This window comes from Odocoileus virginianus, chromosome 11, assembly GCF_023699985.2.
Source record: "Odocoileus virginianus isolate 20LAN1187 ecotype Illinois chromosome 11, Ovbor_1.2, whole genome shotgun sequence".
Lineage (NCBI taxonomy): Eukaryota > Metazoa > Chordata > Mammalia > Artiodactyla > Cervidae > Odocoileus > Odocoileus virginianus.
The window spans coordinates 54,762,781-54,972,644 of NC_069684.1; the positions used below are offsets into that span (position 1 = coordinate 54,762,781).

Sequence of the window (209,864 nt, forward strand, 5' to 3'; positions counted from 1 at the left end):
TTGCAGCATATAGGATCTAGTTCCCTGACCAGGGAGCAAACCTGGGCCCCCTGCATTGGGAAAGCAGAGTCTTAGCCACTAGACCATCAAGGAAGTCCTAGGAAACAAATTTTAATTCATGTGCCCAAAGGTCTCATAGAAATGGGACCGAAGTAGACAAAGCTGGCAGTATTGATGCTTTTTAGACAAAGAAACAATACATTTGTGAGGATTGACAGGAGTAAGAAACTTGGGTTTGGGTGCTCAGTTAGTGAAGAATCTAAATGGAGTTGGGGCTTGGGATAGCAAATTAAGTAACAAAGTTTGCCTATACAGGCTTCTTGGCTCAAATCTCCCATCTCTGATGATAACAGTGTCCTACTTCCAGATGTAGACAGTGCACCTCTCACAGGAAAGTTTTATTTTCTGTTTTCAGAGAGACAGGGAGAGGGGTCACAGTGTCTCTCTTGCATTGGTTATTTCAAAACTTCCTCATGATGGATAGTTAACGAGAGAAGCAGAAAAGTAATGCTGAGAAATGAGTAGCAGGAAGAAGTCAGGAACTGCAGGAACAGAAGGGCACCTACTTTCATTGCTGAGACACAATCAGAGCGGCCAGATGACTCAGATTACTCAGGTTCAGGAGCTGCTCCTGAGCTGCCGTGGGATCTGCAAGGAGAGTAGATGAGTCCTGGCTGTCATCAAGGATGCTCTTCCTTGCTGCTTTTACTTGACCATGGTACCTTCTCCCATCCCGTGTTAACATGTCTCTCTGATCCTTAAACACTGCATTTTCATTTACTCAACAAACACTAGAATCCAGGTTAAAAAAATAATCAGCATATCATTGAGGCACATTTTGGGGTGGCTTGCCCTGGACCTCAACAGAATCCTGGTTGACCTTACCACCACCGCCGCTGCCACCTATACATCTCCACCACTCATGCGGATTTGCTTTAACCTGGGAAGCATGACCTATGGCTGCCTCGAGGGGGCTCAGATCCTAAATCGCAAAAGCCAATGCCAAAAACTGACAAGTTGCAAACCAATTGAGGAATCCATTTGCATATTTGGAACATAGGGTTCAATTATGTCATTTAATCTCCATAGTAGACTGCTGCTTATTAGCACTCTCATTTTGAGGATCAGGAAACAAAGGCTCCATGAGTTATATTAGGTCTGCATTGAATATTAATAGATCCCTTTAATGTCAGACCTAAAATAACTGGGAATAAGAGATCAAATAAAAATCAAAAGGCTAAAAAGAGAAAACAAGTCTGTCATGAGTCAGGAGAGTATCAGCAGATTTCACAATTCCCTGAAAGCCCTCGAACTTCACTGTCTAAGCTGATCACGATGACCCACATGTGGCATTTAAATTTTAATTGTAATTATTTCCTCAGTCACACGAAGCACATTTCAAGTGTTTAATGGCCACATATAGCTAGTGACTACCTTACAGATTTATATAGCATTTCCATTATCACAGAAGATTCCATTAAACAATACAACTCTAAAATGTATCCTCATGAATGAAGGGGTCTATTCTTAGAAGACGAGGGTTTTTTAAAGGCTATTATCTGAGCAGTGCTAGTATGGAGTTCCTGGAGGACAGAGGTAATCTGCTTTCTCCCACCGATGGAACAAGATGCAGCAGACAGCCTTTGTCTTTGAAGACAAAGCAGAGAGTGTTTTAAGAACCCACTCACTTGCCCAGGAGGCAGAGATGCTTCAGAGGCCAACAGGTGAGGTCTTTGAGGGCCCAGGAGGCACAGACTCATCCTCTGAACTCTCTCTTCCTCTCCAGGAGGCTTGATGGACTAGAGGACTCAGGAGGCCCTATCAAGTTCCTTACCTCAACATCCTTCTGTGATGGGACTTCCCTGGTGATCCAGTGGTTAAGACTCTATGCTTTCAATGTAAGGGGTCTGGGTTTTACCTCTGATCAGGGAACTAAGATCCTACATGCCACCTGTTGTGGCCAAAAAATAAATAAATAAAGTAAAATGTCTCTCGCCCCCCCCCCCAAAAAAAAACCCAGTCCTTCTGTGATGCAACTAGCCAGGGGTAGGTAAGATTGTGAGGCTTAGTTTTATGGGGAAGAGAGAGAAAATGCAGGATCAGAAATCTCAGTTATGCCTCAAGCCTAAGCCAGATACCCCTCTATAGCCGCCAGAGCTGCACTGAGGGTTACTGCCTTTGGTTTGGTCCTTAATAAAAACTGCAGTTTGATTTCTATTTGATATTTCTGTATATACTAATTCTTTGGGAAACCTGAAAGAAAAAGCCTAGCAGGTAGGGCTGGGATGAGGTGACTCTGGGAGGCTAAACATTACCTATCATTAAAACCTCATCTCCCAATCAACAATACTTTATCCCTTTCTTGTCTTTAGGACATGCTGCCCATCCCCTTCCTTCTGAAAGTCTCTTTCCTTTGTTTCCATGACAGTGTTCTGAGCTTCCTATTTCTCTGACTGTTCATTAAAAATACTTTTAATTTAGTCTTCTTTTTCAACCCCTTAAATGTTGATCTATCCCAAGAGTCCATATTCAATTCTTTTCCTGTCCTAAATGCTCCTACACAATCACACCTCTATTTATGGTTTTGCCCACTTGCCATATATGAATACTCTGGATGTTCTAATTGCATCTCACATCTCTCTATTGAGCTCCACACACAGATACTCGGTGACCTGCCAGATGTCACCATTTGGATGTCCACAGGCAATCCAACGTTATTTCATCTTCCACAGAACTCATCATTTCTGAGTTGCTGAATCTTCTTTCGCCCAGTTTCAGCCAAGGCTAGCCACTGCCAGTGCTCTAGTGATACTCATCTCTGCCGGTCAGCTTTAACCAGGATGATGGTTCTGTTGGCCCTAGGCTCCCTCCAACAACCTGAGACACAGAACTCGTGTGATCTATAAGATATCAGAGGGTGTTTTTTTGTTTGGTTTTTGTTGGTTTTGTTCTGTTTTGGCTGCACCACACAGCTTTCAGAATCTTAGTTCCCTGACCACGGATTGAACATTGGCCCTAGTCGTGAAAGCATAGAGTCCTAACCACTGAACCGCCAGGGAATTCCCTGCAAAGGTTTTTAAGATGATGTTCAGTGCTAGTGAGGAAATAACGTGAGAGTCCCTATACACGCTTTTATGATGGGAGCATACATTTATACATTCCTGAAAAGGAATTCAGTGCTGCGTGTTGTTACTAATATCAAAACACCCATTCAGAACACACTTGGGTTCCTGAAATAACATAGCAAGATAGAGACTTATCTGACCTGAAGAATCTTTGGAGTCTATACTTGCCTTCTTGATGCCAGGAGGCACTCCTACACATCACGGGAGTAAAGAAGGTGATGCCTTAAGACCAGCTTGTCGGAATAATTTTTCATAAAAGTTTAAGTGTCTTGAACCTATCTTCCAACAATATCATCCATACTTCCCTCCAGAGCCATTTGTCTCTGATAACTCACAGTTTATTATATCAGATTACCAGGGCTGATGACAGAAGTCAGCCTGCAAATAGAGACATTCCCTCCCAGTTTGGAGGTGCTGGTGCTCAAGAGTCTCATGCAGTGCTAGTTCCTCCTCCTCACAGGTACTCAGAGGCTAGATACAAGACCTCAGCCAATCAGAGCTTGACGGACCCTTCCAGGCCCTTGCAATGAGATATATCTGTCCTAGGTAGAAAACATAGAAACAGCCAAGAATTCCAACTCTGTCATACCACATTCCAGCACAAAAGTCAACTATAAAATTTTATAAATACCACCAGAAATGTACTTTCCAATGGACAGAAAGCTCTAGTCAAGGAAGTCAAAGACAATGTAAAGCAAATTGGAAAGTGAATTGGAGACATAATGTGGTACATTAGCCCCCAGAGCTGGGTGTCTGAAGCAATGCAACATCTTTCCAACACATGTCGAGAGTTTCCAAAAATTTATTCCTAATTCCTCTCAAATGAATGTGTACTAAATCAGTAGGCAGAGACAAGGGTAAAGATTTGTGGTCTAGGATGTTTGATGCGATATTATTTCTTAAAAAAACTGGAAATAGAACTGCCATATGACCCAGCAATCCCACTTCTGGGCATACACACCGAGGAAACCAGATCTGAAAGAGACACGTGCACCCCAATGTTCATCGCAGCACTGTTTATAATAGCCAGGACATGGAAGCAACCTAGATGCCCATCAGCAGACAAATGGATAAGGAAGCTGTGGTACATATACACCATGGAATATTACTCAGCCATTAAAAAGAATTCATTTGAATCAGTTCTAATGAGACGGATGAAACTGGAGCCCATTATACAGAGCGAAGTAAGCCAGAAAGATAAAGACCAATACAGTATACTAACACATATATATGGAATTTAGAAAGATGGTAACGATAACCCTATATGCAAAACAGAAAAAGAGACACAGATGTACAGAACAGACTTTTGGACTCTGTGGGAGAAGGTGAGGGTGGAATGTTTCGAGAGAACAGCATTGAAACATGTATATTATCTAGGGTGAAACAGATCATCAGCCCAGGTTGGATGCATGAGACAAGTGCTCGGGGCTGGTGCACTGGGAAGACCCAGAGGAATCGGGTGGAGAGGGAGGTGGGAGGGGGGATCGGGACGGGGAATACATGTAAATCCCTGGCTGATTCATGTCAAAAACCACCACAATATTGTAAAGTAATTAGCCTCCAACTAATAAAAATAAATGAAAAAAAAAGAGCAGTAATAAACTACTAAGAATCTAAAAAAATAAAAAAGAAAAAAAATAAAAATAATGAAAACTATAAATGCACTAGAATTTACTTGTTATGTGTTAGCTGCTTAGTCATGTCTGACCCTCTCTGTGACCCCACAGACTAGAGCCCGCCACTCTCCTCTGTCCATGGAATTCTCCAGGTAAGAATACTGGAGTGGATTGCCATTCCCTTCTCCAGGGGATCTTCCCAACCCAGGCATCAAATCTGGGTCTTCTGCATTGCAGACAGATTCTTTACGATCTGAGCAACCATGGAAGCCCTATTTATTATAGGTGGGTAATAAATAAATTATGGTAGTATGAATACTATGCCACCACTAAAAGTATATTTTGAAATAGTTTAATATCATAGTAAAATGCTCATGATACAATATGAATTTTTTTAAAGCACATGTATGTACGAGTATACCTCAATTTAAAATGTCTGAATATATATACATATGTGCGCTGTAAAACAAGAGTTAAAGAAAACATACTAAGTGACTATTAGAGTCACTTAGATTTTTAGTGATTTTCCTGCCACTATTTCCTACCAATTAGAGATTTTCCTACCATGTGTAGCTGTTATCTCTAGAATAAGAAAAATATTAGAAAAGCAATCAGGCTGTCTTCACAGTATTATTTAATACCTGGTGACAGATAAAAGAAATATATTTGAATACCTTGAAGGGACTTCCCCGACAGTCTAGTGGTTAAAGCTCCACACTCCCAAAGCAGAGGGCACAGTTTTGATCCCTGGTCAGGGAACTAAGACCCCATATGCCACATAGCACAGCAAAAAAAAAAAAAAGAAAGAAAAGAACTTGGTTAGATTTGCATACCTTCAGAGTCAAGACTTGTCTACAATTTTTTTTTCTCCCTTATATTTAATAGTACAGGGTTTTATGCATAGGAAGGCAGTCAACTGGTAAGTTTAAGGAGAAATAGCTAATATGATCAGTTCAGTGATCACTTCTAAAAAGGGCCCATGGACAATGTGTCAATAAAAAGACCACTAAGTCACAAGGTGAAATTCAGCATCAGGGAAGATATCTGATCCCAACCCAAATTTCATCACTTAATAGCTAAGTAAATTTGGCTCAGTTACGTACTTCTGTGAGCCCCAACTTGGTCACCAATAATAATACAATTCCTCAAGGTAGTTAAAAGAATTAAAGTGAGGTTCAGTGCCTGGTAAATTGTTGGTATTTTGTTTTCCCCCTCTTGAAGCATGCTTCATTTCACCAAGAAATGAAAGCCATGAATAATTAAAATTGTCATCAGCATCCTCAGTTCATTAAATATCTTCTTTTGAAGAACTCAAAGGATTTAACATTAAATTTTAAATGGTATCTGTATGGACTGAATCTACCCACATTTAGAAAACCAGAGGTTGAATCTTTTGTTCTTGCTGCCAGCAATTAAATTTTTCAGTATTTCCCTGAAATCCTTTTGTTGTTTCATCAAATCTGAGTGGGATGGGACACTCGTTTCCCCAGGGTCTGGGGTTGAGCATTATATATGAAAGTCACACCAAGATCAGGAGAAATGAATGCTTTGTCTCAGGTCATTCATTTTCAAATGCTTTTTGAGGCAGCAGAAAAAGTGGATGGGAGGAACTTTGAAAGAGTAGCCAGCTTTATGAGACGAAAGGATGTCATTTTCATAATTTAATACTAGGAAACAGAATTATCTTTGATGAAATAGTTATTTTGGAACTGGAGTATCTGCTGTTTCCTTTATGTTTTCCTCTTATAGTATGGGGACATTAATTACAGTGAATGTAATGGGGCCATGTGAAATTTTGTTTTTCATGCAATACCACTTCTCCTTGTGCTTTGACTAGTTGGTTAAGCAGTAAATTTCAGAATATTTTTTCTTAGTCATCTACTTTAAAAGATATTCTTTCAAAAGACTTAGCAAAACAATTCTATATTCTTCTATTTTGATCTATGAACCACTGGACTTTTACATTGCCCTTACTTTGAAGGCAGTGGCAATAAATATTAATAGTTGGGGCTATATGTGCATTAAGCAAACTAGTCATTTCAGCAAAGAAAACTGGATAGTAATAATGATGTGATGTGCTTGATTCAATGTTATTTAAGCTAAGGCTGTGTACAGCTGAGTGTTGTTTCCGCTTTGGCCCAGCTGTGGAGCTACTAGGAATTGTCCTCCATTCTTCCCCGTAGCATATTAGACACTTTCTGACCTGGGGCACTCATCTTCTGGTGTCTTATCTTTTTTCCTTTCATACTATGAATGGAGTTCTCTGATCCTGGGAAAGATTGAGGGCAGGAGGAGAAGAGGGCGACAGAGGATGGGATGGCTGGATGGCATCACCGACTCAGTGGACTGACTCAGTGGACTCAGTGGACTCAGAGTTGATCAAACTCTGGAAGATGGTGAAGAACAGAGATGACTGGTGTGCTGTAGTCCGTGGGGTTGCAAAGAGTCAGACATGACTTAGCAACTGAACAACAGCAAATGGGGTTCTCCAAGGCAAGAAAACTGGAGTGGTTTGCCATTCCTTCCTCCAGTGGACCACGTTTTAACAGAACTCTACACTATGACCCGTCCATCTTGTGTGGCCCTGCATGGCAAGTCTCATAGCTTCGTTGGAGTTATACAAGCCCCTTCGCCATGATAAGGCTATGATCCATGAAGGGGACAGTTAAATGTGGTGGGATCCCATTCCCCACCACGCTTTGGGAAATTTTTTGGTCATTATCATATAACTTGCATTCCAGAATCCTTGCCTTATACTACAAAATTCTTATGGTGTGGTTTTGTTCTCATGGACTCAAGATGGTGCCTCTATGTCCTCTAGACCCTACACGATCATTCCAGGCAAAAGGAAGAGATAAGGACAACACTGTAAGTCTGCCACCTGGGAAACAATATATTTCCTAGAATTTCCACCCAGTAGAATGCAGCTTGCATATCATTGGTCAGAATTATGTGACATGTTCATTATTAACTGCAAAGAAAGCCTAAGAAGTCATCCTCATGAAATGTTTTTCCTCTGCAAATGTATCAGATATCCCATCAGATTCATTCTCACCCTCAGACACATCTTCCTGGTGCCTCTTGCCCTCTTCCCATCTGACCTGGATCTACTCTAAACTTAATACTCAGTCAGGAACCCAGGACACCTCCATTTTCATCATCCTAGGAATTTTCTTCCTCCTGCTCCTGTGTTAGATCCTCTGTTTCTTTGAGGTTTAGTTCTTGCTTACCACTTTGTTTTAGTGGTGCACACCCTTCAGTAGCTTTTTGAAAAGGATAAAAAATATTTGAGACCTAAGATATCTGACGGAGGAGGCAATGGCACCCCACTCCAGGACTCTTGCCTGGAAAATCCCATGGATGGAGGAGCCTGGTAGGCTGTAGTCCATGGGGTCGCTAAGAGTCAGACACGACTGAGCAACTTCGTTTTCACTTTTCACTTTCACACATTGGAGAAGGAAATGGCAACCCACTCCAGTGTTCTTGCCTGGAGAATCCCAGGAATGGGGGAGCCTGGTGGGCTGCCGTCTATGGGGTCTCACGGAGTCGGACACGACTGAAGTGACTTAGCCGCAGCAGCAGCCATCCGAAAATATCTTTTATCTGACGTCACACTTGAATGATAGCTTGGCTGAGTAGAATCCTAGATTATCAATCATATTTGGGGACTGCCGGTTCCTTTTTTTTTAATTTCAATACTTTGGGGATGTCATTCAGCTGTCCTCTGCTGAGTTCTCAGATGTCTGCACAGACTGTGAAATCCCAGAATCTTCAGTCAGCTTCCTGGAGTCTCTCCACCCATGTGTGCAGCTTCGTGTTTGGCCAAGAAACCAGGAGGACTCTTTGCTGATATCTGGGTCTCCTTCTCTCGAGTTGCCTTCTCTCGAGTACCTGACCACAAATGTCAACTGTCTTATTGTCCGTGAGTCCCAGTTTCTGTCTTATCTCCTCTCTGACTTCATTTCTATATGCCATCTTTACAGAGGGCCCCATGGAGAAAACCCAGGTGAATGTGGTGGTTACATCATGTGTTTCCCTTTTCTTAAGATGCAGCATTTAATGCTGAATAACTGAAAAGTTGTTTCATATATTTTGCCCGTTTTACGGTTGTTTGCTGCAGGAGGGTAAATCTGTATCCGCCACTTCATTAAAGCTGGAACTAAAATCTGATTGACCGAATTTTTTATTTTTTAAATTTTTAAATTGGCCATGCTCTAAAACTTGTGGGATCTTACTTCCCCACCCAGAAAATCAAACCCAGGTCCTCGCCAATGAAAGCTCAGAGTCCTAACCACTGAATGGCCAGGGAATGCCCTAAACTTTTTTACTTTTAACTTTTTTATGTCTTCAGTGCACATACAACAGAATTTAATTCAACATCTTAAAAGGGACAGTTTTTTATGGTGATACTGGTTCTGCCCCCTCCACCAATTATTTAGTGATCAGCATAGAAAAAAGTGGGGTGTTTCAATGGGAAACTGTGTGACATCTGTAAAAACTTAACAGCCTAAGTACTAGTAAGATTGATTTCTCATTATGAGATAAGGTATGAGTGAAAGAAGATGTTTTGGCTCTGGATTGATCCGGGGAAGATTTGGATTTCTATTTTGACAGGCTGCTCAGAGTCTTCAAATATTAGCTCTAAAAAATGAGCTCTCCATTCTTAGGAATGGAGAGAAGATTCTGCCAGAATAGATTCACATGGAGGAATTTTATATTATAATTCCAACACATAGCTAAGTTAAACAATTCATTGGACCAGAAAAATTCAACAGATAATGAAAAACAGTGCTTAAGATAAAAGCAATTTAGGGACTTCCCTGGTGGCTCAGAGGAAGTAAGACTCCTCACTCCCAACGCAGGGGGGCCAGGTTCAATCCCTGGTCAGGGAACTAAGATCCGACATGTCGCAATTATGAGCCTGTATGCTGCAGCTGAAGAACCTGCATTTGCGACTAAAAAAAAAAAAAAATAGACCCCCATGCTGCAATGAAGAATTAGAGCAGGCAAATAAATTTTTAAAAAAGGAAAATAAAAGCGATTTATCCAAACTCTGGGCTTACCAGATGGCACTAGTGGTAAAGAATCCATCTGCCAATGCAGGAGATGTAAGAGACATGGGTTAAGTCCCTGGGTCAGGAAGATCCCCTGGAGGAGAGCACAGCAACCCACTCCAGTGTTCTTGCCTGGAGCATCCCATGGACAGAGCAGTCTGGCGGGCTATGGTCCATAGGGTCACAAAGAGTCAGACACAGCTGAAGCAACGTAGCATGCATGCATGTATTCAAACTCTAGTACGTACTTGGATAAAGATAGAAGCTGGGCTCCTTTTTAAACAAGGCTTCATGAGTCTTACATCTCTGATCTGGAAGGCTGTCAGCATACTCCTTATATCCAGCAGAGCAGGTTCCGCTTTTGTCTTTCTCAGATACTGAGACTCGAGCATGGATGGTCTCTCAACATGGGAATGTGGACTTTGAGGTCAGACTCACTAGTTCAGAGTCAAGCTGCCTCTTACAAGTTGTGTGATCTCCAGGATGTTACCCTCTTTGAGGCTCAGTTTCTGGGACCCAGCAGAAAGCACTGCTTCCTGAGACATGATCTGCCTCTGCCCTGCCAAGCTGTTGGCGCTAAAGCCAACTTTCTACGGCAAGTACCTGGACCAAGCAAAGGGGTGTGTTAAAGACTCCTTCCAGGCTTTCCTGGTGGCCCAGGGGATAAAGACTCTGCATGCCAACGCAGAAGACATGGCTTTGATCCCTGGGCCCGAAAGATCCCACATGCTGTAGACCAACTAAGCCCGTGTGCAACAGCTATTGAGCCTGTGCTCCAGAGCCCAGGAACCGCAACTACTGAGCCCTCGAACCACATCTACTGAAGCCTGTGTGCCCCAGAGCTCGTGCTCCGCGGCAAGAAAAGCCACTGCAGTGGGAAGCCTGCTCACTGCAACTAGGGAGTAGTTCCTGCTCACCAAAACTAGAGAAAAACCTGTGCGGCAATGGAGACCCAGCACACCCAAAAAATAAATTAAATAAACAAATAATTTTTTTTTTAAAGACACCTTCCTCTTAGAAAGAAGAGACAGGAACATGCATGTGTTACCCATCCCACCTGTGGAAGCAGCAAACCGCTACATACCCTGAGTGTTGGCCACAGACGGGTCCTCAATCACTGTTTTTGTTCCTCAAGTGTGCCTCGCCTTTTCTTACCCCCAGATCCATGCACAGCTCTTTCCTTCAACAGCCGTGTTCTTCCTTATCAAATCCTCACTGTGAGTCCCATCCCAAACTCAGGTTTCCTGGTTAACTCTTACTCCTCTTACGAATCTCAACCTAAACATCTCTTCCTCAGGGGAACCTTCCCTTCCCTAGACGAGGTTCACCTCCCCCTGCACTGGGTTCCCTGAAAATTCGTACTTCTTACATAAGGATTCCCCAGTCAGATCAGTGGTGGCGTTAGATTACAAATAAAGTGCATGATAAATGTAATGCCCTTGAATCATCCTGAAACCACCCCTGTACCCCCCAGGTCTGCAGAAAAATTGTCTTCCACGAAATTGACATGTGCTACGTCATGTCCAGCTCTTTGTGACCCTATGGACTGTAGTCTGCCAGGCTCCTCTGTCCATGGAATTTTCCAGGCAAGCCTACTGGAGTGGGTTGCTATTTCTTCCTCCAGGGGATCTTCCCAACCCAGGAATGAAACCTGCATTTTTTGCACCTCCTGCACTGCAGGTGAGTTCTTTAGCACTAGCACCACCCGGAAAGCCCTATGAAACTGATCCCTGGTGCCAAAAACGTTGGAGACTGCTGCCCAGTATGTCATAAATACAGTAACAGGTGCCACAAATACAATTATTTATTTAATATCTGTTTCTCAGAGAGATCATAAACTCCATGAGGGCAAGGATTATGTCAGGAATCTCGAGGACCTAACCCCGATGCATAGCCAGAGGCTCCATGAACTATTGTTGACTTGAGTTAGCATTAGTGGAGATGCACACACATATATTTGAAGTATGTTCTTGCTGGAAAAGTGGGAAGACTGGTTAGAAGCCTAAGATGGTGTCCAGCAGCAAGATATTTTGAAAACACATCTCTTTTCTATTAAAAATTCCACACATAGAGGGAGTTAGGTAACAGGGACAGGAATTCAGAGCTGAGTGGATAGGAAAGCACTCTGTCTATGAAGTTCTTTATGGAGACTTCGCTGGATAGAGAACAGAACAGAAATCAGTGTTGCTGAGCACCGTAAATTCACCTGGTTGGTACAAAAAGGGAGAAACGGAAAACATTTTAATTCTGGCCGTTATCCAGTTTTGCCAGGACCAGAGAAGTCATTTTACATGCTCAGTACTTTCCTTTCTTCTCTGGTGAAACACGAGAAAAAGACAGGGTGTTCATGACCATATTGTCCTCTTCTTATACTGAGGGGGGTGGAAGTATATAGTTTAAGAGTGAAGAAACCAAACACAAGAACAAACTCCTTAATTCTAAAGAAGCGAGTCTCAACAGGATCAAGAAGGGGAAGATCAGTAACATTTGATTTGAAAATTTTAAATAATTTACCATCCTTGTTCAGAAAATTAGATGTAGGGACTTTCTTAGCTCTCCAGTGGTTAAGACTCCATGCTTCCAATTCATGGGGTGCAGGTTTGATGCCCGGTGGCAGAAGTTAAGGTCCCACAGGCCATGTGGCATGGCCAGAAAAAAAAAAAATTAGATGTATATGATAGATAGAAAGATAGATATAAATTTTGCTTTATTTCTCTCTTTAGGGTGTGTGTGTGTGTGTGTGTGTGAAAAAGAGAGAAAAATAAAACATATATAGAAAAATAATAACTGGCAAACCTATGTGAATGATATATATGTGTATTTCTTTCAGCAATCTCATTTTTTTGCATATTTGAAATTTTTCAATTAAAAATATCATCATGATTAATAAAGCTTTGTATTTTCAAAATATTATACTTTGTCCATCCAGGGAGTTTGTAGGAGCTTCATTTCCCAACTCCCTGCACTCCCCTCCCTAAGATTCTCTCTTGCTATCATTTAGAATACATAAGAATCTTTGCTGTTGGCACCTGGCCAAACTCTCCCCTCACCACTGTTCCCAGACATCCAGACAGTCCAACTAAGAGCTACTGTTCTAGGGGCAGGGACCCTGGAGCCACAGACTAAAGCAGCTTATGTACCATCATTCTCAAGAGTGAGACTACCAACACACTTTGAAGTTTTGGACATAATTCCTTAATAGCTCAGTTGGTAAAGAATCTGCCTGCAATGCAGGAGACCCTGGTTCGATTCCTGGGTTGGGAAGATCCCTGAAGAAGGGATAGGCTACCCACTCCATTATTCTTGGGCTTCCCTTGTGGCTCAGCTGGTAAAGAATCTGCCCACAATGCGGGAGACCTGGATTTGATCCCTGGGTTGGGAAGATCCCCTGGAGAAGGGAAAGGCTACCCACTCCAGTATTCTGGCCTGGAGAATTCCATGGACTGTATGGTCCATGGGGCCGCAGACAGTCGGACATGACTGAGCCACTTGCACTTTCACTTCTTAACAGTGGCCGGCTGAACCAGGTAAGCCTGCCAAGGTCCTTCCCATTGTAAATGTGCTTGAATGTGAACCGGTAAGGGTTTAGAGTCTCCCGAATAAGTTTTACAATATTGTTTCTTTTCCCTTGTGATCTGACTACTCAGATTTTTGAAGCTGGCACACACTTCTGCTTTGCTTTCTTTTCTGTCTCCTAAAAGAGCTAGGATCCAGTGTCTGCCAGGCAAAGTTGCTAGAGGTGGCATTCCTGGAAGCTCCCATCCCCAGGTGGTGTCAGACCTCACGTGATCCAACCACCACGCAATGGGATGCATGACGTCATTTCAGGACGTGAGTCCTTCTAATACAGAGCTTGCTGCTGCCGCCGCCGCTATGAACAACAAGCCATCACCTTAGGCAGATTCAACTTTGCACAGGTCAGTGGCCAAGGCTGAGTAGACAATAGGCCCATCTGAAGGTCACATTGTCCCCACCCTAATGAGGGAACTTCGTGGCAGGTCACACAACATATGAAACATTCACGAAACATTCTGCAATTGCAGATGTGAAATGAAAGCAAGGCGGTTTTCCCTGCCAAGATGTGGTATCTTGTGGTTCACATTTTGTTGAGTCAGGCACTTCAGTCCGTCAGGCTGGGGTTATGCAGGCAGATGTTGGGGTGAATCGTCACTGTCCACTGGTAGAAAGAGACTGACTCTGAATATAAAACACATGAGTAAACAATAACAGGACAGGAAGCCTTTAGATGGGCATTAAAAGAAGGCAAGGCATGCATTAAAGACACTTGTAATTCATAATCACCTCAAAAATAATTATAGATGCAGAACTTGAGGGTGCAAGGAAAAGATGAATAGCCATCTGAAAGATAGTTATAAATAGAATAATAGAAATAATAACAATACTTTTTGTGTAGAGACCTTAGGGGCCTCTAGCATAGACAGAGAGAAGTGTGTGTTAGTTGCTCAGTCGTGTCTGATTCTTTGTGACCCCATGGACTGTATCCCACCAGGCTCCTCTGTTCATGGGGATCCCCCAGGCAAGAATACTGGAGTGGGTAGACACTCCCTTCTCCAGGGGACCTTCCCAACCCAGGGATCAAACCCACATCTCCTACATCGCAGGCAGCTTCTTTACCATCTGAGCCACCAGGAAAGCCCCCTACCATGGGGTATCATGTCAGTTCAAACAGTGAGTTTTATCTCTTCCCTTCAGTTAACTGTTTCTTAAAACTAAATCTGGAGTCCAGAAAGTATTTGCTTCCCTACTTACTTAGCAGCTGTGTCCACCCTCCTTGCCCCTTCAGTGGGCTGAGGCCCCCTTGATCACTGCCTGCTGCTGCAGCCCTGGCCTCCTAGCAACACTCAGCTCCCCACTCTCCTTGGGAAGTGGGGGTGTCAAAGGGAAGCCTGGGGGCGGGGGGAGGAGAGATGAGACCGTGAGGAATGAGACCATTTCTCTCAGGTCCTGGAGTAAAGAATTGCTGCTTCATAATCATTAATATTACAGAAGAAGGGATTTGCTTTCCTTGGCATATTGAGGACTCAGCCCAAGGGTAGTAAATCATGTGCCAAGGAGGGCGGGACCACATTTTGGTGCCAGAAGCAGAGAGTTCTGTTTGAGAGATGCCTAGTAATTCTTTCTCTACTTGCCCTAAGGACTGATGAAGAGATAGGTTAAATTTATTGTCTTTTTGGTACACGAACAGTTAGCATGTTAAGATGTGCTTCAGTTGTTCTTTGGGAATAATGTCATTTTAGAGTCTGATAATACTTTAGGATCATGCGGCTCAAGTATTCTTTTGTAACCTGGTAAATTGAGGCCCCGGGAACTTAGATGACTCATCTGGGCTCTCCCAGTAAGGAAGGCGGAAGTCGGGACTAGAACACAACCACTCACAGCTCAGTCTTATGCTCCTTCCAGAGTCGGTGCAGAGGTGCATCAGGCCATGACGGTTCACATCATGGTCAAGGTCATGGATCACAAAACAGCTGGCTATTTTCAGGGATATGGCCCGTGTTGTAGACGGAGCAGAACTTACTGAAACACACGACCTGTGCTCTTGGCCACGCTAGCAACACGTTCTTCTTGGTTGAGCTAACCAGGACAGACAACAGTGAGGAAATGGCAAAAACCAGTGAAAACAACTAATCATTGCTCACCCACCAGTCTTACATTGAAAGATGGACTCTGGGCTTATCCTTTTGTTTATGGTCAAAGTCTTTGTTGAATTTGTTACAATACTGTTTCTGTTGTTTATGTTATGGTTTTTTTGGCTTTGAGGCATGTGCGATCTTACTTCCTGGACCCGGGATCAAACCCACATCCCCTGAATTGGAAGACAAAGTCTTAATCACTGGACCACCCCAAGAAGTCCCTCAAGCTATTTTTAAATGACAACAAAAGGACCTGATCTCAGCTCTTGTCAGTTCCGTTCAGTCACACATGTAGCTCATGGAGCTAAGTACAATAATTAGGGTCAAAGAACGAGAGAACCTGAAGAGTCAGAATCAGGAATTGGGAGTCAATCCTCCACTTGGCATTTATCTCTGGGTTGGGTCTGTGGTTAACTTTTGTATCTCCTCCTACAGCCAGTCTTCTCCATTTAGTTAGAAAGTCATCTAACTTTGTATCTCTCTGGCACCATAACCCCTGAGACAAGACAGCTGTTCCTCCAATTTCACACTTGGGAATTCCAGGAAAGGACTCTGACGGGCTCAGCTGGGGGCTTCCCTGGTAGCTCAGCTGGTTGGGAAGTTCCCCTGGAGAAGGGATAGGCTACCCACTCCAGTATTCTTGGGCTTCCCTGGTGGTTCAGATGATAAAGAATCTGCTGGCAACGCAGGAGACCTAGGTTCGATCCCTGGGTTGGGAAGATCCCCTGGAGGAGGGCATGGCAATGCATTCCAGTACTGTTGCCTGGAGAATCCCCATGGATAGAGAAGCCTGGTGGGCTACAGACCATGGGGTCGCAGAGTCAGACACGACTGAGTGACTAAGCACAGCACAGCACAGGCCCAGCTAGATGTCCTATCTTCCCCTGAATCATCACTGAGTTGGGAGAAACAGGGAATTATGATTAGCCAGACCTGTGCTACAGGTTGATGACTCAGAGTGGGGAGGAAGAGGAGGATATCTATAAGAATAAGGGGTAATAGGAAAGCTTGCTTGCATAGCAGAAAGACCACAGCCACACCAGCTCCTTCCGTCGCATCTTGATCTCTGTAAGTGCTGTCATTCAGCAAAACCGCCATTACCTCATGCCACCCCCTCTCTAGCTCACATGCACAGATACGAACTGTTAACAAACTCCGATGATGACACTGGTGGTCCAAGGATATCTTGGCAAGTTAAACACCCTTGTCAAAATCAATCTATATCAATGAACCCTGCAAGAACCTTCCAAGGACAGGAGGGCAAGAGACAGTGTACAGTAAGTTCCCTACATATGAATAAGTTCCATTCTGAGAGCAAGTTCAGAAGTCCAATTTGTTCATAAGTCCAGCGAAGTTAGCCTGCGTACCCAAATAACACAATTGGCTATATGGTACTGTACTGTAATAGGTTTATAATACTTTTCACACAAATAATACATAATAGACACAAAAAATAAAGAAAACATTTTTAATCTTACAGTACAGTACTTTGAAACGTCCAGTAATACAATACAACAGCTGACATAAAAGGGCTGGCACCGAGTGAACAGGCAGGAAGAGTTACTGCCTGGAGGAGGGAGAAGAGATTGAGATGGTAGAGCTGAAAGATCGTCAGCAACAGGAGGTGGAGGGCAAGCTGCAATTTCACTTACGCCTGATGGTGGAATGCATGTTCACATCTTTGAACGTTCACAACTTGAAGTTCATATGCAGGGGATTTACTGTCCAGTGATTAAGAATGCTAGGAGAGAAAGCAAGTGGTCTGAGTTGTGTCACTAACCAACTATGCGACCTTAGGCAAGTCCTTTCCTCTCTCGGTCTGTTTCTAAAATGGGAGAAGCTGGCCCACGAGATCAGTAAGTTCCATCCAGCCCCATCCTTCAGGTGCAATGCAGGTGCTGCTACAGAGCATATGTGTCACTGCCCCCTCTAGTGGCTAAAGTGGGAAAAGCGTGCAAGAGTATTCCGACTTCAAACAAAGAGAACAACTTTCTCCATTGAGCCTGACAAACATATTCCCTGGGAACAAGTTTTAAAGGCCTAAGTTCTGGGGGCAGAAGGACACCACAGCTCTCTCAGGAGAAGCCCTGGAGAAGTGCCAAGGGCGGCCTCGCTTCTGCCCAGAAATGTAGCAGTCACCCTGACACTGTGATTCTCCACCTCACTACGTGTGTCCAACCGAGGTGGCAGAAATAAGAAACTGATTACAGAGGAAAAAAAAAAAATTGCAGAAGACTGTAAACGCCTCTGCAGACAGTAGAGGACGAGAGGGAGAGAGAAGTTAGTCTCGCGAATGCTACTGATCGAAATTCATTTGTTCCGAAGTGCTTATTGCGCATCTACTGTTATCCTAGGCACTGTGATTGACAGCACAGAGGATAAGGGAATTCACCGTTTCAGTCCTCCCAAAGCTTATATTCTAATATAGGACATCCACAGTACATATGGATGGATACATAAACAGTATCCATAAATATAAGGATGGTTAAGTGCCAGAAAGTGAAAACCTAAGGTGTTCTCTGAGCTCACAACAGGGGGCCCAGCCCTTGACTTTGGTATCAGAGACGATCTCTCTAAAGAAGTTATCTTTAAGCTCAGTTTTAGGAGTGCTAACAGGGCTTCCCTGGTGGCTCAGTTGGTTAAGAATTCGCCCACAATGTGGGAGACCTGGGTTCAATCCCTGGGTTGGGAAGACCCCCTGGAGAAGGGAATGGCTACCCACTTCAGTTTTCTGGCCTGGAGAATTCCATGGGCAGAGGAGCCTGGCGGGCTACAGTCCACGGGGTTGCTAAGAGTTGGACATGACTGAGCAACTTTCACTTTCAACAGTGTGGTATTTTGGTTTACAAGTATACATACATCTTCTTATTATAAATATATATGTATACATAAATATAGTTATTGTCGTTCAGTCGCTAAGTCGTGTCTGATTCTTTGAGACCCCATGAAATACAGCACGTCAGCCTTCCCTGTCCTTCACCATCTCCCCGAGTTTGCTCAAACTCATGTCCATATTGTCGATGATGCCATCCAACCATCTCATCCTCAGTCGTTCCCTTCTCGTCTTGCCCTCAGTCTTTCCCAGCATCAGGGTCTTTTCAAATGAGTCGACGCCTCGCATCAGGTGGCCAAAGTATTGGAGCTTCAGCTTCAGCTCAATGTCCTTCAGCATCAGTCCTTCCTATGAATATTTAAGGTTGATTTCCTTTAGAATTTACTGGTTTCATCTCCTTGCTGTTCAAGGGACTCTCAAGTCTTCACCAGCACCACAGTTCAAAAGCATCAATTCTTCAGTGCTCAGCCTTCTTTATGGTCCAACTCTCACATCCATACATGACTGGAAAAAACATAGCTTTGACTATATGGACCTTTGTCAGCAAAGTGATGTTTCTGCATTTTAATACAATGTCTAGGTTATCATTTTTCGTTCAAGGAGCAAGCGTCTTTCAATTTCATGGCTGCAGTCACTGTTTGCATTGATTTTGGAGCCCCCCAAAAATGAAAGCTGACACTGGGAGGAGGAGCCAAGATGGCGGAGGAGTAGGACGGGGAGACCACTTTCTCGCCTACAAATTCATTGAAAGAACATTTGAACGCTGAGCAAATTTCACAGAACAACTTCTGATCGCTAGCAGAGGACATCAGGCGCCCAGAAAAGTAGCCCATTGTCTTCGAAGGGAGGTAGGACAAAATATAAAAGATAAAAAGGGAGTCAAAAGAGCTACGGATGGAGACCCGTCCCAGGAAGGGAGTCTTAATAGAGGAAGTTTCCAATCACCAGGAAACCCTCGCACTGGCGGGACTGGGGGAAGTTTTCGCAATCTAACTGGGAGGAAAAATCAAACAAGGCCTACAGATTACGTGCCTAAAAGCAACTCCCAGCAGAAAAGTACCCCAGACGCCCGTACCAGCAAGCAACAAGCGGGGGCGGAACGGAGAGGAGCGGGCGGCATTGCTTAGGGTAAGGACCGGCCCGAAGACCCTGAGAGCAATCAGAGGGAGCTTTTTTAAACTGTGGGATAGCAAGGGTCAAAATTAACCGGCCCGAACACACTGCCGGCGGTTCGCAAAACAAAGGGACTGAGAATCTCCAGAGAAGAGCCGGCCCATCCCCGCTGGAGGTAGGAGGCAGGGGGGAGGGGAAAAGGGCAAACTCAGCCCCTGAGAAGCCACCCCTCCCACACTGCAAACAGGCCCCCGGTTCCTATCTAAAGACTTCCTGAGACCCGACTGGCGGCGCGCTGGGGCCGCGGAGGGAAAAAGGGCGCTGCACCCGGGGAGATTGCACCCAAGCCTCTGGCTGCCTGAGCCGCTTGCCGCGGAGGGAAAAGGCGCGCCGCATCCGGGGAGAGTGCGCCCAAGCCTCTGGCTGCCTGAGTCACTTGCCACGGAGGGAAAAGGCGCGCCGCATCCGGGGAGAGTGCGCCCAAGCCTCTGGCTGCCTGAACCGCTCAGGCCGGGGAAGGCACAAAACGCAGACGCAACCGAACCTGTGCTTTTGTGGAGTACCCGAAAATTGGAACTGCACACAACGCAGGGCCCGCTCCATATAGAGCAGCCGGGAGCCTGAGCAGTGTAGACGGGGAAAGCACTGACACCCGTGAGCGGGGCAAACCCAGTGTGGCCGGCGAGTGCTATCCACACAGAGCGGTATCTGTCTGCAGCGCCCCGCCCTCCCCGTAGCAGGACTGAACTGAACTAGAGAACCTAAATAAGAGATCACCTCCGCCCGCCTATGTCAGGGCGGAAATTAGACACCGAAGAGACGGCAAACAGAAGCCAAATAAACAAAGGGAACCGCTTCAGAAAGGACCGGTGCAACAGATTAAAATCCCTGAAGGTAACACCGACTACACGGGAAGGGGCCTACAGATATCGAGAAGTGTAAGCTGGAAAGAGGAGCTATCTATCTGAAATTGAACTGAACCTACACTGACCGCAACAACCCCAGAGAAATTCCTAGATATATATGTATATATATTTTTTAATTAAAAAAAAAAAACCTTTTTTTTCTTTCCTTTTTTTAAATTTTTTTTTCTCTTTTATTTTCTTTTAAAATTCCCTATTACTCGCCCATTACTCCTCAACTTTCATTTTCATATATTTTTTATGATTTTTTTTAATTAGGGAAAAAAATTTTTTTTTCTTTTTTTTTCTTTTTCTTGTTTTTCTCTCCTATTTCCTTTTAAAGTCCTCTAATACTCCTCTATTATTCCTTAATTTTCATTTTCATTTCACTATAACCTTGCCAAAAAAAAAAAAAAAAAGAGAGAGAGAGAGAAACCCTATTTTTAAACCGAACTTCATATACATTTCTAATTTTTTGTGTGTTTTTGTTTTTAAATATTGTATTTCAAAGAGTCTAACCTCTACACTAGATTTTTAATCTTTGTTTTTCAGTATGTGATATAAATTTTGGTCATTTAAGAATCCAATATTCAGTTCCCATTTCTATTCAGGAGTGTGGTGATTACTCTCTCACTTTTGACTCTCTGTTTTCTACCTCTATTTCCTCCTTTCCCCTTCTCTTCCCAATCCAACTCTGTGAATCTTTGTGGGTGTCTGGGCTACGGAGAACAGTTTGGGAACAGATAACTGGGTAGATCTGTCTCTCTCCTCTTGAGTCCCCTTTTTCTCCTCCTGCTCACCTCTATCTCCTTCCTCCCTCTCCTATTCTTCATGTAACTCTGTGAACCTCTCTGGTTGTCTCTCACGGTGGAGAATCTTTTCACCATTAACCTAGAAGTTTTATTATCAGTGCTGTATAGTTGGAGAAGTCTTGAGACTATTGGAAGAATAAAACTGAAATCCAGAGGCGGGAGACTTAAGCCCAAATCCTGAGAAAACCAGAAAACTCCTGACTACACGGAACATTAAGGAATAAGAGACCATCCAAAAGCTTCCATACCTACACCAAAACCAACCACCACCCAAGAGCCAATAAGCTCCAGTACAAGACATACCACGCAAATTCTTTAGCAACGCAGGAACATAGACCTGAGTGTCAACATACAGGCTGTCCAAAGTCACACCTAACACATAGACCCATCGCAAAACTCATTACTGGACACTCCATTGCACTCCAGAGAGAAGAAATCCAATTCCACACACCAGAACACTGACACAAGCTTCCCTAACCAGGAAACCTTGACAAACCAATCGTCCAACCCCACCCACTGGGTGAAACCTCCACAATAAAAAGGAACCTCAGACCACAAGAATACAGAAAGCCCACTCTAGACACAGCAATCTAAACAAGATGAAAAGGCAGAGAAATACCCAACAGCTAAAGGAACATGAAAAAAGCCCACTAAGTCAAACAAAAGAGGAGGAAATATGGAATCTACCTGAAAAAGAATTTAGAATAATGATAATAAAAATGATCCAAAATCTTGAAAACAAAATGGAGTTACAAATAAATAGCCTGGAGACAAAGATTGAGAAGATGCAAGAAATGTTTAACAAGGACCTAGAAGAAATAAAAAAAAAAGTCAATTAAAAATTAATAATGAAATAAATGAGATCAAAAACATTCTGGAGGGAACCATGAGTAGAATAACAGAGACAGAAGATAGGATAAGTGAGTTAGAAGATAAAATGGTGGAAATAAATGAAGCAGAGAGGAAAAAAGAATCACAAGAAATGAGGACAACCTCAGGGACCTCTGGGACAATGTGAAATGCCCCAACATTCGAATCATAGGAGTCCCAGAAGAAGAAGACAAAAAGAAAGGCCATGAGAAGATACTCAAGGAGATAATAGCTGAAAACTTCTCTAAAATGGGGAAGGAAATAGCCACCCAAGTCCAAGAAACCCAGAGAGTCCCAAACAGGATAAACCCAAGGCGAAACACCCCAAGACACATATTAATCAAATTAACAAAGATCAAACACAAAGAACAAATATTAAAAGCAGCAAGGGAGAAACAACAAATAACACACAAAAGGATTCCCATAAGGATAACAGCTGATCTATCAATAGAAACCCTTCAGCCCAGAAGGGAATGGCAGGACATACTTAGAGTAATGAAAGAGAATAACCTACAACCTAGATTACTCTACCCAGCAAGGATCTCATTCAGATATGAAGGAGAACTCAAAAGCTTTACAGACAAGCAAAAGCTGAGAGAATTCAGCACCACCAAACCAGCTCTTCAACAAATACTAAAGGATCTTCTCTAGACAGGAAACACAGAAAGGTGGTATAAACATGAACCCCAAACAACAAAATAAATGGCAACGGGACCATACCTATCAATAATTACCTTAAATGTAAATGGGTTGAATGCCCCAACCAAAAGACAAAGGCTGGCTGAATGGATACAAAAGCAAGACCCCTATATATGCTGTCTACAAGAGACCCACCTCAAAGCAAGGGACACATACAGACTAAAAGTGAAGGGCTGGAAAAAAATATTCCACACAAACGGAGACCAAAAGAAAGCAGGAGTCGCAATACTCATATCAGATAAAATAGACTTTCAAATAAAGGTTGTGAAAAGAGACAAAGATGGACACTACATAATGATCAAAGGATCAATCCAAGAAGAAGATATAACAATTATAAATATATATGCACCCAACATAGGAGCACCGCAATATGTAAGGCAAACACTAACGAGTATGAAAGAGGAAATTAATAGTAACACAATAATAGTAGGAGACTTTAATACCCCACTCACACCTATGGATAGATCCACTAAACAGAAAATGAACAAGGAAACACAAACTTTAAAGGACACAATGGACCAGCTAGACCTAATTGACATCTATAGGACGTTTCACCCCAAAACAATCAACTTCACCTTTTTCTCAAGTGCACACGGAACCTTCTCCAGAATAGATCACATCCTGGGCCATAAATCTAGTCTTGGTAACTTCAAAAAGATTGAAATCATTCCAGTCATCTTTTCTGACCACAGTGCAGTAAGATTAGATCTCAATTACAGGAAAAAAATTATTAAAAATTCAAACATATGGAGGCTAAACAACACGCTTCTGAATAACCAACAAATCATAGAAGAAATAAAAAAAGAAATCAAAATATGCATAGAAATGAATGAAAATGAAAACACAACAACCCAAAACCTATGAGACACTGTAAAAGCAGTGCTAAGGGGAAGATTCATAGCATTACAGGCCTACCTCAAGAAACAAGAAAAAAGTCAAATAAATAAGCTAACTCTACACCTAAAGCAACTAGAGGAGGAAGAAATGAAGAACCCCAGGGTTAGTAGAAGGAAAGAAATCTTAAAAATTAGGGCAGAAATAAATGCAAAAGAAACTAAAATTAACAAAGCTAAAAGCTGGTTTTTTGAAAAAATAAACAAAATTGACAAACCATTAGCAAGACTCATTAAGAAACAAAGGGAGAAGAACCAAATTAACAAAATTAGAAACGAAAATGGAGAGATCACAACAGACAACACTGCAATACAAAGGATCATAAGAGACTACTACCAGCAGCTCTATGCCAATAAAATGGACAACTTGGAAGAAATGGACAAGTTCTTAGAGAAGTATAACTTTCCAAAACTGAACCAGGAAGAAATAGAAGATCTTAACAAAACGATCACAAGCAAGGAAATCGAAACTGTAATCAGAAATCTTCCAGCAAACAAAAGCCCAGGACCAGATGGCTTCACAGCTGAATTCTACCAAAAATTTAGAGAAGAGCTAACACCTATCTTACTCAAACTCTTCCAGAAACTTGCAGAAGAAGGTAAACTTCCAAACTCATTCTATGAGGCCACCATCACCCTAATTCCAAAACCAGACAAAGATGCCACAAAAAAAGAAAACCACAGGCCAATATCACTGATGAATATAGATGCAAAAATCCTTAACAAAATTCTAGCAAACAGAATCCAACAACATATTAAAAAAATCATACACCATGACCAAGTGGGCTTTATCCCAGGAGTGCAAGGATTCTTTAATATCCACAAATCAATCAATGTAATAAACCACATTAACAAATTGAAAGATAAAAACCATATGATTATCTCAATAGATGCAGAAAGAGCCTTTGACAAAATTCAACATCCATTTATGATTAAAACTCTCCAGAAAGCAGGAATAGAAGGAACACACCTCAACATAATAAAAGCTATATATGACAAACCCACAGCAAGCATCACCCTCAATGGTGAAAAATTGAAAGCATTTCCCCTGAAATCAGGAACAAGACAAGGGTGCCCACTCTCACCACTACTATTCAACATAGTTTTGGAAGTGTTGGCCACAGCAGTCAGGGCAGAAAAAGAAGTAAAAGGAATCCAGATAGGAAAAGAAGAAGTGAAACTCTCTCTGTTTGCAGATGACATGATCCTCTACATAGAAAACCCTAAAGACTCTACCAGAAAATTACTAGAGCTAATCAACGAATACAGTAAAGTTGCAGGATATAAAATTAACACAGAGAAATCTCTTGCATTCCTATACACTAACAATGAGAAAACAGAGAAATTAAGGAAACAATACCATTCACCATTGCAACAAAAAGAATAAAATACTTAGGAGTATATCTACCTAAAGAAACAAAAGACCTATACATAGAAAACTATAAAACACTGATGAAAGAAATCAAAGAGGACACAAGCAGACGGAGAAATATACTGTGTTCATGGATTGGAAGAATCAATATTGTCAAAATGGCTATACTACCCAAAGCAATCTATAGATTCAGTGCAATCCCTATCAAACTACCAATGGTATTTTTCACAGAACTAGAACAAATAATTTCACAATTTGTATGGAAATACAAAAAACCTCGAATAGCCAAAGTAATCCTGAGAAAGAAGAATGGAACTGGAGGAATCAATCTGCCTGACTTCAGACTCTACTACAAAGCTACAGTCATCAAGACAGTATGGTACTGGCACAAAGACAGAAATATAGATCAATGGAACAGAATAGAAAGCCCAGAGATAAATCCACGAACCTATGGTCACCTTATCTTCAACAAAGGAGGCAAGGATATACAATGGAAAAAAGACAACCTCTTTAACAAGTGGTGCTGGGAAAACTGGTCAACCACCTGTAAAAGAATGAAACTAGAACACTTTCTAACACCATACACAAAAATAAACTCAAAATGGATTAAAGATCTAAATGTAAGACTAGAAACTATAAAACTCCTAGAGGAGAACATAGGCAAAACACTCTCCGACATAAATCACAGCAGGATCCTCTATGACCCACATCCCAGAATTTTAGAAATAAAAGCAAAAATAAACAAATGGGACCTAATGAAACTTAAAAGCTTTTGCACAACAAAGGAAACTATAAGCAAGGTGAAAAGACAGCCCTCAGATTGGGAGAAAATAATAGCAAACGAAGCAACAGACAAAGGATTAATCTCAAAAATATACAAGCAACTCCTCCAGCTCAACTCCAGAAAAATAAATGACCCAATCAAAAAATGGGCCAAAGAACTCAACAGACATTTCTCCAAGGAAGACATACAGAGGGCTAACAAACACATGAAAAGATGCTCAACATCACTCATTATCAGAGAAATGCAAATCAAAACCACAATGAGGTACCGTTATACGCCAGTCAGGATGGCTGCTATCCAAAAGTCTACAAGCAATAAATGCTGGAGAGGGTATGGAGAAAAGGGAACCCTCTTACACTGTTGGTGGGAATGCAAATTAGTACAGCCACTATGGAAAACAGTGTGGAGATTTCTTAAAAAGCTGGAAATAGAACTGCCATATGACCCAGCAATCCCAGCTCTGGGCATACACACCGAGGAAACCAGATCTGAAAGAGACACGTGCACCCCAATGTTCATCGCAGCACTGTTTATAATAGCCAGGACATGGAAGCAACCTAGATGCCCATCAGCAGACGAATGGATGAGGAAGCTGTGGTACATATACACCATGGAATATTACTCAGCCATTAAAAAGAATTCATTTGAATCAGTTCTAATGAGATGGATGAAACTGGAGCCCATTATACAGAGCGAAGTAAGCCAGAAAGATAAAGACCATTACAGTATACTAACACATATATATGGTATTTAGAAAGATGGTAACGATAACCCTATATGCAAAACAGAAAAAGAGACTCAGATGTATAGAACAGACTTGTGGACTCTGGGAGAAGGCGGGGGTGGGATGTTTCAAGAGAACAGCATCGAAACATGTATATTATCTAGGGTGAAACAGATCACCAGCCCAGGTTGGGTGCCTGAGACAAGTGCTCGGACCTGGTGCACTGGGAAGACCCAGAGGGATCGGGTGGAGAGGGAGGTGGGAGGGGGGACCGGGATGGGGAATACATGTAAATCCATGGCTAATTCATTTCAATGTATGACAAAAACCACTGCAATGATGTAAAGTAATTAGCCTCCAACTAATAAAAATAAATGGAAAAAATAAAAAAAGAAAGCTGACACTGTTTCCACTTTTCCCCCTTCTACTTGCCATGAAGTGATGGGACTGGATGCCATGATCTTAGTTTTTTGAATGTTGCGTTTTAAGCCAGCTCTTTCACTCTCCTCATTGACCTTCATCAAGAGGCTCTTTAGTTCCTCTTCATGCTCTACCATTAAAGTGGTATCATCTGCATATCTGAGATTGTTGATATTTTTCCCAGCAATCCTGATTCCAGATTGAGCTTCATCCAGCCCAGCATATCATAAGATGTAATCTGCATATAAGTTAAATAAGCAGGGTGACAATGTACAGCCTTGACACTCTCCTTTCCCAATTTTGAACCAGTCCATTTTTCCCTGTCCAGTTTTTAACTTTTGCTTCTTGTTCTGCATACAGGTTTCTCAGGAAGCAGGTAAGGTGCTCTGCTATTCCCATCTCTTTAAGAATATTCCACAGTTTGTTGTGATCCACACAGTCAAAGGTTTTATCGTAGTCAAAGAAGATGTTTTTTCAAAATTCCCTTGCTTTTTCTGTGATCCAGCCTATGTTGGCAATAAGGATAGTAAATGCCAGAAAGTGCAAGCTGCTTTCCTCAGACTCTTCAGCCTCATCTGTTGAATCCATTCAGAATGACTTTGATATGGAGACAAGGGGCAGGAAGAAGGTTGGTGTTAAGTCAATGCCCTGCATAGAGTAGGTTCTTTTTTTTTTTTTTTTAAGGAAGTCCTCCTTTTAAAAAAATTGATTAATTTATTTGGCTGCACCGGGTCTTAGCTGCAGCTCCCTGGATCTTCAGTCTTCGTTGCGGCATGCAAGCCCTTGGTGTTGGCACGTGGGGTATAATTTCCCAACCAGGGATTGAACCCAGGGCCCCTGCTTAGGGAGTGCAATGTCTTAGCCACTGGACTACCAAGGAAGTCCCCAGAGTAGGTTCTTAATGAGTGTTTAACGAAGGCAGGGTTGAATGGATGTGTGAACAAAGAGTTTAATCTGCTGGCGTGTCCAACAACTAGGTGATGACAAGCGTGTCATGTCCATCAGAAAACTGAGATGCTGACAGTGTTTTAAGACTCAAAAGAGATCTTTAATTGCAAGCACAGTCACCTCCATTTTGTGTTGTTGGCCATCCTCACTCAGCATCACAGGCTTCCTGTGTCCCACTGCTGAGACTCTTCGATAAAGTTTGATTTTCCGTGATTCCAAAGATGAAGAAAAACCAACCCCAGTTCAGTGATAGCTGGTCTGAGGGCCACTGAGCCAGGTGCCAAGATAGGACAGGAATTGAAATCACTCTCTCCCACAACTGAGACTTTATTTCATAGAGTCGGCACATTTTTCAAGGAGAACATATTGGGAATTAAATCATTTTCAACACACTAAAGGTCTTATTTGAAGGAAGACTAATGAGGGTTCCTTTTTCAAAATTAAGATTTCCTAATGGTTTCTGTGTGTGGACTTTCCTCACCAGGTTTTCTTAAAATGTGGTTGACCTTGAAGGCAGAAGTTTGTGTTGGAAAACAAGCCTCAGTTTCTGAAAATAAAAACTTTTAAGAGCCATCATCCTATACCCATAAGGATTCTTTCTTGCAAACAGTCCAAAACAACTCCAGTTGCTCTAAGGAAAATGGGAATTGGTGAAAATGAGAGGTACGTCACACAGAATCACAACAAGGCTGAAGAACCAGTTCGGGGTGATGAATCCAGAGGAAGACTGAAATCACGTTACAGAATGAGCCCCTGCAGCCTGACGCCCCCCTCACCCCGCCCCACATTGCAACTTGCACCACCAAGAGAGTGCATTGGTGAGATAACCTTCAACACTAACTACCAGAGACCCCCAATTACAAGACCGTAAATAAGAGAAAGACAAGAAAGACCCCTCTTTCTTGTTTTCAAGCCTGGAAGCTCAAGGTTGAGAGGTAAACTCCCTTCCTTGGAGCCCCCTCTATGTTCATGTTCCCCCGTGCAGCCCCCGTTACTATGGTTACCTCATGATGTGTGATCGCTGCTCCAGTTCAGCCATCCTGAGCCCCACTCCAGCCAACATAAAGAGGGAAGGGATGAAGTCCCAGCTGTCCTTTATTTTTTGTTTGAAACCTCTTGCATTCCTATACACTAACAATGAAAGATCAGAAGGAAACAACCGTCCGGAGAACAGCACAGAGGCTCCAGCTGTCCTTTAGAAAGAGGCATCCCAGAAGAAGCCACAAAGAGCTCCTCTGTACTGTGCACTGGCCAGAACCAGTCAATCCCTGCCTCAGTGGAGCAGGGTGGCATGGTCTTCATCCTGAGCGGCATGTGCTCACTTAAAAAAAAAAAAAAGAGGTTTGGGGGAGACACTTACCCTGTTGGTGGGAATGCAAACTAGTAGAGCCACCATGGAGAACAATGTGGAGATCCCTTAAAAAACTGGAAGTAGAACTGCCATGTGACCCAGCAATCCCACTCCTGGGCATACACACTGAGGAAACCAGATCTGAAAGAGACACGTGCACCCCAATGTTCATCGCAGCACTGCTTATAATAGCCAGGACATGGAAGCAACCTAGATGTCCGTTGGCAGACGAATGGATAAGAAAGCTATGGTACATATACACAATGGAATATTACTCAGCCATTAAAAAGAATACATTTGAGTCAATTCTGATGAGGTGGATGAAACTGGAGCCTATTATACAGGGAGAAGTAAGCCAGAAAAAGAAACACCAGTACATTAGCACATACATATGGAATTTAGAAACATGGTAACTACAACCCTATATGCAAGACAGCAAAAGAAACACAGGTAAAGAACCTTTTGGGACTCCATGGGAGAAGGCGATGGTGCGATAATATGAGAGAATGGCACTGAAACATGTATATTACCATATGTAAAATACATGACTAGTGCAAGTTCGATGAACCAGGCACTCAAAGCTGGTGCTCTGGGACAACCCAGAGGGATGGGGTGGAGAGGGAGGTGGGAGAGAGTTTCAGGATGGTGGGACACATGTATACCCATGGCTGATTCATGTCAATGAATGGCAAAAACCACCACAGTATTGTAGAGTAATTAGCCTTCAATTAAAATAATAAATAAGCTTTAAGAAAAATAAGAGGTTTGGGGGAGACACAAAATATGCATATAAGATAGGTTCAAAGATATATTGTATAACATGGGGAATATAGCCAATATGTTTGTAATAATTATTAATGGAAAGCAACCTTTAAAACCTGTATAAAAATGAAAAAATCTAGGGGACTTCCCCAGTGGTCCAGTGCTTAAGAATTCATCTTCCAACGCAGGGGATGTGGGTTCAATTCCTAGTCCAGAAACTAAGATCCCACATGCCTCGGGGCAACTAAGTCCCTGGGCCGCAGCTACTGAGCCCATGTGCTGCAAATAAGACCCAATGCAGACAAATAAATAAATAAATGTAAAAAGTAAGAGATTAAAAAATGAAAAAATACACATGCATACATTAGAAAAAATAAGAGGTTTTGTTACTAAGGATGAAGGAAGAGCAGAAACCTAGAGGCGTCTGGCACACGTAACAGACCGTAAACATGAAACACCATCTTTTCCTCCACTGTCCCTGTCTGTTAATTCCCAGGAACTCGGGTTTTCGGCAGCCACTGTCACTGCAAGGAACAGCTGTGTCTGATGGGCGGGGCCGAGGTCGTGTGCCCACTCTCCACAATGAGAAGCAGGTCGGGGAACTGCATATCTGACCTAATTGGCCTCCAGAGTTAGGAAAAGACTCCACATTCCACAATATTTAGAGTGTGAACATCCCAAAGGAAAATGTTGATTTGAATCCTAGATAAGTCCTTAAACAATTATAATCCCAGACAATACTGACTTAGCTCCTTCTCATCCAGAGTCTCACTGTGAAGCTACATAAAATTATAACTGCTTTTGGCAATGATTTCTTGGACATAATAGCAAAAGTATAGGCAACAAAGTTTTAAAAATGGAAAAACTGGCTACATCAAAATTAAAAACATCTGTGCATCAGATGACATAGTCAACTGAGAGAAAAGGCAACTACAAAATGGAAGAAAATATTTTTCAATTATATATCTGATAAGGGGTTAATACTCAGATAACTAACTCTTACAACTCAACAAACTGAAACCAAGTAAACCAACTTAAAAGTGGGAAAAGAATTTGAAAAGACATGTGTCCAAAGATATACAAATCTCCAACAAGCACATGAAGAAGATACTCAATGTTACTAATCATTAGGGAAATGCAAATCAAAACTTAAACCCATTAGGTTAGTTACTATTTTTAAAAGAAGAAGAAAGAAAACTGCAAGTGTTGGTGAGGATGTAGAGAAATTGAAGCCCTAGGCACTGTTGGCAGAAAAGTAAAATAATGCAGCTGCTAAAGAAAACAATATTGAGGTGCCTTACAAAATTAAAAACAGAATTACCATATGATCTAGCAATTCTATGTCTGAGTATATACACAAATAATTGAAAGCCATGTCTTGAAGAAATATTTATACAACCAGGTTCATGACATTATTCAACATAGCCAAAAGGTGGAAATAAACTAGTGTCCACTGACAGGGGAATGAATAAAGATGGTGTGGTGTAGACATACAACTAAATAGTATTCAACTTTCTAAAGGAAGGAAATTCTGACATGCTACAACATGGGTAGAACTTGAGGACATTATACTAAGTGAAATAAACCCATCACAAAAGACAAATGCTGTATGCTTCCACTTATGTGAGGTATTAACGCCTAGTAGTAAATTTCACAGGGATGGAAAGTAGATGGTGGTGGCCCGAAGGTGGGAAAGGGGAGTTTGCGTTTAATGGGCATAAAGTTTCAAGTTTTGCAAGATGAAGCACTGGGGAGATTGGTTGCACAATGATGTGGAGGTACTTAACACTACGGAACAGTATATTTTAAAATGGTTAAAATGGTATTTTATGTCTATTTTATCACCATTTAAAAATCTTTAAAAAATACTACTACTGTTTTCTTGATGTACCCAGCAGTGGACAAGGTTCTCAACCACCCTGGCATTCATCTTGCCCAGAATGTGAGAATGATTAGTAAGAAGAGACACATAATAAAAACTATGGCACACAACCCAAATCATAGAAGTCTTTGCTCTTGGATGAGAAAAGGAAAGAGCTTTTTCCTTTAGCTTTAGGAATTTATCTATTCCTGTGTGTGTCTGTTTCTATTTCCTATAACTTTATAAGAATTTAATCTTATTTATTCCCTATGCCTAAGATACAGGGAATAAAATTTTCAACATAATTAAAGTATAATTATTATTCCATGAAGAGTTTAATCTAGCCATTCTCTTTTATTTAGAAAAAGTTCTAGCATTCAAAAAAGGCAGATAAGTGGGTTAAGAACCACAATCCTCAGAAGCATTCAATATAGGAAATATACGCAAGTATAATTCAGTAGTCCCATTACTACTTGAAAGTATACAGTAGTAAGTGTAATTTGAATCATGTCTATGGAAACCTGTCACCTGCTATATACATTATCTCATTTGAACCTCAAAATAATCCCACAAAAGAATTAAATAAGTATCACTGCTCCTATTTTAAATGTGAAAGCCAAGGCTTTTGGAGGATATATCTAGGGTTAAATAAAGTGTTCTATTAAGGTCGACTCAAACCCAGAAGGCAACAATCCATTTTCTTCAAACACATTACGATGCTTCCCTTAGCACTTAGAAAACAAACTGGTTAATACAGAAAGCAGGCCAAAGATTCTATGCCCTTTAAAGATATACACTGGCTTTATTTTCATTCCAGTTTTCAAGCTTTGCTCTTTCATGAGATTTTTTTCATCGCAATGGAAAAAAATGCCTTAAAGCTTGGTTTTGAATAAAAGCCAAATTTAAAGCTCTTAAAAAGAAATAATTTGAGAATTTCTGTTTCTGGATATAAGGAGGACTAACATATCTGAGACTCTTTTAAGCATTTCAAAATGCTGGGTAAAATATAACAAATATTCTTTTCAGTCATAGCTGAGAACACAAAAACAAAGGGAAAGCTTCAGAACCTGGAAATTATAAAAACAAACAAACCAAAAACTGAAAAACACAGAAGTGAGCTTGTAAATTAACACATAGACTATGCTGGAGCAGTGGGCATTACCAATGTGTTGGTAACCAGGGGAACTTTCGTGTACATCTGGGAAATGATGATTATGCCTTGGGCTGGTTCAAAACAAGATTTGGAACTGAGAACGTGCTTCATAAAACTAAAATTCAAAAAAAGCTGCCCCCTCAATGAAGCAGTAATTTAGAAAAGCTTCCACCTTCTACCATACATAGGAAAGGTGCTTGTTGGAGTAGTCCTGGCTATCTGTGAAAAATTCTTTCTGAGAATTAAACACCACCTCAAGCAGAGGAATTAGCACCAAAAAATAACTCCAACTTCCTGATACCCCACGACATGTGATCAGAGCAAACTGAACCCTGCTCCAGATGAGCATGCCTTCAACCCAAGTTGCTCATACAGGCTCTGCTAAAGACGAGATATCAGCCCCAAATTACAAGACACGCAAAGAAACAATCCACTCTACATGAGAGTCAGAACCAGACCCCCCAAACATGTGATATTAGGATAATCTAAGAAAGACATAAATGTATGTTTGAATTTTTAAAGATATAAAATAAGAAATGAAAACATAATAAAATGCAATTACACTATTGAAAAAAAGGAAAACTTTTAAAAGAAGTGAAGTGAATCTATAAAACTTAAAAACATAGCAATCAAAGTTTAAAATTATAAGAAATAGGCTAAATAATAAGCTAGACATATTTAAAGAGAGCATTAGTGAACTGAAAAGCAAGTGTTAGGAAATTGTCCCAAATGTAGCTCAAGCTGAAAGAAGTGGGGGGCGAAAAATGAAGTTTCAAGAGGAAATAGAGGTGATTTAGAAAAGCAATATACAATGAATTAGTGGCTAACTTTTTTTAACTGATAAAAAAAGTCATGAATCACTAGGTTCAAGAAGTATAGTGAATGTCAAATGTAAATAAATTGTTGTAAATAAATGTAAACATTGTAAATGTAAATAAATATTGAATGTAAATGTAAATAAACATTGAATGTAAATAATTCTACACACAGAAACATTATGAAACATTATGAAAATATTTTCAGAACACCAAAACACAAAAGGAAATTTACAAGCAACCACAGAGAAAAGCTATTTTTAATTTTAAAAATAATGAATTAGATCCTAAATTCACAAATCATGTATGTTTCTACCTCAGTCACAAGTCCCATATTTTGCTTTTCATAGTGAATTATACCCATTACCAGAATCATGTGTGCTTTTTCTTTTTAAAAATAAATTGATTTATTTTTAATTGGAGGTAATTGTTTTACAATATTGGGTTAGTTTCTGCCATACATCAACATGAATCAGCCATTAAGTATATGCATGTCCGTTCCCTCTGGAGCCTCCCTCCCACCCCATCCCACCCTTCCAGGTTGTCACACAGCACTAGGTTTGGGCTCCCTGCAGCAAATCCCCACCGGCTGTCTATTTCACACATGGTCATATGTATGTTTCAATGTTACTCTCAGCTCACCCCTTCCCCTCCTTCCCCCACTGTGTGCACAAATCTGCCTCTGCTGCTGCCCTATGAACACGCTCACCAGCATCACATGTGCTTTCTCTATCAGCCAGTATTAAGGACAGTAAAACACTTCAAAAGGATGAGATCGTGAAATATTATTTATCTGAAAAATAAAATAACTTTTATACAAACATGAACATTATCTTCAGAATAGATCCCTTGGAGGTTAACGCTTTTTTCCCCAAGGTGTAGGTATTGCTCTGTATGTTTATACAGTTCCTCTTTTTAAACATCCTTTAAAGAAATTAAAAATCTAGAGAAAAATTATCTCTGGGTATGCTGCCTTATTTTTTTATTTTTAAAACTTTTAAAAAAACTTTTCTTACTTTTTCCTGCTTGTCTCAGTTCACTTAACATCATCTCTCTTTGTATCTTACTTGAAACAACTGACCGGTGACCCTGGGGCTGTAGCCTTAAATAAATGTGGCCCACATATTAATTCAATTTAGTTCAAACTAGCAAACATTTACGAAACCCACACCATGTTTTAGACCCTGAGCTATAAGATAGAAAGCAAAGAGGAACTAAAGAGCCTCTTGAGGAAGGTGAAAGAGGAGAGTGAAAAAGCTGTCTTAAAACTCTACATTCAAAAAACAAAGATAATGGAATTTGGTCCCATCACTTCATGGCAAATAGAAGGGGGAAAAGTGGAAACAGCATCAGATTTCATTTTATTGGGCTCCGAAATCACCAAATAGTGACTGCACCCACAAAATTAAAAGATGCTTGCTCCTTGGAAGGAAAGCTATGATAAACCTAGACAGTGTATTAAAAAAGCAGAGACATCGTTTTGCCAACAAAGGTCCATCTAGTCAAAGCTATGGTTTTTCCAGTAGTCATGTATGGATGTGAGAGTTGGACCATAAAGAAGGCTGAGTGCTGAAGAACTGATGCTTTCGAACTGTGGTGTTGAAAACTATTGAGAGTCCTTTGGACTGCAAGAAGATCAAACCAGTCAGTCCTAAAGGAAATCAACCCAGAATATTCATTGGAAGGACTGGTGCTGAAGCTGAAACTCCAATACTTTGGCCACCTGATGTGAAGAGTCAACACATTTGAAAAGATCCTGATGCTGGGAAAGACTGAGGGCAAGAGAAGAGGGTGACAGAGGATGAGATGGTTGGATGGCATCACTGACTCAATGGACACGAGTTAGAGCAAGCTCAGGGAAATAGCGAAGGACAGGGAAGCCTGGTGTGCTGCAGTTCATGAGGTCGCGAAGTGGGACACAAGTTAGCAACTGAACAACAAAAAGCTAGTTATACAAGAAACAGTCTCTACTTTCCAAGAGCTCATCATTTATCAGTGGAAGCAAGTCTACAAACAAATAACTACCACAATGTGGGCAGCACTATAATAGAACTGTGTGCAAAACCAAGGTTAGGCAACAGTTCACGGGGCATGAGAGCTGACATGGAAAGGGGGAGAATCAGGGGAAGCTTGAGAACTGACACTGATTTGGGTTCTAAAGAAGCAGTGGGAATTCAGGAGACTGACAGGGGAATGTGGGTGAACTGTAGACCAAAGTAACAACATGGACAAAGAGAACAGTCTGATAGTACACAGGCCAGAGAAGACCCCAGTACTGATGTGCTTTGGGGAAGCACTGAGAAGCAGGGAAAAGAAGGGAGGTGGGAGAGACCTGAGAGAGTGTGGGAAGGCTCTTGATTCCATGATCAAAATCTGGGACCTGGGATTTTGCCAGTGGTCCAGGGGCTAAGACTCTGTCCTCCCAATGCAGGGAGCCTGGGTTTGATCCCTGGGCAGGAAACTAGATCCCACATGCCACAACTACACATCTTGCATGCCACAACTAAGACCTGGCACAGCCAAATTAAAAAAAAAAGATGGCAACTGATATTTTTTGTACCCTACTGTGTGCCAGGCACACACAGGAGCTTTTCTGATATTCTCTCATCTAAGGAGTTCACACTTCACTCGCTGAGTACCAGAGAACATTCAGAAGGAAGGCAGTGACATCATTAAACAAGGAAGGAAAAACGATACAAATTCCTTTGTATCTTTATGCTCCCTTTCAATGCTCAAAGTGGTACTAGCTGGGAAAAACTGCCTGAATGCTGGAAATGCAAAGCAGTGAATGTAGAAATAACCAAAGTTGAGGACGGTCCAAATTTACCCCAAGCTTCACATTCTTTTTTTTTTTTTTTATTAGTTGGAGGCTAATTACTTTACATCATTACAGTAGTTTTTGTTATACATTGAAATGAATTAGCCATGGATTTACATGTATTCCCCATCCCAGTCCCCCCTCCCACCTCCCTCTCCACCCGATCCCTCTGGGTCTTCCCAGTGCACCAGGCCCGAGCACTTGTCTCATGTACCCAACCTGAGCTGGTTATCTGTTTCACCCTAGATAATATACATGTTTCAATGCTGTTCTTTTGAAACATCCCACCCTCGCCTTCTCCCAGAGTCCACAAGTCTGTTCTATACATCTGAGTCTCTTTTTCTGATTTGCATATAGGGTTATTGTTATCATCTTTCTAAAGTCCATATATATGTGTTAGTATACTGTAATGGTCTTTATCTTTCTGGCTTACTTCGCTCTGTATAATGGGCTCCAGTTTCATCCATCTCATTAGAACTGATTCAAATGAATTCTTTTTAATGGCTGAGTAATATTCCATAGTGTATATGTACCACAGCTTCCTCATCCATTCGTCTGCTGATGGGCATCTGGGTTGCTTCCATGTCCTGGCTATTATAAACAGTGCTGCGATGAACATTGGGGTGCACGTGTCTCTTTCAGATCTGGTTTCCTTGGTGTGTATGCCCAGAAGTGGGATTGCTGGGTCATATGGCAGTTCTATTTCCAGCTTTTTAAGAAATCTCCACACTGTTTTCCATAGTGGCTGTACTAATTTGCATTCCCACCAACAGTGTAAGAGGGTTCCCTTTTCTCCACACCCTCTCCAGCATTTATTGCTTGTAGACTTTTGGATACCAAGCTTCACATTCTTTGAGGGCTCCCCAAGGAAGCTAGCTATCACTTACTCCCTTCTTTATTTGGATGAATACAGTAGAAGTTCCTGAAAATTTACAGACTAATTTGGAAATGCTGTAATTGGAGGTGGCTTAATCTGGAACCCAACCCAGAAAACCTTATCCATTAAACACTATAGCACTTCATTTGACAAAGGATACACTACCTGAGAATACAGGTCCCACTGAGGGAAACAATACTAAAGAATAATAAGATTAGGCATCATCATCATATCATTACATTAAATGTAGTATAATCTATATATGTACAAAGTATAGCATATAGTGTATAGATGTGTATTGTATACTAGCTATTCATGTCTTGTTTAACAATCTCTACACTGAGCTCTAGTTCTAAAATGGGTCCATTATTCTGTCTCCATTTACTCAACTGTAAAAGGAGAGTATTGGGGACTTCCTTGGTGGTCCAGTGATTAAGAATCTGCTTTCCAATACAGTGGACAAGGGTTTGATCTCTGGTCTGGGAACTAAGATCTCTCATGCCACGGAGCAAGTAAGCCTGTGTGTCACAACTACTGAAGCTCACACACTCTAGGGCCCATGCTCCACAACAAGAGATGCTCTTGTACTGAGAAGCCCTGTGCACCACAACTAGAGAGAAGCCAGCTCACCACCAGGAAAAGATCCTGCATGCTGCAACTAAGACAAGATGCAGCCAAATAAATAAATACTAAAGAGAGAGAGAGAGAGAGAATCCTGGACTAAACGGTCTCCAGATTTCCTTCCCGCTCTAAATTTCTATGATTCTAAAGGTGTTTTCTCTAGAAAAAGGAATTATATTCAAGTTCTGTATTTTGTGTGAGAAAGTTACAAAGGATTACACTGTATTTATCAACATCACTTGTCTTCACTGGCTTAATATCAGTTATTGAGTTACTTTACACTAAGCCATATACATACATACCTCTTCAGAAGAAACATCTCAGGATATTTGATAAAGTAGTTGTTGCTCTTAAAATTTTTGATTATTTACAATTACAGAGATATGAGCAGTTATACTGGGGAATATTAGCATTAACTACTATAATTTAGGATTATGCAACCTTCCTTTAGGCAAACCACTTATATGAAAATAGAATAAACTTGTGGTTAGGTGGTTGCTTTACAAAAATAATCTCATAGGATTTACTTCAAATAATGAAGTCCGCTAAATACAATCTTTGTAGTGGTCCTGTCACAAAAAGTCTATTTATTAATAAAAGACCGGGATGAAATATTCACTATAGATATGCTTGTGCATGTGGATACATATTTACACACACATATGACAAAGGGCTTGTATCCAGAATATGTAAGGAACCCTTAAAACTCAACAAGAAAATAATAAGTTGAAAATAGACAAGAGCCTTATGCAGACACTTCACAGAAGAAAATGCGTGACTAGCTAGATAGCACATGAAAATATGCCCCAAATCACTAGTAATCAGGAAAAAAGTAAATCAAAACCACAATGAGATACCACCAGAGAACCATGAAAATAGCTAAAATCGACATAACTGACCATACCAAGTGTTAGTGAGAATGTGGAAAAACCAGAGTTCTTACGCATTGTTCATAAGAGTGTAAATGGCACATTTATTCATAAAGGTGATAAAACAGTTATTTTCTGATACAGCAATTCTAGTTCTAGGTATTTACCTAAGAGACCTAAAAATAAATATCTCTAAAAAGACTGGTGCATGAAAGTTGAAAATAGTTGTTTATAATAGCACCAAACTTGAAACAACTAGAAACAACCCAAAATTCATGCAAGGTGAATGAATAAAAAAATTCTGGTATAATCAAACAAATAACTAGCCCTGCAAAATGAAAATGAGCAAATTTCTGATATCCACACAATAGGGACAAATCTCACAGAGATTCGGGTGAGTGAAAGAAGTCAGACATAAGAGTATATCTCAATTGATATGAACAGGGAAAATGACCATTTTATGAGAGATGGGGCAGGGATTGGATGAGTGTAATCAGGACTGACAGCAAAGCAGCAGGAAGGACCTGTTTAAGGTGATGGAAAAATCCTACCTGTTGCCTGGGGTCAAGGCAACATGGGTGCAAATGCTAAAACTCATCAAACTGCACACTTAACTCTACACGATTCTAACTGTATGTAAGTTATATTTCAATAAAGATGACTTTACAAGAATAAGAAATAATTTTACAAGAACAATGTTATAGATTACCAACAATTTTCTGTTAAAAGATTATTGACACTTTCTTATGTCATGACTCCTAAATATCAGTTTCTTGTATAAAACATATTACTGTAAAACCAGTGGTTCTTGAATGGATAAAGAAGATGTGGTACATGTATATAATGGAGTATTACTCAGTCATTAAAAAGAATGAGGAATTCCCTGGTGGTCCAGTAGTTAGGAATCCACACTTCCACTGCAGGAGGGCACAGGTTTGCTCCCTGGTCAGGGGACTAAGATCCCACATTCCATGCAGTGCAGTCAAAAAGACAAAAAGAAGAATTAAATAATGTCATTTGCAGCAACATAGATGGATCTGGAGCTTATCATACTAAGTGAAGTCAGACAAAGAGAAAGACAAGTATCATATGATAACCCTTGTATGCAGAATCTTTAAAAAATGATACAAATATTTACAGAACAGAAACAGACATAAACAGAATGAATTTATGGTTTCCGGGGAGAAGGTCAGTGTGGAGGGATAGATTGGGAGCTTGGGATTGACATGTACACATTGCTAAATTTAAAATAGATAATCAGCAAGGATCTACTATAAATAATAAATAAAACCAGTGGTTCTTGGCAGAGGGTGACTGTATCCCCTACCAGACGTCTGGCAATGTTTGGAGGTATATTTGCTTGTCACAAGTGGGGCAGTGGGGTGAAGGTAGCTGCTGATGTCTGGTGTAGAAAGGCCAGGATACTGCTAAACATCCTACAATGTACAGGATAAGACTGCCTCTATGCAGAGAATGATCAGGCCCCACATGTCAAAAGCACTCTGCTGTAAAACATGTCCCAAAATTATATTCTGATGTGCACGCGAACATTAGTGAACTTATTAGATTTACTTGTTGAATGTGAGCATTTACACAATATCACCATTGTGCAATACAGTGACCAAGGGGACAGCTTTGCAGTTGATGGTGCTAAAAATTATTCATCCTATATGATAATGTCAAACTTTGAAGTATTGACTGCTAAAGGATGAGGTAATAAAAATAATATTTGACTTTTTAAAGAAGTCCATCTGAAGACATTTCAGGGACAAAGGTGCAACATAAAGAGAAGCTGTAAGTTTAATGAAATAGCAATGATTCCCTTAATATCTGTGTTTAGAATCACCTTGACAATTTATTTTAAGTGGGAAGAGTTCTAATAAATACAATGAAATCAGACTTAGGGTGTGATAAATACATATCTTTGCCTTCAAATGTCTTACACTATTAATGAGCTCATTTATTAAAATATCCTTAAAAGTATTCTTTTCATATTCATTACTAACTTTTGTTAAATACTTTATCTAGAGACCCATGCATGGTCAATAATGCTAAATAGTTAAGCTGTAACATATAAAACATTCAAAGAATTTCACTTACCAAGATATTAATGTGCATTAACCAGGACTCCATTCAGTACTGAAATATTTATTAATACGAGTGAATTATTTATTCCCTTGTTTTATTCATTGCTTAACATCTCAGCCCTTTTGATTTTAAAATTTCATTTCTTTAGGAAAAAAATCTCAGAATGGATCTTGCCATGTTTACAGAGCTTAATATCATAGTTTACAAAAAATACTATTCTCCAAAGGATGAGATTTTCAGCAAATGTGACTTAACTAGAAGGGCTGCATACAGTATGGTGGTGTGCTCACAGAGAACATACAGTTAGTGTCTGAGGATGAAATGTTGCTGGGGGAAAAGGAGAGGAGGGACAAAATAGACAAATGCAAACAGAATGGGAATGGATGTCAAAGGATTAACATTCATAGTATGTGGCTAAATTAGTCCATAAAATGTAAGATGAGATTACACTTTATGAAATAATTAAAAAAATAAAATGTAGATGGCTTAGTGCCACAAATAAAATCTATATTGATTTGCATCATCATCACAGGTAGTAATTCTAATAATTGACAGTTATACTTATCAGAGTCAGAGTCTATTTTCTGATTAAATGGAGCCTGGTAAATCATTTTCTTATCTCACCAGTAAAAGGGCATTTGTGTGAGACTCCAAGGGTTACAAAGGGCATAAATTAAGTAAGTATTTCTTGTTTTTATTCCATTTCTATGTAAATCACCATTCAGTAAACATTTAGTGATAATGGCAAAACTATTTCACAGCTACATTTTAAAAAGTACAAGTTGCAAAGAAAATGACTGGATAATCTAAAAGTCATAGCATTAAAAAAAAATAAAAAAATAAAAGTCATAGCATTGATTTTTTTTTGGATTCTGCAACAATAAATGATATTTTATTTTCCTGCTTACAAATGATTATCCAACCTTTGTCTTTTCAAACTCAACGTTTATTCAGTATAGTTTTTGAGATGGATTCAATGCTTCAGTTTGCTTTGACCTTTGACATTTTAAAAAGCAGTGTTTATTGCCTCCTCACTTTTCTGCCATGTGCATGATGGTGCAATTGCTTGAATCTCTGTTAGTATTGACTAAAGACATAGCCATCATAAATTTTCTGCTGACTATTTGTATTTCTAATTTAGTGAGTGTGCAGTATAATATATAATCCTTGATTCTTGTCTCCCTAAGGATCACAGCTAAATTCCACCCTATAAATAGCTGGTAGATACATCACAAAAGTGACTCTTTTCCCAATAAGATATAAATCACCTAACTGACTGGAAAGACAATCAAATATTTAGTTCTGTGTTCCTGATTTTCTGTTAGGAACAAAGAATTCTCCAGAGCTATCACAGAAAACTTAGAAATTTTTTTTCTTAACCTTTTAAGTTCAGAAAAGATTTGGCAGAAGAGGGAGAACTTGATTATTAAGAAATAGAAATAAATCATTAATAATAAGCACCACTTGTGCCTTTTAATAGACTAGCTTGACCAGGTTTACTAGCTTTACTTTTAATAAACTGACTAGCTTTATTAGGTTAACTTCCGTTAATAGATCAGTGTAAAGCTACCATCAATAAACTAAGTCAAAAATCTATTTTTTTCAAATTAGTTTGATCACAGTCAATGATGTCCTGGTAACTATTTAACAAATGGTTTGGGGAGGGCTTCCCTGCTGGCTCAGATCAGGGAAGAATCTGCCTGAGATGTAAGAGACCAAGGTTCAATCCCTGGGTCTGGAAGATCCCCTGGAGAAGGAAATGGCAACCCACTCCAGTAATCTTGCCTGGAAAATCCCTTGGACAGAGGAGCCTGGTGGGCTACAGATCATGGGCTCGCAAAGAGTTGGACACAACTGAGTGCCTATCACTTTCACTTGGGAGTGGTAGGAAAGTAAATCGTGGTAGTGTTTGTTGATTTCTATGGTACAAATATTCTCACTGCTATGGCAGATTTCCAGACACCAAAGTGGAAGCAATTGGTTTAACAATTTCTTTAAAAAAGTTAAGCAGGTCTGGCAAACTAGTAGGAGGCAGCTTCACTGCCAGTAAATGTTAACCAATCATAAAGAAAGAAATTATTATATCTCATGATTATCCTTAAAGTCTTATTTGCAATATTAATTCAAATTGTCTTGGAAAGGAAGATTAAAAACTGATAAAACTATCATAAAGCAAATATAAGAGTATGGCCAGTCTATTTAAAAGAAGGGTGTACAGAGGAATAATAAATCTGTAATAATATCAGGATATTGTCTTAAATACTGAACTTCTAAAGGGAACCCAGCAGTTTTAAGTCATAGTCTATAAATAATGTGAAATGTGGCAGTCAACTTTCAAAGGTTTTTCTAAGAGACAGGGAAAAATAAAGCTTCAAAAGGAAAGTTAGAGATTATTCTAAATTTGGGAGTGACACAAACAACAGCAAAGACTGAAAAAGAAAGCCAATTTTTTTTTAAGTTTAAAAGAAAAAAAAAAACATGAGGAGAAAATACATTTTAACTTCATAAAACATGAATCAGTAAATTTTGAGAAAATAATTTCACACGATAAAATTGGAAAAATAAAAATTCAAAGATACCCAACTGTGATATGTAAGCAGCAACCGGAAAATATGTTGACAAGATGATGGGCAAAAATGCCAGAGCCTCCGATAGAAGACTTAGCCAGGATGGTAGAACTCAAATGCTATTACACAGCCTCTATGGAAGTACCCACAGACTTTTGTTGTTCTAGAATTTCCTTGGTTAAAAATTGCTTGAAATTTGTACGGTATTGGTTGCTTTTGTAAAGCAGAAAATGATCCTGCTTGAAAAATAATTTTTACTTTAACGAACACTTAACATTGAGCACATTTTGTATATCTGGACATCTTTTTTTTACCCCATCTCAGAGCACACATCCCCACTAAAAAGTATATTCAAGCCAACCATGGGAACTTGAGTCTCCTGAGCTCTGACCCTTCAAATGGGCTTTCCTCGACAGAGTGCCCTGGCCCATGCTCTGGGGCCTTTCAGCAAACGCCTCGGTGCACTGAAAACAGCTCCTGATTAAACAGAAGTTGATAGGAAAAGGAAGGAAAACAGGCTTAGAGGGGTTACACTTCCTCCTTCATCTTGTCCTTCATGTCTTCAGTCCCATGCAGTAAAACTCAAAAAGTCCTTTTTCTCTGTTCTTCCTAGTTAAAAACTACACTTACCCAGAAGATGCAGCTCAGGTCTCACCCTCTTGAACTAGGTCCCCCGACAGCCTCCTGGCACAGCCGTCTCTCCAGACAGAACCATGCTTGCCTGAACCACTTTCCCTCACGGTATAATCATATGGGACCTCTTATGATTTACCTGTTTAGACAGAAATGTCTATCTGTCCAACGGCCCTGTGGGCAGGCAGGATCTGCATTTCATGTCATTTATCTTCACCCCCTGGCTACTGGACCATTCTTTCTTTTTTCCTCCCTTCCACAAGTATCTATTAGCAAGCTGCCTGTTTGTCAAGTACTTATCTGCTAGACACTGGAGAAAAAAACAAATTTGAATAAACTATTGGTTCTGAGTCTGAGTGAGAAGCAAATTTGAATGAACCATGAATACTTTTTAAGATTTTGCCCCTCCTTACCTCTCCAACCTAACCTCAACACTTTTCTTTTAGCTCTAGACAGAAAAAAGATATTCAATTCTCTAAATACATTATGTCTTCCCATCTCCAGGGTACTGAGTTGTTTCCTGTGTCTAAGAGTGCCTTGCCCACCCTACTCTTATTCTGTCCTTCCTCCAGTTTGTATCTGAACACCACTGACTCAGTCCTTCTGGTCTCAGACTAAATGGTATTTCTCCAGGAGCCCTCCCTGATCCCCAAAGTGGAGTACCCTTTTTATGGTCTCCTCTGTACTGTTCCCAACACTGCACTTTCAAAATGGAGTTGCCTGTTTATCTGTGTGTGTCACTGAAATCCGTTATCTATTAGTACAGATATGTGTTGCTCTTGTGTATTAGGTATGAGTCATGTGCATGTTCATGGTATTTTTCACATGGTACTGAATGAATGAATGTCCAAAGGTAAGCAGGTCGAAATTCCTGCCCTTGAGAACATCACCATCTAGTGGAGGAGTGTGTATCAGTTGCTCAGACTCTTTGCGACACTATGGACTACATAGCCTGCCAGGCTCCTTTGTCCATGGAATTCTCCGGCAAGAATACTGGAGTAGATTGTTATTCCCTTCTCCAAAGATCTTCCTGACTCAGGGACTGAACCCAGGTCTCCTGCATTGCAGGCAGATTCTTTACCATCTGAGCCACAAAGGAAGCCGCCAGTGGAGGAGACAGACATTCAAATAGATAAACCGTAGTACACGGTGCTACATTTGACCACATAGGGGCTTTCCAGATGGCTCAGTGGTAAAGAATCCACCTGTCAATGCAGGAGACACAGGAGACTCCAGCTCGATCCGGGTTGGGAAGATCCTCTGGTAGAGGAAATGGCAACCCACTCCAGTATTCTTGTCTGCAAAATCCCATGAATGGGGGAGCCTGGCGGGCCCCAGTCCATGGGATCACAGAGAGTCAGACATGACTGAGCACACACACACACACACACACACACACACACAAGTCCTCTACATACTAACCTTCAAGTTTCAAACTTTCAAAGATGTGGACATGCATTCCATCAGCATCAGTTGTGAGTGAAATTGCAGCTTGCCCTCCATCTCCTATGGCTGATGACCCTGCAGCTCTACCGTTTCCCACCTCTTCTCCCTCCTCCAGGCGGTAACTCTTCTCGCCTCTTCACTCAGTGCCAGCCTCTGTATGTTAGCTGTGGTACTGTAACATATTTTCAAGGTACTATACTGCAAGATTTAAAATGTCTTATTTTTGTTTTTTATGTATTACTTGTGTGAAAAGTATTATAAACCTATTACAGTACTATAGAGTCAACTGTGTTAGTTGGATACTTAGGCTAACTTTATTGGACTTATGAACAAACTGGACTTATGAATGCACTCTTGGAATGGAGCTTGTTCCTATGCAGGGGATTTACTGTAAATACATAGACAAATAAGCTATGGGGTTCCAAAGGGATTAATTTTGCCTGTGAAGACAAATTCTTCACTAAGGAGGTAAAATTTGAGCTGAGTTTGGAAGGCTTTCAAGATGTACTAAGAGAGAAGAGGCTCGTAGCAGATGCTCAGTGATTTAACTCCTCTTGAATGTTTCAGCATAGCTCTGTACAGGTCTATATGGTCCTAAATGTTTTAGACCTTCCAGGTGACTTTCAGTGTAAGAAAGAAAAGACCAGAGTTTGGCCATAAATGAAGGACTTGACTAATCAGGACAGAGGGAAGGACTGTATTTGGAAAAAGACTGTGTGTATATGTGTGTGTGTATGTTAGTCACTCAGTCATGTTTGACTCCCTGTGACCCCATGGACCGTAGCCAGCCAGGCTCCTCTGTCCATGGAATTCTCCAGGCAAGAACACTGGAGTGGATTGCCGTTTCCTTCTCCAGGGGATCTTTCCGATCCAGGGCTCAAACCCAGGTCTCCTGCATTGCAGGCAGATTCTTAAACATCTGAACCACCAGGGAAGCTAGGAAAAAATAAAAGATTCAATAGTATCAAATATAAATCAAATCAGTGACTTCTGGCAAGACTATTAACACTGACTACATCTACTAGAAAGAAACTGCATCAAGAAGAGTGAAACAGTTGATTGCCTATGCCATTCAATGTAAGGACCGCAAATTAAAAGGCTTGAGAGAAGGGAATTCTTTTTTTTTATATACTTTCTTTTTTTTTTTCCATTTATTTTTATTAGTTGGAGGCTAATTACTTTACATCATTACAGTAGTTTTTGTCATACATTGAAATGAATTAGCCATGGATGAGAGAAGGGAATTCTTCATTGAACACATAAGGGAAAGTTCTGCAGTTCTGGAATCTTGTAACCTGTGAAAGTTTTACCAAAGATGAATAGAAAGCCAACATTCAACATGAATCTAGACTCTAGTGGAAATCATCAAGCGTGTCATGTGGAGCTGGGCCAGATGAACATGTATGACTCCCGACCTATAAAACCTTCCCTCCACAGCCCTTACAGTGCAAGCAAGATGTGAAAAGTGGTATCAATAAAGACCAAAAGGAGGCTTTTCTCACTTTTAGGCAAATTAAGAAATACTGATTAGTCCTTAATTTCTGGAGAAATTAAAATTTGAGTAAGTTTAAAATTACTCAGGCTACCGCTCTGGACTCACCCCTGACTATGACGTCACAGTTCACACACCAGAAACAGCTGCTTGGTTGTCTGCACACATGAATCATCACTACGCCAAAGCCTTTTGCGATGTTATTTCATTTGCCTGGGCTATTTTCTCCTGTCTCCCTTCTACCATCATTAACCAGCTAAAATCTATTCTACTTTCAAGACAAAGCTTAAACATTACCTCCAAAAAGCCTTTTCTGAACCCCGAGGCTGTGGTGTTTGCCCCTGCTCTGTGCCCTTGTATTATTTTTGCCTGTTTTTGTCTTAGTAACTTACCAACTCTACCAGTAGAGGGTCTTACTTATATTTATGTTCATAGGGTCTCTAGCCATTCCTAGGACCTAATGGGCACCCAGAAAATGAATGAACAAATTAAAAGAATATATTAAAGTGTTATTGGAAGATTTTCTAACCTGATTAGACATGGGGCTTCTCTGATGGCTCAGACGGCAAAGAATCTGCCTGCCATGCAGGAGACCATGTTTGATCCCTGGGTTGGGAAGATTCCCTGAAGAAGAGAATGGCTACCTACTCCATCATGCTTGCCTGGAAATTTCCATGGACGGAGGAGCCTGGCTGGCTACAGTCCACGGGATTGCAAAGAGTTGGACACAACTGAGTGACTAACACTTTCACTTAACTTCCACTTTTTCATGATTAGACCTATGCCTCAGGAGGACAAGTCTGACAGCAATGCGCAGGATGATTAAAGTGTGAAGACATCAGAACCAGAAGAAAGAAGAATTTGGGGCTATAAAAAGAACTCAGGAAAGTGGTTATGTAGATCTAGATTAAGGAGATGACAATGAGGACTGTAAGGAGGGGATCAATCTGGGAGGTTAACCAGAAGTTAAACCAATGGAGTCTTTGACAATGGAGATAAATCATATTTTTAGTCTTTCTGTTATTAAGTAACCCATCAACAGAAGAATAATACCATTAACAAAAAGAAAGGAGTCTAGAATAAGGGTGACTTTGGAGAAAGGACTAGAGGAGGGGAGAAAGATGGCAAGAAGCTAATAAAATATCCAGACAGAAAATGATTAAAGGGGCAGAAAGGGGCCAGGAGGATGCAGCTTCACTGAAGCTAAGGTTTGGGAAAGCTTTAAGGAAAGTGTGGTCCAGAGTAAGAACGCTGCAGTGAAGTCAAGAAAGATGTCAGGGAATTTCCTGGCAGTTCAGTGGTTAGGACTCCATAATTCCACCGCAAGGGGCACGGGTTCAATGCCTCTATGGGGAACTAAGATCCTGCAAGCTGCATGGTGCGGCCAGAAAAAAAAAGAAAGAAAGAAAGATGTCAGCCTCAGTTATCTTAGCTCACAAACCCCAAGGCAATGGCTTTTGGGATTTAGGGTCTCAGATTTAAATATAACTCCTTCCAAAAGCTCCCCCTCCTCCTAATCTGCCCTTGATTTTCCATTATGAAAATTGTTGGTTGAAACTTACCTCTCAGGTACTCAACAACACTGGAATATTCCTTTATTTCACAGAACCTTTTAAGGATCAGTTGTGCCAAAAAATAGCAAGAAATATTCAGTCATTTGGAGCATATTTTTATGTCCAAATGAAACCAACATATTTAAATAATTAAACATGTCCTGTTAACTGGTTAAAAGTCACAGAAATAAAAGTGCTTTTATTTCAACAACACAGATGGAAGGGACTAAGCTTCCTCCTTGAAAAAGTTCCTTTTCATTACTTAGGTCATACTGTGTTGGGATTAGGTGTAGCTACAGTAACAGAAAACCTAAAATAACAGTAACTAAAACATGGAGAGATTTATTTCCTTCTGTAAAAGAAGTCCCCATGTGGTAGTCCAAGCTTAGATGGCAGCTCCAGGCAGCAAAGAAGCCTGGAGCCTTGCCTCCATGCTCTGCCATAGTTTAAGTCACCTCATGGTCTAAAATGGATGCTGGAGCTACAGCCATAACGTCAAATTCCATGGAAGAAACAGAAAAGGGGGAATAAAGCCAGAGAGTTGTCCTTGGCTGCATGTTCCTCTTAAAGTAAACTTTCTGGAAATTCCTCCCAACAAGTCCAACAATTTATGCTCCATCTCACTGGCCAGCACTTAGTCATTTGGATCCACCCGGTCAGTGAAAGTAAAACTGGCAGTCGCTCAGTCATGTCCAACTCTGTGGGATCGCACAGACTGCAGCCCATCAGGCTCTTCTGTCCATGGGATCTCCTAGGCAAGAATAGTGGAGTCGGTTGCCATTCCCTTCTCCAGGGGATCTTCTCGACTCAGGGATTGAACCCAGGCCTCCTGCATTGCAGACAGATTCTTTACCATCTGTGCCCCAGAGAGGCTGAGGAATGTGATTTGTTTTTAAATCTGAACACAGAGCTTGCCCTGTAATATAAGGGTTCTCTTGTTAAGAAAAAGGGGGTATGGATAATGGGCAGCTAGTGATCTCTTCCACGTGTCTTCTGTTTTAAACATGGTGACCTCCTTACCTAACATGTCTTAAATGCAGTAAGGTTAAGAAGAAGGAAACTTACATGTAGAATTAAAAAATAAATAAAACCAAAAATGAGCTTTTAGACAACAGAGTGTTGGTTGCCAGAGGCAGAACAAAAAGCATGAAGGGAGTCAAAAGATAAAACTTCCATTCATAAAATAAATCATAAAAATAAAAATCATTAAAAAATCCAGGGGATGTATTGTACAGTATTGATGCAATGTACATCAAGGGGATGTAATGTGCAGCATGGTGATTTAATAACACTGTAATAACAGTGTAACAATATTTCTAAGTTGCTGAAAGTAGAGCTTAAAAGTTACCACTGCAAGAAAAAAACTTGTATATGGTGATGGAGGTTAACTACTTATTGAGATGATCATTTCACAATAAATAAATATAGAATCATTATGTTTTACACCTGAAACTAATATAACATTATATATCAGTTATATCTCAAAAAAGTTATCAATAACACACACTCAAGCTATCGAGACTTAAAAGCACTATAGCACTCAAATTTTTTAGCTATTTTTAATCTTCCTTTCTTATGCTATTCAAGTAGATTTTGGTCTCATATAAAAACTGGAAAATATTGAAAACACATATATTTCATATTAAAAAAAATTCTTTTTTTCATAATTGATAAATGCCAGGAAAACAAACAAAAACCCTTCTCTTTCCCTCAATAAAACATTTTCCCTTTGTGTTGTTGCTAAGTCACGTCTCTTTGCAACCCCATGGACTGTAGCCTGCCAGGCTCCCCTGTCCATGGGATTCTCCAGGCAAGCAGGATGGAGTGGGTTTCCATTTCCTCCTCCAAGTGTCCCTTTACCCAGAGTTAAAGACTGTCATAGTCTTTAACTGCCTCTGCAGCTGCTGGAAAAATAACCTACTTTTGAAGAGAGGTTATAAATTTTCTTCCAAGGATAGAGTTTGGTTGATCCATAAGCTGATTATTTGTGACTTCCTATATACTAAATGCCATCACTTTGTCTCAAGAGTTCACTGCCCTTAAATTCTTCATTGAAATCAACACAGTAGATTCAACTGTTCATGAAATTTTCTTTTCCCTCCCTTGACCCCTCTGACATGGTTCTATTATGCCTGGTTTATTTCTTTGACTGCTTCATTTCAATCTCCTTTTCGAGAGCTTCTTCCTCCAGGCACTCCTAAAAAAAGTAACCCTCTCATTTTCTTTCCAGGACCCAATCCTTCTCACATCCTATGTGAAGTCCAATGACACTTTCACTCCCACCCTTCAATATAATGTTGTGTGAATGACCTCTCCAATCCCACATTTCTAACTTCTGTTTATAAAAAACATGTTTTCTTTTTTAACCTAGATCTTCCACAGACACTTTGAATTTAAGGAATCCAAGACTAAATTCATCCTATTCATGTTAGAACTCAAATGCATTCCTCTTCTTGCCTTCTTTTGGCTGCTAACATGACATTGCCATTGCCTTCTTGGGTCTAATCTTCCCTCCTCACCATCCATACCTAACCACGTACCAGAAATCCAGCTCCAAGGCAGCACCACCTTTCAATTGCCATTACTTCTCACTTACTATAGAATAATGTTATGTGGACACTTCCCTGGTGGTCCAGTGGCTAACACTCTGTGCTCCCAATACAGGGGGCCCAGGTTCAATCCCTGGTCAGGGAACTAGATCCCACATGCTTCAACTACTGATCCCTCAAGCCACGACAGAGATCAAAGATTCCACGTGCCACAACTAAGACCTGGCACAATCAACTACTTAAATAAAATTGAAACCTTTAAAAGACAGAATAATGTTCTGTTATCTTGAGGTGTCTCTCTGCTGTCAGTCATGCATCATACATACTGTTATCCATCATGCCATACCTCTTCAAAATAGTATCTTCAATTGGCTATACCTTGCACACAGAATAAAGCTCAGATTCTACTATTTGGACTTTGCAGTTCTCTATAATCTGGATCCAATCTATTATCGCCTTTCATATTTCTTCCCCACTACTCCTTTTCCATAAGACAACCTAGCAATCAAAATGAATCTTCCCCTTATTTCTCCCATGGCCCTTTATGAGTACCCAAAATCACCCATGGTACTCATCACACTGTTTTTTTAGAGCTATTTGTGCTTGTCTGTTTCCCTGCTTAGGTGGTGAATCTCTGGAGGGCTTGTTCTTATCACCCCCCTGTGCTCAAAGGAGCATCTTTAGTGGAATAAGATAGATGTTATCTTTTGTGGATGTTTATTGAATAAATATGAGCTGTATATAGCCTCTGCTTCTGCTCATAGAATTTGAAGTCCAATTCAAGGATGACCCTCAGCACAGCTATGAGGCAAGCCTTCATTGCTTCAAGATATTCCCTTTCAGGGACTTTCCTGGCAGTCCAGTGGTTAAGACTCTGAGCTTCCAGTGCAGGGAGCATGGGTAAGATTCCTGGCTGGGGACTCTGCATGCCACATGGCATAGCAAAATAAAATCAAATATACTTGGGAATTCCTTGTTGGTCTAGTGGTTAGGACTCTGCAATTTCACTGCTGAGGATGTGGGTTCAATCCTTGGTCAAGGAACTATGATCCCACAAGCTGTCACCAAAATGTTTTTTAATTTTTAAAAGGGATTTCCCTGGTGGTCCAGTGGTTAAGACTCCATGCTTCCACTGCAGGGGGCATGGTTTTGATCCCTGGTTGGGGCTCTAAGGCTGTGAGGTGCAGCCACAAATTTAAATACATATATATAGCCTCTTTCTTTTACTTACAGATGCTCAGCACCCTCTCATTCACTTCTGCCTTCCTTAGACCCCTTACTGGGGTGCCCACACAGACCCCTCCTTTTGAGCAAGCCGAATGCCCAGACCTTTTCCTTCCCAGTTTCTTACCAAAACTTAACACTTCTCTGAGATGCACTTCAGACTCCAATCTTTCTCATTCTGTAGATCAAGAGACTAAGGCCCAGCAAGGTGACATAACTGCCCAAGTAAATGTGACCTACTAGCAGGCCTAGCTGAGATGGAAACAAGTCCATTGCTCGCTCTTTCACACTTAGCTGCCCACCCTGTCTCTCAGCCCCTCCAGTTCTGGCTGCCCTGAAAGATTGGCAAGGACTGGCCTCTAACGCATCTCTCTTTTTGCAACAGTTACCAGTGCTCTCTCAGGAACAGATCCTGGGGAGAGCTCTCCTTCCTTCCCCTCCTGGTGATTGTTTGGTCAGTCTCTTCCTAGCTTCTGAACACAGAGACGCTGTCTAGGCTGGGATCCGGAAAGCCTGCACATTTTCTGCAAAGTGCTTTCTCATGGCTGTGTGGTTACTGATCCTCACAGCATAACATAAACCTCCCACGCGTCACTGAAACCATGGCAGCAGAACTCCAGAGGCATCACCCTGCAGTTTCACAACTTCCTGGGGCGGAAGAGCTCCATTCACCAATACGAGGTAATTTCTGTGAAGGGGATCTAGCATCCTTAAAAGCAGTCATGAATGAGTCTTTTCAGTACTACTTGGAAGGAAGTCAGGGACTTCACAATTGACACTGGGCAGTAATGCCATTCAACAGCAGCCACGCAAGAGATATATGAACGCCTCGGGGCAGAACAAAGACCAGCTGAATCAGCCAAGGGCAGCTACTTCTACAAAGCGCATTTTACCTGAATAGGAACTTGAAGGGTTTTCAAGGAATGATACTGTATCCTTTCCAAAAGTGTCATGTGTTCTTTGCTCATCTTGTAAAACTAAGAATCGAAATTTAAATTTTATTCTAGTTTGGTCTTGGTGCCATATTTTAGGATTTAATCATCAGGGCTGATCTGAGGAAGTGCTGCATTTTTTTTTTTTTCCAGATGGAAAAACGAAGCACTGAAAGTTTGTCTTTTCTGCAAGATTTGATTTTAGAATTATAGGTCTTTGATGTTGAAGGAACTTTGTAGTACATCTAAAATAAAAGTGAAAGTCACTCAGTCGTGTCCAACTCTTTGTGACCCCATGGACTATACACTCCATGGAATTCTTCAGGCCAGAATACTGGAGAGGGTAGCCTTTCCCTTCTCCAGGGGATCTTCCCAACCCAGGGATCGAGCCAAGGTCTCCCACATTGCAGGCAGATTCCTTACCAGCTGAGCCACAAAGAAAGCCCAAGGATACTGGAGAGGATAGCCCTTCTCCAGCAGATCTTCCTGCCCCAGGAATCGAATCAGGGCCTCCTGCATTGCAGGCAGATTCTTTATCAACTGAGCTATGAGGGAACCCCCAGTACATCTAAACCAACCATATATTTTAGATGTAAAGAACTGGCCCCTCATCTAATAAAATTATCTACTCTATCTTGTGAAATTTATTTTACACTAGAAACAGGAATTAATGGAGGAGGAATTTGGGCACTAATTTATAGTTGTTATATCGTTAGGACTGAGTGGGTACATAGGCCTGACAGAAATGACCACTCTGGACTTTATCTGTTTGCCTTCAATTTATTTCCATTCCATTTCCCATTGTACAAAGTAGATGACCACTTTAGGTTTACTTTGGGAAGTATGTGAGTGCCCACACTGCTTTATGGTAATATTAAAATAATTCCTTTATTATTGTAATAAATAGTCAATGAAAAATTAATCCATCTATCTAAGAAACAAATGAAAAATTTTATGTGAGCCGTACATCAGGATTATTACCTGGGAAGGGCATTTGAGAAAACTCTGAGAACTGTTCCACTAATTAGAAGTCAAGGCAACATTATATATGTTTTTTGAGACAGAGGGCTGGTAACATCAAATTGTTAGGGGAACTACCAACTAAAACTGCTTGCCCTGGCCCGGTACCACAGTAATCACTTGCATGAGTCATCCTTACAAAAGGAGGACCTGGTTAGGAACAAGGAACTAACAAGCTACCATTAACCAGAAGAATTCAGGAAAGTTCAGGAAGAGAGACGAGACTCCAGACCATATGTAGTGCCACCCTCCCAGAAACTTGCTTGCTGGAATCCGTTTTGGCTGAGTGATGGACACACCTCCAGGAAGGACCCTGAGTCAGAGTGATGGCCAGAGACAACCTGAAACCAAACAGATTACCGTAAAACCCAAGACTGTGAACCACATGGCAGAGGAGTTCTCCTGGGTTTCCTCACCCTGCAGCTCTCCACCAGGGCATCCTTTCCCAATAAAGTCTCTTACTTTGTCAACACCCGTGTTTCCTCAGACAATTCACTTCCATGTGTCAGAGCCTGGGCCCTGGTAGGGGTCCCTTTTCCTGCAACAAAATGACATATTATTGATAGCTTACATAATCCAGATCTAAGTGCCATGTGACCCCTTATGAGATCAAGAAGGAATGTTATCTTTTTCAGCTTTTACTTTTGAGACAAATCATTTAAATGTGCTTAAAGGGCCTTCTCTTTGAGCAATCATGTACAGATGAGAGTTGGACCATGAAGGCTGAGCACCAAAGAATCGATGCTCTCCAACTGTGGTGTGGACAACTCTTGAGAGTCCCTTGGACTGCAAGGAGATCAAACCAGTCCATCCTAAAGAAATCATCCCTGAATATTCATTGGAAGGACTGACGCTGAAGCTCCAATACTTTGGCCACCAGATGCGAAGATCTGACTCATTAGAAAAGACCCCGATGCTGGGAAAGGACAGGAGGAGAAGGTGGAGACAGAGGATGAGATGGTTAGATAGTATCACCAACTCAATGGACCTGAGCTTGAACAAACTCAGAAAGATAGTGAAAGACAGGGAAGCCTGGCGAGCTGTCGTCCATGGGGTTGCACAGTCTGAGACAACTTAGCAACTGAATAACAAAAGGTTCTTCTCGGAGACACACAGATATATTTCTTCATTAAAAAAAAACAGATAAGACACACTCAGGGTGGCACTGTGACTACCTACCTTGACAATGTGTGGGAAAATACTTTAAAAAATATGAAGTGTTTTGTAAAAGAAGTGGGTTATTCTACTTATGTACACATTCCATTCATTCCTCCAGGAAATACTTATTGCACACTATGTGCCAAGTCCTAGGACAGACACTGAATATAAAGGACCCAAAATGACATCCCAACCTTCAGGAGTTTACAACGAAGTCTGTTCCTGAAACTGGCAACACCTCCATCCCAACAAAACAAACAAAAAAACAACTAAGTGAGATTCCCTGTTATGCTATGTACTAACTTACTGCCTTTTTTCCTAGCATCATCATGAGTGAAATAGCTCAGTCGTGCCCGACTCTGTGCGACCCCATGGACTGTAGCCTACCAGGTTCCTCCTTCCATGGGATTCTCCAGGCAAGAATACTGGAGTGGGTTGCCATTTCTTTCTCCAGGGGATCTTCCTGACCCAGGGATCGAACCCAGGTCTCCGGCATTGCGGGCAGACACTTTAACCGCCGAGCCACCTAAATAGTTAATTAATAGCTTACTATCCATATCAACCACCATAATTTTAAGCTCCATGGAACAAGTATTTCACCTCTTTTGGTCTCTGCTTTACACTCAAAGCCTTGCGTGCCTGACACAGAAGAGGAGCAATGCTATTTGTTGAATGGACAGAGAAACGAATGAAAGAGCAAATGGATGTCGAAAAACAAGAGTACAATACAGTATAATACACACACTATTAGGCATGCATAGTGTGATGAGAATTTATATGAGCCGTTTAAAACTAGGCTTAACGGGGCTGACTTCCAGAACAGAAATTAATCTTTTCAAACTCAGAAACTTGCATGATACCGTCCCCCACTGGCCTGGCAGTAGCTTAACCGGTATTATTCTCTAGCAGGCCATCAAGAGGAGTGGTTAAATGACTCAAAGGCCGGCGCGGACAACGTCCAATGAGGTCACCTCTGGCTAAAAGCCAGAATGAATAAAAGGGTTCATCCCCGATACGGATGCAGAAACGGGACTGAAGCGGATCCTGGCCTCCACCGCGACGTTACACCCCGCAGGCGCCGCCGGTCACGTGATCCGGGCCGCGCCCGCCAGGGCGCCTGGGCTGTCCCGCGCACGCGCAGTGCTCCGGGCGGCGGAACCGAGGGCGCTGACAGCTTCCGGTTTGGTTTCCCCGCCCCCTGCGCGGCTGAAGCTCTCCCAGATCGGCGGTGGCGGCTGGAGCCGCGGCGGGGTAGCGGGGGGCAGGGCGCGGTGAGGTAAGGTGAATGCCCCAGCGGGGTTCCCGGAGCCATGGCCTGCTCCATTGTCCAGTTCTGCTCCTTCCAGGACCTCCAGGCCGCCCGGGACTTCCTCTTCCCTCATCTGCGGGAGGAGACCCCCAGCGGCGCCGTGAGGAGGGACCCCAGTAAGTGCCCCCGCCTCGCCGCTCCCTTCCCCGCCTCCGCCCGCGGGACTTGCGCGGCGGGCTCGGGTCTCCTGCCCGCCCCGGCGCTCCTAGTTCCTCCCTCGCCTCCCCTTTCCTCTCCGCGCGGATCCCCTGCTGTGGGTCCTGGAGCCGCGTCCGCCTGCCCCGACTGCGTCGGTGTAGTCTTCCTCTCGCCTAAGGCACTCCGCCCTCTGGCCAAACATTGCGTCTAGCTTGCTCTGCTCTCTGCCTAGCCCACTTCCCCACCCCCCAACTCCTAGTTTTCTCTCTGAGTCTCTCCGTCTCCCCTCCCTCCGGCCCGGGGTGCCCGGTTCCGCACCGCCTGCCCCGGGATCGCATCCTCCTCCCCACTCCTCTCCAGCTGTCAGCGCGCTAGCCTGGTTTCGCCTGAACCCCCATGCTCCTCCGTGTTTGGGACTGTGTGGCCTTCTGCTGCTTCCCTTTGCGAAAGTGTCTGTCATCGCCCACACTTTGCCTTCTTCCATCCCCTTTCTTCCCATTCAGGTTTAGAAAATAAGTGATTGACAAGTGAGAGACTCCTTAGGTGGTGAGTTGGAGGCTTCAAAATAAAGGAAAATAACCTGTCGGGGAGTGAGAAGCCACCTCAGGAGTTAAAATCACAACAGCTTGGCCATGAAAAGTTAATGAGATGAGAAGCCTTCTGCCTGTTAATTATCATCAAACAGCGTGACTTGCCCACGTAGTGTAAAACTCCAAGTCTGTTTATTAGCTGCCGCAGAATTCCTCAGAATTTCCTACGTTTTACCTTTTAAAGGGGCTATGTTTTGTGTGTCAGTTGTTTTGTGTTTCCATTTTACTGCAAAGCCGTATGTCCAAAGTTACTTTGTGCTATATTCGAATGGTGATGAAAAGCCCACTAAATAAGTTTCTCTCCGTTTTTAAAATTTAGAAGGTATCAAATCACACCTGTTTATGAATATTAGCTCTGTGCCCGTTGATGGTGCTCCCAATCAAGTGAGACTGATGGTCTCTGTCCTCTAGGAGCAGTATAGTTTACTGGGACAAATAAGTTAACCCCTACCATACAGTGTGAACCATATTTATACATATGGCACTAGGAGATACAGTCCTTGAAGTGGGGGGGTATTTAAGTCTACCTTTGAAGTGGTGCTTAGATGAATAGGGGAGAAGGAATACCACGTGTAGCAGAAGGGAGGCCTGAAATGGCATGGTATTTAGCTAAGAAAGGCTGAATGACTGAAGAGCAGGGTGTGAGGAAAAGAGCCTTAAAGGTAATAAGGAGCATGATCATGAGAATCCTTGTGAAGGGAGTCAGATGCATCTGAAGACATTAAACAAAGGAATGATGTGATGAAATTTGTACTTAATGGAATTGGCAAAGTTCTTACATACCTGTTAAGTGTATTGGCAGCAGTATGGAGGAGAGATAGGAAGCAGGGAACTTCATTCTGAGGATATTTCAGTAACCCATGCAAAAGTGATGCAAGCATGGACTAAAGTAGCTTCGGTAGGACTTGAGATCAGCGGCTAGATCAGGAAGATTTTAAGATAGAATCTGCAGGACCTAATGAAGATCTGGTGCTGGGGGTTGTAGCTGGTGAGTGAGAGGGAGGTGAGGATGCCTTCGTCTTTTGACTTGGGCGAGAATTTCTAATGAAAGGGAATGAAGGAGATCGGTTTTGGATCTTTTACATCTTAAATGCTTCTAGTTTGTCCAGTTTTAAATGTATGCAGTGTCCAGTCGAACAGGTCTCAAACTTAATAAGGATCCCTGGCCTTGAGGTGTGAACTCAGGAGTTACCAGTAAAAAGTGTCAGTCCGTCTCAAGGGTTGTGAATATAGTGAAATGAATGCAGGCCTGAAGATGTAACCCTAGAGGAGCACTGAAGTTTAAGTCAAATAGAGGTGAATGGGAAGACGACTTAAGAGAAAGAGAGGAAAACTAGGTGAAAGTAATGCCGCAGAAGTGAGAGAATCTGATGAAAGGGAGGAGTGGTCAGTAGTTGTGAATGCAGCAGAGATCAGCTAGGATGAGGATGGAAAAGTGTTCATTGGCTTTGGGAGGATGGAGGTGACTAGGACCTTAGAACAGTTTCAGGGGAAGGGCAGGAGAGGAGTTAAAAAATAAATTTGCCTATTCCAAGGAGCCAGGTTGTGAACGATGGTGGACATAGGGCTGTAGATAAAGGATGCAGAGGAAGGACACATTTCCTCTATCCCATTGCCACTCCCCTTGTCCAGGCCACCATCTTCTCTCACCTGCTCAGTGAAACTACTCTTCTTTTAATAGATCTTCCTGCTTCTACTGTTGGTTTTGGTTTTTTTCTTATGTATGATAGTTTGCATGTGCTAATCCCAGTCTCCCAATCCTTCCTGCCCCTAGCCCCCTCCCCTATGGCAACCACAAGTCTATGCTGTGTCCGTAAGTCTGTTTTTGTTTTGTAGATATGTTCATTTGTGTTGTATTTTAGATTTCACATGTAAGTGATATATGGTATTTGTCTTTTTCTGAGTTCCTTTGTTTAGTATGATTATCTCTAGGTCCATCCATGTTGCTGCAAATGGCATTATTTCATTCTTCTTAATGGCTGAGTAATAATCTGTTGTGTGTGTGTGTGTATATATATATATGTATTATATTATGCACACCACATTTTCTTTATCCATTCATCTCTTAGTGGACATTTAGATTGTTTCCATGTCTTGGCTATTGTGAATAGTGCTGCTGTGAACTTGGGGTGCATGTATGTTTTTGAATTACAGTTTTGTCTGGGTATATCCTCAGGAATGGGATTGCTGGTGGGTCATAAGTCGGTTCTATTTTTAGTTTGGTTTTTTTTTTTTGAGGAACCTCCATACTGTTTTTCATAGTGACTGAACCAACTTATATTCCTACTAAAGGTGTAAGAAGGTTTCCTTCTCTCCATACCCTCTCTAGACTTGTTAATTTGTAGACTTGTTAATGGTTTCTTGTAGTTAGTTCCAAAAGCTGTCAAAGTGAACTATTAAACAATTTAATCATAACAGTCTTCTCTCTATAACTGTCTGTGGTTTCACTTGGAGTTAATATAAAATCCAAAGTTCTCACATGGCTTAAAGGACCATGAGGCGCCACTTCCTGCTGCTCCTTGTACCTCATACTCTTCTCCCCTTATTTCTTATGCTTCAGACACTTTTGTTGTTAAAGCTGTGATGTGCTTAGTCGCTCAGTCGTGTCCAGCTCTTTTGGACCCCATGGACTGTAGCCTGCCAGGCTCCTCTATCCATGGGATTCTCCAGGCAAGAATACTACAGTGGGTTGCCACGCCCTCCTGCATGGGATCTTCCCAACCCAGGGAACGAACCCAGGTCTCCCTCATTGCAGGCAGATTCTCTACCGTCCGAGCCTCCAGGGAAACCCAGTAGGCTCATTTGTACCTGAGACCGTTGCCCTTGCTCTTGTCCCCACCTTGGATGGTCTCTGCAGATCCTTGCATGCTCAATGCATCTCGGAGAGACCTTTTTTGAGTATGTAATCTAAAACAGACATCACTGTTCCCCTTTTCTCATTTGTTACTTGCAGTCATTTTATCTTGTTTATGTTCATCACCAAGTCTGTATTGTCCAGTATGGCCGTTTCTTGCCAGAACTAACCGTAGAAATGGGGCAGTTGCTGCTGAGGAACAGAATTTTTAATTTTACTTAATTTTAATTAAATTTAAGTAGTCAGATATGGCTGGTGGCTGCCATGTTGTATGGCACAGTTATGAATGCTAAAATGTAAGCAGCTACAGATTGAATACTTGTGCAGGGTCACACAGTGAAGAGTAGCCTTAAGCTATGAATGTGATCCAGGCGTTGGGAATATAATCATAGCCCAGACATCAGATTAATTTATAATATGCCTGTGGGTTTCCAAATACAATTTAATTTATTACCCTTTTAAATAAAATTCTTTGGTATACGTATGTTGGTATTATTGCGGCTGCTAGCAATTCAAGTGGAAAATAAGTGGAGAAAGAACCTCTTAATCAGTGAACCCCTTTGCCAGACCTGTATTTTACAGTTAAAATGGTGCTTTAATTTAGAAATGAAAGTCTGGAAAATAGCTTGTCCTGTTGTAAATAGTTTACTTGGAATTCTTGGAATAACTGGTTTACAGATCTCAGTAATCACTCTGGCCATCTTTTACAAAACATCAGACTTTGTGAAGAGTTCATCATTAAGAAAATCTGAACCTATATTTTTGTGAGGGTGAAAATTTACATTGTAAAAACGAAGTGATGGTGGTATTTGGTTTTGCTTTTCTTCACTTTGTTAGTGTTGTGAGTGATGACTTTATTAAGAAATAGAAATCATGAGATCATTTTATTTAGCTTATATAGTTTTGTTTTTAGTATATATCTTTTTAAAAAATATTTGTTTGCTCTTGTTGGTTGCTGCATGATGGATCTTCTTTGCATCATGAAGGATCTTTCGTTGCAAATTCACGAATTCTCTAGTTGTGACACTAAGGCTTAGTAGTTCGGGTGCGTGGGCTCTGCTGCGTGTGGGATCTTTGTTCCTCAGTCAGAGATAGAGCTTAAGTTTCTTGCATTACAAGGTAGATTCTTAACCACTGGACCACCAGGAAAGCCTCACGCTTATATAGTTTAATTTCTTATACTGGCTTATCTCTGGAGGATATGTAAACAGCCCCCTCCAACAAAAAAAAAAAAAGAAAACTGAATTGCTTGTCATGATTTGTCCTCGGCAGCTGACAATCTTGAAGACTTGTCTGTTGGTTTAATGTTTTTGTTTGTTTTGTTTGTTTCTTTTTTTAATGTAGATGGCTGCTGTTGACAAAGTGAGACGTAGTACTGGGCACCCTGAACTCAAAACTACACCTCTGTGTTTGAATTGTCAGAGAATAAATAACAGTATGACTTTATGTTACTTTGTATCATCAACTATAAAATGAGACTGTCCTCTGTTGCTTTAAAAGAGATCTTGAACCCTGCTTCCCAGTGTTTACATTAATTAATACTAATAAATGTTAATAATTGTTTAGTTGCTCTACTTAGTTGCTCAGTTGTGTCTGGCTCTTTGCGACCCCTTGGACTGTAGCCTGCCAGACTCCTCTATCCATGGGATTCTCCAGGCAAGAATATTGGAGTGGGTTGCCGTGCCCTCCTTCAGAGATCTTCCCAACCCAGGGATCGAACCCAGGTCTCCCACATTGCAAGCAATTAATAACTGGGTCTACTCAATCAGATGCTGTTTTAGACATAAAATTTGCTCTCATGTTTTGAAATTTTGGAGATGGGCAATAGTATAGCCTGGCCTATAACCTGTCCTACAGTGACATGATTTCCAGGACATTGGATTTCTATACCAGAGTTTTCTGATATTTATAATTGCTGGATTCGATCCCTGGGTTGGGAGGATCCCCTGGAGAAGGGAACAGCTACCTACTCCAGTATTCTGGGTGAATTCCATGGATAGAGGAACCTGGTGGTCTGCAGTCCATGGGGTTGCAAAGAATCGGGCACAACTGAGTGACTTTCATTTTCATTTTTTTAGACAAAAAAGAAAGAAATACATGTACAGATAGGGAGAATCAGACTATATGGAAGTAATTTATGTATTATACTATTGTGGATCTGTTAATTTACCTGGGCTTCCCTGGTGGCTCAGTTGGTGAAGAATCTGCCTGCAGTGCAGGAGACCTGGATTTGATCCCTGGGTTGGGAAGATGCCCTGCAGGAGAGTGTGGCAACCCACTCCAGTATCCTGGCCTGGAGCATCCTCATGGACAGAGGAGCCTGGCGAGCTGCAGTCCGTGGGCTCGCAAAGAGTCGGGCACAACTGAGCAACCCAGCACAGCACAGCACATTAATTTACCTAATAGTAAGTTAATTTTCTGTTAACATTCTAGTGAGGTAGAGCAGCCTCTACCTTCCTTCTTGCTCTTTTATCAGAAAGATAGAAGATAAAGCATACAGGAAATTACCTTGGAATCATCAGTTAAAGTTTGTTTTTGTCCAGTCACTAAGAAAAGTATGCTTTTTAGGATAACCTAAAGTCATGGACTCAATTTGGAATATTATAAATCGTATAAAGTACCCTTTTTTTAAAAAATACTGAGTGAAGTGCTTTCATTTGTTTGTGATCATAGTAGGGAGAGAAAAGTAATCTGAAAGTAGGATATTTATAAGAATTTCAGAAAATTTTTAGTTACTGCACTTCAGTAGCTGTTTAAGGTTGGAAGAGGGTCTTAGGAGATAAATTTCTGTCAGTGACAAAACTGACACATGACTAGTTAATTCCTTTATTCAGCTGGTACTTATTGAGCATCTACTACATACAAAGTAGTCGTAAATGTAAATAAAATAGGTCCCTCTCCTCAAGGACCTTTGAGCCAATAAAGGAGATAAGTATGTAAAAGAAGTGTTAGAGGTGCTGTGCTATAATTTGGCATATGATAGTTGAGAATGAAGGAGTGTTGGCTCATGCTATGTAGTGGACTCAGAAAAGTCTTCATGAAGGAACTGTTATTTTCACCAGGTCTTAATAGTTTCACAGAGGTTCAGGTGGAGAGAGAATGGCCAGGCAAGGGATGTGAAACAGTATGGGGTTCAGAAAGATGCAGATAGTAAATTTTGCTGGAAGAGTGGTATATTGTAGGGTAAGGAGAGAAATTGGCAGAGGAATTTAGATTTTATGCAGTAGAAAGGAAATAAGAATACTAAGGAATTACAAGGAAATTTGCTCAGGGTTACTTGGGAACAGACAGTTTTAAATAGATTAGTTTCCAGATGCACCTGTGTAAATGCCTACTTTCTCACCCTACCTTCTGCTTTGTTACATGAAGGCTTACTTCTCACACATTTTAAATATTATTATAGTAAGTTGCTTCCAAAGCATTTAAGCAAAAATTTGTGTTTAAGTCTCTGTAAACTCCACCCCCATCTATCTCAACAAGAAATTTCCAAATAATATTCGCTATTTATGTTTAATAATTATTTCTCAAAGTTTGTGATAATGTATGTTTTTTCAGTTATCTGCTTCTAATAGTAATTGTAATAAAACAAGTAGGATAACTTAATACTTAGAGCCTTAGATCCCAAGAAAACTTTTTTGTCAAGTCTCAACTCTTTTTGCAGAGCAATTTTCGGACTGATGATACATATCTGTATTACATTAAAATAGCATTCTGTGGAGGAAATAAAATGGAGATAAGAATTCAGTGAGAAAAAAAGAACTTAGAAAATTATTGTTAGGATACTAATCATAGTTTTAAAGTGGGTATTTGTGGGTATTATTTCCCAGAAGTATTTAGAATCCACTGAATAAATTTAAAAGGGTGATATAAATACTGTATTAAAATATCCATGTTTGGTGTATCAGAAGTTACATTTTTATGCAGGAGGTACATATTATTGAAAAATTCTTTTGGAGTGTTTATAATCAAAAAGCTTGAAGACATTCTGTGGAGCTGTCGTTCCCAGTTTTTTGTTTGTTTGTTTTTATTGTAACATGCATAAAAAATGAGACCTAGGCCCTGAATAGTGAAAACAATTTTGAAGAAGGAGGAAGAAGTTGGAGGACTTTACTTTTTTTATTTTCAAAATGTATACAAAACTATAGTAATCAAAAATGTGGTACTGGCATAAAGACAGAGTAATGGAATAATGGATTAGAGAGCTCAGAAATAAACCCTTGCATATATGATCAGGTTTTTTGACAAGGATTTTTGACAAGGGTGTCAAGACCACTCAACTATTCAACAAATGGTGTTGGGAAAACTGCATATCCAAATACAAAAGAATAGAGTTTATCTATACCACAGATAAAGATATTTTATATCTTTATCTTATACCACATTCAAAAATTAACAAAAAAATGGATTAAAGCCCTAAATATGAGACTTAACACTGTAAAACTCATAGAGGAAACATCGGGGGAAAAATTCATGACATTGGATTTGGCAGTGGGTTTTTGGTTAGAACACCAAAAATACAGGCAAAAAAAGCAAAAATAGGTAAATGGGGCTATATCAAGCCTTAAGACTTTAGTGAATTGAAAGATGCAGTCAACAAAGTGAAAGTGCAGCCTACAGAATGGGAGAAAATATTTGCTAATCATATATATGATAAAGGATCTGTATCCACAATATATAAAGAATTCCTATAGCCAAGTAACAGCAAAATATAACAAGTAAAAACTGAGCAAAGACTTGAATAGATTGTTCTCCAAAGATGTTATGCTGCTGCTCCTGCTAAGTCGCTTCAGTCGTGTCCGACTCTGTGCGACCCCATAGACAGCAGCCCACCAGGCTCCCCCGTCCCTGGGATTCTCCAGGCAAGAACACTGGAGTGGGTTGCCATTTCCTTCTCCAGTGCATGAAAGTGAAAAGTGAAAGTGAAGTCATTCAGTCATGTCCAACTCTTTGGGACCCCATGGACTGCAGCCCACCAGGCTCCTCCATCCATGGGATTTTCCAGACAAAAGTACTGGAGTGGGGTGCCAGTGCCTTCTCCAAGGTGTTATAGAAATGATGAGTAAGCATACGATAGATAGTATCGCTAATCATAAGCAATGCAAATGAAAACCACAATAAGGTATCACCTCACACTCACTAGCTTGGCTTCTGTTAAAAAAATAAAAACAGAATAACAAGTGTTGGCGAGGATATGGAGAAACTGAAACTCTATACACTGTTGATAGGATTGTAAAATGGTGCAACTGCTATGGAAAACAGTATGGAGTTTCCTTTAAAAATAAAAAAATAGAATTACTATATGCTTGAGCAATCTCACTTATGGTTGTATATCCAAAAGAACTGAAAATAGTATCTAGAAGAGATACTTGCACATCCATGATCATAGAGGGATAGTTCATAAAAGCCAAGGAGTGGAACCAACTGAAATGTCCATTGGTGGATGAACGGAATGGGGTCTATGTATATAAGATGGAATATTATTCAGCCATTAAAAAGAAGGAAATCATATCACATGTGACAATATGAGTGACCTTGAGAACATTATGCTGTGTGAAAAATTAGCCAGTCAGAAAAAATCAATGTATGATTCCATTTATATGAGTTACCTGAAGTAGTTAAATTCATGGAAACAGGAAGTAGAATGGTAGGTACTAGGAGCTAAGGAGAGGGAGGAAAGGAGTCTTGTTTAATGAGTATTACAGTCTCAAATTTGCAAGATGGAAAAGTTCTGAAGCTCTGTTTCTCAACAATGTCAGTAAACACTACTGTGCACTCAAAAATGGTTATGTTAGCTTTTATGTTGTATGTTAACAATAAAATATATAAATTAGTATGATAATAGAGAAATAGGTCATAAAATGTAAAACAAAGCTGTTCATCGTGAGAAGTGACCTGCTAGAAGTTCCAGTAGCCCCAGGCCCTACCAAGCTATCCTGAGAGCTGAGAGGATCAATGTCTTGGCTCATCTGTAATCCATTTGCAGTTCCCTGGGCATCTCTACTATAGGCAGAGGGTAACCACTGATGTAAGGCAAAAGTATAGCATTTCAAGATTTGATTTGCAGAGCGGTGGATTTGGTGGCTCTGAAAAGGGTAGGTTTTGTAGTTCAGAGTTAGAGGTAGGTAATCATTTGGGAGATGTTCATACAACTCTAGATCAGGGTCTTCACAAGTAAAGACAGGACTGGTAAAGCGTCTGCCTACAGTGCGGGAGACCCAGGTTCAGACCCTGGGTCGGGAAGATCTCCTGGAGAAGGAAACAGTAACCCACTCCAGTATTCTTGCCTGGAAAATCCCATGGATGGAGGAGCCTGGTAGGCTACAGTCCATGGGGTCGCGGAGTCAGACACAACTGAACGACTTCACTTTCACTTTCAAGGCAGTAGCAGTGGTGATGGAGTTTGAAGCTTGAGAAACAGCGGTGGCAACCTATGCAAGGAATTTGAACTGAGAAATAGGACAACCAGGTTAATATTTGAGAGGCATTTCTTTGTTAGCAAAGAAGAGAATGAATGGGAATGGTGGGTGAAAGTGGAAATAGAATGACCAGTTGGGTGGCCTTTGTAGTGGTCTGTCAGAAAGGGAGGTATCTTAGATTGGTATTCTTCAGGTGGTGTTTAATGGTCTACACTGTGACCGTTCTGGATCTGTACCACAGCAAGTGTTTCTGTGTGACTACTGTGTTAATATCATTTGGGACTGTCGAGGCCCTAAATGAACTTTCCTCATGAGAAGGATTTCTTGAAATTCTTAGGTGTCTGCCATACCATATTGCTCCTTTGGAAAGGTGACCGAAACAGAGCTTCTTTGAACACAGATCATTTTTCTTTGTATCATGTGAGCCTAAGGCTCACATATAAATTCTTCAGAAGAGGGACTCTCAGGTCGAGAGAGATAATCACCTATTATTACATCGCCTCTATTTTTTTTAAGTGTATAAAATCAGACATAAAATCTGTCTTCTAGCTACTTATATCCCCCCTTCCAGATGTTAAAACGTTAGTCTTAAGCTTTTTAGCATAGTGGCCACTAACTACGTGTGGCTGTTTAAGTATAAATTAATAGAAATTAAGTAAAAGTAACAGTTCAGTTTTTCAGTCATACTAATTACGTTTCAGTGGCCACATGTACCTACCTAGTGGCTACTAATGGACAGCACAGATACATAACACCACCATCATTACAGAAAATTCTGTCATTATAAAGTGCTGCCTTAGTGAGAATCTTCCAGGCTTTCTGCTTAGACAGTAAACATACATGCTGTTGGGTGTTTTATTTATCTATTTTACATTTTAAATTATGGCCTCATTTTTGTAAAATGTACATTCTGGAACTTTTTTGGTTAATTTTTAATGTCAACTGTTTTGACAGTGTCAAAAAATGTCAATTTTTTTTTCAAGCTGTGTATGTAACTGTAGCATTTTTTCCCCCTGATGTCTGTACAGTATTTCAGTGAAGACTACCACGTTTTAGTTAAACATTCCCCTGTCAATGAACATTTAGATTATTTCCAGTATTTTTACTACAAGAAAATGTTCCAGTAACCATCCTTATACATGCTTTACCTATGATGTTAATATTTCTGTACGTAAATTTCTGGGATTGGAATTGCTGGATAATAGAAATTCACATTTTAGTTGTTGAGCACAGTCACAGTCTAAAAATTGGTCAGGTTTATTCCTGTCCGTGGTAAACAGAAATGCTCATTTAGACCCACACTTGTCATCTTCCTGTGTTACCAGTTTCTTTGATTTTTGCTCTTCCAGTAAATGAAAAATGGTTCTTAGGCGATGCTAACATTATTATCAGACTTTACCTGTTTTTTTTTAAAGCAACAAGTAATAGCAAGATTAAGCTGGTATTGGAAGAATTTACCTTAACTATAAGGAAAGTTTTCTCACAAGGACAATCATACTAGAATTGATTAAGTAAGGAAGCTACTGAATTGGCTTTAGAATTTGCAGAAATTAGCTTTGGTGAGCAGTTTTTATATACCTTCACCCTCATTTACATTCCCTGTTCAGTTCAGTCGCTCAGTCGTGTCCGACTCTTTGCGACCCCGTGAACCGCAGCACACCAGGCCTCCCTGTCCTTCACCAACTCCCGGAGTCTACCCAAACCCATGTCCATTGAGTTGGTGATGCCATCCAACCATCTCATCCTCTTTCGTCCCCTTCTCCTACCTTCCCTGATCTTTTGTTATTTTCTGCTGCTTTGGATATAATAAATTCGTAACACATGAAGTTGTAGGAAACAACAATAAAAGATGTATAAGTTCTATCTAATATACAGAATATATTGTTGCCCTTAGTCAGTGACTTCCTTTAAAAAATAAAATGAGTAGAAAGAATGGGGCGTATTAAATTTCTTCAAGTCTACAGTTTGTTTTTATCATTTTTCTTAGGATGGGTCTAAAGATTTCTTAGATTTGGAGCAAAAGAAGCATACTTGTTGCTTTTTTTTTTTTAACTTTATTTAGAGCAAGAAAAGTGAAAGTGTTAGTTGCTCAGTTGTCTTTAACTCTTTGCAAGTCTATGCACTACTCTTCTCTCCATGGAATTCTCTGGGCAAGAATACTGGAGTGCATAGCCATTCACTTCTCCAGAGGATCTTCTCCACTGCAGGAGCAAACCTGGGTCTCCTGCATTGTAGGCAGATTTTTTTTTTTACCATCAGAGCCACCAGGGAAGCCCTTTAGAGCAAGAGGATACACTCTGTTTCTGCCTAAAGATGTTTTCAGATCTGTCCTTTTTTGAACTGTCAAAACATTCTCCTTGTGTGATGTAGGAGGCCACTTATTTGATAACAGGAGTCCTTAGAAATCTGGAACTGGAAGGGACCTTAGAGACGTAGTCTGATTTAATCATGGTGTTTTGAAAGAAACTCCTATTTGTTGAAAATGGGATAGCCTCCTCATTTTAGATTGCTGTATATTTTTATGTGCTGAGAGGAGTATGCTAATATAAAATTTATATTCCCATTTTCCATTTCTTTAGAAATAGAAAAAGATGAATAATTCTGAGGCATAGGAAATTAAGCAGCTTCTCTATTCTTTAATCTTTTTTTTTTTTTTTTCCTTTGTATTGCTATGCGATGCTTTCTGTGGCTTGGCCAAGAAGAGCCAACTAAAATTGTTGAACCTACGAATTATTTGCAAGTTATAGATTCTGGAGGTTGGTGCTCTTTATAGAAACAAGTACACTCTCTTTTTCCTGTTTTAGAAGAACGGAAATGAATTTGCTTCAGTGCTAGTAAGATCTTTTCTTAGACCATGGAGATTAAATTTTCTTTCTCCTAACATTTAATGATTTCAGTTTTCCATTTAGTTTTTGATCTTGACGTACTCATATTGAGGAAAGCAAATACTGTCAAATTAATTGCCCACTTCTAGAATTCATTTTCCTTTTTAGCTTCAGGTTCTTTTTAAATGTGAAACTATTACTCAGTTTATGATGACAGACTGTTCAGAAGCAAATTGGAATAATGTATATTTTAAATTAAATAGAATTGTGAAAAGCAAAAGTTGAATTTCTCATTTAAGCTTTTGTTGGTAAAATAATTCATTCATTGGAAATATACCTTAAAAGACATTTATTATGTCTTGATGCTTGAATTAATGTTTTCTCCATAGTTTGAAGGTTTCAGTGACTATAAATGACTGATGATATCAAGTGAGACACTGAACAGTTTTTTTTTAATACTGGTATAATCTAATCTCTTCAGGGAAAAAATTCTGCCTAGAGGAAGTTACATTTTATGTTTTAAAGTCATTGGTTTTGTTCATTTACCTGATAAGGATAAGAACAAGAGTTTATGTTGCCAATTATTCTAGACAGTTCAAAATTGTCCTCTTCAGTGATATGTATTAAAAAATGATTGAAAAGTCAGATTACTTGTCAATGAGGAGGTTGTTGCTTTTTATAACTAATACTTATAACTTTATTTTGCTCATGTTTATTTCTCTCTACATCATATAAGTTGATTGGAGATAAGCTTAGGAATTTTGTTTAGAGAGCAAGTGTGATTCAAGGTGTGGTATAAAAAAAGAGTGAGGGGTAATTTTAGCAAATGAGGTAGTAATAGCAAAGCAATTAGAACTAACATAGTAATCTACACTGGCAGACTTTATTGTTACTGTTTATTTTTGTTTTTTTGAACTTGTTTATGTCTGTGCTGGGTCTTCCTTGCTGTTCAGGCTTTTCTCTAGCTGTGGTGAGCAGGGGCCACTCTCCAGGCGCAGTGCGCAGGCTTCTCATTGCAGCGGCTTCTCTAGAGCACGGGGGGCTTCAGTAGTTGGGGCTCCCGTGCTCTCAAACACAGGCTCAATGGTTGTGTCTCATATATTTGAAACTGCCATTTTTTTAGTAGGCTGTACTGGAAATGAGGTGGGAAAGCCCAGGTGAAACATGGACATTTGAAATACGTTGCTTAGAGCTGATGCTGTCCTGCTGTGCTGTAGTTGTAAAATTGCTGCTTTAGGAGCAGCATCTGACACGTGAGTCATAGTGCTGAAGTAACAAACCTAGGGAAGCAGTCTCATGATTTACTTTTAGATGTCTCCAATAGGCAATATTTGCTGTTTCTTTGCTGTTTTGAGTATAACCTGTTTTATTCACTGTTGGCAAAAAGAATATTTGCATAATAGAATACAGACACATTTTGAAAGTGATGTGGGTGTTCTTTTTTGCCTTCAAAAATGATAGGGTGTTTATTTGGGAACTCAGTGTTCTTTGTAATTATTTTTTCTAGCCTACCAAAAAGTCAGGTTGAAAGTAAATGCCTAATTGAATGAATGTATTGGTTTTTCTTTACTGATGCAAGAGCTTTTTAAAGTAATGATTAAAGTGTTGTTTTGAAATGTTGAAATATACATTGTGTGTGTATCTATCAAATACAAAGATCCATTAATCCATATTAGGCCAACTATATTGAACAATATTTCTAGAGCATCTTTTTTTACATAGTCAAATTCTGCCATTTAGACTTGAATTAGAACAAAGATACTCTGTTTCTCCTATTCTTTTTGTTTGTTTGTTTCTCCTATTCTTAATCAAAACTAAAGCTAAAGATTGTTAATTTTTTTTGTGATTAAAATGGAATGGAGAATTACAGAATTTATCAATATATTTTATAATTTTACATGGAAAGCTTATTTACAAAAGATGGTTTTGATTTGGAATATAAAGTCTTTGTATATAAAATTTATAAAAATAAAATGTTTTTATTTCTGTGGAAATGTAAAATGTTTAGAATCAACATCTGATTTGCTTACTATATTTGAATATATTAATTTAAATCCTCCTTTTATAGGGATATATGGGGAAACCTTTGGGTAAGAAGGTTATTTTCAGGCTTGATATCCTAAATGGATATAAATATTTAAGTACTGACAGTGTTCTTGGAGATGCATATGTGTGTGTGTGAGAGTTTGAGCACACACAGCATGTATATTCCCTGTCCCCCGAAGCTTAAATGGTTAGCTGTATTGACACGGTATACATTTATGATCAATCAGACAAGTTAACAACACAATAAATGACCCAACACAATTTGTAATTCTGAAAGGAAAATATAATCAAATGCTATGGTTTCACAAGAGGGAAAGATCATTGATAGATGCAATAAAACTTCAAAAATAATTAACCCAAGTCCTGAAGGAGAGGTGAATTTGGAGAGCTGGAGACAAATGGGAATGCTTAAATTAGCTGACAGATCTGGGAAAGGCAAAGGCAGAGAGTGAGAATGAAGAAAGAGGGTGCTGTGTTTGGAGACTAATCATTTTAACAGCCATCAAGGGTGTGTATGTGCCAAGCACTGTTCTTTTAACTTTACCAACAATGGATACAGTTATCAACTCCATTTTGCTAAAGAGGAAGCTGAGAGGGAAGAGATTAAATTGCCTAAGGATATATGAGCCTTCAGGGGTAAAGCTGGGTATCAAACCCAGGCAGGCTGACAGCAGACACCTAACAGTTGTTCTAGACCTGTCCTGTCTTGTACTATGCGGTGGAGCACTCGGAACGTGCCTGGTCCCAGCTAAGATGTGCTCTGAGTGTAAAATACGTGTTGCATCTTGAAGACTTAGAGAACCAATGTGAAATATCTCATGAACAACTTGATAGTGATTACATATTGAAATGATGTTTGGGGGCTATATCATATTAAATAAAGCATATTAAAGTTAACTTGTTTCTACTTTTTGAATATGGCTGCTAGTCAGTTTAACGTGGCATGTGTGGCTTGTGTTACATTTTTATTGGACAGTGCTGCTAAAGACTGCCCTCCAGTGAGTGAAAAGGCTACTGAAGTGAAAGAATAGAAACAAGGATGAGGGCAGGCAAAGGAAAGCAGGAGATTTTAGATCAGATTATTGGCATTGAAGTTTACCCTTGAAGCTAGTATTCCTCAGAGCGTCATCCATGGACAGCCTGCCTCACATTTTCAGGATGGGGTCAACCCTGAAACTTTAGTCTTCCCTAATTCATTGTTTTAATCTCTTTGCAGAAATTTTAAGGCTCCCTAGAGAGGCCATGCTGCAGAAGAGACTGTAACTCCAGTTTTGTAAAGGCAATGGATGTGGATGTCATTTTCTTAATATTCTGATCAGTGTTGTTGAATTGAACCTAAGCCAGATAAAGGATACAGGAGGTTGATGACAGTGTCATTTAAAGGATTGCTTTCTGGAGATTAGGTGGTTACTACTTACTTATATAATAAATGGGAGGAGAAATACATACAAATACCCCATAATTTATAGCCTAGCCTTTGACTGAAAAGCATGCCACTTGGCTCATTAGATGAACTGGGTGATTTGGTGATTTGTGCGGTTTTTGGAATTTCTACACTGGATCCTGATTGCCCTAAAGAAGTTTATGTCTTGAGTGTCCATCCTTGATAGTTCAGTTGCTTAGTCGTGTCTGACTCTTTGTGACCCCATGAATTGCAGCACACCAGGCCTCCCTGTCCATCACCAACTCCCGGAGTTCACTCAAACTCATGTCCATTGAGTCGGTGATGCCATCCAGCCATCTCATCCTCTATCGTCCCCTTCTCCTCCTGCCCCCAGTCCCTCCCAGCATCAGGTTCTTTCCCAGTGAGTCAACTCTTCACATGAGGTGGCCAAAATATTGGAGTTTCAGCTTCAGCATCAGTCCTTCAATGAACACCCAGGACTGATCTCCTTTAGGATGGACTGGTTGGATCTCCTTGCAGTCCAAGGGACTCTCAAGAGTCTTCTCCAACACCATAGTTCAAAAGCATCAATTTTTCAGCACTCAGCTTTTTCCACAGTCCAACTTTCACATCCATACATGACCACTGGAAAAACCGTAGCCTTGACTAGACAGACTTTTGTTGGCAAAGTAACGTCTCTGCTTTTTAATATCCTGTCTAGGTTGGTCATAACTTCCCTTCCAAGGAGTAAGCGTCTTTTAATTTCATGGCTGCAATCACCATCTGCAGTGATTTTGGAGCTCAAAAAAATAAAGTCTGACACTGTTTCCACTGTTTCCCTATCTATTTCCCATGAGGTGATGGGACCAGATGCCGTGATCTTAGTTTTCTTAATGTTGAGCTTTAAGCCAACTTTTTCACAGTCACTCAGTCGTGTCCGACTCTGCATCCCCATGGACTGCAGCACGCCAGGCTTCCCTGTCCGTCACCAACTCCTGGAGCTTACTCAAACTCATATCCATAGAGTCGGTGATGCCATCCAACCATCTCATTCTCTGTCGTCCCCTTCTCCTCCCGCCTTTTATCTTTCCCAGCATCGGGATCTTTTCAGATGAGTTACATCGAACTTAACATCTTTTCAAACGAGTTTCAACTGACTTAAGTCTTAACATATACAAGAGTTTAGGACTTTCAAATCACCCTGGCTTATAGAAGGTTTTGATCTATTTATTCTAACAGACTATCATCATTTGGTGTCTTATTTCTACCTGTTATGTAGAAATTTATAGACCTTAAAGTTTTATAGTAAATGTTCCTTATTGACATTAAATGGCCTAGTTCTCAATTGTTAAAACACCATTGCTCTTGTTATTCGCAACCTTGATCAATAATCAGTTAAAATACACTGATAATGACATGGATTGAAGAAGAGCATCCTCATAGAAATAAGTTACCAGAAGGAAAGATCACTTGAATAAAATTTTCTATATGAATGGCATCTTTATTAGACATTCAGCAGCTGTTTTTTCAATATAAGCTTTTTTTGAAGATTGTGCTTGACCTGCTTTTATATTTGAGGACATAAGAAATAACCTTGGTAAGGTGCTAAGATTCTGACACTTCAGTAGCTGTCAAATAGCAGCCTGCAAAACTGTTATCAGATGAATTCTAAGGTAAGTCAGGAGGCTACAAAGTTTACATCACTGACACTGAGTAACAATAGCCAGAAGGTAGTACCTTATTTACTGATGTTTCCGTCTTTGATTTTTTTTTTTTTTTCCTTTTCTGTTTCTCATTTTTAAGTTGACTAAAATTTGGAGTGCATTTTCTTACAGTGTTGTAAACAATACTGAGAATTCTAAACCAACCTTCAAAAATATCTGTAACCTCTCCAAGTAACAGTTCTGTTTTTCACTTTCACCTTCCTTTAACCTCTTTGTACCATGACCCCTTTGGGAAATATATTCATGTGATAGTGGGAGGTGCCTGATTAATTTTTCTTTCCCTCCAGTTAATACAAATTCCTCAGTCAGAGACACTGAGACATGGGTAAACCATCATGAGCACTACTGTTTTGTGAAAAGAAGATATTTCTCAGAGTTTTTTTCTTCCTGGAGTGTTTTGAATTGTGCTTTATGGAGAGAACTGGGTCTCTGCAGGGGCTGATAATCAAAATTTCTGCTGTCTTCTGCTGACCAAATGAGTCATTTGTGAATGGAGCTGGGTACTTTTTACCAGTATGGAGGAGAAATAGCACATTTTACATGATTTTCTTTTGAACAGCATTCAGCAGAGGTTCTGTGCACAGACTAAGCTCTTTGAACGCTTATTTTGCTTTTGCATGTCCAGCACTTAGCACGGGGCCCAACACAGAAGAGATGCTATGTTGTGTTTGTTGAATGCATGAATGAATACATGATTAGCTGACCTTCATGAAGTCATGAAGGTCATTAACTTTAAATTCTGCACAGTTTCCCAGAGAGTGTGGTAATTTAATAAACATTTTTATAGCAGTTTTAACATTGAATTATGAACCTTAGAGCAATAAGCTTTACTACACATTTTGCTTTCTCGTACAGAAGACATTTATTAATCAGATGGCCTAGTTACTATCAGCCCATTAGAAGACAGTTGCTTTCTATGCAGTAGAAAAATTAGCAGACTAAAGGGATTGCCTAACAAATTTAGATTGCCAAAGAGCAACTGTGTTTTTCCAAGTTACCCAAAAAAAAGGTCCAAATCTCAGTATCAGGGGAATATTTCCATGTTAATGTAATGAAATCTTGCTTTTGGTCTTATTTGTAAGCCCCACTGTTTCCTAATCTTACCCTTATTCAGGCCGAAGGAGTAAGTATGGGAGAATACTAGGCAGCATGGGCTCTGGAACTCAGGCAGAACCGAATTCAAACCCTGCCCCTCCATTTAACCCTCTGTGATCTTAGGCAAGTGATGTAAACTAGGCAATCTGCTTTTCTCTGTAAAAAGAGGGAGATAGGGGATCCTTGTCATATGAATTAATGTCTGCAAAGCATTTAAGCATATAGAGATGCTAAATACATGTTAGTTGTTGTTACGTGATAACCTCTATCTGAATAGCTTTTTTTTTTTTTTTTTGCCTTTGAAAAGTTTCTAGCCACTTAAAAAAAAAAAAAAACTGGACCATTTTTTAAGTCTTTATTGAATTGGTTACAATATTTGGCCCCAAGTCATGTTGTCATCTTAGCTCCCTGTACAGGACTCAAACCCGAAGCCCTGCATTAGAAAGCAAAGTCCAAACCACTGATTCAGTGGAGGAACCACCAGTCCCTCTAGCCATTTTTTGTAAGATTTCATTTAAGATGACGCCTCCCTATAGCTTTTCGTCTCTTACGGCCTCATCTGAGTTGCCCTAGTAGTCAGTTGCAGCCATCACCACGACGGTTACTTGTTTGTCTCTCTCCTACACTAGATCACAGATTCTTTAAAAAGAAAAAGAGTTCATATTTTTGTATTTTTGTCTGTTTCAGCTACAGGATTTGGCACAGGGTATTTAACAGAACGTTTGTTAAATTGTTCAATTGATGTGTGTACGGAAATCTTCTATTAGTTGTACAGTGTTAATCAAATGATTAGTACTATTTTAAGACTTAATATATGCCTAGCAGTGCTTGGCACATCATAAAGTAGCTATTTGGTGTTTAAGTACCAAAGATGGGGATATTGCCACAGAGCTAATTGAGCAATGATTCCAAGTACCAGACTATAACATTTTTTTTATCATCTAATATATAGTTGATTTTAGTGCCTTTGGAATGTTGTAGATAAGTGGAAGTTCTTTTTGCTTCCTTCCTCCTGTCAGTAGATAACATGTTCAGTCCCATCTTTTAGGTTGCTTCTTCCCCCAGAATTTTGAGGCTGATTGGTTTAAATACAATATTTTATTTATATTTTGTAGTATTTTAATAGCTAAATCCTGATGACTGGCATTGAGAACTTATTATGTATCAGGCACTGGGGACTTAGCATGCTGACAGCAATCCCACTAACTGTAGGTACTGTCATTTTCCATGATGTTATGGTAAGAGAGCTAGAGCTTATGAATACGGGGTAACTGTTCTGGGTTGCAGAGCTGATAAGGGCTGGATCCAGGGTGAACCTAGGTAATCTGATTCTGGGGCTAGACTTATAATTAGACAGTTATCTGCCTTTTTCACACTTAGGGAAACTTTTATTTTTTAATTTGATTTGAAGTAATACATATAGAGTATCGGATGTTTGGTTCAGAATATTAATAGTTCCTTTAAAAATGATAGTTTTATTCATTCTCTTCTGATATGATATAGGATGAATTCAACGATAATTATATAAAAATGAACTCACTAATTTGGGATTTTTATTTTTTATTTAATTTTTAAAAAAAAATCTGTGCTGGGTCTTTGTTGCAGCACGTGGGCTTTCTCTACTTGCTGTGCGTGGGCTTAGTCACCCTGCAGCATGTGGGATCCTAGTTCCTCGGCCAGGGATCAAACCCTCGTCTCCCACACTGGAAGACAGATTCTTAACCAGTGACGACCAGGGAAGCCCCCAATTTGGGGGTTTTAATTCCCCGTTGCGGTGGTGGTTGGACATCTTATTTTAATCCAAGACAATGTTCTCATGTATAAGAAATCCCAGAGTGTCAGGAAAAGGTGGAAAATAGTAGACCAATCTGGTTTCAAAATTGTTTTCTTAATCTTTGATACCTTATCTTATTAAAACACTTTTAAAGATATCTATGTGAAATTTTTGGTGTGTTTTTTGGCCACTGTGTACCTTTAACTTGTCTAATATATTAGGTAACAAATATTTGCCATTTTTAACATTTTTTTTAAAAAGTCATCTTTGCAGTTTGATTTAAATGTGGGTAGACTTGATGTCCAATATCTTAAAATCCAACTAACTTGCACACTTTTACACAGATGTGGAAATTTGGGTCAAATGTTTCCTGAATATTATTACATATAGCAAAATCCTGACCTAGTATAGTTTACCATTGTTTTCTTCCTTAATATGAGGTTGGTTCTATTATGTTTAGAGGAAATGTTTTTAAAATAATTTAAGCTCTATATTTTATGTAATAAGCGCTTTTCATCTTTTTCGAAACAGGTAAATCAAACTGGGAAGATGATGGTTGGGGAGCATGGGAAGAATCAGAACCCCAAGAACCTGTAAGTCTGCAAAAATATGCATGCTTTTTGATAGTGGCATTTTCCTTTTGTAATGATGGTGACATATTTCAGTGTTAGGTCAACATTTAAAAATCGTTATCAAGAACGTTTTGCTTACTCAGTAGTACTTGAGTAGATGCCTGTTCTTAAGGATTTAATGACTTTTTATAGCTCAGTCAGTGAGCTCAATGGAGAATAATTGTTTTAGGATTCTTTCTCCTTCATAGGTTATTCTTTCAGACTCTTGCAGTTATTCATTCAGTATAGATTTGTTAAATGCCCACCATATTCTGGGTGCTGGGAGTATAGCATTGAGCAAGTAAACAGAGTCCCTATATGTGTAGTGTATTTTCGCCTATAGATAATAGAAAATCTAACCTACATTGGCTTAAATAATAGAGACACTCATTAGCTCATGTAAAAGGAAGTCAGAGATATTGTGTATTCCCAGATGGATTGACGAGAACTATGTCATCAAAGACTCAAGTTCTGTTCTGCATACACCACGTTGACTTCCTCCTAAAGCTTGTTCTTCTCACAGGTGTGGTGCGGCAGCTTGTTTTTTCATTCCTGACTGGAGGGAGAAAAAGGCTGGGGCTTTTCATAGCTTTCTTCCTTGCCTTTTATCTCCTTGGCTTGAATTGGGCCAAATACTTATTTCTGAACTAGCCACTAGCAAGGTATATGAGATTTTTATCAGTCAAGTCATATCACTTCCTGAAGTTAGAGGGTAGAGGGTCAGCCTTTCCTGAGGCCCATGGCTGCTGCACAGGGAAGGAGTTGATACCTGAACAAAATCAGGGTTTTTTTTTTTTAAGAAAGAGAAATGAACCTATATACTGGATAGATCTTATCATCCCTGTGCCCAGCTGGGGAGAGAGGGGGAAAAATTTTTTTTAAGATACATGAAAATATCAAATGGTGGTAGTAGAGAATGCAAATGGTGATGTAACAACTGTAGATTGGGTGGCCTGGAAAGGTGTTTAGGAGGATGTGACATTTAAGCTGAGCTTTGAAAGATGACAGGGAATCAGCGAGGTATAGGTCTGGCGAAGAGCATCGCAGCCCAGGGCAACAACTCATGCAAAGGCCCTGTGGCAGGATGGGCTTGGTGTTAGAAGAAAGGTAGAGAAGGCCAATGGGGCTTGGCAGGACTGAGGTGGCTACAAGAGGGGGTTAGAGAAGCAAACCAGCCTGATTAAAGACTTCATGAATTTAAAGTTTATTCTAAATGCAGTAGGAAACCACACTGATCTGATTCCTTATTGTTCATCTTGCCTGCTGTTTAGAATAGATCAAAGTAGGGAGCAATAGTGGAAGCAAGAGAGACCAGTTTGGAGGCTGTTAGACGAGTTTAGTTGAGAAATGCTGGTGACTTGCATTAAGATAGTGAAAATGAGAAATTGGTAGATTGAGGATGAGTTTGAGAGATAATGCTAAGATGTTCCTGTGAATTGGCTGTGAGGTATGAGGGGGAAAGGAAGAGCCTAGAATTAATTTCTTTGATCTGGGGCATGCTGTGTAGTAGATAAAATGTAACAAGATGTTGCTGCTCCCTAAAGCTGAGTAATAGGTACCATTCTCTTTATTTTTGTCCATCTTTGAAACTATCCATAATAAAAAGTCTTTGAAAAACCTTCCAGATGTTTGGCTTGAGCTACTGGATGCATGGTGTATCACTTACTGCATTGGGGAAGACAAAAAGAATAGCTGTGGAGGAGAAATGAGAGCGCATCGTGTTGTGAGCAGCAGAGCATGTTCATGTCATACAGAGTTGTAGCAAAGCTCCACGGGGAGATGCAGAACAGGGCACCATTTCAGAGGACATCGGGGAGGATTGGGATGTGCTGCATAGGATGCGGTGCAGCTCAAGAAACTTCGTTATCCCATCACCTCAGCAAACACCACCTTGTCCCTCTCTGCTCTAGTCCTGTGTCAACAGGGAGACTCGGTTATACTGTCTCTGCATTGGCTAATAAGACTGACTGCCTTCTGCTTACTCATAACTTAGACTCTAGATTGTCTTCAATTCTTTCTCCTTTTCATTTCACCCTCAGAGCTCATATGAGGATTTTACTGAGTCTGTTCATCAGCATCCAGTGTAGGATATTTGGGGGGAGTGGGGGGTGGGGTGCTTAGATTTATACGAGGTCAGGGACTACCCTGGTGGTCCAGTGGTTAGGACGTCTTGCTTCCACTGCAGAGGGTATGGCTTCTATCCCTGATCCAGAAACTGAGATCACATATGCCGCATGGGGTGGCCAACACTGATTTCTGGTTTGTGAAGCTCCCCTTGGCTGCTCTGAGGGATAGGTTGCCTCCCATGCTTGTAGAGGTCATGGCTTGTTTATTGTTCAGTACTTCATTTTGATGTTGCACTGTTCCAGCTGATCCTGGTGACGTGGACAATGACAGTCTAGTTAGATTGTGTAAGTGTTACCAACCTCCTTTCAATCTGACTTGTAAAGTGTATTGTCTTCTCTTTATTGGGAAGGCAATCCTAAATCTAGGGATGACATATCTTAACTGTTTCAGTTAAAAGCCAAAATATGCTTCTCCTCCTTCTGAAAACGCATGAAATTACTCACATGTGGAGCACGGCTCGATTCAGATAAAAGTTGAGTATTCACAGGTGACCCTTGGGAATGAGAGTGGGTTGTTGTTCTCTTTATCTTGATGGGTTTCCTCACACTGTAGACTTGAAATGCAGCAAGTAAGGCAGTATCGTTAGGTCTTGTTGACAACAGTTTGGGGGTACCAGTCATTCCTAACTGAACCCTTTACCCTGTCATTGTCTCATATATATGGTGAGGGAGAACGTATTTGGATGACAACAAAAGTGGGCTAGAACACTGAGGCAGTTGTTCAGATGTTCAAGTCATCCTGTAATGTTTAAGAGAGCTTCTTTGAATTTGGATCCAGTCTTCAAAACAACACAACATGGCACTGTGGCCAGGAAAAGGATGTGACCTCTGCCTGACACAGCAGCATCATCCAGAACTTTCTCTGTGAAGTATCATTATGAAGTTCTGCTGAGAAAAATTTTATAGCCAGGACTGTTAGTAATTTTACTCAGCTGAAGCAAGAGACTTCTGTTACTTCTGCTACCATCCACGGTGATGAACAACTCCAAAGGCACAGCCAGCTCCAGGGGCCTAGCAAGAATCAGAGTGAATTTTGGCAAATGTATGAAATGCAGATGTGCACGCTGTAGTCAGGGTAGTAGGTGTAGCCACCTCGTTGGAGTGGAGAGGGAACTTCCTGCCCTCTCTTGTCATGTACAAACAGCAAACCAAAAGCTGCCTTCCATGAGTGCCCTGACAGTTCTTGTCCACATTAAAGATGAGTGAAGTGAAAGTTACTCAGTCATGGTCTGACTCTTTGTGACCCCATGGACTATATACAGTCTATGAAATTCTCCAGGCCAGAATACTGGAGTGGGTAGCCTTTCTCTTCTCCGGGGGATCTTCCCAACCCAGGGATCGAACCCAGGTCTCCCACATTGCAGGCAGATTCTTTACCAGCTGAGCCACAAGGGAAGCCCAGGAATGCTGGAGTGGGTAGCCTATCCCTTCTCCAGGAGAACTTCTCAACCCAGGAATCAAACCAGGGTCTCCTGCATTGCAGGCGGCTACTTTACCAACTGAGCTATCAGGGAAGCCTTTAAAGATGAGAGAGACCACTTCTTCCAATCCTTAAAGATGAGAGACCAGGATTGGAAGAAGTGGAACATCTTTAAGTCAGGGTGCTATCGCTATCAAAACAATGAGAGGCTTCTCCACCAATTGTCGTTGGCAGTTACTGTGACCAGCAGAGGAAAGTAGGCTTTCATTCTTGTTTAATCTGACATTAAGAGACGAGTCGTGTTCTGGTCTTCAGGAGGCTGCAGTGGTGTGTCAGTGAACCACAGAGAAGGGTACCTAAGAGGAGAGTGTGGCAGCCTCTGCCACCGAATGCTGACCTGAAGGCGAGCTCGCTGCTACTGAGTCCAGCAAGAGAGCTATGGAAGGTTCAGAGTGCTTTTTATCTCAAGGAGACTGTCAGCTCTTTGATAGTAGTTTCTTATTTTTATGGCAGAAGGGAATAAAAAGCTTTTATAATCAGAGAGATTTAGTACCAGGGGTCTGGATAAGGCTTTGCTAAGAAAGGAGAAAGCCTCTTTAATTTCACTTCTGGGGTGTCAAGTAGAATGAGGACTCAGTGAAGAAAGCATACTCTAGTATCTATTATCAGCAGTAGCCAGCCGCGTCCAAGAAGGCATTCATCTGTATGGCAGGCTTCGGAACTTTAAGCATTCCTTCCATTATAGAAAAGGACAAATGTCCTTCTCCTGTAGCTATTTCACGCCTTTGTTAGTCTGTCGGCGGCAGACTAACAGAACACCACAGACAAGGTGGCTTAAACAACAGAAATTAATTTTCTCACAGTCCTGGAGGCTGGAATCCCAAGGGCAGGGTGCCATCCTGGTTGGTTTCTGATGAGACTCTTCTTCCTGGCTTTCAGGCGGCTGCATCCTTACCTGGCCTTTCCTCTGTGCGTGAAGACAAGAGAGTGGGTTCTGGTGTCTCTTCCTCTCATAACGATACCAATCTAACAGGTTGGGGCTGTGCCCTTCAGACCTTGTTTCACTCTAATTGCCTCCTTAAATTAGGCCCATCTTCAGATAGTCACGTTGAGGGTTAGAGCTTGTGAATTTGGGGGTGGAATACAAATCAGTCCTAACAATGCCCCAAATAACAGATCCATATTAGGTGTAACATTTATATCTAGAAGTGCAATGAATAAAGTTAAGAAATTCCTCCTCACCCATGAGTAAATACACTAAAGGATTGAAAGACAAACAGAATAGGTTTTCAGGATGGAAGAAAAGGCAAAACAAAGATCTTTCCCCGTATTGAATTCTAAGCTGGCATTGTGACAGATAGTACCTGACTGGGGGAAACGGGGAAAGAAGATAGTTGTACTGTAACACCTGTCGCTTAGTGATCTATGACAGATAGTAAATTGTATTTTTTAGTGTTGTAATGGGCTTCCCTGGTGGCTCAGATGGTAAAGAATCCACCTGCAATGTGGGAGACTTGGGTTCAATCCCTGGGTTGGGAAGATCCCCTAGAGGATGGCTACCCACCCCAGTATTGCCTGGAGAATCCCCATGGACAGAGGAGCCTGGCGGGTTACAGTCCGTGGGGTTGCAGAGTTGGACACGACTGAGCAGCTATGCACAGCACAGCACAGGGGCTTTTAGTTGGGGTATAATTTTTTACTTTGGGAAGGAAATGATACTCTGCTCAGCCTCAGGCTGTAATGGGAATTGAGCTTCCCAGGTGGTGCTAGTGGTAAAGAACCCGCCTCCCAGTGCAGGAGACACAAGAGACAGGAGTTCGACCCCGGGGTCAGGAAGATCCCTGGAGAAGGAAATGGCAACCCACTTCAGTATTCTTGCCTGGAAAATCCTATGGATAGAGAAGCCTAGCGAGCTACAGTCCAGGGGGTCACACAGAGTCAAATATGCCTGAAGCTACAGAGCATGCATGCAAGGGCTTTTAGTTGGGGTATAATTTTTTGCTTTAGGAGGAAGGTGCTATTTTGCTCAGCCTCATGCTATAATGGAAGTCAAGGCAGTGGGAAGAAACTTGCAGCTTAATTTAATTTTAACTAGCAAGGCAGATTGAATGAGCTTTCTTTCATTAAAACCAAAGGGTTGGAAGTACAGAATCAAGGATTAGCTTGACAGCAGTTTCTGGAACAGGAACACAAAAGCTCTTGGGTTAAGGTCCTCAGTTAAGGTAGGCAGCATGGAAAATTTCCATTCAAAAAGATACTAGGAATTTGTTCCATCTGTTTTACAGAAGGTGATAGAATGCCATATACAGAGGCACTACTGATTTTGCAGATTAATGGGAATATAAGCATGCTGGCCATGTAGAGGCCCCAGAGAAATGTTCATTTACAGGCTGAGAGATAGGAGACAGCACAACCTGATTAGAGATCCTTAGAGCATTAGTGAAAGTGTTAGTTGTTCAGTCCTGCCTGACTCTTTGTGACCCCATGGATAGCAGCCCACCAGGCTCCTCTGTCCATGGGATTCTCCAGGCAAGAATACTGGAGTGGGTTGCCATTCCCTTCTCCAGGGAATTGTCCCAACCCAGCCCTCCCACATTGGAGGCAGATTCTTTACCATCTCAGGCAATAATTTGGGGTAGTTCTGGAAAATATCTCACCTTATTTTGGTGTCAGTGGACTGGTGCCATCTGCCACAGAAGAGACATAAGCACAGGCTTGGCCAGAGGCAGGAGAGTACCCACAGATGCTGTGGGTACGCCCCAGACTCTCTTGTGAGGGGTGTGGTCGCAGAGGGTCTGTTTCCTAAGGTGGGCCTCATCAGGACTTTGGACTATTAGAAACACTTTTGTTTCCCAATGACCTTCCTCTCCACATTAACACAAAGCTGGGTTTAGCCTAGTGCTTCTCAACCAGGGATGATTTCGCCACTGAGGGGACATTTGGCAATGTCTTGAGACACTTTTGCTTGTCTTAGCTTGCGGGGAGGTGCTAACTGGAGGGATGCTGCGAGGTATCTTAGTTCACAGGGCATCCTCCAAAACAGGGTTGTCCACCCAAAATGTTAGTCATGCTGGAGTTCAGAAATCAAAATCATGGAAAGCCCATGGTTTTTTGTGTCAATCTCTCAGCCTTTCTTCCTGCCTTTACCACCTTTTGTTCTCTAAAATCTCTTGGCCTCGTTTGGGGGCCTCAAAGCTTTTTGGTCTTGTAAATCAGCTATACCTCAATTTAAAAAATAAAGTTATCTAATTTTTTTTTTAAAGGAGGGGAAAAAACCCTTTTTATCTTTATGGCCATGAGTTTGGTTTTAGTAGATTCTGGTGGAGTGGTTTGCTAGTGTGAAAAGTGTAGCTAAAGAACTGTTCACCAGCAAACAGTGTAAGTTTGTTCCTGAGTCTTTGGCCACAGACCAACCAACAGACCAGGCACAGTCTTAGTGGCAATATTAATGCCTAAATACTTAAGAGCAACCTGTTTTTAGTCTCCATATTTAGTCTGCATATTTTAGTCACCACTTTTTCTTGCTCTCGACAGTTGTTCATTTTAGTTCAAGTCTGGACTCCTCAGGCATTCCTGCAGGGTAGATTCTGGGAGTTGGTTTTGCATAGTGATGGGTCTCTGGTCTTCTGGCAGGGAGAGAGGGACGCGACTGAGTGTGAGGCGTAGGGGAGGGGATCTGTCTAAGCACTCTCAACCAAGCCTTCTGACTTTAGCCACTCTTTGCTGTCACTTCCACAGGGAGCTGGCACCAATTCCTAAGCCTGTTGGCAATTTTGCAGTGCAACTGGAGTTGCTTCTCAGCTTTCCCCAGCATCACTTTAGTGGGAGTTAGTTTTCTAAGGACTGTAAAATCACTTACCCCCTGTCCATCTGCTTTCTAGTTCTCAAATTCTAGTGGTTTTTTCCTCTTTTCTTTTTGCCCATACTTGAAGCAAAATCTTTTCCTGCTGGTTTTAGAGGGGTTGAGAGTGCTGGGGAAAGTGAGAGTAAAATTGATATGTTTAATTCTCTTTATGTCAAGGTCCGTATAGACTTCATTTTTACATACTGTTCTAAGTCTTGCCTTTTCCATTTAGTGTAATATGGAGGTTTTTCTGTATCTCCATATATAAATCATGTAGTTCTTTTAAAGTAGTACTGTTTCATTGTATAGATGTATTGTGATTGGTTTAGGCACACACCTATTGAGGGACATTTTGTTTTTGTTCTCTTTTCTGTCACAGGCAGTGCTGTAATCATTTTTATATCTGTGCATCTTTGGTTACACATGTGTGCAGTATAATGAATGAAAGTCAGACTGCTGGAATTTCTAGCCTATCTCTGCCACTCGGTGACTGGACAACCTTGGACAAGTTCTGTAACTTCTCTCAGTCCAGTTGCCTCATTCCTAAAGTGGGACTAATAGGATTATCAGTCATAGGGTTAAAATTACAGGATTATTAGGAGGATGAAATGAGATGTGCTTAGAATAGTACCTGGAACATACATAGTATGTGCTCAGTAAATGTTGGCCATTCTTATTTTTCCTTTAGAATAAATTCCTAAAAGGTATACATGTTGTTGTTGTTTTAGTTATTACTAAGTCATGTCTGACTCTTTTGCGATCCCATGGACTGTAGCTCGCCAGTTTCCATCCATGGGATTTCCCAGGTAAGAATACTGGAGTGGGTTGCCATTTCCTTCTCTACTTGACCTTCCTGACCCGGAAATGGGACCCACATCTCCTGCACTGGCGGGCGGGTTCTTGACCACTGAGCCACCAGGGAAGCCCGAAAAGGCATGCCTGTCCATTTCAGGTTTTAATAGGAAGTGCCGAGCAGTGCTTCCAAAAGCCTGCTCGGTGTATATTCCAAACATGGTGAGGCTGTCTTCCTTCACCCTCTGTGTCACAGAAATGAAAACATCTCTGAGCTAATTGCTGTTTATTTTGTAAAAAATGAAATATTTCTCTGTACGTCTATTTATAGCAATCCTGGGAAACTCAAGACTATGAGAGATGGATAGGTTTTCTTATGGTGGTACTTTTTGAAATCTTTGGCCCCTAGTAGATTATCAAACTATATACTTTGCAAAATAAGAATGATGTGAAATGCCATTTCAGTGCTTTAATTTGTATTTTTAAATTTATGAGTGAAGTTGGTCATCTTTGCATGCTTTTCACTCAGATATTTTGGGGGAAATGTGTGCTGTTGTGTGTGTGTGAACACTAATAGCAATTTAAGGTCCACAGCATAGTTTAGTTGTCAGATCTGTTCTTACTTACGTTGGATGCTGATTGTTTCTTACTTATTGAATCTTATTTGTCCAACTAGATAGTGAAGTTTTTGAGCAATAATTGTTTAGTACTTTCTTATATCCCATGGTGCCTAGGAAGCACATAGATTTTAGTATTAAGTATAGTCTCAAAAATAAAGAATTTGATTTTTATGTTGGTGTTCTGTTGTAATTTTTTGTGAGTAATGAATTTTTGTAAAAATGAAGTTTACAAAAAAATAAAATAAAATAAGTAAAAATGGAGTTTACAGAAAATTCAGGTAGGAAAAAATATAGCAAATAAGATAATCAACTTTCTGACATCTAAGAATAGTCATCATTACTAACTTTAAGAAGTTATAATTATAGGCATATTTGACTGAATGGTTGGATGAATGGGCACACAGATAATTCTCTAAAAATGGGATCATATTATATATACAATTTAAAATAATAGCAGAATTAATCCTACTGGAATTGACAGTTGAAATAAAACTGGAAGAGTTACTGAATTATTGTTAAGTTACTCTAAGGTTAGAAAGAAAAATGATTCTAAAAACTGAGAGATTGAAGTCAGAGATTTTTGTGACTAATTGTGTTTGTAATTTTTTTTCCTTTGAGTTATCCATAATGAAATTTGTAACCAACTTTATAGTTCTTGCTTTGCCTCATTCAAATTTTGACAAGACCTTAATTTTGGATGTTTGATTTTAGTCTACAATCTGGAAAATGGCCAAGACCAATGCTTTTCATGCTGTGTTAGAGAAAGCTCTCAGGTTCTGCAGAGACGCTTCCTCATTTCTGCTTTTATCTATTTCATATATTAAAATACTGTGTAAAATTTTGTTTGGGAATAAGAAAGTCCTGCAACCTAAAAAAAAGTTTGAGAAGCATTAGGTAGTACATATGCTAATAGGAAACTAGAAAAAAAAAAAAAGACAATTTATATAACATTGTTAATTTATTTCTTTGTGTTTCAGAATTGCTGAGCACTTACATCTCTTGGTTTAGAAAGTGTAGATGACTAGTTTATTCCCATGAATTAGGAAGTGAAATACTGAGAATGTATGCTGGGATGTGCTGACAGTCCCTTATTTGTACTGGATTCTTTTGGCACCACTGTTACGTGTACGTGTCTGCTACAGCACACGACAGTGACAGTGAAAACTGCAAATGATGGACTTGTTAGCTAAAGTTGAAAGCTTTGAAAAATTACTCTGGGCTACTGCAGTGGCTCTCTAGTCATCACAGTGGTTGATACACCAGAAGACATTTGCCACTCTTCACAGATATTTACCAGCCTCTGTGGTGGCCAGCTATAATTGAAAGGTTGGTTAAATTACTGCATTTTCCATCTCCTGTCTTGTGAAAGACTAATCGTTTGATGAATTTGTGGGATTAACATCAAAAGAAATAAAATTTTTAAATATGTATTTGTTACAGTCCTAGTGTTTAGAATGGATTCCTTTTCGTAATCTGCATTGATGGCTTCCATATTTGTGCAGATTAAGAAAAAATTTTACATCTCAAGGCAAAGAAAAAACTTTGAAGTTTAGGATATGCTGAAGAAAATTATACATTCTCGTTTCCCACCCCTAAGCAGGAGCTGTGTTTTATAGATAATGGATGAATTTAATGTTAACTTTAGTATCTGAGTGCTTGTTGATGTTTGTGGAAAGCCAAGGTAGTCCTTGATGGTGCTGTTTTTGATTTTTAAATATCGTGCTTCACTAGGGAAATTAAGTACTTTATCACATGAACACATTATTTTAGAATCATTACCTTCAAGGGAGCATTGTTCATGGCCATGGGCCCCATATTCGTGTGGGTGGTTTTCAGAAAAATCTTTATTGGTAGCAGATGCCCTTATGGTACAAAACAGTGATGAGCTTGCATCTTACCGGCCAGCAAATGTGTGTTGGCATGTTCTTACGAGACCTTGACAGCCCACTTTCCACCCTTTACTTTTTTAATCATCGAGGGGCGCTTGTCTTTCAGTCTAGAAGTGGACTAGAGCTCCTTGTCACCCCCTTCATTCTGAATGCAGAGAAGAGCAGAGTTGAAAGTGCTGTGACAGTTGTGCTTCCAGGGCCCAGCTTCTCAGGGCAGTGCAGCGTGGAAACAGCACAGAGGGAACAGCACCCCAGGGCCTGCGTTCAAATGCCTGTGTCCAAATCCCCACTCCCTCTGTGATGTAGGGAAGGAGAGTAGTAATGGAACCTTCTTGTAGAGCAACAGTGAGAATTAAGCACGATTTATGTGTAAAGCATTTAGCACATTTACTAAGTGTCTGGCACTTAGTAAGTGTTTGGCAGATGTTCCTGTGTACATCATCCAGGTCGCTGATGTCAGCCCTCTGTCATTCCTGTTGAGTTAGGTGGCCAAACCCAAACACGCATCTGGAGCAAACCCTTTTCGATGGAATCACTATCCTCTGCTTAGGGTGGCGCCAAAGGATTCCTTTATCATGAGAGGAGATTTCACTTGACTGGCCTCATTCCTGCCACATTGCTCGGGTGTAAGTAGCAGGCATTCTAGGACAGTGAACAGTGTAGGACATCTACTTTCCCATCTTTTTGTTCTTTGCTTGCCTTTGTGTGCAGCATATTAATTGTTGATTCAGATGTACCAAGGGATTTCTTTTTCTTTTTGAGGACTTATTGAAAGACGTTTGATTTATAGGAGTTCTTCACCCACCTCCACTCCCAGTTGTTTTCAATTTTTCCATTTGCTTTATCATTTTCTGATAAAATTCACACTGCATGGGGCAAAATAGCTAAGCCTGTGGAGAAATAACACATTTTAGCTCTGTTTATAGTTTTAAAGATAATACTTATTTTTAGTTGTGTCCTTAAAAGGCTTTTTATTTTATCAAATCTGATACATTGAATATTGTATCTTCAGAATTACAAGTGACCAGGAACTTGTGGTTGCTCCTACCCCGTCCCAGTGTGGCTGTGGATCAAAAGAGCTATCGAGCTTGTGTTAAGAGCACACACAGTTGCATTTCGTGACAAGCTAGAATCATTCCCAAGCAGCAAGACTAAAGCTTTAAATCTAGAATTTTATAACGTCAAATCCTAATGATGATATGATATCTTAATATAATATAAGCTAATATACTACGAGCCCTAGGGAAGGAAATGGTAATGTTTTCCAGTATTCTTGCCTGGGAAGTCCCATGACAGAGGAGTCTGGAAGGCTATAAGTCTGTGCAGTTGCAAAACAGTTGGAGGTGACTTAACTACAACAACAGGAATCACATACCTTATTTCATTGTGCTTTGCAGATTATAGTGGTTTTTTGTGTTTTTTTTTGCAAATTTAAGGTTTGTGGCAACCTTGCATCAAACAAGTGATCAACGCAACTTTCCAACATTTGTTCACTTCCTATTTCTTTGTCACATTTTTCTAATTCTTGAAATACTTCAAATCCTCTGCTGGTAAAACGATTATGATTCACTGAAGGCTAAGATGATGGTTAGCATTTTTTATCAGTAAATATTTTTAAATTACAGAATGTACATTTTTTAGACATAATGCTGTTATGCACTTAATAGACCACAGGCTAGTATAAACATAACTTTTATATGCACTGGGAAATCAAAAAACTCATGTGACTCACTTTGTTGTGCTGTTTGCTTTTTTGTGGAGGTCTGTAGCTGAACCCACAGTATCTCTGACCTCTGCCTGTATAATATAGTCATGTGAGTGTTCTATAACTTAATTTTGGTATATGGAACTCCCGCTTGTACTCACTCAGCTTTGCCATGATAGACTAGGAGGATCTGCTTTTAGTCCCACAGTCACAGGAAAGATGGAGAGCTGGAGAGTGAAGAGTGATAGAAGGTATTGATTTTTGCCATCTTCTCACCCCTCCCCCGCCAGCCCTCATCATCAGTAGATGAAACTGGAATGCTGATCCACGTGGTTTCATGTTACTAAAAACGTACATTAATGAGATGGCTCAGCAAGGGTAGGGATGTAACCAGTCATTGTGGAGTAGTTTCTCTGAATTTGCTTCTCAGTGATATCTACTTCTTGTGCTTTCATCTTGGTTAATTCTTACAGGGCAAAATTCGTGTTTGTGCTGAAATGGCTTATAGTCCACTCGCTGGACATGGTGGCAGACAAAGCTTGATTATAATTTGATACTGAGTTCTAGACCCAGTAGAGAGAGTAGTACTTGGATGTTTATTTGTACCTACGTGGATATTGTACTTACATGGATATGTCAGCCATAATCTTAAAATGTTAAATCATAAAGTTACTTAAGGAAAAATATTACTAAAGATACTATTATTCCTTATGGGTACATTACTTAGCATACTAGCCTTGAATCACTTGCTTATTGTCATATAGTTTCATGTGTAAGAGTACATACTAGGTTATTCAAGTATCTTTGTGAATATAAATAAGGAGGAATTGGAAAGCTGTTATTCACTCATGTTTGCAGTTGTGCAGTGAACGGAGTAGAGGAGTCATAGAAGTATTGAAGACGTCTAGTCTAGGGTTGGAGAAATGCATTCACAGAAGAAACATCAGAGAATAGTAAGACTTTTCATGGCAATAAATTCGAAAGATGGTAAAGTCAGAGGAGAAGAGGACTGCAATAGGAACTGGCACGTGAGATGGACAGACAGAAAAGAGAGGAAAGAGTCTTTCTAAAGGAGAACTCAGAGCAGTGCTTCAAGAATGTGCTGACTCCCATGTTCAAATATGGTTCCTCACAGCTCTAAATCAGTTTGCAGAACCACAAAAAGAGTAGCCTGGTATATTGTTGTGTCGTTGCTAAGCTGTGTTCAGACTGTTTGTGACCCTGTGGACTGTAGCCAGCCAGGCTCCTCCGTTCATGGGATTTCCCAGGCTAGAATTCTGGAGCAGGTTGCCATTCGTCGAGGGATCTTCCCGACCCAGGAGTCAAACCTGCATCTCCTGCATTGGCAGCTGAATTCTTTACCTCTTAGCCACCAGGGAAGCCCAGTCTGCTGTATAGCGATAAGCAATAGGGAAGTTCTTTCAGAGAAAACGCTTTTCACTGACCCAGACTGGAGTCAGATCCTAAGGCTTCTTAAAGATCTGTTGCAGTCGCCCGCCAAGGTGAGCGTGGTCCTCCTCTGGCCTCAGACGCTGATTGTGTGGCAGAGAGTGCACATTCTTAACCGTCCCAAGACTCTACTATCTGTATTGTAGAATGAGGTTTGGGCCAGTTAGTCTTTAAATGCCTTCCATCTTTGCATTTTTTAAACTCCCTGTCTTTTGGGCAAATGTAAACACAGCTCTCATCCTTACTAGTGACATTATTTTGAAAACAGGATAAAAACAGGAATAATACTCTTTGTTGAAAAGTAATTTTTACAAACTTTTTGGAGTTTACTGTTTGAACAAAATTTTGGAAGTATGATAAAAGGAAGGAACCCATTTGTATAGATGTTCTATTATTTAAAAAAACATTTTTTTTTTATAGAGCTTGCCAAAAATAGAGCTGTATTATCCTTTTTCTGGAGCACTGTTTGGATTTCTTTTCTGTTGCAATGAGATGGAAATTTTATAGAGCAGTCAAGGAGTTCAGATACTCTTAGTTTCTTACCAAACACAGCGCTTAAATAATAACCCTGCATGGCTCTCCCTGCTTTGATTCTTGTCCTGAAGGAAGGAGGTTTTCACTTGAAAACTCCTGAACCTTAGAGTTCGTGTAACTGGATCTCATTAAAGTGGAGGGAACCATAAGGTGGTGATGCCCTCGGCAGCCAAGGCTCTGTGAGGAGTCCTGGGTGACTGCTGGCTAAACAGATTGTGCGCTCGGGCGGGAAGTGTGGGTCAAGGCAGACGTTCATTACAACTAACTTTTACCTTAGAACTTTCATTTTTTAGGGAATAATTTTCTCCCTGGCTTATATGTAGAAAAATGCACATTAAAAACAGCAGACTGGATAACAAAAGTCCTAAAAATTGTAGTTTTACTAAAATAAGGGATCTTGCCAGTATGACTCTTCTCCCTGTCTTTTGGGAGTGAGTGCAACCTCTTTAGCGTACCTTGCAGAGGAAAGAGGAATCTGGTTGATTCCTCAGTGTTCCATTGAGAAGCAAAAATAATCGCATGACTCTTCCAGAGGTTTCAGACTTACATGGAGATTTTCCTAACAATGTCTTATAATCCATATTTTATTTCTGTCTTAAATATTTCTTTAATAGTATCACAGCAAGAGATATTTATCTTTCCTGGAAATACTGCCATAATATTTCTGATTAGGATGATTTTCTGTTTTTAAAATCCTTTAAATTTCATTGTATTAGTAATATATTCTTATTGTTTGTGTTAGTCATGCAATCATGTCTGACTTTTTGCGGCCCCATGGACTATAGCCCACCAGGCTCCTCTGTCCACAGAATTCTCCAGGCAAGAATACTGGAGTGGGTTGCCATTCCCTTCTCCAGGAGATCTTCCCAACCCAGGGATCGAACAGAGGTCTCCCACATTGCAGGGGAATTCTTTACCATCTGAGTTACCAGGGAAGCCCTGAAAGCTTTAAAAACCATAATTTTTTTTTTTTTTTTAATGACAGCAACCTGCATCTCTGCCACCTCTCTTCCCTCCCATCTTGACTAATTCAATCCAAAAGCTGTCAGCTAGGGTTGAGTAAGGTGGAAGATCAAATGACATAAAACCTAGAAGCTATAAGAGAGTAAATATTAATAGATCAGTAATTTTAGTACATAAAATTTAAAAATTCTGCATGAAGAAAACTAAGCTATGATGTGAACTGGGGAAAACTTTTGTTCAAAGAACCAATTTTCTTTGTGTGTAAAAATACTAAGTAAAAAGTGAAAGAAGGGAAAGGTATGTAGAGATTTTGTTGTACCATTTTTTAAAATAATGTCAGAACATGCCCCAAAATAGCAGAATTGTTAAGCAGTTTCTAAGGAAAAGAACCTTCAATAGCCATTAAGATGATAGTGTGAAAATTCAGTGGTGTCCCAATTGTGGGTGATTTTCTGCTTCTCTTTTCTGTGTTTTGAGTAAAACAAAATAAATTTCCATTTCTTAAAAAACTGGAAATAGAACTGCCACATGACCCAGCAATCCCACTTCTGGGCATACACACCGAGGAAACCATATCTGAAAGAGACATGTGCACCCCAATGTTCATCGCAGCACTGTTTATAATAGCCAGGACATGGAAGCAACCTAGATGCCCATCAGCAGACGAGTGGATAAGAAAGCTGTGGTACATATACACCATGGAATATTACTCAGCCATTAAAAAGAATTCATTTGAATCAGTTCTAATGAGATGGATGAAACTGGAGCCCATTATACAGAGTGAAGTAAGCCAGAAAGATAAAGACCATTACAGTATACTAACACATATATATGGAATTTAGAAAGATGATAACGATAACCCTTTGTGCAAAACAGAAAAAGAGACACAGATGTCCAGAACAGACTTTTGGACTTTGTGGGAGAAGGCGAGGGTGGGATGTTTCAAGAGAACAGCATCGAAACATGTATATTATCTAGGGTGAAACAGATCACCAGCCCAGATTGGAAGAATGAGACAAATGCTCGGACCTGGTGCACTGGGAAGACCCAGAGGGATCGGGTGGAGAGGGAGGTGGGAGGGGGGATCAGGATGGGGAATACATGTAAATCCATGGCTAATTCATGTCCATGTATGACAAAACCCACTACAATATTGTAAAGTAATTAGCCTCCAACTAATAAAAATAAATGGGAAAAAAAAAAACAAAATAAATCTCCAATAAGCAATACAATGTTATCAGGAAAAATAAGCGCTTTATATTAAAAAAAAATGTATATACAAATCACTTAGAGAAAGAACAGCAACCCAACAGAGGGTCTGCAAAGGAAAGGTGCATACTGTTCATAGAAAAGTCTCCTAAGCATATGAAAAAATACCCATTCTCCGAGTTAAAGCACTTTTGAAGAGTCCCTGAGGAAGCAAGCACTTTCGAAACTTGCTGGGTCAGATTATAAATTAACTCAACTTCTGCAGAGCACAGTTTGGGCCCAGCTAGCAGATTTACTAACACACGTTCCCTTTGACTAGGAGCTTATCCTGCTGGCACCCTCCCTCATAAACTGATAAGTGTATGAAGTTATTCATTGTAACGTCATCTGTGGCAGCAGGAGAGTGTGGACAGCACAGCTGCCATTGGGGGGGGGCTGGGCGCTTCTACAGTGGCTCTCCAGCCATCAGAAACTCCGCAGCTTTAGGCAGAGTGAGACCTAAGGTATGTGCTGAGAGAAAAATAAAATACAGAATTATGTGTGTAGCATGCTCCCATTTGTGTCAGAAAAGGAGAAGGGGTAGTTAATCCTGTTGGCCTATGTGCATGGTGTCTCTGGAAGTGCACATGAGATACAGTCACACTGCTGTCTCCAGAGTGAACAGCAGGGCGGCTGGAATACAGGAATTGTCAGACTTTGCAAAGACCTTTTTGGGTCTGTGACTTTTTAACCATAGGAATTTACCTATATAGTAAGTACATGTTCAGTTGAAAAAAAAGAAAACACCTTTCTATTTCACATAAAATAGAGATGTCATAATTATCATACTTTACAGGCCATAAGTGTCAGGTGATATTTTCTTTGCTGTCTAGCTGCAGATGCCCTAGCTATCTGTCTCAAGTAGGATTAGTTACCAAATTTCCTAACTAAATCATTTCTGGAATGGTCCCTGTGTGAGATTCTTTTAATGTCTTGCTATCTGTTTTATTTAAAAATTTTACGTGAATTTTCAAAACTGAGATCTGCTTGTGGTGAGTATTTTTTTTATTGGTCATCTTTGACATGTTTTGATAACAGATATTATTGAGACTATAAAAGAATTGGGAAGGTTTCTTTTCCCTTGCTTCTCAAGATGGACAAGGTGAATTGAACTGTTCTTGATGTGTTTCCATGGAAGTAATTGTAGTTTTACTCAACAGGAAGAAGAAGGAAATACTTGCAAACCACAAAAAACTTCCTGGCTTCAAGATTGTATTTTATCATTATCTCCAACCAATGATCTTATGGTTATAGCTCGGGAACAAAAAGCTGTATTTCTAGTGCGTAAGTACTCTGTAATTTTCATTTATTTTAATGCATAGAATAGAAAATGGATTAGGGAGAAAGAAAACATGTTACTTCTCTATTATATGGTAGCATTTGATAGTTTGATATGTTGCACAGCACTTTTGATTCTCTTTTATTTCTTTCTCTTCCCATTTCTTTTGCTTTCTTTTCTGTTTCTTTCCTCTCTGTTTTTCATTCTTGGCTGCAGATACTCTAGCTGTCTCTCTCTGGCACTTCAGAAGCAGTTTTGGGCATTGCCCAGTTCTCACAAGGGGCAGTTAGAGCTAAAAAGGCCACTGATCCCTTCTTAGCAATAATGTGAATTGGGTGACTCTCAACTCTAATTTGAAAGCTCACAGTACTGTTGTTTCCTATTTGGGGTATAAGCTTAGCTTACAATTTTTGTTGAAGATTAAATTTAAAGTTTGGCTATACATAGAATGTGGAAAACCTCACTGATCAAAATAAGGTCTTGTATTAAATGGGTACCGAGTGGTGCCATTAAGCAGATTTGCCCTCCAATAGCATAAATCTTTTAGAAAATTTTTCTCTGCCAATTGAAGATAAAAGTTTTATAAATAAAAATGGTGGGATAATACATAAGAATTAATAACTTTGTTATATGGATTGAATTGGAAGAAAGACTAAAGAGAGAGTTTTTTAATAACAATCTTATAAAAATTTTAAAACATCTTATATTTACTTATAGAAAGACCCACATCAATTAATATAGAACTATTCTGCACTCATCATTCTAAAGGAAAAGAATGAAAGTAATAAATTCTCTGCTTTAGTATGCTGTAATTAAAGTTATTTTGTGTGATGATTTTTTTTTTTTTTCCAGCGAAATGGAAGCATAGTGATAAAGGGAAGGAAGAAATGCAGTTTGCTGTTGGTTGGAGTGGTTCTTTAAGTGTTGAAGAAGGGTAGGTACCCGTTAGTTCTTTTTGTCTCTCCATATGTTAAATGTATATGTGAAATTGTTTGACTTATATATCAATCTGCTAAGACGTTTCATCAATTGGAATGTTGATTAAATGTATGTTCATTGCAGTTTTAGAGATTGTAGAGCATGATTTGGGCAGTAGATTTTAATTTTATTAACCATGTAATTATTAATCAAAGAACCAAAGAAAAAAACCCTTGTGTTTGGAGAGGATTTACAGGAGAGTGCAGAGAGAATTCCATAATATCCTGTCTACATTTTGTCTTTTCCTTCAGTTCAGTCACTCAGTTGTGTCAGATTCTTTGCGACCCCGTGACAACATGTGGTCCCCTGGAGAGGGGAATGGCAAACCACTCAAGTATTCTTGCCTTGAGAACCCCACGAGCAGTCTTTTCCTTAGCTGTTTATTATTATTATTATTATTATTATTATTTTTTAGCATACCACGTGGCATATGAGATCTTAGTTGCCCAACCAAGGGTCAAAACTGTGTCTCCTGCAGTGGAAGTGTGCACTTCTAACTTCTGGACCACCAGGGAAGTCCCTCATTGTTAATTTTATTCCGCCAAAAAGTCAAGGGTTGCTATGGTCCTCTCTGCTTTGTTAGCACTGGGCTTGTACTTAAAGGGAACAGTGCTCCATTAATTCTTAACACTCATAAATACTTAAGAAATGCAAGTTAGTAAATTCAAGTTTCCTACCGACCCGGTTAGAGTTTTAAAACCAGATCTCTAGTATGGTTCCGTGATGGAGCTGCTAGCCTGGAACCTGCAGCCAACAATTGTTTTCAGTTAAATTTTTATGACTGAAAGTTATCTAGTTGGAATGAATAAGGTTCTTTAGACTTTAAATTCAGATAAAAGACAATCAAGTAGAAATCCATAGTACATGCTGATACTCTACAGAGACTCAGTGAATTGTTCTCTACTCTTGTCAAAATAAATGCTGTTTCTCCTTGAGTCATTTAGTCTAAGTGTTTTGAAGACATTTAATTTCTGTCAGGAATGCACATGCAAGGTTCATTTACTTTAGGGCTTCCCGATGGCTTAGCAGGTAAAGAATCCACCTGCACTGAAGGAGACACACAGATGTGGGTTCGATCCCTAGGTCGGGAAGATCCCCTGGAGAAGGAAATGGCAGCCCACTCCAGTGTGCTTGGCTGGAAAGCCCCATGAACAGAGGAACCTGGCAGGTTACAGCCCAGAAGATCGCAGAGAGTCAGACACGACTAAGCACACAGGCACGACAGGAGGGCTGGGCTGTCAGGAGCCTCACCCGCTTATGCTCGTGTGTTACTTTAATATGTTTTCAGTTACCTTAGAGACAGCAAAAACCAAAAAGATTCATTTTGTTTGGTGTCTAGTTTGATGAATGGGGAAGAGGATTTATAGTTTGTTGAATAAGCTGGTGATGGTCCTGAGTTTTGACAGTTTAAGGAAGAGGTCATTAGGAGTTATTTTAATTTTGAGGCCTGTCTCGGCATGGGACAAATTTTTCTTGAATCTTCATGTCAGAAAAAGAAAAATCTTTTAGGGACCATCCAGCCCAGCAGGTTCTTAGAAATAGGTTATCAGCAGCAATTTCTACAAAATATAAAAAAAGAAGCCAGCCAGTTGAAATATGGCAAGTCTCTAGAATCACGTTCTCAACAGAAATGCAGTTTGCCTGTTGTGTGATTGCCAGTTCCTCCCACCTTTTGCCCAAGTTCTTCACTGATGAGGAGGAGAGGGGAACAGTGGAAAATGACTGCTTGGTGATCCCTTGATGTTTTCTTACTTTTGTGTATAATCAGTTGTATACGGTAAAGGTTTACTTTTTTACTTTTATACTTTTCATGACAATACAGAATGAAAAATACTGTTTTTTTATTAACCTCAAGTGAATGTGATATTAGCTTTTATGTGAATGGGTTTTATTAGCCTCCTTATGGTGGAGTTTTGCTCATTTTTTAAATTTATATATTGGATACAGCTGGTCCACAGAGCTCATCTTCCACTTAATTGTCCTTTAACATCCAATCAGAGAGATACAAAAGTCATTGATAAATTGATCGGGTAAACATATGATTTTGTCTTTGTTTTTAGGGAGTGTGTAACCAGTGCTCTGTGCATTCCACTAGCAAGCCAGAAGAGGTAAGGATAAGTGAGTAAGTCTTTTTTTTTTTTTTTTGGTTTGATGTATGAACTCTTAAGATCATTGATTTTGTTTGTAACAGGAGTTCCACTGGACGTCCAGACTGGACCTGCATCGTGGTGGGCTTTACTTCGGGTTACGTACGCTTCTACACAGAGGTGAGATGAGTGTTACGCAGTAAAAAGGCACCATTTGACTGGGAAACCTGGTTCCGCGTTCCCATTACACTCCTTTGTGACTCACTCCCTGCCACTTGAGTGTGTAGTTATTCCTTATGGGGGTGAAGGCTGGAACGGGGGAGCCGTGCTGGTGGAAAGTTCTGCTGTAAACTAGAGAGAAGAGAAGCCATGTTCTGCAGACAGACCACCTGGCATCCCCGGAAGACTTGTGGGGGAAACGCCGCTCTCTGCCCAGCCACGCCTGTGCAGGTATATTTGTGAGACAACAAGCGGGGCTGTCTCTATGCTTCCTCCTAGAACGGCGTGCTCCTGCTTGCCCAGCTCCTGAACGAGGACTCAGTGCTTCAGCTCAAATGCAGGACCTACGAAATCCCACGACATCCTGGTGTGACTGAGCAGGTCGCGTAAGAGATTGTGTCCAGAGGGACAGTGGCTTTACTCTGAAGTAGTTTCTCCTTCCTTCTGGTTGGGTGGAAGCTTTAAGGTATCTTCTCATGGCACAGTTAGCTCACAGTTAGTCAGATTTTAGAAATAGAAGCTATTCATAGCTGAGTAAGGGACACCAGTCCTGCACCAGTAAGTAAGTCTTACTGAAATATTGTATGCTTTGCTCCACAGTGAAATAAAACACTTAAGTTAGAAACCAAAAGGTTTTCTCATTTTTAAAACTTAATAGTGACTTAAGGTAAAAAATAGTTTTATATAACCTTATATCTTTTTTATTTGGAAGTAGGTATTAAAAGTATGTAGAGTAAAAGAAAAAAGATTTAGCTGTATCATTAATAGTGCTACTATATTGCACTAACCTATTTCTCAGAAAAGGGGTTATTCAGTTTTTATTTACTGTGGAAAATATTTTATATTCATAGAAAATTTTGATAGAGAAAATAACACTATTGAGTGTCTAAGGCATGCCACAGTTTTCACTTCTTTCTAGGTGCTGTGTCTCACCTAGGTTTTGGTTGTCTCACAGTCAAAAATTTTGATTGTGTCTACAGTAATTGTAGAAGCCACATAAACTAATATGTTCTTGTCCAGCACATCTTGTGTGGTACATTGTCAAAACTATATAATATGCCTTCTCTCTTTGTGCTATCTGGCTTCCAAGAGGTTTGAAGTAAGCAGATGTATAAATACTGTGTTCCTTTGTGGACTTAAATTGTGTGGTAGATGGACTGGAGTGAAACTTAACCAGTAAGAAAGACTAGACTAATATCTGTTAATGCTGGTGAATGAGTTAATCAGTAATATTAAGCATTACTTTATGAGTTGCTAGTTTACATGAACAGAATAACTTCTGTGCAAATTTAGAGAAGAGGGAGCTCAATTAGGACTAGGGTAATAAAGGAAAATTTCATCGAGGAGGTAGAGTTTGAATTAAGCCTTGAAAATGGGTATAGAACTTAGAAAAGAAGGGAAAATATTTTAGGTAGTTAGGAGAAAAAAATCAGGGAAGATTCAAACATGGAACTGTGAGACAGCAAAGAAACTGTATAAGAAACTGAGAAACTGTCAAATAGTCTGAGTCACCAGATTGTTTATAAATTTGAAAGCCAAGTGAAAATCAGAATTGCTTCAGAAGATTCAGAAGCTACTAGAGGTTGATGAGAGGGAAGTAGTATCTTCAAAGGGATCTTGAAGGACTTTGTTCCAGATGAATTGGATTTGTGAGAATCTGGAATCAGGGAGGCTAGTTATCCTGTTTTTTCAGTTATCAGTAATAGAGTGTAGTGCTGTGAGCCAGGACTGGAATGGCTGTGGGAAGAGGGAGGAACATTTGACAGGACTGGGTTACTGGATCGAGATGCTAAATTTTTTTTTTTTTTTTTGGCTGTATCTCATGTTAGTAGTGGCATGGGCGATCTTTTACTGTGGCACACAGACTCTCTAGTTGTGCTCAGGCTCAGGGGTTGCAGCATCTGGGCTTAGTTGCTCCACTGCATGTAGGATCTTAGTTCCCCTACCAGGGGTTAAACCTGCGTCCCCTGCATTGCAAGGCAGATTCTTAACCACTGGACCACCAAGAAAGTCCCAAGGTGTCAAATTTAAAGAGAAAAATGACTTGGCTCTAAGATCTCCTGCATGAGGCATGCCATTGACGAAGTTGGAAGAAGGGACTGCCTTGGTAGCATACAAAGATTTTAAATTTTATTTTGTACATGTTTGAGGTGATTGTAGGAAATAAAATGAAAATACCATCATGCCTGTAGTGATACAGAACTATCCCAGAGGCACAAAGGCTAGATTGAATATGATGATTGAAGTCACAGATATTGAACAAACTCTTCCAAGAACCCATTACAGGAAAATGAAACTGAAGGCTGAAGACTTAAGTTATAATACTGATCTTAAAGAGTTGGGAGGAAATGGGACTATTGCAGGAAACAAACAAGGAACTGTTGGAAATCCAAGACAGTGATCTGTTTATTGAAGCTGCCTCTCAAGAGCCATTTCCCTTTTTAAAAAAAACAAAAACAAATTCCTTGGAAGATGAAGGTTCTTTAAACACTTTAAACTTGACTGTGTTTGTAATAATCTGTTTTTAGAGCTGGTGGAAAAATATAACTTACATTTAAATACTTGATTGCTGTTTGCATTTGTGAGTCAAAATCTTTTCACTGAAAACTGTTTATTAAACACACGGAGGGAAGTCTTTGTTGTTACTCTGTATTTTATAGAAGCATCTTTTGGTCCAATACACATCAGTTTGTATATCAGAAAATCTATTTGCTGCATCTTTAGTGCACTCCCACATCTATTAAAGATCACAAGAGCAGATTTCCTTGTAATTCAGTTCTGGGGCAGTGAATGTAGTAGGTGGGATAACTGATCTTTGCAGGAGAAGATTCCAAAGGGAGATGTTTTTCTGGAATGCCAAAGAAGCCTCTTCTGTGGTTTCTGCACAAAAATCCCTATCATTTAGCACAATTTCTGCAGCTTTTGGACACTGGTGTTTGTAAGAGTATCTTTTTCAGGAAAACAGTCTTGTTTTGGAGATACTTGGCTAGCTGGTGATTGGCTCCTCCCTGTCAGGGACCTCTCTCCCCCGGCCCGGCCCTGCTCAGTGGACTGCGTAAGCTTAGCATTGTCAAATTGTCCTGTGAACCCTGACATCAGCTCCCACCCCTTGTGGCCCACAAAAATGTTTAAAAATGGAAACACCTAATAGTCCAGTGTAAAAAAAGGACAAGGCAGTTCTCAAAAGAAGAAATATAACTGGTCGACAGCATATGATAAACTTTTGAACGTTACTGATAATCTCAGAACTATAAGCAGCTACATTTGGATAATTTTTCACCCTTCAGATTGGCAAAGATGAAGATTAACAAAGCTTGGTGACAGAGGAAGAATCAGGCACTGTCATGTATTGTTGGTGGAGTTATAAACTGATAGGTACTTTCTTGAGATAGTTTAATAATATGGATGAAAATGAAAATTGTGAATGCTTTGTGACCCAGCAGACCTCCTTGAATGAGTTTAGATCAAAGTGATGTGAAAAGATACATACAAAAGAATGTTTACTGCAGTGATGTTTATAATAATGAAAGTATTTCTTTCATTCATAAACATTTATTTACTGCCCGTTATGTGCCCAGCCCAGTTGTAATCACTGAGAATCCATTTTTGAACCAGACATGCTAGGTTTCTGCTTTTGTGGAGCCTACAGTTTGGAGGTGATGGAGGGTAACCAGTGATGAACAGCTGGAGATTTTCCAGGATGTTTCCAGCTTCTGATAGGTGCCGTGAGGGAAGTAATCATGTTAATGAGATTGAAATGAGACAAGGAAATGGAATTGATGTTTGAGACAGAGACTCGGGAGTAGCCTTTCAGAGCACCTGCATTTGAGCCAAGATCTGAGTGATCAAAAGAAAGGCAGGCAACGACTTGAGAGGTGAAGGTGCAGTGACCTTTGTGTTAAGGGTGCAAGGGGAGAGGGACAAGATGATATTGGAGGGAGAGGCCCCATCTTGAAGCTTGAGTAGAGTTCAGGTTTTATTCTAAGTGCAGAAGGGAGCCAGTGGAGAGATTTAATCAGGGCAGTAGTTTGTTCTGCTTTGTCTCAGGAAGATCACTCCAGCTGTGGAGTGTGGATGGTGGAGAGAGAGACTGGAACCAGCAGGCCAAACTAAATGTCCATCAATAATAACTGAAATTTTGGTACATATGATGCAATACAGCATCCCCACAACAAAAATTGATTTGCTCACTTACTGAAATGGAAGAATATCATTGATAAATTACTGAATAAGGAAAAACCTGTTACAGAATACTGTATATGGTATAGTCTTGTACAAAAGTGTGTGATTATGTATGACCCTATATACTGAAATAAGTCTGGGATTTCAGGTGAGTTTCTTTTCTTTTGACTTTTATGTATTGTTTGCATCCATATAGTGACTAAATTTCACTTTTATGAAACTTGTACTTATTTGGGTTACTCCCTTTGTCTGTCCTGAAAATGTTCACCATGTACAAAGGCTCATATTTGAGAAGAATTTTAAGTCCTTGACCAAAAGGCATTCAAAAAAAACAAAGTCTTTTTGTTTTTTACTATTCCTCTGCCTGCTATTGTCTTATGTGTTGGGTGTTTGATGGTTGTTTAGTTATAGTATTCCTTTATTTTACATTAATCGTGATATTCAGCTATAACAGAAACATGGATACGCTTATTTGGCAGTAATGGAAATATTTTCTCCTTTCTTCTTCCTTTAACAGAATGAAGAATTGAGTATATTATATCCAGCTGCCATTGTGACTATTGATGGATTTAGCCTTTTTCAGTCTCTTCGTGCTTGTCGAAATCAGGTAGCAAAAGGTAATTTGGGGCAAGAAATAGCTAACTTGTGGTGATATTGTCTTATTTAATTTAATCTACTTAGAAAAATACATCTTCTAAATTAAAAAGGCCTTCTGAACTAGTTCTAAAAGAGAAAAAAAAAACCACCCACTACTATAGAAATGGGAGTGTAGTAGATTGCTTCCCTGGTGGCTCAGATGGTAAAGAATCCGCCTGCAATGTGGGAGACCTGGGTTCGATCCCTGGGTGGGGAAGATCCCCTGGAGGAGAGCAAGGCAACCCACTCCAGTATTCTTGCCTGGGGATCGCCATGGACAGAGGAGCCTGGCGGGCTACAGTCCATGAGGTTGCAAAGGGTTGAACACGACTGAGCGACTACACACAGTAGATTGCTTAATTGGTAAGATGCAGGTGAGGACTAGACCTCTAGCTCTCATGTTGCCAGTTGAACTGTTGGCTTTTTTCACTAATTCAGCAATATGTCTTGACCAGTTAAGAGAGAAGTTCAGCACTGGGATAGAGAGTTCAGTTGCATCTCACTGAGGAACCAGATTTCTCAATAGATGAGCACTGCTTGGGCCAGCATACTAAAATCTTGTGATTCTGCCTTGCTTCCACTCTCTGGGGGTGAAAAAAGCAGAGAATGTGCAGGGGGCGTTTTCCTCACACTAGGCAGGACTCCACAGGCAGGCAGCATCAGCTGCTTTTAGCTAACTTGAAACACTTCTGAACAGAGAAAACTTAAGGGACCTAAATATAATCTATGTAGGCAACTATGTCAGTTCCAGACTTTGACATGAAGCGTGCACTTTAACCTTCCCTACCCATAGTTTAAACTCCGAGGCTATTTTGTCTTTAGAAGAGGATATTGTGTTTCATCAAAAATCAAGATGCACTATTATTTTCTGTTCCACTAAGAAGCAAAAATGCTGCCAGTAAAAGTCACACCATCAGTTTTAAGATTCCAGTTTTAGAGATATTAAAATAAAAGTACAAAAATCCCCAAGTCAGTGCAGATAACCAGTGTTGGTGCTGACTTACCTACCCCATTTTCTTCTGGTTTGGAATAAAGGAGCCTTCATGGCCCTAAAAAGAGCAAAGTTTAGCTTGTAAATCATTTAGCTCCCTGAAAGGAGAGTTTAATTAAGATGTGCTATCCAGTTCATAAAGATTGTTCATAAATCCAAAACTAAACTGTAAGACACAGAAGAAGCAATTTATTCCAGGGAGAGAATGCAGCATCTCACATTGCGGTAGAAGTTTTCACTGTTTTTTTAACAGGTTGATTTATATGTGTGTGTGTGTATATATATATATGTATCATATATGATATATGTATCATATACTATATATGATATAGTATGTTGTTGGTTATGTGGTTCTTTAGTAGTACATGCTTTTCTGTAAAGTCAGAATTTGTTTGATTTTTTATACCTATTTTCATAATCTTTTAAATTATTTAAATTTAGTCCACGTAAAGTTTCAATGTCTGTTATTCTGGAGAAATTTCAAATAGTCACCATTAATATATTTGTCATTTTTATAGAAATTTCTATAAGAATTTTCTATAGGTTTAAGAATTTTGTAATTTTCTCTGCATAAGAATTCTGCAGTAAAATAAACTAGAAATAGACAGTTATGCTTTAATCGGTATCATTAGCCATTTCAGTTTTACTATTTTTGAATTGCCATTTATTTTATTATGTATGAGATCATAAAGCCATTTTATCTCCTAGCAAGTAAGTAAGCCACTTACTGCCCTCTTACTGTAAGTTGCTCTAAATATCTGATTACTTAGGTACAGATTGTTGTGACTTTTATTTCACAGTATAGGAAAACTCTCTCTACTTGGCCTTACTCTCAAATCTGAAGTGCTTAGAGGATTACTGTTTTCCTTTGTCAGAGTACTTTTCTTCACCTTCCTGAATAAGTGACAAGAATCCAGCTATATTCTATGACACATAGCCTGAGAATGTACTGACAAGTGGGGTCTTGTGCATGAACCTGTGGCCCAAGGTGTAACTGCTGCTTTTCTTTTCATTCCTCACTCCCTAGGTGGAAATACCATGGTCAGTGGTCAGCATTTCCTTCATTTTCCTGGGAGTGCTGTCACTGTTAGCATATCTTTCTGTCAAGCCTGGTCTCAATTATTTGCATTTGAGATCTTAATATTTTCTTACGTGTGCTTCTGCTGGGTGTACCATCAGGTTTCACTAAGACACTGGTTGCTGCTTCAAGGATTTTATTCACTGTCTTTCTCAAGAGGGAGAAATTGCATACTTGGCTTCAATTGCAATTTGAATTCATCTTTATTTTTGATGGTAGTCTAGAGTTTTTAGTAGTGTTGTCTAATTCCTTAAGTGTTCCAGAATCTCTTATGTCAGCCAAGTTAGTCTTTTAATATATGCATTTTATGTATATTGTCTTGGTGTGAGTAAATCTCACTGTATGCATGGTTTATATTACTTTATTTTTAATTACTTTAGAATAATCAAGTTATTATATTTTTAATGATTTTTGGTAAAATTTCTTTTTCTCCATTATATTTAAGTTTGGTTTGTCTAATTTTTATCTTTGACAGCTGCAGCATCAGGCAATGAGAACATCCAGCCACCGCCATTAGCTTATAAGAAATGGGGTCTACAAGATATTGACACAATTATTGATCATGCCAGTATTGGTAAGCCATTACTAGTTCTAGTTCTTTTGGAACTTACTTCTTATACTCTTTGATAGAAGTATCTCATTTATTGGAAGTGTAGATTTATTCTCAGAGCTTCCCTGATGACTCAGTGGTTAAAAAAAAATTCTGTCTGCCAGTGCAGGAGACTTGGATTTGATCCCTGGATACTGGAACATCCCCTGGAAAAGGAAATGGCAGCCCACTCTAGTATTCTTGCCTGGGAAATCCCATGGACAGAGGAGTCTGGCGGGCTGCAGTCTGTGGGGTTGCAAAGAGTTGGACATGACTTAGCAACTGAACAACAACAATAACATTTATTCTCATGTGAAAAGAAAATCATTGTCTTCAGTGAGACATTTGGAGGGTAGTTCAGACTTAGAGAGATGATCATAAGTTAATGTCTTTAAGGAATGGTAGTGGTTTTAGTAATTATGCCCTTAGCATAAGCAGTACTGTACAGGTTTTTCATTGTTGTTTTGTTTATATAAGATTGTTTTTTAATAGGAGCCATTTTTAAAATCTTTATTGAATTTGTTATAGTGTTGCTTCTGTTTTGGTTTTGATTTATTGACCATGAGACATGTTAGATCTTAGCTCCCTTGACCAGGGATCCAGTTGCACCCCCTGCATTGGAAGGCAAAGTCTCAACCACTGGACCATCAGGGAAGTCCCTACTGTACAGTCTTGGATCATCCACTATTTGACTTAAGTTTTATATAGATGAGTTTGATTCATATAATTGCCAGATCAGTCTTCTAAAAATGTAACCTTTAGATCAACAGGGTATAGAGTAAAGCGTATGTCTTCTTGTGACCTGTATTTGAAGGCTTACTGTGTTAGGTGTGAGGAATGCAGAGATGGAAAGACTTGTTTCTGCTGTCAGGATGCATGTGGCTGGTTGGGAGAAACATGTGAAAACAATTACGGTATCACAGCATGACAGTTGTCAGTATCAGCAAGTGGACCTACTCCTCCAGGGGGAGTAGAGGAGAAGCCCGAGGGAATCAGGAAACTGGAGGTTGACCTCAATCTGAGACTGAAAGAATGAGTGGGACTTGACCAGGAGGACAAGCATCAGAGAGGCACTTCAGTGAACAGGTATCACATGGGGCTGGAAGTGCGTTGTGTGCAGGAAAAACAGTGAGAACTGGCCCGAGTGAGGCCAGCCTATGAGTAGGAGCCAGATTGTGAAGGCCTAGGAGACTGTGCACAGGAACTTTTATTTTTCTCATCACCATGTTGAGAGTCCTTAAAAGATTCTGAACAAGAAAATAGTACTGTCACATAGCCTGTTGGGAAAATCACTTTGAGGGGTCAAGACGAGAAACTAAGTGCAGTAAGGAAGCTATGATAATCTCAGTAAGAAGTGATGGGCTTCTGAACTAAGAGTAGAAATGGGGGTAGAGAAGAAGGAAGTGTTATTTTAAAATATATTCCTATTTTTTTCTGTTGAATAATATGTGCTTATTAGATTTTTCAAATAGCACCTAAAATATAAAGGAAGAAAAAATAAGATAAAATGAGGTTTTTGCTGAGAAACTACTTATAGAGTCGTAGTATAGGAGAACCACATAGAATAGTCCAGTGTCTCAGGGCTCATTAGCAGTCGACTGTTAGCTGCTCCTAGGCCTAAATTCTACTCGTTCGAAATAATGAGTAGAATCAGCACCTTAAGAGCAGGGTGGTTTTGGCCAATGGTCCCAAGGAAATACGTATCCTGACTTCATTTTCTTTTCTGTCTTTGACCTCCTGATGGGGCTTCCCATTGTCTGAATCCAGCTCAAATTCTGGGTCCATAACATACACACACTGGGAGGGAGAGCAGGAAGGAGTGTGAATCCAGAGGGGCAAACTGAAGATACCTGACACAGAGCGTCTTTGTTTATTGTTGCATTTCTTATATGGAATACAGAGAGACCTTGTCTTATTGCACTTGGAAGATACTACATTTTTCACAGATTGTAGGTTTGTGGCAACCTTTGTCAAGCAAATCTCTGGGTGCTATTTTTCCCAAAAGCATTTGCTCACTTCATGTCTCTGTGTCATATTTTGGTAACTCTTGAAATGTTTCAACTCCTCTACCAGCGACAAGATTAGGAGTCACTGAAGGCTGAGATGATGATTAGCAATTTTTAGCAATGAAGTATTTTTAAATTAAGGTATGTTCATTGTTTTTTTAAGACACCATACTATTGTACTCTTAACAGGCTACAGTATAGCATAAATATATTTTTATTTGCGTAGGGAAACCAAAATATTTGTTGACTCACTTTGCTGTGATACTTACTTCCTTTTGATGGTCTGGAATTGAACCTGCGATATTTCCGAGGTCTGCCTGTGATCTGTAATAAGCACCTTGTTGGTAGACATTCCATTTATCTTTACTTTTTGTGAACACAGAAATGTTGCAAAACTCCAAAGTGTTGAGTTCAGTTCAGGGTGACTTCCTTGTTCTGTTAATTAAACTTTGGAACATTGAAACAGGCTAGGAGAAATGATTGGATAGAAAATTTTATTCTATTCATTTATCTCCCAGCCTACAAAATGGAAAAATAAAAAAGAGGGGGCATGCCATGAGCTTTATTCCATATACATGTTTATGTAAAGGTCTGATTAACTCATTCAACAAAGAAATGAATGAATACCTGCTGTGTCCCAGGCACTAGTCTTGGTGCTAGAAATACAAGGCAGACAGGACCCCTGCCCTGACGAAGCTTAGGTTCTGGTGATGGGGAGACAAAAAAGAAACTATTAAACCAAAAGAATAAATAGGGTAATAACAAAATGTTAGTGAGTGTCATGAAAATAAGGAGAGGGTTATGACAGAAGTAAAAGAACGAGGGAACTAGGTACACGAGTGAGCACAGGCCCCTCCTGAGACACAAAGGATGGGAAGCAGCCACTATGTGAACGAAGGATAAGCATTCTAGGAGAGAAAGCAGCAGAGATAGAGGCCTGGTCTAGAGGGGCGCGGGGATGGCGTGCAGTCAAAACCTGAAGGGTTAAAGAAACAGAAAGGAGGTGGACGTGCCTTGATTGTAAAGTGAGGAAGAGGGACCAGGTAAGGTTGGAGACATGGACCAAGGTCAGATCACATAGCTGTGAGGAGTTTGGGTTTTATTCTGAGCACAGTGAATGCCATTGATGGATTCTAAGTATGGGATATTTAAAAATATCCCTCTGACTGCTCTTCAGGGAGAGATTTGTGGAATAAAAAATGAAAGCAAGGAGACTAGCAAAAAGTTTGTTGGAACAAGAGAGAGAATGAGGATTTTGTCTCAGGAGGAGGCAGTGGTGCTAGAGAGTAGACAAATTGAAGATGTAGTTGGCACTTGCCAAGGGATGGATATTAGAAAAGAGAGAAGGGGTCAGAGATTTATTAGTTTTTAAGTGTGAACAACTGGGTGAATGTTCAGGCTGTGGCTGAAAAGAGGATAGGAGAAGGAAGCGGAAGGAGTGAACGAGTGGAGAGTTGTGGTTTTTACAGGTTAACTTCTGACACAGATTTCCAAATGGAATTGCCAGGTAGACAGATACATGAGTCTAAAAGTCAGGAAAGAGGTCCAGATTATCAGTATAAATTTGGGAGGGAATGGTTAACTGTGGAATGCGTCACAGAATTCACGAAAGGAGATTTAACAACGTTCGTTGATTCTTAGAAGTTTAAGTGGAATGGTGAGAATGAAAGCCGCATTGGAGTACATTTAAGAGTAAATATTTCCACCCCCTACTTTCAAAACTCAGAAACACAAGAACAAGAAATCAGCTCACAGCATCTCCATTTTGACTCCAGTCCTGACTTCACTAACCTTCTTACTCATTTTCCAGCTCCTGGTGAACACTTCCCCGTGGGTATCCGAACTTAACATATCCCAAACCGAATTCTTGACTTCTCCCATCAAACTTAGTCCTTCTCTGTCCTTCTCTGTCGTCTTCTCTTGCTTGCACCAAAAGCTTTTGAGTCATCCTTGATTCTCCTTTTTTTCTCACACTCCTCATTCAGTCCACGTTTGTCTCAGCTACCCTCAGAGTAAATCCGGAATCTGACCACATATCCTCTCCATCATTGTCAGCATAGTAGTCCACACCACTGTTGTTTCTTGCCTGAACTACTGAGGAAGTGAAAATCCTAACTGGTCTTTCTGCTGCCTTAATGTCTTTACCCAGTAGCAGCTAACATGATCCTTGTACAATATAAGTCATATTTTTGCCACTTCTCTGCTCACAACCTTCCAGTGGCTTCCCATCTTATTCCTCATAAAACCCGAAGGCCTTATATCTCCTGCAGAACTCCCCTTCCTCACCCCTGTGTTCCCCCTCGCTGATCTCACTGCCCCTCCGCCACACCAAGCGTCCTCCCACTTGGGAGCCTTTGTAGTTGCCCCTTCTGCCTGGAGTTTCACCCAGCCAGTCACATGGCTCTCTCCCTCACTTCAAACAGGTATCTGTTCAAATGCCATTTTATCAAAGTGACCTTCTTTAGCCAGTATACAGGCCTCAAATTATCCGGTGACTTTAACCTTCCGGAAGTTTATGTTAAGAACTGTAAGGTGTTTCACAGTGTGGAAAGGCCTCAGATGTTCAGGGAAAACCCTAAAAGACAAGGTAGTAACAAACTCAGAAGGAAAAAAAAATTTACATCTAAGGCAATGTAATTACAGTAGGCAGCTTATGTCAGCAGTAATACTTAGAGTTCTTTATAGTGAGAAGGGTGAATGTGAATTTAATTTAAAAATTGAGATATGGTTATATTGGAAGAATATGGAGAGAAAAAGGACTGTAAGTTATATTTTCATTTACCTTAAATCAGTGAAAAATAATGCTAAAATTGGTGACTCAAAAAACAAAGTCACACACCTATAGTGTGTAGAGTATGAAGAGAAAGCATTTTAAAACTTAAAAATTTCAATTTATGTGTGATACCATTCAGCCTTTGATTTTGTGCTGGTACAGTCAGCATATTTAATCATGTCATAAAAACACTTTGTATATTGAATCATGAATTCATTCATAAATAGGACAGGCATTCTGATCTTTCAGAATAGGTCAGCTTTTGTAAGGATTAAAATTTGATGACTTTAAATCCTCAGTCCAGTAAGAGGTTTGCTTATGAACACCCGAAAAGCATTTCCTTTCCCAGGACTCTCTTTCAGGAGCAATGCATTCATAATAGAGGCAGTATATACATATGAAAATGAAAATAACTCCTGTTCCGTTCTGCAGTATGTTTGTGTTCAGAATTGGCTGTCTTTGTGTACCAGGAGTACCTGAGTTGGAAAACATCACCCGAGACGAAATCTAGCAGCAGATCTTTACTTTCTAGATCTCTAAGCTCACTTGCCCCATCCTTCTCTCTCTGCTACCCAGGTGAATTTCCATGATGTTGGCTTTTCCTCTGCTGCTCCTCGCCATTGTCTGCTTTTACTCTTAGCACCTTGGGGAAGTCAGCAGTAACTCTTCATTATGGAAAGCTGGGGATTTCTGGACTCCAAAGTAGATGTTTGAAAGGGTTTGTTTTCACTGTGTGGTAAAGGATATGGGAGCAGAGATGCTCTACTACCTTTCTGGTGAGGATGTAAGGCAGCACTGCCTCTATGGAATGCCATGTCACAGTACTTAACAAAATTGTTTAAAAATGTAGATCCCCCTTTTGAACCTGCACTTCTGTTTATGAGGATTTGCCATACAGATGAACTTGTATGTAGGTATGCGAAGATCTGTCAAGGACGCATATCGCAGCATATTTGTAGTGGTAAAAGGTGAGAACCAACTCAGATGTCCATCAGAAGGTCAGATCAATTATGGCATGACCCCACAGTGGAGTACTCTGAGTGACTGCCAAGAATGAGCATGTCTCCTTGATATTTTATTAAATTTAAAAAACAAGACACACATCAGTTGATTTGGTGTGCTGTCATTTATGTACCTATAACATTTCTGGAAAGCAACATAAGAAAATATTTCAGTTGTTACCTCAAAAAAGTAAACTTATACCTGGAGATATTGATAGACTCTCTATTTCTTATACCATTTGAAGTTTTTATCTGTTTAAAAAATTAATATTTAAATTGTTTTGTATATTTTATAGCTTAGAGGAATTGTAGATGGTAGTTTTAATATCTTATGGATGTTTTATGGCATTGATCTTGTAGTTTTTAAAAATGACTTTCATCTATTAAATGAAACTCAGCAGTTAGCATTTTAGAATGGAGTTGAAATAAAAATCTAGTAATCTAAAATGACAGTGTCATTTCAGTGCATTAAAACCACATATTGTTGTTGTTTTGTCATTAGGTATTATGACTCTGTCCCCTTTTGATCAAATGAAGACTGCCTCAAATATAGGTGGATATAATGCAGCAATTAAAAACAGCCCACCAGCCATGTCTCAGTATATCACTGTAGGGTCCAGTCCATTTACAGGCTTCTTCTATGCTTTAGAGGTGAGTGTTTCATCATTGATCTTGATTTTCAACATATATACAAATTGGATATGGTAATAGCCTTAAAAGTGTCCTTTGCCCTGGTAACTCAGATGGTAAACGTCTGCCTGCAGTGCGGGAGACCCTGGTTCGATCCCTGGGTTGGGAAGATCCTCTGGAGAAGGAAGTGGCAACCCACTCCAGTACTCTTGCCTGGAAAGTTCCATGGACGGAGAAGCCTGGTAGGCTACAGTCCATGGGTCGCAAAGAGTCGGACACAACTAAGTGACTTCACTCATTTTCACAATAGCCTTAAAAAGATTAAGCGGTTTACATTTGTAAATTTCAGTATAAGCTGAAATTAGTCTCAACTCGCTTTCTTCTAAATTCTTTAGATTAACTAGAAAGGTACTAAAGTCAATGTAAAATAAGCAAACTTCTTTGTTTCTGATGTCCCAAATTCTTAGTTGAGTTGTCTTGAAATATTGGTGCAGTAGTCAGAAGCTTAGAGTTGTTAGTGATGTCGGCCCACAAAGAAGTTGAGTAAATGAGGAATTGCAAAGATAGAATGAGCTGCCAACTATAGCTGATGGAGTGGTATAAACTGCTTCCTAAAATTGGGGAGATTTAAATATTAGACTAGGCAGCTCTGATTTCTCACATAAAAAGCGCCCTTCTCAAAATTGTCCAAACCGTCTTTTTACTTTAACAAAAATATATTTTAAAAAAAGAGGTGGGGGGAATAAATTAGGAGTTTGGGATGAATAGATATACACTCCAGTATATAAAATAAGTAAGCAACAAGGATTTACTGTATAGCACAGGGAGCTATATTCAGTATCTTGTAATAATCAGTAATGGAAAAGAATCTGAAGTGTGTGTGTGTATATAAAACCAAATCACTTTACTGTATACCTGAAACTAACACAACATTGTAAACCAGCTATTCTTAAATTTAAAATAAAAAATTTTGTCAAGCCACTCCAGTATTCTTGCCTAGAAAAGTCCATGGACAGAGGAGCCTGGAGGGCTGCAGTCTATGGGGTTATATGACTGGGCATGTGTGCACAAGGATGGAGGGAGATGGGTTGGTAGCAATAAAGTGGTAGAACTAAAAATAAAATAAAGTTTGTACAATATGAAGTATTTCTAAATAAAAGCTGATAGAAAAAAATGTTTTAGAAAGAGGGAAAAGAACTAGTTCTGTATGGATGAGAAATCAACAGCCTTGCTAGAATAAGGCCATATTAATGTCCTAATTTAGATTTTTTAATTGACAACAATTTAAAGAGGGAAATTATGGGGATTATCTAAGCTATTATTTTACTTTTAAACTATAGAGTTAAAACTTCTGATTATATTTCTGCCTCCTGCCTTTTTAAAGTGCATCTCATTTAGATAGTGTATTTTGCTTGTCATCTTTCAAATGTTCTGTTTTTCAGGGAAGCACGCAACCATTGTTATCTCATGTTGCACTCGCAGTGGCAAGTAAACTCACTTCCGCTTTATTTAATGCTGCCAGGTAATGACATCAGTTTAAAACATTTCCATCTCATTTGGGTGATCTGCGCCTTAAAACACTGGGATCCATGGTGTTAGTCTAAATGCTCTTTCCTTTCAGTGGTTGGCTTGGTTGGAAGAGCAAGCATGAAGAAGAAGCTGTCCAGAAGCAAAAACCCAAGGTGGAACCAGCTACCCCGTTAGCTGTAAGGCAAGTCCGTCGTGCTCCTCTTGCATTTTAGCATTTTTAGAAACGGACTGTTAAATGTATGCTCTTTCCATGTGCTTAGCTGATTTATTGATTTCTTGAGTCTTTGGAGCTCCTATAAGTCGTTAACGTGGGACTAATGTTTTCTCCCAGAATGTAAACTTCATGAGGAGAGTGGTTCCTATCTGTTTTAATGACACTTGTCTCCCCATCATGTAGTAAAGGCTCAGTGTGTGTGTGTGTTGGGTGTGTGCTCACGAACACTGTACACTTAGATGTACAGTAGAAATATTGGGTTTTTGATAGCTATTGAACTTCTTTCTATAAAAAGTGTTGGTTTTTTTTTTGAACTTCTATAAAATGTTTAGCTTATTGATAAGCTGTAGAACCTTAAAAAGGACATAGTGATTTCTTTAAAAAAAAAAAAAGTAGAAACAGGATCACATATATTCAGGCATTATGCTTGAATAATGCTGGCTTATGCTTCCTTCTTGTTCCAGCAGTACTGGGGGATGTTTAGTGGATTTGTCAGGTTTTGGGGAGAGAGGGCATGAGTTTTGCTTGTTTCTGTTTTTAAATCCTTTTTTATTACTCAATATAAAGTACCACCATGAAGGGAAATAAAAACCTCTCCCCTTTTTTAGATGTTCTTCAACTGAAGAGATATAACTAATTATTATTAAAATGTGTTAAAGTTTATCTTCTAGAGTGTTTTCCATCTAACATATCACATCCCCAGTCACCCAAGAATGAAGAAATAAGCCAAGTGGCCCTATGCATCACATGGATGTACAAAGTCTCTGAGTACTTTGTCTCAGGGAGTTTTTTCAAAATGAGCTATTCTGGTTCTTTCTCAGTACTTCCTTACTTTTATTTTACCCACATTTCTAATAGGATTGATTATAGACCAAGAACAGATAACTCTTTAGAAGAAGGAAAGTTCTTGATTCAGGCAGTTACATTGATATCAGCAGGATATGCTATCTAGAGAAAAAAGAGAAAGGATTAGAAATAAGAAAAAATAGACAAAGATGCCAGTGTAGGAGCAAAGTATTCTAAAATTTAGTTGGTTGTCAGGGTAGTTTCGTATGACATATTGCTTAATCAAGGAAAGATATACTTGTACTTGATACTCTCTGAAAAAATAAGGTTGTGGGTATTCTGTATCAAATATCTCTGAAATAAGACTTAGGTATTATTGTAAAATAGAAGAAAGTTCCTTTCATATTTTGTATTACAAAATGTCTGGTGTGATTAGTTAATAATTAACTATTAATCCATACAAAGTTCATATTTATTTATATTAATATAAAATCAGATTCAGTCTGTTTTGTTGCTGTATTTCATTATTCTTTTATTTCTTTCTAGATTGGACTTTGAGTTCTGCTTTCTTTTTTCTTTTAAATATCAGATTTGGGCTTCCAGATTCTCGACGCCATGGTGAAAGTATATGTCTGTCTCCATGTAACACACTGGCAGCAGTAACAGATGATTTTGGCAGAGTTGTTTTGTTGGATGTAGCTAGAGGAATTGCAATACGCATGTGGAAAGGTACTTTCTTACAAAAATCCAGGGAAAAAAGTTAGTTGGCTTTTTACCCCAGTAGCTGGACAGTGCTGTCCCTCTTCAGCTTCTTGTTGATAACAGTGTTTCTTTATGCTTGCTTTCTTTCTTTTTTTAATCACAAACTCAGGTCATATCAACATTTGACTGGTAGTCCAACTGACACATCCTTTAAGTTTGACTAACTCATAGGTACTTAAAAACTCTTCCTTATGTGCTTCTTTTAGTTCTCACTGACATTGTCAGTTCCTGAATTTAGTTTCTTGCTCCTGCGAGATTCATTCCAGTTTGCACGGCCATGCTTGAATCAAATCTTTCCAAAACTAGAATGCCAGGTTTTTCAGATTTAAGATGGCAAAACCTAGCAAGATTCATTTTTTTAAAATTTGAGTTCCATATCCATGTGCCTGGGTCAGTTCATTTAAGTGTCTTGGTAACATTGTCTGTTAGAAGTTATATTTAGTGACAAGCACAGAGCTGTGTACAGGATCAGTATGATATCACATGACATCCTCAGGAACTCAGTCTTATTCTGTGTAACTTCCCCATGAAGGTTATATCATGGTCCAAATGGCTGCTGAAGCTCCAGCCATCTTACATGCATCCCAGGAAGGAAGCAGGGGACAGAAAGACTACCACCTTAGTCTGCTTTGAAGATATTTTCAGAAGTCTTGCCAAGCTTTTTCTGCAATACATTATTTAGGACTTAGTCACATGGCAAACCTAACTATAAGGGAGACTTGAAAATATATTTCAACCTGAATAAAATAAATCCCCTTGATTAAGGCGGAGAGGAGAATGCATTGTTTGTTATCATCTTTAATATTAACATGTCAGCAGAGACTATTGGTTAGAAACCACAATTTTGATGCAATCTGGTCTGTTTTTAGCATTGTGAGGAATAATGGATTTGAGGGCATTAAATTTTAACTCTGGACCTGACTGAGGCCACTGTTACCTTCTTGCCAAAGAAATCCTGCAGTGAAAAAAAAAAAAAAGAAGTACTGCAGTGTTTACTTGCCACATGTCACATGTTTAAGTGTCTTTAGAAATAGGTTTCAAGGTAGCAGGTATATCATTTCTCCCTAAAATGGTGCTTGTCTTATGAAATAACTTCAAGAGTATGTTCTCAGCAAGACTTTTGCAGAATATATACCAGTTGGTCCAGATCCATTGTGGTGATGCTATGGCTGCCATTGTGGCCTGTCCTTCTGCAGCTGGTGCATTCTGTCCTTTTCCTCCCCATTACTGGAAAGAGAGGGATTGGATTAGGAAGGCGTGACAGCAGCATGTTTCTTCTCACAGGCTGGTGCTGCTTCCCATTGCTCATGGGATTCCCATTCCCATGGGCTGGAGCACATGTCCTCCCCCTGTGTGCCACCAAGGGACCTGAATTGTAGGAAACCAATTTGACCTTCTGTTTTAATTGGATTTTTATTTTAAATCTAAACCTTAAAATCTCTCCAGAATTTTTAAAGAGGGAAGAAGGGATGGAAATGAAATCAAGGAACCTTCCATTATAACTGATTTCTTCTTAAAAAAGAAAGTGTGATCAGAACCAACTGTAGCAAACTGACATTTTAATGAGACTTGGTGATTTAGGATTTGTCATAATTAAAATTTTTTCTGTTTAATATATTTCATAATAAAAGAGAATATATGTTTATTGCTTTTCTTGAGCCCCGCTGACTAAAACATTCCTGCGTGCTTCAGAAGGCTCTGCTAAACCTAGATTCCATATCTAAGCGACTTTCCTTTCCTCTGTCTCTAAGGGTATCGAGATGCACAGACTGGTTGGGTCCAGATTGTAGAGGACCTCCACGAAAGAGTGCCAGAAAAGGGAGACTTTTCCCCATTTGGAAGTCCTCAGGGTCCAAGTCGAGTGGCTCAGTTCCTTGTGATCTATGCACCACGGAGGGGCATTTTAGAAGTGTGGAGCACACAGCAGGGCCCTCGGGTTGGCGCTTTCAATGTGGGAAAGCACTGCAGGTAAGCTGCAAACCCTAGCCTTTTCCTGGCTGCAAAAAGAAATGCTTTTGTTCAAGTAAAGCTTCTGTTTAAAGCTACTTAATTAGATTGCAAGTTGGTTGAGAATTAAAATGTCCTTTATTGTGGTTTTTCCCCATGAGGGCCTGCTATGTAATTATGGATCAAGTGTTTAATAACAAAGGAATCTGACTGAAGAGGCTGTGATACACTACTGAATTAAAGTCAGCTTTGGTGCCCCACTTGTCCCCATCCCTCCTTACACTGTGGAGGCTAGAAAGGAAAGATTCCTTCCGATTCCCCTAGTGATGATACCGAGTCATGTGAGTGCTTTGTTTGCCACTGCGACATCAGCCTGGTTGTGTTTATGTGATTTTCTAGCACATTTTAACAGGGTAGAACCCTGGCAGTTAGGTTCTATTTTACTTTTTTTTTAATATTTATTTGGCTGCCTTGGGTCTTTGTTGTGGCACCCTGGATCTTCATTGCATCACGTGGATCTTTTGTTGCGGCATATAAACTCTGTGGCTTTCCATATTGGTTTGTGATTTCCTCAGGCTTCTGTATCCTGGCTATAAAATAATGGGCTTAAATAACATTACCAGTCAGAGTTGGCAGCCCCAGACTTACCAGATCTGCCTGGTTGATCCAGTGTCTGGAAGTGTGAAAACAGTCAATGTTCCTTTCCACTTAGCATTGAGGTAAGTTGTATCACGTGCCAGCTTATTAATATCCCTCTACCAACTTTTCCCAGTCCCTTTTTTTTTTCTTCTATATTAAACCTTTTATTTTGTACTGTAGTTATGGCCAACTAACACTGTTGTGATAGTTTCAGGTAGGCAGCAAAGGGACTCAGCCATACATATACATGTATCCATTCTTCCCCAAATTCCTCTCCCATCCAGACTTTCACACAACAGTGAACAGAGTTTCCTATGCTATACAGTAGGTTCCTGTTGGTTATTCATTTTAAATATAGCTTTGTTTTGTAGCTGTTTTATTTCTCTCTAGACTGATCCCTTTAAAGTTAAATAGAAAGCATATAAAAGAAAAAGAAATTTGAATGTATCAGAATTAGAAGGAAAACAGCTTCACTTTCTTTAAGAATTTGTTGTATTTTTGTTGTTGTTGTAAATAGCGATAAGAAGAGTGAACGAGCCAAGGACATGCACTTAGTGAAGAAACTGGGAACCTTACTGAAAGCAAAATGTCCCAATCTTGGTAGGTGTCCTTTAATAAAAATGAAGGATACTGTCATGGCATTTTTAAAGTTAATAGAATATTTTAAATGGAGCAAGCAAAATACTTCAGTGCATTTATGAGCACTCCTTTGTGGAATGAGATGAGGTACAAGTAATCATGTATAGTTTTTATTGGAATTACTCTGAAGGATGAAACATGCCATCTAGGGAGTATTAAAATTTGTAACAATAAAACAGTAATTTCCAAGAGGACTCAGAAATCCTTCAGACTGACTGATAGTGCAAATGCATGTGTTCTTTCAGAATAAAGTTTACATGTTGTAAAAGTGAACCACAGTTTTATTTTGGTTAATTTTCTTTCTAGATTTGATTGAAACAGAAATAAAGGAATTAATTCTTGATATTAAATACCCTGCAACCAAAAAACAAGTAAGTGTATATAATAAAAGATCTTTCCTGCCAAGTAACTGTTACATTCCCTTCTTAATAAAATATATATTTTCCTATTTCCGTCCAAAAACATGACAGGCCAAAATCTTCTTTCTGTGTTTTCATGCATGTTCATCCTTTTTTACATTCCCATGCAAAAGTTTCTGTTGTCTCTTTTGTCTTTCTTCTTTTTTGATTAAGTAATACTGCCATACATGGAAGTACGTGTGTTTTATATACACACGAAAACCCATACATAACATATATTCAAATTAAGTAATAATAATAAGACAAAGCTGTGTATGACCACCCACCTTAGGAAACAGGATGTTACCGGGAACTCTGAAGAGCCCTCCCTGCGTGTCCCTCCTCCTCCCATCCCTTCTCCCATTCCTAAGGTAGCCAGTGTTGAGAATTTTGTGTTCCTCTTTTGCTTTTCTTTGTAGTTACAGCATTTCTGTATGACTCCTTTAAAACATAGTGATGCATTTTCCACTTTTTTGAACTTGAAGTGAATCGAGTCCTACTCTGTCTCATCTTTGTGACCCACTTCATTCTCTTACCATTGTGTTTCTGGAAGTTCTCTGCATTGCTGCCTATAGCTGACTCGCGTATATTTGAATTCCACTCTTGTGACTGTATTTATTCACTCTGTCTGTGGACATTTACGTTGTTCTCAGCTTTTTGCTGTTACCAACAATGATAGTGTGATTATCTTTGTGCAGTGTTTCCTGGCGCACAAATATAAGAGTTTCTCTTGAGTTTACACCTTAGAGTAGAATCTCTAGGATATGCAGTTCTGGCTGGTTGATGATGAATTACTTCTCAAAATACTTGTACTAATTTGCGTTCTCATTGATAGTATAGAAGAGGCCCTGTTGCGTCTTAGCCTCTCATGGAATAATCCAGACTTGTTACCTTTTCCAGGCTCCTGGTTGTAATATGGTAACTCGTTATGTTACTGCCACTCTTCTTACCCAAATCCCTGCTGTTGCTGCTTGGGTTCTGACATGGTATGTCAGTCCTCGGGGATGCTCTGAACTCCGCTTTAATCAGAACAGAGAGCTAATAATGCAGTCTCACTCAGTTTCCTCGGGGGCATTGATTCCAGGACCCCCTGTGAAAACCTAAATCTGAAGGTACTCAAGTCCCTTTATAAAATTGTGTGAGGTGTCAGTTGCTCAGTTGTTTCTGACTCTTTGTGACCCCCCCATGGACTATACTGTCCATGGAATTCTCCAGGCCAGAATACTGGAATGGGTCGCCTTTCCCTTCTCCAGGGGATCTTCCCAACCCAGGGATCGAACCCAGGTCTCCCACGTTGCAGGCGGATTCTTTACCAGCTGAGCCACAAGGGAAGCCCAAGAATACTGGAGTGGGTAGCCTATCCCTTCTCCAGGGGATCTTCCCAACCCAGGAATTGAACTGGGGTCTCTTGCCTTGCAGGCAGATTCTTTACCAACTGAGCTATCAGGGAAGCCCCATAAAATTTTGTAGTATTTGCATATAACCTACGCACATCCTCTTGTATACTTTAAATCCTCTCTAGATTACTTGTAATGCCTAACACAGTTTAAGTGCTATGTAAACAGTTGTAAATACAGCGTAAGTGCTGTGTAAATAGTTGCAAGTATGGGACAAATTCACAGTTGCTTTTAGGAACTTTGTGGAATTTTTTTCTTTCCGCGTGTTTTCAGTCCATGGTTGGTTGAATCCATAGATGAGGAACCCATGGATACAGAGGGCTGATTATACTTGTTTTCAGATTATTTCATACGTATTAGTCCTAGCTCCCCAACTTTTTCCTCTTTACTTCTTTTAACATCCTTCAAATAGGACCTTAGCAAATATGTCCTTTTCATAATACACAGCATCTGAAATAGTAGGATGATTTAGTGAATACTGGTTTCTTTCTATCCCTCTTATTCTATTATTGCACTCATTTTCTAAAAGCACTATCGTTTTATTGTAGAACTGACAGGTCCCTGACTTTTAATTGTGTTTTCCACTCCACTGACAGTACTAATTGGTTCTCATTTTCCTTAGGGCAAAGTCTCCATTATTAAAGATTCTTTTGACCGAGTGGACATGTGGAGAGCAGTTTAGAGCTTCAGTCCTGGAAAGGGAGGGTCAGAACCCACATAATTCTCATTTTAATACCATCTTTTTTACATCACAGTACAATAAAATCAGGAAACTTTAGAATAGTACAAAATGTTTCCTTAATTTTTTTAATACTACTGAATTTCGTATGAAGCTATGAATTTTATAAAAAGTACTAAACAACCTAATAGTGAAATTTGTGTATTGTTTTATAGCTGTTAAGGGAGGAAAGAAACAAGTTTAGACTTTGAAGATGGAATAATATTAAGGCAGTGAGCTGCTAACTTGCGTGATAGTAGACACAACAGAGGCAGATGACATTTTCCTAGGTATTTGCCTTTTTCGGTCACTTCCTTTTTTAAAAAATATTTTCTTCATTTATTTGGCTGCTTTGGGTCTTAGCTGCAGCATGTAGGATGTCCGTTTCAGTGTTTGGGATCTTTCGTTGTGGTGCACAGGCTCTCTGGTTGTGGCACACAGGCTCAGCAGTTCTTGTGCTCAGACTTAGTTGCCCTGCAGCTGTTCTTTGACTCGGGATCAAACCTGTGTTCCCTGCATTGAAAGGCGGATTCCTGACCAATGGACCACCTGGGAAGTCCCTGGGTCACTTTCTTTATATTCTCCATGCCTTTGCCTCATGCTAGGCCGGACCAACCTCCAGAGCTGCCCTCTGCACCTGTTTCTTCTCCACAGACACACCGAGTTGTTGTTGCATGAAGTCTGATATTTGTCTCATGCCATATCCGTAGCCTACCTTTTACACTGTTTAATCTCATAATTCAAAATTCAGTTTATCATGCTGATATGAAAGGACAAGTGTGAACTTTTAAGTGCGGTGTGTAACCCACTAGTGATTCTGATTGCTTTTTTAGACGTGAAGTAATGATGAAGATTCTTAAAGAACTACTAGTGGGCAGGAAGGGAGTAGGCGCAGAGAGGTGGGAAATATATTCTTCTAGACTGGCCTGTGGATGCAGCCAGCCATGCTCAAGCACAGTATCATAGCAGTGATTAAGTTGTTGTCAGCTTTTATTAGTGGCATGACAGTGGCAATGTCTGCTTTTCATTTATGCATATATACTACAGACTTACTCAAGCTCTTACTGGTGAATAGCTTCATCTCTGTCTCAGCCATCCTGTTGAACATCAGTTGCCTTCCAAGTCGTTTCATTCTCAGTCTGGACTTTCTGTCATGGTACCATATTTGCCATGACATGAAATTGATTACATATTACTTATGATGCCACTTTAGCTCTGAGATAAGTAATACAACATCTTAAAAATGGAGTTTCCCTTTGAAACTTGGGGCAGTGAAATTAGGGGCATAAGTGTAAAATTTAAAAACCAAGATCTTTGCCTTGTAATTATGAAAATTGTTCCTTATATTTCTTCTAGGCAATTTCCCTGGTGGCTTAGACAGTAAAAGCATCTGCCTGCAATGTGGGAAACCTGGGTTTGATCCCTGGGTTGGGAAGATCCCCTGGAGAAGGCAATGGCAACCCACTCCAGTACTCTTGCCTGGAAAATCCCATGGATGGAGGAGCCTGGTAGGCTACAGTCCATGGGGTCTCAAAGAGTCGGACACGACTGAGCACACTCTTTTTTTTCTTTTTCTTCTAGGCATTGGAAAGCATTTTGGCAAGTGAACGTTTACCATTTTCCTGCCTTAAAAACATCACTCAGACATTAATGGACACTTTAAAAAATCAAGGTAATAGGGTTTGTTTATGGTCTCACCTCAAATTTTATAACTCTGACCATAGAAAGTATTAACTGTTTATAATGCCATCATGTTACCTTGATGTGGTAATATGTATAAGAAACAATGTACAAGAAAGAAGAAAGCTTATTTCATACCTTTATCATTGGAGGCTTTTTAAATTCCCTGTTCAGTGTATGCTACTGATCTTTCTCTGAGTATGTTGACTCTGTTTCTTACTGTAAATATTTTTCATTTGAATCCATCTGTTATGAGGAAAGATAGAATGATGGGAAGTGACTATTGTGATAATAGTTGTAAAGCATTTTGAAAGCCATTGGCATGTGGGGACAAGATAGCTGGTGGTAAGCAAAAAACAACCAGGCTGTCTTGCTGCCATTTTATTTTAACTCTCAGTAATGTTGTTTTGACCATGATAATGATTTTTTTTCTAAATTCTATGCTTTGATTAATGTTTTGTCAGTGTATGGAATCTGTATTTTTTCATCTATTTCCCTCATGAACAGAACTAGGGCTTCCAGAATCATAGACTATGATTACATGACCAATTCAGATTTTTTTTACTATTCAGAATACATTTGTCTGGAAAAGAGTTACATCTCTAACTGTGGGGTTGTAACTCCATATTCTGTCTAGCCGAGATAGAAAAATTTATTCTGAATTCCTAACATCAATTAAAAATGTAGTGTGTGGTATACTGACTTCATCTTAGTTGTGACTTTTTGCTTGTTGTGTGAATTATATGAAGCATACAGTTATTTTTTGTGGGCCATTTTGAAAGTCTTTATTGAATTTGTTACAAAACTGTTTCTGTGTTATGTTTTGGGTGTTTTTTTTTTTTTTTGGCCACAAGGCCAGTAGGATCTTAACTCCTTGACCAAAAATCAGACCCCAACCCCCTGCGTTGGAAGGCAGAGTCCCAACCCCTGAACGCCCAGGAGGTTTCATATTTAAGCCAACCTAGAGTGGCTTGAAGGATATCCAACCAGTCCATCCTAAATGAGATCAGTCCTGGGTATTCATTGGAAGGACTGATGTTGAAGCTGAAACTCCAGTACTTTGGCCACCTCATGCGAAAAGTTGACTCATTGGAAAAGACCGTGATGCTGGGAGGGACTGGGGGCAGGAAGAGAAGGGGACGACAGAGGATGAGATGGATGGATGGCATCACCAACTCGATGAGTTGAGTGATGGCATGAGTTTGAGTAAACTCTGGGAGTTGGTGATGGACAGGGGGGCCTGGCGTGCTGCAATTCATGGGATTGCAAAAGAGTTGGACACGACTGAGTGACTGAACTGAACGGAACTGAACTGAGAGTGGCTTGATAGATCAAACATAATATGCTGTTTCAGGGGACTTCCCTGGTGGTCCAGTGTTTCAGACACTACTTCCACTGCAGGGGGCACTGGTTCAGTTCCCTGGTAGAGGAACTAAGATGCCACATGCTGCGTGGTATGACCGAAAAATAAATAGATAAATAAATAATACACTGTTGCAGCAAAGTAAGCATCCTAATTTTGAATTTTTTTTAAACAGATCTAAAGTTGACTTTTAGCAAATAGAAAACTCCCTTAGTGCATACAACATGTTAGAAATGCCTCTTTCTAAAAGTATAGTACACTTCTAAAATCTCCCTATCCCCCTAAGGATTTTTTTAAAATGTCAAAAAATTTATTAAACTTTGTCTTGCACTGGGCTGGGAGTAAACCAAACACCATTGTCAGAGTTCTGTACCATCACTAGCTTCAAGTTCTACCCACAGATGAGAGTCCTAAAAATGACAAGTACTGAGTATGCTAAATTTTATTGTGGCTATAAGGATATAGACAATCTTCCATGTTATTGTATCTCTTTTAACAGAGTCTTGCAGTTTTCAGTGTCTGCCTTTATCATACAGGAATGTATTATACAGAGAGGGGATACTTTTCCAGTGTTAATCTTGACAGGACACCTGACTGATGCAGGTGGAATTCTACTTTTGGTCTCTTTCTCAGCCTCTCTTGAGGATATATGTGTTACAATCCAGTTTCTGGTTGAATTATAGTATCTTTGACCACAGTGATAAGAAGAGCCAGGCAGCTTTCCAATTGTCTTTTCTCAGGGTATGAGAATAATAGACAACATTTGAGTTATGGAGTGAGGGGAGGATATTTTCAAGCCTGTTTCCAAAATATTTGTTTAAATTTGAGTACTAGACTAAAATATCTCTTCTGTTTTCTTTCTTTCTTTTTCTCCTCCCATCCCACTATTAGAGCACCTTCATTTAAAAATTTAGACACTGCATGATAGAAAAATTATTTTTGACTTCTTAATCTGTTATATTGAAAGCATAGCAATATTCTAATATAGACATCAAGAAATTATGTAAAATTAAGAGGTTTTTTATCAGTCTGTTAAATGTATCTCATTAATGTATTTTTTCTTTCTGCCCTGTAGAGCTTGAGTCTGTTGATGAAGGACTGCTACAGTTTTGTGCCAATAAATTGAAATTACTCCATCTTTATGAGTCTGTTAGTCAATTAAATTCCACTGATTTTCATTCAGATACACCGTTCTCTGATAATGTAAGTAATCCCATTACTCATTATACAATAATCTCTTTGGTTGTTTTTTATTTTTTAATTGATAGTAAAGAAGTACAAATATTAAGGTTTTTTTTTTTTTAATGTGTAAAGCTTTATTTTCTTTACAAGACCCCCTGCTGGCTTTCTGTGCCTTGCTCCTAAATTTATGTTTTTTAGGCTTGAATATTGAACTTGTTATTAATCCATTGTCAGTACCTAGAAGCATTTGGTTTTCCCTAACTTATTTTATAAAATTGCTTTTTACAACTTCTTTTCCACAGGGTTTGCTAATCAAAAATATGCAATGAACGGAAGTAGCAAATTTTCTATTTATTTTAAAGAAAATGATTCTAACAAGCAGAAGAGACCAGCTTTTCTGTGTCGTTCTTAGTAAACAGATACTGCTCTGTTGTTTACTACATAATACAATACGTTTTTAAGATAGTCCATCTTATATCAGAGTGTTTAAAGTAGTTGTAGAAAATGTTCTTTGGTTTTCTTCAAAATGTAAAAAAGTGATAGGACCTTGTAATCTTTATTATAGTGCAAGTGCAGTATTGCTCATTTCTAGGAGAGTATACAAAATTCCTACTTTCTCTGCAGAGAAATAGAATTTCTCTTGATAGAGAACAGAGAGAAGTATTGTTCTCTCTTCCTTCAACCACTGTGTGACCGTGGGCAGATTGGTGGCTTCAGGGTCTCAGGTCTTTTACTTATCTAAAGGAAAATCATTAAAGTGACTAGTGATTTGTCAAGTCACTGGTAATGCTTTTAAAAAACATATTTGGTACATCTGAAATCTCATTGAGTTTTAAAATAGATGCCTATTATTGTAAATACATGTATAGAAATGAACAAATTTCAAACAAAAATGAGAAGTGGCAAATACTGAAAATATTTCCTCTAAGTATTAAAAATAGCCTACACATTCTAACATTTTTTTTTAATCTTTGGTAATATAGATGAATTTCATAAAGTATTTTAACGATCTCTTCATAATACTATTCTGTGAATGCCATGATAAATGATAAGGCCATTTTTCAGGAGATTTTGTTCTGCCATTACTTCTCCAATAGTAAAAAATACTTGCAAGCAACAGGAAGGTTCAGATTGATTAAATTATATCTGTAGGGTGCCTGGGTTGGAAGGATTCCCCTGGAAAAGGAAATGGCTACCCACTCCAGTTTTCTTGCCTGGAGAATTCCATGGACAGAGGAACCTGGTGGGCAGCAGTCCATGAGGTCTCAAAGTGGCGGACACGACTGAGCAACTAAACTGCCACCACCATCAGTAGTAGTTATCAGAAGATGTTTCTGCACATCTGATGTAAAAACAGTTTGAAAGGCTGGCAGGTTGTATCTGTTACTTTTTAATCTCTATAACCCTGAGAGCCATATAGAGAATTTATATGTAGATACCGTGAGGACTGTTGCCCACTGCTTTATTTTATAGTGTTTGTGCTGCTTACTAAAACAAGTATTAAATATCTAGTAGTTCTTTAGTTTCCTCAGAATCACAAGAGTTGGCAGTTAACAGCCACTTACATTTTTTTCTGATTAAGCAATAATACATGTTTATTAAAATTCAGACATTTTAGAAGGGTATTGAATAATCTCAAGAAACTTTCTGAGAATGATACTTTGAGTAATATGTAGTGTTTCAAGATTATTTTATATTTAAATAATATCCTACTCATCAACTGAGAGTAAAATTTTCAGCAGAGCACACCATAGGTATCACATTAATTAAGAAGTCATTTTTTGCTTATAGTCTTGGATTTTGTTTCAGGTGATAATGACAGATATGGCAGATAATGACAGATAAATGACACATAATGAAGTCATAGAAAGAGACATGGTCTATTGATAACTTTTCCTTCCTCCCTAAATTTAAGGACTTGGCAGTATTACTAAGGCTGGATGAAACAGAGCTCCTTAAGCTCCAGGCCTTGTTAGAGAAGTATAAGCAAGAGAACAGCAGGACTGCTGTCCGATTTTCTGATGATAAGGACGCTGTGTTACCTGTGAAAACATTCCTGGAATATTTAGACTATGAGAAAGATGTGGTCAACATAAAGAAGACAAGTGAAGAGGAATATGTGGCTTTAGGTGGGTAGAATGATTAACTACTTTCTGAATCCCCCCTCTTTTTAAGTTAATTAACCAAAGAATTGAATGTATGATTTACAGTCTACGGAAGACCCTCTGGATGGGTAAGGCAATATCTCATAAAAGTTGTACTGAATTAAAATGTCTACTTAGGAGACAGTGTGAGACATGTAATGATTTGCCTTCTGCTTTAATCACTTAAGCAAACTGAGCCATTGATTTCCCTTCTCTGCTGTTGTTTTGCTCCTCTAGGAATCTAGATTGCAAGTCAGGAAGATTTTGAGTTAGGTAAGCAGGCATTGGTTGACGTGTTCTGTTTTTGTTTTACCAGGCAGTTTCTTTTTTTGGAAGTGTTTATGTGGAGAAAGCTCCACTGAGGAAATGTGTCACACTTTGGAGTCGGCTGGACTTAGCCCCCAGCTGCTGTTGGTAAGGTTTCTTGTTGCTGGATGCTGTTCTTCCTTGTTAATGTCATCTGGAAGCGGCTGTCTCCTTTTTTTATTTAACTCTTGTCTTAATTGTATTATAGAGCATACACGAAAACTTTCTAAAACGATCAAGGAAATGTATAGTCATGTATTTAATTGAATAATAATATCTGATTTTTCTCATTCTCTGTAAATTATAACCAGCATAATTCAAGGTTGGCCTAAAATAAATTTAGAGTCTGTTGTGTATGCATGCATCTACAGTGGACTGGGATCATCAGAAAAAAATGTTCATATTAGCCTAAAAAGATCTTATCTAGAGGACAAAATTGTTTGCTTAAAGCATTATTGAATTATCAGACATGCCCAGACTTTGAATACATGCTAGGATTTAATCTCTGTGCCATAACAAATATAAATAAAAGAATCATCCAGTGGGAAAACTACAACACTAAATTTTCAACCTTTCTGAAAAGGGCAAGGGTGTTGCCCCACACCACTTGTTCTGCTCTTGACTGCCCCCACATGTACAGAGATACACACACGCACACCCTTTATCACATGCCCACTCACATCTCAAGTTTTGGCCAGGATGTGGGCCTTCCCCCCTATGAATTTGTTGACTATGCTAACATCAGTTTTTATTTATTGATTGGTTTGTTTTTAACTGTGCTGGGTCTTTGCTGCTGCTCACAGGCGCTCTCTAGTTCTGGTGAGCAGGGCCTGCTCTCTAGCTGCGGCGCACAGGCTTCTCATGCTGGCAGCTTCTCTTGTTGCGGAGCATGTGCTCTCGGGCGCAGGCTTAGTTGCCCCGAGGTATGTGGGCTCCTCCCGGACCAGGGATCTAATCCGTGTCCCTTGCATTGGCACGTGGATTCTTTATGTAACTGGACCATGATATTGTTTTAATTGAACATGTAAGTCCTTTAAAAATGGATTTTGCTCTACCTTCCTTTGCAGTGTAGATGTCAGGAAGTACAATTAAAGGTACACATTGCTTGCACATGGTTGTTCATAAGTGGCTTCATTCATAGTAGCCAGACACTGAAACCTGCTCAGTGCCCTTCAGTGGATAAACAGATAAACAGACTGTGGCACATTCTTACCGTGGAACACCCCTCAGCAATTAAAAGGAATAAACTATTAGTAGAAGCAGTAGCTTGGAGGAATAAGGAAAATATGCAATAGGAAAGACCAATTTCAAAAAAGATATATACTGCATGAATCTATTTTCATAACATTCATAAAATAACACAGTCATAAAGACGGAGAACAGATTAGTGGTTGTCAAGGGTTAGGGGTGAATGTCAGGGAGGAGGGTGTGGCTATAAAGGGTTAACAGGAGGGAGATTTTGTGTCAGTGGTAGAGTTGAGTATCTGGATGGTGACGGTTATGCAGCGCTACACAGGATAAAATTGCATGCTGCAAAATGAGTGCCTGTATTGCTGGTGAAATTTGAATAAGCTTTATGGCTTTTACCAATGACAGTTTCTTGGTTTTGTGTAAGATGTTAACATGAGGGAAGACTGCAGGAAGGGCCCACGGACCTCCCTGTGCTCCTTCGTGCTCCAGTGAATCTATAATTATTGCAAATTTAAAAGTTCTAAAAAAGATAACTATTACCTATCATTCAAAATTGAGATGCTTAAATAGATGAACACAGTCTACTACTTATTTTCTATTATGCTTAATCAGTTTAATTTAAATTTTCTTTACATTAAAACTGAGGTTGTCATTGTTCAGTTGCCAGGTCGTGTCCAGCTCTTTGTGACCCCGTGAACTGCAGTACACCAGGCTTCCCTGTCCTTCACTATCTCCTGAAGTTTGCTCAAACTCATGTTCACTGAATCAGTGATGCCATCCAACCATCTTATCCTCTGCCACCCCTTTCCCCTCTTGCCCTCAGTCTTTCCCAACATCAGGGTCATTTCCAGTGAGCCAGCTGTTCACGTCAGGTGGCCAAAGTATTGGAGCTTCAGCTTCAGTACCAGTCCTTCCAATGGATATTCAGGGTTGATTTCCTTTAGGATTAACTGGTTTGATCTCTGCCGCCCAAGGGACTCTCAAGAGTCTTCTCTAGCACCACAGTTCAAAAGCATCAATTCTTCAGCACTCAGCCTTTTTTGTGGTCCAGCTCTCACATCCATACCTGACTATTGGAAAAAAACCATAGTTTTGACTATATGGACCTTTGTCGTCAAAGTGATGTCTTTGCTTTTTAATACATTGTCTAGGTTTGTCATAGCTTTGCTTTCATAGCTGCAGTGACCGTCTGCAGTGATTTTGGAGCCCAAGAAAATGAAATCTGACACTGTTTCCACCTTTCCCCCTTCTATTTGTGATGAAGTGTTGGGACCAGATGCCATTATCTTTGTTTTTTGAATGTTGAGTTTTAAGCCAGCTTTTTCATTCTCCTCTTTTACCTTCATCAGCTCTTTAGTTCCTCTTTACTTTGTGCCATTAAAGTGGTACCATTTGCATATCCGAGGTTGTTGATATTTCTCCCAGCAGTCTTGATTCCAGCTTGTGAGGCATCCAGCCCAACACTTCATATGATGTACTTCATATATAAGTTAAGTAACCAGGATGGCAATATACACCCTTGATGTACTCCTTTCCCAGTGTTGAACCAATCCATTGTTCATGTCCAGTTCTAACTGTTGCTTTTTATCCTGCATACAAGTTTCTCAGGAGGCAGATAAGGTGGTCTGGTATTCCCATCTCTTTAAGGATTTTCCACAGTTTGTTATGATCCACACAGTCAAAGGCTTTGGCAAAGTCAGTAAAGCAGTAGATGTTTTTCTGGAACTCTTCTTGCTTTTTCTGTGATCCAGTGGATGTTGGCAATTTGATCAAAGGCTGGAAGAAACAAACCTCACACTTACATACCTCAAGCCATATATTAAAAAAATTAAGTCCAATGGAACATAAATATCAATATGAAGTAAAACTACAAAATCTATAGATGAAAACATCAGTTTTGGTTGGTTTAGACAAAGGTTTCTTAAGATAGAAAAGGCATGAACTGTAAAAGAAAAATACTGATAAATTATGCTTCATAAAATTTCAAAACTTTTGTTTTTTAAAAGACTGTTAAGAAATTGAAAAGGCAGGTCTCTTTTACAAAACATAGATCTGATAAATGCATTGTGTCCAGGTTGTACAAAGAATTTGTGGTTTCATAGAATGAGTTTGGAAGTTTACCTTCTGCAATTTTCTGGAAGAGTTTGAGTAAGATAGGTGTTAACTCTTCTCTAAATTTTTGGTAGAATTCAGCTTTGAAGCCATCTGGTCCTGGGCTTTTGTTTGCTGGAAGATTTCTGATTACAGTTTCAATTTCCGTGCTTGTGATGGGTCTGTTAAGATCTTCTATTTCTTCCTGGTTCAGTTTCGGAAAGTTATACTTTTCTAAGTATTTGTCCATTTCTTTCAAGTTGTCCATTTTACTGGCATAGAGCTGCTGGTAGTAGTCTCTTATGATCCTTTGTATTTCAGAGTTGTCTGTTGTGATCTCTCCATTTTCATTTCTAATTTTGTTGATTTGGTTCTTCTCCCTTTGTTTCTTAATGAGTCTGGCCAACGGTTTGTCAATTTTGTTTATCTTTTAAAAAAAACAGCTGTTGATTCTTGCTATGGTCTCTTTTGTTTCTTTTGCATTTATTTCTGCCCTAATTTTTAGGATTTCTTTCCTTCTGCTAAGCCTGTGGTTCTTCATTTCTTCCTTCTCTAGTTGCTTTAGGTGTAGAGTTAGGTTATTTATTTGACTTTTTTCTTGTTTCTTGAGGTAAGCCTGTAATGCTGTGAACCTTCCCCTTAGCACTGCTTTTACAGTGTCCCGTAGGTTTTGGGTTGTTGTGTTTTCATTTTCATTCGTTTCTATGCATAGTTTGATTTCTTTTTTGATTTCTTCTCTGATTTTTTGGTTATTCAGAAGCATGTTATTTAGCCTCCATATGTTTGAGTTTTTAATAGTTTTTTTCCTGTAATTGAGATCTAATCTTCCTGCATTGTGGTCAGAAAAGATGACTGGAATGATTTCAGTTTTTTTGAATTTACCTGGGCTAGATTTATGGCCCAGGATATGATCTATTCTGGAGAAGGTTCCGTGTGCACTTGAGAAAAAGATGAAGTTGATTGTTTTGGAGTGAAACGCCCTATAGATGTCAATTAGGTCTAGCTGGTCCATTGTGTCATTTAAAGTTTGTGTTTCCTTGTTAATTTTCTGTTTAGTTGATCTATCCATAGGTGTGAGTGGGGTATTGAAGTCTCCCACTATTACTGTGTTATTGTTAATTTCCACTTTCACACTCATTAGCATTTGCCTTACTGCAGTGCACCTATTTTGGGTGCATATATATTTATAATTGTTATATCTTCTTCTTGGATTGATCCTTTGATCATTGTGTAGTGTCCTTCTTTGTCTCTTTTCACAGCCTTTATTTGAAAGTCTATTTTATCTGATATGACAATTGCAACTCCTACTTTCTTTTGGTCTCCGTTTGCGTGAAATATTTTTTTCCAGCCCTTCACTTTCAGTCTGTATGTGTCCCTTGTTTTGAGGTGGGTCTCTTGTAGACAGCATATATAGGGGTCTTGTTTTTGTATCTTCCATTCAGCCAGTCTTTGTCTTTTGGTTGGGGCATTCAACCCATTTACATTTAAGGTAATTATTGATAGGTATAGTCCCATTGCCATTTGCTTTGTTGTTTTGGGTTCACGTTTATACAACCTTTCTGTGTTTCCTGTCTAGACAAGATCCTTTAGCATTTGTTGAAGAGCTGGTTTGGTGGTGCTAAATTCTCTCAGCTTTTGCTTGTCTGTAAAGCTTTTGAATTCTCCTTCATATCTGAATGAGATCCTTGCTGGGTAGAGTAATCTAGGTTGTAGGTTATTCTCTTTCATTACTCTAAGTATGTCCTGTCATTCCCTTCTGGCCTGAAGGGTTTCTATTGATAGATCAGCTATTATCCTTATGGGAATCCCTTTGTGTGTTATTTGCTGTTTCTCCCTTGCTGCTTTTAATATTTGTTCTTTGTGTTTGATCTCTGTTAATTTGATTAATATGTGTCTTGGGGTGTTTCGCCTTGGGTTTATCCTGTTTGGGATTCTCTGGGTTTCTTGGACCTGTGTGACTATTTCCTTCCCCATTTTAGGGAAGTTTTCAGCTATTATCTCCTCGAGTATTTTCTCAGGGCCTTTCTTTTTGTCTTCTTCTTCTGGGACTCCTATGATTCGAATGTTGGGGCGTTTCACATTGTCCCAGAGGTCCCTGAGGTTGTCCTCATTTCTTTTGATTTTTTTCTTTTTTCCTCTCTGTTTCATTTATTTCCACCATTTTATCTTCTACCTCACTTATCCTATCTTCTGCCTCTGTTATTCTACTCATGGTTCCCTCCAGAGTGTTTTTGATCTCATTTATTGCATTATTCATTTTTAATTGACTGTTTTTTATTTCTTCTAGGTCTTTGTTAAACATTTCTTGCATCTTCTCAATCCTTGTCTCCAGACTATTTATCTGTAACTCCACTTTGTTTTCAAGATTCTGGATCATTTTTATTATCATTATTCTAAATCTTTTTCAGGTAAATTCCCTATTTCCTCCTCTTTTGTTTGGCCTGGTGGGCATTTTTCATGTTCCTTTACCTGTTGGGTATTTCTCTGCCTTTTCATCTTGTTTAGATTGCTGTGTTTAGGATGGCCTTTCTGTATTCTGGTGGTCTGTGGTTCCTTTTTATTGTGGAGGTTTCTCCCAGTGGGTGGGGTTGGACAGTTGGCTTGTGGAGGTTTCTCCCATTGGGTGGGGTTGGACGATTGGCTTGTCAAGGTTTCCTGATTAGGAAAGCTTGCGTCGGTGTTCTGGTGCATGGAACTGGATTTCTTCTCTCTGGAGTGCAATGGAGTGCCCAGTAATGAGTTTTGAGATGGGTCTATGTGTTTGGTGTGACTTTGGGCAGCCTGTATGTTGACGCTCAGGGCTATGTTCCTGCGTTGCTGGAGAATTTGCGTGGTATGTCTTGCTCTGGAACTTATTGGCTCTTGGGTGGTGGTTGGTTTCAGTGTAGGTATGGAGGCTTTTGGATGATCTCTTACTACTTAATGTTCCCTGTAGTCAGGAGTTCTCTGGTGTTCTCAGGTTTTGGGCTTAAGCCTCCTGTCTCTGGATTTCAGTATTAATCTTCCAGTAGCCTCGAGACTTCTCCTACTATACAGCACTGATAATAAAACTTCTAGGTTAATGGTGAAAAGATTCTCCACAGTGAGGGACATCCAGAGAGGTTCACAGAGTTACATGAAGAGGAGAGGGAGGAAGGAGATAGAGATGAACAGGAGGAGAAAAAGGGGGACTCAAGAGGAGAGAGACAGATCTACGCAGTTCTCTGTTCCCAGAGTGTTCTCCGTAGCTCAGACACCCACAGAGATTCACAGAATTGGATTGAGAAGAGAAGGGGGAGGGAGGAAATCGAGGTGATTTGGGGGAGAAAAAGGAGAGTCAAAAGCGGGAGAGTAATCATCACACTCCTGAGTAAAAATGGGTACTGAATATTGGATTCTTAAATGTCCAACATTGATATCAAATACTGAAAAACAAAGATTAAAAATCTAGAGTAGAGGTTAGACTCTTAAAAATACAATATTAAAAACAAAAACAAAAAAAATTAAGAAATATATATGAAGTTTGCTTTAAAAATAGGGTCTTTTTTTTTGCAAGGTTATAGTGGGTTATGAAAGTGAAAATTAAGGAGTAATAGAGGGGTAATAGAGGACTTGAAAAAAAATTTTTTTTAATAATTTTTTTTAATTAAAAAAAATAGTAAAAATATATCTAGGAATTTCTCTGGAGCTACTGCGGGCAGTGTGGGTTCGGTTCAGTTTTAGATAGCTCCTCATTCCAGCTTACACTTCTCTATATCTATAGGCCCCTTCTGGTGTAGTCGGTGTTAACTTCGGGTTTTAATCTGTTGCACCTGTCACTTCTGAAGCGGTTCCCTTTGTTTATTTGGCTTCTGTTTGCCGATCTCTTCAGTGTCTAATTTCCGCCCTGACACAGGCGGGCGTCGTGCTGTGGGGAGGGAGGGGCGCTGCAGACAAATGTCACCGGCGCGTGTTCCGGCCACACTGGGTTTGCCCCTGCTCACAGCGTGTGCTTTCCCTGTCTACACTGCTCAGGTTCCCGGCTGCTCGCCAGGGAGCGGGCCCTGAGTTGCGTGCACTTCCCAGGCCTAAGCCGCTCAGGTTCAGGTTTTCGGGTCCTCCACAAAAGCGCAGACTTGGTTGGGCCTGCATTTTGTGCCTTTCCCTGCCTTGTGCCTTCCCCGCCCGAGCAGCTCAGGCCGCCAGGAGCTTGAGGAGCGCACTCTCCCCGGTGCAGTGCGCCTTCTCCCCTCCTGCGGTCACAGCCTCAGTTTCCGCGCGCGCCGGTCAGGTGCGCCTTGTGTCTCTTCTGGGGAGCTGGTCTCTAGCTGCGACCCTCCCGGGATGTCAACCATCCAGAATCTCAGGAGGTCTTTGGTTAGAAACTGGAGGCCTGTTTGCAGTTTGGTAGGGGATGCCATCTCTGGGGCCGAGTCTGCCCCTTTTCCCTCCCCTCTGCCTCCTGCCTCCAGTGGGGGATGAGCCGGTCCTCCACTGGCTAGCTATTCTCTGAATTGCTCAGTCTTTGTTTTGTTCTGCGAATGGCTGGCAGTATCTTTGGTTTGGGCTTTTTGAGGGTTAATTTCCTCTCTCTTTCTTGCTATCCCACAGTTTAAGTTGCTATCCCACGTTAGCTCCCTCTGATTGCCCTCAGGGCATTTGGGCCCTGTCCTTACCCTAAGCAATACCGCTGGCTCCTCTCCGTTCAGCCCCCATGTGCTGGTGGCGGATGCGAGCGTCTGGGGTACTTTTCTGCTGGGAGTTGCTTTTAGGCATGTAATCTGTGGATTTTATTTTTCCTCCCAATTAGGTTGCCCTCCAAGATTCGAAAACTTCCCCCAGACCCGCCAGTGAGAGGGTTTCCTGGTGTTTGGAAACTTCCTCTATTAAGACTCCCTTCCCAGGACGGAACTCCGTCCTTAACTCTTTTGTCTCCTTTTTTATCTTTTATCTTTTGTCCTACCTCCTTTCAAAGACAATGGGCTGCTATTCTGGGCGCCTGATATCCTCTGCTAGCGATCAGAAATTGTTTTGTGGTATTCGCTCAGCGTTCAAATGTTCTTTCAATGAATTTGTAGAGGAGAAAGTGGTCTCCCCGTCCTATTCCTCCGCCATCTTAGCTCCTCCTCACTCCGTATTTTTGTTTCAAATGTAGTAGAAGATACTGTATTTTTAAAGTATTTTAAAAGCAATCAGCTTAGTTTACTTAATTTGTATGTCAGTCACTCAGTCATGTCCAACTCTTTTTGACCCCATGGACTGTAGCCTGCCAGGGTCTTCTGTCCACGGCATTCTTCAGGCAAGAATATTGGAGTGGGTTGCCATTTCCTCCTCCAGTGGATCTTCCTGACTCGGGATCGAACCCTGGTCTCCTACATTGCGGGCAGATTCTTTACTGTCTGAGCCTCCAGGGAAGCCCTTACTTAATTTATAATTAAGTGGTTTTTAAAAATCCTGTGAGTACAGAGTAAAAAGGAGAAATAGAAAAGAAGACATTTTCACTTAAAGGCTGTAATGAATGGGAAGGGAAGAGGAAGCTTCTCTTGGGGAAAAAAAAAAAAAAGCCCAAGAAGTAAAGTAAGAAACTGAGTGTACAGTAAGACTAGCTTTTAAAAGGCCTGCTCGGTCATTGTGGTGACGTTGATTAGACAACATGGCAGCCCACGCACTCACACTGTTACTCAGCCATCCGGCCTTGGGAAGGTAAAGTGCAGGGGTTTGTACACCAGGCAGTAAGTATGTGTTCTGCTTACATCTTGCTCTTTCCCAAAGCAGTTATTACCAGTGCCACAATATAGACCAGTAACATTTTTCTGGAGTTATTAAAATTCAAGTAGTTTTTTTAAAAGAGAATATAGATTAACATCTATTATTTAATGTTAAAAGAGTAACAGACTTTCAGGAATATAGACATAACAGTCATGAATAAAAAGTGATAGGTCTTTCAGCAAAATTTATTACTAGTGTTTTAAAGGCACATTATTTGAAATGCTAGCTCTTTCTATTCTTTCCTGATCAATTATTTTCTGAATTCTTTATTCTTCTGAAATATTTGAAAGAATAGTTTTATTGGAATTATGTGCATGAAAAAACTTGGTACTTATAATCTAGGTTGTATACATTTTTTAATTTGAAAAGATTTCCCAATCTAGTATAATCACAGATGGTGTCCTTCACAGATGACAACTGATAGTTTTTCACAATGTTCAAAACTCTCCTCAATGGAATTGTATCAAGTTTCAGATTCTGTAACCTAAAACAAACCCTAGTTTTCAGGAAAGACTAGGAAATAAGGCTCATCCAAAAGACTGACAAGGTAGATTTCTTTGAAGTACAGGCAGGCAAGGCTGACAGATGGCTTCCTCGCACTATGTATGCCAGCATTTCCGTTGAGTGAAGGACTAAAACATTAAGGATGTGGATTATATAGGAGGATATTTTGCAAAAGGTAAAGCTCATTGGGCTTCAGAAGCACCCATCAAAGATGCCTGGATGTTTCTCTTTCTTTCTTAGGTGGAAGTTCTAACAAGTCTTAGATACTCCGTGATTAGAGGAATTTAGTAAATTTCTATTCAAGGATTCTATTATTCAAAGTCTTTTGTTCAAATATCATCTAGTAAGATGTCAGTTGGTGACATTTATATGTGAATTAACAATTATGAAACAACATGATTCACACTTAGAGTGTGCAAATCTATAATACAAATGTTTACATTATGAATAATACATAATCTAACATTCTTTGCTGCAGTGTTTTGAAAATATATCTTATTTTGTATTCACTAGATGTGGAGATGGTTACCTTCCAGGTACAGTCTTTTCCTGTTGTGTATGTCTCTGTGTGTATTCTATGAGGTATCTATGTTCCTCTCTCTATTCTCTATACTTTGCTTATTTTTCTCCTTTCCCCTTAATTTTTCCTGAAGTTTAATAAGTCTTTCTGTCACATAAGTGATTCTAAAATTGTCTCATCCTGTTCTAAAGACACCCACAGCATCCTCTGTTTACACTGACTTGCTGCACATAAATAAAAGCGTGACTGGTTTGGAATTTTTTAAGTTTAAAAAAACAAGAACACTGTTTAGCTTATAAGCAGAGATTACCTAGTTGGTCAAGAGATAGAGCAGATCTCAGAGAGACATGAAAAGGAGAGTTAAGCAGAAGAGCAAGGTTTTTTGTTTGTTTCAGGACTTGGTAAATGTAGTGATGGATGAGGAAGCGGTTAATTGAAGAAAAAATTAGAAGAGTGCATGGGAAGAGAGAGCAAAGGCTTGACATTTAATTTGTATAAACAGTACAGTTTAAAACAACCCTTTGGATTGGAAATCTTTGTGAGCACTTTGAAACCCTTACTGTTGGGGACATGAAATCAAACTTTGAGAAACATAGTGTATTAGAAACCTGGTGTGCACTTAATGTAACCCCTGTACATACACTGTGTCTCCAAAACTAATCAGGGTGAGTCAAATGGCAACCTGGCCATGAACCTAGTAGGTAAATTCTGCCACCTCCCTTCATTTCCTTTTGATCTGCCTCACAACCTGTGTGCGCAGGACACCAAGACGAAGTAATTTTCACGATTCTGGAATGTCTTTGTTGTCCATGTAGCCAATTCATTTTTTTTAGCCTGCCTTGTGGTTATAAACAGCGGTGCTATATGAGATTAAGAAGAAGTTTAAAACAGAGGGAATAACGTTGATAAATGACTAATGTCAGTCAAAATTTTGTGGATGACGGAGGATATTATGTAGCAAGTGGAATGAACATAGTATAATACAACCCCATTTTTGTGAAAGTGAACCCCCATCTTGTCCTCCCTACATAATACTTTCTGTGTATCTTAACTTATGAAGGCAGTTAGTGGCTTGGTTCATAATAAGCTCTAAATAACCATTAGCATTGTTGTTAACCCTGTCATAGTCTTCTGAATATGAGGGCAAATATGAAAGGACATACCCAGTTTTTTAAAAATGACAAGGTATATGGGTAGGATGAGGTATAAAGGAAGCCGATAAAGGGTGAGATGTGAAAGGGTTAAAAAAGAGACAAGTTAAACCAAAAAGGGGAGAAATAGGAGAAAGTGTGTGTGTGTATTTTTATATTTATACAGCCAGGCAGATCTAGGTTCAAACTTTAGTTCTAAATCAGTAAGTTGTTTTTCCTTCTTATCATTTGTAAAACCCCAGTAGCCAGCCCTGTCCCAAGAGGTTGGTGTTATCGAATGGGAAGATACGCCTGTCAGGTACTTTTACTTATCTGCCTTGGGTCATTCTCCTGAGTTAATTCCCTTCACACACTTCTCCTTCAGCTTCCTACTCTTAATTTTGAAAATTGTATGTAGTAATGGAGAAGCTCTATACAGTCAGCAAAAACAAGACCGGGAGCTGACTGTGGCTCAGATCATGAACTCCTTATTGCCAAATTCAGACATAAATTGAAAGTAGGGAAAACCACTAGACCATTCAGGTATGACCTAAATCAAATCCCTTATGACTATACAGTGGAAGTGAGAAATAGATTTAAGGGACTAGAACTGATAGAGTACCTGATGAACTACGGACAGAGGTTCGTGACCTTGTACAGGAGACAGGGATCAAGACCATCCCCATGGAAAAGAAATGCAAAAAGGCAAAATGGTTGTCTGAGGAGGCCTTACAAATAGCTGTGAAAAGAAGAGAAGCAAAAATCAAAGGAGAAAAGGAAAGATATTCTCATTTGAATGCAGAGTTCCAAAGAATAGCAAGGAGAAATAAGATACCCTTCCTCAGCGATCAGTGCAAAGAAATAGAGGAAAACAGAATGGGAAAGCTAGCGATCTCTTCAAGAAAATTAGAGATACCAAGGGAACATTCCATGTAAAAATGGGCTCGATAAAGGACAGAAATGGTAGGGACCTAACAGAAGCAGAAGATATTAAGAAGCGGTGGCAAGAAAACACAGAACTGTAGAAAAAAGATCTTCATGACCCAGATAATCACAATGGTATTTTCACTCACCTAGAGCCAGACATCTTGGAGTGTGAAGTCAAGTGGGCCTTAGAAAGCATCGCTACGAGCAAAGCTAGTGGAGGTGATGGAATTCCAGTTGAGCTATTTCAAATCCTGAAAGATGATGCAGTGAAGGTGCTGCACTCAACATGCCAGCAAATTTGGAAAACTCAACAGTGGCCACAGGACTGGAAAAGGTCAGTTTTCATTCCAGTCCCAAAGAATGCTCAAACTACCACACAATTGCACTCATCTCACACACTAGTAAAGTAATGCTCAAAATTCTCCAAGCCAGGCTTTAGCAATACGTGAACCATAAACTTCCAGATGTTCAAGCTGGTTTGAGAAAAGGCAGAGGAACCAGAGATAAATTGCCAACATCCACTGGATCATCAAAAAAGCAAGAGAGTTCCAGAAAAACATCTCCCTCTGCTTTATTGACTATGCCAAAGCCTTTGATTGTGTGGATCACAATAAACTGTGGAAAATTCTGAAAGAGATGGGAATACCAGACCACTTGACATGCCTCTTGAGAAACCTGTATGCAGGTCAGGAAGCAACAGTTAGAACTGGACATGGAACAACACACTGGTTCCAAAAAGGAAAAGGAAGTACATCAAGGCTGTATATTGTCACCCTGCTTATTTAATTTACATGCAGAGTACATCATGAGAAATGCTGAGCTGGAGGAAGCACAAGCTGGAATCAAGACTGCTGGGAGAAATATCAATAACCTCAGACATGCAGAAGACACCACCCTTATGGCAGAAAGTGAAGAGGAACCTAAAAAGCCTCTTGATGAAAGTGAAAGAGGAGAGTGAAAAAGTTGGCTTAAAGCTCAACATTCAGAAAATGAAGATCATGGTATCTGGTCCCATCACTTCATGGGAAATAGATGGGGAAACAGTGTCAGACTTTATTTTTGGGGGCTCCAAAATCACTGCAGATGGTGACTGCAGCCATGAAATTAAAAGACCCTTACTCCTTGGAAGGAAAGTTAGGACCAACCTGGATAGCATATTAAAAAGCAGAGACATTACTTTGCCAACAAAGGTCCGTCTGATCAAGGCTATGGTTTTTCCAGTGGTCATGTATGGATGTGAGAGTTGGACTGTGAAGAAAGCTAAGCGCCAAAAAATTGATGCTTTTGTTTTTTGTGTTTTTTTTTCCATTTATTTTTATTAGTTGGAGGCTAATTACTTTACATCATTGCAGTAGTTTTTGTCATACATTGAAATGAATTAGCCATGGATTTACATGGCTTTTGATGCTTTTGAACTGTGGTGTTGGAGAAGACTCTTTGAGAGTCCCTTGGACTGCAAGGAGATCCAACCAGTCCATCCTAGGGGAGATCAGTCCTGGGTGTTCATTGGAAGGACTGATGCTGAAGCTGAACCTCCAATACTTTGGCCACCTCATGTGGGGACTTGACTCATTGGAAAAGACCCTAATGCTGGGAGGGATTGGGGGCAGGAGGAGAAGGGGACGGCAGAGGATAAGATGGCTGGGTGGCATCACCGACTCGATGGACATGAGTTTGAGTAAACTCTGGGAGTTTGTGATGGACAGGGAGGCCTGGCGTGCTGCAATTCATGGGTTCGCAAAGAGTCAAACGTGAGTGAGCGACTGAACTGAACTGAATGCTTTTAAACTGATAGTCAACCTTTCGTTTTATTAGAATTTTTCTTTATACATATAAAGACATTGCAGAATTACAGGCAATCAAAACCTTTCACACACACCAGCAGTTAACAGATGTGACACGATGCTTTTCAAGTTTTCCTTAGCACAGAATTATCTGTGTACAAATTTTATGAACCCCAGTTTAAAAAATTTTAAGTAGATAGGCTCATTCTTAAAAATCACTCTGTTGATTTAAGTGCTTTTAAAATCTGTTTCTCTTGACTCAGTGACTTGAAGATTGGAGTTTGATAGTATTATGTACTCACCAGCCACTTCCAAGTCCCTGGTTTTCTTTGCATGGCCAAGACCAGGGCTGGAGCCACAGCTCTAGGCCCTCTAGTCATAACCTGCGGCCAGCGTTCTGTGATCCATGCTCACTGGCAGTACCCTCTCTGCCGATTTGCTCTTTAATAGAAGCTTGCACTGAAGGGTAGTACTGAAACTAAAGAAGTGGTGGAAATGGGGAGATTTTGATCCCTAACAGATAAGGAATCTCTTGGGGAGATTTTGATCCCCAACAGATAAGGAATCTCTTTAAAGTAGACAAGCTACCTTGTTCCACCCCTCACGCTGTCATGTAACAAGCAAGCACTTACCTCCCAACGAGAAAGACTGAACCACTCATGAATACACATATGGTCTAGAAATGTACAAGATTTTGTTTATGGTAAATATTTTTTTTACAGTAAGATTTAAATCTGATTTCAGGCTCTGCTCCTGAGTGTTTGGCTTTCTAAGGAAAAAGATATTTTGGACAAACCTCAGTCTGTCTGCTGTCTCCATACAATGCTGTACCTTCTGAGCAAGATGAAAGGTAAGCACCGTGGACACTGAGGTTTGGCTCCTCGGGAATTTGGTCTCCACTCCCAGAAACAACGTTTAGTGTTGAAATTCCACAAAAACGGGGAGGGAGAATACTTCCTCTTAACAAAAGGAGACTAGAAGGTACAAAATGTTTCACTAGAGATAATCCTTTATGTAGTCATAGAAAACTCTTAATACATTCAGAGTGTGCTTTATGAAAATTAAATTTACATTTTGCATCAACATAAAAAATGATACAAACTGTGTTTTCTGAGTTCAGTGAGGTGAATTGAATGGTCTATGGTGGAGGTAATATTTTTCTTACTCTTTTTGGCCTGATGAGAACAATAATCTGTTATATTAAAACATTCAGTAGTAGTTTTCAGCAATGATGAAAATATTCCAAACAGAGATTTACAATTGATTCAGAGCAAGATGCCTAAGAGCATAAATAAATGGAATGTTAAGTGTTCTGAATAAAATAAAGATTTATTTTTCCAGTTCATTCAAAAATACACACATGCATCAATAGGAAACTTGGTTTTAACATTATTTTAACATCAAAGGTTAAAAAAAAATTTGCTAAGCTAAGAGTTTCTTTTTTTCCCATTTGCCTGTAGTGGCCATTGAAGAGACCTGGGATTCTCAGTCAGTGTCCCCCTGGTGGCAGCAGATGCGCACGGTCTGTATTCAGTCCGAGAACAACGGGGCTGCACTGTTGTCTGCGCACGTCGGGCATGCTGTCGCTGCCCAGATATCCAACAGCTTGACCGAGAAGAAAGTGAGTGGGCAGGGGGCAGCTCTGGGGGGACTCCCCTCCGGCGGGCTCCCCAACCGCTTTCCCCTTCTGCCTGCATTGTCTTCAGTGTGTGGAACATCCAAAATTTGAGATATGTGTCTAGCAGGATCTTGTCTGTCTCTTGGAGATAAGGGGTTCTTCTTTAGTTGTTTATTCAGAAGACACGCGTCCTTGAGTTTAGTCTCCACACAGCACAAGGGAAGCAGCATTGAATTCAGGGCAGAGACCTAGTGTTCACAGCTGGTGGTCTCTGGTGAGTGCCTTTAGAAGGCAGGTCTTCATTCAAAAGGCTCAGGGTTAGACAGCGTTATTTCTCAGATTTCTTTCAGCTCTTAATTTCTACAATTGTGTTTATATCCCTCTTTAGAAATAAGGGTGGTTTTGGCACATAGTGTTAAATGACTCAGATGAAAGCTTCCAGTTGACCTTTTACTTTGTGGCTTTTCCCCATCTTTTGAAGACTAAAATTTATTTAAGGCAAGACTAACGCCCCTTCTATCTCATGGTGAATCAAATAATTTTTTCTAGGGGGATGTTGCGTTAAGTTGGATAGGACACTTAAATAGGTCTGTAGAGATTCACTCAACATTGTCAGACTCAGTAGTTTGGGGCTAAATTCATTATGACTGATTTATGATATTTCTAATAATGGAGAGAGAAATTTAAGATACATTTTTTATGTTGGCTAGTACATTCTGAAGAACTGTCAGTATCCAGGAACTCTTGCGGGGATGGGCCTGAAACCTTTGCAGTGCATGTCTGTTGAATCATGGGCCTCACTACAGGTCTCTTCATAAATGTCTGGACTCCATCAGCACTGCACCTAAGTCTCCAGTCTACCCCTGACCCTCATGTTCCATCCATCCAAGTAGTAATGTTTGTGCACCAGCATCTGTATATTGCTTTGTGATGTGTCCTGATGATCCATCGGCCTTCATGTTAACAGCTCATTCAAGTTAGTGTTGATCCAGGCTCTTGGCCAGAGTATCAACTGGGCATTTTCTGTTAGTTTTCCCAAACAGTTTCAGGAACTGACTCGGAAGCCCTCACTGATTCCTGGGAGGCCCTTTCTCTTGACACGGAATACTGGAAACTCCTCCTGAAACAACTGGAGGACTGTCTCCTGCTTCAGACTCTGCTTCACAGCAAAACGAACACCCGGACCTCCAAAGTGTCTTTGCTGCAGGCTGAGCCACTCCCGAAGCTTTCTGTGAAAAAGCTATTAGAAGGAGGAAAAGGTAACCTGAAGTTATTTGAGCATTTGTAGCCATAGATCTATATTTTTATGGTATGAGCTTTCTGGGGCTTTGCTTTTTTTTTTTGTTTTAATAGAAATGACTGAAAGAATAAGAAAAGAAAAATACAATCAGATTTTAAAAGTAAATAAGTAACTCACCACCTACCTCTTCTGAACTTCCAAGTCCCATCTCAAATGCTGCCTCCTCCAGGAAGCCTCTCATGACCCACTAACTGAATTTTCTCTTCTTCCTCCTAATATCCATGGAACTTTATACCTCATTTTCAGTGCATCACTTTCTACTATTCCAGAGTCATTGGATTCCTGTGCTTAAACATTTTGTAGGACCACAAGTATCTTAAAATATTGGATTTGTAATGACATACTTCCTCTCCTTATTACCAGCATCTCTGTCAGACATTTGATGCTGGAATGACTATTTCTGGGATTAAATACTGGCATTTATGGTTTTAATTTAGTTAACTCATCTTCTCATTCTGTATAAGATTTGTGAACATTTTCAAATTGTAAACTTACTGTCCTCTGTTCTGCCACCTGGTGAAAATGTAGGAACACCATTTTAATATTAACTTGAGCAATAGGATCAGGACTTGATCCTGGAATGGGAATTATCAAATGATTTAGAAGCCAAGCTTAAGAAATTAGATCACCTGGCACACTGCTCTCATTTATTTCCACTGATAATCATGATTTTGTATTCTTGTTGTCAAAAAGGTTTTCATTTGACGCAAAATAGGAAGAAAGACTGAGAGGAAAAGTTTTAATACATTAGAGAAGCTTGTATTTGTTTTCGGTAGTAGGCAGGACTCTTCATCTTGAATGCTTTTATGATTTATGACTTTCTGGACTATGTTGGTGACTGAAATATGGTATGGCATCATGCCGTTAATTAACTGTGGCTAAACTGTGACCCCAGATACTCCATAGAGGCAAGTTCTTGACTATTAAAAACAGTATTTTGCCCTAAGAAGCCTTGACACAAGTATCATGCTAATGAGTCTGTTTTCACTTGTATTTAAATGAAAACATTTTAAAGATGTATTCATGCCTTCATCTGTGCCTGGTAAAATGCAGTTTGAATTTGTGGACATTGAAGATATGTGTGTATAGACAGTAATATTTAGCTAATATTTTACAAGAGTGTAAAGGCGCCCTTAGAGGTCCAGTATCCCACTTGCCCTTGCGTGGTGAGTGGTACATGGCAACACTGCTATAAATCTCATGGCTTTGGGGTCACTTTCAGGCTTAACGCAATGTGGCACTTGGGTCTTCGTGGGGACCTTGAGATCCTGACTTTGTGGGCTCCTTTTGGCAAATGCTGCCAATGTTCACTTTCTTTCCTGTCTCCAAACTGTAGGTGGCATTGCAGACAGTGTAGCCAAGTGGATATTTAAACAGGACTTCAGCCCCGAAGTGTTAAAATTGGCTAATAAAGGAAGAGATGCAGAAAACCCAGATGAACCCAGAGAAGGTATTAACCAAGGTTTATTTGAGGTGTCAGAGGTGGAGATGGACTTGGGAGCCATTCCAGGTAAGACAAAAACACAGGTAAACAGGAAATCCAGCATGAAGAACGCGGCTGGAGCTCTCCCTCAGGCAGGAGTAATACATCGTTGTCTCCTTACTTTCAGACCTGCTGCACTTGGCCTACAAGCAGTTCCCTTGTAGCCTCGAGCTGGACGTGCTGCACGCACACTGCTGCTGGGAGTATGTCGTGCAGTGGAATAAAGACCCGGAGGTACAACTCTGGTCACCTCTTCTATGGGACTGTTCCCTTCACTTACAGACACTAAGTTTTTCCCCTTTGGAATGTCTCCACGCTGGGAGCTATACAAGACCTTTTTCATACATAATCCTCACGGTAAACCTATGAAGTGCGGGTCATCATTATTCCCACTTTAGAGAAGAGAAAATGGGCTCAGGGAAGTCAGATTCCCTGCCCAGGTTGTAAGTACACTGCTAATCAGTGGTCAGACCAGGATTCAAGCCTAGTAGATGTCTCTGTGTCCAATGCCAGTCTGTTCTGTCCTATTCTTAATAAGTTGCAATGAGCGTATCTTTTATTTCCTTTCGAATTTCTATGTGAGATGGCATCAACCTGTACACAGTTCTTCAAACTGTAGTCATCATGATCAAATCCAGAGTAAAGATCCTGATGCCAGTCTGACTATCTCCTTGGGCATCACTTTCTGCCCCTTCTAGCAGCTTTCTTCCCTCCCAGACATTCTCAATCTGGAAGCAGCATGAGGAGAGGCCCCCCAGGCCTGGAGACAGGAGGCCTGGACTTGAGGGCTCTGCACAGGTGTCTGGGTTTGGGCCAGTCACAATCTCTTGAATCTGGTTTTTCTCCTCCCACCCCTTTTTAGTGATGGTACCAATCTTCAGGATTGACACCTGGATAAAATAAGATGTGAAAATGCCTGCTGTATATTTCTCTTGGCTGTACAGTTCTCAGAGCATAGGCCTCCTTAGTTATTTAGTAAATTAACCTCAATCAAAATTCTTTCCTTTATCATCCTTGTATCAGGTTACACTACCGAAGGAAAATCTCACTGATGACTATTCACACTAAAGTACTAATGATAGCTTCCCAGGTAGTACTAGTGGTAAAGAACGCGCCTGCCAAGGCAGGAGACATAAGAGACGCAGGTTTGACCTCTTGGTGGGGAAGATCCCCTGGAGGAGATCATGGCAACCTACTCTAGTATTCTTGCCTGGATAATCCCATGGGCAGAAGAACCTGGCAGGCTACAGTCCGTGAGGTCACAGAGACATGACTGAAGCAGCTCAACACATAAGCATGCATACTAATGATAATGATATTTTTCCTTGCTCTGGATAAAGCAATATTGTCTTAAACATGTAATCACTTTCATGTTAAAGGAAGACATTTTAAAAATAAGTGCTTTAAACAAAGTAACGTTCTTTGATCATTTAAACTTTGACCAAAAAATGCCCCTCCCATCACTCTTCAGTTGACCTCCCCACAGCCTAAAGGGGAACAAGTTTAGTCTCCTCCTTAAATGGGACACTTTTGTCACATAAGAACCTTAGGACTAGAACAAAGGCACGATAATTTCTAAAATCTGAGTGAATTCGTTCCAGATTCAGGTTTAAGGAAGTGGTATTTAAGTTAAAAAGCTTTGTCCTACAGCGGTCATTTCTAAACCAAAGGCAGTTTGCGTAACAGAGTCTGTTCAGCCGCATGGCTCCTGGCTCTGTGACCTTCGGGAATGTTTCTGAGCCTTTTGTTCTCAATTTTCTCCTTAAGTGGATGAGGACCGTAACAGTAATCTGTCTAAGAGTTGTAGCAACTTACAAAGAAAATACACACACGGTGCCTGACATTTTGATTTGTGTTGCTGTTGTCATTTATTATAATTACTTACATTTAAAATCAGCAGTCATTTTTCTTGTTTGTTTCTTTCCTGTTAAATATTTATCTCCTTGCCCCATCCAACAACCCCTATCCCAGTTCAATCACTTTACACACACAGCTTTACTAGGCTCAAAACAATTGAAATTGCCTTTGGGGAACTTTTGACATGCATTAGCAAAGGTGTTATGTTTAATAATGTATAGGCCACAATTTTAAACTGCCTTGATTAAAAAGAGTTGAATTTATTTCCTATTTCCCTTCACTGCTTTAATGTTTTCTCCTTGGCACTTACCACTAACATTCTTTATAAACATCCTCTATAATTTACTTACTGTATTTATCATCTGGTTCTGTCACTAGAACATAACCTTAGTGAGGGCAAGGATTTGGGTATGTTTTGTTCATTACAGTATGTCTGATTCCTTTAGCAGTCTGGTGCATAGTAGTTCCTCAATAAATAGTTGTTGAAGAATTAATTAATGATATTTACAAAGAAAATAAACCTATTGTTTTTACATTTGTGTGAAATTCAACTATTTATTGGAGAGAGCATTGCTGTGATGTACAAACCACAGTAAATTTTGAATCCAGATGTCCAGGAATCAGTCATTATATAGATACTGTAAATTTAAGAGAGACCATTAACATTACCTTATGCAGAGTTTCTTCTTATGTAATAATTCCATGTTCTTGTAACATTCTTGGGTTACTTCATGTAGAAATGTATGTCAGAAGTCTCCATTTATATTTGAAATACCTATTGAATAATACCTGTTCTTTCTCTCTTCTTGCTTCCTGTATGCAAGGAAGCACGTTTTTTTGTTAGGTCAATAGAACACTTGAAGCATATTCTTAATGCCCATGTTCAGAATGGTAAGTAAACAGGTGTTAAAAATGTAACTGTTTCTTTCAAAATAGCCAAATCTCTTTTTTTTAAATAATATTTTTTATTTTTTATTGGGGTATAGCCAGTTAACAGCGTCGGGATAGTTTTAGGTGAACCAGGAAGGGACTCAGCCATACGTATACATGTATCCCTTCTCCCCCAAATCCCCCTCCCATCCAGACTGCCACATAACGTTGAGCAGAATTCCCTGTGCTATACAGTAGGTCCTTGTTGGTTATCCATTTTAAATATAGCAGTGTCCATCCCAAGCTTCCTAACTATCCCGTCCCCTTCCCCACAGAGCCAAGTCTCTTTAAATTCACAACCTGGTAAATTTTTATTTGATAAAAATAAAATAGGTCCTGCCACCTAACACATTACTGTGTGTTGCTGCATACGCAGTACCAGCTGTTTTAATTGCTTGAAAAATGCTGTCCAGAAAGGAGATGAGGGCTGGCGGTAATTATCACCGTCTTTTCCCACCCATCAGTTTCCCATGCTAATGACTCTTCTTAGGTGTAGTGAGGAGAATATTATGCATGAATTAATAATTCCCCCTCTATTTCACAGGTAGATAAGAAAGAGGGATGGGCTGTTCAGAACTATAAGTCCTGATGAAAATGTTAGGGTAGCCAAAGCCTAATAATACCACATGCTAGAAATTACTTTGTGCTGCTCTTTTTTTTTTAATTTACTGATAATCTAAGTTTATTTCATTTGTTTACAAAATAAATGCATCAATATTGTCTTTTTAAAAAATGTTTTATTGAAGTAGAGTTGATTTACCATACTGTTAGTTTCTGGTCTGCAGCAAAGTGATTCAGTTATGCACACACATACACATGTGTATATATGCTCTTTTTCATATTCTTTTCCATTATGGTTTGTTATAGGATATTAAATATAGTTCCCTCTGCTATGCAGTGGGACCTTGTTGTTCACCTATTTTGTGTAGTAGTTTGTGTCTGCCAAATCCCAGACTCCAAATTTATCCCTCCCATCTTGTGCTGCTTTTAATGAACATGAGTATTCTCCATTGGTTTCTTTACCACGGGGATTGCTGTTGTTTTCTTGAAAAAAAAAGTTACAAATTATTGTAGAAAAATGGTCACTGGATTGCTGGCTCCGTTTAATAGAAGAGTTTCCCTGTAAGAATTAATCAAGGAGCTCAGTAATGGACTGGTGAGATACTAAGATAGGAAGTTAGTAAGATACTAAGTGGTGAGACTGGGTTTGGGTCCAGACAAGGGGAGATAATCACCTTTTTGTCTTTGTGATACATTGTAGAGAAGCTGCTTATTTCTTCTTCTGTAACACCTTCTTGCAGGTGATATGGGTCAAATTGCAGAAATTCTAAAATTCTTGTTTTACCTGACAAGAACTTATAATTTATATAGTCATCTCTTTACTCTTAACTTTCTTCCAAGAGGGGAGAAAAGATTTAAAGTGGCTCATTTGGAAAATACAGTCTCTAAAGGATTTATCCTTACTGATAAAATAAAGTTACCTATTGATCAGAGGCTAGTATTCAAGTTAGAATTTTACCTAGTTTGTCATAGGAGTAATAAATTAGGAGTTTGGGATTAACACACTACCACATGTAAAATAGATAACCAACAAGGACCTACTGTATAGCACAAGGAACTATACTCAATATTTTGTAACATCCTATAAGGGAAAAGAATCTGGAAAAGAATATATGTATGTAAATATGAGTGGGGTGTGTGTTTGTATGTATACACATAGATGTGTGTCTGTGTGTGTGTATCTGAATCACTGTTGTACACTTGAAACTAACACAGCATTTTAATTAACTTTACTTCAAATAAAAAAAAAACTCTTTACCTAATTTGTCCATTGAGTAAGTTTCCTGGCTTCTGCATAACCTCACTCCTAGTTACAGAAGCAGCTTTGTGGGTGATAACACAATATGTGAAATGTCATGTTTATGTTGCCTAACTGACAGCTATTGCAGAAATTCTAGTATCAGTGCCACAGTTTATTGCTTATGGACATGTAAAGCCCCGATTTTTTGTTTGGTTGAGTTCTTTTTAAATATTTTTTTGTATTTTGTTTTGCTTTTTTAATACTTTTTTTGTATATTGCTTTATTTAGTGGTCACATATAAGGAAAATCCTTTAGGGTTGTTTCCAGTGTTTGGCTGTCAATTCTCTTGTACATATTTTTGTGATTGTTTCTGCAGAGGACTTGCTGGGTCACATGGTAGGCATACGTAGCTTAGGGGGAGATACAGGCCAAGCAGTTTTCCAAGGGGTTTTCCCAGGTGATTATCCCACCGGCAGTGTGTAAGCATCCCCATTGTTTCCACATCCTCACCCACACTTGGTGTTGTCATATTAAAAAATTTTAGCCTTTCTATTGATCATGTAATGATATTTCTGTGTAGTTCTAATCTCTCTTTCTCTCATAACTAGTGATGCTGTCTTTTCTTATGCTTATTGGCCATTTGGATATCCTCTCACACAGCCCAGTTCTGATTTTTATAGATGATAAAGGTTTTTATTAATTTTATAAATATTACATAAGGTATAAGAAGTAATATCTAAATAACACAGATAGTTTTATAAACTTAATGAAGAAAACAGTTTGCTATATATGGTGAAAGAGAAGATATATGAGCATTCTGCTTACTGCTTTACTTCACTTGCTATCCAGGCATTGCGCTGATGATGTGGAATACATTCTTAGTCAAAAGGTTTTCTGCCGCTACATACTTGATGGATAAGGTAAGGTCATTTTAAATTTGAAATTTCCTATATTGACTTCTTGTTTATTTGGCTCCATTAATAATTGATTGATATAAGAAACATTTGCATTGGGCCTTGTTAGACTATTTTTTTTATTTGATAATTACATTTTATTATGCTCAGTTGTCCTGGCATTTTGGTGACTTGAAGAGCCCAAATCCTTGAAAGAGAGTAATATCCTATAAAAACCTCTTAACCCAGGTGATTAGGACTAGTGGTGGATTCAAGCAAGGATTTGCATTTTATTTTAAATTAAAACATATAAATGTACAATTTCTCATTGATCATGGGATGTAGGGCCAAGATATTTTCTCTAAATAGGGTCAATTACAGTTTTACTGAGATTTTTCTACATAAACCTCACCCATGGTATATTGCCTGTGATTTCTGGATCCTGTCTCTTTAAAACAGTGATGCCCTCTGAGTATAAAATCTTAAGATTTTTGTAATTTATCCCCTAGTTTTTATAGTTGTTTCTCTGTATCTAATCCACTAGACCTTGGAGTGAGCTACTCTCCTTCATAAATCTTTTTAAAGCAGTCTACATAGAACTCATGTAAAGAACTCCCTGGTTTTCCTCACTCGTGTTATTAGTTATTTAATTAAATTACAGACTTACAATATGTACAACCATCACAGGTAGATTTGGGAACAGACATAAGAGGTAAGCTTGTAACTCGGCCAGTGGGAGCAGAAGCTGCTGGCCTACTAGAGTGGAGCCTCTGGGCCTTGCGCTGAGTGGCTGGTGCCCAGTCGGCATCTGCACAGCCCAGTGGAGAACGCAGGTTACTCCAGCGGCTGCTAAGTGGATGTTGGGAGAGCTACCACGATAATGACAGCATGTGCTTTTAAACGTACAGTGACAGACACTCCTAAACCATCAAGAGTGCTACAGCTCAGACCCCCTATAGGCCGTGGCTCCGGTAGAAAATGCTTTGACAAAACTGGTGACTTTTTTTTAGTTAAATCTGACTCTTCTTCCCTGTGCGCTCACCCTCCCTGCCCGCTTACCGCTTATTTCTTGAAACTCTCCCTTTGGCCTGTGTTCTGTTGCTCTGGGCCACCTCTGACCACCGTCCTGAGAGACCTTTTCCATGTGTTACGCTCTACAGATGCTCAGCATTCTACCCCCCACTGTCCCATCTGACCCTCACAGCTTGAGTTGGGTTTAGCAGTCCTGAACCAAGAAGCAGAGAGTTTAGAATTATTCATTCAATGGATTTTATTATGAGTATCTCTTATGTACCAAGGTCAGTGCCAGGTTCTGTGGTTGCCGAGAATAAAGTCACAGCCCCACCCTCAACCCACCATTGAAAAGATGGTAAACAGACCATAGGGTGCTTTTAGAACTCAGAAGAGGAATGTAAATGACATGGGAAGGCTTCTGGGGTGATTTTGGAGGATGACTATGTATGAATCTGTAAAAAAGAGAGTGAGAAGAAAATGTTTCCACAAAAAGCCCTGGAGATGGCAGACAACGTGTCGGATTCAGAGAGCTGCAAGTAGCTTTGATTGTTTGAAGGTCAAGCTAGAGACAGGAGCAGGAAGTGGACCATGAAGAACCTTCTCTGTGGGCTGTGATCTGGGGTTTTCTAGTGTATGTCAGCTGTTTAGCAGAGGGCCTGGCACAGTTGGTGAGGGCACAGTGAATGGTAGCTGTTATTTTTATCTTGGAGACTTGGGGCAGTTTTAAGCAGAAGAATGATATCAGATTTGCATCTTAAAAGATGATTCTGGCAGCAGGGTGAAGTATGTTGCAATTGGGCTGGGCTAAACGTGGTTGTTTCGAAGGCCGTTGAAGTAATCACAGTGAGAGGTAATGAGGTGAAGAGGCCTTTGTCCTTTCATTTTCACTGTTTGCTGTGAATTTTCTTATCACGTAATATTCTTGAAGAGCAGAACTTTTATCTTCCACTTGTTACCCCACATAAAATATACAGTAGGATCTTAGGAATTACTTACGGAATAAGAACATCAGCTGATTTTTCTGAGTTAGGAATATAGCTTCTGTCTGCTGTAGATGGTTATTCCTTCTTTCTGACCTTTAAAAAGTACTGTGTATCATTACCAACAAGCAGAACTTTTAGCTGCTCCTTATTCATGGCCTTCAGTTTGGTTCAAATAGGTTTTAAGGCAACACAGTTTGAGTATGGAAATTGGGAACCTGATCTTTGGGGGTTTTCTTATTTAATAGTTCAAAAATAAGTATTTTTGAAAAGGATGATTTGTGAGCCCAGTGTAATGTATTTTCATAGTATATATTTAAGCTCCCCCACAAAATTGTTTTATGCTACAAATTAGTAGAACCAGCATTTAATTGATGACACTAGTACTGTATTTATTTATAGCTGCATGTATATTTTTAAAATTTGGTTTCTTTTTACTTTCTATACCATAGTTTAAATTTTGATTTAAATTACTAGTTAAATGCAGCATTTTGTGTCCTCTTGTCTTAGGTTGGAAAAGCACCAAAGGATAGGTTATGCCGAAGGGTAAGTGTATCTCCCTTAACTAGATGAATAGTTGTTAATTCTGTACTTTATATAGTACCTTATTAACTGTGGGAGTGAACTTTGCCTTTTACCATTTTGATGATGTAGTGAGAGATAAGAAAAATGGAAAGAGAACACTGTATTAATAAGGAAACTGGTTATAACCTATGGTCAATTTTAATTTACCTTTCCACATCATCAGATAGTATGTTTAAATTAAGTTTGCCAAGATGTCTTCAACTTTGGACTGTGGACAGGAGGGCCACAAAAAAAAAAATTGCATATTTTTGCTGCCTTTCAAATTAGAAATTTCTAATTGAATTGGATTCATATGAGTAGTGAACTTGATCTACCTTTATATAATAGCTATTGTACAAACAGTCTTAAATGGTGTTTCAATCCATGGATACGGGGGTTTATATTTGAGGTCAGTGATTAGTAATGCTAGCGTTGCTCAAAACTTTGAAATTTTATTACAAATATCTTAAGAAATACTATGACACAGGAATTCAGCCTTTATAGGCCCTTAGTCCTGAAAAATCTCCATTGTTGAAGAATTTGTCTGTATGCTCTTGAGTGTGACTCTGTGACTACTGTTAATATGTGTGTAAACAGACACACACACGCTGTGTTTCTTAAGGATGAATTACTTAGGGATGTCAGGGATTTGTGGCTGTTGGTTTTAAGAAGACCTCATGTGAGCACAGTGGCCCCTTGGACAGGCCCCTTCAGAAAAGATCCTGCCCACAGCATCACTCTGGTGTTTAGTTCACCAGCTTGGGGATCTTACTAAAGTTCAGAGGGTTCAGTTCAGTCCCTGAAAGATGCTCTGAAACCAGACCAGGCTATTGTCTTGGAACTTTCCAGGTTGGCCTGTCTTGTGTGACTGTTACTGCACACACACCATGATTGTTTGGCCAGCAGATGGCTAAGCAAGCCAGACACAAGCCGTCTGTGGCTGGCTGACAACACCACCTCTTTCCAATACAGAAAGATACTCAGTTTTTAAAAATTGAGGGGAACCGTTGTTTTTAAAAGCCCGATTTTAAAATCTGCTGAATCTACAGAAAAGATGAAAATGTGCAAGTACCTTGACTTTCAGTTCTCACTGGTCAGTTCAGTGGGGAAAGTCAGTTGACTAGATGCATATGTTCTGTTTGTTTTTCTGATTAAAACCTTCCAGTTTTCCTGCTGGAGCTAATGATGTTCCTTCATACAAACAGGATGTGGGGATGAGCGACACAGCACTGACTTCTTTCCTCGGCTGCTGCTGGGATCTTCTTCAGACTCTAATGGAGGTAGAAGGGTGGTGTTTTCATGCTGACCTTTCGCTAAGATATCAAATATTTTGAAAGTCGTTGGACTTCAGAAAGAACTATATAAAAAGAGCTTGTTTGTCATTTATTCTCTTCGAAGTTTTGACTTAAGCCTAAAAGAAGGTGACGTTTCTTAATTATTAGTTGTTTTTTTTTTTTTTAATTATAACTTGAGGGATGGGGAAAAATATGGGTTTCTACTTTGGTACTGGTAAGAAGCTCATTAAAGATATTGTCAAACTGTTATTTCTCCGATTCTGATAGCTCTCCCTTCTCAAAACACGCAGGCAGACGTCAGCCGGGATGAAATGCAGGTGCCTGTGTTGGACACGGAGGACGCCTGGCTGACTGTGGAGGGCCCGGTCTCCATCGTGGAGCTGGCGCTGGACCAGAAGCACATCCACTACCCACTGGTGGAGCACCATTCCATCCTCTGCGCCGTCCTCTACGCCGTCATGAGGTTCTCTCTCAAGACCGTGAAGCCGCTCTCTCTTTTTGACAGTAAGGTAATTCACAGAGCACTTGGGATCCTCTCGGAGCTGAGGGTCTAACAGGACTGTCTTATCAGAGAGAAGTCACTGGGCCTTGTGTGTCTTGTATAGGATTATTTGTCTTGGGGGTCTTGGTCCTGTATTCCTTGTCAGGCTCCCTGTTCTTCTGATTTAGCTGAAATACTAGTGGCCCGGGGTTCGGCCCTCTCAGCCATCTGCCCCATCATTTGTCTTCAGTAAGCTCCTTTTCTTCCTCTTGTGTGTCTTCAGGCCTGACCTGTCCCCAGGGTTTGGGTCATGTTTCTCCTGAATGCCTCTCTGCCTGTGCGGTGGGCTGCACATACCTCCTTCCTGAAATCTCTCTCTAGCCTGCCCCTCCCCATCCTTGACCTACACTTGCTGTTCCCCCAAGTTCACTGGCTTGGTCAGTTGGTGAGTGAGGTCACCATCTGTGATATGGCAGAAACTAGTAGCCTGGGAAACATCTAGCTCAGTCCCCTTCCTCAGGTCACAGAGCCACTGTGAGCTCGTCCGTCAGTTCTTCCTTACATCCCCTCTTGTCCATCCTTCTCCATCACTGTGGCCCAGGCTCAGGCCTCATCGTCTCCCCTGGGCTGGTCCGGCAGCCTCCAGCTTCCCTCCATGCAGTCCCTGCTGCCAGACCTTCCTTCCCAAACTCAGATTCAGTCGTGTTAGGTTCATGCCGGGACATAAGACACAGCCTTGACTGGCTTCTCTACCCGGGCTTGTGTCCAGAGTGGAGGTCTCTCTGTGCAGCCAGACCACCGCTGGAGACCCCTCGGGCTCCTGGGGCTGGGAGCAGAGGACGGGAGCCCCTGCAGGAGGACTGCCCCTGGAAGAAGGGGGAAAGCAAGGCGCTGCCCAGAGCTCAGGTCCTCCTCCCAAAGGCACCGCCAGCGTGGGGAGCAGTGAGTGCTCTTACTATTACAACTACTATTACTAACCATGTTGTTACTATTTCCTGCCACATGGAAAGTGGAGCCGCAGAGGCTTCCCTGCCCCTTGACTTGCCTCTCCTCCCCCTTGTCCATTCCTCACAGCCCATGCTATAGCCACTGCTCACCACCTCCACCCCTGGGAGAAGGCAGGCATTTTTCTCACCTCTTGTCTTATTGTATTGTTCAATTTTCACAGCCAGCTCTTCCACATGGTCAGTTCCTGTTTGTTACTCATTTAAGTGTCACTTCCCCTTCAAAGTCTTTGTCTACATGTCCCCTTGTCTGTGTGCCATGCCAGATACATGATAGGAACCCGGTAAATGTTTGGTACATTCATAATTAAGGAGATGATAAAGAGAAGTTATATGGCAGAGGTCTGCAGAAGGGACTCGGGGCAGTGGTGGGCAGAGAAGCCAGTGGAAATCAAGGAAATCAAGCCTCTTGGAGAAGCCAGTGGGAATCAGGAGTTAGTGATGATGTGGCCTAGGGAGAAATAATAAAGGTCATGGAGGAATTTTGAGAAATCGGCTACCTCATGACAGAGTAGTGCAGGGTGAAGGAGAGGGGATGAAAATTCAACCCAGTTTCAAGTTTGGGGGACTGGACATGGCATTTAAAGGAAGCCCCTTTAGAAGAGTTCTGGACATGTTGAGTTTGAGAGTAAATATAAGTAGAAATAGTGTATTTACTTCTAGTAAATACTTTAAAATTTGATTTTTTTTTAAAATCAGTACTCCCCTCAAAAAGGGACTTTTCAAAATGAGACCACATCCAGCATTGGACAGGAACAGTGGTGATGCTAGTCTCAGCCCAGATCATGCTTGAGTGGTCTGGGACAGCTGTGTGACTCACATGCATGTACTGAAGCAGTGTGTGCTGGGGCATGTGACACAGAATCCCACATTTGCGTTTATTGGTAGAGTCAGTTCTCCTAGCCTGAGAGTCATGACTCCTTGTTGTCCTGAGTGTTAAATGACATACTCAACACCAAGTGCTCAGCAGTGTCTGGAACATAGTAAACAATAAATGCACACATACTCCCTATCCCGGAGGCCCTTCTGTAGAGCAGACCCCAATACCCAAGAACTCCACGTAGAAGCTACAGAGTAATGACTGTGAGTGCATGGGAAAACTCTCAAAAGGTGATGTTCAGATGCAGCAGGTTGCTGTCAGAAATCTTGCATGTTCCATCACCAAAGGATGAATGGCTTTACTCTACTCAGCAGTCCCTCCAGATGATCTGTAATCACAGGTTAGATCTAGAAAGTACCTTAGACGACATCTGGCATGACCTGAAGAAACAGCAGCCTAGGATGGTGAGATCCTTTGTTCAAGATGACCTGGGTGGAAGGAATGGGCTTGGAGCCCTGATCTTGCAACTCAGAGGCTGGTGCTCTTTGCTCTGTATTGCATTTCCGTCCTGAGAACTTCTGAAACCATATTTTTTGATATTCCTTTTTGGCTCTATTCTCTTAAACAGGTGCTTTTAAACAGTTCAGCAAGTGTTTTTAAGAGGATTCAAAGTACCTACTATGTATTAGTTTCTGATTATTAGATAACAGGCAGATTCTTTACCATCTGAGTCAACAGGGAAGCCCCATTACATACAAATGATCCCCAAACTCAGTGGCTGAAAACAGCAAATATTGTGTCATTTTCCTGAGTCCCCATCCGTTTCCCCTAGTGTAGGCGGCTTTGGCTCACGGTCTCTCGGGTGTCTGCAGTTGGTGTGTCGGCCAGGACTCCACCAGGGTGGGGATCGAAATCCACTCACAGGCTTACATGAGGATTGGCAGGACTCAGTTCTCCTCTCACGGGTGACTGCACAGGGCAGCTTCTAGGGCAGAAGCCACAGCCCTGTGTCACCTAATCTTGAAAGTGTCAGGCTGTCCTCTCTGCCTAAGCCTGCTCACCAGCCCAACTCAGGGGAGTGGAATTACACAGGGCATGGGTACCAGGAGGGCACCCCGGGCTTCACCCTTAAGGCTGCTTTCACTATAATGCCTGTGAAAATCAAAAGAACAGAATTCTGAAGTGTTAATTTTTTTAATTGGAGGATAATTACTCTATTGTGATGGTTTTTGCTATACATCAACCTGAATTGGTCATGGGTATATGAGTTATTCTTTATTAAATGACTTCATTTTAAAATCTACCACCACCACCACCACCCCCCAACCCTCCAGTAACAGTCCATACTCATCAGTTTTCTTGGTCTCTTCTTTTTCTTTAGGGGAAAAATGCATTTTTCAAGGACTTAACTTCAATTCAGTTATTACCTAGTGGGGAAATGGATCCAAATTTTATTTCTGTACGACAACAGGTAAATTACAGCTATTGGGATGACCAGCTCTAAGGTATTTTTGAGAACTAGTTTCTCTTTAAAGTATGTGTCATTTTTTGATAACTAGTTACAATGGAAAAACTACTCTCTAAGTGACAGAAAAGCCAAGTTACTTGGAATTACATATTTTTTTAATGAAAATACTAACAAGACGTTGCTGTATCTGTTTCTCCACCTTCAAGTTCTTACTGAAAGTCGTCAGTGCAGCTGTCCAGGCCCGACACACAGTCGCAAAAGACAGAGACTCCAGGGAAGAGGCAGCAACCGCCCCTTTTGGTCAAGACCAGGACTGGCCAGTGCTGGCCGTGGCCTTGGCCCATCACCTTCAAGTCAATGAAGATGTTGTTAGGAGGCATTACGTGGGGGAACTCTACAACTACGGAGCTGACCACTTAGGAGAGGAGGTAACAGCCTATGAGTGTCGGTCGTCCGGGCTCAAGTTGTAAAACTGATAGTTGGGGTAAAGAATCAGTAAAGTTGCTGGTAAAGCTTGTTTTTCCTTCTTTTGTTAGAACTCCTAGGCACAATAGTAGAACAGGATTAAAATAAGTAACTAGGGAATTCCCTGGTGGTCCAGTGTGGTTAGGACTCTGTGCTTTGATTGCTGAGGGCCTGGGTTTGATCCTTGGTCAGGGAACTAAGATCCTGGATACTGCAGAGCTTGGCCAAAAAAAATTTTTTTTTAATAAAAACTAATCAAATCCCTGTTTCTGGCCAGTGTGTAGTATAACTCATGCAGTGTGCCAGACCTGTTTTATGCAGAGGGACAGAGCAGTAGACAGACAGGGTGCCTTCCTCCAAATCCAGTCTACTTGTGGGAGCTGAGAAGCATGCTCAATTCTGAATTGAGTTGTAAATGCTGTGAAGAAAATCACTAAGATCCTGTAAATAAGCAGAAGTAGAATAGGGTGATCAGGGGTGAGCTGAGCCCCAAGGACAGGAAGCAGCCAGCCACTCAGAAAACTGGGAACCTTGCCAGAGGTCGAAGTGACATGGAGTCCAGACGTTTGTCCACGCCCCCCCTGCAGGCCATCCTCCAGGTTCAGGACAAAGAAGTCCTGGCCTCGCAGCTGCTGGTGTTGATCGGGCAGCGGCTGGCGCACGCCGTGCTCTGCACGCAGACGAGGGAGGGGCTGGAGCTGCTCGCCAGGCTGCCCCCAACGCTCTGCACCTGGTTGAAGGCCATGGTGAGTGCCGGGCGTGAGGGAAGGCAGACGGCCACTGGATGTTTTCTCATGTGCATTTTTTAATAGTGGAGAAAAATTGAGTTTTCTTAATTCTGAACAAAAGCATTTTTATTGGGAGATTACTCTCCTGCTAACTCTTAAGTAGCAGTTACTTAGTTGTATGTAACTGATGGGTTATTTTTGTGTTCCATTTGCAGAACCCCCAGGACCTTCAAAACACAGAAGTGCCCATTGCAACAACAGCTAAACTAGTAAATAAAGTCATTGAGCTTTTACCAGAAAACCACGGGCAGTACAGCTTAGCCTTACACCTCACTGAGGCCGCAGAGGCCATGTCTCTCCCCCCTCTATGACACGGCCCCCCGCAGACAGTCTCAGACTGCGCGGCTCTAGCGTGAGCTAGCGCCTGGCTAGTTACACAGTGAGCTCTGGGGTTTTATGGAGGGAGTACGGTTTTTTTCTTTTGTAAAGTTAATAAAGATACACATTACTTTTAAAAAGTGCGGTCTTGGCTAAATTCCACCTTTGGTTAATACTGACAGTAAAATAGAAACAGATATCAGTTATACTATTAATTTCTCTTGAAGCCGTTTTCCTGTTTATTTTTGATTCAAGCACTTAAGTAGCTTTATTGTCCAAATTTGCTATTTAAAACTGGTTATAATTTACAGATTATGTTCTTATAAGATTCTATATTTCGTACTCAAAATGTTATTGTAATTAAATTTAAATGTGTTCCTGTATAGTCCCATCAGTAAAGTGAGAGAACTCTCTCACTCTTGTTTTAATAAATGTTGGGAAAATGCTTTTGTTATCATGCTTAATCCCGTCCTGGGGGACGGCCCCCGGGAGTTCTGGATGCTGACAGGCTTCTTTCCCAGAGGAGGTTATGCTGGTGCCATCAGAGGAGGAATAATGGGTTCAAGACCATCATATTCATCAGAATGGACACTAAGTAGAACCCTTAACCTGTTGCACTTGCCAAAACAATCTGAGATGCAATCTAACCCAGCAAAATTAATTATAATGCAAGTTAAGATTTGCTTTTTGCCAACATTCAAAATTGTATCCACATCAGGTAACTGTAAAAATGTATTATCTTGTAAAACTTATGTTTAACAAAAGGGCAAAGATGCTAAAAATTTAAATCCAACTTTATTTTTTCCTACAAGTGTTTAGAAATGTCTGTTTCTGGGATCTGGTCATGTTACCTGTTCTTAGGGACAGTATAGAAAATGCTTAGGGATGATACTACAGCTTAGCAAACCTACCTCACTGCTGGCTTGAGAGGATGAATACAACTAATTTTGTACCCTACAGTGCCTAGAGCAGTCCAAGTGCTGGATAATCATTTGTTGATTAAAACCAAATTAACCAAAACTCTAAAAAAAAGCACTTTGAGCTGCACAGATACCAAGCATTTATCAAGGTAAATCTTTGGAGTGTAGCCATACAGCACAGTTGTTGGCATGTCCTGGGTCACAGCTGTTACACGCAGCAACTCATTCTGATACAAAAGTTTGTTTCTTCACTTCCTCAGGAAGAAGCCAGCTCTTGCAATTGTGCAAATTTGAGGAGTTGTTTTCAGGAATATAAAGGAAAAAGTCATGTCTGAGAATATCCCAGTGTAAATTATTTTTAACAGAGATCACATTCAAATAAGAACTGTCTAAAACCTGGTAATTACTGTTTCATTTTAAATCGTGAGAGATTAATTTTTCAGGTGCCTTGAGTGTTTGGGGTGAAGGCCCAGGTGTCTGACGGAGGCATACATCTGCAGTAGTAACACTGAAAAGGGCCTTGAGCCGGTCCAGCCCCTCAGCCTCTGCTGGGATCGCCGGTACCCCCATCCAGACACATTCACATGATTTCTGAGTATCAGGCATTCTGTAGCCACTTGTTACGTGCACTCTAAAAGATGAGTTCTTTCCGTGACTTGTCTAGATACTCTGAAAGTAGTTGTGAACCTTAGCGGCTGGTCAAAGAAACTTGGAATTACAGGCATTTTTAAAGAGTAAATTACTCTGATTCCATTATCACTTTGGGGGGTATCTTACAAGCATTTTAGATAATAAAACTGGTTGAACTTACTCTGTTAGGACACATAATCAAAAATTTGGGGATTGTTGAGAATATATTAATAAGCTGAAATATGGCTTCTAGGACCATAACAAATCACTGAGTCTCTAGTTAGATTTATAATCCTAAAATTTGCCATTGAGAGAATTTTAAAATTGAATTCTCAGTTGCATGGTTAAGAAAAGCAGTTAAATATTTTACTGTTTCATTAAGGGCTTTTGAAATAAATCTGGTAGAGGAAAGGAAAATAAATACCTGTGTATGCAGTCTGTAACCACGAAGAGCCACAAAGAAAGGAATGAGGTTTCACACAGAACAGGCAGTTTCTGAAACAGGTACGTTGCACATACTACAGTTATTGGTGCAAAGCCAGTTTACCTGTGAGTAGCTTTTTCTTATATATACTCCTACCCCCATGTGCGTTTCCTTGTTAGCATTAGGTAAGCATTCTGTACCTTGTTCAACTCTGCTGTAAATGCAAATGAAATCAAAAGGGTTCAAATAATCATAACTTCTGCATTACAAGTTGTGTTTAGATGTAGAACTAGAAAATACAGGATAAATGCAGATGGAGAGAAATAATAGTACCAGGCTTCTAAATGCATCCTGTTTTTGTAAAGAGAAAAATGAGGTATGGAGCAAAGAGTTTCACCTTTGTTGTAAAAATTCAACTAGGGTCAAAGTGAACACAGTTAAATTTAAATAGCTTTCTTAAAAAAAATTATGACAATTTGAAATCACAGAAAACTCATTTAATAACACTAAGCATACATAGAATAAATTCTCTTAATAGTTACTATAGTTCATGTCACTTAGGCAGATATTTTTAAAAAGTACTCTACAGCAACACTGAAAGCCCTCCCTCACCCTGATAGGAATGATTTGTTATATTTCTGCTAAATAGAATTAACCATCCCTGGAAAGATTTTAATCCTATATGGAGTTGTTTATAAAATGCCCTATTATCTATTGTAATGTATTGTAAGTAGTCTAATTCTGTATATACTGCTATTTTCTGTGTCTGTTCATTGTTGTGAACTTATGTATATTAGTGAAATAAATTTTCAGCTTTCATATTGTTTCCTTAACATTTATATAGTATTAATATATTTGTCTCTCTTATATGAGACATTTGATGACTTTCTCTGGTATGCAGTCCATAGCTTTGTTCTTTTTTTTTTTTCAGCAACAGACTTTATTATTTAAATATTTACAAATAATAATCTATTGAAAAAAGTTTAGTTTCTTACAAAATTTGGCATTCAGTGTTCCCAGATCACTTTACTATCTTGTATTTATTTGCTTTGATGTTTGCTGTTAAGGCAGAATGAAATTACTCTTTTCATCTCTTAAGTGACACACCCCTGCACCATTCCTGTTCAAACACATTGTTTTACTTGATATCACAACTTTTGTACCACCACCAGTCAGTAATTTTCCAGGTGCCTTTATTTTTAGATGTCATAGAACTTAAATACTGAGTGAAGAAGATTTATAAAATATAAAACATTTTCCGCTTAGCACATTTGTAGGCAAGCATTTTCAGTGTTATGTTCTGAGTAAGTCCATTATGGATCCACCTGCATATGTATGTTTCCATATGTATATATACACATTATTGTTTATCTAGTTACAGGAAAACACTCGTAGCTCTGACTTTGACTCTCATCCTCAACCATTGACTCTTCCACTCATTACCTAAGTCCTGGATTTCTCTCCAGTACTGTAAATAATCCATCTAGACCCCTAGTCCTGTCAGGAGGCTCTTGCTCAGAAAGCTGTCAACACACACCGCGGTCCTACTTCCCTTTCACGACATCTGCGCATCGGGGACACAGCGTGTCTGATGACTCAGCCGTGTACTTCCAACAGCGAGGGCATTTTTCCTTGGTCGTTGGCATGACAATTACTTTGTATGAAGACTCTTCACGAATATCGCCACCTGTGGAAGAAAAACATGCGAAGAGTCTTCCTGACAGGCCACTGAACTTGTACATCTCTGTATTTCTCCAGGTGCCCCCTTTTCAGAGCTTCCTCCCTGCGTTGGGAAATACTGCTTCCCTTTCATAAACAGCCAAGATGGTGGACTCACACAATTTGATGACTGGGGGGAGAGGAGGAATCTGAGACCCTGAGAGGCTGATTTTTCCACAGGTCATGGAGTTCTGTATCCACTCAGAGCATGCCTGCTTGCTCTTCATCTGTGTCCAGTTCTGATAATTACACTGCCTCTCCTCTCCAGCTACATTCTTGATTAAGAATTGTAAAAGAGCCAAATTAGAGGGACAAGGAGCAGTGCCCCCACATTAAACTTCTTGGTCTGGACAAAAGGAAACAAAAATTTGTCCATATGAATAGACCTCAGACTAGTACAGTACAGAAAATAAATCATTTTCTAGTCACTGCACAGAGAATATAACATTCTGGAAAGCAGATTAATACAGAGTCTACTACATCATCAGTGCTGCCAAGCCTCAAATTTAAACTGATAGCTATAAATTAGTCTCCCACCTCTTGCTGATGCCTAAAAGCTACTATGAAATACACAGAGAGCATCACTGTTCCTTGATATATTCATGTTATTCTGTTAATGTTATTCAGCTTTCATTTCCATCAATAAGAATGAAGTAAGTTGACAAAAATCCCCTATCAAACAAATACCTACAAAAGGTTTGCTTATAAGATACCACTGAGGGGAATGAGTTCAATAAAACTTCCTTGACTCATTAAGAGTGGCTATGATATGTAAGTTGGGGAGAGCATAATAAATTGCAGATTCAACACAAGAGGGATGGTAGGGTTGGGCAAAGGCCAGGACACAAAGGCCAAATGAAGTAAGGCAGACTGACTTCACAGTCGGTGACAATGACGTTTTCCCTCTTTCCCTACCCCTGTGTCCCCAAAATCACCAGGTAGGGCACTTAGAGAGCTGGTTCAGAAACCTGGCCACTGTTTTCACTTTCTATAGAAAGATGCACCTCAAGTGTGTATCTGCCTTTAGAATACAAGTCATCCACTGGAAAGCTGGAGGAGAACTGTAATTATCACTCGGTTGTCCACATACCATTGTTATCTGGTATTTGTTATCAGTCTCATCTCCTCCTTACCTTCTAAATTGATTAGAAATGTCCCTTTAAGCTCAGTTACATCCTCAGTTATTCCTCGTGGTTCCTGAGAAAGCAAAGTTGTCTGGGACGCCATCATTAATTCATTCAACTGAGAGGTACTGGAAGTCTCCTCCGCTTGTAGCATCTGGGCATAAGCATTTGAAAGTTACTATCTAAATTGTTACCACAAAGGTTATAAAAAGACACTGCAAGTTCTTATGTCTGGTGAGGAAATCTTTTGGGACCATCCCCTCCTGAGCTAATACTATTATATAAAACAAATCTTATTAGTATGAAAGCTTTTAACTAAAAACTCCTAATCAATAGTATTGATTGAGAACACAACTCTATGCCAGGCACTTCACTTCACTAGATGCTAAATATCCACCCATTATTTGTAATTGTCACAAAACAGCAACAGCATTTTTTAATCCCCATTTTACAAATGAGGAAACGCTCAGGGAGGTTCCCAGCCAGTAAATAATGTGCTGCAATTCCAGCCCAGGTCTGTCAGCCTCAAAGCCCGCACTTCACCCCTGTATCCAATGCTTCCTACAGGAGGAGAGGGGTTAAGATACTATCTGAACAACGATATGCTTTTAGCGGTGTAGACCAATGCTGGCAGCCTGAATAATGCTCAGAACTCTTCTGAAGCACACTGAATTGGGATATCTGATAAAGCACTTTTGTACATTTTTCATTGTAATTCTGATCTTCAAAGTAAGTGTGTGAGCTAATACAAAATCCCTTAAAGAAAAAAAAAAAAAACGGCTCATCAGAAAATAGGAGATTCAAAGAGATTGCATTTACACCATCAGTAACTGATAGATGCAGGACTCCATCAGATAGCTAGTTAGTATAATTCCTAACGAAAATACATTCACATTTTTTAAAATCCTGAAGTGTTTTTTTTTTTTCCCAAGCATCAATGATCCAAGCAAGCTGTATTGTTTTCAGCTTACTACTCAGAACTAATGAAGTCAAAGGAAACATGATATGCAGTAGGAAAGCGAAGTACCAGGCTGAGTAGCCTCAGCCAAGTCACAGCTTCAACAGGCCTCAGTTTCCTGGCTCAAAAAATGGCAATCATGAGCTTCCCAACTTGTATATTTTAAAACGTCAACATCTTATCAAACTTCTGTTAACTGAGCAACCATCTTATACCTACTAGCTATCTCAAGCCTTGAATCTTAATCAACTTAATTATATTATTAAAAATTTAGATTGAACTTCCAACCAGTTGAGATGGTCATTTTTCAGTAGACTATGATACCAGTCAAATGTCAAAACTTAAGTCACAAAACTGTTTTCTTCTCCAACATTAAAACTAGAAAAAAATCTTGAGTCAGTATGATAGGCTCTAAGTCAATCTAGTCAATCAACCCTTAAGATCTCAAAGGGAAACTTTTGATGGCCCTTTTGAAAAAAAAAATTGGATGAATGCTTTCAGATCACATGGTAAATTTGCTGGCGTGAATGAATTTTCTTCAGAACTCATTAGTAAAAGATTAAAAAAAAAAATTAAATTTTGAATCTTGTCCAGATGGATAAAATTCTCAGAAAACTAGACCCTTAACACAAAACTCCCAATTTTTGTGTATTCAGATATTACTGCCAGGTGCTGCCTGTCGTCTAACTAGCCCTGAGGGCTCATGTTTCAAACAGAACTTCATTACACCTTCCTGTCCAAACCTGTAAAATACAAGTAGTAACAAAGTATACGTTCTATAAGAGAAGAAAAGGAAACATGCAGAGGCTGGAAACAAAGAATCAGTGACTAATATTAGGATTAGAAGACAGAAATCCTAATTTATAAATTTTTTTTTAATCTACTATTTACATCGACATCTTCTGAAACAAGATTTTACATGGAGCACTTTGATACAAACACAATTTCAAAAGGAACAAACTGTGGCTCACCTCCATGATCTCAAAAAGCAGCCCGGGCTCAATCACAATGATCACCTCATACTCGGCTGCATTTTTGCCAGGAATGCTTCCAAGAAATGAATCTCTCATTGCACATGCGCTTTCTATGGCTTCTTCCAGTCCAGGTTTCTTCCAGATAGAACTGGTTTTAATCCAGCCAGTACGAAAAACACTCCTGGGTTCTTAAAAAAAAAAAAAGTTAAACCAATTTATATATATTTTTAAACTGTATATAAAACTCAAACCATCACACATTTACTATTCATGGGAAATAAGGATTGTTATTTGTGGTATTAATAATTAGGATTGTTGTTGTTCGGTTGCTACGCCATGTCTGACTCTTTGCGACCCCATAGACTGCAGTGTGCCAGGCTTTCCTGTCCTTCCAACTCCTGAAGCTTGCTCAAACTCATGTCCACTGAGTCAGTGATGCCATCTAACCATCTCATCCTCTGTCACCATCCTCTCCTCCTGCCCTCAATCCTTCCCAGCATCAGGGTCTTTTCTAATAAGTCTGCTCTTCACATCAGGTGGCCAAAGTACAGGAGTTTCAGCTTCAGCATCAGTCCTTCCAATGAATAGTCAGGGCTGACTGCCTTTAGGATTGACTGGTTTGATCTCCTTGCAGCCCAAGGGACTCAAGAGTCTTCTCCAACACCACAGTTCAAAAGCATCAATTCTTCAGTGCACAGCCTTCTTTATGGTCCAGGTCTCACATCCATACATGACTACTGCAAAGACCATGGCTTTGACTATATGGACCTTTGCTGGCATCCTAAATGCTTACCAAATATTTACATCAACATTTGGAAATGTAAACAAAGGGCAAGATATACAGTAAGATCTCAAAGGATGCCTAAAAGAAACTAAAATAGAAATATCCCAATATTACAGTAGATGTCTCTGGGTTACAAATAAGGTCGTGAGTGACATCCTGACTGTAAAATTTCTAATTTTCTGTAAGTTTAATGTAATCAGACAGGAAAAAGATTAGAAAAATATTCACTAGCAGGCACTATACTTTTAGTAAAACCTAAAATATATTTCTGACATTTATAAACGTGTATAAGAAAAAGTGTTTTCTCAGTATAGTCAAGCTGCTAATATATTTCAGAAAGCATTTTAAAGTGGCTTGAAAGACATGCTGAAATTCACCCTACTCCTCTACACACAGATGCAGAAACTACAGTTACTAAATTGAGATGCATCATGCCACAAAGCAGTCACTATATTAATAGATGAGTATGTGCCTCTTACTTGAAGCAGGTAAAAGGAGAAGCTGCACCCTCAGCCAGGGTCTTTCTCACTCAGAGAACAAATCAATATTTCTTACCTTTAATATAAGGTATGTGCTGGAATACCTCTTCAGCCAAGTGAGGAAGAATGGGAGCAAAAGAGCGAACCATTACATCCAAAATTTCAGCTAATGCAGTCTGACAAGAGCGTCGCTTGGGATCATCTGCATTTTCACAATAAAGCCTAGACGAGAACAACTCATTGAGCGGTTGACAACATGGTGTACAGTCACTGCCAAGGTAGGCCCGGCCTCAGGCTGAGCTTATTCTGACGGTGCCTAAGTCTATGGCTATAACGGTCTTCTAACGAAAGGATAAAATATTCCACCATACAACTCTTCTGACTACATCCCCTATTCCTTCCAGGTGTGCACACATCCTCAAAAACTCATAGCTATGCTATGTCCAATTCTGTTTTACATATCAATAATTAGAATCTAGACAACTTAGTGAAAGGAAAATTAGTAAGTCAGTTGAGGGTATTTAAGATTCGAGTCCCCAGTCCCACAGGCTTCCCTGGTGGCTCAGGGGGTAGAAGAATCTGCCTGCAATGCAGAAGACCCAGGTCTGATCCCTGGGTTGAGACGATCCTCTGGAGGAGGGAATGGCAACCCACTCCAGTATTCTTGCCTGGAGGGTCCCCAAGGACAGAGGAACCTGGTGGGCTACAGACCATGGGGTCACAAAGAGTAGGACACAACTGAGCGACTTAGCAAGCATGCAGGCATCCCACCCTGATGACCCTATCAGTATGCCAAGGGAAGGACTGGGATTTGTAATCCCAGTGGAAGGTCCCTGAGGTGCTGATGGGTGGGGCTGGCACTTCACAATGGCTAAGTTTCTACAGGAGCAAAACATGAAGACAGCATGCAGCCTGCCTCTAAAAGGGCATCAGTGATGTTATATGATGCTATTATATTAATAATTACCTGAATATTTCTCCCCCCGAAGGCCAGCAAACTCCCGAGAACAAGCACTGTGTTCATGACCTCACAGTCACAGCTACTACTTATTGAGAACTTGCTTTGTCAAACACAACATTCAGTATGCTACTTATATTGTATCTTTTCATTTCCACTTTCTGAGATAGGTATTATCGTTACCATTTCATGAATACAGAAACTGAGATAATAAGAAGTTGCCTCAGCTCATCAAACTAGCAAGAAGCAGGGTGAAACTGCCCAATCAGACTTGACTCAAGAATCCAACTTCTTAGTAATGGCCCAGGCCCCCCACTGCTGGCCTCTGCTTTCCAGCATTTGCCAAGCAGAGTAGACAGTCAAGCGCTGTTTGTTAAGCATTTCAATGTTCAGTCATACATACCTATCTTTGATTATGCTGAAATAAAAGTTGGAGAGTTCTCTGGTATAAAATGCTTGTAACAGCCGAACAACCTTTCCAAAGTCATACTGCTTATATGAATCGTTAATCTAGGGAACAAAACCAAAATAAATTTGGAAGCTGGGATAAGCAAATAAAAATGCAAGTCGTCATGAGCAGAATATGTTCCTTTTCAAAATACATTTCTAAGGCAGACAAACACAAAACAGGAAAAATGTGAGAGCATTTAAGGATCTTCAAAACGTCATTTCTGGATATGAAAGGCTACTATCCTCAGAAAAAACAGAATAATTTACCCTGGACTCTACAAAAGAACAGGCATCAAATGAAAAGATAAAGTTTTAAGTGATGAAACGGCACTATTCTAAAACAGCAAAAGTTAAATGTTACCAATGTTCCCTCATTTACACCAGAAAAGTAAAACTGGGCAAAATATGTACGACTCTGACTTAAGTGGAAGCAATTCCAATGTTTGAGAAAATACAAATTATTTGTGTTTATGTATCACAGAGTATTTTACAAGATACATAAGAACTGTCATTTCAGTTACTGCTATACTTCTGAGATGTGTATTTCTACACATCTGCAGACAAAAAAAAGTACATCTCAACTTTGTTCCTTCTTACACATGGAGCTGATTTTCAAAAGAAAATGTGGCCTGAGGAGAAGCCTGGCCTACTTCTGCCACCAGGCACTACTCTTGTCTCTTTTGAGAAACCAGAAGGATTCTAAGACTTCATACCTAGTCAACCTAGGAACATGTGGAATTGATCAAGTATAACTTTCCTCAGTGCTTTAGTTACTGTTTCTAATGAAGTCGGTTCTACTCAACATACAACCCAGATTTCAACACACAACTGTGCTACCTCCAAAAGTGTATTAATGCTCACTCACCTTGTTTGCCAAATCCTGCAGTAAGTGTAGCATGTACTGGTCTATGACATACATGCTGTTGACAGGGATGGAATCTGTTTCTGGGTTGAAACCAGCCACATTTCCCAAAAGAAAGCGGAGTGTATTCCTAAGCTATAAGCATTGAAAAAAAAAAAAGAAATATACAGTCAAAAAATATGAGTCCTTCAATTATTACTGAAGTTGTTTTATCATATCATAATAAAATATAAAGAAGATAATATATAAAAATTTTAGCATGACTACCTATATTTCTAAACAAATTAACATACGATATTTTTTAAAGCTCACAACATGTGGAGAACTCATTTTCATTCAGTTGTGCAAGTGCCAACAAAACGGGCCTCATTATTTTAACAAGGACTCGGTAAACTTTTCATTCAGGAAGAGTAAGGAACAAAAAGGGGAGTGACCCTGACCTTGCTAATGTCATCTCTGGCAGCATTCAGCAGAGATGGACTAATTGTGACTTCGGTGAAGACGTTGGACTCGGCAACCCACCAGCGAAGCACATCAGCACCATAAGGGGGCTCTTTGCTGTGATCCTTTTCGTTGAGGGGAAAAAAAATACCAATAAATAAATAGCTTTCGATGACCATCTGGCGAACAGATGTTTTAGGTAAGACTCCTATTCTGAAATGCTTGAATACGACATGAGCATAAAATGTACCTGTACTGTAATGAAATAAGCTAACAATTTCAGAGATCAGGCTGCATCTAAAAAAACAACAAAACTGGGAAAAGGGGGAGTAGGGCCTGCAGCCTGGTTCTGTAAACAGCTGCCACGGCAGCTGGGCAGTCAGAGTGCTGCCCCGGATGCCCCTGTGATGGGGGACTGAACGGGGTGGGGGGTACCTTCCCTCTCAAATGCCCAAGCTACTCTGACCAAGAGAGTGACTCCTGGACTCCAGGAGGGCAGTTAAAAGCCAACAGGGTTAAAGAACAGATAAGCAGTATCTTTTCTGAAAGCAACTCCAAAATAAACCAAATTACCAGCAGCCCCAGATTTGATATTCTTTAATGACTTGCTTTAAAGTGTATAATTTCCAAGAATGAAAGTAGCTGTCTCATTTCTTTTCTTATACTGTTTCTAGTTAACCATACTTTATAAAGTTCAGACAATTTAAAAAGGGACAGCATGAACCTAACTGGAGATTCAGACCTGAAATAAGTCCAAAAAGCCACAACAATCCCAATCCTTCACATTTTCAAAAAAGTCACAAAATTTAAGAGTCTAGATTTAAAATATGGTAAGGCATTTGCTACTAGTATAAAAATCAGTTTTGTGAGGTGTTTTTTTTTTCTTTACATTGAAATAACTATATTAAGGGTCTCGCTGCCAAATTAAGAGCCTTAAGACAAAAATAAAATGAGTTTTTAGGAAACCACTTACTTGTCCTCCATTGATGACAACATCAGGATCAATGACATTCCCAAGAGACTTGGACATCTTTTCTCCCTTTTCTCCAAGGGTAAATCCATGAACAACCACTGTCCTAAGAAGACAAATAACTACTATAATAATAAACACAATTATGATGGACATTTTGAAGATGACTTACAGCTTAAAAAGAGTATCCTAGTTTGATACAAAAATTAAAAATTTTTCCTGACAGATTACACATGAAAATTTTTCTTCAAAGTCTAATTCTAAGCTGCTTATTCATCCTGATTATTATTACTTTTTTATGTCTGATCTTACTTACTTGTTACTCTTAGAATGTCTCATTTTTGACTGGACTCAGAAGTAGAAGCTCTCAGAGAGGACAGCCTCCGTCTCTTAGCAATCTGTTCCTGCCGTTTTTCTTTGGCCTCCTTCATTCTCGTGGCCAAAAGTTTAGCATATTCTGCAGCCTCCTCTTTGTTTTTCTTAGCGCGCTGTTTCCTCAGAGCAACACGCCGGCGTTTGTGTTGCAGAACTCGTGGAGTCACGAGACGCTGAGTCTTGGGTGCTTTAGTCCTAGGTTTCTTACCGCCTTTGTTTAGGGGCTTTCGCACAACATACTGGCGGACATCATCTTCTTTAGAGAGACTGAAAAGTTTGTGGATTCTGCTAGCTCTTTTGGAACCCAGGCGACAAGGCACTGTAGTATCAGCGAGTCCAGGAATAGCCTTCTCCCCTTTTTTCACCATGACCAAGTTGAGAACACTCAGATTGGCATCTGCAATGCAACCCCGGACAGATTTGCGCTTTCCCTCTCCAGTCCCCCTTGGTCTGTCCCTTACTCAGTAGCAGGCGAACTCGGCCACGGGTCAGGACACCCCTGCTTCATGGGGAAAACCCTGCTTATCGTTCCCGCCACTGATTCAGACTGCATAACTCTTCCATTCTTCACCCAGAGCGTCAGCAGCAACTTCTGTGGCCATATGCTTCTCGTAGAAGGTATGAAGTTTTCGTTCATCGTCCAGTTCAGTGAGCTCCTGGCAGCCAGTGGCCAGGAAAGAAATGTTCAGCTTCATTCTGAAGTGGCCGACAGCCTCCCTTATCCTGATGATTAAACACTAAGCTCTCTATACACAGAAAAAAATTTTGTGCTTATATTCACTAAACAATTGACTCCTGATCATCTGTAATGTACTGATTTTGATCATTAAAACTAAGTAAGAAAAAGTATGTCTTAAAAAAATTATCACCACAAAATTATCTTTATTCAAAAAGGCAATCTGAAAGAAATATATCTACTGGTTCATCGACTTTTAAAAGCATATTATACTAGAAACATAAACATGCCAGTTACTCTGAGAAGAGTTTTCACTGTTAGATAGCAAAAATTAAGAATCCTTCTGGATAGAACCTTTATCCACATATTTGAATAAAGAAAAGCTATTATCTGTAACTAAATAAGAACCCCCTAATTTAACAAAATTCACTGAAGAAATGTTTCAGTTCATTAGCCACTTGTAGAAATTACAAACATAAGGGCATCTAATCAAGACTGTCCTTAATCAAGCTAGAATATCCTCTCTACATCCAGCTGTGTTGCGTCTACCACATTTAAAGGTCAAGCTCTTCGTGGGTTTCTCTACTACTCCAGTCAATGCCAGTTTTACTTCTCCGGGGAGCTACGATCTGCATCAGAGTGAAAGGACTTTTCTGTATTACTTTCTCCTTTGTGTTTTTTTTTTTACTTCAAACTTATTTCTCTCGTGAGACTGAAGAGTGTAAGCTAATTAAGGGCAATGTTTTATCATACACACATTACTCAGCACATATTATTTCACACTGGCAAGTACTCAGCAGAAATATTCAAGGTGTGCTCACTTGTTTAGCTCAGGGGTAATACTCACTTAAAAGGTGACTTATTCCTCGCTGCCACACTTGTTAACAAAGAAGACTGAAACCAGCCCCCCAGCTGGTCCTTTCCTTCCAAGTACAAATCTGCTCTTTGGTCAGTACCTCAAATGTAAACATGAAAAACAAAACAAACAAACAAAAAAACCAGAAACTTAAGTCAATGAAAGTTATAAAGTGGAAATGAATATTTATCAAAATATTAAAAGTAATCATGTTACCTATTTCTTGTGTCATGCTACACCCAATGGCCACACTACATTCATGTCAGCTGTTACCTTCACTGTCAATTTATTAATCGAGATAAAATAAACTTGGCCGTGTGATCTTCCAAACAACAGACAGCTAAAAGATTATCTAAATTAGGGACTAATTCATAACCACTGTCAATGATCAGTATTTCCAGTTAAATCTTTTATGAAAATGAACTACTATTTTTATTAATTCAACAGTTATTTGCTGAGTCTCTAATAACTTTATTGTTGTCATCTAATTCTCAGAGTAACTCTAGAAGGGAGTTTTTATAATCAGTATTATCCCACCAAGGCTGAGCAGCTAATGAACTTTGAAAAATACTTCAAAAGCACTATTTCACATATGGCACATGCTATTTCGAAATGGAGAATGTTACCCCAAACACAGTAGGAACACTACTTAACCTACCTACCAACCTTACAGAGTGTTGTCTGCTTAACATTTTCAATATAACTTAGGAAAACCAAGGCCTAAACTGGCAATATTTTCTCTTGAGTATGACATGAGAAACATATGAAATAGTAACTGAACATTTACATAAAAATCATATTATACATTAACTTATATTTGATCATTACGAATTTTTATGTACATTTTAGCTGTAAAACAGAGTGAACATGAATTTATGCATATTTTACTTCTCAAATTTCCTAGGCGGAAAGAAAGGCCCAAATGGTGGAACACATTTACCTGCTGGAATCACACTAATGTCCTCTCAATAATGAAGCCTACTACCAGAAGGACAGCCCAAGTAAAACCCAACCATGATCCCGCTCAATCCCTTCAACAGTGGTCAGCGGAGCATGCAAGCCCTTTTCCCAAACTCCTTTGCTCCAGAAAGCAAACCACCTCATCCCTGTAACCTCCCGGTTACCTGTCTGTAACTTCTCAGTGAGGACAAGCTTTATTTCATTTTACCTCTCACCTTTCACTTAGCATCCTTGAAGGCATCTTCTCACATCTAAACACACCCTTCATGTGCCTGATACTACTCTCTTCTAATTCCTGCCCAACCTCTCCTTCCTCTTTATGCTTGGAGCCAAAAGCTTACCCTAACCATGAGCAAGTAGAAATCAGCTGTCTGTGGCGAGAGGGGAGAATGCTGTGAGAAGGTAACGGAGAATCAAAGAATGAGAACGGAAAAGCAGGGTGTCCGAGTTCCAGTCTGACACTGAGCGGTGTGACCACCATCTAATTTGACTCTAATTCAATCTCATGTCCTCTTCTGAAAAATGATGGGGTCAGGCTATTTCAGTGATTTCCACACTTGGTTCTATAGAACTCAATATCTTGGGGTTGGCAAGGAGGTCAAGGAGAATGAGCTGACTGGGAGGAAGAAAAAAATCCCCACCTTTATTTATCTTATATATCGTGGTTCTACATAAAATTTCATTTCGGAAAAAAGTTTAGAACACACTGGATTAAAAGATTTCCAGAAGCTCTTTCAGGTTTAAAATTATATTATAGGAGGAGATATACTTTCAAATAAAGCAAAAAAAAAAGTTCTTGATTATAGATTTCTTCTGATAGCATTTATTTATTCTCAAAACTGCCTGACAGGCAATAGACCTCTTGTTTTAGATTACCTGGAAGAACATTAGACCATGAAGTTCCACTATCAAACCAGATGTCCAAAATATCCTGACCTGGCACGTACTCCAAAGCATCGGGACCACCAACCTAATAAGATAACGTAAAAACATTTTAATTACACAAAGATCATGATACAATTAATATCCAAAAAAAAGTCTTAAGAAAATGAAATACAACCATTAAATTCACATTTTACATTGACATTTAGTATGCTAAGTATTTTGCCTTAGGGACAACTACTTCACTACTTCATCTACATGTACAAGTGATTGTGGCCACTTATACATGTATTAATGTAAATGAAAATTGTGTTCATTTTCTTGCAATTATCTTCCAGTTGGATTTCTTGGTGTGCGATGCCATCAGGTAACTTGAACTCAAGTCCTATGAAGTCCCTGCTGCACCAGTGTTAGGCACTGTTCTCCCACAGTCACATGTGCCTCTACTCAGCCAACAGAGCGGTTACAATCAATCCTGGACCTCAAGGAGACAGCAAATCCCCCTCAGCCTCTACTGCGCCACTAAACACCCAGCTTCTCTCGTGAAATCAAAATGTCTACTCTCAAACTGCCCTGACTCCTAGTTTATGATGACTACACTCATGAACTTGACGTGATAATATCACTACTTTTTAACTCCCAAGAACCTCTCGTGTTGTCATTAAATCATGCAATACACACAAAGGCTGTTTAAGTACAAATGGAAATGTACCTGAGATAAGACTTCTTTTGGAAGAAGTTGCTCCGGGGGAAGAGTCCACCAGATATCACTGCCATGTTCTTCCACTAGTTTAATAATATGCTCGATGGTTTGGCTATTTTCAGGGGGACAAAGCAAAACTGTTCAATTAATTACTGTGGTTAATACCAAACATTTAAAAAATTAAAAAGCAGTGATTTTTTTTTTTTCCTATCTGCAGGGTATTTTTCCCCAATATGCAGGACATTTTTTCCTATCTTTCCTCCAAACTTTAGTGGTATTATCTTCAATTATTTGATTACTCAGTTCCTACTGTCATCTTAAATTCAATACAAATGAAATCACATTGATCACATTGATCACATGTGATCACACTGATCACACTGATCCTTTAAAAGAAAAAGGAAAAAAATGTTTTTTTAAATAGGAATATCTCCTGATACCTTTTTGGTTACTAATTGCTCTGCTTCTATTTTCTATCCAAGTGCCTATATTCAAAACCTCCTAATTATCTACCTCCTCCAGTTTCTGCTCAAATTAAGCCAACACATTCTGTCAGTTCCACCTTGAAATGGTACTATCTGCTCTTTGTTCAGACACTATACCAGTCTACCCTCTCTGCCTGCTCCCAGACTGGTGCAGTGGTCTGACTTTTCCCCTACTCTCATTCCTTTACCCATGACACATGTAATTTAATTTACAGGATACATCTCTGCATCCCTAAAACTGCTTTTATCACACCAACCCTGTCTGAGAAACTTCCAGTGTCCCCTCACTGCTTACAGGACTGAATCCAAATCCATCTGCATAAGAGGCCATGCTGTACCAGAGCCTGGGTTTTGGTAACAGATATCCAGGCTCATCTCCCAACTGCTCCTTTTTATATACATGACACACACAGGTACCTCTCTAAGTTCTGACTGTCCCTTCTGTTAAGACGAATAGTACAATTTTTATTCAAAAACATTTACTGAGTACTCCAACATCTTGGTCACTGTTTGAGGCACTAGAGTTATAGCAGTTAACAAGGCGGATAAGATTCCCACCATCATGGAACCTGCATTTTAGTGATCCTGGCTACTTTTGTCAGGATGACTGCAAACTAAATGAGATGATCCAGTAAAACTTAGTGCATGCCTAACACACAAAAGAAAGCCAATAAATGCCTATCAAATGAATACTGAAACTGATTATCTTTTTCAGAAGATGAAGATACACAGTTATAAATCATTTGAAAATTAAACTCAGGGAAAATTTTACACTAAATTTTCTCACAGGAATAATATACTTTTAATTTACTATCACAGTTTTATGGACATTACAACTTCCCCTAGCTGCTTTCCACCAAGTCACAGAATATAATGGTCAAGAAAACGGAACCCACCTACACTGTTGGTAGGAATGTAAACTGGTGAAGCCACTATGGAAACAGTGTGAAGAGTCCTCCAAAAACTAAAAATAGAGCTGCCATATAATCCTACAATCCCACTCCTGGGTATATATCCAGAGAAAACTATAATTTGAAAAGATACACGTACCCTTATGTTCACAGAGCAATATTTACAGAAGCCAAGACATGAAAGCAACCTAAATATCCATCAATAGATGAATACATAGAGAAAATGTGGTACACATATACACGCACATGCACAATATTACTCAGCCATAAAAAAGAACAAAATAATGCCATTTTGCTTCAACATGGATGAACCTAGGAGTTATCATACTAAGTGAAGTAAGTCAGACAAAGACAATACTATATGATGCTACTAATACATGGAATCTAAAATATGACACAAATGAAGTTATCCATGAAACAGAAAGAGACTCACAGACACAGAGAATAGACCTGTGGTTGCCAAAGAGGGGAGTGTGGATAGATTAGGAGTTTGGGATTAGTAAGATATAAACTATTATACATAGAAAGGGTAAACAACAAGGTCCTACTGTATAGCACAGGGAACCAGATTCAATGTCCTGTGAAAAACTATAATGGAAAAGAATATGAAAAAGAATGTGTGTGTATGCACATACACACACAACTGAATCATTTTGGTATATAGTAGAAATTAACACAACATTGTAAATCAACTATACTTCAATAAAATAAATTTGAAGAAAAGAATATGGACCCCAGAGCCAGAGAACTTTCATTTAATTCCTGACCCTATCACTTACTAGCTATGTGACCCTGGGCAAAGCACTCAATATTCTGTACCATACTATGCAAATAATAACAGTATCATTAAGACAGCTATTACGGATATTAATTGAGCTTATATGTAAAATGCATAGAACAGTGTCTGGCACATATTAATGGGCATTATGTAAGCCCATTATCTATTATTTAAACTGATTCTTTGAAGTAAGGAAAGTTTAGACAGTTAATTTTGTTAACCAATTACCAAAACACATATGACATGTATCTGTATTAATATTTAAAGATTAAAGTACCTATACTAAAGCCAACTTTTGAATTATCCTCCTTTCTACCACACTCCACTAACACAAGTAACTAAGAATGCAGGTCCACAAGAGTTGGTAGAAATGGAAGGAGGAGTGGATAGAAAACACTTCTATGTTCTTGACCTGGATCTACTTGTTATTAATCATGACCACATACTATGAGTCACTAAATCTCTCTAGGTCTGTTAATTCAGATAAAATGAAATGTTTATGAAAAATTGCTGTGGGAGGCAAAAACCAAATGGGTGTTATAAATTAAATATGCTCTACAGATTGAAAACCAAAATACTTAAGTTGGTTATACTTCAAAGAAGAGACTGAAAAAGTATGATGCTACCGCATTTATTTTGAAGAAATTATAAATCATAAGAATGTGTAAATGGGCACAAGTCCATATTTCTAATACAGTCACACATTTCATATGGACTTTAACAGTAAAGATAAACTTTTTGTGACATGAGGCCATAAAAACTTTGTGCAATAACTACCTAGTTATATGACAATATTTAGTTACATATTACTATTTTATATAGTTTGCACAGAACACTCTATCAGTTAAGAAAATTGAATATAATAGAAAATCTGAATAAACCTAATGCTATTACTCTTAGAACAAAAAAGAGATACTGTCAAAGGATTCTCCAGGCAAGAATACTGGAGTGGGTTGCCATGATGTTAGGATTTTATTACTCAAAATAGTTTTTTTGTGTATACAACAAGTTTTATATATATATATACACTTATGTGTATACCTTTATTAACAAAAGGACTTTATAAGACCTCTCTAATTGGATTCATTAAAAAATGGCTAAAGTGACAGATAAACTGTTCTGTGCCTTGGGGTTCCTTAAATCCTGGGCCTAATAAGGAAGTAACACAATTAAAAGCCAGGCCTCGAAACCGTCTCCCAAATCACGGCTCAATTCTGCTTTACTTCTCCTTTCAGCCTTTCTGAGCTTCCATAGTGGCTCAAAGGGTAAGGAATCTGCCTGCAATGAGGGAAACCTGGGTTCAATCCCTGGGTTGAGAAGACCCCCTAGAGAAGGGAATGGCTTACCCACTCCCGTATTCTGGCCTGGAGAATTCCATGGATAGAGGAGCCTGGTGGGCTGCAGTCCATGGGGTCGCAGAGAGTCGGACATGACTGAGTGACTTTCACTTTCAGCCTTTCTAACTCTTTTATGAAGACAAACACTGTATCTGTGAACTCATGCTCCCCTTCTCTGGGGTTTGCTGAGCAAAGGCAAAAAGACCCTCACTACCCATGCAGGATGAAGGCATGAACCAGAGACAAGTCAGGGCAGCAGGACGTCTCCAGAGACAAGTGTGCTGACAGCAAGCACCGAGTCCAAAGACCAGAGTCTACCTGCCACTTACTCGATACTGACAGGAATACATCATGTTACTCTTCGGAGCTTCAGCTTCTATGAGTATTGGGAAACGCTGGGAGAAAGAAGACTATCTGAACATTTTTATGTTTTCTTTTGAACTTTTTATTTTGTACTGGGGTGCAGCCCATTAACAATGCTGTGATAGTTTCAGGTGAACAATGAAGGGACTCAGCCATATATACACGTGTATCCATTCTCCCCCACACTTCCCTCCCAGCCCGGCTGCCACATCACCTTGAGCAGAGTTCCATGTGCTACACGGCAGGTCCACGATGGTTACCCGTTTTAAATGCAGCAGGGTGTACACGTCCATCTCAAACTCCCTGACTACCCCCTCCCGCTGGCAACCATAAGCTCAGCTTCTGTGTCTCCTTCTGTTCTGTAAGTTCATCTGTATCATTTCTTTTTAGTTTCCACATATAAGGGATGCCATGTGATATTTCTCCTTCTCGTCTGACTTACTTCACTCAGTATGATAATTTCTGGGTCCATCCATGTTGCTATAAGTGGCACTATTTCATTCTTTCTAATGGCTGATTAATATTCCACTCTCTATATATGCCACATCTTCTTTATCCATTCCTCTAGCAAGGGACACAGGTTGCTTCCACATCTTGGCTAGAAAATTTTTATTCTTAAAACAGAAAAAAGCCCTAATATTTTAGTCTCCTTACAACTGTAAATGATATTTACATATCCATTTCAGAATGCCTAATCCAACTATAATGAAATTATTTTTTATATTGCTAAATCACAGATAAATTCAATGAAATTTCAGAATTATATTTTAATTATTACTTAACTATATTCAAGTATCTTAGAGAGTCTGTAACGAAAAATACCCAACAGCAAAGAAAGATTTCAATTTTGCAACTGACATGTTATTAAGGTAATTACTATTACAGAATCCTATCAAGTTTAGTCAACCATTTCTAGCCTAACTAAAGTTGAAGTCTTAATTGCTACATTTTCTAATAAAGATATAGGTAGTTCACTTACATATACAAAATAAGGGTCCAATATAAGAATTTTAGTATTGTATTATGTAAACCTTATTTGCAAATATACTTTTTAACTCATAAAAGTCCCTTCTGGTGACAAGGAAAGTTTTGTTTTTCTTTTAGTTTACCTAATAATACTTACTAAACATGACGTAACCGCCCAATGTTATCTATACCAATGAAAATAATGCTGTAGTAGCTTTAAAAAATCTAATTTCAAAAAGGCTGTCATAAATAAAATACTACTAAGAAAATGACTATTCTGTGTTCTTCCCAACATACATAGATGAACAAAAAAATTTTTTTTCCAGTGTATTGAAAACAAATACAAAGCATTTTAGAGAGGGGAGAGAAGCTCTGCCATATTAATAGACCAAGTCTTACTAATATTTAGAGCAAGACTTGCTTCCTTCCTTTTTATCATGAAATATAAAAATATGATGTACTAAATGTACCGTAACAGGCATTTTCTTCTGCAACTTAGCTCTGTTTTGAGATCTTAGACAACTGTATTACATATGTTTTTAACGGAAAATAAAGACAACTCTGAATTAGAGTATGTAAACTGAACAAAATTTATAACAAATGAGAAAGTAGATTTCAAAGATAAAAACATTTTCATAATCCAAGCAAATCAAAATTTAAGTGCATGGAATTGGTATAACCAAGTGAGAACTTTCTCCTGACCTATATACTCTGGTGGTCTGAATGTTCCAAAAAAGTTGTGGCAGTTTTAAAAATAAAATTTGCAATAAAAATAAACAAGCACATACAACTTTCACACTTGAGATGACTACAGCGGATTGCAAAATAAAGATAAATTTAATATTCAAACAAAATCTGAAAAGACAATTTGGGTAAGAAATACAAGTAAATGCTGTACAAGTGCTCAGAAAGTGCCCCTTATTGCACTGTAACAAAAACCTAGAAACAGCTAAATGTTGGGATGGGCTACATTTATTTGATTTTCATACAGAAGGAGTCAGGCAACCATTAAGAGCTAAGCTACTTAGGGTGCTTAGATTAAAGTCTGTGACAGATGATTCTCATTTTTAACTCCCCCTGCTGATAAGCTCAGATTTTAGTAATTATTTAGCGGCTCCCTAAGGAATGTAAGGAAGATAAAATTCTAATTTCAAAACTGAAATTAAATGAGGATAATTTTATGAGGAATTTGGGATAGCTCTACAAAGATGAGAATATGATGTTCTAGACTTTTTTTCCTGTAGCTATTACATTAAACAATCCATCAAAACCGTTAAAAAAAAAAGAGCTAATAAGCTATCATTTTTAATGACTACCTATTAATTTTTAATGGCTACACATTAATTCTTCCAAAATTGACTTTATTTCTTCTTTTTCATGTTTCTTCATAAACAATTGTATTAGACATCCCTACATTTATCTATCTATCTATCTGTCTATCTATATACAAGAGATGTTAGTCCTTTTGTTTCCTTAGGATAAATACTTAGAAGTGTAACTTTTTATTACAAAATTGAGATTGTGCTTTAAAGTTTCAAAACAATTTCTAGTGATATTAGATATTCTTCTGAAAAACAGAACATAAGAAGTAGTCAAAATTTGTCTTTTGAAATATAAGAAATCCCCCCTTTGTTAATAAAATGCTATACTTAACACAAACACACAGTTAACTTATAACCCAAAGATCAGTATAAATGACTGTTAATAAAAGTGGGTGAAACCACTTATCACTACATAATCTCTATGCTTCCATCTTAATGCTGCACTTCATAAAGCAATAAGTCCATCATAAAACTTTGTACTTTACGCAATGGCCTTATCTAAATACACATATTATGTGTCCTTCCTGGGTTTCAATCTGTGAAAATGAACTAGGCAGAACCAGCCCCTGTAACATCAACCAATCATTCTGAACTTTGATATCAACTGGGCTGAAGTTTATTTAGTATGTTACTAGAAATCAAACAGCATTAAGATTACAAGGTAATGAAGAAACTGTTGCTGTCATTTCAGTTCCCTGTGTTTTGTCTTTATAAAAGCAAAAATGCTAAGGACTATAATAATTTTTTCTTCTGGAAGTCACAGGAATTAAGAATGAGGTAAGAGACTAAATGTTTCATATTTATTTACTACATTTAATTCCATAAATTTGGGGTGGTGTCTGTTTTTAATTTAATCCTATATTTTGAAGCTGACAGGAAACAATTTTGGAGAAATTTTTATTTGATGAATACTATCAAACTTTTTCACAAATAAGTCATTATTATTAACATGAGCAAAAACTTGAGGTAGCTAAATCTAACACTCATATTTGAAATTCCTTGCATGTTTCTAATGAAATTTCTCATAATTTCTGTAAATCAGGGGTTAAGTTTCCTAAATGCATGTTTAACTATTGCATTAACACTTAAATGTTCTGAAATGAAAGGAAATTTAATAACTTCTTTTCCTTCCTAGTTTCTATATTTTATTTTTATTACGCTAAAAGTAACTGTCTTTACTAATTAGTAATAGATTTCCACCTAAATTATAAAGGTGTTATATCACAGATTAAGATAAATGATCAATGATACTAAAGTCAAAAGTGGAATTTTCTTGAGAAAATACAAATATGAATATAAAGTACAACTGAAAACATTAATTCAAAATAAAAATTAAACATCAAAGTTTCAGATCAGTCTCTCAACTTCTGTAGAAAAGGATAAATCAAGATTTTCTTCTGTGAAACTACTTAAGAGATAATTTATACTTTCATCCTGCAAAGCAGAGGGAACCTTCTGATGTTCTTAATGGCGTCATCGATTGTAACAGCAACTCCATGTGGACTGTGCGTCAATTTCCAGTGGAGATGCTGTTACTTTTGATGGCTGCCAACTCACTGCAATGTAGAGGCATATTCAAGGAAGACCAAAAAGATTATGGTCACCTGATTCTCACTTGATTCACGAAAAAAACACAGACATCCTTTCATGCAGTCTTTAAAAATTGACAAATAATTAAGAATTAACATCCATTAAAAAAAAATCAACTGTTATGTCACTTAAAGGACCAAAAATGGAAGAGGATTAGAGTTATTATTCAGAAATGGTGTACAGGAAAATGACCTATGAATTGACAGACAATGTGACTAAGTCTGTCTGTCATTTCTGTAGGCCAATATTCTGTATATCTCTGCAACTTCAAAATCAGAAATCAAGTATACCAAGCAAGCAACACAAAGGTCAGTGCAGAGAAAAGAATCTGTTACTCACCATGTAAACATACTGACTGTAAATAAAACACAAATTATACCTAAAGAAAGTCTGCCTGTTTTTTCTGACAAAGCTTACATTTATTTCACCTACGTCATTGACCAATTGACCTATGTACCACTGTATTGTAGTGATTAAACGGTCAAATAAGCCAACTTGCTCTACTTACTAATATGTACAATTGGTACACTTCAATCACTTCAAGGAAACTCCCTAAAAATCTTGCTCTTTAAATGCGGAAAAGAATGAGGAACACTCACAGTGTTTTTATAAACATTTCCTTGAAGGAAAACTCTCTGGTAAGGAATTTAAGCAATACTTGTGTAAATTTATCTCAACCTTAATTCTCAGTAGGGGAAATAAGATACTAGTTTTTATGTGATCAAGCTCTAAATTTTAAAAATATGAGCAACAATATTTAGGTCAAAGAGTCTTAGCTCCAAATTGTAATAATATTGCAATAACCTTACAATCACTTCCTGATCTCTAACTTCTAGCTTCTTTTCCTAAAATATACTCTTAGTCATCACTCCTACTTAAAAGTTTAAACTCCTCAGACTGGTATTCAAGACTCACTTCAATTTGCCCCTGTCAAGCCTTCTTAGGTGTTTATCTTTCTGTTCCCCTCACACACACCCTGCACCCCCATTGCAGTTCCTATACATGCTGTATTTTCGCCACTCTGGGTCCTCAGCTTCTAATACCACTACTTGCAAAGTACTTTCCCCCATTTCCTGCCCAATTCCGAAGGCCTTTCTCAAATGCCATATCCTCTAAGAAGGAAGCAAACAAACTATTTTGGGTTCAAAGCAAATCTTTTAGTTCTCTTCTGAGCCATGGTGCCAGAAGGTGTCAGATTATCCATGAAGTAGTGATACAAGAATATTTCAAAGTGAAAAGGAACCTTCACACCAAGGATACTCAGAACTACCTGATATGCAGCTAAAGGTAATTTAAAACAAAACACTGGGATCAACAGTTAAAAAAAAAACTAAAATACATATATTCATAAAAATACCATGTATAGCGTACTAATAATGTAAACAATGAAAAGCACGACCTTTTTACAAAACTGATGTTGAAGCCCAAGGCAGGGCACATCCCCCTCTGTCATCTCCTGAATTTTCCATTACTTGCTGCCTCCATGCCCTCAAAATCCTCACTGGATCCTCAACTGATGAAATATGAAAATACTTCCCAAAATGCAGTCAAACTCTTTGTTCATATTACAGAATAACTTAGTAAAAAAAATTTGAAACAAAATTACTTCCAAAAAAACAAAAATTCAGGATATATTCCCAAAAGAAATAATTAATATTCCCCTTTCACATCTCTTAATAACAGTAACAATCCTGAAAGCTACCCTAATTTACCAGAAGATAAACTAGCTAGATTATTACCACAATAAGATCAGGGACCATGTCAGTCTTGTTTATTGCCTCAAAAAAGGGTCTAGTGTATGACTAGCAAAAAAAAAAAAAAAACTTCTTTTTATCGTATAAGCTCTTCGACTTTGAATTGTTTACTAGGTTCATGTATTACCTTTCCAAATTAAAAAAAAAATTAAGCAAAAAAGGAAGAAATAACTTTTTTTAATAGTTTCTTAAATTTTAAATTATCTATACAATTACCTAAACCATTTCTGAGAGTGAAAGTAGACTCAGCGAAAGGCTGACACTGATTCCTATATCAAAATCACACACTGAGTCACTCAATCTGCTCACTGTGGGTTCCTGACACCTTACTCCAACACAGTGTTAGGCACACAGTCAGGAATAATAAATTCTCAAAGGAAAAAAGTCAATGCCTTTACTTCTGAGTATCAATACTGAAAATAATCCAGTATTTGTTAAAACTTCACCCATCTGAAAGGATCTTTTTGAAATTTGTATTTTACTCCCCCAAAAAAGATAGTCATTTTAGACTATTTTATTTAACATATATCAAGAGTTTTCCATAGTCCACTATTTTCCGATTTTTGAAGAAAATACAACTCACTTTAAAATGCTGAAAAATTTTGAAAGAGTTCTACCTGTTGATCAAGACTTCATCTTTTGTCTTATGATGAAACACAGGAATTGGAACACCCCAAGCTCTTTGCCTTGATATGCACCAGTATGGCCGTCTATCCATCATTTCAACCATGGCATTCAATGCTGATCCAGGAATAAATTTCACTTTTTTCAACAATTCCTGCAATTGATTCACAAATCAAGCTCAGTGAGAGAAAGCAGAAAAAAATTTCTAGAACTCCCATTCTTTATCCTGATACAGTTCCTTATATTGGGATTTTATAGGCATTTACATGCCCCCTCTCCCTGCCAAAGAGAAACTAATCTAAAAAAACCATAGATTTCAGAGCAAACACGGGGCTATTAAAACAAGGCCACAAAGGATCTAATAAATAACATCTAGAGCAGATTTCACCTTTGAAGGAAGTGACAAGCAATTTTATACTAATTTCCAAGCACTCCTAGATCAAAACTGGTAATAACAGGTTTAGTAGAAGTACTATACGTTATTAAACTTCAGTTAAACTCAATTCAAACTTGATTTCCAGGATTCTTTTTTAAATGTTTAAGAAATAAGCTCCTATCTTAGGTTGACAAATAAGGATATTGAAATATAACCTAATTTTACAGAGTATGGTTTCCAACATAGAAAATACTTTCTCAAAATAAGTTACTTATTTACTTACTGTCTCAAGAACTCTCCTTCCCTCCAACCCCCACCCACCCCTCCACAAAAGCTGTAAACTACTGGCATTTGATTTCATTTATCAGTTACCAAGAAAAGAATTATATAGCAAAATGTTTAAAAATATCCATAAGTGAAAACATGATAAACTCCATTTCAAAGTCTCAACAAAGAAGTCTCTCTATTCATTAAAAAAAAAAAAAAAAAAGAACTTTTATATTTTCAGAGCATGATTAAACAGCTTCCTTGCTTATCTGACCAGAAATCCCCTCCCCAAAGCCTTTGTAAACACCACCTACAGGAAGAATGGCAATATTTGCAATTTATTTTGATTAAAATTTGAAGAAATGTGGATACTGACTGGATATTTGACTTAGTTAAGGAATAACTAATATTTTTTAAGGTGGTAATAATGGCATGAAAATTATATTTTAATTTTAAATGTCAGATATATATGATGAAATATTTATGGAAAACATAATACCTAAAAGTTGCTTTAAAATAATCCAATGGGTAGGAAGTATAGACAACGAGTAGGAATGTAGATAAAAATAAAATTGGCAAAAAGTTGATTATTGTTGAAGCTGGGTGACAGAAACATGACAGCATATTACTTTCTCTATTTCTGCAAAGAGTCACTAAAAATTTTCCATAAAGAAGAAAACAAACTTGCCTTCAGCGTATTGCATCAGCATGAGACTCAGATGTTCTGCAACAAAAATCTGTGCAGAGCTCAAAGTCACAAACTACATTTACAGTAAGAAAAACAGGCTTTATAGAGAAATATAAGAAAAAAAACAGAACAAAACAAAGGTACAGTCCATAGCACAGCTCTCCAATCTACATGAATGTAGAAAGTATACACTGCCTCCATAGCTCTGGCAAGGGCCCCAAACTGCCAGGCCAACAAATGAACCAAATAATAACAGCAATGCTATACGCAAGCCGTAAAGCAAAATATCTGTATACTCAGCATGGTCAACAAATACATATTTGAAAAACAAAAGCAAAATATGTTAGTTGAGCTCTTTCATTTAACAGAATCAAGTTATTCATGAGATACACACACACACACAGATACATCTATATATTGAATGAAAGAGCTCAAATGTACATTAATATTTAAAATGCCAGCTATAAAGTATTTGTTAGCTCAAAGAAATAGCTTTTCAAATGAATTGTGATTTCAATTTTAAGGAAGCCAAGGGTTTTAAAAGAGTTTTGGTGAATGCCTATTATGTGCCAGGCACTGTTCTGGGAACTATTATTCACTTATCTCATGAGGTACGCATTATTAACACCTTTATATAGATGAGGAAACAGAGGTTCTGAGAGTTTAAACAATTTGCTGAACTCAAGTCCTAATTCTATGCTACTTTCATGACACTGGGCAGGAAATTAGAGCAAACTAATTAACCTCTTTAAGCATGAGTTTCCACGTGTGTGCTAGGAAGGAATGGAGAAACCCAAGGTCCTTCCAGATCTAAAATTCTACAATTTTATGAAACCAATTAATTCCTTCTACCCTCAAAACCCTACCCCAACCTCACAGATAAACCTTTCATCCTGGGGGAATGAGAAACCCAACCCTTACAGTAGGATGCCCTTTATACCTTGGCTGTAGTCTTGATATCCGTGATATTTACAAACCACTGCTTGCTGGCACGAATAACTACTGGTTTCTTAGTTCTCCAATCATAGGGATAGCTGTGTACCAATTTTTCTTCTTTCAACAAATTCTTGGCAGCCTGAAGCATCATTATAACTTAAAAAACAAAAAACAACTTACATTAGACACAATAAAAAAGTACTATGAAAACCCTAATGACTCTCTAAACTCCCAGGGAGTACGGAATCTGGGCCAACGGGTGACAGTGAGAGGAGCCATCTACCAAGGAGCAAAGGCGTAATCTGGGAACCTCCCAACAAAAAAAGCAGAAACTGTAAAACCTTCATCAGGCTCCAAAGTATGCCATTCCATGGGCTCTTCTCAGAGACGACAGAACACACCTAGAACTCTACATGTCAAATTCAGAGTCACAATCTCTCATACTATGAATCTTAAAAAGGTCTCCAGGTAATCCAAAGGAACCAGGTGTACTGGGTTGAATTTTGTCCCCTTAAGTCCTTGCCCCTACGACCTGTGAATGTGACCTTATTTGGAAACAGGGCCTTTGTAGATGCAGTCTGCAACTAAGATGGGGTCACACTGGACCTCTCTGATAGCTCAGAGGGTAAAGAATCTGCCTGTGACGCAGGAGACACAGGAGATGTGAGTTCAATCCATGCGTCAGGAAGATGCCCTGGAGAAGGAAATGGCAACCCACTCCAGTATTCTTGCCTGGAAAACCCATGGACAGAAAAGCCTGGTGAGCTACAGTCCATGGGGTCACAAAGAGTCTGACACGGTTATGCGACTAAACCACCCACACTGGCTTAGAGTGGGCCCTAAATCCAACGCCTGGTGTCCTTGTAAGAAGAAAACGTACACACAGAAGGGACACACAGAGCCAATGGCAGGGGACAATGGGGGCAGACTGCAGTGATGCAGCTATAAACCAAGGAAAGCCAGGATTACCAGGAGCCAATAGAAGCTGCTGCTGCTGCTGCTAAGTCGCTTCAGTCGTGTCCGACTCTGTGCGACCCCATAGACGGCAGCCCATCAGGCTCCCCTGTCCCTGGGATTCTCCAGGCAAGAACACTGGAGTGGGTTGCCATTTCCTTCTCCAATGCATGAAAGTGAAAAGTGAAAGTGAAGTCGCTTCAGTCGTGTCCGACTCTTGGCGACCCCATGGACTGCAGCCCACCAGGCTCCTCCGTCCATGGGATTTTCCAGGCAGGAGGACTGGAGTGGGCTGCCATTGCCTTCTCTCAACAGAAGCTAGGCAGAGGCAGAGGAGGACCTTTTCACAGAGCTTGCAGAGGGAGCAGAGCCTGGCTGACACCTCGATTTCAGACTTCCAGCCTCCAGAACTGCGAGGGAATAAGTTTCTGTTGTTCTAAGTCACCAAATTTATGGCAGTTTGTGACAAGAGCCTAGGAGAATTAATACACCAGATCTAATTGGCCTCAGTCGTGGTGTGGGTAAAGAAAGGTGTTCATAGTGTAGGTCAGTGATATAAGAGTTATGAGAGGAGTGAGAGTGTTTGATTGAGTCAACATCTAGCCCCAAGGTTGACTCCATCCTTCCATAAAACTAACAATGCTGATGACTCTCTCTATTGTTCTAAAATAACACCACTCCCTGCTGACTGGCCTGATTTGATTAAACAAGTAGGGCAATTCAAACTGAAAGATGAAAAAGTGCCAAACTCCACTTTAAACCATGTGGCAAAATAAAATATAATTTCAGCTTTTTGCTTCTGTTGAAAGTGCAAGATGAGAGAACTGTCAGCAAAGATTACTGCTGGCTGCTTCTCAGAAAACGCATATTTACAATATCAACATAAAAAAGAAAGAAAAAAAAACACAATATCAACATATACAGGACTCACCTGCATCTGTTCCCTCTTTAAGAACAGCTTTGTTTTGAAGTTCAGGACCTGCAGCATCTGTGAAAACTCCATCTTCATTCACTAAACAATCCTACAAAGAGTCGTTCTGAACAATTAAAATAAAGCATCAAGACTTTCTATCTTATGACAATATCTGGCAAAACAATATATTATGTATAAAACACCTCATTATAGTCGAGTCTTTCCCTGTACTGAAAATTTAGGTACTACTTTGTAGTCAATCAGAATTTGTGAATTTAAACACTTAAATCACCAAAGGCAAACTGTATTACTAAAGCACATACCTAAAATTTAATAATAAAAAGTAACAAGATATATTAAAAACTTCTGTTAACTTACAGATCTATGGCAGTGTATATATACTCTGATGACTTTGAGACTTGTCTTTAACTAAATGGAAAAACTTGCTAAGTAACTCATGTGTAAAATAAATTTTGAGGATGGTTTAGTCTGAAAAAACTGGCTCTTCTGAACTATCTAGTATCCCATGTGGCTCAGTGGTAAAGCATCCACCTGCCAACGCAAGAGACGCAGGAGATGTGGGTTAGATCCCTGGGTCAGGGAAGATCCCCTGGAGCAGGAAATGGCAACCCACTCCAGTATTCTTGCCTCAAAAATCCCATTGACAGAGGAGCAAAGTGGGCTCCAGTCCCCAGGGTTGCAAAGAGTTGAACATGACTGAGCAACTTAAGCATGCATGCACATAAGCAAAACCCACTTGCCAATTTTCAGGGCTTGACAGTAATTTGTCTATGTGACTTAATACTTGGGGAAAAAAAAAATGCACCCATTTACTATGTATTCAATTTCAACTCTGCCAATTCTGTGCTGATTCTAGGAAATGATTCTTAATTAGTATGAGTTAATGAGGTTTATTGCACAAAAGCAATTCTCAACTATAAAGACAAAAATTATCATTTATTATCAAAAAGTGAAGATGTTAGGGTTTATCACTTCAACTCTACAAAAGCAATGATTAAAAAGGAAAAAAGAGAAGCAGTACCGTGGACAAGTTGTGTTGAGAAGCTACACTGTAATCTTCCATACCATGAGCTGGCGCTGTGTGAACCAGCCCTGTTCCTTTCGTCATGGTCACATGATTGGCAGGGAGAAGAGGAGACTCCCTCTCGGAAATTAAAGGATGAGCACAACTACCATTTTCCAAATCCACACCTGTGAGCAAGGAAAACCACAACTGAGAGTTATTTTATATGGTGATTCTTCTACCTCTTTAAGGAAAGCAACAGACATTAGGCTGAAAAGAGCAAAATCTGAGACAAGGCTGGGCTCAAATTCTGGCTTTCCCTTTTACTTGTGCTGTGACTTTCAGCAATCAATAAAATGTAAGTAATTACAGTTCGTATCTCAGAGGTCTGCTGTGAGGATAAACTGGTTGGTACATGTTAAGCATTTTGGGTAACGTATCACAATACTTGCTGCACTGTAAATGCTTTAAAGTATTGGTAATTATTAAAATAAATAATCAAATGAACCCAAGAACACTTCCCTAATTTATGTACAGTTATGTGCCTTTTAGAACAGAGGACAAAAAAAATCTAGATCAATGGGTCAATGACCAGCAGGTTCTAATACTACCTCTGTGGGAACTCATTGCTGTTGCTTTTCATGTTACCCTGAAAAGATAAGATCTGATAAATAAAACCTGACAGTTACTGGGTACCCACCATATGCTGGACTCAACATAAACTCTTACCTCACCTTCATAATAGTACAAAACAGCTAACATTATCTCCAATTTACAAATCAGAAAACAAGAAAATATAGGCAATTTGTCTGAGGTAACATAGCTAACAGATGACTGAATTCAAGTTCAAAGGCAAGTCTGACTCTAATATTCCACATAACTCTAGCCCCTTTAATAATATACCATAGCCATCATCTATGAAGTTTTCTGTTGTTGTTATCGTGTAATCACTAAGTCATGTCTGACTCTTTATAAACCCATGGACTATAGCCTTCCGGGCTCCTCTGTCCATAGGATTTCCCAGGCAAGAATACTGGAGTGGGTTGCCATTTTCTTCTCCAGGCGATCTTCCTGACCCAGGGACCAAACCCGAATCTCCTGCACTGCAGGTAGATTCTTTACCGCCGAGCCACCGGGGAAGCCCTCTGCACCATTACTGTTTCCCAACTTTACTCCCTCTTGAGTTGAGCTCCACAAACTAATCTTTCTTTCATACAGTCTAAAAATAAACAGTTTCAAGGTTTAAAATGATTTGCTGGTTCAACCCATCCACTTAACCAACATACTAAATAGGTCTGGTTATTCTATCTAGTCTTTAGCATTAATAACTGAAGAATGGTCAATGCCCCCTTATGCCTCAGATATTCCCCACAAATCATTGTTCATCTTTCCAAGCTAAATGATATTTAACTTAAAAAAAAAACCTGCCTTTATAAATTTCTCCACTTCTATGATCCTTTTTCCTAGCCACAGAGCAATAAAAACTACACAGCCTATTCACACCACAAGAACAACACACATTTTTAACTTTTGACATTTAATAGAAAAGACAGCCCTTTTGCTGATTTCATTTTGCTGAAAACAGCACTATGGGTAAGAGGTGTGAGAAAAACTGACATTTCCTCACAAAATCCTGACAAAATTCCCTTTTCTGAAGAAAATCACAAGCTTTCCCTGCTGTCTCACTTAGCTGACTTGGCATTTTATAACCAGGAAATACTTGAATTACTAGGAAAATTACTTTAGGATGCATTCTTTTCCATGCAAATTTTAATGCTGTTAAGAGAGACAACGGTCAACACTGATTTTTAGAGAAATCAACTCGTTAGTGTGTGTTTTGATTCCTTCTCTCGAAATCAGGTTGACAAGTAACACCAATCTCTACAACCTTGCGCTGTACTCTTTACGCATTTTCAGTATGGAAACCACAGCTTTGGAGCAAAGTAAATTTCATCTGTGAACTTTCCTTTAGCCCCAATACTTAGTGCTTATAATACTTAATACTCTTCCTCCACTCCCAACAAAGATCCCCAGATGATTAATAAGAAACAATTCACATTTCTTTCTGCAAAGGAAATCTACCCCAAAGAAAATGTTCCATTTTACCTGTTCAACATTCCCGCTACTTTAGTAAATAGAGAGCCAGCTGTTCCCAGATTATTCAGCCAGAAATGAAAAGTATACAAACTGCTCTGAAACATGGTGGCTCAAAGTGGCAAAAATCCATCAACTCTCACACAGTCATCATTTAAAACAGTGAAGCAGTCCAGAAAGAGGGTCTTTACATTTAACCTGATACTTCCACAAACCTTTGAGCACGCCATTCAACTGCTGTAACAACATCTAAAATGTCAATAAAGTCTACTACTATCTTCTGCACTTAAAAAAGAGGTGGGCTGTGATTAATACTATATTGTATATTTGAAAGCTGCTAAGAGAACAGAGCTTCTTAAAAAGCCTCTTGATGAAAGTGAGAGAGGAGAGTGAAAAAGGTGGTTTAAAACTTAACATTCAGAAAACTAAGATCATGGCACCTGGTCCCATCACGTCATTGCAAATAGATGGAGAAACAACGGAAACAGTGACAGACTTTATTTTGGGGGGCTCCAAAATCAATGCAGGTGGTGACTGCAGCCATGAAATTAAAAGGTGCTTGCTCCTTGGAAGAAAAGTTATGACCCACCTAGACACCACATTAAAAAGCAAGAAATTACTTTGCCAACAAGGCCCATCTAGTCAAAGCTATGGTTTTTCCAGTAGCCATGTATGGATGTGAGAGTTGGACTATAAAGAAAAGTGAACACCAAAGAATTGATGCTTTTGATCTATGGTGTTAGAGAAGACTCTTGAGAGTCCCTTGGACTGCAAGGAGATCCAACCAGTCCATCCTAAAGGAAATCAGTCCTGAACATTCATTGGAAGGACTGATGCTGAAGCTGAAACTCCAATACTTGGGCCACTTGATGCAAAGAAATGACTCATCTGAAAAGACCCTGATGCTGGGAAAGAGTAAAGGCAGGAGAAGGGGACAACAGAGGATGAGATGTTGGATGGCATCACCGACTCAATGGACATGGGTTTGAGTAAGCTCTGGGAGTGAGTGATGGACAGGGCGGCCTGGCGTGCTGCAGTCCACAGGGTCACAAAGAGTCGGACACGACTGAGTGACTGAACTGAAGAGAACAGACCTTAAAAGTTCGCATCACAAGGAAAAAACTTTGTAACTACGCGTGGTGATGAGGTTAACTAGATTTATTATGATGATCATCTCACAATGCATACAAGTATCAAATCATTATACCGAATGCCTAAAACTAATATAATGCTATATATAAATTCTTTTTAAAGAAGAGGTGAGTGAAGGGTATGGACTAAACAATATACCAGATCCTCTAACTTACCTCTAACTTACTAAATGCACCAATAAGATACAAATGGTATTAAATACTAAACATTCTGCAGTTTCTTTTATGCCTTTGACATTAAAAACTTTTCCACTTTTATTAAGATTGTTTAAACCTCTAACTGGCTTATATCTGAACCGATACATTTTGAGGTCTTCTCTATTTAGCTGGACAATCTTTCCATTTTTGAGTATCTCTAACTTGTGATATTTTTTCTTTCATAAGAAACTCAAAGATATACCATCCCTAAAGATCAAAGGTAGTTTTAAACTTCCGTAGATTTCCATAATTATATTTCAAAATCAGCCACTACTTTAGGAGTCCCAAATTATAGCTTACTACTGTGTGGATCACAATAAACTGTGGAAAATTCTGAAACAGATGGGAATACCAGACCACCCGACCTGCCTCTTGAGAAACCTGTATGCAGGTCAGGAAGCAACAGTTAGAACTGGACATGGAACAACAGACTGGCTCCAAATAGGAAAAGGAGTACATCAAGGCTGCACATTGTCACCCTGCTTATTTAACTTATATGCAGAGTACATCATGAGAAATCCTGGGCTGGAGGAAGCACAAGTTGAAATCAAGATTGTCGGGAGAAATATCAATAACCTCAGATATGCAGATGACACCACCCTTATGGCAGAAAGTGAAGAGGAACTAAAAAGCCTCTTGATGAAAGTGAAAGAGGAGAGTGAAAAAGTTGGCTTAAAGCTCAACATTCAGAAAACTAAGATCATGGCATCTGGTCCCATCACTTCATGGGAAATAGATGGGGAGACAGTGGAAACAGTGTCAGACTTTATTTTTTTGGGCTCCAAAATCACTGCAGGTAGTGACTGCAGCCATGAAATGAAAAGACGCTTACTCCTTGGAAGGAAAGTTATGACCAACCTAGATAGCATATTAAAAAGCAGAGACATTACTTTGCCAACAAAGGTCCGTCTGGTCAAGGCTATGGTTTTTCCAGTGGTCATGTATGGATGCGAGAGTTGGACTGTGAAGAAAGCTGAGCGCTGAAGAATTGATGCTTTTGAACTGTGGTGTTGGAGAAGACTCTTGAGAGTCCCTTGGACTGCAAGGAGATCCAACCAGTCCATCCTAAAGGAGATCAGTCCTGGGTGTTCATTGGAAGGACTGATGCTGAAGCTGAAACTCCAATACTTTGGCCACCTCATGCGAAGAGTTGACTTATTGGAAAAGACCCTGATGCTGGGAGGGATTGGGGGCAGGAAGAGAAGGGGACGACAGAGGATGAGATGGCTGGATGGTATCACCGACTCGATGGGCATGAGTTTGAGTAAACTCCGGGAGTTTGTGATGGATAGGGAGGCCTGGCATGCTGCGATTCATGGGGTCGCAAAGAGTCGGACACAACTGAGCAACTGAACTGAACTGAAGGATTCTTTTGATAGAAATGCTATCTTGGAAATAACTTTCAGAATTCATTCAATTTCCTTATTAAAGTCATATACCCCAAAATAAGTGTATTTATTTCCTTCCTTGCTCTTTTGATCAAATCAGATAAAAATAATTTTCAGTAATTTAATTTTGAATAAAAATTTAAAGGAAAATTTGTACATTTTATGTTGTATAGAGGTCACTTTTCTAATTTTCCACTGGATATTTGTCAAAAAATTTTTTTCAACTATTGTGACTTTGTCAATGTTCATATTTTCTATGCTCCTATCATGTTTAATGTATATTCTCCTTCAGTTTGATCAATGTAAAATATACTCTAGAAAAGTAGAAGCCATATTTGTTGTACTGAACTCAGATCAACCCAGTATTTTGATGACTTTGACTGTCAGAGTATCTGTAAATCCTCACCTGAAAATGTTGAAATAACCTCAAATGTTGTTCCCAAAGTAGAAGCAACAGATGTTACTTTATCTGCACTTAGAATGTATAAGTCTCCAGATGAGGAACACTTCACAACAGCATACCTAAAATAAAATCGAGGCGTGAGCTACTAACAGTGAAAAAGGAAAAACCACAGATAACATTTTAAATGTTCTATATCACTTTGGAAAAACTAACTTTAAGATCAAAACAGTACTATTTTCAAAGGACTTCATTCCTTACATTTCTGTTTTCTTTCCCAAAGAAGCTGGAAAATAAGGTCTTAAGTAGAATTCTCTAAAGCTTAATAAAATCTATATGAACATAAAAACTAAGTGATAATTCACTAATTTTAAGAGGATAATGAGGATGCAATAAGATCAAAATAATGCTAAAAAATGGAACTGATCCTATCTGTGGATAAAACAAAAATTGCTGTAATATACCTACTTTGATTCTGGCATGTAACAAACAGCTTGATTGGCTGGAATTGTCCAAGGCTGTGTGGTCCAGACCAAAACACTAACCGGAGATGAACCATCTGTGAAAATGAAATTTCACATATGCTAGCAAATCAAATGTTTTAATTCCTTAAGTTTAATAAACTCAAGCAATGGATAAATCTTACCTAGAAGAGATGCCAACTTAGGAGAAGGTTTCAGGAGAGGGAATTTTACGTATACTGAGCGACTGACGTGCTCCGGGTTATATTCAAGTTCTGCTTCAGCCAACGCAGTCCTAAGGTTTAAAAACATTAAACATAAATATTTGAAAGTCCCACAAAATTCTCCACTTTAGCTACCCAAAACACATAAATACCTTGATGAAGGAGACCAAAACACAGGTTTGTAAGATCGATAAATCAAGCCCTATAAAAGACAAAGATATATGAAAGCTGGAATTCTGTAACATGTAATTCAACATACTCAAAGGAAAAAAAAAAAAACTTTATTACCTTATCATACATTTGGTAGAAAATTTTCAACTGCCTGGCCTCGTATCTTCCATCAAAAGTATAGTAGCAATTATTCCAATCTGCCATTATTCCCCAGCGAATAAATGACAATTTCTGTTTCTCAATTGCTGCTTTGGCGAATGATCTAGCTAAAATCAATAAACAAAAAGCCTTCTGAAAATGATTTAAAATTCTTGAACACAGTTTAGCATATATCTCTCTAAATGCAGGTATTACACACAATTTAGACTATAAAAATGTTTAAAATTAAATTTATCCTGAAAGTTAAAAGTGTTCAGCAGATACCTACAACAGATTCTAAAATTAACTAAAATTTCAAAAGTTAAAATTTTGTTACCAACTCTTCCATTATTCAGAGATCATAAAATGATCTTACGTTTAAAAAAAACAAACTGGAAAAGTTACTCTTCTTACTTCATAATTTAAGAAAAGGTCAGAGAATAATTATTTCATTATATACACACACACAAAATTAATTAGTGCAACCAATCATACTGTCTCATAAGGAAGTATGAGATCTTCAAAATCTTATCCAGTTATACAAGTTAAACAGATAAGAACAGATGAGTCCGCCTTGACTCATGCTACTGAAGGAAAGGACCAAAAAAGAGATGTCTAAAAAAATTGTAATTTAAAATTTACTTTTGGTTTAGGACCTAAAATAGGTCAACAGGTTCTAGCCAAGAAAGAAAATAAAACACTGACCAAAATAATAATTTCAACAAAACATGAGGGCCAAAGATGTGAAAAATGTACTTGGACGTGCTCAGAAACCTTTCCTTCATTTCTGAACATAAATTCTCACAAAAGTCAATTACACAAAATCTGAATTTTCTGTGACACAGTGTTTTCCAACTGATCTCATTATAAGCAAAAAAACAATAGCAAAAAACAAAAAGCAACAGGTGTCTTTGATAAAGCCCTGACTTTTCCAAGGAACCAGGGTTTACAAATAACATTTTAAAACAGAAATAGAGATTATTTACCTTTCTCTCTAATTTCCATAGCTGAAAGATTCTGAGCGTTTCCACCAAGCTCTGATAATACTTTCATTTCAATGGGTAACCCATGACAATCCCAGCCTGGCACAAAATGTATTTTGGAACCTCTCATCATATGGTATCGATTGGCTATGTCTTTCAAAATCTGCAAAGATGAAATGATAATCATCATTCATACAAAAAGCATGTGGCCTACAACTTATGTTCTCTTAATATCATTTTAAAACACTAATAAAATCCAAAAGGATTTATATAGAATTACCTATTAAATCTACCAACTTATGTTCTACATAAACACAAGCATAACAAATATTTGATTTTTAAAATGTCATTAACTCCCCCAGGAAGAAATCAAACTACAAAAGATTTCAAAGTGAAAAACATTATATCCAACATTATTAATTTTTTTAAGTTGTAGTATGCAAATAAGCAATCTATATTACCCTTTAAAGAAATAATTTGAACTTCCTAAAAATCAGAGTAAAAAATTACAATTTGCTTTACTCTCATGGAATAAAATTATTTATGTAAACTTAGCTCATAAATATTACAGAATCAAGGCAGAATTTATAATGCCCTTAGAGTATGAAATATTATGCTTAACTCTGTTATTACTAAAACCCTAAATAAAACAGTAGAGCTCTTAGTAAAGTTCTGTAACTGTTTCTTAGCTCATCTTAAGATACCAGTTGGCAGCAGATTTTTTAAAAAATATATTTCCACTGAAAAATGGAGGCTCAAAGGCAAAGGACAGATTTGGCTCCAGGTTCAATTCCTTCTTCCCAAAATTAAATAATGCAATAGTGCAGAAAAATATATCTTCCCTTCCATGTCTCTCAAAAGTAGAAAAGATAACACAGATTCCTCTCACACCTTCTATGTAAAACTCCTTCAGACTTCTTACCAAAGTGCAGGGGGCCTTGTGATCTGGGGGTAGTCATATAATAAAAACATTCATCTACTGATACATACTTAGTATTTGTACACTCTTATGTTACATCGATCAATATAAATAACATCCTTCCCATTTATCCCTATTTGAAACTGTTTTATTTATTTAATTATTTGTCCCTTCCTGGGAAAACATAAACTCTTTCAAATCAGAGATCCCATCTGTCTTCATCTGTAAACTCCCAGCATTTAGAATTCATAGCTCAGTTGGTAAAGAACTGCCTGCAATGCCGGAGACATGGGTTCGATTCCTGGGTCGGGAAGATCCCCTGGAGAAGGAAGTGGCAACCCACTCCAGTGTTCTTGCCTGGAGAATCCTATGGACAGAGGAGCCTGGCAGGCTACAGTCTATAGGGTCGCAAGAATGGAACATGACTGAGCAACTAAGGACACACAGACTCTTCTACAAGTACTTAACTGAATAAAGGAAGTCATGCACACACGCTCTAGAGTGTGACATCTCATATACTCGTCACTAGCCACCAGCGGTAATAAGCATCAAAACTGGCCAGTCCAAATTGAGATGTAAATATACAATATATACCACTGAATGAAAAAAGTTAATCCCCCAAAACAGTATGATTACATTTATGCAGAATTCTTCAAATGACAAAAATATAGAAGTAGAGAACAGATAAGGAGATGGTGGGAAAAGAGGGAAATAAATAAAGCTATAAAAGAGCATCATGATAAAAATAAATGAGAAAAAAAAAAAGAGCATCATGACGGATTCTTGATGGAAATGTTTGGTATCTTGAGTGTATCAATGTAACATTCTGGTTATGATATGGTACTATAGTTTTGCAGGATGTTACCACTGGGGAAATTGGGTAAAATGTATACCAAATCCTCTCTATTTTTTTCTTAACAAATGCACCTGAATTTATAATTATGTCAAATATACACTCTAACTAAAACAAAATTTGAATGAAATTGTTTTCAAATAGTGTGTACTTAAAAAAAAAAAGCACTTCAGTTCTGTCCATGAAAAGAAATTAATGGTTTTTTTTACCATCTGATGTAATATGTCTAATAATTTGAAAATGAGCTATCAAGCAGCATGATTTGGCCTCTGCGGAAGCAAACAAACTTCATACTGAGGAATGTGCAATATGGGTAACATATCTCAAAAGTGTTAGAAGTTTTCAGTACAATTAAATGGTCTAATACAATGAAAGAAAGTAAGTAAAAAAGAAAGTGTTGGTCGCTCAGTCATGTCTGACTCTTGAGGACCCCATGGACTGTATCCTTCCAGGCTCCTCTGTCCATGGGATTCTCCAGGCAGGAATACTGGAGTGGATTGCCATGCCCTTCTCCAGGGGGATCCTCCCAACCCAGGGATTGAACCCAGGTCTCCTGCATTGTAGGCAGGCGTTTTACTATCTGAGCCACCATGGAAGCCTGGTCTAATACAATATGTAATACATATTATAATATAATTCTACTCTAGTAGCAATACTGACTTGTTCAGTGACCAGATTTCTGGTGGTGAAAATACAGACAGATGTCCAAGGTCATGCCCTCTCCAAACTGTCCATTAAAGTATACATAGAAATAAAGGACTGAAAAAAATAAATAAATAAAAGTAAAGGACTGAAAAATATAGCAAATAAATTGTGGTACACACTCTCTCAATGGAATGCTTCTCTACAATTATTGACGATTAAAAAGGAATCAACTATTGACATCATAACAGCATGTATGAATATCAAACATTGTACAAGTAAAAGAAGCCAGACATAGAAGAATCTGTTATAATTCAACCTATCTGAAATTTTGCAATTGGCAAAAAAATTATAGCAACAGAAACCAAAAGAGTGATGAGGGCAGTAAGCCTTCTTTCTAGAAGGCCAGCATCACCCTGATACCAAATCCTCACTTTATCCTCCTCAAACACACCAAGAAAACTCACCTCAAGTCTTTGTACTTGGCATTGTGTGTGTGTATACTCAGTACACACACAAATGGAGTGAGTTGTCATTTCTTACTCCAAGGGATCTTCCCAACCCAGGGATCTAACCTGTGTCTGCTGTGTCTCCTGAATTGGCAGGCAGATCTTTTACCACTTAACCACATGGGAAGCACTTAGCTATTGCTGTTGTTGTTCAGTCATGAAGTTGTGTCTGCCTCTTTGCAACCTCATGGACTGCAGCACGCCAGGCTTCCTTGTCTTTCACTATCTCCTGGAGTTTGTGCAACTGAGTCGGTGATGCCATCCAAACATTTCATCCTCTGTTGCCCCTTCTCTTCCTACCCTCAATCTTTCCCAGCATCAGTGTCTTTTCCATTGAGTCAGCTCTTCACATCAGGTGGCCAAGGCATTGGAGTTTCAGCTTCAGCACCTGTCCTTCAATTAATATTCAGCATTGCTTTCTTTTAGGATTAACTGGTTTGATCTCCTTGCTGTCCAAGGGACTCTCAAGAGTTTTCTCCAGCAACACAGTTCGAAAGCATCAATTCTTTGGTGTTCACATCTATACATGACTACTGGAAAAACCATAGCTTTGACTATATGGACCTTTGTTGGCTGATTGATGTCTCTGCTTTTTAATATGCTGTCTAGGTTATCATAGCTTTTCTTCCAAGGAGCAAGCATCTTTTGATTTCATGGCTGCAGTCACCATCCACAGTGATTTTGGAGCCCAAAATAATAAAGTCTGCCGCTACTTCATTTCTCCCCCTTCTATTTGCCATGAAGTGATAGGACCTGATGCCATGATCTTAGTTTTTTGAATGCTGAGCTTTAAGGCAACTTTTTCACTCTCCTCTTTCAGTGAGTTATACCTACCCCAAACACCCCACAGCTTACCCTCTTGCTTCATTGAGGACCTTATAGGAATGTCATCTTTTCAATGAGGGGGGGTATCCCAGATCAATTTAATAAAACTACACTTTGCCCAACTGACCCGCCCTATTAGTCTTCCCTGTTCTTATTTTCTTCTAAAGTACTCATTACTACAAATAATGTGTGTATTCCTATGTGTGTATATGTCTGTCTGTATGTGTGTGTGATTGTGTGTGTGGGGGGGTGGGGATCCCACACATACAACCAAGCAATTCTTGGACATCAGCAGGGTGTCTGAGAATTAGAATAAATGGGGTGACATAAATAAGAGAAATATCTTTCTTACTATTCTACAGGCTGTGGAGTCCAAGATCAAGGGGCTGGCAAATTCAGTATCTGGTAAGGACCCCTTTCGGGTTCATAGACCCCATTTTTCCCACTGTAACCTCACAGGGCATAAGGGGACGAGGAAGCTCTCTGAGGTCTTTTTAATTAGGGCTTTTAAGTCCACTGACAGAGGGATTAGGTTTCAACATACGATTTGCAGGGGGATGGAGACAAACATTCAGTCTATAGCAACTATCTACCATATTAAACATTTTACTTATTTATCTTTCTGTGCCTTCCTGTTTAGATCACAAGCTCCATGAAGACAGGATTTATTCTTATTTTGTTCACTGTTATTCCCAGAGTCTAGACAATATCTGGCATATAACAGATGCTCATTAATTATCTATTGAATAAAATGATATTTATTAATGTAAAATAAGTTCAAAGCAAATACCAGTGATGTTAGTTTTCATGCAGTACTAAAACGGTTCACTGACACTTTCTATTAAGACATTTCAGTTTATGTCAATGCAAATTTACATGATTGTCATAACGTCAGAATATACTCTTTTCCAAAGTGTATTTACATAAAGATTTTCCTTCACATTTTATAACCAAAATTATAATTACCTTATTTAAAGCATGTCCAACATGAGGGTCACCATTTGCATAAGGAGGTCCATCATGAAGACAAAACTCAGTCTTCACTTTTCTTTCTCTTTGCCATGAATAAAGTTCTGAAAATCCACATTTCTGTTTAAAAAGAACAATAATGTCTGCACATCACATAAACACATACTCGTGAATCTTGCCATAAGTAACACTCAGCACCTGCTTACTTCCTATCGCATTCCAAAATATTCAACTCTAAAACACAAGGTGAGTTTTCTAAAATGCACATCTTCCAATTAAAAAATAACTTTAAGAATGTCTTATCAAAAAAAAAACTTTACTCCTTCTAATAACATAAAAAATAAATAAGATACGTATCTGAGTACTTATCTCTTAAAACTTTTCAATAGATACTCTGCAGACTTCAGTTGAAAGTCTAAGTTCTCTATGAAGGTATACAGGACCCTACAAAGGTTTGTGCTTAGTCGCTGAGAGTCGTGTCCGACTCTTTGCAACCCCCTGGCCTGTAGCCCACCAGGCTCCTCTGTCCGTGGGACTGTCTAGGCAAGAATACTGCAGTGGGTTACACACACACACACACACACACACACACACACTCTTTCTCTCTCTCATATCTTATTTCTGCTATGCTATGGCCTCAACACTTGCTCCTCCCTCAGTCTGGAAAAACACTGACTGCAGCCCCACTCCCCTTCCTTCACCTTCTGTGTGATGTTGGCCAAGTCACTTTGCCTTTGTAGGCCTATTCCCTCATTTGAAAAAAAATGTTAATAATATTCAACCCACCAAGCTGGTGTAAAGATTATACAAGAAAATATCTGAAACTGTCACAATTCCAGAAATACAGAAAGTACGGGATGGAACACTTAAAAAACTAGATGGCCAAAACAGGTTTGTGAGACTAGAACTCTGAGAGCTGTCATAAGAATATTTAAGCTAAGCATATTTACTTAACTAAGATATCCAAAATGTCAGGGATTTTTAAAGAAATTACACAAACTAACAAGTGAATTTCTGGCCTTAGAAAGCTCAGTTTAATACAGGAGACAGAGGCACAGGTGAGGAAGAGGACTCAGATGAAGTAACCATGGCTACTTAACCCTTCAAACAAGTCACCTTCCAACCAGCGACCTACTGATACCACAAAAGTGAGCTTCAACTTCTTCTCATGATCGCATCTTTATATGTGTACATGTTAATTTACTTTAAACAAAATCACTGGAAAAGAGTCCAAATTCGACTGGTTTTGTATAAGCTAAAACTGGAATTTCTATTCCATCCATGCTATCTGAGCATAGCTGTTTGACCGCTGGACTTTCCAGGTGGCTCAGACGGTAGGTGGCTCTGCCTACAATGCGGGAGACCCGGGTTAGCATTCCGGTCTGGAACCCGCCACCTCTAGGGGACTTGTCTAGAGGCTGTGTTTTCACAAAGTACAACCTGTGGGAAGTGCATAATTCCCACTGGTCTGATCGCAACACCTCTGGCCCAAGAGGGCCTGGAGCCTGCGGCCGGGCCCTGCCCTGCCCTGCCCGGAATGTGGGTGTCCCAGGCGTGACTCCAGGGAGGCCCCGCTCCCGGCCCGCAGGCCCGCCCGTACCTGCTGGATCTCCAGCTCCGTGTCGGGCTGCTGGCGGCCCAGCAGCTTCATGGGGAAGCTGGTCTGTGGCAGCAACACCGTGTCTCGATAGCTGCCATTACTCGAGTTCTGTGGCTGGTTACTGGCCCCGGTGACTGACCGCACTAAAAGGCTCCCGGTTGTCCCGCGCCACCGCGGCCGACAAGGAAGGCGGGGTGGCACCCACAAATTCCAGGCCGCGGCCAGGGCCGCTGCCCTCGAACCGCGAGGGGGCAGCCCCCAACGCATGGCGGGCCAGACCAACCCCAGGGTCCGGGTGGACGCCGGGGCCGCGGCTCCGGCCGGGCTCTGTGGGAACAGGGAGCCCAGAGCACGGACGCGAGCCTTACGGGAGTGCGCACGCGCGCGGGGTGGGGAAGGGGCGGGGACGCGGCGAGGGGCGGGGAGACTGGGGACCCAAACACATCCGGATCTTGGCTGCAGCCTCCCCTGGAGCGGCGCTGACCCGAGCGGGAAGAGGTGTGGCCCGCGCCGCAAGCTCACGTTTCAATCACCGCGCGTTCCTTTTGAAGTTTATTTTATTTAATCCAGTATAACTAACATTACCACTTCAACATTTTATTGTTCAACATGTATATGTATATTCATATAAAATTGTAAATATAATATTTCACATTCTTTCTCTTCATTCCAGGTCTTCGAAAATTGCTATGTAATTTACACATATAGCGTATCTCCATCCATTTGGACTGCTGCTGCTGCTAAGTCGCTTCAGTCGTGTCCGACTCTTTGCGACCCCATAGACGGCAGCCCACCAGTCTCCGCTGTCCCTGGGATGCTCCAGGCAAGAACACTGGAGTGGGTTGCCATTTCCTTCTCCAATACATGAAAGTGAAAAGTGAAAGTGAAGTCGCTCAGTCGTGTCCGACTCTTAGCGACCCGTGGACTGCAGCCCACCAGACTCCTCCGTCCATGGGATTTTCCAGGCAAGAGTATTGGAGTGGGGTGTCATTGCCTTCTCCGTCCAATTGGACTACAATTTGCCAACTCATTTCAGTTCAGTCGCTCAGTCATGTTAGACTCTTTGCGACTCCATGGAAACTGCAGTACGCCAGGCTTCCCTGTCCATCACCAACTCACAGAAAATGCTCAAACTCATGTTCATCCAGTCGGTGATGCCTTCCAACCGTCTCAGCCTCTTGTCATCCCTTCTCCTCCGCATTCCATGTTCCCGCCTTCAATCAGTGTTAACATCAGGGTCTTTTCCAATAAGTCAGTTCTTTGCATCAGGTGGCCGGAGGATTGGAGCTTCAGCTTCAGCATCAGTCCTTCCAATGAATATTAAGGACTGATCTCCTTTAGGATTGACTGGTTTGATCTCCTTGCAGTCCAAGGGACTCTCAAGAGTCTTCTCCAACACCACAGTTCAAAAGCATCAATTCTTCAGCGCTCAGCTTTCTTTATAGTCCAACTCTCACATCCATACATGACCACTGGAAAAAACATAGCTTTGACTAGACGGACCTTTGTTGGCAAAGTAATGTCTCTGCTTTATAATATGCTGTCTAGGTTGGTCATAGCTTTTCTTCCAAGCAAGCGTCTTTTAATTTTATGGCTGCAGTCACTATCTACAGTGATTTTGGAGACCAAGAAAATAGTCTGTCACTGTTTCTATTGTTTCCCCATCTATTTGCCGTGAAGTGATGGGACTGGATACCATGATCTTAGTTTTCTGAATGTTGAGTTTTAAGCCAACTTTTTCACTCCCCTCTTTCACTTTCATCAAGAGACTCTTCAAAAAAAAAAAGAAAAGAAAGAGGCTTTTCAGTTTCTGCCATAAGGATGGTGACATCTACATATCTGAGGTTATTGATATTTCTCCCGGCACATGATGGAATATTACTCAGACTTAAAAAAGAGTGAGGTTTTGCCACTTGCAGCAACATGGATGAACTTGGGGGGCATTATACTAAGTGAAATGTCAGAGAAAGACAAATATTATGTGATATCATTTATATATAGAATCTAAAATATACAACAAACTAGTGAATAAAACAGAGAAGAAGCAGATGTAAATATAGAAAAACTAGTGATGGGGCAATATAGCAGTAGAGAGAAAATGTTATTATGGGATTATAAGAAACTATGCATGAAATTTTTGAAAATTGTAAAGCAGTATAGAATTTAATGAATCTTCCTTCAATTTAAAAAACAGTGAAAAGAAAGCATATGAAACTAAGGGGAAAAAAGCAAAGGCCTGAGCAGATGGTTGTGGAGTTTTTCAGTTTTTTTCTTTTTGAGCAATGGGACTGTGGTCAGGGGTTATTTATTTAATTTTAAAATGTTTAAAAATAAAGTAGCTTTGTTAATATAAAGGATACCTTTAACAATACAAACTCCCTGTTCCCTTTGGTAATTTTTCTTACCCTGAATTCTACTCTGATAAACAGTGAGTTTGGCTTTCTAAGGAATCAGAAAATCTGTCTTTAAATGGATGAGTTTAAACAATTTACCTTTATTGTTACAGCTGGTACGTTTGCTATTAACTCTGCCATATTATTTTATGCTGTCATATTCTAATCACAGTGCCATGGTTTTGAATACTGAATAAAATAAAAACAAAAAACTGCTGTTTTCACCACGGGTCAGCTCTCCCGTGCACCAGAAATACAGCCTAAATAAACACAGAGACAATTTTTGTTTTGGCTTCTTTTAACTTTTGGCAGTGGGATAAAAATCGTAATTAGGTTGGTTTTTTTTTTCCCCCCCCATGCCTCAAGAAGAAAAAAGAGAAAAAACTAATATGGTACATCCTACCAGAAAGAGAGAAAATCTTCCAGGACTTATCATCAGGCA

At 39.6% G+C, this 209,864-nt stretch overlaps 2 protein-coding genes, 1 non-coding gene and 1 pseudogene across 5 annotated transcripts; 2 read left to right on the forward strand and 2 right to left on the reverse strand.

Annotated features, from left to right (window-relative positions):
* The first annotated feature begins 56,830 nt into the window (after positions 1-56,830).
* RAB3GAP2 (RAB3 GTPase activating non-catalytic protein subunit 2) lies at positions 56,831-164,878 on the forward strand. Of its 3 annotated transcripts, none has more exons than XM_020906849.2 (35): positions 56,831-57,033; positions 78,295-78,356; positions 96,125-96,248; positions 97,096-97,177; positions 99,282-99,329; positions 99,413-99,488; positions 99,807-99,908; positions 104,227-104,326; positions 106,890-106,988; positions 113,286-113,434; positions 114,856-114,935; positions 115,035-115,124; positions 116,533-116,672; positions 118,457-118,673; positions 119,228-119,371; positions 119,809-119,891; positions 120,237-120,301; positions 124,025-124,115; positions 126,562-126,689; positions 128,584-128,797; positions 129,129-129,226; positions 143,737-143,842; positions 144,453-144,613; positions 145,641-145,869; positions 147,247-147,420; positions 147,521-147,627; positions 150,075-150,141; positions 152,831-152,901; positions 155,379-155,414; positions 156,638-156,712; positions 157,018-157,236; positions 160,414-160,503; positions 160,707-160,928; positions 161,553-161,711; positions 161,909-164,878. In XM_020906849.2, exons 1-35 carry the CDS (start codon positions 56,919-56,921, stop codon positions 162,062-162,064), a joined length of 4,179 nt encoding a protein of 1,392 aa, XP_020762508.2. In that variant the 5' UTR covers positions 56,831-56,918; the 3' UTR covers positions 162,065-164,878. The 3 variants fall into 3 exon arrangements, with proteins under 3 accessions (XP_020762508.2, XP_070330594.1, XP_070330595.1); XM_070474493.1 differs by lacking the exon at positions 56,831-57,033 and adding an exon at positions 61,844-62,904; XM_070474494.1 differs by lacking the exons at positions 56,831-57,033; positions 161,553-161,711 and adding an exon at positions 61,844-62,904.
* LOC139037587 (small nucleolar RNA SNORA36 family) lies at positions 109,405-109,536 on the forward strand. Its single transcript, XR_011490469.1, has one exon. It is a non-coding gene; the product is annotated as a small nucleolar RNA SNORA36 family (small nucleolar RNA).
* A 343-nt stretch (positions 164,879-165,221) lies between the features above and the next one.
* On the reverse strand, positions 165,222-207,403 carry IARS2 (isoleucyl-tRNA synthetase 2, mitochondrial). The gene is made up of 23 exons (XM_020906851.2): positions 207,030-207,403; positions 205,427-205,549; positions 200,716-200,875; positions 199,709-199,857; positions 199,573-199,622; positions 199,382-199,491; positions 199,204-199,294; positions 198,742-198,857; positions 193,523-193,692; positions 192,499-192,589; positions 190,618-190,769; positions 188,340-188,500; positions 178,226-178,328; positions 177,508-177,601; positions 175,663-175,771; positions 173,768-173,870; positions 172,794-172,919; positions 172,357-172,488; positions 171,445-171,551; positions 170,160-170,305; positions 168,818-169,008; positions 166,898-167,042; positions 165,222-165,732 (listed from the first exon to the last, which is right to left on the reverse strand). Exons 1-23 carry the CDS (start codon positions 207,294-207,296, stop codon positions 165,590-165,592), a joined length of 3,039 nt encoding a protein of 1,012 aa, XP_020762510.1. The 5' UTR covers positions 207,297-207,403; the 3' UTR covers positions 165,222-165,589.
* LOC110146166 (small ribosomal subunit protein eS6 pseudogene) lies at positions 173,877-175,655 on the reverse strand (annotated as a pseudogene).
* Positions 207,404-209,864: the final 2,461 nt, after the last annotated feature.

Excerpts from the sequence above, each read along its gene's own strand:
- RAB3GAP2 (XM_070474493.1), top strand. The coding sequence starts at position 62,637 with ATGTATTATACTATTGTGGATCTGTTAATTTACCTGGGCTTCCCTGGT. Across the intron at positions 99,330-99,412 it reads CCACTAGCAAGCCAGAAGAG|GAGTTCCACTGGACGTCCAG; the intron begins GTAAGGATAAGT and ends TGTTTGTAACAG. Across the intron at positions 113,435-114,855 it reads GCTTCTTCTATGCTTTAGAG|GGAAGCACGCAACCATTGTT; the intron begins GTGAGTGTTTCA and ends TCTGTTTTTCAG.
- IARS2 (XM_020906851.2), bottom strand. The coding sequence starts at position 207,296 with ATGCGTTGGGGGCTGCCCCCTCGCGGTTCGAGGGCAGCGGCCCTGGCC. Across the intron at positions 190,770-192,498 it reads TAAAGAGGGAACAGATGCAG|TTATAATGATGCTTCAGGCT; the intron begins GTGAGTCCTGTA and ends TTGTTTTTTAAG. Across the intron at positions 172,920-173,767 it reads TTGTCATCAATGGAGGACAA|GATCACAGCAAAGAGCCCCC; the intron begins GTAAGTGGTTTC and ends CTCAACGAAAAG.